This window comes from Rhinolophus hipposideros, assembly GCF_964194185.1.
Source record: "Rhinolophus hipposideros genome assembly, chromosome: 4".
Lineage (NCBI taxonomy): Eukaryota > Metazoa > Chordata > Mammalia > Chiroptera > Rhinolophidae > Rhinolophus > Rhinolophus hipposideros.
In genome coordinates, this window is record NC_138050.1 from 17,838,969 (window position 1) to 18,127,326 (window position 288,358).

General features: G+C 36.7%; 3 protein-coding genes across 19 annotated transcripts; 1 reads left to right on the forward strand and 2 right to left on the reverse strand.

The window, feature by feature from the left end:
• Positions 1-15,062: 15,062 nt before the first annotated feature.
• Positions 15,063-175,424, forward strand: RB1 (RB transcriptional corepressor 1). Of its 3 annotated transcripts, none has more exons than XM_081046855.1 (27): positions 15,063-15,721; positions 18,560-18,686; positions 51,865-51,980; positions 55,959-56,078; positions 66,934-66,972; positions 67,933-68,000; positions 71,475-71,585; positions 73,973-74,115; positions 77,936-78,013; positions 80,251-80,360; positions 83,560-83,637; positions 90,116-90,203; positions 100,928-101,044; positions 102,322-102,378; positions 102,465-102,496; positions 102,580-102,656; positions 103,653-103,849; positions 158,561-158,679; positions 161,556-161,701; positions 161,971-162,116; positions 166,433-166,537; positions 167,027-167,140; positions 167,238-167,401; positions 169,295-169,325; positions 170,705-170,847; positions 171,374-171,423; positions 173,551-175,424. In XM_081046855.1, the coding sequence occupies exons 1-27, from the start codon at positions 15,594-15,596 to the stop codon at positions 173,622-173,624; spliced, it is 2,778 nt and encodes a 925-aa protein (XP_080902981.1). In that variant the 5' UTR covers positions 15,063-15,593; the 3' UTR covers positions 173,625-175,424. The 3 variants fall into 3 exon arrangements, with proteins under 3 accessions (XP_080902981.1, XP_080902983.1, XP_080902982.1); XM_081046857.1 differs by having other exon boundaries at positions 173,532-173,729; XM_081046856.1 differs by lacking the exons at positions 15,063-15,721; positions 18,560-18,686; positions 51,865-51,980; ... (11 more) ...; positions 102,465-102,496; positions 103,653-103,849 and having other exon boundaries at positions 102,650-102,656.
• LPAR6 (lysophosphatidic acid receptor 6) lies at positions 133,410-134,685 on the reverse strand. Its single transcript, XM_081046858.1, has one exon. It carries the CDS (start codon positions 134,554-134,556, stop codon positions 133,525-133,527), a length of 1,032 nt encoding a protein of 343 aa, XP_080902984.1. The 5' UTR covers positions 134,557-134,685; the 3' UTR covers positions 133,410-133,524.
• A 4,303-nt stretch (positions 175,425-179,727) lies between the features above and the next one.
• RCBTB2 (RCC1 and BTB domain containing protein 2) lies at positions 179,728-222,099 on the reverse strand. 15 transcript variants are annotated; one of them, XM_081046872.1, is made up of 16 exons: positions 221,531-221,678; positions 210,964-211,061; positions 210,577-210,641; positions 210,087-210,139; positions 207,802-207,870; positions 205,127-205,282; positions 204,737-204,887; positions 202,174-202,340; positions 201,460-201,618; positions 201,213-201,320; positions 200,638-200,780; positions 193,314-193,504; positions 192,668-192,794; positions 191,237-191,376; positions 186,853-186,983; positions 179,728-180,996 (listed from the first exon to the last, which is right to left on the reverse strand). In XM_081046872.1, the coding sequence occupies exons 6-16, from the start codon at positions 205,250-205,252 to the stop codon at positions 180,856-180,858; spliced, it is 1,584 nt and encodes a 527-aa protein (XP_080902998.1). In that variant the 5' UTR covers positions 205,253-205,282; positions 207,802-207,870; positions 210,087-210,139; positions 210,577-210,641; positions 210,964-211,061; positions 221,531-221,678; the 3' UTR covers positions 179,728-180,855. The 15 variants fall into 15 exon arrangements, with proteins under 15 accessions (XP_080902998.1, XP_080902997.1, XP_080902999.1 ...); XM_081046871.1 differs by lacking the exons at positions 210,087-210,139; positions 221,531-221,678 and adding an exon at positions 220,667-221,161; XM_081046873.1 differs by lacking the exons at positions 210,964-211,061; positions 221,531-221,678 and adding an exon at positions 220,667-221,076.
• Positions 222,100-288,358: the final 66,259 nt, after the last annotated feature.

Sequence of the window (288,358 nt, forward strand, 5' to 3'; positions counted from 1 at the left end):
CTTCCTTCTCCTTAGTCTCTCTCTCCCCTCGTCCAACCCCAAATACTCAAAGGCAAGTATGGACACACACACACACACACACACACACACACACACACACACCAGCAGCAGCAGCTTTTACCCAGTGTATAAGTGACAAAGGTAGGTTTAGAACTGTAGCTTCTTGAATTCTATAAAAATATTTTTTCACCTTATATCTTTATTTTGTGATGTTTGTTAACTGGCATTATTCTATTTTTTAAAAAGTCCATAAAAATAACGTAACCCTTCTTTAAAATTCATAAATTTCTTAAAGTCTAGTTTCCTGGAGATGTGCATGAAAATTTCAGACCACTTGCAATAATATTCTGACAGTACATTTTTTCACTCACACCCTTATCTTGCCATTTAACATTTTATTTATGTCTAGATATTGTTTTCTGAAAAGATCGTAAGCTGCTTGAGAAGAAAGCTTATGGGTCTTCTTTATATTTCCCCCATATCTGTGCATAAAAAGTATTTAACAATTTTTTCCAATTATTTTCAGAAAGATAAATTACATTGAAAAGGAAAAGACAATGGACTAACACTTAGAAGAAATTATTACAAAATTATACATTTTATAATTGTATTTTAGACCATATGACAAAGGAAAATGAAGGCTGTAGACAAGAAGGCAAACCTGCACTCTAGCTACTTGAAATAAAAGCCATGTTAACTATGAAAATGAAACTTACCATTCGTAACCAGAAAGATAGCAGTCAGAAAATACCCTTTTAATGGAAAATTATTTTCACAAACTGTTCTGGATTAAAAAGTCCTTGTTGTTTAAACATTCTATGATTGCCAACTTTAACTCATAAAAAAAGTGACTAACACTTTTCATGTTATCTCACTGAATCATCGTAAACCCTGTGAGGAAGACTCACAGGATAAGAAATCAAGCAGAAAAATGCAACATATGAATCAGAGAAAAGCTTCCTGACTTCGAACTAAAGGTTCTCTGGGTTGAGAGGAAAGAAGGGATAGTTCAGATGGCAAATGGAACGAAAGAAGTACTTATTTTTTGCGGGGGGATCACTGAAGAAAAGATTGCTCTTGTCCCAGTGAGGAGTGAAATGACAGATACACCAGGAAAGTTTGTGGGAACCGAGAAAAGAGGCTATCTATTTAGATGTGTTCTTAGATAGGGGCCCAAGGAGACCCAAGCTCTGAGAGACTAAAGGGCTGTGTGGCAGGCATGAGTCTGGGACAGCTTACAGAGTCCCAGGTATCACGATGTGGCCTGGAAGCAGAAGGATGTTTCTACGGCCTGAGAGTGCTACAGGAGCCGATGAGATCTTAGGTAGCACCCCCCAGTTTCTATGACTCAATCTGGCAGTGGAATGAATTTTTGTGTACCCTAGAGTCTGTGCGGAAGTTGAAATGATAGTTGTCAAAGCCACATGGGGCTTTTTAATGGGATCATAGGGGAAGATGCAGCAATCACCTGCATGTCCAGTAAGCAAACCTGAAACAGGATGATGGATGGCTAAATGGAAGCCAAGGTGATGCAGACAGTCAGGGACCAGATGCCCCATCTCCTAAAGCCTTGACACTCCACAAGCACCCTGGAAATTAGATATACCTTTCAGGTATGTGTTGACTAAATTTGACTTTTTACCACTTAGAGGGTAGGGGCTCTAAATAAAAAAAATAAGAGGAAAATAAAGTTGATGTTTCTTACACAGCTGTTTGTGAGCTGAGAGTAAAACCATAATACAAACCTCTCTTTTAAAATGTTAATGTCCCTCATTCACGGATTATTATGGGAACAAAGTATTTCTTTTATTAATAGCATTCCCTAATCTGGTTTTGCTGTTGAGAGGCAGGTCTGAGTGGAATGTTGCTCCCTAATGAAGTGGTAAGAGAATAGAGTGTGTTTTACGGGGAAGAAGAAAGGAGGTAGGAGAGGGTTTGTGAAAAGATCCACTTTCTGATGGGAAGAGAAGAGAAAGTTAAGAGGGAAACGAAGAAAACAGGTGAATATCTAATATCTCTTTTGTTTTCATTATATTTATGCTGAATTCATGGTATTTCCCATATTTCTAGCATATTCACAAAGGATGCTTTAACTTATAGACCACTGAAATTGGAATTTATCAGAGGTGTGAAAAAAATGCTAGGTTTAAAATCATAATCAAGGTTGAATTTCCGGCTTTGCCATTTAATAGATGTATGACATTGGATAATCTCTCAACCTTTTTGAACCTCAGTTTCTTCAACTGTGGAAGGGTTTAATAAAATACATCCTTTTGAATTATTGATAGAATTGAGTCAATAAACAAGAAAAAGCTTTGTAAATGTTTAAAAAAAAGCAAACAAACCCCTCCCCCCAGCCCCGCACCATGTGGGGTAACATTTGAGGTGGAGAAGACAATGGGGAAAGAGAGAACAGAGGTGTAGAAAACACATGGGGGTGAAGGGTGCCATTCGGAGTCTTTGTACAGACAGGTCAACACAAGGACTTCAGGCTTCCTGGAAAAGAGTGGTCTAGAAGAGGAGAAAAAGGAGGAAAGGTGTTATATGGGTATGACATGCAAACCCAGATAACCTGATTTGAAGTCTAGTAATTACAACATCAAGCTCTGTTTACTTATGCTTAGCCATCAGTCTCTCGCTCATTTACCTTAGAGATCTACTTATCATTAGTTTAAGGTACATTGCCCTGTACTGATAGTTCCAGAACAGGACAATCATTTCTCATGCCCTCAATGTAAGAAATGAACAGTAATTGGGGCTTTCAGAACCAATAGTTAATCTTTCAACTACTAAAATCCTTCTTAGTTATGGTCTTTATTGTGAAAGACCCTGGCTTTTAGTTCAACTAGTGGGTCTTCCTTAGTGACATCGCTGGAAGTTTAAGCACTTCTGTGCGAAATTCTTTGTAAGTACTCTTTGGAAACTGGGAATTAGCAAGTAGGCTTCAAATCCAGCTTGAGATGACATGAAGTAATGTTAGAAATAGCAGCAGTCTTCTTGCTTAGTGCTGTGTTGCAGTCCTCTGGTTGTGAAATGAGATGAAGAAATTTCCATTCCCCAGAATTCTTGTGAAGCACTGAGGGGTAGGAATATTATTAAATAGCATATTTTTGTCACGCTACCTGGGGTAGGGACGTAATCTCAAAACACATGCACAGTTACACAAGATGGTCACTAGACTGTATTCTAGGGAGGGTGGGCCTTCTCAGCTAGGGTCCCTGAGATTTCACTGACATTTTTGATGGGTTTAGAATTGTGAGTTTGGGGATAGAAGCCAAGCAGAGGTAAATGCTTTGTACAAATGGAGAGAAACTATATTTAAAGTCGGAGGCAGAAAGTAAGCTTGTGGAAAACTCCAGAGCCATTAAAGGTGGCACAGTATTGGGGAAAGAATATGAAAGGGAGATCCCTGGTAGTGGGGAAAAGTGTATATATTTTGAAGAACAGATATATTCAGGGGAATTCCCACAAATGTTTTATTTTGAAAAATACCAAACCTTTCGAAAAGTTGCAAGAACAGTACAATGGACACTGGTATATCCCTTATATATCCATATACATGTATATAGAGACACAGAGAGTAGAGTATATTTTTATAAATAGGTGTGTATTCACATTTTGTATACAGATTAGTAGATGAAAAAGGAGATACAGACAGAAATGTGTATACATATATTATTTTCTGAATCATTTGAAAGTTATTTGTAGATACCATGAAACTTCACCACTACATACTTCAGCATGGGTCTCCTAAGAACAAGACCATTCTGCTATATGACCACAATACAATTATGTCCCTCAGATACTTAAACTTGATACAATATCTAATATTTAGTACATATTCAAATTTTCCAATTGTCCCAATTATACCCTTAGAAACCTCTAATGTAAAGGGGACGTAAAAGTTGTTGGCCGTGTTCAATATAAATGACTTCTCCATTTTCCCTACAAAAATCACCCAAAACAACTCCATTTATCATTAATATTTTTATGCCAGTAATTTCTTTGGGGGAATTTGCAGATGTCCCACATCCAGATTGGCAGGGGGTGAAAATAGAAACTGTAGCAGCTGCAAGAGGAGAGGTTGATTGACACTGATTACATCTGAAGCAACTATTTGGAGGAAAGAACTTCATAGAGACAGTAAGTAGATGAAACATTTAAACCCACTGATTCTGTTCCTGGGGTGCTGGCCCTTTTCTTCCCACCCTATATTTTAAACCTCTCCTCTCTTAGTCTTTTATGTGTGATAAGTGTCTTACAGTGCTTGTTTCCCAGATCCTACCATGATATAAACAGCTTGCACCCATAGGTCTTTTTTAAAAAAATAGAGTTTATATTTAGATCAGTTTTATATTTACAGAAAAATTGAGAAAATAGTACAGACAGTTCCCGTTTCCCCTCTCATCCCCTGCACAAATTTCCCCTATTATTAACATCTTACATTAGTATAGTACATTCTTTACAATTAATGAACCAATATTGATAAATTATTAATAAAGTACATACTTTATTCAGATTTCCTTAGTTTTAATCTAACTAATGTCCTTTTTCTGTTCCAAGATTCCATCCAGGATACAAAATTATATCTAGTCATTATTTCTACTTAGGCCTTCTTAGATTGTGATGGTTTTTCAGACTTTTCTTGTTTTTATGTCCTTGACAATTTTGAGCTCATAGGTCTTTTGATAATTTAATCTCTGTATATTGCTTGGCAGAGCACCACAACAAATACTATTTTGAATTACGTATTGTCTCCGATAATTGGTGAAAATCAAATTCTGTTTGAAGTAACTGCCTGATAAGGATGATAAAGTTATTTTAGCAGCCTTTTGTGTATAGGTCATCTTATGACTACTTATTAAGTATGGGATATAGAGGCCACAGCATTCATTGGTGGGATGACATTCTTTGGGTGGACTGAGTCCTCCCAAAGCTCCAGGCACAAAGATCAACTTGAGAGAGCAGAACCAATCTGAAGGTGCCTTTTCCTCTGGAAACTTATGTTCTTACAGACTCTGTATGGAAGATGTTCTGTGTTTTTATCTTGGCAAGCATCTTGGGGGTAATTTGAGACATATGCTACTATCCTTTACCAAACAAGTATTTCCCTTGTCCTTTGTTTCTCTTATTTTTTAAATTAAAGTATAATTTACATATAGTGATAAGCACAGATCTTTTTTCTTTTTTCATTTTATTTTTTTATATTAGTTTCAGGTGCACAAAACAACATAGTGATTAGACATTTACACACCTCACAAAGTGACAACACCTCTCCAAGTCTACTACCCCTCTGACATCGTAATAGCTGTTACTATAACATTGACTATATTCCCTATGTTGTACTTTACATCCTGTGACTATATATACATATATATTTAATTACAGTTGACATTCAATATTATTCTACATCAGCTTCAGGTGTACAGCGTAGTGGTCAGGCATCTAAGCAATCTATGAAGTGATCCACCCAGTAAGTCCAGACCCACCTGGCACCCTGCATAGTTTTTACATTATTGATTATATTCCCATACTGTATTTCACATCTCTGTGACTATTTTGTGACTACCAATTTGTACTTTCTAATTCCTTTACCTTCTCCCCCATCCACCTATCCCCCCCATCTAGCAACCATCAGTTTTTGCTATGTATCTCTGTGTCTATTTCTGTTTTGTTTGCTCATTTATTCTGTTCTTTAGATTCCACATATAAGTGAGATCATATGGTACTTATCTTTCTCAGTCTGACTTATTTCACTTAGCATGTTTTCTAGGTCTGTCCATGTTTTTGCAAATGGCAAGATTTCATTTTTTTTTTTTTTATGGCAGAGTAACACCTCCATTGTATATATGTACCACAATTTCTTTATCCAATCGTCTGTTGATGGGCATTTTGGTTGTTTCCATATTTGCAGATTGGTGCAGCCACTATGGAAAACAGTATGGAGGTTCCTCAAAAAGTTAAAAATAGAACTACCTTATGATCCAGCAATTACACTCCTGAGTATTTATACAAAGAAACCCAAAACACTAATTTGAAAAAACATACGCATCGCTATGTTTATTGCACTACTATTCACAATAGCCAAGATATGATAAGCACAGATCTTATGTGTACAGTTCAACGTGTTTTGACAAATGCATACACTTGTGTAGTTCACACCTCAAGACAGAGAACATGTCCATCACTGCAGAAAGTTATCTCATGCCCTTTCCAAGTCAATGCCTGCCCTCGATCCCCTGAGGCAACAAGTGGTTCAATTTCTTTCACATTAGATTAGGTTTGCCTGTTACAGGAAACAAAAAATAGATAAATTGGGCTTGATTAAAAGTAAACTTTTGTGCTTTAAGGGATAAAATCAATAAAGTGGAAAGACAATTCACAGAATGGGAAAAAATATTTGCAAATCATATGAGGAATGACAATTAAGTTTACGAACTCCTCCTAGAAAAAGAGCTACATACCTCATTGTTGAATATCACTATAGTCACCTTTGAAGTATTCCTCTTGGGAAACTATGCACTGATACAGCACCTAGTCCACCTTTAAAAGCAATTTTGGAATTCTTTTTCTGGAATGGGTATCAGAGCTGTCATCATATTACCCTTGATGTCCTGAATGTCATCAAAATGTCTTCATTTCAATACTTCCAATATCTTCCTTTATCTAAAGAAGTCATCGGGGGCCAGATCAGGTGAGTAGGGAGGGTGTTCCAATACAGTTACTTGTTTACTGGTTAAAAACTCCCTCACAGACAGTGCCATGTGAGCTGGTGCATTGTCGTGATGCAAGAGACATGAATTGTTAAGAGAAAAGTTCAGGTCGTCTAACTTTTTCACATAGCATTTTCAGCACTTCCAAATAGTCAACTTGGTTAACTGTTTGTCCAGTTGATATAAATTCATAATGAATAATCCCTCTGGTATCAAAAAGGTTTGCAACATCATTGCAACAAGTTCGCGAACTTAATTGTCACACCTCATATATCTGGTAAGGGACTTGTATCTAAAACTTATAAAGAACACTTACAATTCAATAATAAAAGACAAATAACCCAGTTTTAACACGAGCAAAAAATCTGCATAGACATTTCTCAAAGAAGATATGAATCTTCATGACAAGATTCTCAACATCATTATTTTTTAGGGAAATATTATTCAAAACCACACCACGATACCACTTCACAACAAGTAGGATGGCTAAAATAAAAAGGATAGTCAATAGTAAGGGTTGATGAGGATGTGGAGAAATTGGAACCCTCATATATCACTGGTAGAAATGTGAAATGGTGCAGCCATCTTGAAAACTATTTGGCAATTCCTTGAAAAGTTTTAACAATTCCACTCCTAGGTATATACGCCAAATAACTGCAAACATACAAGTATATCCACACAAAACCTTGTCCATGAATGTTCATGGCAGCATTATTTCTAATGCTGGAAACAAATTGGAAACAACTAAATGTACATCAACTGATGAATGGATAACAAAATGTGGTATTTCCATACAGTGGAATATCATTCAGCTGTATAAAGAGTACTGATTCATGCCACAATATTTATGAATCTTGAAAACATGTTTTATGATTCAATTTATATGAAATATTTAGAATGGCAAATCCATAGATACAGAAAGTAGATTAGTGGTTGCCAGAGGCTGAGAGGAGGAGGAATGGAAACTACTAGTGGGTAATGGGTTTCCTTTTGGAAAGATAAAAAATGTTCTGGAATTACATAGTGGCGGTGGTTGCACAACTCTGTGAAAATACCAATAACCACTGACTTGTACTCTTTAAAAGATTGAATATCATGTTATGATAATTATGTTTCCATCAAAATAATTCTCAAAAAAATCAATCAGTGTTATTCAGCATAACAACAGACTAAAGAAAAATGTATTATAGATTCAGGAACAAAGCAAGTATATCCACTCTTACCACTTCTGTTAAACATTATACCTGAGGGCCTAACTAGTGCAATAGAGCAATGAAAAGAAATAAAAGACATAAAGATTAGAAAGGGATAAATAAAGCTGTCTTTATTCCCACATTGCCAATATTACAGTATACACAGAAAATTCTGACATCAACAACAAAAAGTTACTAGATATTGTAAGTGAATTTAGCAAGGTTGCAGTACACAAGGTCAATATACAAAGCCAACTGTATTTCTATGTACTCATATAATTGACCCTTGAACAATATGGGTTTGAACTGCACAGGTCCACTCACATATGGATTTTTAAAATAAATGTTTTCTCCTCCTTATGATTTTAATAATGTTTCCTTTTCTCTACCTTACTTTATTGTAAGAAGACAGTGTATAATACATACAACATACAAAATATGTGTTATCAATTGTTTATGTTATTGGTAAGGCTTCTGGTCAACAGGAGGCTATTAGTAGCTAGGTTTTGGGGGAGTTAAACGTTATACATGGATTTTTGACTGCACAGGTAGTCAGTACCCTTAAATCCTGATTTGTTCAATGGTCAACTGTACTACCAACAACCAAGTAGAAAATAAACTAAATACCATTTACATAAAAAAATTCAAAAACTTAGGGATACATTTGACAAGTGATATGCAAGATTTCTACACTGAAGACTACAAAACACCACTGAAAGAAAATTTAGAAAGACTATAAATTGAGAAATATATTTATGGATTAAAGATGTCAATAAAAATTCCAACAGACTTTTTCATAGAATTTGCCAAGCTGATTCTAATTTTATATAAAAATCCAAAAGACTAAGAATACAAAAAAAAATCTTGAAAAAGTAGAACAAAGTTGAATGGCTAACTACTTAATTTCAGGAATTACAGTGCTGTATTCATGTAAGTATAATAGATCAATAGAACAAAATAAAGTTCAGTAATAGCCCACACTAATAAAATCAATTGATTTGACAAGGCAACATAACGGGGAATGAATGTCTTTCTTGCAAATAGTATAGAAACCACTGCATATTTACATGAAAAAAAATGAGCCGCAAAACCTAACTCAAACTGCATATAAAAATTAACCCAATTGATTAAACACTATGCAAAATAACTGCATAATATACAACTTTTCAAAGGCACATGGAACATCCATCAAGATAGATCACAGTCTGGGCCATAAAACAAATTTGAATACATCTTATTTATGTATGTATGTATGTACGTATGTATTAGTTTCAGGTGTACAAAACAATATAATAGACATTTATCCTTTATATCCCTCGCACAGTGATTGAAATCAAACAGACTATGTTGTTTTGAAATTAGCAGATTGAAATTAGAGGTCAATAATAAAATCAGTCTTTTAACAGAAACTGCCAATAGAGGCCCTCTGGCTTTCTCAGTGTGCCTTAGGTGACAGCTGGCTGTCCTGAGATATCATTTTCTTTTGCAAGGCATGCAACTCCATCGAAAGAATCCATCCCATCCACAATTCTTAAAATTATTGTCCCCATACTGTTCAGGCACCATAGCCACCACACTTTCCACTGCCCCACCTTCTACATGCACTGAATCCCGATTGAACACAGGTAGGAAGCCTTCGTAATTACAATACCACTGTGTGGCCCCACTTACTTCCTACTTATCATGCCAGAGGTCTTTATCACCCTGGATCAATGAGTAACCCAACTCCAATATCCCATCCTGAGTGTTTGTAGGACACTCCTAGTACCAAGTCTTTTAGCTTGGGTTCTCTAGAAAATAGAGCCGGAGTACAAACTGAGAGAAACAAGAGTCAAGATAAAGGGGAGTGAGCAGGAAGGAGGGGAAACTAATATAATAGTGTAATACCAAACTCGTTACCCCATGGTATGCAGCTGAACTGATGGCTCGGTGCTATGGGCACATGCTAGGCATCAGGACACCCTAGTTAGCAGAACAGACATAGATCCACTGTCATGGACAGGGCTGGCTTTATGGACACGTGAGCCATGCAGTTCCAAGGGCTTGTGCTTGTATCAATGTTTTGCTGTTACCATCTTGAAAATCTCAGTCAGTTTTGAAAAAGGGGCTCTGTATTTTCATTTTGTACTGGGCCCTGAAAATTATGTTATCTGGTTCTGTTAATGTAAATTACAGTTTAGTGGGGGATTCAATCATATTCTCTCTCCTGAAAAGTATGAATTGGTAACATGGAGAGAAGGCCATGGTGGCAGGAGAACAGCATAAAGAGATGAAGAATAACAACATTCACAGCGGCAAGAAAAAAGGGACCCTGAGTGTAATATAAAGGACTTTTTGTTGTCTTCTTCACTTTTGTTTGGTCTTCTTCACTTTGTTTCCCCGTAAACTAATCATTAATCCTGAATAATTGAATAATTCAGGTAAACTGATCAGGTGTCTGTCTCTTGAAACATGAAAGAATCTAAGAGCACATAAAGTGGAGGTGATGTAAATCATGGGAATGAAAGAGAACAAGAAGAGAGGAGAGAAGAGCTTCTAGGCCAGTGCTATCTCACACTACCTGTAAAGAAACTTTCCTTTCTTTTTAATTTCTGATTTTTCATGAATTGATACTTTTGGAAAATAAAAATTTAAAAAGTACTAGAAAAATGAAATGAAAAAAAGGCACACCACATATAAAGCTCATATTTGTTAGTATTTTGGACAGACATAAATTATATTTCAGAAAATGTAATTAGAACAAAAAAAGGTTAAAAGAACAGGGTAGGGTTAAAAGAACACTACAAAACTGCACTTTGTTTACTGAAAGTATACATATAGGTAGTTAATACAGAGGATTGTTAATACACCCTTGATTTTTGATCATTCCACAGTCATAACAACTGAATAAAAAGTTGGTAATGAAATATCAATTTCCCATATTAAATGTTATAACAATAGTTAGCATTTTAAGTTTGTCATTATTTAAAGTTCTTAACATGACAAATGAATGTGCTTTTTGCTTGTTAAATTATCTAATCTAGGTTGGATTGGTGACACCGCTGCTAGCAGGAGATAATGTACTATATCTAAACCGTTTGTTTTATTTAACAACATTCACAGTAATCAGTCTCTCACAGGTATGTTTAAGGGAATGAAAGAAGAGATTTTAAAACAATTTCAGCAAGCTCAGGATATTTATTTTTAATTTTTATCCAAAGTGAAGCAAACGTTTAATTTTTAAAATTCATTTTCAATTATCAGTAGCCAGTTTTGGAAATTTCTTTTATTAAGTTATAGTTACATTAAATTATTTTTCAATGAGAAATGGATTCTACATCAATGAATTTCTTATGTGTGCAGTTTATTTTCACTGAATAAAAATTCAAAAGGTTTAGTGTCATCGTATTTTATATGTGACTATCACTGGTTTGATGGCTTTATTGCTTCCTTTAGCAGTTCATAGTTTTAGCATTTTGCCATGAGTTATGGCTATGAATTCAATAGGTGGAGGATTATACTTCTGAATAAAATTAGTACAAACACTTAAGTCTTCAAATCTTTGGGATCACTTCTCCCAAAGTTTACTACTTTTGGTTTACTACTATTATTACTAACCTGCTACTAACATGTTTTTTCTTGGCGAAACAGGACAGTGAGGTTTTCTTTGCCATTTATAATCTAGGGTTAAATAAAAACAAATGACACAAATTTTACTTCCCTATTTAGTTATGAATTTCAAAAAAACAGGCTTGATTAAAAATTAAAATTACTATAAAAAATTGTAAGAGGAAATAAATAGATACATTTTCACTCACTTTTGGGTTACAGTTGACTAACCTTAAACTTTCTTTCTTTATAGGTATACTGTAGTACATGACAAGGACACAACATGCTACCCGCAACTCACCACACAAGACACAGAACACCTGAACTGTTCTGTACTCTGTCTAATGAGAGGTGTTCAATCATGTGCTTGGATAGTGATGAAATGTCAAATTGCAATAAATACTGCTAAGCATTTACTCTTAATTTGTGTACATATCTCCTTCTGGACCAAATGCAAGCAGTTTGCAAACTGGTACTGGTCCAAGGACCACTAGTAGTGCTTCTCTAGGGAACCTGCACTGAAGAGACTGGGAGGAGAACTACCGTGTTTCCCCGAAAATAAGACCTAGCCGGACAATCAGTTCTAATAGTCTTTTGGAGCAAAAATTAATGTAAGACTGGGTCTATAATAACGTAACGTAACACAACACCACGTCTTACATTAATTTTTGCTCCAAAAGACGCATTAGAGCTGATTGTTGGGCTAGGTCTTACTTTCGGGGAAACACAGTAGTGGAGGAGTGTCGGAAATAACAGAAGGAAGGAGGAGAACAAGCAGACCATGGATTTTTGGAAGACTAGGGAAATTTTCAGAAAAAGGAAGTGGATAACTGTGTTAACTGCCAGAAAGGTTAAGTAAGTTGAGGACCAAAAAGAAGCCATGACTTGACATTTAAGACATTGGTGACCTTTGAAAGAGTGATTTCAGGAGAGTGCTGGTAGTGGTGGTAGAAGACAGGCACTAGAAGGATGAGGTCTGGGGAAGTAGAGAACGAATGGGGACTACCCTTTCAAGAAGCTAGATGGTAAAGAAATGGAAACAGTGTGGTACCTTATGAGTGAAAAAAAAGTTGAAGGAAGAATTTTTACATGAGGGAGACTTAAAAAAAAATTGACATCACTGAAGGGCCCTCAAAGCTGGAAAAGTTCTATTCCAGGTAGACCATCTAAGACAGATTATTTGGTCTTTATTTGGTCTTAATGGCAATCTTAAAACTACTACGCAAGTGGAGGAAGATCAAGGGAAGTTTCTTTTAAGAATCTGCAGAATTTGTATTACTTCTTTGGAAGTGCAACAGAAAGCTGTGTGGAGATGCAAGGATTTTGATTGACTCAGTTGCTCCTGAGCTGTGTGTAAAGGTTTTAAATGTCGTAGGGAACAGTGAAATTAATTCATGGTAAAGATACACACCTTTCTGTAAACTGAGAAATCCCTTTTTGATTTATCATAATTGTGGTAAAACCAGATGTTGATAAACTGGGATTAATAAAGCAAGTCTTATCTGCCTATGAAGAGGATTTACTCCAGTTCCCAGAACTTTCCTGTGCTCTCCTGCCCTCCCCACTTTTAGCAAACAAGCATTTACTGTGTGTCCAACACCGTGCTAGGCACTAGGGCTACAATGATTTGGTCTCCATCCTGAAGGGGCTCATTAGAGAAATAGTGTAACTTATGATGCTTTCTGGTTAAATCAGAGGCTTAGTTATGTTACTGAGGACATACTTTTTTTTCTTTTTTGACATTCCTACTGTACCATCCTTAACATTTTTGCTTTATTCTCAAGTCACCTTGTCTTACGTCACAATGGCAGCAGCAATTGCAAGGGTCACATCCTCATAATAGTTAAGGAGAAGAACTGTGTCATCCTGTATCTCATTTTAGCAGGTTCTCAGCAGACTATCTTTGACTTTGGAAGGACCAACTGCATCCTGAGCTCCTGCCTACACTAATCCTGGGCAAAGTGAACAGGATTACCACTTTGATGATAGTTGCTGTACGTAGCTGGGGCTGGGCATGGACCCTACCTCTTGACAAACTTTTGGTCCCCAAGTGAGGGTTTCTGATCTTAGGCAGATATCGCTGGCTTACAAATATAGTTGGGCTGTTGAGTAGGCTGAGGGCTGAGAACCCTTTTAAAATCTTGGCATATATCATGGTATACACAGAAAATGGGAATTCATTGTCATCTACTCACTTCTGTAATAAACCCAAGAGGCTTGTAGCCGTGACTTGCCTGAAGACTTCTGCTGCCTCAGCCCTGCTCAGCTACGATTGAGAGCCCTGCTCTCAATCCAAGGATGAGAGGATTCACATCAGAGCACCCTGTATTTTATTCACAGCACCTCAGCTGGGAAGTTCTGGCGAGGCAATCCTCACCATCTGCCAAAGAGAGAAAAACATGTACTCAAACTAGATAATCTATTACAATAGGTATACACCAAGTGACAGAAAATACACAATTTCTAAGCCACTGTTTGATGGTGGTAGTTCCAGCAAGCTCTTTGTTGTCTTTGTGCCTTTGCACATGCTGCTTCTCTCTTTTTGGTGTTTTATCAACACAATGTAATGGATGTATAGAGTCAAATCAACCTGGATTCAAATCCTCTGTCACCCATCAGCTCTGAAAAAATATTAGGCACATGAACTTCTCTGAGCCTATTTCCCGTAGGGTAAGCGGAGTAATACTACGCACTGCTCGTTTTAAAGGATCGTTTTTGAGTATTAAGCAAGATAATTATGGCCAGCACAACCGTGGTACTTAATGTTAACCAATAAAGATTTCAGGCTGTAAAACTAAATGTTTGTTCGCGGGTCTTAAAAAAGAACTCGAATTTGAGAGACCCAGATTCAGGTAGCAACCCAAACCGGTCTCTGGAGAGAACAAAGAAACAGTGTTTATAAAAGCAAAACGACAAAATGTAATTCTTTCATGCAAATAGCGGATTGTCGGGTAGGTTACAGGGATTGGTTAATTCCAATATGCAAACCATGGAGGCAAGAAACCGAGAAGGAAGGCAGCTAAGTCTACATATATGTCTATGTAGCAGTTACTGTTCCAGGATGTTGATGGCTGGGCCTTCTGCTGAGGTTGGCAACAAGTTTAGCAACTTAATAGCAGCTCTGAGAACTGAAGCACAAGATGTGCAGGGTCCCACTTCCCTCATCGCCTCCTGACTATTTTCAGTGACTCTCCTAGCGATGCTCATTCTATTCACTATTTTCCCCATCATCAATACTAAGCCCTCCTTAAATGTTAGGTCTCCCTGGTAAAATTCCATTCAACTCCCACTGCTCCTTTGAAGACGTCCTTTAGACGTTTGGATGGAGCCGCCTGTTTTTACACCACTGTTAACACACGTATCACACTATCATCTGTTATTTACCCGCAGTCGCCCTCCCTTCCCTAACACGTGATCCCTAAAAGGCCCGTAATTGTCCCACAATTCGCGTCTCCTAGTGGTTGGCAGAGTTCGCTCCCCTTAGGTGTGCCATACATGTTTTTGTTTGGGCCAACTTTGCTTAACGGACTGGGCGGGAGGAGTGCGGGGGAGACCGAGGGTGCCGCCCACGGAAGAGGGGGGGGTGCTCGCCGAGGGTGCAGTCGCCTGATATTCCCGGGAGGGCCTGAGCGGCACCCCCCGGTCCGCCCATAGATGGAGATGCGGCCCAATCTCCCCCACCAGACGGTGCAGTGCCCCGTTACCCGCACCCATGCCTGGGAGCGCGAGACAGGTCCAGGCGGCGACTTCGGGGAGGGCTCCTGGACGCCGGCCCGGACTCCCCGCCCAGCCCAGCCCGCCCGCCCGCCCGACCTCGCGTCCCCACCCAGCGCACCACCAGGCGCCCCGGTTCCCTCCCGACGCCCGCGGGCCCGCGAGCTTCGCGGACGTGACGCCGCGGGCGGAAGTGACGTTTTCCCGCGGTTGGACGCGGCGCTAGGTTGCCGGGCGGGGGAGGGCTGGTCCGGTTTTTCTCAGGGGACGTTCAAATTATTTTTGTAACGGGAGTCTGGAGAGGACGGGGCGTGACCCGACGCGCGCGCGCCCTCCGTCCCGGGGCCTCCTCACCGCTCGCGGGCTCCTGCTCGCGCAGGGCGTCATGCCACCCAAAAGCCACCGCAGAGCAGCCGCCGCGTCCGCTGCCGCACCCCCGGCGCCGCCGCCGCCGCCCCCTCCTGAGGAGGACCCCGACCAGGACAGTGGCTCCGAGGACCTGCCTCTGGCCAGGTGAGCGAGGAGAGCCACCGCGGCGGCCGACGCGGGAAGGGCGCCCGAGGATGCGTCTCGGCGGGCGCCGCGGCGTCTGGCGGGGGCGCGTCTTCGCCGCGGGCAGGGTCCCCGCGGCACGAGGGTCCCTCCTTGTCCCCCACCGCCGCGGAGCGCCCGGAGGCGGGTGACAGGGGCCTGGGATCGGGAGCGACGGGAGGGCAGCCGGGAGGGGTCTCGGCTCCAGCTTGACAGGTGTCGGGCGGGTGGGGCTCGGGTCCCTGAGCGAAGTGACAGGTGCCGCCTTTCCTCCGCGGGGTGGGAGGCTCGCGGGCGGCGGGTCGTGTAGAGGCCCCATCAGACGGAGAAAAAAATCGCGTCCGGTGGAGAGTTTCCCTCCGGCTGAGGTTCGTAGCCCTCCGGTGGTCTCAGACTTTCTGTTTTGGTCTCCTGGGATGCAGCCGTTGGAAGTGTTTTCCTCTGGGCGTGCAACTGCAGCTCAAGCCCAGTTCTGGGAAAGGCCAACCAGAAAAGCCTCGGACGTCGCTGCGGAGACGCCATTGGACGTGAAGTTCAGGGGCCTGAGTGTCAGTTTGCCTCCCGGGTGCTCGGCTGAGGCGCTTTGTAGGGGTTCTCTTATCATAGTGCCCTGAGGTCTTGGGGCTGCAGAGCCCTCGTAGTGAGCGGTGGGACGTAACTTTGGAGGAAATGGTGTCCGGGCAAAAGGCTTGTGAGACGTGTACCCTGAGTGCTTAAAAGGGTCTCAACGTTTTTTCTTGTTGCTTAACACTGAATGTGAGTCAGCTGCAGCCTGGCTCCTTATTTCTTCCCTTTTGCCTGTTGGCTTTGAGCCAGCGAGGGTCCTGGTGTTTACCCCCTGCCCGTTTTTTTTTTTTTTTTGTTTGGTTACAAACTTTGTGTTCTTGTGCATACATGAAACTTGTTTTTCCTAAATGGAATTTAAGTTTAAGAAAGTCCATGATACTGCGGTAGAACACGGCAGGAAGATATTTACGGTGTTGCAACGTCTTGTTTTTCTTGACTGTGGTCCTCGGTGGTTAAGAAGCTAAGATTGAAAGAGTAGTATAATTGTCATTATTGCCGGCGCTGGTCCTGCTTTCAGACTACAGATCCATTGCAAGCAGTTGGGACTCCTGTCTGTCCCTCACCACTCCCTCCCTTCTTCTAGTCCATTGCCAAGTCCCGTTTCTTTCACCTCCCCAGACACTAGCAGAATTCAGGCCAAATTGTAAACGATTGGAATGGGCTTTTGGAAAGGGCCTGTGAAAGGCTATTAAAAATTCGTATATTTCAGAAGACTGTCTTATGGGTCAGTTAACATCATTCCAGTAAAAGAAAAAAAAAAGTCTGGGGATGTTCTGGGGGAGAAGACATTACTTAGCTTCTGGTTAAACTCTGATGCATCCAATGCTTGAAAGTTTCCTTCCCTTTGGAAAGAACGGTCAAGTCTACTTTACCAAAGTGTTCCATGTTATCCACAGACCTTTGGAAACAGCCTCGGTTATTGTAAGGTAATCAGAAATATTGAAGTTTTGGCCATCACCTTGGACTTGGTTTCTTTTATTTTTTTCAACACCTTGTTTTGCATACCTTTAAATGATGGAAACTGTCATGAATTCTCCTGTAAGTCAAAACCATACAAGATACAGTCTGCTTTTGATTATCCATACCCACAAACGGTTTCGTTAGCATGGGCAATCAAACTCTATAGATGAACTATTTAGCAAGGATGGCACCACTGTCTGGCAGTCTGCAGCCAAGAAATTTATTTAGGGATGGATTCAAGGCCCCGTCCAACTGCACTTCCAGTGACAGAGTCCATTTCTACCTTGACAGTTGAGATCCTTCTTTTACGTTATCTCTGGCCTGAATGATGTAGTTGGAAGGGAAACCCTCACTAGTAACTGCATGCTACTTTCGTTGTCGAGATAACCAAAGTTAATTATGCCTTGAAGGAGGGTTGGCAGTCTGGAATAGTGCTCAAGGGAAAGGGTTATGAAGTTAGGCTATTGGGTTTATATCAAGTTTTCCTACTTACTGGCTGTGATGTCAGGTGAGTGCTTTAACTTCTCTGATTTGGTACTTATCTGTAAAACAAGGATAATAAGAGTAGTTACCTAATAGGACTAATGTGGGGATTCAGTAAAATTATGCATCTAAGCTGCTTTGTTGGGGTCATGGTAAAAACTCAAATTGTTAGCTATTCCTCGTGCTATTATACATGAATTACTTATACAGTATTATACATACTATTAATATACAACATTATTAGAGCTATTCCTCATAATATTATTACTAGATGTCAAATAGACATTAAATGAATGAAAAGGAATTAGCCAACGAGAATTTATTGACTGCATATCTTGGTTAAGGAAGATCTAAGAGAAAAGGCTGAAATGAACTTAGCAATAATTTATGTCAAGTTAATCATCATGTAAGAAATGTTAGTAAGTGGAGAGATTATGTATATGAAACATTGATAAGTGTAGACTGTATTTTAGCAAAGTTACTGATAGGGAATTGATTCTGTAATAATGGGATTTTTTCTTGTTATCCTTAGTTTTCCAAACAGCTTTAGCTCTTGTGTTTTCTTCACAAAGCTATGATCAAGCCAGCAAACGTTTTTCACTGCATGGTATCCTTATTTTAGAAAGACTATGTAAAAGATAAACATGTTTAAATTCTAAGTGTAATTGTTTTCAAAGGTAAATAAGATCCTAAAGTATTTAGAAATGCTATCCTTCAGAAGAGTGCCATTATATGCAAGCCATTGAAACAAATTTTTATTAGTTTTATTTGTAAGTATGTGCCTGTTACATGTATATTTTCATTTGGTAGGCTTGAGTTTGAAGAAACTGAAGAACCTGATTTCACTGCATTATGTCAGAAATTAAAGATCCCGGATCATGTCAGAGAAAGAGCTTGGTTAACTTGGGAGAAAGTTTCATCTGTGGATGGAGTATTGGTAAGGATTTTCCTAAAATTTCTTGAATACATTTTTCTCATTTTAAAAATAATTTTGGATTACTGTAGAGAATTTGGAAAATAGAAAAATATAAAGAAAATAAAATCTAGTAATCTATTACCCAGAGACAATTTACCTCCAATAACTTTTTAAAAAAAATCCTCATATAAGCCCCCCATCAAAGCCAATCTTAGATATATTTTATTCATAAATACTTCACTATGATATAATTTTTTTAAAAAGCCATACCTTATAAAATAATTTTCAATGTCTTAAAATATGCAGCGAGTGTTCAAATTTTCTGAAAGTCTTATAATTGCTTTTTTTTTAGGATTCAGGATCTTTGATAATATTTTGACATGTTTCTTCCATTTTTTCCTTTGCATGTTGTATATGTGTTTGTAATAATAATAATACTTGCAAATAATTACTGTGCTTTACATGTGTTGAATATTGTAAACACTTTGTAAATTACTCATTTAACAATCCATTGAGCTGTGAAATATAAAACCTTTATTTTGTATGTATTATGTAAAATCTTCAATTTTATAGATGATGACACTGACGTTGTGAGACTAACTTGACCAAGGTCCCTGGCATATAGTTATATATAGTTAATGTAGTTGATACAGGTTTGTGTCTTGTTTTGAAATTTGTTTTTTAACATATCATGAGCATTTTCTTGTTATTAAATGTTTTTTGATATTTGATAATGTAGTTTCCGGTGGTAGTATAATTTATCCATTATGTGTGTTTTTATTTGTTAACTCTTACTATTATTAGACATTTCCTTTTTTCCAATTGTTTTGCTCTGTAAAATAATGAGGTAAATGTTCTTATTTATAAGAGTAATGCCTAGCACAAAATAAGTCCTTGATAATTTGTTAAATAAATGAATGAGTGAATCTCTGATTAGAATAAATTGTTACAAGTTGAATTACTGAGTCAAAAGCTATGAACATTTATAACACACTTAGTAATTATTGCAAAATTGCACTCCAGACAGTCACTTTTAATAAATTTTATTTCTCATTAGTGTTGTATATCTGTCTGTCTTTTTTTCACCAGTTAGATCAATGCAGCAAAATATGTTTATGTATATCCCATAAAAATAGCTATTTAAAACCATTAAAAAGAAATCTCTGGTGTCTTAGTCTATTCTCCGTACTATAACAAAATAGCATAGACTGGGTAACTTATAAGTAACAGAAATTTATTTCTCGCAGTTCTGGAGGCTGGGAAGTCCAAGATCCTGGTGCTGGCAGATTCTGTGTCCAGTGAGGACCCACTTCCTGACTCAGACCTGCTTTGTCAGTGGCCTCACAGGGTGGGAAGGCTGGGAGCTTTCTTTTGCCTCTTTTATAAGAACTCTAATCCCATTCATGAGGGCTCTGCCTTCGTGACCTAGTCCCCTCCCAAAGGCCTCACCTCCTAATACCATCATATTGGGCATTAGGTTTCAGCATATGAATTTGGGGAGGATACAGGCATTCAGTCCATAGCACCTGGTAATAAAAAAAGAGAAAACGAAGCCCACAGTTCTAAAGATCTAAACTATTCTAGAACTCCTAACCAAAAAAAAGGAGGAATATTGACGCATCTTGGATGGATGACTTAGGTATTATCTTCCCAGTGCATCTAATGTATTACCATTGATTTATATTCTTCGTGTTCAAAGCTGTTTTTGTGCATATGCAGTTAAAGGAAGTCAACTCTTTCACTTTCCTCTCTTCCATAAAAACTAGGGTTTTAGTTTTCAGAAAGTTGGAAAGGGGTAGCTGATTATAGAGAGTATCAGTGAATGGGGATATAGATAGTCTCCAATTTATAAGTGGCTTGTGTTCCAAATCTCTTTGAAAGTAGTATAATGTATTAAGTTGGTGCAAAAGTAATTGCGGTTTTTGCAATTATTTTTAACCTTTTAAACAGTGGTTACTTTTGCACCAGCCTCATAGTTAGGTGTCTAGTCAGTTGATACAAAACGTTTTTTGTACTAAACTATAGCAGCGATAGCTTTGTGGAGGCCCTCTTGGCCTTCAGAGTTGACTACATATAGGAATAAATGTTACTACTTTCTTACCCTACACTTTTCTCCTGGCTTTGTCCCTGCCTTCCATGGGACTGGCACAGTTTAAATCTTATTTCCTAATGGAGCTCATGATGGGGACTAAAACATGTGGAATCATTCCTGGTTGTGTGCTAGAGGAAGACAAGAAAGGAATTTCATGTAACTTTTGGGATTTTGGGTACCTTTTTGGGGCGTATGACATAGGATGATGATGTATTGTCCTGTTGTAATTCACCAGACTTTTACCTATAAATACTAAGTAATAGTTAAGTTTTTGAGGGCTGGCTTGGGAATTTAACCTCCATTTATATAATTTCTAAGGGAGAATGTGACAAGAGCATGTGCTGAGAAGTGAATGTGATGACAAAATGAACCTTTTTTTTCTGAAGCAGCTATTCTAGTTGCAAATGCTATTCTCTTTGAAACATGAAGAAGAATGTGGTAATACCACAGGGAACTTTTTTTTGGCAACTGGAATTAGATGATGTTTATTGGAATAGAGGATGAGTTAAGAGCAAGGATTTGTTGTTAGACTGGACTGACTTAAGTTTCAGATCAACCATTTACTAGCTCCATGCAAGTTACCTAAAATCTCCAGCCTTAGTTTTCTTATCAGTAAAGGGACAAAGTAATTTCTGGATCTTGGAGTTATTGCGTGGATTAAGTAAATTCATACATATACAGCACTTATTAGTGTAAATGCCTGTATTAGGTCATGCAAGCAGAATAATTTGTCTTAAACACCACCCCATAAAATTTTATATTAACATAATTTTTTAGGAGAACTTAAGAATCAGTTAAAATAGTTGAAGTTTTAAATGCATGTGTAGTGATTTTAATAAAAATCACTTTGGATAAAATTCATATTTTTAAGTTCCCGAGAGTCAGACAAGTTGTTTATGACATGAAAACCATATGTTAATCCTTTTTTAAGGAAAGTTGTGTGGTCTTTTGTCTAGAAAAGTGTTTAGTCCTTTTTGTATAAATGTTTAATAAATGTGTAATATGTGATTGCTACCATAAGATTAGATTTTTTTCATGCTGCTAATAGCGTATGAATTAAGGGTAAGAAATTGGCTGGTACTGCTGTGACTTAGTGAATCAGTTCTTAGAACTTTGGTTTTCTTTCTGCATCTTTGCATCAGTGGCAGCGTGGCAGAATGGAAAAGGCTTTGGATGTCAAGGCAGCAAACTTAGATTGTAGTTGTATTGTATCTATGTGATTTTAGGCAAATTGGTTTATTTTCTTAGTTTCAGTTAGCTCATCTGCAAAGCAGAAATCCTGTCTGCATTTCAACCTGTTAGGTTTTGTGTATGTTTATATATGTACGGAGGGTGCCAGAAAAATGTATACACATGACTTATATTCATCTTTTGTTATCAGTATATATTGAGTATTACAATTTTAATAGCTTTTTTCCTTTCTTAAAATGTATATACATTTTTTTGGCACCCTCTGTGTATACACATGTGGGTTTGTGTGTGTATGTATTCAAGAGCTTTGATATATATTGCCCTTGATAGAGGCATTTGTTTTTGTAATATGGATCATTATATTTAGAAAGATAATGGAAAAAATAGTTTGGAATTGGAGTAATTCTGGGCATTCCATTGAAGTTATACTACAGAAATATGAAGACATTTCTTAATAACTTTAAAAAGCAGACTATTTGAAAATTATGTGTAATGTCCTTAGTAATATATTTACCTTTTCCTTCTGAAGATGATGCTAGTATTCTGATTGCGTGAGTGTTGCTGAGAAACAGTTTTCTAAGAAAACATTGAAGAATATGTACACAAATGTTATATTTTGTCTTATAGATGTAGTCTATTTGCAGTTTTTATTTCTGATTTCACTCCTAAAATTAATTTTTTAAAACATTTTATTATGGAGAGTTTCAGAGATTTATAAAAGTAGGTAGAGAAAATAATACGAACTCTCTCGTCAACATCTTAACCAACTTCAACAGTCAGCAATCTTGGCCAAACTGTACTTCTCCCTGACACCAGATTATTTTAAAGTAAATTCCAGATAGGATGTTTCATCCATAAATATTTCAGTATGCATGTGGAAAAGATAAGAACTCTTTTAAAAGTGATCGCAATTCATCTCACCTAACAAAATTAATGAAAATTCCTTAATGTTAAATATCCAGTCTTTAAAATTTCTCAATTGTTTTATGAATTTGTTTTTAGTATGTTCTAATCAGAATTCAAAGAAGGTCCATATATTATGATTGGCTGATTTATCTCTTAAATCTCTTTTAATCTGTAGGCCTCACCTCCTCTTTCCCTCCCCCTTTCTTTCCCTTTCCTTCTACTTTATTTGTTGAAGAAACTGGATTATTTATCCTGTGGCATTGCTACATTGTGTGTTTTACAGATTGCATCTCCTTCATTGTTTAACATGTTTGTCTAATTTTCTATATTTCCTGGAAATGGATCTAGAGGCTTGATCAGATCCAGGTTTGATACTTTTTGGAAGAAATACTTAAGAGATGTGTGTGTATGCCCATTAGGAGGCACATAAGGTTTTATTACTGCTCTTCTTTTGATGTAAACTATTATTGATGACCATTGACTGGATCTATTAGGTGTTGCTAAATGGTCAACTGATAACTTTATCATTCCCTTTTTCAATTATTAGTTGCAGTTCTTCCATAAAGAGAAGCTTTTCTCTATCAACTATTCTTATTCTGAAGTACGCATATAGTTCATTTAGAAAAGATAGGCTAAGTGTTTTATTCTTTGCTTTTATTGACTAGTTTTCAAAGTAATGAGTTTGTTCTGTAACATCCTCCGAAGGAAACCAATGATTATAATTTTTTCAAGTATTATCTTCATAGTACCAATAGACCACTTTGGCTATAAAGAGACATTTAATAAGATGTTTACTCAATGATTATGTGACATATTTTTTAATTTTAAGAATGTTACATAAATGAGATCATACAGTATATTTAACCTTTGGGATTGGCTTTTTTCACTCAGCATATTTCCATGGGGATTCATTGAAGTTATATATCAATATGTTAGTTTGCTAGAGCTGCCATAATAAAGCACTACAGACTGAGTGGCTTAAATATCAGAAATGTATTTTCTCACAGTTCTGGAGACTAGAAGTCCAAGATAAGATGTCAACAGGTTTGGTGTCTTCTGAGGCTCCCTCCTTGGCTTGCAGATGGCAGCTTGGTCCTTGTGTTCTGGAATGATTTTCTTATGCGCACATCCCTGGTGTCTTTTTGTATATCCAAATTTCCTATTCTTATAAGGACACTAGTCAGATTGGGTTAGGGCCACACTAATGTCCCCATTGTAACTGACTGTACCTTTTTGAGGTCCTATCTCTAAATACAGTCACATTCTCAGGTACTTGGGGTTAGGGCTTCAACATAGGACTTTCTTTGTTGTTGTTTTTGTTTTTGGTTTTTAAGCAGGTACACAATTCAGCCCATTGCAAACACAGTCTGTTTCGTTTTTTTCGTTTTGCTGAGTAGTATTCCATGGTATGGCTGGATCAGTCTGCTTAACCATTCACTCATTGAAAGATACCTGTATTGTTTATAGGTTTTAGCTATTATGAATAAAGCTGCTGTGAACATTCATGTATAGGGTTTTGTATGGATATCAGTTTTCATTCTTGTGAAAAATGCCCAAGAGTGCAGTTGCTGGTTGTATGGTATTGTAGTGTGTTTAATTGTATAACTGCCAAACTTTTAAAGACTGGTTGCACATTCCTACCATCAATGTATGAGTGATCCAGTTTCTCTGCATCTTTGCCAACATTTGGTAGTGTTACTTTCGCCATTCTTCCAGGTGTCTAGTGATATCTTGCTGTGGTTTTAATTTACACTTTTCTGGTGGCTAATAACCTGGCACATCTGTTTTGTTTTGTTTTGTTTTTAATAGACATTTTTCTTTTTTTAGAACAGTCTTAGGTTCACAGTAAAATTGAGCAGAAGGTACAAAGATTACCCATATATCCATATTCCACACATGCATACTTAGAGCCTTTCTTAGTATCAGCATCCCCTCAGCAGGGCTTCATTTGTTACAATGGATGAAGCTGCATTGACACATCATTATCTCCCAAAGTTCAGAGTTGTTGAAGGTCTTCTAAATGTGCTTATTTGCCATTTGTTTATTATCATTGGAGAAGTGTCTATGTCTTTTGCCCATTATATGTTTTCATAGGGTTTTCTAGACATACAATTACGTCATCTGTGATTAGTGAGTTTTATTTCTTCCTTTCTAATCTTTGTGCTTTTTTTCTTGCCTGTTGCCCTAGCTAAGACTTCAAATACAATGTTGGGTAGAAGTGATGAGAGTTCTTCCTCTTAGGGAGAAATCATTCTGTCTTTCACTGTTAAGTATAATGTTAGGAGTAGGTTTTTCTTGAGTCTCCTTTATTAGATTAAGGAGATTTCCTTCTAGTCCTTGTTTGCAGAGCTATTTTTTTAATGTATCAGAAGTAAATGTTGGATTTTGTCAAATGCTTTTTCTGCATCTATTGAGATGATCACATACTTTTCCTGTATTAGACTGTTAATACGATGAATAATATTGACTGATTTTCAAATGTTAAAGCAACCTTGAAATCTTGGGATAGACTCCATTTGATCATGATATCCGCTCCTTTTCATATATTATTTGATTTGATTTGCTAAACTTTCATTAAGAAATTTTGCATATCCGAGTATATTTATAAAGGATAGTGGTCTGTAATTTTCTTTCTTTTATTTTTAATTAGTTTCAAGTGTACAAAACAATGTAATAGACATTTCACCCCTCACGAAGTATAATTTTCCTTTTTTGATTATGTTTATTTCTTTTTTCTTTTTCCAATTTTTGTTTGGGTTTGTGACCAAATAATGCTGGCCTCATAGAATGAACTGGGAAATATTTTCTTCTCTTCAATTTTTTGGTAAAGTTTGTTTAAAATTGTTGTTATTTCTTTCTTAAATGTTTGATGAAGCCGTGTAGGCCTTGAATTTTCTTTGTGGTAAGGTTTTTAATTACAAATTCAATTTCTTTAATAGACATGGGCAATTCATGTTTATTGCTTTTATGATGAGCTTTGGCAGTTTGTATTTTTCAAGGAATTTGTCCATTTCATCTAAGTTGTTGAAATTGTTGGCATAAAATTTTTTATAAGGTTCTTTATTATTGTACCTTATTATACGTTAATATTATCTTAATATACTTGGTTATTAATATAGTGTATGTATCATATATTAATGTAATACATGATAAAATGATCCTCTTTATCCCCTATAATGTTCTTTGCTTTGAAATCTTTTTCTAATACTAATTTAGACATGTCAGCTTTCTTTTGATAAGTATTTAGTATAGTATACCTTTTTTGTTTTTAGTCCTTTTACTTTTAACCTATTTGTGTCTTTATGTTAAAGTGGATTTCTTTCAGGCAGCATATAGTTGGGTGAATCTTTGCCTTTTAATTGTTTTCTTTTTTTTTAACCATTGACATTTAATGTGATTATTGAAACGATTGGGTTTAAATCTGCCATCTTGGTATTTGTTTTTATTTGTCTCCTTTTTGTTCCTTTTCCCTTTTTCTGCCTTTGTTTGTATTGACTATTTTTTATGATTCCTTTTTTTTCTCATTTGTTGGTTTATTAGCTATAACTCTTTGTTGTGTTATTTTAGTCTTCTTTTAGGGTTTATAGCATACATTTGAAACTTTTCACAGTCTACTTTCAAATGATATTATACTACTTCATGAATAGTATGAAAACCTTAACATCAGTATGTTTCCATTTCTTTCCTCTTGAACTTTGTTCTATTGTCATACCCTTTATTGCTACATGTGATATAAACCCCATAATACATTGTTATTATTTTTGCTTTCAACAATTATTTTAAAAAGACATTTAAATAATAAGAAAAAAGTCTTTATCTTTAGCCATGTAGCCACCATTTACAGTGCTCTTCATTCCTTTATATAGGTCCTTATTTCCATCTGGCATCCTTCTGCTTGAAGGATTTTTCTTAACATTTGTTATGTTGCAGGTCTGATGATGATTTCTGTCAGCACTTGTATGTCTGACATACTCTTTATTTTGCCTTAGTTTCTGAAAGATATTTTCACTGGTTAAAGAATTGTAAACTTGACTCCCTCACCCACTCCTTAATACTTTAAAGATGTTTTTCTTCCATGTTCTAGCTTGTATTGTTTCCAAAGAGAAATCTGCTACCATCTTTATCTTTATTCCTCTTTATGTAATATGTCATAATTTTATGTTTTTCTCTGTCTCACTAGTGAATTTAAGCAATTTGATTATGATGTTTCTTGGTGAAGTTTTTAAGACTAGTGTGCTTGAAGTTCATTGTGCTTCTTGAATTTTTAGGTTTATAATTCTCATCAAATTTGGAAAAATTTTGGCCATTGTATCTTCAAAAAATGTTTTTTTGGTCCCTTTCCTTTCTCTCCTTTATGTTCTCCAATTATACATACATTTAACTACTTCCTGTTTTCCCACAGTTGATTGGTCCTCTGTTTAGTTTTTGGCTCCCTGTTTTCTTTGCTGTGCATTTCATTTTGAATAATTCCTTGTGCTTTGTCTTAAAGTTCACCTATCTTTTCTTCTTCAACAATCTAATTTGTCCTTAATCCCATTCAGCATACTCTTTATCTCAGATATTTTAGTTTCCATCTCTAGAAATTAGGTGCTTTAAAAATTAGTAGAAATATTTCATATTTCTACTTAACATGTTCAATCTTTGTTCTAGCTCGTGTTGACAAACTTTTTCTGTAAAGGGTCAGATAATAAGTGTTTTAGGCTATGCAACTCTGCCATTGTAGCATGAAAACAGTCATAGACAAAATGCAAATGAATAAAAGAACTGTGCATGTATTACAGTAAAACTTAATTTACAGAAACAGGCAGACTGGATTTAGGCATGCTTAGCTGACTACTGTGCTAGCTTCTTGAACATATGGGATACAGTTATAATAACTGTTTCAATGTCCTTATTGATTAGTTCTATATTTGAGTTTTAAAATTTTGATTGATTGATTATTGTTCTTATTATGGTTATTTTCCTGCTCCTTTGCATGTATAGTAATTTTATTTCTTTTTTTCTGGCTGCCAGGTATTGTAAATTTTACCTTGCTGTGTATTGTATATTTTTATATGCCTCTAACTATTTTTGAGCTTTGTTCTGGAATTTAATTACATTTCTTGGACACAGATTGATCCTTTCAGGTTTTTCTGTTAAGGTTTATTAGATGGCACCAGAGATGGGTTTAGTCTAGGGCAGGGATTCTCAACTTTGCCACTGCTGACATTTGGGGCTGAATAGTTCTGCACTGTCGAGGCTATCTTGTGCATTATAGAATGTTTAGAGGCATCATCTGTGGCCTCAACTTATTGATGCCAGTAATACACTCCATCCAGTTGTGACAACCAGAATTGTCTCCAGACATCGCTGTATATCTACTGGGAGAGAAAGTCATCCCTGGTTGTTGACAACCACTTGTCTAGCATTACAGCTTCACTTTTGAGGCAAGCCCCTTTCCTTTAATGTGTACCCCCTGTGGTATAACAAGGCTTTGTCCTTGGCCGTTAGGAATAGTGTCTATGTGAGCCTGTGTGAGCCGGAAGTAATTATTCCTCACGTGAGGGGAATTCTTTGCAGATCTCTGGAGTTCATTCTTTACATAACTCTCTTCACTTTGGTACTCTGCACTGCAAACTAGCTCCTTTGATTTCCTTGGACTCCCAGTTCTGTCTAGCCAATTCAGGGAGACCATTAGACTCTCCCTAGTTTTCTCCTCCTTGTACTGCTACCTGGAATTGTTTTCCAGGAGGTTAGATTAAACATAGGGTTCACCCTACCGGTATACGTTCCCTGACATTGAGGGATCGTTCTCCCTCATTGCCTAATGTCTGTTGTGTTGAGTTGTGATTTCATACATTTTTTTCCCATTGTTTTCTGCATTTTATTTGTTTCAGGCAGAACAGTGAATCTAGCCCTATTTACTCAATCAAAAGTTGAAGCAAAGATCTTCAGTTAAATATTTTTCTTTTTGAGTTATTTTCTATATGGTGAGGGCTTATACTATACATCTCAATATATTAGGTTTATTGACTTAATTCCAGTAAGATATAGAATCTTTACTACTATACAATTCCATTCCATCCTTGTTTTTCTGTGCTATTTTATACATATTATGTCTGTTTTAGAAACCCTAAATGTAAGAGAAGCAGAACATAAATACAGGTTTAAAAAAAATTATGTATGAACTTTTTTTAAAATTTACCATTTTTAGTTCTCTTTCTCCAAATACTGTGATCTCACTGATATGTGGAATCAAAACCAAAGAACAAAACAAAACCAAGAAAACTCATAGATACAGAACGATTAGCAGATGCCAGACATGGGGTGGCAAAATGGGCAAAGATGGTCAGAAGGTGCAAACTTCCAGTTATAATATAAAGAAGTCATGCAGTGACTTATTAAATAAACAAACAAACAAACAAATGAGTAATGTACAACGTGGTGACTATAGCTAATAATACTGTATTGTGTATTTCAATGTTGCTAAGAGTAGATCTTAAAAGTTCTCATCACAAGAAAAAAACGTTTGTTGCCACTATCGGTGATGGATATTAACTATACTTATTGTAGGGATCATTTTGCAATATGTACAAATATTGAATCATATGGTACACCTGTAACTAATATAATATTAGATGTCAGTTATGTTTCAATGAAAAAAGAGTCATTGCCAAATTCAAGGTCAGCTAGATTCTCTTCTGTGTTATCTTTTAGGAAATTTATACTTTTTCCTTTTACAGTTAGTTCTATGATTCATTTTGAGTTAATTTTTCAAAAGGGTGTTAGGTTTGTGTCTAGATTCACTTCCTTTGCATGTGTATTTCTATTTGTTCTCGTACTATTTGTTGAATATACATATTTTCTCCATTGTATTACCTTTGCTTTTTTGTCACAGATGAGTTGACTATATTTATGTGGGTCTGTTTCTGGACTCTATCTGTTCCATTGATCTGTTTGTCTATTTCTTTCACCAGTACCACACTTAATTGAATACTGTGGCTTTATAGTAATTCATGAAGTTGGGTAGTGTCTGTCCTTCAACTTTGTCTTTCTCCTTCAATATTATGTTCGCTATTTGGGATCTTTTACCTCACTATAAAAACTTTAGAGTCAGTGTAGATAGTCACAAAATAACTTCCTGGCATTTTGATTGAGATTGAGTTAAATCTGTAGATCAAGTTGGGAAGAACTGGTAGCTCGACATTATTGAGTCTTACAACTATATGTATTTAATTTTGGGGGTACTAATATGAATAGTATATATTTTATTTAAAATTCCACTTGTTCACTATTGATATTTGGTAAGCAATTGCCATAGGTATACTAGGCTTGTATCCTGCAACTTTAATTACTTATCAGTTCCAGGAGGTTTTTTTCGTTGATCCTTTCAGATTTTCTAAACGAACAATCATATCATTTGCAAACACTTTATTTCTTCCTTCCCAATCTGTACACCTTTTATTTCCTTTCCTTATCTTGATGCATTTTTTAGGACTTCTGTAAGATATTGAAAGAAAGTGAGGAGAGGCAACATCCTTTCCATCCTGATTTTAATGGGAAAGCTTGTAGTTTCTTACCACGAAGTATGATGTTAGCTGTGGGTTGTTTGTAGGTGTTCTTCATTACATTGAAGAACTTCCCCCTTTTCATAGTTTGCTGAGAGTTTTTATCATGAATGGTGTTGAATTTTGTCAAATGCTTTCCCTGAATTTATTGATATGATCATGTTATTTTTCTTCAACCTGTTGATGTAATGGATTACATTTATTGGTTTTTCAGTGTTGCATACCTTATAATAAACCCCATTTGGTCCTAGTATATAATGCTTTTTATACTTTGTTGGATTCAATTTAGTAATATTTTGTTGAGGATTTTTGTATCTATGTTCATGATAGATAGTAGTCTGTATGCTTTCTTCTCCTTGTAATGTCCTTGTCTGGATTTGGTATTATGATAATACTTGTCTTATAGAATGAGTTAGGAAGTATTTACTTTGCTTGTCTTCTGGAAAAGAATATTGAGAATTGGTATAATTTTTTCCTTAAAGTTTTGTTAAAATTCACCAGTGAATCTGCCAATGCCTGGTGCTTTCTGTTTTGAATGGTTATTACTTATTGGTCCAATTTGCCTACTAGATTATAGGTCTATTCAGATTGTCTATTTCTTGTGTGAGTTTTGGCAGATTGTGTCTTTAAAAGAATTGGTCCATTTCATCTAGATTTTCAAGTGTGTGGGCACAGAATTGTTCCCAGTATTTCTTTATTATCCTTTTAATTTAGATGGAATCTGTATTGAAGTCCTCTCTTTCATTTCTGATATGAGCAACTTGTGCCTCTTTCTTTTTTAAAAAAGATTTTTATTATAGGTAACATACAATGTTGTATTAATTTCAGGGGTACACCATACTTCTCCAACATTTATATACCTAGAGAAGTCATCACCAGAAGTCCAGCAACCATCTGACGCTACCACACTCTCACAATGCTATGACTACATTCCCTATGCTGTATGTTGCATCCCCATGACTGACTCGTTTTGTACCTGGAAATTTGGACCTGCCATTCCCTTTCACTTTCCCCCTCTTTACATATTTCAATTACAGTTGACATTCAGTATTATTTTATATTAATTTCAGGTGTACAACATAGTGGTTAGACATTTATAAAATTTAAAAAGTGATCCTTCTGATTAGTCTAGTACCCGTGTGGCACTCACTATACAGAGTTATTACCATGTCACTGACTATATTGCCTGTGCTTTACTTGATGTCCCGTGACTGTTTTTTAACTACCAATTTGTACTTCTTAATCCCTTTACCTTTTTCACCCTAACCCCTAACTCATGCCCTTTATCACCCCAACATATCTAGTACCCATCTGATCCATACATAGTTATTAAAATATTGACTGTATTCCTTATGTCATACCCTGTATCCCCATGACTACTTTGTAACTAAGCAATTTGTACTTCATCCCTTCCACTTTTTCGCACCCATACCCCCAAACCCCTTCCCATCTGGCAACCATCAAAGTGTTTTCTGTATGTGAGTTTGTTTCTGTTTTGTTTATTTTGTTCTTTAGATTTCACGTATAAGCAAAATCACATTGCATCTGTCTTTCTGACACTCCACTCAGTACGATATACTCCAGGTCCATCCATGCCATCGCAGATGGCAGAACCCATTCCTTTCCATGCCCGAGCAATATTCCATTGTATGTACATACCACATCTTCTTTATCCATTCTTCCATCGATGGACACCCAGGCTGCCTCCACAGCTTGGCCATTGTGAACAGTGCTGCAGTGAACATATGGATGTACACGTCCCCTTGAAGTAGCATTTTGGGTTTCTTTGGATAATTACCCAGAAGTGGGATTACTGGGTTCTTCTGTCTCTTGTTATAGCCTTTGTTTTAAAGTCTGTTCTGTCTGGTAAAAGTATTACTGCCCCAGCTTTTTTTGTTTGTTTTTTGTTTGTTCGTTTGTTTCTGTTTTCATGAAATATTTTTTTAATCCCTTTACTTTCTGTCTCTGTGTATCTTTCATTCTGAAGTAAGTCTCTTGTAGGCAGCATATATAAAGGTTTTGTTTTCTTATCTGTTCATTTTTTGATTGGAGCATTTACTTCATTTACATTGAAAGTAATTATTGATAGATATATAGCTATTGCCATTTTATTATTCATAATTTTGATCTCTCCCTCCCCCCCATCTTTAAGAAGTCCCTATAAGATTCCTTGTAATACTGGTTTTGTGGTGATGAACTCCTTTAGGTTTTTTTTATCTGGGAAGCTCTTTATCTGTCCTTCGATATTAAATGATAGCATTGCTGTGTAGAATACTCTTGGTTATAGGTCTTTGCTTTTCATCACGTTGAATATTTTGTGCCAATCCTTTCTGGCCTGCAAAGTTTCTTATGAGAAATCAGCTGATAGTTTTATGGGAGCTTTCTTATAAGTTACTAATTGCCTTTCTCTTGCTGCTTTTTAAATTCTCTTTTTGTCTTTAACTTTTGCCATTTTAATTATAATATGTCTTGGTGTGGGCCTGTTTGGGTTCATCTTTTTTGGGCCTCTCTGTGCTTCCTGGACTTCTATGTCTGTTTCCTTCACTAGGTTAGGAATGTTTTCAGTCATTATTATTTCAAATAAGTTCTCAATCCATTGATTTCTCTCTTCTCCTTCTGGTACACCTGTGATGTGAATGTTGTTGTGCTTGATGTTATGCCAGAGATCTCTTAAACTATCCTCATTTTTTTGGATTTTTTTTTCCCTTTTGCTGTTCCGATTGGGTATTTTCTGCTACCTTGTTTTCCAAATTGCTGATTCGATCTTCTACTTCATCTAGTCTGCTGGTGATTCCTTCTAGTGCATTCTTCATTTCAGTTATTGTATTCCTCTGACTAATTCCTTTTTATGGTTTCTGTGTCCTTTTTTATGCTTGCTATCTCTTTGTTAAAGTTCTTACTAAGTTCCTTGAGCATCCTTATAACCAGTGTTTTGAACTCTATCTGGTAGGTTGCTTGCCTCCATTTTGTTTAGTTCTTTTTTTTGGAGATTTCTCCTGTTCTTTCATTTGCAACACATTTTTTTGTTTCCTCATTTTGGCTGCCTCTCTGTGTTTGTGTCTGTGTATTAGGTAGGTCTGCTATGTCTCCCAGTCTTGGCTGGGTAGCCTTATATAGTAGGTGTCCTGTGGGGCCCTGGCACAGTCTCCCTGGTCACCCGCTTCGAGAGCTCCAGGAATGTCCCTTATGTGTGTTGTGTGTGCCCTCCTGTTATAGTCCAGACTTGTTTGCTGTTGGTACTTAGGTGGATGGGATCGCCCCTCAAGCTGATAGGCTGTGGAGTTTGGCCACGTCTACAGCTTATAGGCTGCTGTGGGTGGGAGGTTACTCCATTGAGTGGGATTTACCCCAGCAGGCTCTGGTGCCTGTTGAGACTGCCCTTTGTGTTTATTGCTTGCATGGCTAATTGTGCAGTGCTCTGCTGTGGTTTGAAGCCAATCTCCAAGTATGTTGATTCTGGGGCCTCTTGAGAGGGGCCAGTTCACCTGCTGCCTGTGACCAGCCGGGGAGTATCTGATAGGAGCTACAGAGTGATCCGCAGTTGTTTACTCCCTGTGTTAACCCTGGAGGTGGGTGGGAGAGGCCAGGCTGTGAACAGAGGTCAGCTGCCACCAGTACTGGGCCTGGGCTAGTTTCGCAGAAAGCCAGGACATCTTGAGGCCTGCTGCTACATGCTGGTTCCCTTAAGGTTCAGCCACTGATAAAGCCTTGTGCAGTACTCTGGTTGCATGAGGCAGGGTCTCAGGGAGTCATTAGAGTGGGAACAGTTGTGTTAACCAGGTTAATATAGATTCTGGTTCGGTGCCAGTGGTGAGCCTGGAGCTACTCGGCAAAAGTCTCAGAGTACACTGAGGCCAGTTGCTGCTTGCCTGTGGCCCATGGACTCCATTAGTTTTCCCAGAAAGAGTGCAGTGTGGGCAGGGTCCAGTGCTCTCGAGAAAGTGGCTTTGATGCTGTGGAAGATTGGTAGAGTGGGGTCCCAGTGGAGCTCAGCAGACCCAGCAGATTCAGGGAGGGCTCACAATAGGATAGAGGGTGCCTGCCTATTGGCTGCACAGGAATAGGACCCCACACAGGGAAAATGATGAGTGTCCTCCAGCCTTTGACCCAAAGTGTTATACTTCAGTCTGCTCCCTGTGTGCCTCCAATGCTTCTCGAGTCACTGTCACTCTGGTGGTGCCTAGGGTGAATGCCTGCAAGTGAGTTTTTGCGTGGTCCCTTTAAGAGGACATCTGAGTTTCCTGTAGCCTTCTTTTCCACCTGGCTTGTTTGAATTCACGTTTTTCACAGCCAAATGTGAAGGCTCCTCTTTGTACCTTACCCTGGGCCGGGGTGCCTTGCTTCTCAGCAGGAAACCTCCGCAGCTGAGATATCCCTCCTGATTCTCAACCGGCACTCAGAAGTGTGAGGCCAGCCCGTTTCACGTCTCTGCCCCTCCTACCAGTCTCAACGTGATTGCTTCTTTATATTCTTAGTTGTAAAACTTCTGTTCGGCTAGACTTCAGATGGTTCTCCAGGTTGATTGTTCTATAATTTTGTTGTAATTTTAATGTGTTCACGGAAGGAAGCAGGCACAGTGTTTACTCTGCCATCTTTGATCCCCAAGCCTGTCTTTTTAAAATTAACCTGACTATAGGCTTATTGGTTTTATTGTTCTTTTCGAAGGACCAGCTTTTGGTTTCATTGATTTTTCTCTATTTCAATAATTCCTTTGTGTTTAGTTGGCTTTTTGTAGTGAAATATTCAAATTTCTTATTTTCTCTGATGTATATTCTTTAGCTGTTTTCTTTGTAGTTGCTGTGGGGATTGCATTTAACATCCTAAAGTTATAATAGTGTAATTTCAATTTATTCCAGGTTAACTTCAATAACAAAAAACTATGCTCCTTGCTCTGTCCCCACCCCTTTTAGTTGTCAGTGTCACAAAAATTACATCTTTATACATTGTGTGTTCAAAATCATAAAGTAATAATTGTTAATGCATTAGTCTCTTAAATTTTGAGAAAACAAGATGTGGAGTTGCACACTATTAGTACAATAATAACTTTCATAATTGCCCATGTATTCATTTTTTACTGACATCTTTATTCATATGACTGAGTTACTGAGTTTTGTCCTCCTTGTGCTCTCAGGACATGTCTAGTTGTAAGAACTTCATTAACTTACGTTTATCTGTGAATGTCTTAATTTCTCCTTCACTTTTGAAGGACATTTTGCTGGATATTGCACTCTTGGATGAGAGTTCTTTTCTTTTCTTTTCTTTTTTTTCTTTTAAAGTTTTTTGGGTGACAATTGTTAGTAAAGTTACATAGGTTTCAGGTGTACAGTTCTGTAATATGTCATCTATATATCACGTTGTACGTTCACCACCCAGAGTCAGTTCTCCTTCCATCACCATAGATTTGATTCCTTTTAGCCTCCTCTACTACTCCCCTCCCCCTTAACCTCTGGTAACCACTAAACTATTGTTTGTGTCTATGAGTTTTTGTTTCCTCATTTGTCTTGTTCCTTTTTTTCAGTTTTATATACCACATATCAGTGAAATCACATGGTTCTCTACTTTTTCTGTCTCACAAATCTTAAAACATTTATCCATAAAATGTACGTGCTCTGATGTTCATTGCAGCTTTATTTTTGGTAGCCAAGACATGGAAACAACCAAAGTGTCCTTCGATAGATGATTGGATAAAGAAGATGTGGCATATATACACAGTGGAATACTATTCTGCCATAGGAAAAGATGAAATAGTGCCATTTGCGACAACATGAGTGGATCTGGAGGTTTTTTCTTTTTTTTTTTTTTCTTTTAGCACTTTGAATATATCAGCACTCTGCTTTCTGAGTTTCTAATGAGAAATCTACTGGTAATCTTATTGAAGATTCCTTGTATGCGATGACTTGCTTCTTTCTTGGTACTTTCAAAATTCTCCCTTTATCATTGTCTTTTGACAGTTTGATCATAATGTGTCTTGGTATGGGTCTATTGGAGTTCATCCTACTTGGAGTTTATTGCATCACTATATACATTATAATTTTGGAGGCCTGATAGTCCTAATTGTCCATGTTCAGATTGGTAGTTAGAGTTCTGTCTGGTACGTATTTAAGTATAGACAAAAAATCAAGTTAATATGAGACCTAGATATTTAGTAAAGTTTTGAAGTGAATTATGTTATCAAACATTCCTATTTTGTTCCTGTTTTAATTTACTTCTTTTATATGTGCCTTAATTTTCTCATTCTACAAAAAAATTTTTTTAAGGTAAGTTGAATCAGAATTATATTGCAGTCAAAAAACTACCAAATACCCATTATTAGTTTTCTTCCACCTTCTGTCTGTTTTAGGAACTCTTCCCAACTTTGTTTATTAAGTAATTATTTTTTCTAGTTTCATTCAAGGCATACAGAGCTACCAGCCAGTGCTTTCTATCACCATAAAGGTAAATTGTTACCATGCTTCATTGAATTCTAGCAAAAGTAAGTATTTGCTATTCCAGTTCCTGAGGCTTTACTGAAAGTAAACATACGGGTTCTAAAAAGTTTTTCTAAACATTGGAAAAATTTTCAAGGATTATCATTTTATGACTTGGAACCCTAGAAACTCCCAAACCACAGGACTTGATGATCAGTGATCTCTTTCAGTTCCTTTCCAACTTGAGACCCATTCGTTCTAATGTTAACTCATTTATTCATTAGTGGTGTTTCCTTTTTTTTAAGCAGTATATGAGGTAATAGAAGGAGTTGACATGCAAACTTTGGAAGATATCCTTTATCCATATAATGAGTTGTAAAAATTGACCTCTCTCCTCAGTGTTTTTCAACCTTGTTTCTAAGAGTGGCAGACATCAATTTTGTACATCTTTCACAGAGAAGCCAATTAGTTAGTGGTTGTATGAGTATGGTGGCAGTTTTCTCTCCAAATGGCTATATCTTCTTGGGTGGATTATCTTTGGGTCTTTCACTCAATAAACTACAAGCAGAGCTTCACCGGAAACTAAGTTCTGGATCAATTTTATATCGCCTGTTTAGAAAATGAGGTTTGTAATATCCTTTCCTTTTGTGAGTTACTCTTGCTGATACTCACTAGTTTGTTATTTACGTGTGAATAGGAACTGCAGAAACTATAGTAGAACAAATAGTTTTACTTTATGCTTTGTACTAGTGATTCAACTGTTGCTTGTTTCTCTGGTATACTAAGGGAAAGAAAGATAAAGACGCCCACTGCTTTTTAATTTTTTCAAAAAAATACTCATTTAACATCAAGTTAGTGTTGATATTAACATCAAGGTAGTACCAGACTATTGGGGTGGTGGTACAGCAGTGAATTACATATAATTCTTCTGCCTTCAAGATGCTTACAGACTAGTTGAGATATGGATAAATGAGCAAGCTAGTAAATCACAGTTCAGTTAAATGCTTAGATAGGCCTATCCACTGAGTTCTGTAGAATTTGTTAAGGGAAGGAGTCCCAAGGTGCTCATCTCTTGGGCCAAGGGCCAGGTAAATCTGAACTTGCCAGTTACGAATTTTGCTGCGAGTAGTGTTAATTCTCTCCTCACAAAGCCATTGTGTAACTGGATGGCTGATTCAGCTGGTGGTTATCCCTGCATGTTGTATCAAAAATGTGATGAATACCAGTAAGGTTAGCATTTGCATTCTTGGCTCTGCTGCTCTTGCATTTTAATTCTTCTGAGCATATCCAAGAATGTCTTTAACACTAACTGCTGTCAGCTAATATTATAGAAGTGAGAAGGAGATTTTCTTGCATATTAGCATGTTATCCCTTTTGTTCCTATATATAATATTGGTGTAGGGGAAATCCAGGAGTCGGCAGCTTTTATCTCCTACGTTCCTCTGATACATTCCTGTAATACATTTAACTTGCAACCTATTGCTAATCATTCATTACAGTCTCATGAATCAAGAGGGTAAGGATGTATCCTGTTGACCCTGAGATAGAGAACGTATTTCTGGTGGCTTATTTTCATCTTGGTGGTGGCTAATATTTTAAAATGTGAAGATTAGAGAGAACAGTATGTTTAACTTTTAAAATTGCAAGTGAAACTTATGTTAGTTAACTTATGATGATAGCATAAATAGTAAGACAACCTGATTTTCTGATGCCAAATTTTCAGATGTTTCCAAGATGATGTACGTCACCACTTGGTGGAGCTCTTTTATAAGTTGGTGCATTGTAAAAAAGCAAGTGCAAGTCTTCACTGATTAGTAGTTATCAGTAGGGTGGTTCAAGTGAACTAAACTAAATATTGATTGTAGATTTTCATTTAAACTGCCATATATGTAAATACATTTTTAATATTTTAAAGGTTTTCTTAAGAGTATCCTGATTTTTCCCTTTCCTGCTTTATGTAAATTTAGTACTTTTTTATTGACTTACTTTCTTCCCTATTTTATAATTGTAGGCAATTTAGAAAATGTATCTAGGATTAATGAATAGAATGAAAATTGTTTATAATCTTACCACCTAGAGATAATAATTAACATTTTGATATGTTTTTGCCTCCCCTTTTAAAGTTTTTCACAAAATTGGAATAGAAACATGCATTTTGTATTCTGGTATTTTTTTCTCAACATATCTTTGGTATTTTCCCATGTTTTTATAATTTTTAAATGTTTTAAGGATTTCATAATTCGATGATATAACTATCATGATTTAGTCATTCTATTTTAAGATATTTAGGCTTTTTCTACTGTTTTTGTTATTATAAATAATTCTTTGAACAGCTATTACACTAAATCTTGACTCAATTTTCCAATTGTTTTCATTGCATAAATTCTTAGATATAAACTGAACTCTTAAGGATATTGATGCATATTAACAAAATGTCCTTCAGTTGACACTATTCTGAAGTTCAGTATTTTCAAAATATGTTTGTTGGAAAGTACTGTTTTTTTCTTTTGCAAAATATCTTTTCTTGTTCTTTGCCCATTATTTTCCTTCATGTTTTACTATTTCTTTTTGGTGATTCTTTTGGCTAGGTAAGATTTACTTTTCCTGTTTTAACAATTTTTAAGGTGCGTTTCTGAGCCCTTTTCACAATTCTCATCTAAATTAAAAAAAAAAAAAAACATACACCAGTTACAGATGTTAGGTTTGAAATTGGCATTGGAAAATAAAGTCTGGATAATGAGAGACCTATCAGGACTGGCTGGAAAGCGGGATGAGGCATGTGAATCATCCCTATGGAGGTGATGAGGGTGCTATGAAGTGATGAGATTGCTGAGGAAAAGAGAGTGTAGTGGGAAAATTCCTTGGAGTTAGGAAACACTGAAAAAGTTGTGAGAGAAAGAAAAGAGAATGAGAGTGTTAGAGCATTTTCAAAGCCAAGGAAAGAAGTTTGTGAGATGCTAAGTCTCACATGCTACATAGAAAGTCTTTGTGGATGAAACCAAAAACCAGCCGTTAAATTTAGAAAGACAGAGATCTTTGAAGACTGAGTGGCCTCAGTAGAATAGTGCTTGTATAAGAATATGTGTTCAGTGAATGCAGTATGTATGTACTGTGAGCACGTACGTGAGAGAGTGTGTATGTGGTGAGTGTGTGTGTGTGAATAGTGAGAGTGAGGACAGTAGCTTGATAATGTCCAGGGATAGAAGGATAGGTTATTTTTTTAAGGTGATACAAGCTGATCTGTGACCAAAGGGAAAGAAGCTTTTGAAGGAAAACTGTTAGAGAAATCACAAAAGACAGAGGGAAGAATTAAACTAGGTCTTGAAGGAGATGAGAGGCAAAATGGGAGGGATTATAGTTTTAATTTGAGAGTGGAGGAGAATGTCTGTCAGCATCAGAAGAAAAGAAGAATTTAGGTTGAAGATGCAGAGACATTCTGAGGAGAAGTGGAAGATATGGTAATTAGAAATTACTTGATGTGAAGAATGTTGAGGCTTTAGGGATTATGCTTCTTTAACCTCAATAGAATAGAAATCAGGAGTACAGAATAGTAAATAATTGAGCACAGAACTCTCGGTGGGTTGATGAGATTAAGGATTTCAGTAGTGAAAATGTTAGGGACATCATTGTAGAAATGTAATAAGAAAATATCTTAAACAAATGGAACAGTACTATATCGAGTGTTAGGAAGCACTCAGTTTTAGGTTTTAGGTCTGTGGTATCGATTGGCTGTGTTGAGCCTCAACTCTTTAGTCTTTAATTTCTTAATTTGCACAATGAGAGGTGAATCAGGTGACTTTTTCAGATTGAAAGAAAATTGAATCAAACTGAAATAAAAAGAACAAAATGTAGAAAGCTGTATTGTAGGTGGAAGGTAGGTCAATGGAACAGAACAACGAATCCAGAAATAGAATCCACACATATGTAGTCAGTCTTTACACAAAGAGGTGCAAAGATAATTCAACGGAAGAGGGATATTCCTTTCAGCAAATGATGCTGGAGCAATTGGACATCTATTTGCAAAAAATGAACTTCAATCCCTCCCTTGCACCATTTGTAAAAATTAACTCAAATGAATCATAGACCTAAACTCACAGAAGATGACATAGGAGAAAATCTTTATGACCTTGTGTTAGGCAGAGAGTTCATAGATAATACCACTGAAAGCATGATCCATAAAAGAATTAATAAATTGAGCTTCATCAAAATTAAAAACCTATGCTCTTTGAAATATCCTGTTTAAGAAAATGAAAGTCAGGCCGCATGAAGTTTTTGTGCAACACATATCTGATAAAGGGTTTGAGTCCAGAATATATAAATAATACTTACAGCTTAACAAGACAAACTGAATAGAAAATTGGCAAAAGATTTGAAAAGACCCTTCACCAAAGAAGAGATTTGGATGTTCAGTGAGATTTGAAAAAAATACTCAATGTCATTAGTCCTTGGGAAGATGTATCACTACATACCTATTAAACTAGCTATAAAACAAACAAACAAAAACTAAGTGCTGGTGAAGATGTAAAGTAACTGGCAATCATTTGTTGCTGGTGGGAATGCAAAATGGTGCAACTACATTGGTGCAACTACAATGTCACTTTCTTATAAACTTAAACTTACATTTAACAGAACTTAGCCATTTCCCAACTAGGAATCTGCCCAAGAGGAATGAAAACATCTACTTGTAGTTGGATATTTGGGGTTAGTAGCCTTATTCATAACAGTGTATTCAGCTTTTGGAATGGATCAACAAATTGTGGCATATTCATACAATAGAGTGCTACTCAGCAATTAAAAGGAATAAATGCTAATAAATGCAACAATATGGATGAGTTCTCAGAGGCATTATTCTAAAGAAGCCAGACAAAAAAGGCTACAGACCATATAACTCCATTTGTGTGACATTCTACAAAAGGAATTGGATTTAAATCAGTGATTGCTAGAGGCTAGGGGGTCAAAAAAAACCCTCTTTCTTAAAAACAACACACACACACCCTCGCTTCCTCCTTCCCTCCCTCTCTCCCTCCCTCCAATATTCCCAAAGATGGCTATGTATGGTATGGAGAAGGTCAGATAGTGGATGGTGTCGAGACAGACGTAGTACAGTGGGATGAATACTAGAGTCACTGGAAATGGTAAAGCTGCTGATAGTTAACTGATTCAGTGGGTGCAGTGCCGGGCAACATGCTGATTACTTACCGGCATCTTCACAGTTAGTTTTCATGGTAACTCTGTGACTAGGCCCTGTTAACATCCCCATTGTAGTAGAAACAGGTTTAATTAGATTTAAGAAAGTCACCCTGAAATCTAATTAAATATTCGAACTGTTGAGTGTTTGACACCAAAATTCATGTTCTTAATGTAAATAATAGAATGTAAGTCCAAGGAAGACAGGAAATTTGTTTTTGTTTCTGGTTTCACCACTGTATCCCCAAAGTCATAACCTGGCAGTTACATAATGAATATTTCTTGAAAAATTATTAGAGATCTCAAGTTTCAGAAGATATAAAAGACTATAAATTGGAAGATATAAAGAAATGTATATAAATATATGGTTTTTAAATGATTGAGTTTGATGGTTACACTGATGTATTTCATTTAGGCATTTACTGTATCAAATGACTGTGTTAAATTGTGTTCACGGTGGGTCCTAGTAAAATCTGCTGTTTTAAAAAGTGTGAGCAAAATGGTTATAGTGTAGGATTTTGTAGTTGATTCTAAATCTGCATGGTTTTGTGAATTTTTCCCTCTAGCAAATCTTGGTATCATCCAGGTATGAGATCAGATCAAGTGGATGTTACTGGTTATAACTAAAATTCAAGCCCTTTCTAAATATTTACATGTTTTATATATAAAATTTTATGTAGTTTATATAATATGTAACATATACAACCTTGTGAGAAATTTTACTTCTAAGACTCTCCTAGTTGGAAACTGGTCATTTCCTTTGCATTGATAAGCAAAAGTATTTGCTGGTGAAGTAATCATCCAATTGTATAACATTGATCTCATCTGTAATCTGGTTCCCTCTAAAGAACTAAGTCTAATAGGTGACTAAAATATTTGGTATTTAATAGTCTGAAGTTTAGAAGGAACATTTATTTTTTCTTCCCTAGATAAATGTGTATGAAGAAAAAACACTTTCTCTAAATATAGAGTTAATTGAAATGAACCTAAAACAACAACAGCAGCAGCAGCAGCAACAAGTTTTATAAATCATCCGGTATAAAGCACATACGTTTTGCTCATAGGAAAGTTCCTTAGGTCCTTAAAAATCAGAACTTTTTAATGCAACATTTCATTTAGGCATTTTATCATTTTAAATGAACTTGTGTTGAATTGTATTGGCTATATCCTAATAAAATTTGCTGTTTAAAAAAATGAATAAACAACATACTCAGTTTTAACAACTTTAGTTACTTCATTTCCCAACCTTTAAAAAAGTAGAAATAGAGGCCGGCCGGATGGCTCACGTGGTTAGAGCTCCATGCTCCTAACTCCAAAGGCCGCTCACATGGGCCAGCGGGTTCTCAACCACAAAGTTGCTGGTTCAACTCCTCCAGTCCTGCAAGGGATGGTGGGCAGCGCCCCCTGCAACTAAGATTGAACATGGTACCTTGAGCTGAGCTGCCGCTGAGCTCCCGAATGGCTTAGTTGGTTGGAATGCATCCTCTCAACCAAAAGGTTGAGAGTAGTTCGACTCTCGCAAGGGATGGTGGGCTGTGCCCCCTGCAACTAGAAAATGGCTACTGGACCTGGAGCTGAGCTGCGCCCTCCACAACTAAGACTGAAAGGACAACAACTTGACTTGGAAAAACGGCCTGGAAGTACACACTGTTCCCCAATAAAGTCCTGTTCCCCTTTCCCAATAAAATCTTTTAAAAAAAATTCTAAAAAAAAAAAAAAAAAACAGACTTGGGGGAAAAAAAAATGGCGGCGTGAGGTGAGCCTCTGTAACGCTCCCCTGGAATTTACAACGAATCGGACAACAACTCCACAAAGGACTCCTTGCACAGCAGACAGGCAAGACGAAGAGGCCGACTACTGAATTCACCTCCAGGTGGGTGAATCGCGCGAGCGGGGGAGGAGGGAGAGGAGAAGTGCGGAGACGGAGCCGCGTGGGCGCAGGACACAGACCTAGCTCAGTGCTCCGAGCTCGCTGCTCCCGGATCTTCCGCAGCTGCTGCGGGAGAGGGAAGGACTCGGACTGCTAGGGCTCCGCTTACGGCCCACAGGGCTGAGGGGGCAGCATACAAAACCGCTGAACACAGCGCTCGCTCACGGCAGACCTCGGAGCAAAGACTGAGGGAAGAGGGCTGAAATCGGTGGTTTAAGCCCTCACTGCTGAGCGGAGAGCGGAAGCCTCAGGCACGGAGACTAGCCGCCCCCTCCCTACCCTCCCAGAGCTCGCCCCGCCCCCACCTGCCCGGTGCTAGAAGCGATAAAGTAGCAGTGTCGGATCAAAGGACAGAATATTTGCTGCTCTGAGAACTGTGGACCTCAGACACAGATTCGCAGCTCAACTAGTTCCGGCAAAGGGGAGGGAGCTGTGGAAGCAGGACTGGCTGTGGTGGTGGTCGCCGCCATTGCTCTGGGCCACCTCTCACAACTCACCCCGCCCCTGGCCCCTCCTATCTGGGCGGATCCCTGCAGGAGTAAACAGAACTGCTGAAACAAATGGGCTCTGAATCTGGTGCCGAAAGAGCTTTGGAACTCCAAAAGCTCTTCGCATACCTATCAACCTGTTGCAGAAGACACTCCTGTAGATGTCTAGGAAGAGAAATAGTAAATCAGTGATTGCCATGAATAACCAAGGCAACAAGATAGCTCAGAAAGAAAGTGAAAAGTCTCCAGAAAAGGAACTTAGAGATATGGACCTTTGTGATTTAAATGACAGAGAATTCAAGATCACAATTCTGAAAAAACTGAACGAGATGCAAGAAAACACAGAAAGGCAGTTTAATGAACTCAGAAACACAATCAAAGAACACCATGAGCATTTTACAAAAGAGATTGAAATCTTGAAAAAGAACCAAATAGAATTTCTGGAGATTAAGAACTCAATAGAAGAAATTAACAATAAAATATCCAGCTTAGGTAGTAGAGTTGACCAGATGGAGGAAAGAATCAGTGACATCGAAGATAGGAACCTGGAATTTACACAGAGGGAAGAAGAAAGAGACTTGAGACTTAAAAGAAATGAAAGAACTCTACAAGAACTTTCTGACTCCATCAGAAAGAGCAATATAAGAATAATGGGCATACCAGAAGGAGAAGAAAGAGGGAAGGGAACAGAGAATATATTCAAACAAATCGTCGATGAGAACTTCCCAAACTTGTGGACAGAACTGGATCCTCGAATCCAAGAAGCAAATAGAACACCTAATTACCTCAATCCCAACAGGCCTTCACCAAGGCACATTGTATTGAAGCTGTCTAAAATCAATGACAAAGAAAGAATCCTCAAGGCAGCCAGGGAAAAGAAGACGGTAACTTACAAAGGAAAGCCCATTAGATTATCATCAGATTTTTCAGCAGAAACTCTACAAGCTAGGAGGGAATGGAACCAAATATTCAAACTATTGAAAGAGAGAAATCATGAGCCAAGAATAATATATCCAGCAAAGATCTCCTTTAGATATGAAGGAGGAATAAAGACCTTTCCAGACATCCAGAAGCTGAGGGAATTTTCTAATACACGACCTGCACTACAAGAAATACTAAAGGAGGCTATTAGACCACCATCAACAGGGACAACTTGTGGCAACCGAAACATAAAAAGGGGGAGCGTAAAGGCCTGAACTGGAATATGGGAATAGAGAAAGTAAGCGTACTGAAGAAACTGGAATACTCTAAATATCAAACTTTCTTTTACATAAACTCAAGGGTAACCACTCAAAAAACATCCAAATCTGAAATATATACTGTAATAAAAGAAGAAACAGAGGGAAACATCATAGAATACCACCACACAGAAATAACAGACAACAACAAAAAGGCAAAGAAACAATGGAGACACAGCCTTACCAGAAAACTAAAGACAGAATGACAGGAAATCCTCACATATCAATAATCACCCTAAATGTAAATGGACTGAACTCACCAATAAAGAGACACAGAGTAGCAGATTGGATCAAAAAACTAAACCCAACCATATGCTGCCTACAAGAGACACATCTCAGCTACAAGGACAAGCATAGACTCAAAGTGAAAGGGTGGAAATTGACACTCCAAGCAAATGATACCCAGAGAAAATCAGGCGTAGCCATAATGATTTCCGATGAAACAGACTTCAGGGTGAAAAAGATAACAAGAGACAAAGATGGACATTTCATAATGGTAAAGGGGACTATACAACAAGAAGACATAACAGTCATCAATATTTATGCCCCCAATCAGGGAGCACCGAAATATACCAAGCAACTACTAACAGAACTAAAGGGAGAAATTGACCAAAACACAATTATACTAGGGGACTTAAATACATCATTGACAGCTATGGATAGATCATCCAAACAGAAGATAAATAACGAAATCGCAGCCCTAAATGACACATTAGATGAATTGGACATAATTGACATATATAGAGCACTTCATCCTAAAACATCAGACTATACATTCTTTTCTAGTGTACATGGAACATTCTCAAGGATAGACCATATATTGGGACACAAAATCAGCCTCAGCAAATTTAAGAAGATTGAAATCATACCAAGCATATTCTCTGATCACAAAGCTTTGAAATTGGATATCAACTGCAAAAAGAAAGCAGGAAAAAACACAAATACATGGAGATTAAACAACATACTTTTAAAGAACGACTGGGTCAAAGAAGAAATTAGAGGAGAGCTCAAAAGATACATAGAAACAAATGACAATGAAAATACATCCTACCAAAATTTTTGGGATGCCGCGAAAGCAGTTTTAAGAGGGAAATTTATATCATTACAGGCCTCTCTCAAGAAACAAGAAAAATCCCAAATAAATAATCTCACGTTACACCTTAAAAAACTAGAAAAAGAAGAACAAGCGAAACCCATGGTCAGCAGAAGAAAGGAAATAACAAAAATCAGAGCAGAACTAAATGAAATAGAGAACAAAAAGACAATAGAAAAAATTAATGTGACAAAAAGCTGGTTCTTTGAAAAGATTAACAAAATCGACAAACCCTTGGCTAGACTCACTAAGATAAAAAGAGAGAAGACACTAATTAACAAAATCAGAAATGAAAAAGGGGAAGTTATCACGGACACCACAGAAATACAAAGGATTATCCAAGAATACTATGAAGGACTATATGCCACCAAATTCAATAACTTAGAAGAAATGGACAAGTTCTTAGAAACATATAGCCTTCCAAGGCTGAATCATGAAGAACTGGAAAATCTTAACAGGCCGATCACCAGTAATGAAATTGAATCAGTCATCAAAAACCTTCCCAAAATCAAAAGTCCTGGACCAGATGGCTTCACCAGTGAATTCTACCAAACCTTCAAAGAGGATCTAATACCAATCCTGCTCAAACTCTTCCAAAAAATTGAAGAAGAGTCAGTACTCCCTAACTCATTTTATGAGGCCAACATTACCCTGATACCAAAACCTGGTAAGGACAACACAAAAAAAGAAAACTACAGACCTTTATCTCTGATGAATACAGTTGCTAAAATCCTAAACAAAATTCTAGCAAATCGAATACAACAATGCATTAAAAAGATTATTCATCACGACCAAGTGGGGTTCATCCCCGGGGCACAAGGATGGTTCAACATTTGCAAATCCATCAATGTGATACATCACATAAACAAAATAAAGGACAAAAATCATATGATTCTATCAATTGATGCAGAAAAAGCATTTGATAAGATACAACATCCATTTATGATTAAAACACTTACTAAAATTGGTATAGAAGGAAAATACCTCAACATAATAAAGGCCATATACGACAAGCCCTCAGCTAATTCATAATTAATGGTGAAAAGCTGAAGCCCTTTGCTCTACGTTCAGGAACACGACAAGGTTGTCCCCTATCACCTCTGCTTTTCAACATAGTGTTGGAAGTCCTCGCCAGAGCTATCAGGCAAGAGAAAGAAATAAAAGGCATCCAAATTGGGAATGAAGAAGTTAAATTGTCACTCTTTGCAGATGACATGATGCTATATATAGAAAACCCTAAAGACTCCACCAAAAAGCTATTAGAAACAATCAATGAATACAGTAAAGTTGCTGGCTACAAAATCAACGTACAAAAGTCCATTGCTTTCCTATATACCAACAATGAAATCTCAGAAAAAGAGATAGAAAAAACAATTCCTTTTGCAATTGCAGCAAAAAGAATAAAATACCTAGGAATAAACTTAACCAAGGATGTGAAGGATTTATATGCTGAAAACTATAAGACATTTTTGAAAGAAATTGAAGAAGACACAAAGAAATGGAAAGACATTCCGTGCTCATGGATTGGAAGAATCAACATAGTTAAAATGGCCATATTACCCAAAGCCATATACAGATTTAATGCAATCCCCATTAAAATCCCAATGGCATTTTTTAAAGAAATAGAACAAAAAATCATCAGATTTGTTTGGAACCACAAAAGACCCCGAATAGCCAAAGCAATATTAAAAAAAAAGAACAATACTGGAGGTATCACACTCCCTGATTTTTCCTTGTACTACAGGGCTACAATAATCAAAACAGCTTGGTATTGGCGGAAAAACAGACACATAGACCAATGGAATAGAATTGAGAACCCAGAAATAAAACCACATAAATATGGACAGATAATTTTTGACAAAGAAGCTAAAAACATACAATGGAGGAAAGACAGCCTCTTCAATAAATGGTGCTGGCAGAATTGGATAGCTACGTGCAAAAGAATGAAACTGGACTGCTATCTGTCACCATGTACCAAAATTAATTCAAAATGGATCAAAGACTTAAGCATAAGACCTGACACAATAAACTGCATTGAAGAAAACATAGGTACTAAACTTATGGATCTTGGGTTCAAAGAGCATTTGATGAATTTGACTGCAAAGGCAATGGAAGTAAAAACTAAAATAAACAAATGGGATTATATGAAACTGAAAAGCTTCTGCACAGCAAAAGAAACTATTGACAAAATAATGAGGCAACCAACTGAATGGGAGAAGATTTTCGCAAACAGTTCCTCTGATAAGGGGCTAATATCCAAAATATACAAGGAACTCGTGAAACTCAACAACAAAAAAACAAACAACCCAATTGAAAAATGGACAGAAGACCTGAAGAGACATTTCTCCAAAGAGGATATACAAATGGCAAATAGACATATGAAAAAATGCTCAACATCGCTAATCATCAGAGAAATGCAAATGAAAACCACAATGAGATATCACCTCACCTCAGTCAGAATGGCTTTCATCAACAAAACAAATAGTAACAAGTGTTGGAGAGGCTGTGGAGAAAAAGGAACTCTCATACACTGTTGGTGGGAATGCAGACTGGTGCAGCCGCTATGGAAGGCAGTGTGGAGGTTCCTCAAGAAATTACGAATAGAATTACCATATGACCCAGCAATCGCTCTCCTGGGTATCTACCCCAAAAATATAAAAGCATTTCTCTATAGAGACACGTGTACGCCAATGTTCATTGCAGCTTTGTTTACGGTGGCCAAGACATGGAAACAACCAAAATATCCTTCGATAGATGAATGGATAAAGAAGTTGTGGTACATATACACAATGGAATACTATTCAGCGTTAAGGAAAGATGATATAGGAGCATTTGTGACAACATGGATGGATCTTGAGAGAATAATGCTAAGTGAAACAAGTCAGACAGAAAAAGCAGAGAACCCTATGATTTCACTGATATGTGGTATATAAACCAAAAAGAACAAGACAAACAAATGAGAAACAAAAACTCATAGACACAGACAATAATTTAGTGGTTACCAGAGGGTAAGGGGGTGGGGGGTGGGTGATGAGGGTAACGGGGATCAAATATATGGTGATGGAAGGAGAACTGACTCTGGGTGGTGATCACACAATGGGATTTATAGACGATGTAATACAGAATTGTACACCTGAAATCTATGTAAATTTACTAACAATTGTCACCCCAATAAAATTAATTAAAAAAAAAAAAAAGTAGAAATAGACTAGAGTTGTTGAAAGCTGACACATTGAGAGCAGTTCATTTAAACAGACCTGAGAGCAAACAAGCAAACCAAAGACAACATAAGAAGTAAGCCTAAAAATTCAAAAATTTTTAATGAAACAAACCACCTTCTATATGTCTGTAGTTCCTGAAAAATTGACCATATTAGTATAAACACATGTACAAAAGTTGACGTTCATTCCTTTTATTAAAATATATACTTAATAGTTTATAACAAACAACGTATGTATACTTTATATATGTTCAGTTTCAGAAATAATATGTAATATTTCAGAGTATAATTTATTGAAGTATAATTTATATACGCCAAAATTAACCAATTTTAAGTGAATAGTTCAATGAGTTTTGACAAATGTATTTAACAATGTAAGTACCAACATTAAGATATAAAAATTTTTGATTACTTCAGAAAGTTCTCTTATTCTCCATTGTAGTCATTTCCCAATACCCCACCCTACTCCTGCCCCCAGGCAACCACTTTGTAGCATTCAAGATTAGTTTTGTCTTTCCTAGAATTTCATATGAAAGGTGTCACACAGTATGTACCCTTTTGTGTCTAGCTGCTTTTTCTCAGTGTAATAATTTTGTGATTTGTCTTTGTTGTCTTTTTTTATTGAATAGTATTTTATTGTGTGGACAGACCATAATTTATTCTCCTGTTTTTGGGTATTGGGTTTCCAGTTTTTGGTTTTTATGAATGGAGCTGCTATTAGCATTCTTATACAAAGTTTCCATTTCTTGGGTATAAATATCTGGGAGTGGAATTGCTATGGAAAGTATATATTTAACTTTATAAGAACTTGCCAAATTTGTTTCCCAGAATGATTGTACCATTTTACATTTTCACCAGCCATGTTTGACTGTTCCATTGCTCTACATCCTCATCAGCCCTTGATATTGTCAGTCTTTTTAATTTTAACTATTCTAGTCGGTGTATAATTGTAATACAAGTTTTAAAATGTTACTTCCCAAGTACCTAAAATTAAGGAAAAGAATTATTGATAATCCATAAATTCATTATCTATAAATTTAATAATCCAGAACAATTCTTTTCCTAAAGCTTTTATATAATTGAGATTTTAAAACAATGTAAAATTGCATCACATACTTTTCAGCTTTATTGTAATCTCCAATTAAGAGTAAACAAATAGTTCCTGTTGAATATCAGATAATTTGATATTTCTTTTATTTTCAGTTTTAATATAATCTAAATATTATCAACAAAACTGAACATATTTAGACAGAGCTATACATTTTTAGGGGGGAAAGTATGTATTCTAATGATGAAAAATCTAATGCTAATGAAAGCCATCACTCATTGTATGCCAGGCATTATGCTAAGGGCTTTATTTATATAATCTTATTTAATTCTTACAAAGTGATTTATGTATTATTTTCATTTTACAAAGAAAGCAGTTTATGGCTCTGAGAGATACAAATTCCATAAAGTTAAAAAATAATTTGAATCAGTAGATTGATAAAAGAATGAGTGAAGTAAAGCAAAGGGAGGAAACCAAAGAACAAAGTGAGCTTGTCTTTTAAACAATTTATGTTATGGACTCTAAAATCTTTTAACTTGGTTTTGATGAATTGGATTATTGAAAATGAAAATATTTCAAAGAACTGACTGACCCCTAATTTTTCCACAATAAGTTATAATTTAACTTTCTGATCTCTCTAATTTTTTTGCCTTACAATATAAAATTTAAGTGTTTGTTATTTGTGTAGAATTAAATGCTCTCAAGTATATGCCATCATAAAGATTTAAAAACAAATTTATTATGCTGAATAATAAATTTCCTTATAACCATTTTAACACAGTATTCAATGTGTGAATGATTTAATGAAATCCTTGAACCTTTTCTTTTTTCTTTCCATTTTTTTGTACCCAGGAAGGTTATATTCAAAAGAAAAAGGAACTATGGGGCATCTGTATCTTTATTGCAGCAGTTGACCTAGATGAGATGCCATTCACTTTTACTGAGCTACAGAAAAGCATAGAAACCAGGTAAAATTTCTTTTTTTTCTTAAGGGTCTACATGGCACACGTAAATCTTTTTTTTAAAATTGTATTGGGGAATATTGGGGAACAGTATGTTTTTCCAGGGCCCATCAGCTCCAAGTAGTGGTCCTTTATTCTAGTTGTGGAGGGCGCAGCTCAGCTTTTAGTCCAGTAGCTGTTTTCAGTCTTTAGTTGTTGAGGGTGCAGCCCACCATCCCATGTGGGAATTGAACTGGCAACCTTGTTGCTGAGAGCTTGTGTTCTAACCAGCTGAGCCAGCTCAGCTGCAGCTCTTTGTCTTCAATCTTGTTGTGGAGGGCGCAGCTCACTGGCCTGTGTGGGAATTGAACCAGCAACTCTGCTGTTCAGAGCTCGCACTCTAACCAACGAAGCCATTCAGCCGCCCCTAAAATTTCTTACATCAGTGTTGGCCTCAGCTATTAAAGAAAATTAATTTTGAACTTTACTTTTAATAAACAGGGAATTAGAGAGAAATGTTAAAATTAAATAAAACATAACAGACTTAGGTCAACTAGTGAACTGTCATTCTCTCATGGAGCCCTTAATAAAAGTATATTTATGCTGCATTTTCTTTAAAAATGTAGCAATTTGTGTCCTGGGAAATTTTTCATCATGTCTCTGACTGTCTGTAAACTTTCTTTTTTTTTTTTTCTTTTTAATTAGATTTATTGGGGTGACAATTGTTAGTAAATTTACATAGATTTCAGGTGTACAATTCTGTATTATATTATCTATAAATCCCATTGTGTGTTCACCACCCAGAGTCAGTTCTCCTTTCATCACCATATATTTGACCCCCTTACCCTCATCACCCACCCCCCATCCCCTTACCCTCTGGTAACCACTAAATTACTGTCTGTGTCTATGAGTTGTAAACTTTCTTAATTATAGCTGTTGATAGGTGGACAGAAAAAGCAAGGATTTATAAAGTAGGCCTATTATATATTCAAACCTTTATGAACCTAGCATGAGTATCTTAACGGAATTTAGTTAAGATTTATTAAAGTTTAAGATTGTTTAATATAAAAGATGTTATATACTTTTTGAGCCTATATTCAGTTGAATACCTATTACAATATGTGCCTCTCAAATTACTTAATATTTGTCGAGCTTATAAACCTTATAAGAGGATAAGTTTACTAATTTGTTTCCACTAACTCACGAACTTTATCTTGAGAAGCCTCGTGAGACTTCCAGTCATTTCATTTGCAGCATATTTGTGAAATGTAACAGTAAATAATTTTACCAAAAAGATAATAGTATATATTTCTTCTTGGATAAAGTCACCTAGAATTAAACGTAATTGATGTTTTATTTAAATGAGATAAACTTGCATTTTTGGGTAATGCTGTTTCTTACTACCTCTATATAAAATGTGGAAACATAGGGCTTGTATATTCATATTTAACCTATTGAACTAGAATTGATTTATTGAGTTTTCACAGTTTAACTTTATTAAATAAAATTGCTAAATTTTATTTAATATAGTGTTTATATAGCTGAAAAATATTTAAATATATAAGTAAATTTCCGCATTAATTAATTCATTCAGCAGATGTTTTAGTGGCGTCAGAAGATTGGAAAGTATAGATTTTTGGGTTAAGACAGACTTGGTTTGAATCTGGGCTCTTGTTTTACAAGCTATATGACTTGGAGCAGATTGCTGAGCCATATTAAGTCTCAGGTTCATTGATAAAAGGAAAATTATTAGCTGCCTCAGAGAATTATGAGAATTAAATCACTTACAATGAATAGAGAAATATATAGTTCATAGTCAATGCCTGCAACACTGTAGGCACTGATGAGGTATTCATCTTTTTCCTTCTGTAGCCCGCTCCCTCTTCAGTGCCCGCTACCCCCCCAAAAAAAGGAAGGAAAGAAAACTTAAACAATTGTTAGGTACTGTGATGCTGTGGGTTGTAATGATACAGAGAAATAGTCTCTGACCTCAAGAAATTCAGTCCACTGGAGAATGTAAAATTAAACAGGTAACTGTAATACAATGTTATATAGCTATTCATAAACTACTAAATAAGTATGACAGAGAAAGACTATCATGTCTTTTACCTATAAAATGAAAGAATTTTCCTGGCAAAGCTTTTCCTAAACTTTTTTTCCTGAGTATTCATAGAGCAACACTGATTTACATATTGGACATGTCATAAATAATCTCCCTATCATAAATACAGTAATGTATTTGGTACATCTTTTTCATAGGCATCTTTCAGTGTTCTTTTTTCGTTTTTTTTTTTTTTAAAGATTTCATTGGGGAAGGGGAACAGGACTTTATTGGGGAACAGTGTGTACTTCCAGGACTTTTTCCAAGTCAAGTTGTCCTTTCAATCTTAGTTGTGGAGGGTGCAGTTCAGCTCCAGGTCCAGTTGCTGTTGTTAGTTGCAGGGGGCGCTGCCCACCATCCCTTGCGGGAGTCAAACTGGCAGCCTTGGGTTGAGAGCCCATTGGCTCATGTGGGAATCGAACCGGCAGTCTTCAGAGTTAGGAGCACAGAGCTCCAACCACCTGAGCCACTGGGCCGTCCCTTGATAACTATCCAGGAATGTTATCTGGACCACTGCTGCTTCAACGTGCTCTGGTGAAGGACTAGTGTTTTTTATTTCCAGTGTCATGGACTGATATTTTAAAAATATATACATCAATTACTAGGAAAAGGAAACAAAAAATCATACTAGACATAGGACCAAATCGATTATTACTAGATTCAGCAGGCATAAAATTAGTGTCAAATTGCCTGAAAAGTTTTTAAGTACTTACTGTCAGTTTCTGTACTTATTTAATTATGGACTGGTAACAAACAACTCACAGACCAGTATCATGCCATGGAGCAGTAGAATATGTGGTTATCTACAGATCTCTGTGTCTTAATTATTATGGCTTTTATGCCTGTCCGCATGCCTGTCTGTCTGCCTTCCCTCCCTCTTTTCTTTCCTTCAGAGGAGGGTTACAGAAGGAATAGAGTCACTTAAGTTAACCCTAGAAAAAGAAGGCTTTGTAGTAACAATTCACAGTTTTCATGGTGTTCCATGGATAGGTAATGCCATATATCTCATAAAAATTGGAACTGAGAGTGGTTCTTAAATAAATACTATTCTAAGGTGATTTCTTTTTCTCTGCATGTATCTTCACATTTGCTCCATTCCCTCTTCTAAGTAGCAATCTGACCATTGACTCCATGTCATTTCTACTCTCCTTTCTTACTTTTCCACATAGTTTGTCATGGCGGCCCCAATCCCTTCTGTATCACAGGAACTTTTGATAACCTTCCTTTGGGTTCTGTGCTCTCTGCTGATTAGCTGAAGCTTTTATTTTTCCAGTTCTCAAGAGAAATGTCTGAGTGGTCCAACCCGTTTTTTGGAATGAAACCTATAGTAACTCATTGGTTGCTGGACAGCCTGTGGGTGATGTGTCTGGTAACTACCCTTGAGAGCAGTCCAGGTTTGGGAGTCAGTCTGAGCAGGAGATGGAAGGTGGTTACATACGGGGGGATTGATTAAATGAGTAAATAAATTAAAGATGAATGGATTCCAGGTTTCTCAGTGTCAAAGAAGAATTTTGAACATGGTAAAGAAAACTGAAATGCGCCATGTGGTTTTGTGTTGGAATTGGATAAATGCATGTGAACTTACATGGTTTTGAAAACATATAGATAAATACAAAAATAAATATATATGTATGTGTCTGTTATAACCCTATTTTATATTTTTGATGATAAACAGATGTAGGCAAAGGTATATATAGATATAGGGGTATATAGGTTGAAGACTAGTAGATTTTTTTTCCTCTTCAAATTCTAACAAAATGAAAAAAAGTAATTACTTCCAAAGAAGTAATAGTGATTTGGTGTAGAGCTAATAATCTTTTGAATTGAAATGTCTATGCTTAGAAAATGAAATAAAATGAATTTTTAAAGTTATGATTCACTTTTTTCTATTCTTTCCTTTGTAGTGTCTATAAATTCTTTGACTTACTAAAAGAAATTGATACCAGTACCAAAGTTGATAATGCTATGTCAAGACTATTGAAGAAGTATAACGTATTGTGTGCACTCTACAGCAAATTAGAAAGGTAAAGTAAAAATTTAATTGGAATTACACCCTGATTTTTCATGTAATTGTTCATGATTAGATTCCATATGGGAATTATTATCCATTTAGTAAAGTTTTTAGGTATTACCCTTTAGAGTTGACCCCTTTGCTATTAGTTTCGTATTAATTCTTAGCTTTCTTATTCCATCATATGCATTCTGAGTGTTTCCCCCAAAATTAATTGTTTTCCTATCCTTTCATGTTTCCATTTATTTTAACAAACTTTAAACTTAATTCCCACTTTAGCCTTTTCTGCAAGAAGACTTCTGGTTATGAATGGAAGAGTGACCTAAATTTAAACTTCTTCGTAATGGTGTTATTTAGTTTAGAAAGAGAAAACACATTGGCAGTGGAAAGTATATGTAACCTATCTACCAAGCCATGATGGTTCCCGGTAGTGTTTGAGAAGACTTTTCGTTTTACTGTTCAGCTGGGAGAATGATAAACTTGGGTTAAGTTTTTTTTTAAATATACTTTTCATGCAAGTCCCCACTCCTAGTGTTACAGTCCTTAATTTGGCATGTACCTGTTACTGTGCTCATTTTGGGACTCATTTCATTTGGGTAAGAGGATATGAAAGTTAGTGTTTCAGCTTAATAAGGAGTTGTAAATGGAGAAGGGAAATATGTTCTGGGGAGAATGAGTATGGAAATACAGCTGGAAAGGAGCATCTTCTCAGAAGGATGCCTCTAATTTTCCTTTTCTTTTTGGTTGATATGTCACTAAAACTTCAGAGGTGTGATGGAGGGTGAGAAAAGTGGAGACAAAACTCAAAGATTGCCCTAGGGCTTTTTGAAGTAATTTTTCTTGCTCCTGGTTTTTAATTATAATATGGTAGCATTGGTCATCATTATTTTTGTTTGTCCTTTCTTGTATGGAGTAGAAGCTCTTTGCACAAAAAAAGGATTTTTTTATTATTAAAAAAATAAATTAAGTAATTTGCGTAAGGAATGTGAATTAATTGTAGAATACTTAGAAAACACAGAATGGCATAAATAAGAAAATATGAATCACCCCTAATTTTAACACCGAAGATAATCAGTATTTCTTTCCTTTCGATATTGTTTTACATAGAGTAAATCATATTGTATATATAAATTTTTGTTTTGCCTTTTTTTTTAACCTAACAGAGACTTTCTAAATGCTTTTCTGTCCCTTAAATTTGTTTATAACTTTTTATCTCATATATTGGAGCGTCTCCTAAGAATATTACACTAAATACAAAAAACTTTCGAGATTGTAATCACATTATTTAGACCACTAAAAAATTGGGAAGAACCTATTTATGTACGACTGAAGTAAACAATAAAATATTATAAGTATAATCTAAACGTTTAAATATAAAATAAAATATGATGAGGAATAATAACATTATGTAAAAATGTTTTTAATGTTAAATAAAATAAAGCAGGATATACTATAACTACAGAAGGAAGAAACCCAGACTCTAATGCATTAAATGAAATGACTGGAAAGCAGTGTACCAAAATGTTAACCAAGGTTTTGTATGAGTAGCTTACACAGGTAGTTAAGCTTACAAGTAGCTTATGTGTTACCTGTATAAGAAATTAAGCAAAAACTTCTCTAAACAATACTTAAGAAAAATCTGTTCTGTAAAGACTGGTAGTCAAAATCTAATCATCAGTTTATTTCTAAATACAGAATTTTAGTGAGAATGATTTGGAGTGTAGTCCTGATTTTTTTTTTTCTACTATAAAAATTTTAACTGGATACTTCTAGGTTTTTTGCTCTGCTGTCTGAGATCGGAAATCTACTTGGATATTTGCTTGTGTTTTACCTCTTTCCTTTACTCATCACACTTTCTAGTGATTCATTGTATTTATGATTCTCCTGGGAACTAAGGGCAAGTTACAAAAGAAAGAAAGTGGATTACTGTATGGACGGTTCTGAAGTTTTTAGTTTTTTTTCTATGTCCCATGCCCCTTTTTTTTTTTTCCTGTAGGCCAGTGTAAACACTGTTATTGCAGGTTAGCAAATAAGATACAAAGTCAGAGTTCACAAGAATTTTCTTTAAAGCAGTTGGCTGGTATCATTGATGCCCTATCCAAAAATGGAGGCCCTTGTATAACTTAATGTTGGAGAAGGTTATCTTTTGAGTCAGACAGATTTGGATTCTAGTTTGGACTCCAACATGTACTGTGTGATCTTGGACAAGTGTTACATAACTTTAGTGCTCAGTTTTCTACTGTGTAAATTGAGTTGATAATAGTACCTACTCTGTTAGGTTATTTATTTTTTTATTTTAAATAATTTTTTATTTTTCAATTATAGTTGATATACAATATTAATATTAGTTTTAGCTGTACAGTATAGTGGTTAGACATTTATATAACTTACGAAGTGATCATCCATTTGAACCATGCATAATTATTACAATATTACTGACTATATTCTCCATGCTATGACTTACATCCCTGTGACTGTTTTTATAACTGGCAATTTACACATCTTAATCCTTTCCCCTTTTTCACCCATTCCCCTAACCCCCTCCCATCTGTCAACCATCAAAATATTATCTGTATCAATAAGTTTGCTTCTGTTTTGTTTATTTTGTTGTTTTAGATTCCATATATAAGTGAAATCACATGGCACTTGTCTTTCTCTGTCTGACCCATTCCACTTAGCATAATACCCACTAGGTCCATCCATGTTGTTGCAGATGGTAAGATTTCATTCTTTTTATGGCTGAGTAATATTCCATTGTATATACATACAACCTCTTTTTTATCCATTCATCTATTGATGGACACTTAGATTGCTTCCACATCTTGACTATTGTAAATAATGCTACCGTGAACATAGAGTTGTCTTTTTGAATTAGTGTTTTGGGTTTCTTCAGATAAATACCCAGAAATGGAATTGCTGGGTTCTATTTTGTCTCCTGTTATTGCCTTTATTTTAACTCTTATTTGTCTGATAACTGTTGCTATCCTAGCTCTTTTTTCATTTCCACTTGCATAAAATATCTTTTTCCATTTCTTTAATTTCGGTCTGTCTGTGTCTTTTGATCTGAAGTGGATATCTTGTCAGCAGCATATGTATGGGTTTTGTTTTCTTATCCATTCAGCTCCCCCATGTCTTTTGATTGGAGCACTTAATACATTTACATTTAAAGTACTTATTGATAGGTTTGTAGTTATTGCCATTTTATTCATATTTTTGACCCTTTTTTTCTCTTAAGGAAGTCCCTTTAACATTTCTTACAATACTGATTTAGTGGTGATGAACTGTTTTAGTTTTTCTTGTCTGAGAAGCACTTTATCTGTCCTTCAATTCTAAATGATAGCTTCACTGGGTAGAGTGATCTTGGTTATAGAGCCTTGCTTTTTATCACTTTAAATATTTCATGCTAATCTCTCTGGTCTGGAAAGTTTCTGTTGAGAAATATGTTGACAGTCTTATGGGAGCTCCCTTGCAGGTAATGAACTGCTTTTCTCTTGCTGCTTTTAAGATTGTTTCTTTGTCTTTAACCTTTGGCATTTTAATTATGATGTGTCTTGGTGTGGGCCTCTTTGGGTTCATCTTGTTTGGGACTCTGCACTTCCCAGGCTTGTATATTTATTTCCTTTTGTAGGTAAGGGAAGTTTTCCATCACGATTTCTTCAAATAGGTTTTTAGTTCCTTGCTCTCTCTTTTTCTTCTGGTGCCCCTGTGATGCGAATATTGATATGCTGGATGTTGTCCCAGAGGCCCCTTAATCTGTCCTCATTGTTTTGGATTCTGTTTTCTTTTTGCTGTTCTGATTGGGTGATTGGGTGCTTTCTGCTACCTTATACTCTAAATCGCTGATTCAATCCTCTGCTTCATCTAATCTGTTGATTCCCTCTAATGTATTCTTTATTCCAGGTATTGTAAACTTCATTTCTGACTGGTTCTTTTTTATGTTTTCTATCTCTATTTTTACGTTTCCTGTCTCTTTGTTGAAGTTCTTGCTGAGATCGTTGAACATCCTTGTAACCAGTGTTTTGAATTCTGCTTGTAGATTGCTTGTCTCCATTTTGTTTAGTTCTTTTTCTGGAGTTTTGTTCCTTTCTTTCATTTGGGTCATGTTTGTTTGTTTCCTCATTTTGGCTGCCTCCCTGTGTTTGTTTCTATGTATAAGGTAGATCTGCTATATTTCTTGGTCTTATTAGAGTGGTCTTATGTAGCAGGTGTGCTGTGGGGCCCAGTAGCACAGTGTTCTTGGTCACCTGAGCCAGGTGTCCCTTGTGTGGGTTGTATGTGTCCTCCTGATGTAGTTGGTTCTTGATTGCTGTTGTCACTTCGGTGGTAGGAATTGACTCTCAGGCTGACTGGCTGTGAGGACTGGCCATAACTACAGCAGAGGAGCTGTTAGGTAGGATTTTACCACACGGAGCAAGATTCACATTAGTGGGTCTCTGGTGCCTGCCAAGTCCACCCTTCGTGTGTATCATTTTTGGACGTCGTTGGTTGGTGCTCTGGTGTGTGGTCTGAAGCTAGTTACCAGGTGTGTTGGTTCTGAGACTTCTTGGGAGTGACTCTGGTGGGGACCAAGGTCAGCCACTGCCTTTGCCCTGCCCAGGGCCATCTGGTATGAGCTACAAAGTGATCTGCAGATGGTTGCTCCTTGTGCTGGGCTTGGACTTGCCAGGTAAAGGCTAAGCAGTGAACAGTAGCTGGCTGCCCCTAGTGCCAGGCTTGAGGCCTCTTAGGAAGAGGTACGTGGCATGCTGAAGCCTGGCACTGCTTGTTTGGGATTTGTGAACCTTTGAGACATTTTAGGAAAGTTTGTTGCACAAGCCAAGCCAGGCCATTTGTATGGAAAAACCACTGGAAGTGTTTAGGGTGGGCCCATAGTCGGGGGGAGTGGGGTCTCAGGGAATCACCTTGGTGGGGCACCCTTAAAGAATCAATTGAAACAGGCAACCCAAGGTTTTTAGAAGTCCTGTATAATATATTGAATCTGTAGAATTCGGCATTTTCTAAATTTATTAGACTACTAATATATGTTTATATATATTTAACATCAATTAAAATCTCCTGGAAGTAGTTTTGTAGAATATACTTTAAGAAATTTTAGGCTGTCAGCAATTGCAAATAAATTAAGAAACTACACTAAGCATTAATTGACTATTAGTACCGGGCTATAGGTTAGGTGCCAGGGATACAAAATTATATGACACAATTATCATTAAGAAGTTTATAGTAAATATATTTTTAATAAAAGTAAGTGCCATATTAATGCACGTAATGCTTTACTATAGAGGATTATATATATAAGAAGTAGAAATTATGTAGTGGGCAAAATACTATGTATGTCTAAGGGTATGAAGTGTAATTATGGGGTGATTTTGAACAAGAAAAAAAACTATACAACAAGGTAACATCTGAATAAAATTTAAAGGATAAACAGAAACTCACCAAGCAAAATATGCAGGAACTGGCTCTGAGAATTCTAGGCAGAGTGGTTGGCCTGTGTACAAAGCCAAAGCGGTAGCATGATATACTTGGATATTGCAAATGGCTGAAAGGTCAGAAGGGATCAGATTGATAGTGAATTGGACTTTGCCTTGCAGATCATGGAGAGTCATTGAATGATGACTTAAGTTGGGGAGTGACATAGTCATATTTGGTCTTAAAAGGTCACTCAGACCTTTGTAAAAGGGATTTGAATTTTATTGACTGGTTACATGAGTAAATTTTGTGTTTATTGGCCTTGAAGTGAATCGGCAGGGTTTTAAATTTTATTTGGACCTTTTTGAAGAACAATTGGGAAGATTAACTGTGATACCAAAACCAGTTTATTTCAAGGTAGACTATAGGTATATATATGGCAATGTGCTGTAGTGAATATGATAACTTTAGAAAAGCTCAACAGATCGAAGTATGATAATTAATTTTTTTCCTTACTGATGGTGTGAGCTAGGGAAAGATACTTCCAATTTTAACCTGTAAAGTATAGCTAATAATACTTTCCTTGTAGGGCAATTGTTAAGAATTAAGTAAGATAATGATACTAGTTAGCTTGCCTCCTAGAACATTCTAAGTGTTTAATAAACATTTTTGAAGCTATTAATAGCTATATTAGTGCTGTCTCATAGAAATATAATAATTCAGGCCATGTATTTTAAATAGCCTAGTAGTTACATGACAAAAAAGTAAAAAGAAACAAGTGCAATTTTAACATTTTATTTAGTCCATTTATTCCAAAATATCTCATTTCAACATGTATCATTCACACAAAAATTTGTACACAAAGGTTCATTGCCACATTATTCACAATAGCCAAAAAATAGGAATAACCCAAATGTCTGTCAACTGATGGATAAACAAAATGTGGTATATCTTTTGATGGAATATTGTTCAGCCATAAACAGAAATTGTAGGGACAGGGCCAGGAGAGCAGTTTCCAGGCTCTCGGCCTCATGTGGAAAGGTGCTGGCTCGGGTAGTAGATGGCCATCAGCTGTAACCAGTTGGCCATCAGCCACTATTGTTTTGTATGTAACTGCTGTGGCTACTTGAGCAAGTGCAGTTAGCAAGCTGTGGATTGCGGATTGCGGATGGTGCGGATCATGTGGATCTTACTTCCTGTGTCTTGCCTGGCTGCCAGTGAGAATATAGTAGTTTGAACCCCCTATCTGTGGCTCCATTGTTGATGCTTTTCAGCCTCAACGTCTCCTGCCAGGAGCGGGAGCTGAGTCAGGAGCGGGAACTGAGTCCCTGCATTACAGGAATGAAATACCATTATATGCTGCCACATAAACAAACCTTGAAAACATTAAGCTGAGTGAAAGAAGCCAGACACAAAAGGCCACATATTCCATAAGATGAAATATCCAGAATAGCATATCAATAGAGACATAGAGTTGATTAATGATTGCCAGGGAATAGGAAGTTGGGAAGTGAAGGGAATGGGGAGTTTCTTTCTGGGGTGATGGAAATATTCTGGAATTAGAGAGTGATAATGGTTGTATAACAGAGAATATACTAAAACTATACACTTTAAAGTGGTGTGTTTTATGTTGTGTGAATTATATTTCAATAAGAAAACATGAAGTCATTATAAAAGTTATTAATGAACTAATTACATTCTTTTTCTCATACTAAATATTTTTTAATTCTTCAGTGTATAATTTATGGTTGCAACACAGCATCATTTGGACTAGCCACATTTCAGATGTTCAACATACGTGGGTACTTGTGGCTACTGTATTTGACAGCACGTATTTATACTGAATGTAATTATCTTTATTGTAGAGCATTCTTTTGAGTTATGTTAAATTACAAAATGATGAAAACAGTGCATCTGACATTAAACATCTTTTCTATAAGTATAAAAATTCCTTCTTGATTACTGTCTTTTTTTATTGTAAGACTGGTTTTCTCTATGTAAATTTTGATTTACATATTTTTTTTGTGACTGGCTTTTTTCCCTTAGTGTGTTTTCAAGGTTCATCCATGTTGTAGCATGTTTCAATATTTCATTACTGTTATTGTGGAAAAATGTTTCATTGTGTGGCTATACCACATTTTACTTATCCATGCGTCAGTTTATAGACATTTGGGTTGTATGTCTTTTAAAGTAGTTGAGAGTGTAAAAGGACAGCAGTGTATATTTATAGAGTTTGTTATATTAATTTTCTTGTTTACTATTTCTTGTTCTTTTGGGTTCAATTTACATGGGTTTGTTCACTTGGGTTCACATGGGTTCAATTTGTCCACATGGGTTCAATTTACCATCTAGTGTCATTTGTTTACTCCAATACAGTTTTGACCCCACCCACCTCCTTTGTGCTGCTATTGTCAAATAAATATATTTCTATATGTTATATACCCAACATTACAGTTATATATGTAGAGGGTGCCAAAAAAGTATACACATTTTAAGAAAGAAAAAACTATTAAAATTGTAATACTCAATATATAGCAATAACAAAAGATGTGAATACAAGTCATGTATATACATTTTTTTGGCACCCCTGGTATAAGTTGTGTTATAGAACTGCTTCTTACATCAATTACTAGAAGAAAGGGAATAAATATGCAATAATACCACCTTTTATAATAACATAATTACCTTTACCAGTGCTCTTTGCTTTTTCATATGAATGTGAATTACTGACATTTATCATCAGCTTTAATAACTTACTTTAGTATTTGTTGTAAGGTGAGTCTGCTGTCAACAAATTCTCTGTTTTTGTTTGGGAATGTCTTTCAACTTTACTTTTACGATATAGTTTTGGCAGATACAGGTTCTTGGTTGTCATTTTTTTTTTAGAACTTTGAATATGTAATTCCACTGCCTTCTGATTGTCATTGTTTCTGATGAGAAGTCAGCTGTTAATATTACCGCATTCTCTTGTACATCATGGATCACATTTTCTTTTGCTGCTTTCAAATTTTGTCTTTCAACATGTTTACTATAATACATCTGGGTGTGGATCTCTTTACATTCATCCTACTTGGAATTTGTTGGTTTCTTGGATGTAGATTTTTATCAGATTTGGGAAATTTTTCATTAGATTTGGGAAGTTTTTAGCCACTATTTCTTTAAATACTATTTTTGTTCCCTTCCCCTTCCCCTTTTCTCGTACTCCAGTTACTCATATATTGGTATATTTTTTGGTGTGCTACATTTCTGTCAGCCTTTTCATTTTTTCTTTGTTTCTCCCTTTGTTTTTCAGACCACACAATCTCTGAGGCTATCTTCATGTTTAGTGATTCTTTCTTTTGCCAGCTCAGATCTACTGTTGAGCTTCTCTAGTGAATCTTTCATTTTGGTTATTGTACTTTCAACTCAAATTTCTATTTGGTTCTTTTAAAATAATTTATGTCTCTTTATTGATATTCTCTATTGGATGGGACATTGTCAGCATATTTTTCTTATTTAAGCATGGTTTTCTTTAGTTCTTTGAACATATTTATAATATTAGGTTGGTGGAAAAGTAATTGCAGTTTTTGCAATTATTTTTAACCTTTTAAACCACAGTTACTTTTGCACCAACCTAATAGCTTCTTTGAAGTCTGACACCTGGGTTCTTTAAATGCAGTTTCTGTTGCCTGCTTTTTTCCCTTTGTAGAAGTCACATTTTCATATTTATTTTTGAAAACAGGACATTTTTAATAACATTGTAGTAACTCTGGATAATGATTCTCCTCTGACTTGGCACTTGCTGTTGTTTGTTGTTCTCTTGTTTATTTGTTTAGTGACTTAGCTGTACTCTTTCAGTGAAGTTTCTTTCTCCCACAATGTATAGCCTCTGATATTGTTCCTCAGTGTGGCCTTGGGCATGTGTACAGTCACTCTCAGGTGATAGGGGTTTTAGCCGGGGTTCTCTTTGGTTATCTTTTTCCGCTGATCTCTCTTGTTAAACTAACTGCTTCTGTTGATATCACACTTAGCTGTTATCTTCCACTAATTGCTAACCAATTGCTTTATTTTTTTTGACAGTGCCCTGGGTAACAAATTGCTCCATAGTCTGGTCTGATTAAATTTGGCTCCCTTTGCAGGAGTAGTCTTCGAGGCCAGTCTCGAGACTTGTTCTGACTCTAGGAGAATTCTTCTTAGCTTTTTTGTCCCCTCGTTCTCTTCTAGATGGTCTAGGATTTAACTTGTTGCTAAATGTGGCTACCAGCCTCTTCTTACTTGCTTACTACCAAAATCTTCATTGTTTTCAGTAGTGCTCTTAGTCTTGATTGTCCCCACACTCTGTTCCAAATGAAATTAATTCCACTGGGGAGAGCTTTGGAGCTCTCTGTTCTGAAGGACTATCTCTACGCTGGGCAACATTTCTGTGCCACCATTTAGGAGGTCAGAGGTCAGTGTCCTCTTCTTTTGGAGTGACACCTCTACTTTAAGACTGGGGTGCTCAGAAGAGGCTATAGTCCCTTGTCTTCTCAGATTGGCTTTATTGGTTGGAACCTCTGTCTTACCAGCTAACTGGGGCAAGGGAAGTCAGGACCCCAGTATTCTTCATCTTCTGTGCCTGGAGTCGAACTTTTAACACATGAGTGAGGGCAAAGGGGAGGAAGGGAGCCCCAGATTTCTTAGCTCCTTTTGCCTGAGATAGAGCTTCTGCAACATGAAGCTGGAAGTGATGAGATATGCTTGTGTGTTGCCCTTCTCAGAGAGTCCTAGGCTGGCAGCTGGGAGAGGGATCCCTGTATCTTGGCTGCACCTACCCAGCTTATAGCTTTGCGATGCTAAGCTAGAGAGAATGAAGAAGTGAGTTTTGCCTTGAATTCCACAGACTGTCATTGTTCTTACCAAGATTTAGTAGATTTTTTTGAATAAATGTTTAATTTCTTTTTTCTTGTCTTTTGTTTCTTTCTTTCTTTTCTTTTTTTTTTTTTGCATTGTATTCCCTGAGGAAAATTTCCAGAGATTTTAAATGGTTTTCTTTAAAGTAATTTTCACCAATTATAGTTATTACACTGGGAGCAACTCCATGGAGATCTTTAATCCGCTATTCTGGAAGTCATTGTCCTAAACAAGTGGGTTTTATAGTACTTTTCAGTTGTGTTATTTTAGTGAAACTATTAGTTAACTAGCCTTTTATGACCTGATCTGGGATTCTAACGAGATCAAGATTCAATGTATTCTGAGTTACAAATGCATATATGGAATCCAGTCCTTTTGTAATTAGGTATGACAGTGATGTATGTGCATTGTCATAAATTGGAATCTACTTTAACTTTGTTTTATAATGCTATACTTTTTGTTTTTAAAATATATGCTTCTTAAAATAAGATTCATAAAGCATGATACAATTGATTTCTAAATCATGAGAAAAATTACAAAGTAACTTTTAAATAAGCTATAATGTTGATATAATTATTTTTTCCTTTCAGGACATGTGAACTTATATATTTGACACAACCAAGCAGTTTGTAAGTAATTCCCAGCCTGTTATTTTTCACTTTTTATTTTTTTAGTGTATTTTTCTGGAATAATCCCAAGCTGTTGATAATATCAGGGTTAGTTTGATTGATTATGGCATGCCCCTTCATAAAGTAAGGTTATAGATTTAAGCCCTATGCAGATTATGTATTTTCTCACAAATGAAATGGTATGAAATATGTGTCTTTTATTATAAGAGAGAACTAATAAGGTGAAAGTTGATTCAATGCATGTCATCAACTCTAGGGAAAATGCAAATTTATTGACTTAATCTTTATTGAGGGTCTATTACAGGCACTTTATTGTCTAAGATTCTGAGCATAATTTTTATGTAAGAATAAGTATGAAAACCTATATTAAAATTTAAAAATTATTTTTTTTAACGTGTAATACATGTTTCAACCCATGTTAGAGCTCTAGAGTTTTCCTTTGGAAACAGAATGTATAGTATATGAGATTTTCCACCTCCTTAGAATAGTAGTATTGAACTAAGATGATTGATATAAAGGGAAGTTGTATATTTATAAACTAACTCTTAATTGTTTATTCCACCTGTTAATTCCAACAGTGAATGGCTATGGAAAAATTACTAAGGCATAATGTTAAATTGGTAAACTAGAGTTACTCAAACCTCTATTTTTCTGTTTACTGGGTTGATTTTAATTATAAAACAGAGAGCAGAAACACTTCCTGTACATATTTTTAGATTAGAATTGATAACATTCAGTTTTTTAAAATAAATGTATAATACTCTATGGGCAAAATATAAATACCTTGGTATAAATACTAAGTGAACTGAGACAAATTAAGTTCATGTGTAAATTTTGCATTTTAAATGGACTGTATTTGATTATGCAATCAACTCAGGTCCATAATTCTTAAAAAGGGAGTAAAAACAGGTATAGTTGGAAAATTGTCAGTGTAAATTTTTTCTCCTATTTGTTTACTAGGATATCTACTGAAATCAATTCTATGTTGGTGCTAAAAGTTTCTTGGATCACATTTTTACTAGCTAAAGGTAAAGTCGTTATGTTTGTTATATGCTAATGTTTCAGATGTAATAATTTGTAATTCCTATGGACTAGGCTCAAAGTTTCTTGTTCATTCTCCTCCTGCCCCACAAATTCTCTGCGTACCTTGTTAACTGTTAGCAAGTTCTTGTAATTTTGGTACTGGAAGCAACATTGCAAATATTTCATTTCTGTTTCTAATATCCTTTCCACTTTCTGTTTCTTAAGAGTAATGTTACTGTTTTTATAAAAATGATACATACTCATTAAAAAGAATTCAAATAACACAGCCACATGCAAAGAAAAGAAGAAAAGTTACTCCAAATCCACCCAGAAATAATCATCATTAAAATCATGTGATTTCCATACCAAATATAGGTATGTGCATACATTCTGATAAAAAGGTGGGTGGATTAGTACATAAACAGAAACATAACACATAAACATAACATAAACACAAACAGATTAATTTTCTAATGATAGAATCATGTTATAGTGCTTACATTTAAAATATAAAAATTAATTTTACTCAAGTTTTACAGAAAAATTAAGAGAAATGGAGGGAATTGCTTAAGTTTAGATAAATGTTTTGTCACTTAAGCAGTATTATTGCAAAAATGTTTCTCTAACATTATGAAAAAGCATTATGAAAAAGTTAAAAAGTTAGAATCTATTTTACTTAACTTTGTGTTAATCTGCTTGAATAAAAAGAATGCTAGTATTGTTTCTGTTGCCTCCCATTTCACACTTTTATTTATTTATTTATTTATTTATTTATTTATTTATTTATTTATTTATTTATTTATTTATTTTTTATTCGGGAGCTCAGGCAGCTCAGCTCAAGGTGCTTTAGTTGCAGGGAGCAGAGCCCACCATCCCTTGCGGGAGTCGAGGAATTGAACTGGCAATCTTATGGTTGAGAGCTCATTGGCCCATGTGAGAATCGAACCGGAAGCCTTTGGAGTTAGGAGCATGGAGCTCTAACTGCCGGAGCCACCAGGCCGACCCCCATTCCACACTTCTAGATTTGCTCATTTTATTGTTGTTATTACATTATCAAATATTATAACATTTATATTCTGTTCTGTAATTATAATTATTATCACACCCATTTAGTCTCACTTCTGTGTTTAAATGGATTCTAAGCTTGTTGTCATTCCCTATCATAGCTTCTCTATTTCTGAATTCTTTATTTTATTCAACCTTAGCTGACTGGAGTTCACTATTAGCACCATATTTGGCATCACATTCCGTGTGTTTGGCATGTTTGTGAATCATGGCCATAGTCTTTGTACTTGAAGATAACTTGGCTGTGGATTCTATTCTTGTGTCTTGTTTGTCTTCCTAGCATTGCTATTGAAAAATCTGAGTCTAGTTTAATTCCTTGTCCCACCCCCACTTACTTCCTGCATACTCAAAGAATTCTTTTTTTTTTTTAATTTGAGGTTCAATATCTTAGCTAGGATAGGTCTTGATTTTTATTATTCTCTGTTAGTTTTTCATGGAATACTGTATCCCTTTTGAAAACTTAAGATTCTGCTCTTCTTTTCAGAGAAATCTTAACATATTACATTTATAAATATAATTGTATTCATCGAGGTACTATTCTATTCTGTTATGTTTTAGGAATCTTAACTATCTTATGTTGGATTGTTTTTGTCCTACACATTTTTTATCTTCTCTCATGTTTTTCTAATCTTTGCCCTTTTTCTTATGTATTGACTGTTTTTATGTCAAGCCTTTTTTCTATTTTGAGGTGAACTATGTATGTAATGGTGTTATTTGGTCCTCAGGTTTTTCTTCTGTAGTCTAGCTCCTTGTTTTCACAAAATTTGTGTTGTTCAAGTTGTTACTTCAAGGACTCATAGGACATTTTCTTCTGATAGACTATGTTCCACATTAGGTGTTCTATCTGATGTTGTGATTGTATTTCTTTCTTTTTTCTTTTCTGTACTATGTTTGCATGATCTCTGTGCTTTTCACCCCATGTTGCTAGGATTTCATGTGGGCAACCCTGACCTGATGTTCTGTTTTCTCTGATGTAGTGTGAATAAATCTCCCTTTACTCACTTTGCACTTTATCTGTGACTTGTGTCCCCCAGAGAGCTATGAGAGCAGGCTTTTTTATTATAGTTATTTTTAGTCAGAGGATAAGGGAGAAAGAGAAGAATTCATCTGGAATGATGTGTCTTTGTTGTTCTGAGAGTTTTGTTACAATGAACTCTAAAACAATACATCTAGTGACAGTTGTATCTTGTTTCCATAATGAGATTGTGTTGGGATTCAGATTTTCACCCAATTCGGTACAGTATAGTGGAATCTTTATGTTTGTCAGAACGTTAGCTGTAGTTGTTCACTTCCTCCATTTTACCTGTCTTTCATCAGTAATTTCTTCTCCCTCTAAGAAAGAAGAGGAAAAAGATGAGGATGGTTTCTGAGTCAGTATCTCTCAAATTTGGTATTGCTGCTAGCACTTAACTAGTACAGATTTTTTTCTTTTATTAGATATTTGAGGAGAGAGATTCTTTGACTTGATTTCACTCTTCTATTTTTAACTAGAAGTCCTTGATATAATTCTTTACCTCTATGGTATTTCTTAATAACTTTTAAGTATATTACACATATATTTTTGTACCATACCTATGGATCTGGAAAACCTACTTGATGCAGGGTTACCTGTTTTCTCACATAGATTCTACACTTTCAGTATTTGTTGGGATTGTTAGTGGTTTAGTGGTCTCATACCAAGGAGATGGAGAGTCAAACTTCTCTTTTAAAAATAATGTACAACATTGATGTACAACAATAATGTACAATATTGTTTTAGAGTACATAAGCAAATATGTTATAACTATATTTGATCATGATTTGTATATTTTATGTATCTGTATTGTTTTTTTCCTCAGGTATTTATTATATGCATTTATTTCCTCACAGCTCTCTAGTTATATAGTTGTTCTAACTTTTAGGATTTTGTGCTAAATAATTTATAGATGACTTTACAATTATATACTAATTTTGTTATTTCTTAATGGCTTTGGTTATTGTAATATTTTGGAGAGGAGTTAAAATTGAAAAGATATGAGGATTCATAAGTAAATGGAATTAAAGAGTAGAGTATATCATACTTCAAAATTATTTTCAGAAATAACAAATTCTAAAACTTAACCATACTGGAATTAAATTTACAAAAGCAAAAATCAAAATGAATTTAAACAGAGAGACTGAATTATAATATTAATATCTAAATGTAAAATTCTCATGGCAGACTTAAACTTTATCATTTCATAACTATATATTTTATTTATATTTTTGTATGTATCAAATATCACTGAGTTTTTACAAAAACAAAAATCTTTGGCGTACCTTTAGTGATTCTTGAATAAATGAGTATATGGAAACATCCGTACTGACAATTTTCCCTAACTTAAAGATCTCAATCTCTAACTTTAGTTTAAAATGTGAACCTTTTTTATTTTCAGGGGAAGTATTACAAATGGAAGATGATCTGGTGATCTCATTTCAATTAATGCTATGTGTTCTTGACTATTTTATCAAACTTTCACCTCCTGCATTGCTCAAAGAACCATATAGTAAGTATTTTAAATATTTTGTGCTCTTCCTATTTTATCATTCAACTGTTGTTTATTGACTATCTAATGGGTCCAACAGTGGTTTTAGAGCTTAGGGTCTGATAATAAATAAATCAGACATGGACTCTGCCCTCAAGTAGTGTAAGTTATAGAAGGAGGGTTAAAACAAGTAAGCAAGTAATTAGAGCATATGCTAGAAAGTGGTTTGGGCCAAAAATACAGCAAATGCTATGGAAGTTCAGAAGAAGAGAAAGTTTTCCCAATTGGGGAAGAGGCAAGGAAGACCATGTAAAAGAGGTGACATTTGAATTTTGTTGAAGAGTAGTTAGGATTTGAGTGTTGTGGTAAGTTGGTGGTGGGGCATTCCCAGTAAAGAGAAAATCAAGAGGCAAGGCACAGATAAGATTGAAACTGCATGGGAAAGAGTGGCACATTCTGTAGAACAGATTAAATTTTTATTATTGGGTGCTGTAATAATTATGTGACTAATTTGTTTTACATATGAACTATTGATCTATTTCAGTGAGATGGGAAATGTATTTAAATAAAAATAACTATTACTAAAATAATTACACAGCATTGAGCAAAGATAAGTATATCACACTTAGAATGGAATTGCTTCCTCTGGTGGCATCAAGAGTAGTAGGATTTCAAAATCACTTACACTATAGAAAAATGTAAACTTAACTAAGGCTGAACTGATTCCTTGTCTCCTAAAATGATGAAAGTATTAATAATACTAAAAATAGTACAGAACAAATCAAAACATGGAAGTCCCAAAGTGGTGTTGAAGTGGCTGAAAAACTGAAGCCTAATTAATCTTTGAATAATAACTTCATGGAAAAATGAAGTCTGGAGCAGAATTTTGAAAATGTGTTGAATGTGGTTTGATAGAAAAGGCAAACTCATTTTAGCAGAAACCACATGCAAAACAGGGAGGATAAATAGAAAACATATATATTTCAAAATTTTTTGAATATTTAAAAATTTTCTTGGTATGAATTTTTCTCATTTTTTTTCAGTTTTATAGCTTTAATAAGTTGATGCAGGATGTTACTTTAGGTTGACAAACTTTTTTCTTTTGGATAATTCAAATGTACATTCTTACATAGTTCTGTAAGAGCTATGTTAAAAAGAAAGCAGGATGAGGTGTTGAATTGACTGAGTATGATACACTTTAATTAATTTTTTATTGTGGAAATTTTCAAATGAATACAGAAGTAGACAGTAGTATAATAAGCCTCCATGTATTTGTCACCTACCTTCAACTTACAACTTATGATCAACCTGTAGCCCCATCTACTGTGCAGTTCCACCAGCTATGTTATTTTGAAACACATTTTTGTATAGTTGCATCCTTATAAACTTTAGTATGTGTCGCTGATCGTTTTTTTAAAAAGCATAATGACAGTACCATTATCACACCTAAAAATCAGTTAATAGTGATTCCTTAATACCACCAAATATTTAGTAAGTGTTCATATTTTTGATTGTCTTATAAAAGTAATTAAATATTTTTTTATAGGTTGACTAAATCAGAATCTAAATAAGATCCATACTTTGTGATTGGTTGATATGCTTTTAAGACTTTTTAAAAAGTTCCACATCCATCTATTTTTCTCTCTTTTTTTTTTTTCTTTGCAATTAGGTGGTTTGTCCTATTGAGTTTCCCATGATTTAATTTTTACTGATTTCATCTTGTAGTATAATTTAATATGTTCCTTAATCCTCTCAGTTTCTTGTAAATTCTTGGTTGGGCCTAGAGGCAGATACTTTTTATACCTAATTATCTGCAATCTTTTTAATAGCGGAATCTGCATTCAGTTTGAATTGGGACTACTAAAAATAATACAGGGGATTTTTTTTTTAAATCACAGTTTATTATCCCATTATTATATTTATATACTTTTAAAAGCATCATAATTTACTGTGGAATTTTCTAAAACTTTTAAAATTTATTTATTTTTATACTATATCTAAAAGTTGAATCCAAAATATGTACTTAAAATTTTTAAGACACTTTAATATAGAAAATATTTTTTTCCCCTTGCAGACTAAGGAGGATACACTTAGAATTACTTTATAAATTGGCCATTTTCCTTGCCTTTCTCATATTTGTCTGTGGGGCTTTAAGTATTTTATAGTTTTCTTTTTGGGCTGTTTGAGGGCAGAAGAGACTAAGGATGGCAAAAACTGTTAGCAATATATAACTTATAATAGATATTCAATAAATAGATGAAACTGTTAGCTTTCAATGAAGCCTAATAGATAAAAGTAGCATAATGTTACCAAGATTATTTCTGACCAGCATAGTTATAATTAGAATACTTCATTATTCTATACAGTGGAATTTGCAATTGTTCTTATCTAATTTACCATTTTTACAGAAACAGCTGTAATACCTATTAATGGTTCACCTCGAACACCAAGGCGAGGTCAGAACAGGAGTGCACGGATAGCAAAACAACTAGAAAATGATACAAGAATTATTGAAGTTCTCTGTAAAGAACATGAATGTAATATAGATGAGGTAATTTAACTTCATGATTTTTTTAAATAGTTAAAGTAGATTTAGACATAAGTTCTTCCTAACAGTATATACTACTTTTGTTAATGAGCTTGCTTTTCCTAATTAGTGCAACTCTGTTTTTAACTATATTCCCTATGCTGTACTTGACATCCCCATGACTATTTTGTAACTACCAATTTGTACTTAATCCCTTCACCTTTTTCACCCAACTCCCCAAATCCCCCCCTCTCTGGCAACCATCAGTTTGTTCTCTGTAGCTATGAGTCTGTTTGTTTTGTTCTTTAGATTCCACATATAAGTGACATCATATGGTATTTGTCTTTCTCAGACTTACTTCACTTAGCATAAAATTCTCTAGGTCCATCTATGTTGTGGCAAATGGTAAGATTTCATTATTTTTTATAGCTGAGTAGTATTCTACACAAAATGCATGTACCACATCTTTTTTATCCAGTTGGCTATTGATGGGCACTTGGGTTGCTTCCATATCTTCGCTGTTGTAAATAGCACTGCAGTGAACATAGGGGTGCTTGTATCTTTTAGAATTAGTGTTTTTGCATTTCTGTGGATAAATACCCAGAAATGGAATTGCTGGATCATAAGATAGTTCTATTTTTAATTTTTTAAGGAACCTATACTGTTTTCCATAGTGGCTGCAATAGTGGGATTGCACCCATTTGCAATCCCACCAATAGTGGGATTGAGTGTTGGTGAGGATCCTCACCACACCTCACCAACACTCAATGTTTGTTGATTTATTGATGATGGCCATTCTGACAGGTGTGAGATGATATCTCATTGTGGTTTTAATTTGCTTTTTCTCTGATGATTAGTGACATTGAGCATCTTTCCATAAGTCTTTTGGCCACCTGTATGTCTTCTTTGGAGAAATGTCTATGCAAGTCCTCTGCCCATTTTTTAATTGATTGTTTGGTTTTTGTGTATGTGTATAGAATTGTATGAGTTCTTTGTACATTTTGGATATTAACCCCTTATTAGATGTATCATCAGATGTATCAACTTGTCACATTCAGTAGGTTGTCTTTTGGTTTTGTTGATGATTTCCTTTGCTGTGCAAAAACTTTTTAGTTTGATGTAGTCCCATTTGTTTATTTTTCCTTACCTTTCCCTTGCCCGAGGAGATATATCTGGAAAAATACAGCTAAGAGCAGTGTCAGAGTTTACTGCCTGTGTTTTATTCTAGGAGTTTTGGGTTGTACATTTAAGTCTTTAATTCATTTTGAGTTTATCCTTCTACATAGTATAAGAAGGTGGTCCAGTTTCTATTTTCTGTCCAATGTTCCCAACACCATTTATCGAATAGAATGTCTTTACCCCATTGTATATTCTTGCCCAGTGCCAACTCTTTTGCAATAGCAAATGTTTCGAAAAAAATTTTCTTTTTTTAATTAAAATTTATTGGGGTGACAATGGTTAGTAAAATTACATAGGTTTCAAGTGTACAATTCTGTAATATGTCATCTATATATCACGTTGTGTGTTCACCACCCAGAGTCAGTTCTCCTTCCATCACCATATATTTGACCCTCTTTACCCTCTTCTACTATCCTCCCTCCCCCCTTACTCTCTGGTAATTACTGAACTATTATCTGTGTCTGTGAGTTTTAGTTTCTTTGTTTGTCTTGTTCCTTCGTTGCTTTCAGTTTTATATCCCACATATCAGTGAAGTCATATGGTTCTTGACTTTTTCTGTTTCTTATTTCACTTAACATAATAATCTCAAGATCCATCCATGTTGTCGCTTGGATAAAGAGGTTGTGGTATATATACACAGTGGAAAATTAATTTTCATATTCAGTTACTTTGATTTTAGAGAGTTGCTCCCTCATTCTGGAATCACTGATATGTAAATCGTTAATGCAATAGTTTTCAAAGGTATTTGTTCTTTTATTTCTCTGTGGTTACTAATTTAATGTTTTAGAAAAATACCTGCTAAGAAAAATACCTGCTAAGAAAAATACCCTGCTAGTGTTTTGGTTTAGTGATAAGTGATACCAATATTAAATTTCCATTCAGCCTTTGATAATTATTCTTCTTCTAAATATTACATAAGATATTAATGGCTGGTAGAGAATACACATGATCATCCAGGAAGTGCTTATCTTGCATAAACTCGGGAATGTTGGCATTGGAAGGAATCTTACGGATAGTACATTCTGCCTCCTCCTAGTATTGAGTAAACAAACTTCCAGAGACTGACAAATAATTACTAACAGAGTGTGGACTTGAGGACATTGCTACCAGTGCTCCTGTCTCTGTACCATGCTATTTCTCTCATAGGTTGTTGTCCACAATTCACTACCACCAGATAGATGTATGAATTGTTGCATCTTTGAAATTTCTCTGTGAACTATGGAAAGAAATTAGGGATATGATCTCAAAATCTAGTTTAAAAAATGTTGGAATGATTTATCAAGACAATCTGGATTTGCGCACTGTGGCTTATGGATATAGACATATATAGATGTATCAACTTTGTGTGTGTGTGTGTGTGTGTGTGTGTACTCTTCTAGAATCACAAATTAACTTCGCCAGTAAGCTGACAAATGTAGTTGAAATATTTTTTTTTGCTCAGACCCTCAAGATAAAGAATAGGAATGTGTTTTCTAATTCCTAGTTAATTATCTGAATTTCAAAACTACTTGTAGTTTCATTTTTTAAATCACAAATAAATCATTTTTTTACTTTTAATTTTTATTCTTTTTTATAATTTAGAATCATTATAGTAATGATTTTCAAAGTATATTTGATTAAAAGCTTTGGTGGTAATTGACATTAATTAACTCTTGATTGACACATATTAATTGACACAATTAATTGACATTAATTGACACATAATATTTACAGTTATATAACTATTGATTGGTTAGTTATGTTTATGGTTATATAATTATTGGCTAGTCATACTAATTGGTTAACTAGAACCACCCACCTTATAAATATTTAAGTTAAGTGGGAATTACAGAAGGTTAATTCTTAATAACTTATTTGTGTAGTAGAAGATAGGAACTTATACTAAGTTATTTCCACCTTAGTAAATGTAGACTCCAAAGTTATAAAAGGACGTTAAATGAAGGAAAGTAAGTTGTTTAAAATTCGCAACATATTGCAAGTGTAGAACAGTCAGGAATATAACTCCAGGTTTTCTGAGTACAGTCTTTATTTTCCTTGTTAGATGTAGGATGCATTTTCATGAAATTGCATAGTTCCACACAACACTTTCATTTGGTTTCAAGTTGAATTGTTGGATTTTATTTTTGTGTGTGAAATTATTTTATTATAAAAGCAGGTTATTTTCCTAAATTTATGCTAAAATAATTGACTTGATATTCCCTAAGTTAGGTATCAGATGATGTGTATGAAGTGGCCTAAAATGTACTTTGGGGAGAAATCAGAAGCAGTGTAAAGAAGTGAAAAGAGTCTTGGCTTTGATGATAGGTTTGCATTTAAATTCCAGCTCTGCCACTTCCTAGCTGTGTAACTTTGGTCAAGTTGCTTAATTTTCTGAGCCTCCCATCCTTCATCATTTGTTAAATGTGGAATAGTGAAGTTGGTTTCAATGAGTTTTCTTAAAAATCCCACTTCATAAATAATTCCTCACTCCACCTCCATTTTAGGACCTGAAAGCTGCCTCACATAAATTTAGAAGTAAATAATTGAATTAATTATAAATATCCCACTCGGTTGCCTATAAGTCATTGATCAAAATGTCAGTTAACACTTTCATTCTAGTGTTAATGGTGACAGAAATTAATTTTTAAAAAATTTAATGGTCATGTTGTAACTTTATCTTTTTCAGGTGAAAAATGTTTATTTCAAAAATTTTATACCTTTCATGAATTCTCTTGGAATTATAGCTTCTAATGGACTTCCAGAGGTAATATGAAAGAAACTTAATAAAATGTTAATATGTTTTAGGACTTTTGGGAGGGAGGAATAGTTGTCTAAATTTCTTAAGATCACTTTACTGTATGTTAAATATTTTTTGCTCAAGGAAAGGAATCTAAGTAAAATTGTGGTGAACTAACTTTATATAGTAACAGAAAAACCTTTTGAATATATACTCGAGTAAATAAGCAACATTTGTAATTTGCACTAGAAATTGATTTGCACTGAAAGTTTTCAAAAACTGTAGACTTTTGAATTTCTAAATTCCATTAAATAAATATAACTAAGTATGCACAATCACATTTGGCTCGGATTTGCTTTGCTATGCGTCCTTATGCATAGGATCCATGATTAATGCCATCAACATTATTGGCATTACTGTTATGCAGAGCATCTCTTTTGAGTATTTTTAAAAGCTACTTAAATGAAAATAAATTCGGTTGAAACTACTATGATTATATCGCGGAAATGTTTCACCTTAGTGGTTTGCATGCGGTGGGCAAACGGATGGGTGCATCCGTTTCTTTTCACATTTTACCTCAAATGTGTTGCTCTTCAATGAGAACAGAACAACTGAGAACTTAATGTGGTAAGGTAAAATAATGTGTAGGAAAGGATGCTTTAGATAAATGACGAATGAGTACTCAGTGATAAAACGGTGTTTTAGAAGCACCAGGCATTAGTCACCAAGACCAAAAGACTTGAAATCAGATAGCTAAACTGCTGATTCTGTGACCAGAATTGGTAGCTAGTCCTTGAATTCATTAACTTATTCATTCAACAACGATTTATTAAGTACTTAATATGTGCCAGGCATTGTAGTAGACATCATTAATACAGACGTTTAACTCACAGTTGCTGTCATTAAGGTGCTAGTGAGAGAGACAGAGATAGAACATTACGGGATTCTACAAGTCTGATATCAGTATACACAGGGTGTTGTGATATCTTGGAGGGGAGCAATCTAATCCAAAGAGGGGCAGACAGGGTTTGTGGAAAATTGATTGGAGGTAATGTCATTTCTGAGCTGAGTAAAACTTTATAAAAAATGCCATTTTCAGGGATTGGAAATTATAGATTCAAAGGCACAGTGACATGTGGTAGTATGGTATGTCCAGTGAACTCCATCCACCTTGTTTGTTAAGATTGAGATACAGGGCAGAAAAGGTATTAGAGGGGCAAGAAGGGGCCAAGTATTGTATTCCTGAGTCTTGTTACCAGTTTATATACTAAGAAATATGCTATTCCCAACTCTAAAGAATGTTGGATACTCGTACAAATTTTTCTCCTAGAAAGGATTACAGTTTTAATAGAAATCTGAAGATAAACTTAACATTTTCCCCAGTATTTTGCATGTAATACTAATAGCTGTCAATCAATAAATGATTGATAATTATTGCCTCACTAAGCTAGGGCAGTAACAGTAAACTTAAACACGAATAACTATTCTGCCTAAAACATTTATGCAAACAAAAAGTTTACGTATAACTGGATTTCTTCTCCCACTCCTTTTAGAATGCAATTTTAGTTCCCTTAGGTTGGAAACACTTTCGCTTTAAAAGTCATAGTAGAAAGCATGCCATATAGTTGTCTATTGGGCATTGGCCTTTAAATTACGATTTGAAATTATGAAGCAGAACTCACAAAAGATTTACAGATTCTAGCAATTGAAAAAGTATTTAAGATTGGGAATAAATCATGCAAGTATGTTAATTGGGCTAATTAATTGAGCTAATGTTCTTGCCTAAGATACTAAACTGAAGGGAGATGGAGTGAACCAAAGGATTTAGGAAAGATAAGCAGAATATGTAATTAAGAGGATTTGTTACAATGTTTGAAAAATATTTTATATTGATAAGCATAGTAGAAGATTGAAAGTGAGAAATACATGGGATGTCTGGAGGATCTTGACAATTAAGTGGTTATAATAATACCTATTTTTATCTTGCAGTTTCATCTCTGTATTGTTTTGTCATTGGTGATTCTTGTCTACATAAAAAACTAATGAATGGGGTGCATGTATAAAATAGGTTTAAAATTAGAGTAGAAAAAGTTGCAATTTTCTTTACTTCACATGCACATACACCTTATTTACATTGCATGTGAATTCAGTGTGTTGTAAAATTAAGTATATTGTACAAAAATTTTTTAATTAAATTGTACTTCTATGTACTGACAGCTGTAATGACATTGAAGGATAATCATCAGTATTTTTTTTTTTTTGAGGTGGAAAGTCTCTCTAAACAATATGAAGAAATTTACCTTAAAAACAAAGATCTAGATGCAAGATTATTTCTGGATCATGATGAAACTCTTCAGGCTGATTCCACAAACAGGTATTGTACATAATATGTTTTTCTGATATGCTTTTGCTATGGGCCAATTTCGATATCGGTAGGCTCACTAGGTTTTTATTTAACTTAGTAACCTTTAAATAACATTTATATTAAATTACTTCATATGCCTTTATATAAAAATAAGGTAAACAATATTCCAAGTATATAATTTATTAACAAATAGAGATTTTTTTTTTTACGTTACAGTATCTTTACGTTGATTGAAAATCTATTCTACTTTTTATTAAAATAAGTGAAAAATATTATTTGTATTGTCTATGTGAACATTAATTTGGCTTCTCATATACACAGGCTTGTATTGATTTTTTTTAATATCTTTATTAAAGTAATTTCTCCAACCAAGTCAAGGCAGAGAAAGAATCTTTTATTTCCTTCATGTTTTTTGGAATGTAGTTGAATTTTCGCTTTATCTCACTGAGTCTTAGTTTCCTCATCTGTAAAATACAAGCATTTAGTGTAAGAGTACTATTAATATATGTAATGTATATTGATGAAAGCACTTTGCAAATAGTAAAGTGATAGAAAAATGCTAGCTACTTAGTTCCCAGTTCAATTTATGGGGTTGAATATTTTTCATAGAACTTGCATAGGATAAGTCTGTATGTATAAGAAAGCAATCAAACCAAAGTTAGAAAAGTAGAAAATGAAGATGTTGAACAGCTAATTAAATATATGGTTCTTTTTATTTTTTTAAACTAAAAAAATACAAAATGAAAGATAAAAATCATATAGTCATCTCAATAGATGTAGAAAAAGCATTTGACAAAATTCAACATCCACTTATAATAATTCACAACAGAGCAAATATTGAGGGAATGTACCTCAACATAATAAAGGTCAGACATGACAGGACCACAGCCCACATCATACTCTTTACATTCTCCAACTTGATCATGGTGTTGGATTCTTTTAATGTATTGTTGAATCTGGTTTGCTAATACGTTGTTGAGGATTTTTGCAGCTGTGTTCATCAGGGATGTTGGCCTGAAATTTTCTTTTCTTCTGGCATCCTTGTCTGGTTTTGGTATTAGGGTAATGCTGGACTCATAAAATGGCTTTTGAAAGAATTCATTCCTCTTCTACTTTTTAAGAAGAGTTTGAGAAGGATTAGTGTTGATTCTCCTTTGAGTATTTGGTAGAATTCACAGGTAAAGCCAAAGGGTCTTGGACTTTTGTTGTTGGGATATTTTTGATTACTGATTTAATCTCCATAGTAGTAATGGGTCTGTTCAGATTTTCTGTTTCATTATGATTCAGTTTTGGTAGATTGTATGTTTCTATGAATCTATTTGTTGCTAGATTGTCCAATTTTGGTGTATAATTGTTCATAGTAGTGTTAGGACTTTTTGTATTTCTGTGGTATTAGTTGCAACATCTCCTTTTATATCTGATTTTACTTATTTGAGTGGTCTCTTTTTCTTGTTGAATTTTAGGTAAAGGTTTGTTAATTTTGTTTATATTTTTAAAGAATATGCTCTTAATTTCATTGATATTTTTTATTGTGTTTTTTTTTTTTTAAGTCTCAATTTATCTCTGCTCTGATCTTTATTTCCTTCCTTTTACAATCTACGGGCTTTGTTTGTTCTTTTTTTCTATTACTTTGAGGTATGAAGTTAGGTTGTTCATTTGAAACTTTTCTTTTTACTTGACGTAGGCATTATTGCTATGCACTTTCATCCCAGAACTGCTTTTGCTGCATTCCATAAACTTTGGTGTGTTACATTTTCATCTTTTTTTTTCTCAATGTATTTTTATCTATCTCTCTTGATTTCTTCTTTGACCTGTTGGTTGTTTACTAGCATGTTGTTTAATCTCCATATATTTGTGAATTTTCCAGTTTTCTTCATGTAATTAATTTTTAGTTTTATACCATTGTGGTCAGAAAAGATGTTTGATATGATTTTAATCTCTTAAATTTATTAAGACTTGTTTTGTGGCCTAACATATAATCTGTCTTGGAAAATGTTCATTGTGCACTTAGAAGAATGTGTGCTGTTGTTTTGGATGGAATGTTGTTTAAGTATCTGTTAAATCCATCTGGTCAAATGTGTCAATTAAGGCCAGTGTTTCCTTATTGAGTTTCTGTCTGAGTGATCTATCTATTGATATAAGTGGGGGTATTAGTGGGATAATAGCAGGTGACTTTCCCACTATTATTGTATTACTATCTATTTCTCCTTTCACGTCTGTTAATATTTGCTTTATATATTTAGGTGCTCCTGTGTTGGATGCATAAATATTTCCAAATGTTATAAATGTTATATCCTTTTTTTGTGTTGACCCCTTTATCATTGTAACACCCTTTTTGTCTCTCAGATAGAGTTTTAATGTGAATTGTTCTCTATATCAACTATTTTTTCTCATTTTGATAAATGTAATTTTTAAAATGAGCACCAGAAGAAAATCGTTGGAGTACAGTTGACCCTTGAACAATGCAGGAGTTAGAAGCGCCAACCGCTTGTGCAGTCAAAATCCATATACAACTTAAGTCAGCCCTTTGCATATGCAGATTCCTACTTGTGGATTGAAATTACAGTTGATGCTTTAGTAACACAGGTTTGAACTGCATGGGTCCATGAGTTTGTAAGTGAACAACCTACATTTTTCAAGGGTCAACTGTAATTCATTTACTTAAGTTGTGTGGTCTCTGTCCTTTTTCAGCCTCTCACCTGCTATTACTTGCCTGGATCATTTTTTTTTTAAAAAAGTTGATATAAAAGTATACTCTCTTGAATTGTCTTATAGAATTCTAAAATACAAATGGTTGAGAGTAATTACAAAAGTTTTTGAATGACCATAAATATGGTTAATATTATGTCTTTTAGCAGCAGTATTTTAATATGTAACTGAAAAAATGTGTAATTTGGAAGTTAAATACAAGTGAAATATTTCTAATTTTATTTAAGTCAAAGTTGAGTTTTTGGAAGGCATAATGATTGGAAAACTTGAGCTTTGATATTTTTGGATACTGAGCAACTTGATTAGTAATAATCATTGAACATCTGACTTTGTCGAGAAGACATCCAACTTTCACTTTAAAAAAATTCTTAGTGATTGGTGTACCTGTTTGTCATAAACCTAGTGGGAAGAAACCCGACTTAAAAACAATGGTTAAAAAACATATAATTTTGTTAAGTGTAAATGTTCAGTCTGAATGACTTTGCTTATTATTATTTAGTTTTGAAATGCAGAGAACACCACAAAAAAATAACCCTGATGAAGAGCTGAATGTGATTCTTCAACAGACTCCAGTTAGGTATGAATTTTCTTACTTTTAAATGTCATTATAATTGTTAATTCAGTGTGTTATAGGGCTTTGGGTTCTTTTTTATTTGTTTCATTATATATTTCTATATACACGCCAGAAATGTACATTGAGTGCTCTTTGCATTCCAGGTATTTTGCTAGGTGCTAAGGATATGATTATTAGACCTAGTTTACTCTGTCATTAAGGAATATAACCTAGAATGGGAGTGCATTCTATTTTGGTAAATAGAAAAAAAATATCACCATTTGGTCTGCATACAACCTAAAGGTATTAGAACTATTTTTATGTCCTTTTCCTCACTTACTTCCCACATCCAATCTGTTAATAAGTCTTGTTGAATTTTTCTCCTGAATATTTACTGAGTCCATCTACTGTTCTCCATTTCCACTCTCACCACCCGTGTCTGAGATATCTTTCTCTTTCTCTTGGGTTTTTTGCGGTAGGCTACTAACTGATCTCGCTGCTTGACTCTCATCTGTTTCTTTCTCCCCACCACCATCTCTATTCTTCAGAAAGCCCCCAGAATAATATTCTAGAAACGTAGTCAGGTCGTGTTCACCCTGCTGTTGAACGTTTTGATTGCTTCCCATTCAATTGAAATTCAATGCAAATTTCTTAGTAGTGCCTACAAGACGTTATATGATCTACTCATAGCTTCTGCTGCCTCACCAACCTTATCTTGTTTTCCCGTTCATTATGTGCTAGTCAGATTCCTGAACTCTCCAAGCTCTTCTTTTGTGCTTGAGGACCTTCACACTTTCTTTTCCCTCTTCTTGAAACTTCCCTTTTTTCTTTCCATGAATCACCAATTGCTGCTCTTCTGTTAGGTTCAGCACAAATACTACTTTTTTAAAGATTTATATCTCTCTGAAGTATTTTATTTGTCATAGCATCTTCATAAATTTCTTTAACTGTAAAGAAATGTCACACTTTGTAATTATAAAATCATTTGTGTGTTTGCTTGTTTTTGCCAAACCCATAATGGTCTTTAAGTTGTATATCATCTGGACCGTGACTTACTATTCACCATTTAATAATTAGGACTGAGGATAATACGTGGTACATAATAGGCAATCAGTAATATTTTTCAAATGACTATGCATACAAATAAATATACATGTTTTTTAAGTAGAGTAATAAACCTAAGAGAAGTTGATGAAATGGCACAGAAGGGATTTTATGAAGTGATATATGAACTGAATATTGTCACAGGAGACTGGCATTTTAGTGGGTGGAAATAGCATGTACAAAGGCATGAAAATAGGAAACAACACAATGTGTCTGGGGAACTGTTAGCAGCTCTGTATTGATTGACTATAAAATGGGAAAATGAAATTGCAGGAAAGGACAGTGGGTATTAGATTATGAAGGGCCTTATATTGCCACACGGTTAAGTTTTGTCTTTAGCTTGTGCACAATATAGCCTGATGATATAAATGAGTGTTAAGCAGGGGTAAGGATAAAATAAGACAAGATTTTTGAAAGATTACATGGTAATAGTTTGTGAGGGGATGGAGGAGAGCATGGTGAAAAATAGAGAGACTTGTCGTATGTCACAATGGTTCTTAACCAGGGGTACAAATTAAAATAACCTGAGGAGTTTTTTCAAAGTACATATGCCCAGACCTTATTACCATAGACATAGTGAGTAAGAATCTCTGGACTGCTATATTGCAGTAATTCAGTTGAGAGATGCTAAAGATGTGAACCAAGAGTTAGGCAGTGGGAAGGAAGGAGCAAGAAAAGGTTTGGCAACTGTTTGATGAATTCATATTTAGAATATTATTCTTAAAGCATTTATGGATATGAAGAAGATGTGAGGTAAGTAATAGGATATAAAGATCGTATAGATTTGGGAATGATCAGGGAGAGTTAAAACCATCAAAATACACCAAGTTGCTTGAAGTGAGGGTGTATATGACAAGAATGGATAGCTAAGGGCTGAACCGTAAAGAATGCTGGCATGTAATTTAACTGTATAAAGTTAGATTAAAGAGAACAAAAGGTGTGATTGAAAGCTCAAGAGTGAAGGCAAAACAACCACAGGAGGGGAGGAAGTTTCAACAAAGAGTAAGTGTTTAAGAGTGTCAGATGCTTCAAGGAAGTCAAGTATAAGAACAAATGAGAAAGAGAGATTTGGTCAAGATGGAGGAGTAGGTAAACAGTGTGCTCACCTCCTCTCATGACCACATCAAAATTACAGCTGAAATACGGAACAACCGTCATTGAGAATCACCTGAAGTCTAGCTGAACCAAAGCCCTACAACTAAGGACATACAGAAAAACTACCTTGAGACTGGTAGGAGGGATGGAGTTGCAGAATGAGCTAGATCCACACCCAGTTGTGACTTTTAAAAATCAGGAGGATATGTCAGTTGCAGGGGTCCCCCCTGGAGGAGCAGGGTTGGGGGGTCCCAGCCCCACACTAGGCTCCCCAGCCCAAGGTTCCAGGGCTGGGGAGAGAAGTCCCCATAACTTCTGGCTGTGAAAACCAGTGAAGATTGTGGCTGAGTAAGATGAAGGCAGCTGCCTTACCAGGTGCTCCTCTTAAAGAGCCTGTGCATAGACTTACTGATGGACTCATTGGCTCTGAGCTCCAGTGTTGGGGCAACAGCTCGCCAGGCACCAGGGATTTATGGGGAGGAACTGAATTGTCTGGCTGCAGGACGACGGCTGGAGGGGCACCTTTCTCCCAGATGGAGGAGCTGGTAGAAGCCATTGTATCTTTGTAGAACCTTCCCCGCTCCCAGTGTGTAGACACAGGGAGACGCCATATCTGAGTCTCCATCAACCTGGCTAACACTGTTCCTTTGCCTTGATTCTCTGAGACCCTGTCCCACCCAACTTTCAGGCCCCTACCCTCACCCCCCAAGCTGCTTCCAGTGGTTTTTCCGTATAAATGGCTTGTCTTGGCTCATGCTGTAGACTTTTCTAAAATCTACATAGGTTCACAAAACCAAAACAAGCAGCATCTGGTTTTGGCATGTCCCATACCTCTGGCTGAGCAGCCCTGAGTGCAGCACCAATGACAGCCAATATCAGTTTGCATTTTGGCCTCTCAGGGTACCTTCATGCCCAGTGCGAGCAGCAGCCATCTATGGATTGCTTTGTGGCTCATGCCAGGTGGCCCTGGGCAGGGCACAGACTGCAGCTGAACTTGGACTGTGGTGGGGCCCCTCCCAGAAGGCTCATGGGCTGGCATGCCTGGTGGTCAGCTTCGGACCCAGATGGAGCATCACCCAGCCACCTACAGGAACAACACAGCCAGAGGGCAGACTGGGCAGGCACCAGAGCCCTGCTAAAGCGAATCCTGCTCTGTACGATCAGTCCCTGCTCCACAGCTCCTCCACTGTAGTCCTCGCAACCAATCAGCCCAAGGGTCGGTCCCTCCCATTGGTATGCAAACAGCAACCGAGTCTCAACTACAACAGAAGGGCACACACAACCCACCCAAAGGACACACCTGGAGTACCCAGCTCAGGTGACCAAGAAGACTGTGCCACTGAGCTCTAGAGAACACTTACTAAGGCCACTCTACTAAAAAGAGACATAATAGCCCTCCCTAATACATAGAAACAAACACAGGGAGGCAGCCATAATGGGGAGACAAAGAAACATGTTCCAAATAAAAGAGCAGAACAAGGCTCCAGAAAAACAACTAAACAAAATGGAGACAAGCAGTCTATCACATGCAGAATTGAAAACACTGGTTATAAGGATGATCAATGATCTCAGGAGAACTTCAATAAAGAGATAGGAAACATGAAAATGGAGAGAGAAAACAAAAAAGAAACAAAGAATACAATAACAAAGAATATAGTAGAGGTAATCAACAGTAGATTAGATGAAGCAGAGAACTGAATCAGCAATTTAAAAGATAAGGTAGCATTAAACACCCAACCAGAACAGCAGAAAGAAAAAATCCAAAAAAAAAATGAGAATTTAAGGGGCCTCTGGGACACCATCAAGCATATCAACATTGGCATAGGGGTACCAATGTTGGCATAGGGGTACCAGCAGAAAGAGAAGAGAAAGAGCAAGGAATTGAAAACCTATTTGAAGGGGCGATGGTTGGCTCAATTGGTTAGAGTGCAGTGCTCTTAACAGCAAGGTTGCTGGTTTGATCCCCACATGGGCCCCTGTGAGCTGCGTCCTCCACAGCTGGATTGAAGCAACTACTTGACTTGGAGCTAATGGGTCCTGGAAAAACACACTTAAATAAAAGTTTAAAGAAAAAAGCCAACAACAACAACAACAAAACCTGTTTGAAGAAGTAATGACAAAAAACTTCCCTAACCTGGTGAAGGAGATATATGAGCCCAGGAAGTGCAGAGTCCCAACCAAGACGAACCCAAAGAGGCCCACACCAAGGCACATCATAATTAAAATGCCAGTAGTTAAAGACAAAGAGAGAATCTTAAAAGCAACAAGAGAAAAACAGTTCCTTACCTATAAGACAGGTCCCATAAAACTGTTAGCTGATTTTTGCAACTCTGCAGGCCAGAAGGGACTGACTGGAAATATTCAAAGTGGTGAAAAGCAAGGACCTACAACCAAGATTACACAGCAAAGCTATCATTTAGAATCGAAGGATGGATAAAGAGCTTCCCAGATAAGAAAAAGCTAAAAAGGAGTGCATCAGCACCAAACCAGAATTACAAGAAATTTTAAAGGGGCTTCTTTAAGAGAAGAATTAATATATATATATATATATATATATGTATATATGTGTGTGTGTGTGTGTGTGTGTCAAAATATGAATAATAAAATGGCAGTAAATACATGACTATCAGTAGTTACTTTCATAGTAAATGGATTAAATGCTCCAATCAGAAGATATACAGTGGCTGAGTGGATAAGAAAACAAAACCCTTACATATGCTGCCTAGAAGAGACTTACTTCAGATTGAAAGACACACACAGACTGAAAGTAAAGGAATGGAAAAAGATATTTCTTGTAATGGAAACAAAAAAGCTATGGCAGCAGTACTGATATCAGACAAAATAAACTTTAAAATAAAGGCAGTAACAAGACAAAGTAAGACCCAGTAATCCCACTTCTGGATGTTTATTTGAAGAAACACAAAACGCTACTTTGAGGGGACGTGTGCATCTCTATGTTCATTGCAGCACTGTTTACAGTGGCCAAGATGTGGAGGCAGCCTGGGTGTCCATCAAAGGATGAATGGATAAAGAGGAGGCGGTACATACCATATTTCCCCAAAAATAAGACCTAGCTGGACCATCAGCTCTAATGCATCTTTTGGAGCAAAAATTAATATAAGACCGGTATTATACCCGGTTTTATTTATATTATATTACATTATACCCAGTCTTATATTAAAATAAGACCTGGTCTTATATTAATTTTCGCTCTAAAAGCCTCATTAGAGCTGATGGTCTGGCTAGATCTTATTTTGGGAGAAACGGTATATACAATGGAATATTGCTCAGCCATGGAAGGGAATGGGTTCTTGCCATCTGCAGCAGCACGGATGGACCTGAAGAGTATTGTGCTGAGTGCAGTGTCAGACAGAGAAAGACAGATGCAATGTAATTTTGCTTATATATGGAATCCAAAGAACAAAATAAACAACCAAAAGAGAGAGAAACAAGAGCAAATGAGGTAGATCATTGGTTTAGCAATGGGTCATTTTTGGGTTTAGTCATTGTGATTTAAGTAGATAAGTTATAGAAGCACTGTACAAGTTATAGAAGCAATACATTTGAAAAGTGAGAAAGTGTAGGTATCAGTTTAGAGAGGCTTGACTGAGAACCCTGAACCTGGTGTACTAAATAATATTTAAGGACCCTTTCAGGCATAAATATTCTACAGTTCTTTGCATCATTAAGTAGTGCCTACAGTAGCAGTGTACTTACTGCTACTCCAAAATTGGAACATTAATATTTAATATACCCCCCACATCCATAAAAGTATAGAATTAAAGAGATCTTAAGAGATTGACTCGATTTTATGCTTTAACAATGGTGACTTCTAAAATTGTATATGCTTTCTTCTTGAAAGTCTCTGTAAAGGAGAGTCACTTGGTTACTTGAGTTACTAAATAACTTAGTCTTTATTTTAAAATTTTTAGTATTTAATTATAGTGATGTTTTCTTAAAAGATTACTATTTTGATGCCAGTTTATGTTTTCTCCTTAAAATGTCATTAGTTTGACCAGTTAATGTTTTATTGATATATATAGTTTTAGCAGTAAATAAGCATATCAGTTCTTTAATTATAAACTCACTGATGATGAGTCCACCCTTTCTTAAATATTTAAATAAAATGTGATTCCTAAACAATAGTACACTAAGGGTTTTATAGTTTTACTTCAGAGAACTTCTTAAAGATAAATTGGAGGCAGTGAGTTTGAACATACTTTTAACTTGTGTAATAGATATACTTCATTTTTTCTTTTTTTCCTTCATTGCTTAACACTCCTTCCTATTTTTTTCCCTCTAGGACTGTTATGAATACTATCCAACAATTAATGATGATCTTAAATTCAGCAAGTGATCAACCATCAGAAAATCTGATTTCCTATTTTAATGTAAGCCATGTGTGAAACACTATTTATTGTAATATCTTGCTAAAGAAATTAGAAATTAGAAGTTAAAATACTGAGTAATTTTTAAAATACTCACTTCCCAACCAACATATAATTGTCTCTTTACTTGCTTTTTTAAACCCTCCAAATTAGATATTATTAGTAGTAGTGTTTTTTTTAGACAGTGTTACTTTTAGATTTCCTCATGTTTACTATTTACCTTGCTCAGCGTTTTTTCTTGCAATTTAGACCTCACTTCTGAGATTATTTTTTTTCCTACTGCAGACACTTTCTGAGACTTCTGTGTTGTTTTTTCCAGGAAGACAGAATTACTGATTTTATAGAATGTGAAATTTTTGAATGATGCTGTTCACATTTCAAAGAAAATTACTAATCTATATTTTGGGAAGAGTATTTTTTAATGTATACTATTTTGAATGTAATTATAAATATTGTAAAACAAAGTCAGTCTTTGGTTATAGCTGAAAAGAATCTGGTTTGTGATATATTTTAATAGACTACACTACGAATTGGAGTATTTTAATACATCTTAATATACATTTTAATAGTCATCTTGTAATGTATTCTAATTATTAAAGTTGTATAGCCCCACCTCATATGATACATATATTGAAATTTATTTTGTAACCATTTCTTTATCTTGTATTTCTGAAAACATAGCTAAATTATTTAGCTAATTCAAACTTTCTGTAAGCACAGATTTAATTTAGGAAATGATACCATGCTCAAATCTTGGTTTTACTTTTATCATTTGATTTTTTTTGGAGTAACATACATTTCAATATAACTCTAAATTGACGATAATTTCTAAGAATATATGGTATTCTTTTTTTGTTAATTTGTTTCATTTTTTGTTAAGGTATACTTGACATGTAACATTATGTTAGATTCAAGTATACAATATAATGATTTCATGTTTGTACGTACTGCAAAATGATCACTATAATGAGTATAGTTAACATCTGTTACCATACTTAGTTACAATTTTTATTTTTCTTGACATAGGGACTTTTAAGATTACTCTCTTAGCAACTTTCAAATATGCAATGCAGTGTTGTTAACTATAGTCACCACGCTGTACATTATATCTCCGTGACTTACTAATTTTATAACTAGAAGTTTTATAACTAGAAGTTTTTAACTTCACCCATTTTGTCCACCCCCTGCCTCTGGCAACCACCAATTTCTTCTCTGTATCTATAAGCTTATTGTTTTGTTTTTTATTTTATTTTTTTAGATTCCGAATATAGTAAGATCATAAAGTATTTGTCTTTCTGTTTGAGTTATTTCACTTAGCATAACGTTCTTAAAGTCCATGCATGTTGTTGCAAAGGCAAAATTTCCTTCTTTTTATGGCTGAATAATATTCCACTATGTGTGTATGTGTGTGTATATACTTGTATTTATATGTGTATTTACAGAGGGTGCCAAAACATGTATACACATTTTAAGAAAGGAAAAAACTATTAAAATTCTGATACTTAATATATACTGATTAAAAAAAGACGACTACAAGTCATGTTTGACTTCTGCAATTACAAGAGGTGCTCAAAGTGGTTACCATCAGTGTAATTTTAATATTATTTATTTTTCTTTAAAGTTTATTGGGGCGACGATTGGTAGTAAAGTTACATAGATTTCAGGTACACAATTCTGTGATATATTATCTATATCTCACATTGTGTGTCCACCCCCCAGAGTCAGTTCTCTTTCCTTCACCATATATTAGACCCCGTTTACCCTCTTCTAGAGCCCCGCTCCCCCCTTATCCCCTGGTAACCCCAAAACTATTGTTAATGTCTATGAGTTTTTGTTCTTTCAATTGTTTGTCTTGTCCTTTTGTTGTTTTCAATTTGTATACCACACATCAGTGAAATCATACAGTTCTCTACTTTTTCTGTCTGACTTATTTCGCTTAGCATTATACCCTCAAGATCCATCCATGTTGTAACATGTGGTACTATTTCATCTTTTCTTACCACCAAATAGTATTCCATTGTGTATATATACCACGACTTCTTTATCCATTCATCTATCGAAGGACATTTTGGTTGTTTCCATGTCTTGGCCACCGTAAACAAAGCTGCAATGAACATTGGAGCACACATGTCTTTATGGATAAATGTTTTCATATTTTTTTGGTAGATACCCAGGGGAGGGATTGCTGGGTCATATGGTAATTCTATTCATAATTTTTTGAGGAACCTCCACACTGCCTTCCATAAAGGCTGCACCAATCTGCATTCCCACCAACAGAGTATGAGGGTTCCTTTTTCTCCACAGCCTCTCCAACACTTGTTACTATTTGTCTTGTTGATGATAGCCATTCTGACTGGGGTGAGGTGATATCTCATTGTGGTTTTTATTTGCATTTCTGTGATGATTAGTGATGTTGAGCATTTTTTCATAAGTCTATTTGCCATTTGTATGTCCTTTCTGGAGAAATGTGTCTTCAGGTCCTCTGCCCGTTTTTCAATTGGGTTGTTTGCTTTGTTGTTTTTGAGTTCCTTGTATATTTTGGATATTAGTCCCTTATTGGGGGTACTCTTTGCAAAAATCTTCTTCATTCATTTGATTGCCTCTTTATTTTGTTGATGGTTTCTTTTGCTGTGCAGAAGCTTTTAAGTTTGATACAGTCTCATTCATTTATTTTAGCTTTTACTTCCCTTGCCTTTGGAGTCAAATTGATAAAATGCTCTTTGCACCCAAAGTCCATAAGTTTAGTACCTATATTTTCTTCTATGTAGTTTATTGTCTCAGGTCTTATGCTTAAGTCTTTGATCCATTTTGAATTAATTTTGGTACATGGTGACAGATAGCAGTCCAGTTTCATTCTTTTGCACGTGGCTTTCCAATTATCCCAGCACCATTTTTAAAGAGGCTGTCTTTTCTCCATTACATGTTTTTTGCTTCTTTGTCAAAAATTATCTGTCCATATTTGTGTGGTTTTATTTCTGGGTTCTCAATTCTATTCCATTGGTCTTTGTGTCTGTTTTTCTGCCAATACCATGCTGTTTTGATTATTGTAGACCTGTAGTACAAGCTAAAGTCAGGGAGTGTGATACCTCCAGCATTGTCTTTTTTTCTTAGGATTACTGTGGCTATTTGGGGTCTTTTGTGGTTTCATACAAATCTGATGATTTTTTGTTCTATTTCTTTAAAAAATGCCATTGGGATTTTGATGGGGATTGCATTAAATCTGTATTCAATCTTTGGGTAATATGGCCGTTTTAACTGTTTTGATTCTTCCAATCCATGAGCATGGAAGGTCTTTCCATTTCTTTGTGTCTTCTTCAGTTTCTTTTAAAAATGTCTTATAGTTTTCAGTATATAAGTCTTTCATATCCTTGGTTAATGTTTATTCCTATGTATTTTATTCTTTTTGTTGCAATTGCAAAAGGAATAGTTTTTTGTATTTCTTTTTCTGAGATTTCATTGTTAGTATATAGGAATGCAATGGACTTTTGTACGTTGATTTTGTAGCCAGCAACTTTACTGTATTTGTTGATTGTTTCTAATAGCTTTTTGGTGGAGTCTTTAGGGTTTTCTATATATAGCATCATGTCATCTGAAAAGAGGGACAATTTAACTTCTTTATTCCCAATTTGAATGCTCTTTACTTCTTTCTCTTGCCTGATAGCTCTGGCGAGGACTTCCAACACTATGTTGAAAAGCAGAGGTGATAGGGGACAGCCCTGTCATGTTCCTGAACGTAGAGCAAAGGGCTTCAGTTTTTCACCATTAATTATGAGATTAGCTGAGGGCTTGTCACATATGGCCTTTATTATGTTAAGGTATTTTCCTTCTATACCTATTTTATTAAGTGTTTTAATCATGAATGGATGTTGTATCTTGTCAAATGCTTTTTCTGCATCACTTGATGTAATCATATGATTTTTGTCCTTTATTTTGTTTATGTGATATATCACATTGATGGATTTGCGTATGTTGAACCATCCTTGTGCCCCTGGGATGAACCCCAGTTGGTTGTGATGAATAATCTTTTTAATGCATTGTTGCATTCGATTTGCTGGAATTTTGTTTAGGATTTTTGCATCAGTATTCATCAGAGATATAGTTCTGTAGTTTTCTTTTTTTGTGTTGTCCTTACCAGGTTTTGGTATCAGGGTAATGTTGGCCCCATAAAATGAGTTAGCAATATTGTCTCTTATTCAATTTTTTGGAACAGTTTGAGTAGGACAGGTATTAGATCCTCTTTGAAGGCTTGATAGAATTCACTACTGAAGGTATCTCTCTGGTCCCGGACTTTTGCTTTTGGGAAGGTTTCCAATGACTGATTCAATTTCCTTACTGGTGATCGGTCTATTTGGATTTTCCAGTTCTTCATGATTCAGCCTTGGAAGGCTATGTTTCTAAGAACTTGTCCATTTCTTCTAGGTTATTGAATTTGTTGTCATATAGTCGTTCATAGTATTCTTGGATGATCCTGTGTATCTCTGTGGCGTCCGTAATAACTTCCCCTCTTTCATTTCTGATTCTGTTTATTAGTGTCTTTTCTCTTTTTATCTTCGTGAGTCTAGCCAAGGCTTTGTCAATTTTATTAATCTTTTCAAAGAACCAGATTTTTGTCACATTTACTTTTTCTATTGTCTTTTTGTTCTCTATTTCACGTAGTTCTGCTCTGACTTTTATTATTTCCTTTCTTCTGCTGACCTTGGGTTTCATTTGTTCTTTTTCTAGTTCCTTAAGGTATAACGTGAAGTTATTTATTTGTTTTTTTTTGTTGTTTCTTGAGATAGGCCTTTAATTATATAAATTTCCCTCTTAAAACTGCTTTCCCTGCATCTGAAAAATTTTGGCAGGATGTATTTTCATTGTCATTTGTTTCTATGTATCTTTTGATCTCTCCTCTAATTTCTTCTTTGACCCAGTCGTTCTTTAAAAGTATGTTGTTTAATCTCCACGTATTTGTGGTTTTTTCCTGTTTTCTTTTCGCAATTGATATCCAATTCCAATTGATATCCTTGTGATCAGAGAATATGCTTGGTATGATTTCAATCTTCTTAAATTTGCTGAGGCTACTTTCATGTCCCAATATATGGTCTATCCTTGAGAGTGTTCCACGTTCACTAGAAAAAAATGTATAGTCTGATGTTCTAGGATGAAGTGCTCTATAAATTTCAATTATGTCCATTTCATTTAGTGTGTCATTTATGGTTGCTATTTATTTATTTATTTTCTGTTTAGATGATCTATCCATAGCTGTCAATGATGTATTTAAGTTCCCTAGTATAATTGTGTTTTGGTCAATGTCTCCCTTTAGTTCTGTTAGTAGTTGCTTGGTATATTTCGGTGCTCCCTGATTGGGGGCATAAATATTGATGACTGTTATGTCTTCTTGTTATATAGTCCTTTTTATCATTATAAAATGTCCATTATTGTTGTTACCTGAAAGTCTGTTTCATCTGATATCAGTATGGCTACACCTTTTTTTTCTCTGGATACCATTTGCTTGGAGTGTCAATTTACACCCTTTCACTTTGAGTCTATGCTTGTCCTGTAGCTGAGATGCGTCTGTTGGAGGCAGCATATGGTTGGATTTAGTTTTTTGATCATATCTGCTACTCTGTGCTTTTTTCTTGGTAAGTTCAGTCCATTTACATTTAGGGTGATTATCAATATGTGAGGATTTCCTATCATTCCATCTTTAGTTTTCTGGTAAGACTGTGTCTCCATTGTTTCTGTGCCTTTTTGTTGTTGTCTGTTATTTCTGTATGGTGGTATTCTATGATTTTCACTCTTTCTTCTTTTATTATGTCATATATTTCAGTTCTGGATTTTTTTTGAGTGGTTACCATTAAATTTATGTAAAAGAAAGTTTGATATTTACAGTATTCCATTTTCTTCATCATGCTTACTTTCTCCATTCCCATATTCTGGTTCAGGCCTTTACACCCCCCCTTTTGTGTTTTGGTTGCCACAAATTATCCCTATTGATGCTGGCCGAACAGACTCCTTCAGTATTTCTTCAGTGTGGGTCGTATGTTAGAAAATTCCTTCGGCTTCTGTATGTCTGGAAAGGTCTTTATTCCTCCTTCATATCTAAAGGATATCTTTGCTGGATATATTATTCTTGGCTCATAATTTCTCGCTTTCAATAGTTTGAATATTTGGTTCCACACCCTCGTGACTTGTAGAGTTTCTGCTGAAAAATCTGATGATGTTCTAATGGGCTTTCCTTTGCAGATTTCTGTCTTCTTTTCCCTGGGTGCCTTGAGGATTCTTTCTTTGTCGTTAATTTTTGACAGCTTCAATACTATGTGCCTTGGAGAAGGCCTGTTGGGGTTGAGGTAATTAAGTGTTCTATTTGCTTCTTGGATTCGAGCATCCAGGTCTTTCCACAAGTTTGGGAAGTTCTCGTCAACTATTTGTTTGAATATACTCTCTGTTCCCTTCTCTCTTTTTTCTCTTTCTTGTATGCCCATTATTCTTATATTCCTCTTTCGAATGGAGTCAGAAAGTTCTTGTAGAGTTCTTTCATTTCTTTTAAGTCTCAAGTCTCTTTCTTCTTCCATCCATGTCATTTGCAGATTTCTATCTTTGATTTCACTGATTCTTTCCTTCATCTGGTCAACTCTACTACCTAAGCTGGCTGTTTCATTCTACATTTCTTTTATTGAGTTCTTAATCTCCAGAAATTCTATTTGTTTCTGTTTTAAAATTTCAGTCTCTTTGGGAAAATGTTCGTTTTGTTCTTTGATTATGTTTCTGAGTTCATTAAACTGCCTGTCTGTTTTCTTGCATCCCGTTTAGTGTTTTAAGAATTGCAATCTTGAATTCTCTGTCATGTAAGTCACATATTTCCATATCTTTAAGTTCCTTTCTGGACACTTTTCATTTTCTTCCTGAGCTGTCTCGTTGCCTTGGTTATTCATGGCAATTCATGATTTATTATTTCTCTTCCTAGACATCTACAGGAGTGAGTTCTGCAACAGGTTGATAGAAAGAGGTCTTTGTTTTGTTTTCCAGTAGGTATTGGTAGAATGTATATGTTATGTTTTCTCTGCAGTATTCTGGCTTCTCCACAATGGGGGGATTCCCTGGAAAGTGGGCTTCCCCTCTATGAACAATTCCCCTGGGTCATATGGTGCCGCCTCTGTGGAGGGATGTGGAGAGCTTCTGAAGTTCCAGAGCTCTTCATGCACCAGATTCAGAGCCCGTGTTTTTCAGCAACTCTGTTTACTATCTGTCCCCAGATAGGTGGGAACAGGAGCGGGGTGGGTTGTGAGAGGTGGCCCAGAGTAATGGAGGCGACCACCACCACAGCCAGTCCTGCCTCCACAGCTCCCTCTCCTTTGCTGGAACTAGTTGGGCTGCGAATCTGTGTCTGCGGTCCACAGTTCTCAGAACAGCAAATATTCTGTTCTTTTGATCTGACACTGCTACTGTTCCGCTTCTAGCACCGGGCAGGTGGGGGCGGGGCGAGCTCTGGGAGGGTCGGGAGGGAGCGGCTAGTCTCAGTGCCTAAGGCTTCCGTTCTCCGATCCGCAGTGAGGGCTTAAACCACCGTTTTCAGCCTTCTTCCCTCAGTCTTTGCTCTGAGGTCTCTGCTGTGAACGTTAGTTTCAACCGTGTTATATGCTGCCCCCTTAGCCCTGTGGGCCATAAGCAGAGCCCTAGCAGTCCGAGTTCTTCCCTCTCCTGCAGCTGAGGTAGTTCCAGGATGCAGGGAGCTGGGAGCACTGAGCTAGGTCTGTGTCCTCCGCCCACGTGGCTCTGTCTCCGCACTTCTCCCTTCCCTCTTCCCCCGCTCGGCGATTGTCCCACCTTTAGGTGAATTCAGTAGTGGGCCTCTTTGTCTTGCCTGTCTGCTGTTCAGGGAGTCCTTCGTCGAGTTATAGTTGTTCAATTTTTTGTAAATTCCAGGGGAGATTTCAAGAGGCTCACCTCACTCCATTTTTATTTATATTGTTTTTTTCCTTTCTTAAAATATGTATACATTTTTTTTGGCACCCTCTGTGTATAAGTGTGCGTGTAAGTGAGTATATACATTCACACACACACATATACACACACACCAATTTTGCTTTATTCATTTATCCATTGATGGACACTTAGGTTGTTTGCATATCTGGACTGTTATAAATGATGCTTCAGAGAGCATGGGGGTGCAGATAACTTTTTGAAACAGTGTTTTTGTTTTTTTCAGATGAATACCTAGAAGTGGAATTGCTGAATCATATGGCAGTTCTATTTTTAATTTTTTGAGGAATTTCCATACTTTTTTTTGTAATGGGAGCACCAATTTACAATCCCATTAACAGTGCACAAGGGTTCCCTTTCCACCACGTCCTCACCAACACTTGTTATTTCTTCTCTTTTTAATAATAGCCATTTTAAAAGATGTGAGGTGATATCTCGTGGTGGTTCTGCTTTGCATTTCTTCAATGATTAGTGATGTGGAGCTTTATTTCATGTAACATCTGTATGTTCTTTTTGGAAAAGTGTCTGTTCAGATCTTCTGCTCATTTTTAAACTTGATCCTTTTTTTTTTGGAATTGAGTTTTATGAGTTCTTTGTATATTTTGGGCATTAACCCCTTGTGAGATGTATGATTTGCAAATATTTTCTCCTATTGACTAGGTTGCCTTTTCGTTTTATTCATTTTTTTATGTTCATTTTTTTGCTGTACAGAAGCTTTTTAGTTTGATGTAGTCCCACTTTTTTCGTTTTTGCTTTCATTGCCTTTTCTTTTGGTGTCAGATGTCAAGGAGCTTACCACCTATGTTTTCTTCAAGGAGTTTTATGGTGTCTTACATTCAAGTGTTTAATACATTTTGAGTTGACTCTTGAGTATTGTGTAAGATAGTGGTCAAGTTTTACTCTTTTGTATGTCACTGTCCAGTTTTCTCTGCACTATCTATTGAAGAGACTTTCCTTTCCCCATTCTGAATTCTTGGCTTCTTGCCACAAATCAGTTGCTGACATGTTGTGGGTTTAGTTCTGTGGTCTCTATTCTGTTCCATTGATCTATATGTCTGTTTTTATGCCAGTAACTTGCTGTTTTGATTACAATAGCTTTGTAATATAGTTTGAAATCAGGAAGTGTGATGCCTCCAGCCTTGTTCTTTCTTAAGATTGCTTTGGCTATTTGGGTTATTTTGTGGTTCATACAAATTTTAGGATTGTTTGTTCTATGTTTATGAAAAATGCCATTGAAATTATCATAAGGATTGAAGTGAACCTGTAGATTGCTTTGGATAGTATGAACATTTTAACACTTAATTCTTTCAATCCATGAGCATTGAATATCTTTCCTTTTATTTGTGTCTTCAGTTTCTTTAATCAGTTGTCACAGTTTTCAGTGTACAGGACTGTCAACTCCTTGTTTAAATTTATTCCTAGGTATTTTATTCTTTGTGATGCATTTGTAAATGGGGCCAGTTTCTTAATTTCTCTTTCTCATAGTTTTTTATTAGCTTATTGAACACAACTAACTTTTATATATTGATTTTGTGTCCTGCAACATTACTGAATTTGTTCTCATAGTTTTTTTATGGACTCTTTTGGGTTTTCTATATGTAATAATATATCATCTACAAATAGTGGCAGTTTTTCTTTTTCCCCTTCAATCTGTACGCCTTTTATTTCCTTTTTTATTACCTTATTGCTCGGGCTGTTACTTTCAGTCCTTATCTTGTTTTTGATCTTAGAGGAAAAGCTTTCAGCCTTTTACCATTGAGTATGATGATGCTGACTGTGGTTCTGCCATGTATAACCTTTAGTATGTTGAGATACATTCCCTCAGTACCTGCTCTGTTGAGAATTATTATCATAAGTGGATGTTGAATTTGATTAAATGCTTTTTCTGCATCTATTGAGGTGATTATATGATTTGTATCCTTCGTTTTGTTAATGTGGTGTATTACATTGACTGATTCATGGATGTTGAACCATCCTTGCATCCCTGGAATAAATCCCACGTGATCGTGGTGTATGATTCTTTTAATGTGTTGTTGAATCTGGTTTGCTAATACATTGTTAAGGATTTTTGCCTATGTGTTCATCAGGAATGTTGGCCTGTAATTTTCTTTTCTTTTGGCATCCTTGTCTGGTTTTGGTATATGGTAATTCTGGCCTCATAAAATGGTTTTTGGAAGAGTTCACTCTTCTACTTTTTTAAAGAGTTTGAGAAGCGTTGGTATTAATTCTCCTTTGAATGTTTGCTGGAATTCACCAGTAAAGCCAAATGGTCTTGGACTTTTGTTTGTTGGGAGATTTTTGATCACTGATTTATTTTCCTTACTACTAGGGGGTCTATTTTATCATGATTCCATCTTAGAAGTTGTTTTTTTCTAGGAATTTAATCATTTCCTCTAAGTTGTCGAATATGTTGGTATATCATTGTTAATAGTAATCTCTTATGGTCCTTTGTCTTTCTGTGTTCTGTTGTAATGTTCTTGAGGTTCCTTTTTGATGGATGAAAGAGCTAACAAATCTATTCCCTAACCTTTTTGCAGAAAATTTAGATAATACAGTTTTTCAGTTGTACTCTAGAATTTTTTTGTCACTACAGTATGAAAATTAAATTCTGTATCTTCAAGTTTTTTAGAAGTTGTGTTTACTTATTATTGTAGAAATGTTTCCACAGTATAAACATTTGAAAGTGAAAAATCATATAGACAATATGTTAATTTTGATTAAACAATATCCTCCATATTGATTTTTGTTTTTCCTTGTTAAAGAACTGTACAGTGAATCCGAAGGAAAGTATCCTGAAGAGAGTGAAAGATATTGGATATATCTTTAAAGAGAAATTTGCTAAAGCTGTGGGACAGGGATGTATAGAAATTGGGTCACAGGTAACTTGAGTTCATTTTGATTACTGCCACTATATTTCGAATGTATACATCTGTCCAAAATGTGTAACTGCTATTATGGTATTTGTCCAATAGTATAAAATACTGACAGATACTCTATGCTTGCTGTCCGTGTATGCTGCTATTTATAAAATAGCTCCATTATAAAAACAGAAAGTAAATATGTAGAAAAGTTTAGAAAAATCAAGTAAGAAAAAAGTTAAAATTTTTGATACTGTTAAATTTTTGTTGCATTTGCTCTGACTTCTACACTTAGGAATATTCACGTATGCATATACTTACATGAATGGGATCATATTATACATGCCATTTATCAGTAATACTATTTTTACTATTACTATTATTTCGGAAAATCTGAAACTAATTTATTGGGTAAGAGTATGAGCTCTGGATTAGAACCGTCTGGTTCTAACGTTAAAATCAGTCATTTAAATTCTCTGAGATTCAGGTTTTTATATTTGTTCTGCTTTGTTGTGTGGCATTAATGAGATAATATAATATAAAATATGTTTGAAAACTGTATTCTGCTATACACATTTATTTTAGTGTAGTGAGGTTATGTTTGATGCCATGAGTGTTTTAAACAATTGTATTTAGAAGTTCATTTTCTTTGTATACAAAATTTGTGCTCATAATTTGAAATGAAGGAATATGGTTTGTGTGTTAGCATGTATGTGTCTGCATGTGTGTATCTCTCAAATTTGGTTATTCTTCAAACTCTAATGGGAACTAATTATTGATTAAAACTCTTTGCTGCTAAGATCAGTTGAATATGATTTTTGCCTTTGCCAGTTTTATGGACAGAGACTATTTTTTGAACCCTAGACAGCTATCTTGAAAATACATGTCCTAGGTCACAAAAAATATTACATTAATATGTAAAATAGTACCATGTGTGTTATATATACATATACACACACACACATACATACACACACATAATATAAAGTATTATATATGTGATATATATATAATTTTATATTATACATATTTATATATTTATATATATTATAAAATTATATATGATGTAGACATAAATGGAATGGAGGAAAACAAAATGCTGGACCTCCCCTCTTGATAATTTTTGGGGAATGTCATTTTATACTTAAGCTTTGAGTTTAGACAAGCTAACGTTTGTGATTTCTTGAGCTATAATTCCTAATAAGATTCTGAAATGTATTTCAGGAGAAAACTTTTTAAAAATTAATTATTGTAATTTTCTGAAATAGTAGAATCTAATTCGTTTTCTTTGTTTGTAGCGATACAAACTTGGAGTTCGACTGTATTACCGAGTAATGGAATCCATGCTTAAATCAGTAAGTTTCAAAGAAAATAATAGAAGACAAATTTAATGCTGATACAAAAAAGGTTTCAGTTAAACATTATTTCGTATCTGTTTCAGGAAGAAGAACGATTATCCATTCAAAATTTTAGGTAAATTTTTTAGTTTTAGGAAAACAATTTCTTTGTATAGAAGTAAATGTTTCAAGAATAATTATTTTTTTCTTTTCCTTTAGCAAACTCCTGAATGACAACATCTTTCATATGTCTTTGTTGGCATGCGCTCTTGAGGTTGTAATGGCTACATATAGCAGTAAGTTAAATTTTAGTAAATAAACATTTTAGTTTAACTTAAAGTTAAAAAGAAACTTATCTAAGGTGTGGTGTGTTTTTTTGGGGGGGGTGGAGTTAAGAAGAATTACATATTTTAGATCAGTATATACTGAAGAACATAATTGGTCACCATAAACCATTTAACTGGCTTACTATCTGAATTATTTCAGGTCATCTTGGGAGCAGTATTTCACTAGGCTCTTGTTCTGGGCTATATCGAATCCAGGCAGTGTACTTGTTGAAACCCCTTCAAAGATTTATGAGATTTTAAAATCCAATGGAGTGAGTACTAAGGAGTAGCGTCCATTCATATGGAAACACTGCTCTAGATTCTTAAGATCATGTGACCAGAGGTTGGCGCCAGAATCCACCAGATTCACATAAAAGAAGCCACTGAGAGTGATTTTTTAAATAGAATTTTAAACATGTATTATTTTGCAAATAATGTTGCAAATGTTAAATACTTCTGTTTGCAAAAGAAGATTTATCTAATGATACAAATATACAATGAAAGAGAAACTTAAATTAGTAAACAAATATGAAAAACTGTGAATCCTCATTAATAATTAAGAAATGCACGTTTAAAAGAGATAACCATTTTCTAATCAATCAAATTAGCAAAATCTTAAAGAATCCTTCCCTCCCCCGACCAAGGATTAATGAGACAGTTAAAATGGGTACTAATGCATTGCTGGTTAGATGTTAAACCTGTCTCTGATAGTTTGGGTTATTTAAACCTTTGACAATTTGATACAAGTTATGAACCCTCTGTCAAGGAAAAACATGCACACATACACTCAAAATTTTGAAACCTATTTTCTAGGAGTCTGTAGGCTCCAGAACAAAAAATTCTGCTCTAAATATATTTTTTGTTTAGTCTTTCTACTATGTTTTACTTTTTGTTTGATAAAACCTTCCAACCGAAAAATACATAGTTCATTTCATACCTAAGTTACATTTTTTCTTTCATTTTTAGGAAGTACATCTCAGAATCTTGATACTGGAACAGATTTGTCCTTCCCATGGATTCTGAATGTACTTAATTTAAAAGCCTTTGATTTTTACAAAGTGATTGAAAGTTTTATCAAAGCAGAAGCCAACTTGACCAGAGACATGATAAAACATTTAGAACGATGTGAACATCGAATCATGGAATCCCTTGCATGGCTCTCAGTAAGTAACTAGCTAAAATAATTAAAGATATTTATATGCATATGGCTAACAGTTATCTGTTAGTGGGAGGTATGAGTTAAAATTTGCCTCAAGAGCAAATATGCAATTTTCATGAATAATGTGTTTTCGGTGTACAGCCCAAGAATCAAGTGGAATATTAGAAGGGAGTTTTCTTTTATTTGAGCTCCCCAGACCATCTGACATAGTGATTTTTTTAGGAAAAGCTTTTCTTAAAGCATGGCACTTTAAAAGAAAGCCGAATTCTTTATAAAATATTTTGCTCATTTGCTTAAAATAGAGGTATTGTATTTGAAAATGTAAATGTCTGCTCTTAAATCTAACAAAACGATAAAAGTTTTGAGATTATCCTAACTTAGATGATTTTAAATAGTGTAGTTACTTTAGTTGGATTATTTTTTATTTTTTGCCCTGCTGTTAGTCCAAAAAACTGCACTATTGTTAATTACAATTAATGTTTGTAGCATTACAGATAGGGCACAAATCATATTTTCTAGGTATCCTGTTTATAGCATATAAGCTATTGATAAGATTTGTTTTAGTAAAGGTGGCATTTTCTGTGTAGTAATAGAAAAATATTTGTTTGAAGTTCTTTTATTAAGCTCTTTAAATCTGTGTAGTTGAGTAAAACTGTGAATCATCAGATTTGTTGATTAATATAGGGTTGGTTTTTTTTGAAACTGTGGCATGCTAAGTATATGTCTTTTTATTTACTTGTATGCCAGTATATAGAAATGGCAGTGAAAAAAATTAAGACTTTAATTACATTAGAATCCTAATTTGTACATGTAACCTTAATTTACTGATGTTTTAAAAACTTAATGGCTAAGAGATAACTTATTTCTTAGAGTTTTCTTGTGTTGCCATATAGACAGAGTGGATAGAAAAGGAGAGAAGTAGGAGAAGTTGATAGAAAAACGTTCCATTGCTATTATTGAATTTAGTTAACTCCTTTACAGGAGCTTCCATTTTATAAGAAAAGGAGCAGTTAGGAGAAAACTGAGAATCTGACAGATTAAAAGAAAGTAGCAAAAATAAATAAAGAAATGAATAAAATAAGTAGAGAGTACTTTTCAGAGGATGATGTGCCCTTTCCTTGTAGAAATTGAAATGGAGACATTTACTGTATCATCTGAAAGTGACTATTCCCATTTCTTTTAGAGAATTAATTTTATTTCCATCCAGATACATCTGGTATATGCCTTGCATTGGGGTAGACATTGTGAGGATACATAAAAGACATGAACTCTGAAAATTGTTCAGGAAATAGTAGATGTTTACGGTTTAAAAATTGCTTGCACACAAGCCTGTTTAATACATTTAATAGTGCTCTAGGATTCTAAACAGTATTCCTTTATTTTTGAGTGTTTTTGGAGAAAAAGTGACTTGCCCAAAATATGGAAGAGAATACATGTTATTAATAATAAAATGACGTGGAAGTCATAAACCTCTGAATTTAAAGCCTAAGCATAGTGTATCTTTAGGGCATATAATTGTAGACTATTTTTATTGTCATATATTTAATTTCTGCATTTTTAAAAAATCACGTATTTTTAAATCATAAAAAGAATAGAGTGGTAGATAAGTCATGCCACACAAATAGAATACTGTGAATTTTTCCTGTGAGAATTGACATTTTAGAGAAGGGACATTCCATAGATATTTGAACTTTCACAGACGTTAAGCTTTTTTTTAAACTGAATTATAATTTATATAGTGAAAAGTATATATCACAAGTTACAGTTCAATGAATTTTTCACGAATTGAACACACCCATGTCACCAACACCCAGATCAAGAATTAGCACAAATTTTGATAATCATTTGATTCTGTATCACAAGAATTTCTCATTAAATGATAATGATTCATAAGCGCATACATTGATAAAAACATATTCAAAGTGCTGTACCAAGGGAAGCATTAAGTGAAGCACTACTTACCTCCCCCCGCCAAATAATTTAATGAAAGAACTTTTTTTTGATGTTTGATATTTTTTTATTTTTTAATTACAGTTGACATTCAATATTATATTAGTTTCGGGTGTACGTTTGGGACTCTCTTGTTTGGGACTCATCTATTCCAATTTGTACTTCTTAATCCCTTCATTTCTTTTCACCCAGCCCCCAACCCTTCTCCCTTCTGGTAACCATCAGTTTCTTTTCTGTATCTATGAGTTTGTTTCTGTTTTGTTTGTTCATTTATTTCATTTTTTAGATTTCATGTAAGTGAAATCGTATGATATTTGTCTTTCTGTCTGACTTATTTCACTTAACATAATTACCTTTAGTTTGATCCATGTTGTCACAAGTGGCAAGATTTTATTTTATTTTTTATGGTCAAGTAGTATTCCATTGTATGTATGTATCACTTCTTTATCCATTCATCTTTTTTATTTTCCTTTTGTTTTCTTTTTCTTTTTTTAGTTTGAGGTGTACAAAACAATGTAATAGACATTTATACCCCTCACAAAGTGATAACCCCTTCCCCCAATCTACTACCCCTCTGACGTCGCATATAGATGTTAACAATAAATGCACTGACTCTATTCCTTATGCTGTACTCCACATCCTGTGAATATATATATATATATATATATATATATATATATATATATATTCATATGTATATATACATATATATATTAAATTATACTTGGCATTCATTATTATTCAGCTTCAGCTTCAGGTGTGCACTGCAGTGGTCAGGCACCTACAACGTCGGTGAAGTGGTCTCCCTAATAAGACAAGTGTCCATCGGATACCCTACAAAATCTTTACAACATTACTGATTATATTCCCCACACTGTCTTTTGTATCCCCGTGGCAATCTTGTGGTTACCGATGGTGCTTTCTAATCCCCTCACCTTCTCCCTCATCCCCACCCCCCTCCCATCTAGCAACCCTCAGTTTTTTCTGTATATCTCTGAGACTGTTTCTGATTAGCGTGTTCATTTATTCTTTTCTTTAGATTACACGTATAAGTGAGATCATATGGTATTTGTCTTTCTCTGTCTGACTTACTTCACTTAGCATAATGTTCTCTAGGTCCATCCACATCGTTGCAAATGGTAAGATTTCATTCTTCTTTATGGCCAAGTAATACTCCATTGTATAAATGTACCACAGTTTCTTAATCCAGTCATCTACCTATGGGCATTTCAGTTGTTTCCATGTCTTGGCTGTTATGAATAGCGCTGCAATAAGCATAGGGCTGCATAAATTGTTTCAAATTGGTGTTTTGGATTTCTCTGGATAGATACCTAAGAGTGGAATTGCTGAGTCATAAGGTAGTTCCATTTCCAGTTTTTTGAGGTACCTCCATGTTGTTTTCCATAGTGATTGCACCAGTCTGTAATCCCACCAGCAGTGCATGAGGGATCCATTTTTTCCACATCCTTGCCAGCACTTGTTGTTTGTTGATTTATTGATGATAACCATTCTGACTGGAGTGAGGTAGTATCTCATTGTGGTTTTTATTTGCATTTCTCTAGTGATTAGTGAGGTTGAGCATTTTTTCATATGTCTATTTGCCATCTGTATGTCCTCTTTAGAAAAATGTCTCTTTATATCCTCTGCCCATTTTTTAATTGGTTTTTTGTTTTTTTTGATGTTGAGTTGAATGAGTTTATAATTTTGAATATTAACCCCTTATCCGATGTATCATTGACAAATATCTTCTCCCATTCAGTAGGATGCCTTTTTGTTTTATTGGTGGGTTCCTTTGCTGTGAAAACCTTTTTAGTTTGATGTAATCCCATATGTTTATTTTTTTCTTTTACTTCCCTTGCTCGAGGGGATATATCAGTAAAAATATTACTAAGGGTAATGTCTATATTTTCTTCTAGGAGATTTATAGTTTCAGATCTTACATTTAAGTCTTTAACACATTTTGAATTTATTCTTGTGTATGGTGTAAGGAAGTGGTCCAGCTTCATTTTTTTGCATGTATCTGTCCAGGTTTTCCAGCACCATTTATTGAATAGACTGTCTTTATCCCAATGTAAATTCTTGCTCCCATTGTCATAGATTAAATGACCATATAAGCATGGATTTATTTCTGGGCTCTCTATTCTGTTCCACTGATCTATGTGTCTGTTTTTATGCTAGTACCATGCTATTTTGATTACTATAGTCTAGAAATATGATTTGATGTCAGGTATCACGGTATCTCCCACTTTGTTCTTATTTCTCAAGATTGCCGTGGCTACTCGGGGTCTTTTATGGTTCCATATACATTTTAGGATTATATGTTTTATTTCTGTGAAAAGTGTCCTTGGTAATTTGATAGGGATTGTGTTGAATCTGTATATTGTCTTAGGCAGTATGGACATTTTAACTAAATTAATTCTTCCTATCCATGATCACGGTATGTGTTTCCATTTATTTGTATCTTCTTTAATTTCTCTCTTCAGGGTCTTATAATTTTCTGAGTACAGGTCTTTTACTTCTTTGGTTAAATTTATTCATAAGTATTTTATAGTTTTTGAAGCAACTGTAAATGAGACTGCTTTCTTAATTTCTCATTCTGATAGTTTGTTATTGATGTATAGAAATGCAACTGATTTCTGAATATTAATTTTGTATCTTGCTACTCTACTAACATCCATTCATCTTTTGATTGGAGCATTCAGTCCATTTACATTTAAAGTAATTATAAGTATGTCGTTATTGCCATTTTATTAATTGTTTTCGGATTGTTTTTGTAGTTCTTCTCTGTTCCTTTGTTATTCTTTTGATCTCTTGTGCATTGATGACTTTCGGTAGTTTTTTCTTTGGATTCCTTTCTCTATTTCTTGTATCTCTCTTTAGATTTTGAGTTTGTAGTGACCATGTGCTTCATATATACTAAGCTATATTTATAGCAGTCTATTTTAAGTTTATGGTCACATAAGTTTGAACACATTCTAAAATCGCGACCATTTTTACTCACCCTCTGCATGTTTATGTTTTGAAATTATTTTTTACTTCTTTTCTGTGTGCATTTGTGTCTATCCCTTAATTTACTGCTGTAATTACACGTAATCTTCCTACTTTCGCCTTTTAACCTTTAAGCTTTAGTGTTGGTTGATCCACTGCTTTTATTATGTGTTTTCGGTTGTCAGTGAGAATTTGTTTTCTTTAGATTTTCTTACTCATATTTTTAATATTTTTCTTCTACTTAAAGAAGTCCCTTTAATATTTCTTGTAATACTGGTTTGGTGGTCATGAACTCCTTTAGCTTTCTCTTATCTTGGAAGCTATTTATCTCGCCTTTAATTCTAAATGATAGTTTCGCTGGGTAGAATAGTCTTGGTTGTAGGTCCTTCCTTTTCATCACTTTGAATATTTTGTGTCAAATCCTCTCTGGTCTGTACATCTACTGTTGAGAAATCACCTGACAAGCTTATAGGAGCTCCTTTGTAGGTAACGAACTGCTTTTCTCTTGCTGCTGTTAAGATTTTCTCTTTGTCTTTTACCTTTGGCATTTTAATTATGATGTGCCTTTGTGTGGGCCTCTTGGATTTCATCTTGTTTGGGACTCTCTGTGCTTCCTGGGCTTGCATGTCTAATTCCTTCATCAGGTTAGGGAAGTTCTCAATCATTATTTCTTCAAATAGGTTTCCAGTACCTTTCTTATCTCTTCTCCTTCTGGTACTCCTATGATGCAAGTGTTAGTACCCTTAATTTTTCCCCACAAATTCTTTAAATTGTCCTCATGTTTTGAAATTCTTTTTTCTTTTTGATGTTCTGATTGGGTGTTTTCCACTACATTGTTTTCCACTGATTTGATCCTCTGCTTCATCTGATCTGCTTTGATTCCATGTAATTCTTCATTTCTGGTGTTTGTTTGTTTGTTTGTTTTTTAATGATTTCTATCTCTTAGTTTCCTTTCTTGTGTAAATTCTCACTGAGATCATCTATTTTTCCCCTAAGTTAATCGAATGTCTTTATAACCAGTGGTTTGAACTCTGTATCTGGAAAATTTTTGTCTCCATTTTGTTTAGTTGTTTTTCTGGAGTTTTGTCCTAGTCTCTAATTTGGGACATATTTCTTTGTCTACTCAATTGTTTGCCTCCCTGTAATTGTTTCTTTGTATTACGTATACCTGCTATATCTCCCAGTTTCAGCAGTGTCTTTATGTAGTTGGTGTTCTGTGCAACTCTGGTGCATTCTTCCTGTTCACCTGAGTTGGATGCTCCAGGTTTGTCCCTGGTGTTGGTTTTATGTGCTTTCCTGTTGTAGTTGAACTTCGATTGCTGTTGACACATCAGTGGGTGGGATTGACTTACATGCTGACTGACTGTGGGGACTGGCCGTGACTTCAGTGGACAAACTGTTGTGCAGAGGCTGATGCCAAAGAACGGGATTTGCTTTAGCAGGGCTCTGGTGCCTGCTGAGTCCACCCTTTGGATTTGTCATTTGTGGCACTAATTGGGTGGTGCTGCAGTGTGATCTGAGGCTGGTCACCTGATATATTGTTTCTGGGACTTCCGTGGCATTCAAGGTTCACCACTGCCTGGGTCTGGCCAAGGACCACCTGGTAGAGAGCTACAAAGTGATCAGTGGTTGGCAACTGTGTTACTGGGCTCAGTGGTGCTTGGGCATGGATACGCTATGAACCATGGCTGGCTGCCAATAGTGCCAGGCTTGTGGCTGTTCAGTAAGAGGTACAGGGCACACTGAGGCCAGCTACTACTTGTTTGGGGTTTGTGGACCTTTGAGAGATTTTAAGAATGTCTGCAACATGGGCCTAGGCTTGCTGCTTGTGTGGATTAGCCACTGAAAAAAGTTGGGGTAAGGCATATGAATTCGATGGGGTGGGATCTCAGGGAATCACCAGGGTGGGGGTGAAAGAGCAGTGTTAGCCAGGTTGATGGAGACTCTGATTTTGTGCCTGTTCCTGAAGGCTGTGTGTGTGTGTTGGGGGTGGGGGCGCTCATCAAAGGAACAATGGCTGCTGCTAGCACTTTAGTTCCAGAGAGAGCTTCCCCTGCAGCCAGACAATTCAGTTTTTCTCTGGCTGCTATCCCTTCTCTGGAGTTTAGGGTGGGTGTTTGTGAGTGAGTGAGTCTGTGCTTCAGCCCTTTAAGAGGACATCTGGGTGTGCAGCATCCCTCTGTCTCACTGCACTGACCCCCTGCTGATTTTCATAGCCAGCTGTTGTGGGAACACCTCTTCATGGGACTGGTGTTCTAGGCTGGGGTACCCAGTGTAGGGCTAGGACCCCTCACTTCCTAGTAGGGACCTCTACAGCCAAAATATCTCTCTTGATTCTTTTTTTTTCTTCTTTTTTTCAAGCTAATGAAAGTTGCTGGTTTAATTTTCTTTTCGCTTTCTCCCTGGCCCCTAACTCCGAGTCAAGCTGTTGTTCCCAGTTTAGTTGTGGAGGACACAGCTCACTGGCCCATATTGGTATTATGAGCATTGAGCTCTACCCAGGTGATTGTAGACAGCTCTTACAAGAATGTTCTCTATGAAGGGAAGTAAAAATATAGCTGCAGGTGTGTGAGATGGAGAGAATATTGTTTTTTAAGATGGGAAAGGAAGGATTAAAAGCTGATGGAAAAGAGCCATTGGGAATGTTCTCTATTGCTGGACAACACATTAGTGACTTAAAACAACCATTTTATTTTGCTCATGATTCCATGGGTTGGGTATTTGGGAAGAGCTTAACTGGGTGGTTCATCCCTGACCATATAGTGTCAGCAGGTATCTGGGACAGGATCAACTTCCAACGTGCTTCTTAACTCACAAGTCTGGCACCTTGCTGCTACTTGGTACGTGCTCACCTCTCCCTCTCATTTTCCCTCCTCACGTGAGAATCTGTGCATCTCGTAGCATTTTGATTTTAGGGTACTCATGTTTCTTACATAGCAGCTGACTTCCAAAAGGCTTCTTTGGACCAAAAGAACCATAGCTGAAAGCTGTATTTCGTTGATCAAAGCAGTCACAGGGCCTGCCCAGATTCAAGGGGTCGCCTTGAATAGATGTCATCTCTTGTTTGAGGAGAGGCAAGGTGGGATGGGAAATACTGCATGGCAAAATGGAAAAAATGGAAGCAGTTACAAGATTGTATATGAGTGCCATGGTGGGAAATTGAGGAAGTGTCCATTTAATGACTTAAAAAATGAAATAGAGCTTGAGGTAATTTGCTGAGGTTGAGTACATGAGGTGGGGGGAGGAGTGCAAAGTGATAGAGTTGGAATTTTGAAGACAGTGGACACAATTTGAAATTGTTGCCGAGGAGAATAATAGAGCTGACTGGTGAAAGATAAGAGGATTGCCTGGCAGCATGAAGACAATTTTGAGGGTAGAAATTCTGACTTTGTAGTGCCATCCCAGCTCTGTGTGGTGGTATTAGTTTTTCAGCAGCACCTAGAAGTTAGGTGTAGGATTAGAAAAGGTGTACGGCTCGATTAAACGAGAATATTGGGGTTTGGCTAAGCAGATTCAGTAGAATGATTAATGGAGCAATTAAGGTGAGGAAGTTGATCAGAGAGAAACTAGTGTTATGGTTTAGAATTTCACCTGCATATAGGAGATAGAAGATTGGTAGAGAAAGCAGAGGTTTTGAGAAACAGGAGCTTTTAATGAAATTTAGTAGGTGTAGCAAGAGTGACAGTGAGGGTGAAAGGAAGAGGTGGTAGTCAGAGTGATATGATTCAATTTAATATTCCAGAGATAGAACATTTGTGGGTAATTTGTATTCTAAGAAAGAATCTTGGGAGTGCAGGACTGATTTGGAATGGAGGTGAAGACCGTTAACAAAGAGGAGGTCAAGGAACCAAGAGGCTGAGTGAGCGATGAGGTCACCCGGGACATGTGATAGACCAAAGGACTGGGGACTGGGGACCAGAGTCTTCACTGCCTGAGGTAGGTGATCAGGAGATTAAAGAGACTAAGAGGGTCCTCCGGAGGAGCTTGGAATGCAGGGCGGGAGGGCGGGGGGGGGGGGCAGATTCAAGAGAGAAAGAGACTAGGAGGAGGGGCAGAGGGTTAGAGAGATCCTCAAGGGCAAAACTTCTGCTTTACTTTAAAAGAAAAAAATCTCTCCCACAATACCTAGTCCAGTGTCTTACATATAGAATTTAGGTGCATAAACAATTAGAATTGTAATGCCTTCTTGATGAATTTACCGCTTAATCATTGCAAAATATCCCTCTTTATCCCTGATTATATTCTTTCCTCTGAAAATTACTTTGTGTGATATTAGTAAAACTACTCCAGCTTTTTTAAAAATTAGTATAGCATATTTTTTCCCATTCTTTTACTTTTAGCCTATTTTTGTCTTTATACTTAAAGTTGATTTCTTATAGGCAGCAAATAGTTGGGTCTTGCCTTTGTTACTCCAGTCTGACAATCTCTGCCTTTTAATTGGGATGCTTAGAACATTTAAATTTAATGTCATTATTGGTATGGTTGGGTTTAAATTTTCCATCTTACTACTTGTTTTCTGTATGTTCCATCTCTTCTTTTTTCCCCTTTTCCTTTTTTTCTGACTTCTTTTGGATTGAATATTTCTTTCCATTTTATCTTCTTTGTAAACTTACTGTCTATACTTCTTTTTTTTGTTTTATTTTGTAGTTGGTTGCTTTATGATTTATAATGTACATCTTTACATTCCCATAGTTTACCTTTAAGTAGTATTACACCACTTCGCACATAAGAACCTTAAAACAGTGTACTTCCATTTCCCCTTCCCCAACCTTCATCACAACCTTTGTGTCATGCGTTTTACTTCAGCATTTTACTAACCCTACATTACTTTTGCTTTAAAACGTCAATTATCTTTTAAAGAGTAAAAGAAGTATTTTTACTTACATATTTACCATTTCAGTGCTCTTCATTCCTTGTGTGGATCCATATTTCCATCTGATGTGTATTGTTTTCCTTCTGCCTGCAGAACTTTAATAAAAAACAAAAAATAAAAACAGAAAAACATTCTATTGTGATAGAATTTTTCAGCTTTTAAATGTCTGAAAAATATTTTTATTTCACCTTTATTTCTGAAAGATATTTTGCTGGATATAGAATTTTAAGTTGACAGTTTAATTTTGTTTTTTTCCCTTTCAGTACTTAAAAAATGTTGCTCTGCTGTTGTTTGCTTGCATTGTTTGTGATGAAATCTGCCTCTTATTCATTTCTCTGTAGGTAACGGGACTTTTCTTTCTGGCTGCTTTTACAATTTTCTTTTTATCTGTGGTTTAAGTCAATTTAATTATGATATGCCTTGGTTTAGTTTTCTTCATGTTTCTTTTGCTTAGAATTCTGCTTGAATATGTGGCCTTATAAGTTTCATCAAATTTGGAAGTTTTGGCCATTATTTTCTTAAAATATTTTTGTTGACTCCTCTCACCCTTTCCTTCAGGGATTCCAATCTCTTTTGAGTTAGGTCACTTGAAGTTGTGCCATAGCTCACTGTTACTGTGTTCTTTTCTCCCCCCAGATGTTAATTTCTTTCTGTTTCATTTTGGATAGTTTCTGTAGCTGTCTTCAGGTTCATTAATTTATTTTCTTCTAAAACATCTAGTTCTTAATTATTCCTGTACTGTATTTTAAATCTTAGCCATTGTATTTTTTATCATTGGAAGTTTGATTTGAATCATTTTTATTCCTTCCATATCTCTCTTCAACATGTTACTTTCCTTTACCTTCTTGAACGTAGGGAATATAATTAATAACAACTTATGAAATCCCTGTCTACTAATTCTAACATCTGTGTCTTTTTAGGTCTCTTTCTATTGGCAGATATTTTTCCTTTATAAGGGTCATATTTTTATGCTTTTTTTTTTTTTGCCTGCTTTGTAATTTTTTTATTGGGTGCCAGACACTGTGAATTTTACCTTACTGGTTCCTGGGTATTGTTTACCATTGGTTTTCTTTCTCTCAGGGATTACTGTCCTGTGATGCTTGTTGTTCAGTGTCTGAAAACTATTGTTTCATTTATGTTGTTGGATTCTGTAGTTATTTAAGGACAATTAGTCTCTGTTCCTTCATCATGGCTGTAAAAGATATGCGTAGTATTTAGTGAATCTTAAAATATTTGTAAATATATGTATATTTAAACTATTTAGGGTATCATTTTTGTTTTCCTATATTAAATGCATCTCATCTTCTGAACAGTACTGTTTTGAAGGGTTCCTTACTATATGGAGAGCATAGACGTACTAGTTATTAACTATTTCCTTGTATTAAATTTTAAGAAGTCATTAAGAAAGTTGAGTCTCATTTAAATGTTGTCAAACATAGCCAATTTGTTAAATTGGGTTCTGTCATAGTATTTTTCTGTAGTCACCAATCATTACCAAATTTCTGAAAGCAATTGCACAAATATTTGACCAAATCACTTTTATATAAGAGAATGTGATGTGTATTTCTTTTCTATTATTTTTCCAAATTTTAAGTAAAGGCTTATTTTGTACTTTGGTACAGTTGTAATGAGCAGCTTTTTTGACAAACATAACCCAATTTTTAAGCTTCTTTGGTGTTCTTTTGAGATGTCAAACTTGACAGGAAGTGAAAACAAAAGGGAGAAAAGCCTGTGCCTTGGAAAAAGTCCCAAAGGATATCTGTTGTGTATTTATATGGTGGATCATTAACCTCTGGTGCACTTTGCACAAAGGTTTTAGTATTTACCAGTAGACATTGTTTTTAAAAAATGTTACATTTTACTAAGAGTTATGTCTCAGGAAAGTAAATGAATTGTAAGATAATGATTAAACTAATTTTATGGTTTTTAAAAATGTAAGTACAATGAAGTAATATGATGCCATATACTATATTTACACAACAGCCATGCTTCTATAATGAAAAATGAGTTATTTAAAACAACCATATACTTACTTTTTGCTAACAAAAGGAAACATTTTAAGTTTTAGAAATCGAATTCTTTCCGAAAATATAGTTAAGTTTTAACCTGTTTCACTTTGACTAATGTGTTCCTAATTTCTTGCCCTTAACTCTAATTTAGTAGTTTCTCAAGTGATTTAGGAGACTTGACTTCATCATTCAAAACTGACATTATTTTTTTTCCTAAATAATAACCTTTGCTTCCCAATATCTAAATTTTTACATTATTTTTCAAGTAATCCAGGCTTGAATACTGATTACTATAGTTAGGTACAGAGTCTTGTAATTAAAAACAAAACAAACAAAACAAAACTTTAACATGTCTCTTAGATTTATTTTATTATTATTTTAAAATCTCTTCATTTGCATTTCCCTAGATCATATCATCACCTTCTTCCATTTAACCTGCTGTTATAGGCTCCTGTTTGGTCTTCCAGCCTTGATACTATTCTTCATTTTATACTTTGGTACCAAGTTAATCTTCCTAAATGCTTCTTCTTGCTATGCCCCTGTTCAAGAACCTGTAATAGCTCCCCATTTCCATTCAGAAAATTGAGCCTCTCTAGTTGTGATAATCTGTCCCTGCCTTACCTTTCCAGTCTTACTTCCACTATTCCTCCAGCACTTGCTATAGCCAGAAGGTTCATTCATCTCTGGAGTAAACCACTTTTATCTGCCGAGAGATAGCATGGCCTAAGACGGGACACGGATTCAGAAGACTTGGCTTTAGGTCTAACTCTTCCATGTACAAGCTAGTCTTTGTGTCTTAATTTCTTGCTTTGTAAATTGAGATAGACCAAAAAACACTTAGAGCTTTTTAGCTCAAGTGTTTTATGTTTCTACAAAGCATTTAAATGTTAAGAATTATTTGCCACTACTGAATGTGGATCCATATTGCTTTGGGTTGCTTCATGATTTATAAAATACTGGAGAAAAATTCATTTTAAAAAAGGTAACACAGAGGTCTCATTTCTCTGTTCTCCATTAGCTCAGTTCTTCCCAATTCTCCTTGGACATACCTGATATTCTGTACATCAAATATGTTAAAGGAATTGTACTTGCCCCTGTGAGGTACATAATGATATCGGAAATAGCCTCTAGCCTTGAAGGAGTGTGGAACCTCCTTCAAGTGAAAAGTAAATCACTGTGATTGTAGGGACAGAGTCCCAGAGAGCAGTTTCCAGGCTCTGGGCCTCACATGAAAGGTGCTGGCTCGGTTATTAGATGGCCATCAGCTTTAACCAGATGGCCATCCGCTGTGGCTGGGTGGCCATCAGCTGTTACCGGTTAGCCATTAGCCACTAATACAACTGCCGTGGCTACGCTAGGGAGTTGGTTGGTTGGCAGAGAAGCGGACTGAGGATTGTGAATTGTGGCTAGCAAGTGCGGTTAGCAGGAGGATTACATTGCTCATCGTGTTGATCCTAATTCCTGTGTCTCGCCCAGCCGCCAGCGAGACTGGTGCAGAAAGACCTCTCGCTGGGGTATTGGCAGATGTTTGCTTTGTGTTTTGACCAGCCACCAACAAGAATATAGTGGTATGACTCCCCTACCTATGGCTCTGTGGGTGTTCCTTTTTGGCCTCACCATGTCCTGCGTTCTTATGTGGGCAGCAGGAGCAGAGACCCTGCATGACAGTGATACACTCAAATAAGAACAGCCGTGGAGGTCAATGGAGGGAGTGATCACATATGGATGGGAAAAGACTTGCACAGATGTGGGTGGAAACGTGGAAAGACACAGAATTAAGAAAGCCTGGAATGAGGCATATTGGGGGAAAATTATGGCCCAGTATTGGCAATGGTAGATCATACTAATTTAAGACTAACTTAGCCTTAAAAGTTACAGAGTTTTTATCCTTATTAAAAATGGGAGGCTAGGTCTATTGGTAAATGAGTTATTGATCAAAAGTTAATGTAGCAGATAATTCTATGCACTGATTTTTTAAAAATGGGTTTTCTTCTAAGGAAATTTACTTGAAATAATACGTTCTTGTCTTCTTTAACAGAGGATGTTTAATTTACTTTTTTCTTTTTGAGCTAGGGACATCTTTATAAACATTATATATTATTTATGGGCTGGACTCCCATTTGCCGCTGGAGAATATTGTGCCCTGTGCCTTAGTGTTTTTGTTTTTTCTGCCTTTCATCTCTTTCCCCAGTTATTATTTCTCAGTGTTTCAAGTTTTACTAGTCCACAACACCTGTTCTAAGTTGCTCTCTTACGCTGATTAAATCAATATGCACTATGGTAAATGTCCTTTGTCCTTTTGGGTTTTTGGCATAACTATCTTGACAAAGTTCTTTTCTTACTTTCAGGTTAAGGATTATTTTTTTAATAGTGCTTTTGAAACTTAAATGTCAGTAGGAATCACCTGGAGATCTTGTTAAAATACAGATTTTTATCAAGTAGGTCCAAGGCAGGGCTTGAGAGTCAGCATTTCTAACAAGCTCTCAGATGATTCTGATATTGGTAGCCTGCGGGCCACCCTGTAGAATAGCCAGATTCTAGATGACTGTAAAAGCCCTTAAATTATAAGGCTTTCATATGACGTACTCTGTTGGTTCTTTACACTAACTCTGCAAAATGGAAGGTATAGGCATAATTCTAGTTTTGCTTATGAGAAAAGAGAAAGAATATCTGTAAAGTGCTCCTTTCATTATACCACATTTCTGTTAAATCATTCACTTTTTATTACCACTATAACATGTAGTTAAGCTTATGGGACAGTATAAAAGGCAGCAATATAAATAGTACGCTCATTTTATTCTAAGTGAAGAAAATGATGTATGTATTTTTATCTTGAGTAACAAGGGGTAAGTGTTTTGCCTAGGAGCTAATTAGTAATACGGTAGGAAGGGAAAAAAGTACCATTTGTTAACCAGCTCCTCTCTGCAGTACACTATCACTATTGGTATAATGCATTCCTCAGGAAGATAAGATTAAAAGAAGACTTTACAAAAAAAGCAAACTATTTTAAAAGGAAGCACTAATGTGCATATATATTTTATTCATGAAACTCCCAGAAATGAGATTTTAACATAATATAAGTGTTTTTAGAATCCATAATAATTTAGGATTGATGAAATTAGGTATTTGTATCATCCTTCAAGGAGATTGAAGGGAGGGATGACAATAAGGTGAAATGGAAAACTAGGTCTGTTTTCATAGACTGAAATGTTAAAACCGAGTTTTCTCTCAGTTTTTAATGAAAGATTCCGGGTATGCCTAAAGTCTTCTATAAGAATAAAAAATGTGAAGCTGAAAAAGTAAAATAAAGGAAGGCAATATCTTAGAAGTAAAATCTTTGATAATGACCTTATGTTCTACTAGTGAGCTAATTTAGAGAGAATTTAAAAATACAGATATGCAGAAAAAGCACAAACGATTAAAATAAGGATGGTAACAGTTCACAGAAATAATTATCCACTGAAATGAATAGATGATTGCTTTAAAAAGATCTAAGAATATAAGCTTGGTTTAATAAAATAGCTATTTCTTCATAATTGTTAAGGATTAACGAAGCATTAAGTGGTTTTTTATGTGTTTCCTCATATGTTGAAAAACAGAAAACCCAAAGAAACTGAGATAACTGTTATAAATTAATGCAAGTCTTGTATAAATTACGTGAGGTTAATTTAAGTTCTTGATCCAAATCTGTTTATTTTAAACGTAAAATCTTTTCCATGTCTAGACCTTTGCTGCAGTGCCTTCTTGTCTTGAACACCATGTTTGATCACTCAGTTTATTCTGTTCTCTAAGCATTTACCTCTTTCTTTAATCTTTAGAATACTCTGACACATGAGAAATTGCTCGAGTTCACTGTGGAGGGAGAAATATTCATGACCTGTCTGTTCATGTCTCCCTTCCTTTTGCCCCATCATTCATACTATACATTCTCATTGTTCATGAATTGACATAGGGACCAGAGAAATTCAGGGATGTTAAAAAAAAAAATCCAACTACTCAGAAATGTTCCTTAAATAGCTCATAGAAACTTGCTTTAGGAAGCAGTGTTTGTAGTAGTTCATCACTGGTGTATTTCTTTGGAATCTTTACTGGTCGTCATACAGACCTGTGTCAAAAGACCCTTGATTATGCATATGACATCTTAGTGTAGAAATAGTGGTAGGTAATATGTTTGCATGTTTGTTGTTATAGGTACTGTTAAAAGCGCTGAGATGTGTTAGCTCGTTTACTTCGCATAACCCAGTGAAATAGATGCTATCATTATCACCATTTAACAAATGAAGAAACTGAGGTATCAAGAAATTGAGAAAGTTTTCCTTGTCCACAGAGCTAAGTTGATGGCAGAGCCAGAATTTTAACTCGGGCTATATGGCTTCAGAGACTGCTCTTAACCTCTGCGCTGCCTCTTGTGTTTTTTAGTTCACTGTTGGGTATTATGCACTATTGTGATTAGTTTCTTTGTTCATGTTTTCTCTGTGTTTGTATCTTTGTCTTTATGTCACCATGCTGACTGTAGCAGAAGGAGCCTGGGCTTTGGAGTCACCAGATCTCATTTAATCTTCATAGAAGTAAACATGACTATCTCTGTTTTACAGATAAGGATAGCTGAGGTTCAGAGATGTCATGTAACTTGTTTCGGTGTGGTTCTGAGCAGGTTATGTCTCTGTAGCTCAGATTTCCTTGTCTGATAATGATATTATTAATAGTTACCTTTCAGAGTTGTGAGGAATAAATGAAGTTATGAGAATGGTACATTTTAGAAACATCATAATTTTTAATTCCCTTAGCTTCATCCCCTTTCCTCTACTGTATAGAGCTTTCTTAAGAATAGAGAATTGAGAATACACTTCACTATTGGATCTGTTTACCTTGATTTACCGTGAGTATATAGAACTTTTCTCTTTTCCTGAGATGCCTCCCTTCCCCCATTGCCTTTTCAAAATGGAAAAAGTTCAGGGAATTACCAGACTCCAGCATTGTTAAATGTGGGCAGTGTTCACTGTTACACTGCACCTGGAATTTGTTATATTGCTTTAGTTATGAATCATGTCAGCAGTTACCCCTAAGGCAGTGCTAGTTCATTATTCAAGTACAAACAGAAGGGGGATAGCAATTGTAGAATAGTTCGAAAATATCCTGTGTACTTAACCTGTGTGTGGAAGCACTTGTACTCTTGTTCAGAGGGTGTGCTACAAGGTCACGATGTTAGGAAATTACTTGAATATAGTCTTAGATTTTTAATCTCTAAACTTGTAGTCAGAGCTTAACTTATGTAGTAGTGAGCAAGGGCTGGAACCTGGGTGTGCAAGAAATGAAGAGTAGAAGTAGCTTATGAGGTATCTATTATAATTAATGTAGTTTCTGAATTTCTCCAGCAAAATAAGACGCTATTCTGAATTAATGACTTTAGCAAAATTTTAGAACCACTTTAAGGCAATTGTTATGAAATCTTCTACCTTCATTTACTTTTAATTATAAAATAGAACCCACTTTTTGACATTTATCTTTTCCAGATACTTATGGCATGTTTTTAAAACTCAGAATTGTCACAGCCTAGTTTAAAAATGTACGTTAGTGGCCTTTGCATGTGTGGTTTTATCAGTTTACTTATTGGTTCTTAGTATTTTCCACTATTGTCAGAAATAGCCAAATATCAAAGGTATTTTTAGTGTTTTCCTGTAAGTGTTAGATTTAAAACATGATAAGGAAATACAGAATAGAATAGGAAACAGCTTGATTTTTTTCTGAGTCTTTCAAAAAATCTTTTTCTATTCTTGATAAGTTTCAGTGTTTCTAGCCTCTAGTAAATATAACAGATGATTTCTCTTTAAGATTTTGATTACACACTTTAAGAATTCCTCAAAGACTAACATAAATCTGTTTTGCTATGTTTTGTTTAAGTTCATTTTCTTTTTGGAGTTTAATATCTGGTCATTTTTATTTTTATTAATAAATTAATAAACATTATTTTTTAATATCTCGTCATTATACTTACCCTTTCTATGTTTTAAGATAATATAACTGTCTAAAAGTTTTTTCATTTACATATTAAATAATGCTGGTTTTTATAACTCAAGTTTTATAACTTAATTTTTGACATTTCAGTTTTTTCTTTTATACATTAAAATGAGAAAGGTGGAGAAGTAAAATGACTTATTTGTCACTAATACTTGAATCATAAACAAAAAATGAACATATGGTTCCCTAATCCAATACCAAATTCTTAAAAATGTAAACTTGTTCTTGAAAATACAATCTTTTGCATTATCTCTGTAATCGGTGTATTGGACACTTTTAACAACTATGTATTTTTAGACCAGGATCTAACTCACATATTTAAAAAGGGTCTTCTGAAAGTAAACATTTCTACAGTTCAGTTTCAAATGAAGAATAAATGGCCTGGGTAGATGAAGATGGGTAAAAATTGCCATGACAATGCAAAAATGACATGTCCAACTTTTGTAATTATTTCTAAGAGGTCTGTAACCTCTGGTAGACAAACTAGTCCTTTTCTATTTTTTTAATACATGTCCATATTTTTTTCCCTTCTCTTAAGTAGCTAATTATATTGAGTTACATGTATTTTAGGCTAAGGAAGTCTTATGGGACCACATCACAAAGGATAGCAATTTTGTCCAACAGTTTGAAACCAGTTATTTTGGCCATCGGCAAAAATTACATGTGTGACATGTAGGCCAAAAGGTGTAATTTTTAGTGTTATATTTTAAATAATATTTGTTTTTATTTAAATAAACTGCTTCTTCTGCTTTATCAAGTACTATACATAAAATCCTTTTCCTTGAAAAGCCTAAATTTTAGTCCAGTGTGAATGTTTTACATTCATGTAATTAAAGTTCTTTATTTTAAAATTCATAGGTTTTTATGCCCCATTAAAATATGAGTTAAAATTTAACGATGGGTTAAATAGTTGGAAATTTATCAGGTTAATTTCTTGAAGGTTATGTTGTTCGTAATCTGAAGATTTGCTTTGCTTTGATGAAAAAGCCCTTTGCATGTTATTTTTTCCCTTTTTAAAATTTAAGTGGTGTTGATAGACAATCTTACATTGGTTCTATTAGTTTCAGGTATACAGTATAGTGATTCAACATTTTTATATCTTAAAATGTGTTCACCCACTGATTCTAGTAATCGTCTGTTACCATGTAAACTTATCACAGTATTGTTGACTATATTCCCCTTCTTCACCCATCCTCCATCTCTTCCCTCTGATAACCATCCCTTTGGTCTCTGTTTCTATGAGTCTGTTTTTGTTTTGTGATATTGTTTTGTGTTTTCAGATTCCACATAAAAGTGAAACCATACGGTATTTGTCTTTTTCTGCCTGACTTTTCTCACTTAACATAATATCAACAAGTGGCAAGATTTCATTCTGTTTTTATTGCTGTGTAATATTGCATTGCATGTATGTATCACATCTTCTTCATTCATTTATCAATGGACACCTATGTTGCTTCATAGTTTGGCTATTTTAAATAATGCAGCATTGAACATAGGGATGCATGTCTTTTCAAATTAGTGTTTTCATTTTCTTTGGATAAATACCTGAGGTGGAGTTGCTGGATTATGTATTATTTTTAGTCTTTAAATGAATCTTCATACTGTTTTCCATAGAGGCTGCACCAGTTTGCAATCCTACCAACAGTGCACAAGGGTTCTCTTTGCTCTTCATCCTCGCCAACACATGTTATTTTGTTAACATCCGTAAAAAGGTTTATATAGTATAATTTTTTTTGTGTATAACTTAGACTGTGCGGTTGCTTTTAAAAGAGAGAATATTTCTGGTTCAAAACAGCAAACTGACCACACACCTTTACTTCCTTTCTTCCCCAAACCCTAGAGAAGTGACAGAAAAGAGAAAAATAGTAAAATAAAAATAAATAAACAAACACATGGGGTGAAATCCAGCAGTTCTGAGATTCTGAAGTGGAAAAACTGTGGAGGGAAGTTGAGGGGTTGGTTCAAGTTTGAGGATAACAAGTAAATGAGGAGTGTATTGATGGATACAACAAAGTAGAGAAAACTACAGCTCTGAATACACACAGGAGAGGGCCCTGGTGGGAGTGGGAATCTTAGTCTCCAAGGCCAAAGTAGCAGGTAGAGAGAGTGGGGCAGTAATCAGGAGAGTTCTCTCAAGTGCTGTCTGCCACTGGCTCTCCCACTTGAGCACGCATCAAAGTCACCTGGAGGGCTTGTTTAAACATAGATTACAGATCTCCGGGCCCACCGCTAAAGTGTCTGGGGCTAGAGTCCTAGATTTTGTATTTCTAACATGTTTCTAAGTGATGCTGATAACTGCTAGTCTGGCACCTACATTTTGACAACCACAATTTGAGAACAACTGGTCCATGAAACACCTGCGCTAGTCCCCCAGCTAAAGCTGTGCCAGCCAATGAGAATCAGGAAAATGTGTCTCTTTCTGTACTAATGAATTAGAGATGCACCTCTGGATACAGCCACCCTAGGCTTGGCATATAGAATTTAGGCTGAATGAAGCCCTGTGCTTTTGTGCAGTGTACAAAGTATGCAAATACATGCCTGGCCCCACCTCAACTTTTGTGCACAGATACACAGGGCAGCAGCTTCCTACTGGGGCCTGCAAGAGAAGCAGAGTAGAAATTGAGGTAAATCCAAAGTTCCACCAGAAACTTAAAGGAAAAAATAGAAAAGGTATTTCTGCCTAAGAGGAAAATACAACTAACTATTGTGCTACTAGGTTTATTGCCCTTATTTTGGTATTTTGGGGCTCCTCAGTTCAATATTTATCTATTCGCTCCAAAAGAAAGAGAAAATACTTTTAAAAATAACAGAAGAAAAATTTCCAAAGCTAATGAAAGCCAGGAGGCTTCAGATGGAAAGCACCCATAGTACCAAACAGGATGAATGAATGTGGATACATCTTGGAAATTCAGAATTCCACAGATAATGAGAAAATTATAAAAGCATCCAGAGAGAAGAAGTAAGTTATTTACAGGGTAATAAGATCCAGATCAGCATTGCGGTTTTCATCTAGAATTCTATTTTTGGCCTACACTGTGAAGCATGAGGGTACAATGAAGAAATTTGCAGACATGCAAGGACTCAGAAGGTTGATCTCCTGGCTATCCTTTTTAAAATAAAAGTACTAGAGAATGTGCTTTAGCAAAATGAAAAAGTAGTCCAAGAAAGGAGATGTCATGGGATGATCTAAGGAAGAGTGAAACTGTCACAGAGAAAAAAAAAATGGGGAAAATCCTAGAATTTAGCAGGCCTAGAAAATAATTGCTCCAAAAGAGAAGTCAGATAGTTCCATAAAGAAAGTCTTCAAGAACAAAGTGGTTTCTTTCAACTGCGTATAACCTCATCTAAATGTTGGAGAATCAACAGATAATAGTTTAAGGTTGATAAGTAATAAGAGTTATGGTAATAACTGCAAGAATTAAATTCTTGTATCAGTAGTATTGATAAAGGCAAATTTGCCTTTCTTCCTTGGGATTTTGAAGAATTAAATGAATCATAGTTTTGGTGAAACAAAAGGCAATCTTTAGTTTTTACATTTTTGTGTGTAGGTGTAGGACATTTATTAGAACTATATTGATAAATACCCAGAGTAGATACTATATGAGTAAATAGATACTAGTTATTAAAAATTGATCTTCAGTCTGGCAGGCAAATATTATATAATTTGTTCTTAACTCTAAGCCTCTTACTTCCAATCTCTACTCCCTCTATTTCAATCCTATTTGTTAGGTGCTATAGAGAATACAAAGAAATACAAAATATAATCCCTTTCTTCAAGGAGCTTGAGGTGTCTAGTTAGGAAGATAAGACATAGCCCATGTTAAAAGATAACTAACAAAGGCAGTAAATAAACATTACAAAGTAAGTGATACAAAATAAGTAAATACAAAATCAGTGATACAAAAAATAAGCATTATCAAAGATTTTGCTTCGGAGTTGAACTGGGCCTTGTAAGATGAATAGGATTTTATCAGAGAAGAGGGGCAGAGTGACACTTATTGATTGGGATGGGGAGAGGGTAGTGTCTTATGTGCTTAAATGTCTACAGTCAAGAAAATGAGTTGTGAATACTGGACAAATACTAGGCCAACCTGGAGTAGAGGTATCTTGTTTGGGAGACAGAAAGTAAAACAAGTGTAGGTCAGGGCCAGATTCTTTTGAACTTTGAACTTTGAAATGGGACTTTTCCATTCAGGCAATGAGAATCTGACAGCTTTTAAAATTGGATATTATGTAATCAGTATAAAGTGATGATTTAATAGGTGAATCTGATTGAGATGTCTTGGATGGTTTGAAGGGAGGAAAGTAGGAAGCAGACTGAGTGAGGGAGTAATTGCAGTAGTCCCAATGTAACATGGTAACTGGTTACATGGAAAATGGTTACAAAAAGGAAAGAATGGATGAAAGTTATAACTAACAAGAAACATAGGATATGTAGCATAGCATGGACCTTACATATTATGTAGTCCAAAACCCTTAGTTAAAGATGAAGTGGTCAATGTAGAAAGGTTAAATGATTTTAGCTAAGTTATACTACTTTGTAGCCCTGAGCTAGAGAACTGTTCCATCTTTTACTAGAACTTTAAGGTTCATTCATTCAACAGATAATTATTGAGACTGTCATGTGCCAGGCACTAATAAAGATGTGCTAGTAGGGGGGTTTATTTTTATTTCTTTTATTTCCCATCCTTATTGGCTTTAGTTTTTTGACAGGAGGTGGCACATACCGCCCACAGGCCAACCCCCTGTTTTTATTAGTAAAGTTTTATTTGAACACAGTCACACTCATTTCATTTATGTATTGTCTATGGTTGCTTTTGCAATGCAGAGTTGAAAAGTTGCAATAGGATGGTATAGCCAGTAGGCTTAAAATACTTAGTCCTGATGTACAACATTAACATGCTTCCCAAAGTCTTGCACTCAGTTAAATGTTAATAGCTTCAATACCCCTTTTATACCATTCCCCACCCCATTCCTTGTTTTTTGGTTTGTTCCTGTGTGGGTTTTTTGGGGTTTTTGTTTTGTTTTGGTTTTTGGTAAAAATAAACATATATGTGTGTTTTTATATTTTGCCTTTTTCTTACACAAAAGGTAGAATACTATGTGTGTTTTATTCTTTACTTTTTTCATTTAACAATACTTTGTAGGTATCAGCTCATAGAGATCTTTCACATTCTTTATTATAGCTGCATAGTACTGCAGTATGTGTGAGTGTATGTACTACAGTTTATTCAACCTGTCTTCTACGTATGCTTGGACATCTAGCTAGTTTCCAATATTTTATAATTTCAAATATTGCTGCATTATATATATGTGTGTGTGTGTGTGTGTGTGTGTGTGTGTGTGTGTATTATTTTTTGTGTTACTGAAAGTCTGTCTTTAGGGTAATTACCTAGAAGTGAGAATGCTGGATTAAGGGTAAAGTGTGTGTGTGTGTGTGTGTGTGTGTGTGTGTGTGTGTGTATTAGTTATTGCCAATTTCCCAGCCATAAGGATTGCATCATGTTGTATTGCCACCAGCAGTGTATGAATGTACCAGTTTCTCCATAAGGGCTACTGACTTAATTGTGCCAACTAATGAGATTAAAATATTCTCCCCATGTATCATCACCATCATTTCAAAAGGAAAGTCAATTTTAATAAGAAAGGACATAATCAAAATAAAGGATAAGAGTAGCTCTTTAAATTTAATATAGATCTTATTTTGATTCTTTTTCTCTTTTTGTTGAAGACAAATGCATCTCTACCTTGTAATCAGAGGGACCTTTTTGAAATTTTAAATCTGATCATGTCTCTCCTTTTACTTGAAATCCTTCAGGACTTTACATAGCTCCTCAGATCTCAACATGGCCTTACCATGAACTATAAGTACATGTAAGATCTCAGCCCTACATCCATCTCCAGCCATTTTGGCTTTGGTTTAATCCTTTCAGAATACCACGTTCTCTCCCACAGGGCCTTTGCATACACTGCTTCCCGTGCCACCTGAAAGAAACAGACATGTCAAAAAAATCAAGTTCTGATCTTGGCTCCGCCTCAACTTGTTGTATGACCCTATGCAAGTTTCTTGGCCTTTTACCACATTTCCCCGAAAATAAGACCTAACCGGAAAATAAGCCCGAGCATGATTTTTCAGGACGCTCATAATACAAACCCTACCCCAAAAATGAGCCCCAGTTAAGATCGTAAGCCAGACAGACACATTTAGTACGTCTGTTGCAACACACGATGGACATATTGAATTATAAAATAATATTAATATATAATTAAATATAAATAATATTATTGACATTAATACTTAAATGGTAATATAAATTATAATTAAGTATTTGTAAATATCCAAGTGGGCGCCTTTGGATGAGAGGTAAACGCCTATGTAAACAGATGAACTTGAGACTTATTGCTGAATGACCAATCGGAATACAGACACAACGCACGAATAATGTGTGCACTTGGTAATGAACAGACGTGATTGTGTTTAATATGAATCTTCATAATTCAATACATCGTGCGTGTAACGGGCATATTTATTGCACTCATGTGAAATAAAGAAATGTTTTCTGAATTTGGGTGTCTGCAATTTTTTGTTGTTTTTGTGTGGACCATCATTCTTAACTATCATAATTTTTGTTGCCACTCCTGTCTCATAAGTCTTCAATTAACACTTGATTTAATGGTAGATTTAAAGGGAATAATATTTTGACCGCCAGCAAGATGAGTGCAAAAAGAAAGAGCTATTCCATCGAGTACAAGGAAGGAATCACGGAGGACTCCTCGGGCAAGAGTTGTACAGCTTTCTATGAAGAGAAGAAGTTGAATCTCCGAATGGTCCGAAAATGGCCAGCAGAGTATGATAACCTCAGTCAACAGGTGGGCAAGGGAAATGCTAAGAAGTGCAAGTGTGGATCAGGTCGGCAACTATTATTTCCTGAGCTGGAAGACATCTGTAAATGGATTGTGCTCAGGGCTGATTTTCAAGCATTTGCCCTTACAATGGTACCACAGTTAGAAATAGCCCCAGAAGAATTCAAAGCATCACAACACTGGCTGGATGGCGTCCTTCAGCGATATGAACTGTCTCTAAGATCGACAGCACTGTTTAAGCTGGAAGATACTGAAGCTGTTAAACGTGCACTTGCATTTAAGTCCTTTGTTGATGGCATGGACTTTTTTAAATAGCTACTCTCCAACACGATTGCTGTGAATGAAACTGCAGTGTTTATGGTCCAAGGAGCTCAAAAGACAGTTGATCAGAGGGGTGCCTTGTCAATCTACTACATTACTTCCACTGGTTACAAAAGTGCACATGTTACTTGTATTTTGGCAATTTGTCTGGATGGAAAGAAAGCCCCACCTCTAATCATCACTAAGGGCAAGAAAGATAAGGTTTGAATGTATTTCAGGCATTTATGTTCTTGAAAATGAAAAAGCCTGGTTCCCACAAGCAGTTACAAGGAAGTGGGTTGATTTAATGCTGCCACTCATTTTGTGAGCTGGCCAAAGAGGTCTGCTAGTCTGGGATTCAGCCAGCACTCACCCCGCTAAAGTCAAGAAGAACTTCCTTGCAGAGAGAATAGATCAAATAATGATTCCCGCAGGAATGACTGCCTATTTCCAGACTCTTGATATTGCAATAAACAAGCCATTCAAGGACCATTTGCGCATGGAAATCAATGACTGCATTGAAAATAGAATGGAGAGGAATCAGCGTGGAAACTTTGTGAAGCCTAACCAGCAAGAGGTCGTGACTTGGGTGAAGAATTCATGGGATAAAATTACTGACAGCTGTTGCCAATGCACTACGAGCAGGCGACATGGACAGGAAGTGCTCATTTAAGGAGAGCTCTATTGCTGGACATGAGAGATTGGGGCCAGTGGTTCTACAGCAAATGGAGTGGCAAGAAATTCAAGCCGGAATTTGGGGTTTAGAGTTATGATAATGTTCCAGAAGATGGCATGACTGTACTTTAACTAATGTAGACTTTTGTACATGAATAAATGAATAAATGTAGGTTGTTGTACTTGAAAAAATAAGACATCCCCTGAAAATAAGCCCTAATGTGTCATTTGGAACAAAAATTAATATAAGACGCGGCCTTATTTTGGGGGAAATGCAGTAGTTCTTCAGTTTCCTTAACCTAAGGTGAAGTCGTTGTTTCACATGAATTCTAGGCTCTTTCAGTTCTAAATAGTGAATTTATCAGAAGCCATTTTAATAGAAAGGTAATGGAACTCAGCACATTCACCCTACAGATGGTAACTATAACTTGGCTGTAAATATACAATATATATTTGTTTTTCATTCTCAATGTTTACTTAAACGTAGATTATTTTTTAAAAATTATTTGATTGAATCTATGTGAGTGAAGCAAGTTTTGAGTTTGCAAATTGATTGTTAAATTCATGAATTATCTCTACTTCTGGGGCCTGTCTCTTGGATTCTGTTTTTGTCATTGCCATTACACAAAGTGATGAAAGAGGTAATTCTGTACCCTATAAAAAGGAGTTATTGAAGCAAATGTTTATGAAAGAGGGAGGAAAGAAAAGGTAGAGAAGTTTGCCTGGAGTTAATTTCATATACTTTTATTATCCTGGTCTATTGCCCTGTTTAAATGATATTCTTTGTACTTTTATAAAATTCACTGACAGAAATTGGTAGCAGACATGGGTAGCAGATAAAAAAGATGGAGATAAAATATAAATTTGAGAATTAGTGATTTTAGGATTATGTATATGTTGGTCTCTGGAAATTTGGATAATTAATATTGTTAATCATTAAATACTCAGGTTGATTTAAATATGTTCTGTGTCCTTAAGTTTATCCATTAGTCTTTTTTAATTTGTATTTTTTTTTCTTAGAAGTCATGTTATAAATGGATAATTTGGTTTCTAGACTAGCAGAAAAGAGATTTTTCAAAACAATTTACCTTTGGAGTATCTTAAGATTCATCTACTAGTAAGCACTGTTTATAAAATTTTCCATATAAAAATTCTTTCACGACTAAGAGCACCAGGTCACATCTTCCTTCATTTGTGTCATTGGGTTGGCTTGGTATGTAGGCACTAAAATAGTTTGGGTGTTGGGAGGTAGTAAAGATTCTGCTAGGCAATAGTAACTTACTATATTGACAAAAGACCAGGTACCTAGTTCATCAATGGTCCAGAATTGTAGGACCAAAAAGCTATTGCTCAGTCTGTTGCTAGCTACATACCATTCATAAATTGTTTCTCAGCTGGGGAGATGAAGTTTGCTAATGTTCCATTCTCTATTTTCTATTCCTCAACTGAGTGACTAATTTCTTTAAATACCAATACTTGTCATTAGGATTTATATCTCAAATTTACTTTTAGAATTTTGAATGTAGAATATAAAGTCAAAACACCTTGATAAAATGCTATCATCAGTTTCTTTAAATTTTATGTGGCTATATTATATACAGTGCATATATTTTCATACATTCTTTTGGTAAATTAGTTACTTGGTTGGTATTTTCTCAGAAAAGATGATTTCTAAGTTCAGAATCAGTTATTAGGATGCTGGAAAGCTGTTTTCCACACCTTAAACATTTTCTCATCATCTGTTCCTTTGAAACGAGTTAAGGTAGAATGTAAGAGTAGTTAAATCATCTACTCTTTTATAAAGATGTTGAAAACAGTGGGCACAGCTTTTGGGAAGGAGGGTTTGGTACTGTCACTTTAAGATAACAAAAAGTAAAATTTTCAGAGTTCTATTAATACAGGTTTTCTGAGTAAAGGGGAAAGGCAAAAATCCTAGGAATATATAATTTACCTTAATATAAGAAACACTAAGAAAGTTACTTTAGTACTCCCTCATTCTGTGTAAGATTTACCCAGGATTTGAAGTTCTAAATGAGAAAACTAGTACTTGTTACATATTTCTTTGTGAAGAATCTTACACGAAGCTTTTGATTCATTTTCCTGTGACGAGAGCAACAAAATTTCACCAGTGAGTGCAGCAATTATAACTACCTGATGACTTGCTTGTATTTTAAAGTAATAGCCATGCTTTGAGATCTTGCTCACAAATCTAAGTGGAGGAAAATTCTGAGAAATCTGTTAACATTCTGCCCCTTTCCTCCATATCAGTAAGTCATTACTTGCTTTTCAACTCAAAAATACATGTTTAAAGTGCTAAATGTATTTGTTTTCCGAAGAGTGATATCAAATAAAAGTACTACAGGGTCAATTAAAGAAAATATGTGCACAGCATATACCTGTATACTTCTCTTGGAATATAAAAGACAATGCTTAATTTCTTTACTAGTTGTTTTTGTTTGTTTGTTTGTTTGTTTTTTAAGGATTTATTTTGCTTTAGGTTTATCTAAAGAAAATCATGCATCCCTAAAGAATATCCCCTACTGTTATTTTATTGAAATGGCAAATAACTATGATTCCTCTGAAATCATTGCAGCCTAAACCCAGAGAACAGCAAAAATTAAATTTAAATCTTAAGAGTATTTGTCCAAAGTTACATTCAGGACTTTAAAGATTAAGATGTAAATATCAGATAGGTTGAATGCTGGATTTAATTACATGTCTTTTTTCTCAAAAATATTCTTTTTTGGTTAACTTTGGAGAACTGCTTGAATGAAAACAAAGACATATTGGAAAAGGAAAGCTTCAGTGTAGTTGGTACAGCATGTCTAATTATAGTTCAAAGTGATACCTTTTTTATATTTAGTGAAATGAAAACGTAGTTGTACTTAATTATTTGGCCCTGTAGTTTTGCTGCTTTTTATACAAGGAACTATGTCCTTACTTCATAAATTATTTTGGCATACAGTAACATTTTGCCTACTTGAATAATATCTCAGCTATTCATTATCTGGCTTTAAATTTTCAAAAGATGGAAGGGAAGTAATACCTATATTGATTCCTTTCTCAGTGCCAAGTATTGTATTTTATTATACTATCTCACTATCCATCGGGTTTCTCTAATCTAAAATACTTAAAATACAAGTTATTTATTATGAAATAAATATACCTTTAAAATGTATCTTTAGTGGTGTTTTATTATTTAAACATTTACTTAGCAAGATAACATTTTGTTAGTTTCTTCTCAATTTTTGTTGTATATAATATATATAGATATACATATCTCTATATATCTATATATATATATCATTGTGAAATTGAGTGCTATTACAGGCAGAGAATGGGTCAAAATAGTAATTTTAAAGCATACTATTTTATAATTAGATAGCGTCTGCTTTTTATGATTTGCGTACAAAGACAAAACCCTGAATATTGTCTGTAAGTGTAACTTCTCAAGATCTTCAGTGTTACTGATTATTCTACAGACTTTATTTTTAGCTATTTTTTGAAAAATACTCCAGAAATGCTTATTTTCAAATTACTTTCCATTCTCATTTATGTTATTGTAATGTAAGAAACATGATTAGTAGTTTCAATTCAGAAAAACAAATTAGATATATGTCGAATAAAAATATTAAAATTTTAATTGTAAATCATTTGGTATAAAATTACTAAGAGCTTCAAAGAGAGTACAGATAGTCGTCACATAATTTAAATCATAGTCACTTTAGACTGAACAACGTTTTTAGGGATTTTTTTTTTAATGAAAAGTAAGGTACAAATCAAAATGGCTAAGAAAAATAAAATAGAGTGTATACACAAATAGAATACAATGCTTAACACATTGAATACTACTTTTTTTAATACTAAAAACTTTAAAATGTCCACATGCTTATTTTTTTCAGAGGTGGAGAAATAGTTGTCCAAGAAAAAAACCTTTTCACAGTTGAAGAAGCTTGGAGGTTCTGTCCCAGTGAAGTTGCAGTGGTTTTTATTTCAGGCAGCTTATATTGTAGACTCACTGTCAAACATCTTAGTTTTTAAGGTCTGTAGGTTATGTTGAATAAAGTTCTCTGTGGCTTGAACTTCAGAAAATCTGGAGTCATTTCTCCTAGACCAGTTTTTCATTTTTATTGAATTCTGAATTGTTTCTGACGTGAAGTAGTAAACTATTGGGTCAAAGCAACAGTTTGAAACAGCAATGCAGAGTGTGATTGGGTACATGGTCCTTACTGCTGCTACTGCTGAGCAATTAACAAATGTCTGTGTTCTCATAAGAGAATATAAAATAAGGTTGATATTATAAGGTACAAAACAGAAACAGAATATGACCAAATGTACAAAAATCATTTTTAAAATTTTAGTTTTGTTTATTTTGCTTCTACTTAATGTAACAGGTTTATTTAAAGTTCTTAGCACCATACTAGAACAAGTTACGTTTAAAATTAGAGGAATAAAAAATCCCACTATTTCAATAAAAATTACAATCCGTGAGAGATATGTTTTCCATGTGTCTTCTGGAAAATTTTCAAAGCAGGCTTCTGAGGTACTGTTACCCTGAGAGTGGGTAGACTGAAAAAAAACTGCTGGTGCACTTCCTCCCATCACAGTTAACCAGACAACAAAGCAAACGAGTTTTGCATTTCGTTTAGTTCTTAGAGTCCTTGACTTAAATGGATAGACGATTGCCAGAAATCGATCTACACTAATGCAGGTTAAGAACAGAATGCTTCCGTACATGTTGGTGTAAAACAGCATCACTGAAATTTTACAAAGTAAATCTCCAAATGGCCAATTCCGTGTTGTAAAGTAAAAAATCCTGAAGGGTAAAGTAAAAACAAACAGCAAGTCTGACATTGCCAAGTTAATCATGTATGTTGTAGTTTCATTTCGCATTTTGAGGGTGCAGAGGAAAATGTATATGGCAACACAGTTGGATATTAACCCAAGCACAAACACCATGCTAAACATGCACCCATACAGAGTGTACTTAAAGGAATCATCGTAGGAGCAGTTGGAACTGTTAGGGCTTACCATTGTAAAGGCAGGTCCAGCTTACAATGTTGAAGTCCTTTAGTTTGCAGCAGCCTGTTTTGGTATTCAGATTGTGGCCACTTTAAAACCTCCAATGTATTTGCGAACTCTTTGGATCTTTGGGTGGTTTTCTCAATATTTCCTTTTTCTCCAGAACCTCTAAAAGAAACATGAAATCTTTTGCTATAAAGTTTCCACTTGATTCTTCAACAGGAAGATAGTCTCATTTTCTAGTCTCCAGAAAATCTGTAAATCCAGGGTTTAGTTAACCAACGAGCAACCTTTGAAAAACGTAGTCAGTGAAGCCAGCCCATTGAATTTTAAATTTTAAAGAAGCGCTGTGTCCTGAGACAGAATAAATGTACTTGTCTGGTAAACTTCTATTTCAGTAGTCAAAATGATATTCCAAAATTAAAGTTTCTTCATGCTCCAAAATGTTTAAGCGAAAGTTGGCTGTTTTATTTTGCTTTTCAATGCAGAGTTTCAAAGACTTAAACATTCCCAGTTGGTCTTATTTACTTCTTGATCCTTTTAAATGAAGTTTTCCTTTTTGGTATTCCAGCAGTGGATCCCAGATGATGGTAAGCAGGAGTCTTTTAAAAGTTCCGAAGTAAATTCCTGAGCGTGTTAGCTCTTGCTGAAAGAGGTCTTTTCCTCTGTTGCCAGCTGTATCGTGTGATGGACTTTCTCTGAAGTAAAAAAGAAAGGCTTGCTAGCTGGATTTGTAATGTGACATCACAGGAAAAGAGGCTGGGCTTGGACAAAGAAAGGTTTCAGCCAGGTTTGTTTGCAGTTCCTTAATGTGATAATGTGTCTGCTGAGAGTACTGGTATATACCTAGAAGGCTTGCAAATGGTCACTGTTTAGCAGAAACGTCTGGCCATTAATTTTTTATGCAGAAATGCCTTCTGGGATGATGGTCACCTCTCAGGGAGTTTTCTTGCCTTTTATTTTTTCTTTCTTTCGGTAGTAAATTATAATTGAGAAAGAAAAAACAAATCAGTATTAAGCCTACTTCTTTCTTAATTGGTTTTTTGTTTGGGATCTGACTTTTTTAAAGAAATAAAATGTATATGAGTGTGTATATTTAAATTGAAAGTGATAGTATAGCATTAAAAAATGTTTAGTGACTGAAAGAAATTTAATCTTTAGGTATAAAAAGGATTCTGTTAAAAGACTGACGGTAGTTTAGCCACTCTTGGCTTCTGTTTTTCATAATTACTCCTTAAGATTTAATTTACTTTAATTGCTATGACTGTGAGTAGTTCCAATCCTGGATCTCTTTAGTGTTTGATAAACAATTTACTAACATTTTGCACTTTCCTATAAAATTGAGTTAATATTTTAGGGAACTTGCTATTTTTAAATTACCCCTGCCACTAAAAAAATATATTCAAGAATTGTTTATGTTTGGTGTGGCATTAATCTTACTTATACACAGAATGAAACTGCATCTTTTCAAAGGAATTTTATATTCATTCCCCCCAGCCCTCTACTTACCCCTCTTAATATGACGTTAACGATATATTGGAACATGGTTCAAATTTGTCTTCTTTTGAAAGCTCCTATATTTATATTTAAAGTTCACTCATTTTTTTAAAGCCCAGAGAAATTGGAAGAAGAAAGTATGTGGGATGGGGTAGTTGAATGTCGATGTTATTTCCTCCTAAAGGACTAAAGATATCACAATCTCTGGTCACAAACATGGTTTTCTTATTTTAACTTACTATTTTTCAGAAAAGGCTAGATCCAGTTGTATTTTACTGTTGTTATTTTGTAGTTTGGTTCAATTTGGGCTAAGCAATCTTCCTTTTGGTATCACTTAAAGAAATATAGGGAACTTAAGAGCAACTTAATTTTTCTTTATAAATTACTTAGCTAATTTAAATATAATATGTTGCAATAACATAATTTATACTGGTTTTGTTCCTTTTTAATTTGAGCTGCATTTTCGTGCTCCGCAACTTTTATTTGTTGATAATCACCCCTATATTGTAATCTATTTGTATTGCTTTGACTAGGAAATTTATCATCAAGTAAGACAAAAAATGAGTATTACTTAGAATCAGTAAACTTAAAACTTTAATGGGCTGAATTTCTTTGTATCTCATTGATATAGAAAAAAAGGTAGTGTATATCATGTTAGAAGTTGGAGGAAACTTTGAGAGATGAAAAGAGGAATAGTTAATTAGCTTGAATTCTCATTGGAGAACATTTTTTTGTTACAGTTTCTTAGTGATCTACTTTCAAATTGATAATCTCTTTAGTCATTAAATAATGAAATCTAAGTAGTTATATGCTCTGACTTGTTTATTTCTATTTTCATTTTGAATATGGCATTTTCTCAAACAAAGAATTAAAATTCTACATTGGACTATTCTTCCACATATTAATGTTGTTATTCACTTGGCTTCTTACTCACTTAACTGTTTGTTTGTAGTTTTATCATGCGTGAGTTATTGGTGCTTAAAAAGCGATAGATCCCTATTGAAGTAAGCTTTTTGTTATCAGTATATTATTATATGTTTATATTTCTAACTCTTGCACAATGCTTGACCCTTAGTAGATACTCACCTGTTTGCTGGTGTATAAACCGTATCAATAAACTTGAATTTTGTTAAAGTTGTTTCTACTGAGGAAGAACAAGAGCAGAGGGGCTGTTTCAACGAGGAAGATCATTGAATGCTGGATTTTTTTGAGATATTTAATTTGACTTCTAATTAAGGAACCAAAGTAAAGTTAGATACCTTGAAAAAATTTTAAGTTAATATTTGAAAAATAAAGAGTAGCTACTTACAAAGGGAGCTAAATAAATAAAAGGAATGGAGTATATTTAATAGGTCCTTTTTTGTTCGGTAGACTCAGACCAAACTGTTATTTTAATGCAGGTTTTGTACTCTTCTGAAAGTTAAGTCTGTGAATCAACTTATTCCTTGTATGGGATTTTTTTAGGGGGTAAAATAACATGTATAACAGATTTAAATTTAGTGAATCTCATTATGCAATTCATTACTTTTCATATTTTACTTGCATCAAGAAACCAGGTAAATAATCATCTAGTCCATAAAGTAGATGTTTTATTAATCATCACAGTAATGGTATAAATCATTTAGTTGTACAACTAATTTTTATCGGTTTTAGAGAGGGTAGTATTCTATTAACCATTAGAAGTTTTAGGATTTGGGTAACTTCTGAGTTCTTGACTAAATTTCTGCTACAATTGTGGCTTTGAAGCAGCAAGAAATCTGATTTTTCATGTTTGATTTAAAATAGGCTCATAATGATATTTGTCAAATGAATAAATAAACCTTTATTGAACACCCACTTTAAACAAATGTGTAAACTGGGCTCTTCAGCCATTCTTCCTTTTTCTTCTTTTTCATACTGGTCATTTCTAGCTTTGATAGTTTATCAGTTTTACCTTGCCCCCCCTTTATTCTCACTGCCACCCTTTTGGACTAAACCTGTTTGCTGTTATCTATATAGTTTTTGTAATATCTTGTTTTCTTATTTCTGGTCCTACCCTCTTCCAGTTTCCTCCTGTCAGAATTGTCACAGATCAACTTGAATGAATCAACTAATTATTTATTTATTTATACACTTTCTTGCATTCAAAACAAATTTAAAGCAGATTATACTTTTAAAACTGTCAAAACGGATGAAAGTAAACATTTAAGATTTTAGCATTTTATGATATGTATTTACATATCATAAAGCATTTTATGATATGTATTTACATATCAAAAATTTTACAAGTTTTAAAAGAAAGTGTGGAATAGTGAAACATTTTAAATGTGAAACTATTTTAAACATTCACATTCACTATTCTAAAAATTACTTATTTTGAACACGTAAATGTTTCCAAAAAGAAAAAAATAAAATCTTATAATACAAATTCACAGCAGCTTAATAAAAGAATAAAATCCAGGTGCTAGGGGGGGAAGAGAAGGTTGTGAAGGGCATTGTGTGAAATAATGTTATAAAAATCTAGGCTAAGGGAAGCTGCTTCATTTGACACAAAGCAAAAAAGGAAAACATAAAGGACTATGTAGTTTTCATTTAATGAAGGAAAACATTCCTGAGTGTCAAGGGGAAAGCTTTCCTTTATCTCAGAAATTGTGAATCTTTACACATGAACCATTCAATGGCCCCCACAGATTGTTTTCTACTGGCAGGACGTTTGCCTTTTCCTGTTGGGTCTCAATTCAAGAAAAGCACCCAATGTCAAATTGTGGTTCTGAGAAAACATATATTTGTTGGTAGATCAATATAATATAGTCCAATTATATGTGGTAATTTGGTTTAATGTTGGGGCAAGTTTGACAGTATAGTGCAGAGAGGATCTCTACATGAGGACCTTGAAATCTCTGAAGTCCCTGTCATACATATTCCCACAAGGATTCAGTCCATGGCCTGATGTGATTGTCAAATAGGATGTGACTGAAAACAGGTAAGAAGCCACAGATCTAAAGAAATGAAGGATTGGCAGATCCTGCAGCTATTCCTCTGAAATATCTGGAAATTTCTGAAATATTTTGAAACTTTTTTCTGGATAAATTAGAAGGAGTCTAGACTATTAGTTGCTAGTGCAGATCCTTACAAATGCAGTAAAAGAATTGTGTACATAGGCAACAAATGTAAATCTGTAATTTTTTTTTTTAAATAGAGAAGTATGAAAGTCTTGTGTAAAGAGCACAGGTAGATCAGAGACGCTTAATATACAATCACATGACCTTTCTAAGATTCTGGCTTGGCTATAAAATGAGGGAGTTGGACTGCTCAAAGGTCCCTTCCTGCTTCTGTGTCTGATTCTGATTCTTTGAATAGTCTGAATACTTAAGCTGCTGGGTTGGGTTTTTTCACTCTTAGGTATAACAAATCAGTGAGTCACTTTTCATTATTTACATTTAAGGATTTTAATTTTGAAACCAAGTTGTACAAGAAGTATTCTTTGTTTAAGCCAGGAGTCTCATAAGAAGAATTTTGTTAATATTTTGTTATACTATAAAGATTAAACATTTTAAAAAGCTTTTCATTTATATTTCTATAGCACGCTTCTTTAAAACACCTTTCCTTTCCAAAAAACAAATAGGATACCATGTTCTTTCACTGTAAAATTTGTCAGAGAGGAATTAATTAAAACCTTGTTCTCTCATTAAAAGCTTTGATTGCCATGATTGGAGTTGTACCAAAAATAACATTGAGAATATAAGATACTAAGTACCCAGCCCAATTCCTTGTACGTTTGTCAAATTAAAGAATTCAATTCAGTAAATGCATAGTGAGCTGAAAGTAGAATTCTAGTTTTGTAGTCAAGTTTTCCCACTATAACAGATATCTTCCAATCTTTTTTTAAAATTGTTGACATAAAATAGGAACCTTGGTTCATTAGGTGCCTGTTAAGCAAACAAAAATTTTGTTTTTAGATGTGTACGCTATATAGACATTGTTTGAAACACTAAATTCTAAAATTATATAAATTTAACTTAACCTTTTAGAGGTTTCCATTTTTCTTTAGATTAAAAGCATACTGCAACTTTGCTTCGTTTTTAGCTTCATCTTTAGTGATTAAAGAAAAATGGTTGGAATTGGAAAAAGCACTGTGCCAGGTTTTATACAGAAGAAGGAAATACTTGTGCTTCTTTCAAGTAATTAGAACAAGGGTTTTCTGTGAATAATAAATTTAACATTTTTCCACCAGTGTTTATTGTCAGAAATCCAGGGAGTCTTCATTTTATTTCAGTAGTCATTTACTGACTTTACCCATTCCTGAGGGGTAGAGATAGGGAAGGATTGCTCTTTCAGCATGCTTCTCGAAAGCTAAATGCTTGTGTCTAGAAAGCTACTATTTAATACACCCAAATTCTTTAGTTCCCAATAATGAAGTTTTATGCATATTAACAGTTAAGCATATTTGTTCCCAAATTTATGTTTGCAGCTTATACGTGTTATAAAATACAAGGGCAAAAAGGTTATTTTTAGGAAAACCAAGTTCAGTGCTTTGGGATAACTTAGAGGGAAGTTGCTAACAATATGTCATTGAGTTAGATGTGTACATACTTCTGTTAAAGATTCACAGGAAATGCCGTAAAAAGCTAAAAAGATTAATTCTGTAGTTAAGATTGCTTTGTAAATGTCTATATGTCCGCTACACATAGTGGAAATAATAAACACACTTTTCTGGTGTGGGTTTACAGAAGAAAAATAACTTGGAACCCTACTCAAAAAAGAACCTTGACCCTACATAGAGTTTTTAATAAATATACATTTTATATTTTTAAAACTCAAGTAACATGTTTTTAAAAATATGTGTATAATTTTAAAAAGGTTTCCTATTAGTTGTTTTGATTAAGTGGTGACAGTCTCATCAAATAAGACAACTCCTGTGTCAGCACAATCAATTGGAAAATGTGATGGAAAACAAGATTCAATTTAGAACAGCAAATAGTATAAAATACCTGAAGAATAAAATAGGAAAAATCATGATCTAGATGAAAATAAAAGACCCCAAATTTTAATAAAGGCCATAAAATAATACTTGAATATATCTCTATGTGTGTGTTTGTATAACCCAGCAATTTATTTTTAAGAAAATTTCCTTTCCCTACCCATTTGTATCCCTGTCAGTAGTACCTATTTCCCCACACCCTCACCTAAACCAGTTATTACCAGACCCTTTTTAAATTAATAGATCAAAAGTAGTATCTTATTTAATTTGCATTTCTTAATTAGAGTAAAGTTGAGCCCAGAAATAGACCAAGAACCTAGGAGGAGCATAATATAAGGTAATATAGCCCTTCAAATCAGTGGAGAAAGAAAAATATGGATAATTCAATAAATGCCAGTGGATCATCAGGGTAACAGTTTGAAACAAAAGTGTACTTAAAATTACTCTTTAAAACCAAAATAAAAGGCTAGATCAAGAATTTAAACGTATAAAAATGACTTCATTAAAAGCAAAGACTCCATAAAATTTCAGTGGGAAAAAATGAGTGTACTTAAAAATGGTAGAGTATTGAAGGTTTTCTAAGTATTGTGTGTGAAGTCTGCAGTTTTCAAAAAAAGATGCATTTGACTAAATTTTACTTTATTGCAAGAAGCACCATAAACAAAGGAAATGTCAATGTATCATATTGCACTTTCTATAATAGTTAAATGCCAGTTTTTTATAGAAATGTATTAAAATAAAATTAATAAAAATTAACACCTATTCAAAAAAAATGGGAACAGGATCTGAACAAGCATATCATATTTTTCTTTTCACTCAGTTTTAGATACCCAAATTAATATTTTTATTTTTAAAGTTTTGGTCTTCAAAATAAAAATGAATAGGCATTTTGATTAAATTTCGTTTTTTTTTCTTTTTTACAAATGGCAAATTTTAAAGATCTCGGTCTATGAACATTATTAAAATTACACTTAAAAGCAGAAACACATTTGACTTTAAGCATTTGTGCAGATGTTTTGCTCTTAACCCAACTAGAATTCAAAGAAAGAAACTGACTCTTTAACAGATACTGATGATACTCAAAGGTATATGAATAAGATTATTAATAAGATTCTAAGCCGTAGTAATCCATTCCCAGAACAAAATTTCCACAGTCACTTTTTCATTAGTTTGTTAGTGTGATCATTTTAATCAACTAATTTCACATTCTTGAGATGCTACCACTGCTGCCTCAAAAAGGTGAGAAACAAAAGACCGGAAGGACTGACTTTTGTTGCCCTTCTTTAAAGCCCAGCGTTTTGTTGTTATAAACAAAAGTGTGAATTGTTTCAACCTGACCAAGGAAAAAAGGTAGCTGGATTATTGTCCTGGTTATACAGGTAGGGAAATAGGATAGGAGCATTGCAAATTTTTTCCTGCTTATGTTATCATTTTCTCTGGGTATGCTGATACTTATTTGTTTATTCAATAGCAAATATTTACTGAATGCCAGCTGTGTGCCACGTGCTCCTGTAGGTGCTGGGAATAAAGCAGTGAATAAACAATCCCTGAGTTTATTTAGGGGAAACAAGCAATCAATAAATAAAGTTAATACAGTGGATCATGTGGTGATAAGTTCTCTGAAGAAAAATACATTTAGGAGGAAAAGGGGGATGTTCTAGATAGGGAGTTCTAAGAAGGACTTACTGATAAGGGGACATTTGAACAGAGTCTTGAAAGAAGTGAAGAAATGGATCATGTGGATAACTCAGGGAATTAACCTTTAAGTGATAAACAGTCTTTAAAAAGGTCTTCTCCAATCTGTATTTCCAGCCACATCTTCTATAACTTCACTCACCGGGTTCATGTCCCCATGATTTTCATGGCAACTGGAAATTCCTAAATAGTGTTTCAGTTTGATGAAATTCTCCATGTTTACTTCTGATTTTTGTTTTGCATGACACCTCAGAAACTAGGAATTTTGTTTTGTTTTTATTCTTGGCTACTTGCCTGTTCTTCAAGCTAAACACTCATAGTACCTGTCGTTCATTAAAAAGGAGCCCCAGGTCAATAGTTCCATTTCAAGTCAGATCCTACCCTGACTTCTATCTCCCTTTACAGTTACTAGGTTTGTCTTTTACTCCTTGATGCTTTGGCTAGTACTCTGTTACCTCAAGGACTGACTGTTCCTCTCCTGAGTTCAGTTTTCCTGATAGCAGTGACATCTGAACCATCTATATCAACTGACTTACTTGACTTCCGTTAATCATCTGTCTTACATATCTTGAATAAGCATCGAGGATCTGTACGGTACTTACAACCCCCTTGTCTTTTCTCCATGATAACATAGTATCCTCATTTTGGATCTACCTCCATATTTTTGCCAATGTATCTGTCCTTTTAAAGAGTCAAATTTCAGCCTTATTCTCATGTTCTGACATGACCATTACCCAGCCATACTGCTATCTGGAACCATGACTTCACTGTTCTCTGACCCAACTCTGCTAACTTTCTAAGCGCATACGATGACATCATTCTATAAGTTTTGTTTTCAAAATTTTTTTTCTAGGAATAATTTTTTTTATTTCAGATGTAAGAGAGACATTATTAAGGCTCTTAAAATAACAATAAGAGAAAGAAAGAAATTATAAGGAAAAAGATAATGTAACTCTACTATAATAAATCAACTGTTTATAATTTTCCAGGTTTTTAAAATATGTTTTTCTATAGATACAATTGATGTAACATTATATTAGTGTCAGGCATACATTGTAATGATTCAATATTTGTATATATTGCAAAATGATCACCACATTAAGTATAGTTAATATCGACTACCGTACGTAGTTACAACATTTTTTTCTTGTGATGAGAACTTTTAAGTTTACTTTTAGCAACTTTCAAATAGACAATACAGTATTTTTAACTATAGTCACCATGCCGTGTATTACATCCTCAGGACTTACAACTGGAAGTTTACACCTTTTAGACTCCCTTCACCCATTTTGAGTACTCCCCACCCCCTGCCTCTGGCATCCACCAGTCTGTTCTCTGTATGTATGAGCTCTCATTTGTTTGTTTTTATTCCACATATAAGTGGGATCACACACATTTGTCTTTCTCTGTTTGGCTTATTTCACTTAGTGTAATGCCTGCATGTTCCTTCCATGTTGCTTCAAATAACATAGTCTCCTTTTTATGGCTGAGTAATATTTGTGTGTGTGTGTGTGTGTGTGTGTGTGTGTGTGTGTGTATGTGTGCGCTCGCGCCACATTTTCTTTATTCATCCATCTATTGACATTTAGGTTCTGGGTTTAAGTTTTTGCTGTTATGTTTACATAGTTGAAATCAGAGAATATCTTTAAGGTTTGGAAGGAAACACTGATTTTTCTTTTTATGTGCTCTTAGGTAAGAACACTTTCTACTGTATCTTTTAAATTGTCTTAACATAAATTTCTCAAAGTGATTTTAGCCACCATCCATTCTAAACAATATGAAAAATTAAGTTAATTTCTGACATGATTATACATGTAAACCACTGAAGCCTCAGTATCTTCTATTATGACATATCTAAAATGTAAAAACCGTTCGGAATAGATTAACTTTAGACTTTAATCTTTTTTTTTGAAAAACGCATATGATCTTTTCTGTTTGGAAAAATGCAGTTAGGTTAATTAGAAAACAGGAAAATGTACTTTGATGTTTTAAAACATTTAAAGTCACTTTACACTACTTTGTAAATTTAAAAACAGTCTTTGTTCAGAAGCAATAACATTCTTCGCTAAGATGTATAGTGTCTGAAAGAGAGAGTTGAGAACCTGCTGCCTTCCTTCGTAATATAGAGAGGGCTTTTTCGAGGACTTCCTCAAATACCTGCTGAAGATGAATCTGGCAAACATTTTCTTTGGAGAATTTCTGCCACTAAATAAGCCTTAAACAAGTACGCTACAGAGGATAGACTTATTTAAACTAAACCATTTAAAATTCTAGTCAGAAAACACTATCAAATCCTATGATAAGAACTTAATTCGTATTTGATAGAACTGTTTCAACTGTTAATGAAAATGCAGTCTTTCCCTTTAGTAGAAATGCTCTACATGATAAAACGATGTCTTGGAAATTTTGCAGCTGAATTAGAGAAATGGATAGTTTGGCTTGTTCAGATGTGTTCCATTCATCAGCTTTGAATTAGTTTCTTCTTGAGGAGGAGCATATCTTAAAACTTTTGTTTTCCTTCCCTCAATATTTGTTTAAGTGTTACATGAAAATATGTTTTTAAAATATTGATAATTAGAAGAAATCATTTCTTCAGTAATAACCTTGCATTTGATCATATTATAAATTGAAACTTTAAAGGTTTAGTTAGAAGTCTAAGTATATCTATTTTGGGATTCAGTCTTAATAATGAAAAGGGAGATTTTTTGTTTGTGTATTTATTTATTTTTACAGCTTATTTCACGATTCCAGCAATGTCTGGAAATAGCAGTAATCATTTGCTTCAGGTATTTTTACCCTACAAGCCCAAGATTCCTGACATTCCCTTCCCCCAGCAGGAGGCTTGGAGCAGCAAATGGAACCAGCAGAAAGAACCCAGCCACAGCAGGCAACCTGGCCTGAGACTCCCCATCGCTGCCCAGAAACAGCAGGGCTGTGGAGGGACACCAGTAGGGAGACTCCACCATTACCTCCCCTTTTACCTTCCCCTTCCTCCGCCCCACCCCAGCTAAGAGGCACCTCACAGCCTGGCCTGAGAATAATGTGTAGGTTCATTTATCCACCCCCACAGTCAAGATACTAAATAGTTCCATCATATAAGCAACTACACCCACATCCCTCCAGCCCCCCCATACCTGTCCCTAATCCCTGGCCCTATTTACGTCCCCTCTGTTTCTAAAATTTTGTTATTTCAAAATGGATTCAAAATGGAATCAAACAGGCTTAATCATTTAGGATTTTTTTTTCTCACTCAGCATAATAATTCTCTGGAGATTCATTTAAGATATTGCATGTATCAATGGTTCATACCTTTTTATTGATGACTAATATCTCATAGCATGAATGTACTATAGTTTTCTTTAAACATACACTTCCTGGAGAATATCTAATTGGATTGAAGTTTTTTAACCACTGGGTCTTCATAGTTCTTTATGTATTCGGTATACGCCTACTAGTCTTTTGTTGAGTACACGGTTTGCAAATAATTTCTTCTAGTAGCTTTGTTTTACATCCTCTTCACATTGTCTTTCTCATAGCAGAAGTTTTTAATTTTAATGACGTCCAGTTTTATCAATTTTTCCTTTTATGGGTAGTCCTTTGGTGTCACATCTAAAAACTCTAGATTTTCATTATGCTTTTTAAAAAATAGTTTTATAGCTTCACTTTTTATATTTTAGTCCATGATCTATTTTCAGTTTATTTTTGTACAAAGTTTGAGATTTAAATCAAGGTTGTTTTTTGTTGTTTTTTTTTTGCCTATGGATAGTCAGTTGTTCCAGCATCAAACCTATCCTTTTTCCATTAATTTACTTTTGCACTTTGTCAAAAAGGGAACAAAGAATAGGTGGAACAAATAGATGTAGGATTTAAATTAACCATATAAATAATTGCATTAAATGTAACTGGTATAAGCACCTCAATTAAAAGGCAGAGATTGTCAGACTGGGGGAAAAAAGCGAGATCCAACTATGCTATCTATAATAAACCAATTTTAAACGTAAAGATGTAAATATGTTAAAAGTAAATGCATGAATCAGAAAATTAGGTGCCTAGATGGAACTGTGGATAATTGTAAGGTCTGTATTGTGGTGATTAGATGGTTAATAACAGTTAACCAAAGAGGATACTGAAAGAGTCATAGCTGATTGGTGATGAGGGTAATGAATTCATGTTAATATGACCATGTTAGTATTTGAGATGTTTGCCATATATACATGTGGACATCTGAGGTATCAAGTTGGAAATGGTGGATCTGTAACTTGAAAGAGTAGTTGTGGTCAGAAATGTAGATTTAGGTGTAACATAGATATAATTAAAGCCATGATGGTGGCTCAACCAGCATATATATTGGCAAAAGGATCTGGAGGAATGGCAATATTAAAGAAGTAATTAAATTAATGGGAAAGAACTATCAAAAAGGTCAAGGCATGTCCCACATTTTCTATTCTAGTTTCTATTTGCAAGGCAAAATGATCTTATCATGATTTGGCTTAGGATAGTGCAAAAACATTTCCTGTAATGTAGATCCAATAATATTCCTTAAAATACTCAGAAAACAATAGCAACTCCTGTCTTCCGCTTCTTCTATTGTTAATATTTCTACCAGCACTGGAGACCTTGTACTTACTTGGATAATCAGAATTTCTTTTAGGAACACTTTGACTTAATAGCTGTTAAGTCCTTTACTGTCTAATGTGTGCTTTAGAAATGTATGTTAATTATGAAAACTGTGGAGTAGACTTACAGCTTCTACTCTTTCTGTCCATATTACTTATTTGGTGGGATTTATACTAATCTTGCTGACTTCACAAAATTAGGTGGCAAAACAGAGTGAAGTATTGTCCAAAGAGTGAGTATGCTACAGTTAATTTAAGTAGTTTCATAATGGCGTGAGATCGCTTGCCTGAGTCCAAGAGAAAATTGCTGTCTGAATCCTGGATGGAAATAATGCTACAGAGATGAATAATACATTTTTGAAAGTTAAATATTCCATTAAATCTTTAATTTACAGTTAAAAAAAATATCAGTTGCTGTATTAGTAATCTATTTCTGTGTAAGAAGTTACCCCAAAACTTAGCAACTTAAAACAGCTAACGTTAATTATCTCTCCCCATTTCTGTGGGTCAGGACTCTGGGAGTGGCTTAGCTGCATGGTTTTGGCTCTGGTTCTCTCAGGAGAGATCCTCAGGTTGTCAATCAAGGTTGTAGTCAGTTTAAGGCATGACTGGAATTGGAGAATCTGCTTCCAGGTTCACTCATGTGGATGTTGGCAGCCCTCACTTCTTCACTGGCTCTTGTTGGCCAGAAGCTTCATTTGTTTGCCACATGAACCTCTCCATAGACTGCTCACTCCATGGCAGCTGCTTTCCCCAGAGCAAGAGATCCTAGAGAGAGAAAGTGCCTAAGGCGGAAACTGCAAGTTTTTTATAAGCTAATCTCAGAAGTGACATGCCATTACTTTTGCTGTATGCTATGACCACACAGACCAACCCTGGTATAATGCAGGAGGGTGTAAATACCCAGTGGCAGGGATTATTGCAGTTATCTTGGAGGCCAGCTGCCACAGTAGATGTTTAGTGTCAATTGGAGAGAGAATTATATCATCAGTTTTCTTCTTTGTGCTTTGCTGTATTTAATTTAACCCATGATATGGCTATGTCATATCACATTCGAGAAAAACTTATTGAGTGTCCATTATATGGGAGGCACTGGGATTAGAACTCTCTAAGTCCTACCTGGACTCTTATTCAACCTGCTTAAAATTCTTCATTGAATTCATCTCTTGCTGTTTCCTTGCTATGGAGTCTGTGTTCTAGCTTTATGGAACTAATTATTTCTGTCTTAAGAGTTTATGTCCCAGGGGTGGTTTTGAGCATTTTGCACTTATCATCTCATTTAATTGTCAGAACAATCCTATGAGGATTACAAGTGAGTTGTGTTCTCCAGCTTATTTCACTTCATTTTTAGGACTCAACTCAGGCTTAACCTCTTCCAGGAAGTTTTCCCTAATTTGGATTAGGTACCTGTCTCTTGATTTCTGTGGCACCCTGTGCAATTTACCACTCTGTACTGCGATTTTTAAATTCTTTCCTTCATTAGATTAGAAACTGTAACATGGGGGTGAAAAGATAAGGCTTTGCGGCCAAAAAGCTTGGGATCAAATCCTGGATCCACCACTTACTAACTGTGACTTTGGGCAGTGTATTCTTTGCTTACCTTTCTTCACTTTTAAATTAACATTTAAAAAATAGTACTTTCCTCCTAGAGTTTATTGTGAGAATGAAGTATAAAGTGCTTGGTGCTCTGCTTGGCACTCAATAATGTTACCAGTAAACTCTTTGAGGACAGAACTGATTGATGATTATGTGCCATGTGCATACTAAACCTCTGTGTAAATTATTTTATTCTCACAACAGCCCTATGTGGGTAGGTACAGTCTTCTTAGCATTTCTAGTGCTTGTCACAGAATGTATTTGTTGAATGGATGAGTGAATGAAAAATAGATGGAATTGTGGGGCATGGAGCAATTTGTAGGAGAATACAACAACATGGAAACACAGTTAAAAGAATGACAATAAGCAAGAAGTTTTAAGGAGAAAATGAGCAAATGAACATGACTTATAAGTAGTGTAGTAGCTAACACCACACATTCTAGAAACAGGCAGAGTTGGGTTTGAATCCCTGCTCAACCATTTATTAGCTGTATCATATGGGATAAATTTCTTACGTGCTTCAGAGTCTTTATCTGTAAAGTGGGGATAATAGTATCTATATTATAGACTTATTATAAGGATTAAATGAAAATAGTGTATGTAAAATATATAGCCTAGAAACTGGCATACAATAGATGTTCAATAAGCATTAACTAGTACTGTTATTAAATTGAAAGAATCATGAAGACAGAATTTTGATAGTGAAGGAAATAAAATAGGATTGATTATGAAGTATGTGGTATTGACTTTGAATCATTAATCACAGTTATCAAGATCAGCATGATAGAAGGATCACAGTTGTATATAGTACAGTACCCTTGCTAATCAACATGCAGTTTTTGCTGTGGTCTGATGTAAAGGGAAAAATTAGTTCTCATAAACTAAAGTTAATGAAATGTTTCTAATATTATGTCTTCTTACTCTGTCATCACTTTTGCCCAAATGCTGGGAAAATGAGAACCAAAAGTCTTCTGGTTATTGCCCATGTTATGATTTATGGAATTTCTGAATTTCACAATAAAGGCTGTACTTTTTACATTTGACTGACTTCAAATTTTCCTGGCTTATTAGTATTCTCAAAAATAAAATTTGGGAACTGGTTGAAAAGATGTCTTTTGAAACCTAAAAAAAATGCAATTGTGCAATTACAGTATTGCTATTTAAGAAAGGATAGTGAGTCACTTTTTAGAAATTCATATCAGAATTAGAAAAATGCAGTTAGCCGTTCTTAAGGCGATAGCGGAGAAGGAGATATCTGTGTATACATACATACACATACACGTATATACCGGGGATGCCAAAAAAAAAAGTATACACATTTTAAGAAAGAAAAAAGCTATTAAAGTTGTAATACTCAATATATATCAATAACAAAAGATGAACACAAGTCTTGATTGACCTCAGCAATTACAAAAGGTGCTCAAAGTGGTTACCATCAGTGTTCAGACACTTCTAATTATGGCAAACTACTGCTTGAACAACGCGGACCAAAGTATACACTTGTATACATTTTTATGGCACCCCCAGTACACACACACACACACACACACACACACACACACACACACACACACGTATGTATGTATATGTGGGAGAAGTGGCACGGATAGGGTGGGTAGAAGCTAGAGAATGGTAGAATTGCATTAGAATCTGCTGAGAAGCTTTTCTAAAATGTAGGTACCGTGTTTCCCTGAAAATAAGACTGGATCTTATACTAAGATTTGGAAATTTATCTTCAAAAGATGCATTAGGGCTTATGTTCAGGGGATATCATCCTGAAAAATCATGCCGGGGCTTATTTTCTGGTTAGGTCTTACTGTCGGGGAAACAAGTTATTCTCCTTTCCTGGGCATAGCAGAATCTTGGGGGTTGAGGAGAAACCTGGCATGTGTGTTTAATAAAGCCCTCTATCTAAATTACAAGTTATGTTAGAAGGTAGGAGTTCACCTTATAAAATGTAATTGAAAAGTAAAGTCACATGTTCTAGAAAATATTAACTGGTGTTTTTTTTTGAGTCCTGGAACAGAAGTTGTTAGAATTTGGGAGACAACTTGAACTATATTCTGTTTGGCAAAGAGGAGGGAAAGCAAGAGATGAGGAAGACATCTTCTATGTACAATTTTGCCTAGGTTGGGGCCCTGTTGATTTTCATTTTCTTATGGACCAGTAGCTAATGCATATTTCTTTTTATCTCTTGAAATATTTGTTATTCATATGTATGCACTGATGGGAACATGACCTAAAGTTTAGTTTTTTGGTTAAAATTTAGTATTTTGGCTTTATATATAAAGACTGAGCTCAGGCATCCTATTTTCCTTTCTTCCACTGCATCAAAGAATTCATGATCAAAGACAAGACTCAATATTAATTCTGATTTGGTTTAGCTAACAACCATCATTTTAAAATGTAATTGCACTCATAGGTATAGATTTCTTTATAAGGGGAAAAAAAATTTTCAGACTTGCTTAACTTCATTTTTTAAAAATTTTAATGTCATTTAAAAAATTAAAGGAGCTTAAAAAGAAAGTTCAACAGATAATTATCAGAGAAAGCAAACTTATTTTAAACTCTCTTTATTTGCAAGAAAATTATGTCCCATATTGTAATACTCACAGTTTGCTTATTAAAAAGTGGAGATGAAAAAAAGAATCCTGTAGGCATCCTAAGCATGACCTGTGTGCCATTGATAGTCCAGGCTTGAAATTAATCATTAATTTCTGAACTCCTACAACACTTAAAGACATACCACACAGTTTAACAATGCTTGTTTGCACAGATTTTAGTATAATAGTTTAACAGTCAATTTTATTATTTTATAGTTTGTAGATTTTTTTCATTGAAATTAAGTACAAAAATCAACTTGCCGTGGCTATATGATGCGGTGAAGCTAAGGTGCCAGAAGAACCTTCTGTTACTTTTACATGTCAACTCACTATTGCACCCATATCTGGCCAACGTTGATTTTGAGACTCCAGGGCAAGAATGGTCAAGGGCTTTCCAGAGCTACAGCAGGTATAGAAATAGTAATGTAAATATCAACAAAAACTGGTAGCTGGGATCCTTGGCCCAGCTAATAAGCTACTCAGATCTCTTTCAGTTTCAGAATTTAAGGATTAGGAAATGCTGGAAACTCTGAATAGGTCCACCTAGAAGTAGAAGCAATAAAGCCCAAGACTAGTGAAATTCTTCAGTAGTGTTGGCTTCCATTTATAAGTTTGTTTTTTAAAAACTATACGATGTTTAATCATTAAACAATTGTTGTCATAGAACTTTGGCACTGTGATAGGTTAAACCTGTCATAATATTCACTGTCATGGAATAATATATCATTCGTAAAGAGAGGGTACTAGTTAGATTCCCATAGGCAAAAATCTGGTGATTTTGATTTTCTGGTATAGAGGCCCTCATTAAGAGGCAGGAAAATGACTTTGTGATCATTTAAACATAGGATATGTTTTTGTGTTTGTTTTCGTTTTACTTTACAAATCCTAGTCATCAGCGTTATTAATAGATAATTTGGTGATTCCTCACAGAAACAGGACAAGCATGTTTATTCTCACCTTTCAATTCCAATCTACCCTTCTTGTGCTTTTCTATTTAGTCATAACCCTCTCTTCCTTCCAAATTTGGCAAAACATCCTTGAACTTTCATCATATTCAGATATGGCAGCTTCCTTTCATGAACTTTCATACCCTATTCCTCTTTTAATGTCTGTTTCTCATACTATATTAGTTCCCTTTGTAGTATTACTTCCTCCTATTATATGAATTTTTACTCATTTTGCAAATATTCATTGTAGATATTCTTATTTCATCCATTTGATTAGAGTAAGGTCTTTTCTTTGGATTAGGAAGAGTAACTTTCCCACAGAACTTGTGGTAAATTTCACATATAATGACTCTTCAACAAGGTTTTGTCATGACTGTTAGAAAAGCACAAGCCCTCCTTGGAAATACTTGCTGTGGCCGTTGAAGATAGTACTGGTACAAGTGGAGTTCTGACTCTTGTAATCCTTCATTCACAAAAGCAGCTATCTTGCATGAATTTTGTTATCTCCCCTGGTGCCACCTACCCAGAGCAAGTATGTCAAACATCCTTAAGTAAACCCTGACCCAGTTTTAGAAATCTTGGCTAATTTTGAGTTAGGAGTTCCTTCCTTTAGATAATATTTTAAAATTAAACAATATACAAAACATATTGTATGAATTACAGTTTTAAAAAACACTTTTAAAAAGACCCAATATCACATAAAGTTTTTGAGTTCTTTAAAATGTCTGCTTTTAGTTTGTAATTTAGCAAAGAGATCACTGTTTTGAGAGACTTTTAAAAAATTGCTTTAAAATGGTCACTTTTAATGGAAATCTACTTCGAATATAGTGTCTGTTTTGCTTAATTTCTAAAGTTTAACTGGTTTGTTTTGCAAACATTGTTCGGTCTGGTTATATAAATTGTCTAGCGCAGTCAGAAGACTCATAGTTCATCATTATATTTTTATATTTATTTAAATACATATCAATAATTATTACTATAATCAGTAATTAATTATAATCTAACTTATTTATAAGTAAACGTAATTATAACTTGTAAATTATATTAATAATTTATAATTAATAATTTATTAATATAAATCACATATTAAATATGTAACATATTATGTATTTATTATACCAGATGATTACCCTGGAATTGGAAATATTTTTATATTAGCTCTCATTATTTGGTAAATTAATGTAATTATGTTAAATATTATAGAAGTTGGAGATAGTCATCTCTGATTAAGTATGGCTTTGTGTTGTTTTCTTCTAGAAGAATTATTGTCAAGAACGTTTGGTTCTCTTAAATAGTATGTAATACCATGATTAGCCTTGATAAAATTAATTTACTTGTTTAATTGCTGCTGCTAAAGAATTAATGAAAATTATAGGTATAGTAGGTCAGAGCACAGACTATGGGTCCTCACTGCCTAGGTTCAAATCCCTGTTTTGCCACCTATAAGCCTCATTTTCCCCATTTGTTAAGGGGAGACAGTATGCTACATCATAGGTTGTTTGTGAAAATTAAATGCACACACATAATAACTATCTACTACATAGCAGGTATTTTTATTAATAACAGATGTTAATATAGATTTTTTTCAGTAAATCCTTTGGATAAAGATGAAAATAAATTAATAAAATGTTTGTAATAAAAATGTCATAAATATTCCAATACTTAACTAGTTCTAGGAAGCTACTCTGTTTATTTTACATTTAAAAAAAACAGCTTAAGGGGCAGCTGGGTGGCTCAGTTGGTTAGAATACAGTGCTCATAACACCAAGGTTGTTGGTTCGATTCCCACATGGGCCAGTGAGCTGCGCCCTCCACAACTAGAGTGAAAACAATGGCGTGGCTTCAAGCTGATGGGTTCTGGAAAAACACACTGGTCCCCAGTATTCCCCAATTTAAAAAAAAAAGCTTAAAAGAGTTTTGGTTTTTACATTTATAAATCTCGAATCTTATTATCCCACACTCAGAAAGTATTTTTAGTATATAATACAGTATTCAAACATAATTTACTAAAATAGCTAAATCTTCTGATCCAGAAAATGAATAATGATAACATTAAGTCACTGATTTATTTTGAGGACAAAATGAGATAATACCTTTGGAAAAAACCTTTGTAAACTGAAAGTGCTTTAATTCTTATCTAAGCAAACCATGAAATAGATGCATCATTCTGTTTTGCCAAGCATATCTTAAATTAACTAACTTTCATTGTCAATTTAATGTTCAGTGCCCAAAGAGTAAATTTCATATCAAGGTCATGCAAATACGAGTGAATGCCTCCTTAAATTTTGAATCCTGGCATCTCTCTTGCTTTACCTTAGATTGGCCCTGTTTTATCCTGTTTGTAGACATTTTTGTCTTGATAGAATATAGGCTCAAAGACATTTTTGTTGATGACATACTACTGCTAAAATAAAAATAACCCAGAGTATATTTGTAATTTCATCTTTTCAGTTCTGCTTACTATGAAGTTAAAGACAAGTATATAGCACGAGTTTTATTAATTTCACATATTAATAGTTAATTCCTGAGTTATATGCTACATCTCCAAAGTTGTTTGCTGTTACTGGACCTGCTACCACACCTGTCTGGCATATGCTTCACACATGTTGAAGCCAGAAAGTTGGAAATTGATAGAAAATTGTGTTACTTGTAACAGAGCTAAGGCAATATGGAAATGGTGAGCTCTATCACCTGGAAAACATTCCTGAAAGCAGTACAGCAAATCATTTACTTATTCAGCAAATGTCTTTGGAACCCCAAATCTGTGTGAGGAGTGTAATAGGGAATGAGGTTCAGTTGAACTAGCTATCTCTATATTAGCGATTTGTGACAAGAAAACGTCTATTCTAAAATATAATTTGTATTATAATCACTGTCCCATTTCTGTTAGCATACTCAAATTTTTTACCATGGACTTGCAGATTCTGCATAATCAGTCATCTCTCTACCTTTCTCTACTGCACCACTTTAGTACCAGAAGTTTCTTTCTCCTAAAAGAGCAGTTTCGTAGCGCACACTTGCATCTTTCGGGACATCTCTGACCCCTGCTCCTCTCAAAGCACAGCCTCCTCCTCACCTTCCAGTGTGATTGGAAGATATCGGAGAGTTTTGAGTAGGAGGAGCATATGCGGAGCAGCTTATTAGCTCTGTTGAGGAGAGATGGGAGGCAGCAAGAGTAGAAGTATGGAAACCAATTGGTAGGCTGCTTTTGTGGTAGTACAGACGAGATAATAATGGCTTAGACTCTAGTCATCTTAGAGGTGATGAGAAAAAGGTAGACTTGGATATATTTTGAAGTTAGAACCAACATGACTTTCGTGGATTAGGTAGTGGAGTGTTAGGGAAAGAATAATTAAAGATGACTCCTTTTATGCTTTGGGCAACTGGATATAAGGAGTGATAATGATATGGGAAAACCGGAGGGGAGCAGGAGATTTTGGGTGGTAGAGGATGATTAAAGGTTTTTTCACATACAGACATCAAGTGAACATATTGAGTACAGTGGAAGAGGACAGATACTTCAGAAGTGACCTTTCAAATCTGTCAGTATCTGACAATTGGAGGATTGTTTACCTTTATGTCTCTACTTCTCAACATAGGACCTGTTAGAGAATAGACATACAACAAATATTGGTGGGTGGATGGGTGGGTGGCTGGGTGGCTGGATAACTATGCATACATTTATATGTTTGAACAAATACATTGTTCCTTGTATAAAGGCATTTATATGTATAAATAAGAATAAAAACCATAATAATATCAAATATATAGCACTTACTCTGTGCCAGGCGCCATTCTAAATACTTAACATGTATTAACTCACTTAATTCTCAAAATGCTAGGATTTAAGTTATTGTCATAAGTATCTGCACATAACAAGGTTAGGCAACTTGTCCAGGGTCATGCGTCCATTTTATTAATCTGAAACACAAGCAGCTAATCCACATATGGGTTAAGCCATATCTAAAAAATAAAATGCCCGATTAGTAGCATACATAAATCCTATTAAAGACTCAGGTTTATTTGCATATCTTTGTCACAGGTTCTTCTAAAATGTCTTTGTTTGAGAGAAAAATGGGATTAGCCTATTCCTTCTTAATATATGTGGATTTATACCTACATTTCAGTTAAATAAAGGTATTCAATTCATCAATGGCTAGAAAACAAAACATTGAGTAGACATACATGCCTTAGCTGGTATTAATTGTTGTTAGCATTATTTTATTCAAATGAAAGCCATTACTTAGATTGCTCTTCAGAGTGCCCCTACTGAATGTAGGAAAGAATGACTTGACAGTAGAAATTACATTATGGAGATTGCAGAATAAACCAGTGTTGTTTATTTTTTTTAAAACAGATTTACTTTAACTTAGTTTATTGTGGTTTTAGTCATATAGAAGTTTTCAATTTCTAAGTAATCACAGTGGTTCACCTTTTTCTTTATGACTTCCGGGTTTGGGTCAAACCTCCGATGTCCTTCCTTATCAAAAAATTATAAAGATATATCTTGTATTTACTTTCAATTTTGTTTTTAATACAAGTAATTGGTTTTCTGTATAGTGTGAAAGTATAATAATATGTTTTTCAAATTTCTAGCTAACTTTTCCAGTACTTTTTATTTTTACAAAATCTATTTATGTTTGCAATATTTTATATTTTTACTTCTGTTGCACCACTTCTCAGCTTTTGCTATAAACCCAGCATCTTGGCAACCTGTTTTCTTGTCCTTCTTTGTTCAAGCATTAAAAGAGTAGACTATGTATGCTCCTCTTCCTTTTTATGGACTTGCAAATAGTCAACTCCAGAAAATTACAAGATTTGAATCAATGTTCTTATTGCTGGTCTTTTTTGTAAATGGTATTTTTAAAATTATACTTTTAAGCTTTTTGCTTGGTATGTAGAAAAATACAATATTTCATACTGATTCATAGCAGTAACTTTGCTAACCTCTGTTATTCTAATAATTTCTCTGTAGATCCTTTTGAGTTTTCTTTATTGACAATCAAATCATCTGTAAATAATGGTATTTTTGTTGCTTTTTTCTTTCCAATCCTTTGATCTTTCCTGTCTTTCCCATGTATTATTGGGCTTTCTGGAACCTCAACCACAATGCTAAATAGAAAGCGTGATAATGAGCATCCTTCTCTTGTCTCTGAAATTTTAAAGGGAAAGCTTTTAATATTTCACTGTTACGTATAATGTTTGCTGTTGGTGTTTTGTTTGTAGATGCACATACGGGTTTTAAGATGAAAACTTTTTCTGCATTGATTTTGATAAGACTTTTCACCTTAGTGAGGTGAAGTACATTATAGATTTTCTAATGTTGAATCAATTTGGCGACCTGGGTAAACTCAAGTTGGTAATGATATATTCTCTTTTTAACACTGCTGATTTGGGTTGCTAATGTTTCTTTTTTAGGATTTTTATTATCTCTGTTTATGAGTGAGAATGGGCTATAATATACGTTTCTGTAATGTCCTTGACATGTTTTAGTATCAATATGCGAACTTCATGAAATGAGATGGAGAATGTTTCTACTTTTTTCATTCTCGGAAGAGTTTGAGTAAAAGTGGAATTAATCTGTTCCTTGAATGTTTGGTAGAAATCACTAGTAAAATCAAAGGTGCTTGATGTTTTCTTTGTGGGAAGATTTTAATTACTGATTCGAATGATTTAATAGTGTATAGGACTATTGAGGTTATTTTAGTTCTTTTTTATTGTTTTGTTAATTTATATTTTTGAGGAATTTTCCACTTGATGTAAAATTTCCAATTTATTGACATAAAATTATTTATAATAGTTCCCTATTATCTTTCTAATCTTATATTAAGACACATTAAAACTGATTGGCTAGGTCTTATTTTCGGGGAAACACAGTATAAGCATTTACATATATGGTTTCCTAATCCTTTATTTGTGTATAGTACAAAAATTGGCAATTGGAATTTTCAAAGTGGAAAAAAAGATCTAATTTTAATTTCTAAATTGCTACTGTCAGTTGTGACTAAATTTATAGCACTCACCATGTCAATATGATTTTATTATGTACGTAGGAAAATCATACTTACCAATGTTGTTTTAATGTCATCTTGTTTCACATAGGATTCACCTTTATTTGATCTTATTAAACAAGCAAAGGACCGAGAAGGACCAGCTGATCATCTTGAACCTGCTTGTACTCTCAACCTTCCCCTCCAGAATAATCACACTGCAGCAGACATGTGAGGAGAATATATGTTATGTTATCCATTGCACCTGCAAATTGATTTTGAGCATAGTATAATGCGAGGTACACTATACAGAAGCTGTAGAGAATAGAATTTAGAATAAGACATTGTTCCTGCTTTCAAGAAGCAGGAATATAAGATACGTGACCCAAGTAAAGGTCATTAAAGTGGTACAGAGTGCTACTGAAAACACTTAGGTGTGGTTTAATGAGGGCAGTTTTCATGGCAGAAATGGCAATTTAGATAGGCCTAAAAGGTGGAATAGAATTTCAACATGGAACCTGAAGAGGAGTGAGGAGATAGAAAACTGTTTCAAGAGTCAGAAATGGCATGAATCCCAAAGCATAGCAGCCAGGAAAGGAGGAAACATTTTGGGGGGAATTTACATCAGTGCATTTGGAGTGAAGAGTAGAATCGGCTTAGCGAGTGAGTAGTGTGGGATATGAGACTAAAACAGTCGATCACTGTATGATAATGATGACGGAAGAAGAAAGCAGTAGCTGGCATTTAACGAGGCTTCGCTGTGTGCTGAATGAACAGTTAGTTGCCTGAGTACTTCAGATTCTATTTTTCATTTACTTTTCTGTAACAGCCCTATAAGGTAATAGATACTGCTATCAGCCTAAGTTATCTATAAAATAGGAAATAGAGAAATAAGGTAACTTGCCAGAAGTAAACAGAAATCATACTGAAGCAATCTGACGCCAACACTCAAGCTCTTAAAGATTCCAGCTACACTGCCTTCCATTGAAATGTGCCTAATGTGATGTTTCTGTTTAGTTCTGTTTAGGAGTTGACATTACAGTGTTCTGTGATTCGTGCAGGGACTATTTTTCAGAGATCGTTTCCATGCTAACTTGTACCTGAAGTATTTCTAGTATGTGGAGCCTCTGCATTCATATATAAGTTTGTTTGCTAGGTAATATCTTAAACTAAGTCAAGCGTTATCTTTTTTCTTTAATTCAATAAGCAGTTGTCTGCTAAGTGCCAGGAAGTCTTCTAGGCAGCAGGAATACAAAGGCGAGTAAGATGGATTATGTCCTTGCCCTCACAGAGCTTCTGGAGGAAGGACATAGATGGTGAACAAGGAAACTAATATGTAAGGTGATTTTAGAGTATAGTAAGTTCTATAATAATCAGAGTGATGTGAAAGAGAAACTGAGAGAGTGATAGAATGTTTTGGGGAGCTTTTGTTCATGAAGTGACCTTTGACCTGAGGCCTGAAAACCAAGAAGGTGCTGGCCAGGCACAAACCTGCACGCACGGTAGACCGTCATGGTGTGCACTCCAGGCAGAGCCAGGAGCAAGTGCAGTGGCCTGGAGCAGACCGAACTCAGCGGGTCTGAGCAACAGAAAGAAATCCCAGTGTGTCTGGGGTCAAGTGCACACGAGGAGAGCTGTGCAAGATGAGGTTGCAGAGGCAAACTGGGGCTAGACCTGTAAGTTCCCATAGACCATAGGAAGGAGTTTGTACTTTAGAAGGGCAGTGGGAAAGCATTTTTAAGCCGGGGTGCAGCTTGCTATAATTTGTCATTGAAAGGGCCACATTCTGGCTGCTATTTAAAGTAGAGGTGGAGTAGGGGAAGGGAAAAGAACAGGGTGAGGAAGAGAGTGTGAAAAGCAGTTAGAAGATGATTTCAGTAGTCCAAGTGAGAGATACAGGCCACTTGGTCTAAGATAGGTAAGTAGAGATAGAAAGAAATAGAAAGTTCTTGGAAGTATTTTAGAAGATTTACCAGGACTTAGTTTTTCTTTGTGTTAGAAGAACTAGGAAAAGAGAGAAATTACAAATAACTCCTAGGTTTTGACTTAAGAAACTAGATGTAATATAGAACCGTTTATTGAGATGGGAAAAATAGGGGGAAGAAGTCAAGAGCTTCAAGTAGTGAAGTGAATCAAGTGAGATTCAAGTAGTGAAATCCAGTAGGTAATTGGATATTTGCATCTACAACTCAAATAAAATTAACTTCTACCCAAGTTAAGTCAGTCTGCAATACTTTTGCTTAATGAATTGAAGGGAAATCCAAGGTTGACAGTAGACTAGACCCTGGGACTTATGAAATCTTTATGATGGTAATTCCGTTTTCCTAGTATACTAGTTATAATATACTACGTGCAGTAGAAACATCTATAGTAAGGTACAAATCCTGCTTCCTGCTCAGAATTATTTGTCAGATAGTAAAACAAAATTAGAAAATGGGCCTGGATTATCTTGTAAAATAAAGGGCAACACAGCAATAGAATGTCAAAAATTGAGAGATAATATTTACTAATGTCTCTGCCTAAATTTCTGTCTGACATATTTAATGTACAGCTGTAAATCTGCCTTGATAATGTTATCTACAGTATTCATAGGATTCTGTACTAAATAGTTTAAAGAGGTGTATGTATGTGTGTATAACTTAAGTCATATATATGAACCATAGTTATCAATGTAACATTTTTAAGAGGAGAAAGAAATATGACAATACTATTTTGGTATCAATAACTTGTTCTTTTAAGCTGGAGTCATTTTATGATCTCAATCCCACTACTATTGTTGAAATTGAATATATATACCGTATAGTTTTCAGTAAGGCAGTAATTCCCAGGAAAAGCCATTTATTAACTTTCTAAAGTTAGAAATGATAATGAGAGCTTAGTTTTTCTATTAAGCTACCTTTTCTAGCTTTTATTTAAATAGCCTGCTCAAGCAATTTAGTATAGAATAACAGATTAAATAGATAAGATGTGTTTGGATGTATGTGTATAGCCGTGTGTGTGTGTGTGTGTGTGTGTGTGTGTGTGTGTATGAGAGAGAGAGAGACAGAGACAGAGAGAGATATTTTTAGCAAACTTCATATAAAACCTTTTCTTTTGACTATATCTAGGTACCTTTCTCCTGTAAAATCCCCAAAGAAAAAAGGGTCAACTCCACGTGTAAATTCCACTGCAAATGCGGAGGCACAAGCAACCTCAGCCTTCCAGACTCAGAAGCCATTGAAATCTACCTCCCTTTCACTGTTTTACAAAAAAGGTTAGTAGATGATTACTTTCAAGAGCATGGACTCTGAAACCAGGCTGACTGGGTTCAAATCATGGTTCTTCTGCTTACTAGGTATGACCTTGGGCGAGTCCACTTTATATCTCTCTGCCTCAGTTTCCTCATCTCTAAAATAGAAATGATAATAATAATCTACCTTATAATAAACGACCTTACAGGGTTTTTGAAATAATTAAATGGATTAATACATAAAATGCTTACAACAGCACCTAGCACATGACTAATTCCCCTTGTCTCTCTAGTATACCGACTAGCATATCTTCGACTAAATACCCTGTGTGAGCGCCTTCTGTCTGACCACCCAGAACTAGAACACATCATCTGGACCCTTTTTCAGCACACACTGCAAAATGAGTATGAACTTATGAGAGACAGACATTTGGACCAGGTAAGACAAGAAGGTACTTCACCTTCTCTTCTCCTACTTGTTTGTTAACATGTCCTGATTTTTTCAGAAAAGGTTAGATTCAAATGAGAAGCTAGATCAGTTTAGTAGACTTAATATGTTTATTTGTTGGCTATCTTTCATATTTTTGCTGTAATTCATATAATTTAGAGCTTTAGAGTATTTCAGTAACTTTACTTGCTTAATGACGTGAAAGATCTTATTTGTAAAAATCAGTGAAGAAATTGTTTATCATAGGTTTTTCTATGTTGTGGTAACCTAGATTTCATTTTAGTGTGGAGAAAAGCAGGAGACTTAAGAACCAATTGAACTTAAACAGTGCCCATTGAATGAGTGAGTGAATGAATGAGTGAGTGAATGAATGAATGAATGAATGAATGAACAATCGAAGAACGAGTTAATTTACAGCGAACAATCTCATACCTTCCTTTTTCTTCTCTGTAAACAGAATACTAAGAATTTTTTTGGTAACAGCTTTATTGAGATATAATTCACATGCCATACAAATTAGCAATTTTAAGCATACAATCCAGTGGTTTTTATTATATTCGGAGTTGTGCAACCATCACCAGAGTCCATTTTAAAACTATTTTGTCATGCCAAAAAAGAAACACCATACCCTTTAGCACTCTACCTCAATTCCTCATTGTCTCCAGCCCCAGGCAACACTAATCTCCTTCCTGTTTCTACAGATTTACCTAATCTAGGTATTTCATATAAATGGAATCATAATATGTTATCTTTTGTGTCTGGCTTCTTTCACTTAGTATAATGATTTCATTGTTCATGTGTGTTATAGCTTCCTTCAGTACTTCATTCCTCTTTTTTGCTAAATAATATTTCATTGTGTGGCTATACTACCTCATATTTATCTTTTCATCTATTGATGTACATTTGGTTTCCACTTCTTGGCTATTATGAGTAGTTACTATGAAAATTCATGCACAAGTTTTTGTGTGGACATATGTTTTCATTTTCCTTAGGTATTTACCTGGGAGTGGCATTTCTGGGTCATATGGTAACTATGTTTAACCTTTTGAGGAATGGCTAGGTTTTTTTCCAATATAGTTACATCAGTTCCTAGCAGCAATATATGAGGTTCCAGTTTCTCCACATCCTCACTAACTTGTTATTTGCCTTTTATGGATATAGGCATCCTAGTGGGTATGAAGTGGTATCTCTTTGATGTGCATTTCCCTTATGTCTAATGATATTGATTGAGAATCTTTTCATGTACTTATTGGTCATTTGTATATATCTTCAGCGAGAAAATATCGTTTGCCTATTTTTAAATTGAGTTGTATTTTTATTATTGAGTTGTGAGGGTTCTTTATGTAGTCTATATATGTGTACAGTCCCTTATTAGATATGTGATTTGTAAATCATATATCTCCCAGTCTCTGAGTTGTCTTTTCACTTTCTTGAAGGTGTCCTATGAAGCCCAAAAGTTTTTAGTTTTGTTGCTGTTCAATTTATCTATTTTTCTTTTGTTACTGGTGCTTTTGGTGCCGTATCTAAGAAACCATTGCCAAACCAGAGGTTTGGAAGATTTATCCATGTTTTCCTTTAAGAGTCTTACACTTGTTACTCTTACATTTAGATTCTGATCCATTTTTAGTCAATTTTTGTATATGGCATGAGATAGGAGTCCAATTTCATTCATTTGTATGTGGATACTAGTTGTTCCAATGTCATTCCTTGAAAAGTCTTTCTTTCCCTATTGACAATTGTCAAAAGCAATTAACTGTAAATATGTAAATGTTTATTTCTGGTCTCTTCTATTTTATTGATCCATATGTCTCTTCTTATGCCAGTACCACATTCAATCTTGGTTACTGTAGCTTTGTAGTAAGTTTTGAAATAGGGAAGTGTGAGTACTCCAGTTATGCTCTTTTTCACGATTGGTTTGACTATTCTGAAATGCGCGTCTCCATATGAATTTTAGGATTGGCTTGTTAATTTCTACAAAGAAACCATCTGCAATTTTGATGGGGATTATACTGAATCATAGATCAGTTTGAGGAGTATTGTCAGAACAACACTAAGTCTTCCAATCCATGAACATATGATGTCTTTCACTTTATTAGTCTCCTTTAATTTCTTTGAACAATTTTTTTTAGTTTTTAGAGAAGTCTTACAGTTGTTTTGTTCAATTTATACCTAAAGATTTTATTCTTTTTAACACTGTTGTAAATTGAATTGTTTCCTCAGTTTCTTTTTCAGATTTTTATTACAAGTGTATTGAAATACAATTGATTTTTGTATATTGATCTTGTATCCTGCAACCTTGCTGAAGTCGTTTATCAGTTCTGATAGTTTTTAGTGGGTTCGTTAAGATTTTCTATATAAAAGATTATGTCTTCTGAGAATAGATATAATTTTACTTCTTTCTTTTCAATGTAGATGACTTTTATTTTATTTATGTGCCACATTTCCCTGGCCAGAATCATCCATTACAATGGTGAATGGAAGTGGTGAGAGGCAACATCCTTGTTTTGTTCCTGATCTTAAGGGAAAGGTCGTTAGCTGTGATTTTTTTTTTTTTTGGTTTTGTTTTGTTTTGTTTGTATATGCCCTTTATCAGGTTGAGGAAGTTCCCTTCTATTCCTAGTTTATTGAGTGCTTTTATCATGAAAGGATGTTAAATTTTATCAGGTGCTTTTTTTGTAGCTATTGAGATGATCTTTTTTTTCTTTTGTATTGATATATAGTATAGTACATTAATTGATTTTCAGATGTTACACCTACCTTGCATTTCTAGAATAAATCCCAGTTTGTCACAGTGTATCCACAGTACTGCTGGATTCCCCTTGTTTGTGTTAAAGATTTTCACATCTATAATCATACAAGATATTAATCAATTTCTTGTGATGTCTGGTTTCGGTATCAGAAATATTGACCTCATAGATTTAGTTGGGTATTGTTCCCTCTTTTTCTAATTTTGGAAGAGTTTGTAAAGAACTGATATTGATTCTTCTTTAAATGTTTGGTAGAATCCACCAGTGAAGCAATCTGGGCCTGGGCTTTTGTTTGTGTTTTGATTACTAATTCAAGCTCAGATTTTCTATTTCTCATTGAGTCCTTTTTGGTTATTTGTGTCCTTCTATACATATTTATATTTCATCTTAGCTACCTATATTTTTGGTATACAATTATTCATAATGTTTCTTTATAATCCTTTTATTTCTGTAAGATTGGTAGTAATGTTCCCAAGAAAAGTGATGTTTTGAGCAAAAGATGAATTATATATAAAGGTATAACCTACAAATATGTATATTTTATGAGATTCTATTGGGACATATACATTCTAGTATGTTGGATTTTTTAAAGTATGCACTTTACTGCCTTATGGTTCTGCTGCTTTTCTACAATATAGAAAGACATAGACGGTATTGCTAAGGATTCCTAAAGAGGTTAGGTATCTGGAATCAATAAAATTTTTGTGAGAGGTGCCTTAGGTAAAGTATTGGAGTAGGGGAAAAATATGAATTAGCAAAGAGGATACTGGATGGCTTTCTAAACGGGGAGAATAGTAGGATTGCTGAGCTGGTGGGATGCTCAGCAGGGAATGATGAATAGTAGATAACAGTAGATGTGAGCAAGAAGGGTGCAGAAGATATGAGTACTTAACTTAGGCAATACAATTCATAAATAAGAAAGTTTGATGTTTTAAAGTCACAGGAAATCATTTCAAATCTTATTTTTGTGTTTAAAATATCTTATTTGAAATGTAATATGCATATAGAAAAATCCATATAACATAAAGGATACTTTTAATGTAAAGTCATCAGTTGAACACACCTGTATAACCAGTATCCAAATCAAGAAATAGAACATTATCAATAACACAGAAGACTCTCTGCTGACCCCTACTAGTTACTATATCCCCCTTACCACCATCACTTAGTGTATTCAATATTATTTTATCTGATAGTTTGAACCTTTTCCTCACCTGGCCTTTTCTTAAAGTGCTAGTTACTTTAACACAGTTAACTGATTCCAGTTTCAGCTTTTATCTACTGGGAAATATCTAAGGAACAGGAGCAAATGTTAGAGTTATTTACAAACCACATGATCTGCCTGAATACTTGAGAGTTGTCTATTTGCACTCTGTGTTTTAAATACAATTTGGGTTAAATACTTCACATACTTTCCACCAGTTCTGGATAGGAAAAGATAATCTTGTAGGAAATTAAATTTCCACTTTTTTAGGTTAAAAAGAAAGATAATGAAGTGCTTTTTAGAATACAACCATGTTACAAGATTCTGACTATTTTTACATCACATTTATTTATTAGATTATGATGTGTTCCATGTATGGCATATGTAAAGTGAAGAATATAGACCTTAAATTCAAAATCATTGTAACAGCTTACAAAGATCTTCCTCATGCTGTTCAGGAGGTAGGTAATCTTCCATGGTAAGATTTTTGGGGGATAATTCTATATCTATAATATGGATAACATCATTATTAGGTTATATATTCTGACCTTATTACATAAATTCACATATCAACTTTTTACTTTTATATTATTGGTTAATTATATATTTTATATTATTGGTTAATAACTAATGTGGAATTGGAAAATTAAGGTTTTTGAATATCCACATTTATATTATAAAGTTAATAAGAAATACTATAACCCTGCTATAATCAGGATATTTGTAATAAACTTTTACGTGTGTATGTGTAAAACGTGTATGTACATATCTGTGACATTTCACTTCTGCTAGAACAGCTATAATCCAAACCTAAGAAGGCTTTTTCAGACTTTTTTTCCTGTATAATATGTGCTTTTTACTGTTAAAAGGTATTACGAACTATTAAAAACTAAAATCTAAAGATAAATTCCCAAATTTATTTAACAAGTGTTTTTATTCTTCTTCCTCAGACATTCAAACGGGTTTTGATCAGAGAAGAGGAGTATGATTCTATTATAGTATTCTATAACTCGGTCTTCATGCAGAGACTGAAAACAAATATTTTGCAATATGCTTCCACCAGGGTATGTTAAAATTATTCTTTGGGAAAATCTAATTATAAAGCAATGGATCTCACTAAGACATTAAATAAATAATATGCCTTTTTGCTTTTTGCTCTAGCCCCCTACCTTGTCACCAATACCTCACATTCCTCAAAGCCCTTACAAGTTTTCTAGTTCACCTTTACGGATTCCTGGGGGGAACATCTATATATCACCCCTGAAGAATCCATATAAAATTTCAGAAGGTCTGCCAACGCCAACAAAAATGACTCCAAGATCAAGGTTTGTGTGTCCTTGTTAGGGAAGTGGTAAAGTATAAGAGGGGATTACTTTGATTCAGGCATAAAAATATAACACTCTTCATCTAAACTAAGCTATTCTTGAGTCCATAATTTGTGTATTTATATTAAGTGACATGATAAGAACTAGGGGGGAAGAAAGATACTTACTTAGATGGGTTTGCAAATTCAGTCATTAATTTATCTGGCTGATGTAGTCTATTCTTTTGTAAACACTCTAAACACCAGTTTGGTAATAGGTTTCAAATCACTTTCATTTTTTTGTTAGTCCATCTGCTAAACAAAATAGGTTACTTTTGGTTAAGAATTTTTATTCTGTAGTTTATTGAATGTCCTGTAAAGTCTTTCTGTGAACCTGTTCATCTTGCTCTATTATAAAAACATAGATGGTTGATTAAATGTTGATGACTGTAAATTAAGTCTTTAGAAGTCCATCCGTAATTTTGCCTGTGGCTTTTTTATATTATCTTGGGCAGGTCTCTGTGTCTGTTTCAGAATGGTGCTGTGGATCAGGAAAATGATGAGTGAGAAGCTCTTTTAAATTCTCAGATGAAAGGTTCTGTGCAACTACAAATCATTACATTATCTTCCACATGCAACCACAACTGCTCTCTGGCTTTGAAGCGCTTCAGTTGACTTATTATATCTTATCATGGGCTATTTGAAACTGACTTTATTTGTATAAAGTGGGGGGCAGATTAGTGAGTAGAGTTAATGTAGTCTCATCTCAGAAATGTCAGCCCTTTGTTGTACTTAATGGGCAAGAAAAACAAACAAGGAGAGGGGATATATTAACCCCTTAGAAAACATTTGGATGGTGTGTTTAATTATACAAGTAATGCATATTCATGGAAAAAATTTCAAACTACGGGAAAAGGTAAAGTAGAAAATAATTTGCAAATGATATAAATACCCTTGCGTGCTCCTGTACCATCCTTTGTTTATTTGGTGTTCTTATAGTTGAGTATCTGTGTACTAAAACCTGCAGCCATGTCTATGTAATTTACACAGTCCCACACTGCCACATAAAAATGTATACCAAGGTAATTTTTTAATGATGATAATTAATCCATATTATGCTACTAATGATGGCTCTTTGCTGATCTTAATGAAATCACTTCCGGATTGGGGTTCTTCTTTAGCAAAAATGTCACATTACAAAAATCCTGATAACTCTTGACCAAGCATTAAGAGAACATCTTAACACTCCACTTATCAGCATACTTAGGTGTTCTGGTTAATCAAATGCATAAAGATTGATGGCCACTTATCAAGGAATTTGGGGACAATAAAATCTATATATTTACTAGTTCCATGAGCATATTATCAAATCTTTGTTTTGTCAGGCTAATACTGTTCTTCAGCTTTATTATCAAGAACATAAATTATATGATTCAAAGAAGGCCAAACAGATTAAGAGATTTCTGATTCTAGGATATATGATAAATAGCCTTTATATATGATTACAGATCCTATTTAGAATTACTACTTAATACTGTAAGTTTTTTGCCAGGGGTAACTTGAATTTTTAATGAGAAGATGTGAAAAAATTTAATTGATAACTTACCGTTGGTTTATTAAGAATTAAGTAGGAATAAATTTAAAACTTTATTTTACTCTCTTTAAATGTGGACACTAGCAGAATATGTCTTGCAGACAAGTTGTTCTTGTTTTAAAAATCTAAGAGACCACCTCAGTGTATGACTAGACCAGCACTGTTAGAATAAGCATTTAATGAGTATAATTTATCAGTGGTTCTAGGGGTAGAAGAAACATTTGATTTGGTATTTCTGATCGTTCAGAATGCTATGTGTGTGTTTATCTCTGTAGGTTACTAATTGCTATTACTAATTTGTATTTTATCTTAACTTGACAGAATCTTAGTATCAATTGGTGAATCATTTGGGGTGAGTATTTCTTTCTTTGAAGTACAGTGACATGCACTGTAACTATAAAATAAATTGAAGATTTCTATAATTTGAATTTACAAATGCTGTAAATTGATTCAGGCATGTTGTGTAGAATTTAGAAGATATATATATATATGTATATATATATGATATATATTGAATTCAGAATTTAGAAGATATATATGATATATATGATACATATGATATATATCATGTATATAAGATATATATATGATATATATTATGATATATATCATGTATGTAATACATACATATATAATATATATATATAAAATCAGGTTTATTTTCAAATTAGATTTCATTGCAACTTGTACTCATAATTGGTGAATTTCAAAGCTGTTTTCTAAACATTCCTTGTATATGTGTTCTAAATATATCTTTCACCAAAAGCCGTTTTTACATTTAATTTTTATAAAATTAGCTCATTTAATTAGAAAATAAAGCATAAATAATAAAGCTAATCCTCACTGTCAAATCAGTCAGTCAAATCAGATTTAATTTCTATCAGAAAGTCTGAGTTCATTTTTTAGTTCAAATGAACATGTTCATACATATCCCTGAGATAATCACCTCACTCTGGTTCTAAAATCGATAGGTAAGAAATAGAATTTTTCCACATGTTAGTCCATTGGGTAAAATAAGGTGTGCCCCCTTTAGAATTTCTTACCAAAACTTTCTTTACTTTGCTGTGACAGGATTCTCCCTGAGGAGATACATATCTCAAATCATCTCCAATAATATTGGATGGACTCAAATTCTTAAATCTTTTTGACAGTTGATTTTTTATTTTAAAAACTGTGAATTAGCAACATTTCAACAAATACTGTTATCGATGATGGTTTAAACTATATAAACTATATGACTTGTTAACGTATAAAACCCATAAAGTGAGTCCAAAATTATTATTCACTGGATACTTCACCTCTTACTACATTCTTATGATGTTCTCTTTGGTTATGTTATGCTCCCAAAAACAAAAAACACTATCAAAAACCAGGTTCCAGAATGCTGTTCCAATTTTACATGCTTCTGAGAAACTAGCTGTTCTGGCTCAGTGTGTGGGTGTGTTCCAGAAACGAGGAACCAGGACTTTCAGAGTAGTAATCAGAGTTGTTGGAGAAAGAGGAAGAGCCTACTGGAGGAGACAGGAGGATTTAAAAGGAGTGGGTAGCGTTAGGTAGAGTTATTCTCATTTGGAGATTGTTCATTTGTCTTGCTTGACCCAATAAAGCAGAAAATTAAAATGCAAATACTACCACTGCCTGATTTTTGACGCACATCAAACTACAATTAAGGGTTGCTGACTACAAAATGCTGGCATTTAATAATACAATAAAGAATTCTGTAATTTGTAGACTTCTGAAAAGTTCCAGAAAATAAATCAGATGGTGTGTAACAGCGACCGTGTGCTCAAAAGAAGTGCCGAAGGAAGCAACCCTCCTAAACCACTGAAAAAACTACGCTTCGATATTGAAGGATCAGATGAAGCAGATGGAAGGTGGGAACAGGTTTAGAATGTTTTTCAGTGGCCGAGGTGGTCATCTGGAGATCCCAGAGTACCAGCTCTGCTCTTAACTTCCACCAATCCCTTTCATGCCAATTTTATTTGGAAATTGTGAGGATTGCTCAAAATAATAGGTATGACTGCATCTCCAAATTAAAGGTACCATGTAAATAAATCATATACCATCTACTGAAATTTAAATTATTGAAAATATCAAACGTTTAAAATCTGATCATTTTTTACAAAATATTGATAATTTTGTTATTTTTGCTTAAAATTAGATTTTAAAATGCTGACTCTTGAAAAATATTTATTGTGTTTTTATAAGAACCACTGAAAAAATACATAGGGTCATAAATTTGTGACTTTCATATTTTAGATGGTTTGTTTATAAACTTCTGAAATTAAAAGCTACTCATTAAGAGTATAAAATAAGTCACAGAAAGCACCATAGTTATTGGAAATTTGAGTTTTCCATTTATACATATACATGTAAAATGTTTTGTTTTTTAATCTGCAGTAAACATCTCCCAGGGGAATCCAAGTTTCAAAAGAAACTGGCAGAAATGAGTAAGTACTTATCATTTCTCCTTATGTAAATGAAACAATTGTTGACATTGCAAAAAATTTTTTCGCATTAGAAAATAATAAATATATATAATTCCTTCATTAGAAAAGAATAAATATATATAATTCCTTCGATTAGAAGACTTGCTCATGCACTTAAAATATACTGGAATCAAGAATGTATTATTTACCTACAAACATTTGTAGTTTAAATGTATGATACAAAGTGACCCTTTCTAAAATATTATGCATAGGAAGACTAAGAAGTGAAACCACATCTTCAACATGAATAGCTGTGGTTAGAAAACATTTCAGGAAAGAATTATTATGAGGAACTCAGTGTTGCATATAGGGAGAGGTTTTATAAACCTAGCATATGCAAACATTATAACACTTATTTAAAGAACAACCTATTGTGCTATTATTCCCTAACTTCCCTAACTTGCAAGTTTTCAAACTTAATTTAAAACAAAAGCTTTTCCATTACTGGAAACCAGAATATTGATAAAGAACACCACCAGATCATTTTCCAAGTTATACAGAGTGATATATCCTAAGCTACTCTGACACTATAAAAGATTAAGCCAAGTATAGTAGATGGAAAGCACATTAAGAAAAAGATAAACGTATACTAACTGCTCCTGGGTTGTCTTAGACAGAGGTAGCTGTGATAGTGAGTGCGGCATTTCATGATAGTCTGGTGCCGGATCTATTCACAGGAAAAAGAGCTGAGACTTGGAAAGAAGACATATACTATTTATGAGATAATAAGAATTAAAACTATCATTCCTACATCGTAGGACATGTCAATAAGAACAATACCAATTAAAGTGTGACTTTTTAAAAAGGGGCCTTTTCTCAACATGTAGATACTAACTTTGAAATATAAAGTATTTAAAAGCATGCTTTTGATTTTTTAAACCATTTTTTGTGTGTACTATTTTGAAGAGTACAATTAAAACTAAATATACCAAAAATTTAAATTTTTTTGGTTATAAATGAATCTCTTTTTGGATTTTACATTGACTAATATATTATTTTTAACTTTTAAGTAATTGTGGCTTTTCCTTCCCAGTACATGAAAATAGACGTGAAGCTTATAACCAAAATCAGGCTTTGAAAACACGTGGAAGCATTATGGAGCCCACACATGTGCATTTTAAAAGAAGCAGAAAGCTGTAAAAATATGGGTATTTTCTTAGAGAAGAGTGCAGTTGCTGTATTCAGTTCATTCTTGGTGACACACTTAGCTGTGATGGTGAATTCCCTCCGCCAGGCTGAAGTTCAGGGCCTTTGTGCAGTTGGAAAAACGGGAGAAGCAGCAGGAGTTCTAACCCATAAGGCTAAGGAATTCTCCAGGCTGCTCAACTTTCCTCAAAGAATTGTAGTCAAAACAGGTCATCACACAGTGCTAGATGAGCCAGAGTGGAAGGGCCAGTAGGGGAGCCCTAGAATTACCGTTTTCTTTCTTTTCCAAGTATGACTATTCTTTGTGCTTCTTTATGACGAGCTCCTGTCCACCACTAAAATCAAGTTAAGAATTTTTACATCACGTAAAAGAAATGTTCTGTTTTTGTCTATGTTGTGATTACTAATGTACTTTCTAAGTGTCCACGTCTGCATTGAGTAACTGGGAGCTCACAGTGTTTGCAGTGAGGGCCTGGCAAGGCCCCTCTGAACAGGGGCTCGCGAGCTGTGGCACTCACCACTCACGTCAGCACCGTCTGGGTCAGCCCAGGACTCTGCGCTGCTCAAGGGCCACACTCAACCTTCTCATCTAGAACAGTGGTCTGCAAAGTGGGGCATACCTGGAAGTGTGTAAGACTACCTTTTGGGTTACATAAAGAAAATACTAGAATTTCGATTTACTTTTATCTCATCTACTTCTAATGCATATTTGGAATAGGTGTGTTCTATAATTTATGCACATGTACATATATACATACATATTTTGGTGATACATGCTTGGAATAGTTAACTTTAGGGATAGTGATTTAAAAAAGTTGGAAACCACAGCTTTTGCGATGCCCGGAGCGCCTCTGATTTGGCCTCAGTATAACATGAATGGCCACCCTTTGCCACTTACCTAGCACCATCAGTGCTATTAACAGTTCTCCATCTTTTTGCCAGCATCTACTCGAACACGAATGCAGAAGCAGAAAATGAATGACAGCATGCTTCTCTCAAACAGGGAAGAAAACTGAGGATTTCATGACCGTGGTGGGTACCATGTTCACCTCTGGCCTCCTTGTTTCTCGCAGATCTGACTGTGTAACTCTCCCAGGTTCTGTTTACGGCCACATTTATACATAGCTTCAGCTCTTTCTGTGGATATAAAGTGTGCAGGTGCACACTGAGTATTTGTGCAGGCAATTCCTAAGCCACTTGCAATGCTGTAGTCAATAGAGAATATATTGTTACTGTACAAGATTGAAAATCTTGTGTAAAACCTGTCATTTAAAAATTTGTAGCAGATGTTTCTATTTCCAAAGGATGCCTGGGAGTGGGAGTCCCAACAACCCATGACTAGTTGAGTACTTTGTCTTCTCTTGTGGCATGTATGTGATGTTTGCTATTATTTTTATTAATTTATATTTATATTTTTTTAATTTAACATGAACACCCTTAGAAAATATGTCTTGTCTTCCAAATGCAATTTGGCTGACTGCCCCCCATTCACCCAAATGATCCTGAATTCTTCTGCTAAACAGATATTAGAAACTATAAAAAAATTACTAATTTTTACACATTAAGATTTTAGTTTACTAATGGAATCTGATGTACTGTGTGCTTGTTTTATAAATTTTAGCTTTTAAATACAAGCAGAAAGCAAAGTATAAACATAAGATATTGTCAGACTACTGATACAGATTTCGTACCTCAGGACTTCTAAGAATTTATTGATTCTTTTCTTCATCTAACTCATGCTCTAAAATTGGGGTCATTAATAATAGTACTCTTGGTTTTTATACCATATAGATAACTGAATTCATAAAGTGCCCATCTAGTACTTGGAAAATAAAGTGTTCAACTAGAGCTTTGCTGTAGAGGACCCTAACAGAGTATAATCCCAAGTGCACTTTCTAATGTTTCTGGGTCCTGAAGAATCAAGATTCAAATCATATTACTCCATTAAACAGACTGTTAACTATAGGGGCCTTAATTGTTTTCTTAGAGATTTGTCTAATTGCATCTCAGCAATTAATCTGCCCTCCTAAATTTTGGAAGGGGTGTATGTTCTCTAGAATGGTACATGTCTTCCATGTATCTTTTGAACTGGCAATTGTCTATCTCTTTTTTTTTTTTTAAGTCAGAATGGTCTAACACTGGCACATTCACAGCCACATTATTTCTAGTTCAAAATTGCAAGTACTTATTCAAAGGTCTTTGGGTTAGGCATTAATGTTTCTGATTTTGTGCAAAAATTTCAAATTAAAATAGCTATAGCAGTAGAAGAGGTGCTTTCCCTCCTGGCACCTAACGGTGTATTTAAACTCTTGTGTGATTAACTTATTTAGAGATGGTATAATTTAAAATAGATGGTATTTAAGGTAGTATCAGCTAGGTTTTAGGAAAATCACATTGTCTGAACTCAGAGTTCTTTTTAAAAAGAAATCTGGTCTTATTTTTAGAAAAAAAATTTTATTTTGTGCTCAATTAAGTTCCAAACTTGTGTTTTTGACAGTTTTCTTGATAACAAAGGCACTAGAATGCTTTATCCCATTTCCTCATTAATTTTTGCATGAATATCATACAAATCAGTTAGCTTTTAGGTCAAGGGCTTACTATTTTGTGGGTCTTTTGCTAAAAAGTTCCCATTAGAATTAGTGCCAGAATTTTAGGAACTACAGAGATCGTGTATTGAGATTTCTTAAATAAGGCTTCAGATACTGCTTTATTGCTTTTTTGTATTGGTTAAAACTGTATATTTAATATTGCTATGTTGCTATTTTCTACAATTAATAGTTTGTCTATTTTAAAATAAATTAGTTGTTAAGAGTCTTAATGGTCTGATGTCGTCTTTGTATTAAGTGCACTAATGTTCTCTTCTGTATCTAAATTCTCTCCTAGGATCAAATCTGTTCTTAGCCTTTAATGAGCTTTACATGCAGATGATTTCTAAATTTATTTCTCTAGCCTTGACCTCTCCACAGAGGTCAAAGCTCTGGTAGCCGATAGAACTCTTGATTACCTACTCCTGCCCCCTCAGCTTCTCAAAATATGAATCAAGATCAAACAAACAAAAATATCTTGTTTCTACCGTAGTCTTTCCTCATTTTACTAAAAAATTAACTTGTTCCAGCTAAAAACCTAAGCGTCATCTATTGACTCGTGTCTGGACCAGTCTTAAAGACTTCTAAGTGGTCTCCATATTTACTCTCTTTCCTCTTTACCTTTAAGCTCCATAAAGAGCAAAACTGTAAATGGATTCACATTGCTAATCAACGTATTCACGCTCTTTGCATGGCCTGTGAAGTAGCCCCTACCTACTTGTCCATCCTTATCTCATGCTCCTTTTTCCCTACTCACTGCGCTTTACTCACACTGACCTTTTCTCTTAGAATGTCAGGCCTGTCCCTACACCTCAGGCTTTTATGTTTGCTATTCCTTCTGCTTGAGTGCTCTTCCCCCAGAATTTTGTTTAGCTGGCTCCTTCCTATCTTTCAGGGCTCAGTTCAGAGGGCTTCCATGACCCCTCCATTCTAAAATCTTACTCTGTATTGTGTTTCTCTCCATCAAAACTGTAATAGCATTTATTAGCATCTGAAGTTACCTTACCTGACTTGCCTATCACGTATCCACCTATGCCTGCATCAACCCCTCCCCACACTGGAAGCATCAACCTGGCTCATCTTATTTACTACTATAGCTCTTGTACCTAGAAGAAGCCCATATGGGGGGGGGGGTGGAGAAGTGTATTTTCAGTTTTTTTCCAAGTATATAGAAGCTGATAATATTCTCTTCCTTTTTTCAAATGCCATGTGCTAAGTACATACCATATTCCAGTCATAGTTGTAAATACAAGCAATACAACAGCACAGTTGTAAATACAAACAATACAAAAATAAAGCAATACAACAAAAGTAAAATCCCAATCTCTGTGGAACTTCCATTCTAATTCTAATTTTGAGGAAAGAGCAAGTGTATAACTAAATGTGGAATACTTAATGTGTCCAACTGTACTAAGTACTTTGGAGAAAGACATCACAGGGAGGGGGATGGGGTGCTGGTAGGGAAATGAGTTTTAAAATTTTAAGTAGGGAGGCCAGGGAAAGACTTGGTGAGGTGATGCTTCAGCAAAGCCCTGAAGGAGGTAAGAAAGCGAGCCATACGTTGACAGGGGTAAAACAGTCCGTAGAGGATGAAAGCCAGTGCTAGGAGGTAGGAATATGTCTGGTGAGTTTGGGAAATGACGAGTAATAGAAAAATGGAGAAGAAATGGAAGAGCAGGTATCTATCTCTTTTCCTCTAATACAAAGTTTATATTAAAGGCCTTTCCTCCCAAGTATCATCTATATATATTACAAACCCACAGTCCTTTATCTGCAATTCCAAAATCCAAAAAGCTTTTGAAACCAAGTGGGTTCTGTCTGTCTAATACCAAAAGTCGCAGGGCATCAAAAGCATATCTAAACTAGCATGGAGATATTTAGAGTCTTTATCCCACTTAGTGGGAATATTCTTGTTCCACTTAACAAAAGTATTAATTTGGGGGCTCTCACCTTGGCCCTGCTCAGGTATTATGTGTTATGTGGTACATGTACTATATTATCATTCTTAACTCCAAAAAGTATGAAGCATATCTGGTACCCAAGATTGCAGATAAGGGATTATCCTGAGTTTAATATGATTTCTCAAAAACAGGGTGGATAGTGAAATTCTCTCCTGGAATAGCAGCATGTTTGTTCCTGAAGGAAGAAAGACAAGTAAAGAGGTTGGAGTGGGAAAAGCAGCAAGCATACCTCAGTCTTGTTTCTGTTGCCTGAGGATTTTAATGTAGTCTCTTCAGTCAAGGCAAAATCAGTCTGCCTTTATAACACTAAAAATGTTTTGTCTGGATAGAAACTTGGAGATTAATTTAGTATTCCAGTAATTAAAGCTCTTTTTGATAAAAAGGAACAAGATCAAATTCATATATTTATTTATTTTTCATTACACTTTTCTGGTGCAGGGTTGGGGATCCTCCCTGCTAGTTCTATTACCATCTGGATGATTTCATAGAAACTTGCTTGTAGAAGCATATTTTTGTTCCTCATTTTTGGGCCAGATAGTGTAAACAACATTGGTAAGGATTTATTCAGTAGAATTTTCCTTTGGACTAAATTGATATTTTACAGGGCAACCTGAAGCCTTGCCTCTGGAAATTATAAATTTCTATCACAAGTACAGCTTCTTAGATAGAAATGTATTATGGTAACACTGTGTAATGTCTAAATGGGATTAAAACAAGCTCATTTAATATGAAGGTGGGATAGTGATCTATTTTTTATAAATCCTTTTTTTGTGTCCATTATTTTGGGACTATACTTACATATTAGCATTGATACGTTATGATAATGACAATTTAATATGAAAGTTAAATTTATTCCATAGGGCAACACCAGTTACTTTCTGAATAGAAAATGTGATTTTAACTAAATTTAGTGAGAGAAAATCAATATGGTTTATGTATTTATGCTTTGACAAGGACTGAATTAAAAAGAACAGTAAGGTATGAGTTTTCCTTTCTTTTTACAATTCTCCCAACCTATTTGGTGTAATAATAGTATGGGGGAGGGCTAATAAGACAGATAAGACTGTGTAGTTTGTAGTTGCTTCCTTTTCATTATTAATGTTCAAGAATTCTGCCTCTGAGTAACACTCACAAGTTACGGTCCAGAATGACTGGCAATTTCTTCAGGTCTCAACTGAAGAATATTAACCTGTACTTTTTACAAAGCATTGAATGGTATCTTCACAAACATCTATCAGCAGATAAGGACACTATTTATGTAAAATCTTAACTTTTTTCTCTGTAAGTTAGGGTAAAATTACATTGGCAGCACTAAAACACTGAACTTCCTTGTATGAGCAGAGTGGAAAGAAAACTTAAGAACAGAAAAATGTAAGATGAACTTACGTAAAAGAAAGGATCTATTAATTTCTGATGTAGTGTCATTATAAAAATGTGCCCTTTCCCTCACCTATCGGTAACTGAACAGCAGGGTTTCTGAGGCTCTACAAACACTCCTCTATTAGAAGGAAATAGTGTTGTTATCCTTCACATAGGAGTATCGATGGCAAGCATATCCTCAAAGACCAGAGAGAAAGCATGTTTTTTCAGAGCTGTATCCACGGGACTCGTATGTCATCTCGCACACTGGTCTAAAATTAGCCCTCCCTTATTGTTTGGAGTCCTAGGTTTTGAGGGCTAAACCAGTGACTCTCATCCTTGCAAAACATCAAAATTACTTGTGGAGCTTTTAAAATATACTGAATTTAGAATCCTTGAATCTATACTTTGTAAAAGTTCCATAGATGATTCTGTTGTACCCAGAGATACGAAGCACCGGCATACACGTATATAACAGTGCAAACAAACATACAGCAAAGCTTAGAAAGGAAAGCTGGGTAAAAATCCACGCAGCCCTTCTTACTAACTGGTACATTGTGCAGTTTGGTAAAGGGCAGTCCATTTTGCAACCTTAAGTAAACTTATCTGTTCCCTTTGAGTGTTGCCATTTTTACATGAAATGAGTTCATAAAGTAAGGCATCAAGGAACTTCAGAAGACCCTGTCAAAAATAGGCCAGAAGGAAGAAGAGAAGGTTTTGGAAGACACTGGGAAGATGTGAAGGCTTTGGTCAGTTACAGAGTGGTTGTCCAGTGGCGAAAACTGATAGCCGTAGGGAATACCCAGGTTTGAATATTTCTTTGCTGGATAAAAGAACAAATTTACCAAAAACAATGAAAACAACTTGTATGTGGCGAACTTTACAATAACAAATAACGGAATACGACTATATAATTCCCCAAATAGGCTTGTGATTTAGAAGTAGAGGCATCCAGTTGACTTTGCTTCTACAAGGTGAGGTCTGCAAAGTGGATAAACAGGAGGAAACTAATGATGCTAACGGGCCTGCAGTCAATGACAGGAACAGTCAGTTGTTTCTAACCACTTATGTTTTAAGTAGGCTTTGCTATGATACCTTATCTGCATACCACTTTAGAAAACAAGCTTATAGCAAATGGATTTATGTAGATCTAAGAGACATAAGGTTGATATAATTTTGCTGCTGCTTAGGGATTAAAAGACACACACATCTCTTCTATTATCTGCAAATAAGCACTTTATTATCAAATAGTCCAGCATCAGAACAAGGTCTCTACCTCCAAAAGAGTTTTCTTTACATAGTATCATCCTGTGGAATACCTCTTAGGAAACTTTGATGCTACTTCCTACATCCCATTCCAGTTTCTCTTTCATAGTTGGGCAACTTGTTTTGCTCTAAAAAGTATAAATTTATCTCATTCTTAATGTTGTACATGAAATGTAAGTATTAGCTCCTTTTCAGCTAGTACTTTATACTGTGCCAGGTTGAGACCTGAGTTATAGTGACGCAAAAGTCAACTACAAGAAAAACGCATCATTTTTTTTTACTTACAGAGGCAAATCTGTCTTAACACAAAAGCAATTATATAAGGCAGATGAGCCCAGAAATAACATTCATTCAAAGATAGTACTTCATATTCAGTAATCCCATAGGAGAAATCAATGACTCAGAGTAAATAGAAAATTAAAGTTAGCCCTTGGGCTTTTGACAATTTAATTGCCAAGGCCTTTTGTGAATTCTAATTAATGCTCTAAATTAGCCACTATTTCTTAGAACGATGCACCAGAAGAATATGAGCCTTAATAGATACCAGCTGTTTGAAATTTGTTTTTGTGCAAGTTTTTCCTTCATCTAGTATCCCACAAACAAAGCTGTTCTCAAGGCAAACTTAAGATTTATTAAAAAATTGAGTGCCTACCATATGCAAGGCACTGTTCTGGATGCAGAAAGTGTGGAAGTGACAGTACTCCTTGTCACGCTATCCACATGAGATCAGCCTGCGGAATAATGGAACCTTGGCCAGAATAGCATACACTTAGATGGATATGCCAAAAGTGTCTAACTTAAGAGACTCAAAAGAAGACATGGTAAATATAAAAAGATATTTTAATTGTTTTCCCCCTGGAGCTTACTCACTTCTGATCAGAGCACTTAATGCCTTCAGTGTCAACTTTGGATTTCAGCCTATGGGAAAGACTTCCTTTCCCACCGCCATCCTTTTAACAGAACGTTAAATATTCAGCCAAATGTACCTCATCATAAATACTATTACAGAAAAGTCATTCTCTGGCTTTTGCAGGGAAAATGGAAGTGTTGAAAATTGTTTCCTGCAGGTGAGAGGATCAATTTTTAAAGGCTCCGACTCTGCTTGCTTTGCTGATAAAGTTCTTAAGGAGATCGTGGTCCATTTCTGCAAAGCCTGAAGTTTGTGTTACTACAGTCAAATGGTTTATGCAAAACCTGAAGCAGAATTCTTCTAAATCCTAGGAACAACAAAAAAAGTATTTTAACAAATTTGTATTTCCTAATGCAATGCAACATAAAATGACAATTCCTAAAACACGCAGTCATGGAAAGGTATTTGAAGGCCAATAGGAAGAAATGGTGGTACAGCAATACCTAAAGAATAGTTATAAAACTATAGGGCTAATATGAACCTATGCTTGTAAAAATGTAAATAACAATAAAACATTGAAGTTCCTCCACACCAACCAATGCAAAGAATCTGACTTTCTCTTCCCAGAGACAGGCACCTACATGTATGAACTCTGTACCTTTTATAGTGATAGTATTTGTATTGTTCATTCCACTTTCAATATCTGTTGAAAGTATGACACTCCTCTTTTATATTCCCCTAAGGGCTTTAGCTATTTCTACCTGTAAAGAGTATGTGAGAAAAAGTCAAGTCATAAAAATAGCAATGCTGGGAAACGACTTCCCTGAAGTCATTAACAAGCCACTGCTCTTTTTCCTGTCCAGAAAGACAAAGGATGGGATGGTTGGATTTCATCAGATCCTGCATACCTTCAATAATCTTAACTGGGAAAATGCTTTGAAGAAATCATGACTTTCTCCTAAGGGAAATTCTGCAGATTGGTGTTTCTGGCTTACTGTGATGCACCCTGGGCCCAAGAATAATCCGCAGTAATTCTCTTAATTAGATCTGTAAACTTAAGAGTCAGAATGGAGGGGGCTGGATGCTTTTTTGGCCCCAGACGAATTACAGCTAAAGTGAGACTGGCCTTCAGAGATTCCCACATGCCTCCGACCCTGGGCTGCACTGCCATCTTAACCCAGGACTAGAAGTTTCCTCTCTATTAGCTGAAGCTAATTTATAAAAAAATCAAGCCAAAAATAATCTCCAAGCAATCATATATACACATTGCACACTATCATCTTTTCTTCTTCACACACATGTAAATTATAGCAAATGCTGGAGATGAAAAATTAGCAATACCGATAGCCATGCCAATCAGTGTACACGCAGATTCACAGTACATGTTAAAGTAAAAAACAAACTCCATGAGGAAAGCCTATTATTTCATCCCTAAACACAGCTGTGAATAACATCTCTCAGTCCCAGTTAAACCCTAAGTGATAAAACAGGCAAAATTCTACACACTCACTTGGTATCGTGGCATGTGACTACACATAAAATGTGTTTCATGAATACATACTGAACATACCAATATCCATTTAAAATTATGGCTCTTTCTTAAATTTTTAGAAATGACATTTTTGCCTACAGCACACTGAAGTGAAGCAAGACAGGAACAGTCTCTCCAGCTGAATTCTACAAAGAAGACTGGAGAAGTTCACACCTACACCACACACATGAAAGTACAAATGTCTGTGGTTAGATGGGTAGGTAGTGTGAAGTCATAAATCTGGACAGCTGCAGTAACGCTGCTAATTAACGGGAGAACAAAAGGACCATCAGAAGTTACTACTGGGATCCACCCTGCTTTACTTTTCTAGACTGGGGACTTCCCATCATTACTAAAGAAGGACACGAACTGGAAAGAGTTTCTTGATTCTAAGAATTAAAGGAATCTGGGCATAGAGTGATATTTGGTTATCGTGCATTCTATGCATATAAAACAAGGCCCCATTATTGTTTGGAAAAGACATGTACTTATACTTTAAATGCTACTACTTTCTATGGCTTCATGTTTAAAATTGGGCCCTTCTGTCCAGCAATCCCACGCCATTTCCCTGGTTCATTCATCCTCCCATAGTCCTATGTGACTCACACCTTTTCCCCTCAAACCCCAACACCTCTCATCTCATCCTCTAAGCTTCCTTCCGATTTCACTGGGAAGAGAACCTCCACAAGCTCCTGCACCGGGTCTCTGGCCGACCCGCCTACACACGTGTGGACTGTCTGCTCTCCTGTAACTGGAGGAACAGCCCCTAATTCGTCTAAGGCCAGTCTCGCTCTTTCATGAGATCCCGGTGTCTCCCACATCCTAAGGACTGTCCCTGCATACCATGTTTCCCCGAAAATAAGACCTAGCCAGACAATCAGCTCTAATGCGTCTTTTGGAACAAAAATTAATATGAGACCTGGTCTCATTTTACTATAATATAATAAGACCGGGTCTTATTTTACTATAAGAATGGATCTTATATAAGACCGGATCTTATATTAATTTTTGCTCCAAAAGATGCATTAGAGCTGATTGTCCGGCTAGGTCTTACTTTCAGGGAAACACGGGACCTGCCTCTTTCTTTTACTGGATCATCTGTATTATTACGCAAATATGTTCTAACTGCCTTCATCGTCAAAAAGTAAAAAATAGGTTTTACTTCATATGGCCCTCCAATCATCACCAGTTTTGTTCCTCTTCCTATTTTTATAGTAAAATTACCAGGAAAATTTATCTATATTCTCCATCCCCAATTCCTCGACTTCCATTCTCCACAGTCAGGCTTTTACCCCCATCGCTGCTGACACTGCTGCTGAGGTCACGCATGGCGTTATTGCCAAGTCCAATGGTTAGCTCTCGGTTCTCAGCTGACAAGCAGCGGCATCTGGCGTGGTGGCTGACTTCTGCCTCCCTCTAACTGCTACGACAGTCTTCTACTCTGTCTCTTACCTTCCTGCTGGCTCCCTTGCTCGATCTTCTTATCTCCTTGACCTTTAAACATGAAGTAATCCTCACACCTGCCTATTTCCTGTCAGTCTCGTGACTTTACATTTCTCCTCTACATGTGCTCGCTTCCCAGCACATACACATACATTTCTCCTCTACACTGAACTCCAGGCTTATTTATCCAACTTGTTTATTAAGCATCTTTGTTTGGATGTTTAACAGACATCAGAAACTTAACGTATTCAAAATAAAAGTCTTGATATGTCCCCCAAAATGCTGCTCCGCCCCATCTTCCTTGTTTCAGTAAAGGATGATTTCATCCATTCAGTTGCTCAAGTCAAAAACTTTGCAGTCATCCTAAGTTGTCATCTTTTTTTTCGTCACCCCACATTCAACGCATCAGCAAAGCCTGTTGGCTCTACCCTCAAAATATATTCAAACTCCAGCCACTTTTCAGCAGCCCCATAGCTAACACCTTGGACCAATCCACCATCATTACTTACTTGCTGGGTGATCCAGCCTCCTAAACTATTCCCAACACAGCAGCTAGAGTACTTGCACTGTCACATGTCTGCTCCTCGCCCATCCCTCCACTGACTCACTGGAACTCAGATCCCTTCACGCTGCCGGCGAGCTCTGCGGGCCCTGCCTCCCTCCACACACATCCATCCTCACACACCGTCTCTGACTTGCCCTGTGACATCCTCCCTCGCTCCCCTCCGCCCACACCCATCTTGCTGGCCCATATCAGGGCTCCCTCCATACATATCTCCAAGTCTTTGTTCAAGTTGCCTTTTCAGTGTCCCCTTCCTTCCCTGACCCGTTAAAACTTGCAACTTGAATCTCAGTCTCAGCCTGGCACTCGCTATCTCCCTTCTCTACCTTACTTTTTCCATATGACTTATCACCATCTAATATACTATGTATTGTATTCACTTGTTTATTGCCCCCTCCCCTCACCAGAAAGTTCATGAGGGCAATGATTTGGGTCTATTTGGTTCACTTGCTGTAATGTACCCTTAGTGTCTAGAACAGTGCCAAGCATATAATAGGCACTCAGTGACTATTAGTTGAATTAATGAATAAACACCGCTGGTTTTAAAATATGGAGGGGACTGGGGCTATAGAGAACTGCAGTTAAATGTGGTGGGTTTGAAAACTGTCCAATCCACTGGGATTGCATACCAGCTTTGCAATTTACTACTTTACTAAGCATTTACTTAATCTCTCCGACCTGCAGTTTCCTCATTTGTAAATTGAGACCAATAATAATGCCTATATTTTAACAGGTTCTTTTAATGATTAAAAGAGATATGAACTGTGCTTTGAATAATCCCTGCCCTCAGATTAATTAGAGTCTAGCATGAGGGATAATAACTTGCTGAAAAAGCCCATTACATGATTAAAATCAGCAAGTAAAACTACTAGCCAAAGCAAATATACCTTTATTTATAAAAACTTGTATTTTAAGTATACATATGGTCTATTTTACTTATAATCTATTATACTAATTTAGGGTACAATTAGTTAAATAAGCTGTAGTAAAATACAGTGTCTCTACAGGCAACGTTGAACATTCATTAAAAAACATTTAATGAGTGCCTACTATGTGTCAGGCACTTTCCTAGGCACTAGGGATTCACTTGTGAGCAAAGCAAAGACCTTTCATTCCTCCAGGAACTTACTTCCTAGAAAACAGGGCTGGAAGGTAACCATACAAATAATTCACATAAATAGGGAATATGAAATAGTCTTGGAAATTAAGTTTAGTTCAGATGGAAACACTATATGCCCACTATCTTGTCACCTGAGGTAGCCTACCAGAGTCTAGTATTATCACATGACTTTAACAAACTAGAAAAAGCACATTGATTTTGGCCAAAAAGCATTTTGCATGTGCCCGATGTAGCATTACCACAATGAAAGACAAGCATTCACTATGCTTTTAAATGTCTGTGTTTCAAAGTGGATAAGATTATTTTAAATGTTACGTTAAAAAAAAAATCTAGCACTTAGAGATAAGCTAGTCAAAAATCAGAAGGAGCTGTGTGAAAATGTTATGTTCTCTGGTTGATGAGTCATTTCCTTCCTCATACTTTTTGTATTTTCCAAGTGTTCTTTAATAAGCATATTATTTATATAAGCAGAAAAGAAGTTATAACCTTTTTTCCGCTAAAATGTCCCTGTTTTTTCAACCAAAGGAGAGGATATCCTTATACCAAAAGGAAATCGACTCTAAGATATATAGCCTGTTTCCTAAAGATTTAGCTCCAAGACAGGTTTTCTTTCCTTTCTTTATTATCAAAACAATACATGGTGACCGTAGAAAGTTCAAAAAAAACAAGCAAAGATAAGGAAATGAAAATCATCCATAATTGCACAATTCAAAGATAACTATTTACTATATTTTTCAGTTTTTTCTATTTAGCTAATGAATTTCAGTCTTTAATTCAGCTATTTATACTTAAAAAATAAAAAAAAGTTTTTCAGTTAATGTTAGTTAGATGCACAATTTCATAGTATTAACATCGTATAGTTTAAACAATCCTCTACTGTTCATGTTGACTTTTTCTAATTTTTCAAAATTACAAACAATGCTGCAGTAAACATCTCTGAAGTTAATCTTTGCCTCAATCCATAATTACTTCCTTCAGACAAACTCCTTTAAGTGAATTTCTTAAAGGATTACATCATTAAAGCTTTTAATACATATTATATCAAATTGCGCCCCATAATGACTGTACCAATTTGCACTTTCATCAGCAGTTTAGAAGAACATTCACTGTTCTGAGCCTGCATTATTTCTAAAAATATATTCCCTGGTATGACAGATGAAAAATTATCTTGCTTTCATTTTTTCATAAATCCATTTCGTTCATTTTTTTCAAACTCATGTTTTCTTTTTGTTTTTTAAAAACTATACGTTAACTACACCAAACTTGCATCATTGTATGTTGCAAACATTTTCCGAGTGTACTGTTTATTTTCTAATTTTCCAGGTGGCATTTTTTGGTGTATAAATTTTTTTTATCATTTTGACATCAAATCTATCAATTTTTTTCCTTTATAGTTTCTGCCTTCCAGGTGATATTACATAAATATTCACTAGTATTTTTTCTGATACTTTATTGTATTTGCTTACAGTAAGTCTTTCATCTACCTAGATTTTAGTTTCATTTAAGATATGAAGTAGACATCTATTTTTTCTAGAAGGTCAGCGAGTTGACAAAACGCTTTTCTTACCTGAGCGTCGTATTTCACAGCAGCAGAGAGCAGAGCAATGGCATTTTCCTCACAGATTCCTTGTTTGATAGTTTGTTGGCAGAGCTTTTTCAAACGATTTTCTCTATAAAATGTAGCCAAATCTAGCAACCCTTGTGGAAAGAGATGTTTATTAGGGAGAGTGATTTCAAGCATCCTGATTTAAACTCATGCACCCCTTCACAGATGATTTTGATGTTTCTTTGAATATACTCCTTAAGGAAGGCTGTGTAAAACAGACTTGTGCTGACTTACACTCTGAGCAGGTGACTACCTAGGAATGGAGCCGAACTAAGCAAATACAATACACAAACAAGGAGCTGTGGAAAAATAAAAGCACAGTGAAAATAGCTTTAATATACTGCCTAGAAATGCCCCTCTAATTATCTGTCCGCCCACATTACCAATATCTGCTGCCTGGTCCTCTCCATCAGCATATGCACGTGCCATAACAGTGCTCATGGTTTTAAAAAAGAAAACCCTTCGTGTACACATTTGTATCCCATCACCCTACCCCATTTCTCTGCTCCTCTCTACAGTGACCTCCAGGGGAGAGTCATCCCTACTTGCTGCCTCCATTTTCTCACCTCAGGCAGAACCCCACCCCCTCCACTCTGACATCACACCTGTGATTGTCACTCATGGCTTCCACAGGGCCAAGTCCCAGGGGCTATTCTCCAGTTTCATCTTCCTCAAGACTGACACAGAATTCCATGTGATTGACGAAATGTTTTGTTACTTGTTTACAGTGTTTTCCTTCTCCTTAATTACTCTTCAGTTTCCTGGCTGGACCCCTTTTCCTGACTTCCAAATATTTGAGTCCCGCAGCGTTCAATCCTCAGATTCTTACTTCACTTACTTCCCTAAGTGATTCCAGCCCCATGAGTTAAATACCACCTATAAATGCTGATGATTCCTGTTACATTATCTGTCATCTACTTTCAAATAATTCAACATAGAGGGATATACATATGTGAGTTCATTTTAATCTATCTCAAGCAACACTGAAGTGCTCTAATCAGGAATGGTCAGTTAGCATTTGAAAGACCCTTCGGGAGCTTCAGATCCTCATTAAAGAGTGCTCGAAATACTTTGTCATTGGTGAACTGAGTGGTCTTGGGGATATGTGGCTTGGCTAGAAATACTGTGAAGGTCCTTTTGCCCTCACATGAACGGGGTGCAAGCACCATGAGCTCAGCATCCCTACACCTTTGGAGAAGTACACTCGCTAGGTCTGGCTCCAGGTCTAGGTTGTCACCTGACCAAAAGGTTAGCTGAATCTTGCTACTAGAATATCATCACATCCACTTCAAGCTACCCTTTCGTGCAAGCTACTTCACTGAGGGCCTAATGGACAGAGAGCAGGGATTTCATCAGTCTTACAACATTAACTCTTTGTATCTGTCTGCTGCTAAGTTTTGCACACATGGAAGAATTTGGTTGGAAACTTACTTTCATTGTAACATGATAAACATTATCAAAGTTATGGAAGAAAAACCTATGGCCCATTGGAGGATGCTGAAATCTTGAGAGTTGTGAATGGCTCGATTACTTTTCGTCAGTTCTCAACTCCCAAACTCTTATCAGTGGCCCTATACCTTCCAAACTGAGACTCACATCTGCATGTACCACAAGAAATGCCCTGAGGGAGGACCCTGCCCCAAGTCCCTGCTCTGTGCTTCCTCCAGGCAGACCCCTCACCAAAAGTGTGGCCAAGGAGCCATGCACCCACTCACTCTTAGACCACACTTTGGGGATGTGGGATCCTGGGATTCTCTGCCTAATTGGCCCTGAGGGCACGTGTGGGTATTTCCTTCCCTCCAAACCATACTACCCAAGTGCAGACCCCCGTCCCAAGGGTGGCCCGGGGTGGGGTGGATAGAGCTTGGACATGCAGGCCGTGGTGCCCACATAGCCCTTGTGAGGAAGGATGCAGCTGATGGTGGGAGAAGAAAGGCGGCAGGCTGCAGCTGGAGCCAGAGGCCTGTTGTCCCCCCACCCACCCCCACCCCAGGGCCACTGTGCTCCAGTGGACAACTCCCAGGAGTCCTACAACTAAATTCCAACTAAAACCCCAACCTGGCCTTTCAGTTCTCAATGAAGGTATACTACTCAAGGTACGAGGACTGAATGTATTTTATCTGAAGTTTGTTAGCTTGACACATAAGTAAGTTTTTAGACATGGTACGTGGCTACCATTTGTAGGCCCTGCAAATGTTAGGGGTGGGCCTACCAAATAACTGCCACTGGGTGTCTCATAGAGCAGCTCAAACTCCTTTGACTTGTCAAACTCAAGAGCAACACCTCTCCACCTTCCTCATCTTACTGACTGATACTTCCCATTAATCCAGCCACTCAGGCCAAGTATGTCAGAGCAGTCATCCTTCTCTTTCCCTCCAGCCCACATCCCATCCATCGGCAAAACCCATCAGCTCCATCTTTAAAATATACCCAGAATCTGACCTCTTTTCACCACCACCACTGCTGCACCACACTAATCAGGGTACCATCATCTCACACCTGAACCATTATAACTACTAATCTTTTCAAAACAAATCCCATTTCTCCTGTGGTAGAAGCTGCTTGTTGCTTCCCCACGACACACACACACTCACACTCCCTTTCTTCCAAAATCATAGAATATTTAGCTGAGTCCTGGCCATCTGGAGATGACCAGACTTTCCCCAACTTCCCTCTTAGGCAGCTCAGTGATGGCCTCTGTCAGCTCTGGTCTATGGTCTGAAATAAGTGGAACTTCCAGGACCCTTCCTTAAGAGACACTCAGACTTGCCCTTTGCCTCCGTGTCACTGTCCCTTCCTCTCTCCCGCCCATAATGCTAGGATCCAAGATGCAATCTTGGATCCTAGGAACGGGCCACATGTACGAAGGCCCTGTGCTGTAACCCTAAGAGACAGAAACAAACCATCTTGTTCAAGCCACTTTTTTCTTTTCATTTTACTCTTAGAGTTACAGCAAATCCTAAAGAACACAATCCCTATGCTCAGAACCTTGCAAGGCTTTCCATCACACCAAGAATAAAACGCAAGCTCTTCACCATGGCCTCTGAGGTTATGCGCGCTCTTGCCCAGCTCTGTCTGACCTCAGTTCCTACCACGATCAGCCTCGCTCAGTCCACCCCAACCACCCCGGCCCCCTTCGTCTTCCTCCACCTGTTAAACGTGTTCCTGTCTGACCTTTGCACCTACTGTTTCCTCGCTTAGAGTGCTCTTCCTCGGGTATCTGCGTGGCTTGCTCCCTCATGCCTCCGCCAGGTCTCTGCTCAGTGTACCTCCTGATGGAGGCCTCCCTTCGCCCTCCCAACTGGACGCCTGTATTTATTTGTTTAGGGCTGGTCTCCCTCATCTGAATACAAGCTCCACAGGGACAGGGCTTCCGTCTGTCTCCTCAGACACGGAGAGGAGCTGCAGCTCACAGAGGGCATGTACAAATGTAACATATTTGTAGAGGGAGGGAGGGAGGGAGGAGGAGGGGGGAGGGAGGGAGGGAGAGAAAGGAAGGAAGGAAGGAAGGAAGGAAGGAAGGAAGGAAGGAAGGAAGGAAGGAAGGAAGGAAGGAAGGAAAGAAGGAAAGGAAGGAAAGAAGGAAAGGAAGGAAAGAAGGAAAGGAAGGCTATAAAGCTTCAGAAATCAGTGTTCTGTTTACCTGAGTAAAATGAAATACTGATCTGGGAAGAAGTGTTATTGGTTTATACATGTAAAATGAGTGTTTAATTTAAAAATTGGGGGGGTCGAACCCTTGTTTTAGTTCCTTGTAGAAGTAGTTCCCGAATTTCTCTGTACCACTGGCCAACAATATTGCTGACAACTGTAACCTGAAACTTAGTGTGTTTTTTACTCTGCGCCCATTGGACGCACCCCCCCCCACCGTGTTGCTCTTTTATTGTCAGTTAGCCTGAGGTGCCATGAACGCCCCTCACTCCTTTCCAGACAGGATGCACCAGACCACAGTGATGTGTCCCAAAGCCATCTGGGAAGGAAACTGACAGTTATGGAGACCAGCAGGGCTACTTATGATGTCCATTTTATCTTCTTTGTAACACAGGCATCTTCAGGGCTGCCGGTGTACTAGCTAAACGTTATGCACAATACTTACATACAGTAATTAGGGAAGAATGGCACCTGCTCCACATTGGTGATGGTTTGATAATTCATCTATCTCATTTGATCTAGCCAGTCAACCTCTGTGTGAAGTAGTAACAAGGGAAAAGAGTTTGGGTTCAACACAAAAAGAGAACTCCTTCTGTGATTGCTCTCACAGAGACTTTCATTTAGGCTCGACAGAAACCACCTTTGCCAAGTCACCCAGCATTTTGGCAAGCTCTTGGTAAAGTCCGGTGGCAATTACCTACTGCCTCCTCAGGGGGAAGGCTGATGCTGTCTGTGTACAGGTATTCCAGGAAGGCTCGGTAAACAGGATATGAAAATTCACTCATTTCTACAATATCATCTTCACTGTCTTCCAAGGAAGAACGAAAATGTTCACACCTGAAGGAAGAAAAGCATGTCAGGTCCTAAGTTCTGGGCAAGAGCAGATGACTGCAGGGAGCACGTCCTGTGGGGCTCAAACGGAAAAAGCTGACAGGGAGACAGAGAAAGAGCAGAACCACACGTGACACTCTCCAAGCTTCACACCTTCATGTTTTGCCCTCACCCCTCGCTTCCTGTGCTGGCCAGTTTCCAAACCACCATTAACTCAACAAGGCTGCAAGTGCTCCCTTTGTGCTGGACCTGCCCCTGTGGCCACGCCAGGTGGAAACTGCCTCCTCCCTGGCATAGTTCTCACCACACGTCCATCGAGCAGCATTTATGGAAACCATGTGGGTTTATTTTTATAACCTCTGAGTAATTTTGTTTCTTCTTCACTTCCTCTTATGGGTTGAATTACGTGTCCCCCAATTCCTCATATGCTGAAACCCTATCCTCAGCATTTGGAAACTAAAATGCTATATGGCATTCGTTGCTGTAGGATTTAAATATGTGTTACACAACAATGTGATGATTTTCAAAATCATATGTTAAAAGAAGCCAGGCACAGAATAGGACATACTGTATAATTCTATTTGTATAAACTTCTAGAAAATGCTAACTAATCCATAGTGACAGAAAGAAGATCAGTGCTGGCCGCAGGGCTGGGGCATGGGGGATCTTTGAGGGGTGACAGAAACATAGCATATCTTGATTTGGGGCAATGCTTTCACATGTACTCATATGTCAAAGCTCCTGAAATGCACACTTTAAATGGATGTAGCTCATTCCTCAAAAATTATACATCAGTGAATCTGATTCCTTAAAAATCTGGGTTCACGTTACCCGAGACCTTGTTGCTCTGCAAAGCCTTCTCTTCTCTTTTTTCAAGCATCTATATAAGTTCAGCATCGCACAGCTGACTGAGGGGTGACACTGATGGGCTGGGCCCAGCTCCTAGCCAGGGGGCTGTGGCTTGTGTCGAAGCAGTTCCTGCAGGGCCAGAAGTACACGACACACTCACCCAGTGGCAACTGGCTGCTCTCTGAGGCCAAGGGGGGCAGACCGTTTGTCTTCCTCTCAGGAAGCCTATGGTACTTATGCCCTGAACCACATTCCCGGCACTCACTGCATCCAGCCTCTCTTGTTTCTTGTTTCATGTTTAATGTATTTTCCCTGGCTGTATTACAAGCTCATAAGAGCAAAAGCTGCCTTACATTTTTTTCATAATTACTGAAGTGCTTAGCATAGTTCCTTGGATTAGCAAATAATAAATGTATTATTTCAATTCTCAAAATAAATGATTCCTTACCTAATTTTGAGGAGGACTTTATGTGCATAAATATACTTTCCATCCACCAGAAATTTCAGGTCTGCGGTGTTGGGGTTGTCAAATTCCCTTTTCAGTGACTCAGCCACTGTGAGGTGGTCGTCAGGTTCTAAGAAAACAACAACACCATAGAGTTGACTACAGACATAATAAAAATGCAGGCTACAATATAGCATTGCTCTGTTGACACTCATGAAAAAACCAATTTTCCAAAATAACTGACCGACTGAGCAATGCTTTTTTTTGCCCTAAATACAGATGCCCATCTCTGTCATCAAGGATTAGAACCTCACACACATCTTCTTGTAAATCTAGCAAAACAACTAAAAAAGTCCAAAACCACCTCACTAATTGAAATTTTTGAATGTTTGAGTAAACATACTAGCTAAAAAGAAAAGATATGATTTCCCAGTCAAATTAAAAAGGAGTCAAATAAAAATACTTTTAATTTAATATGTAATGTTGGTGGCTGATACTTTTAAGAAACTAGTTGTTTCACAGGAGCTCAATAGCGGGAAACAAATCATATGACACTGCACTTAATAAAGTCCTTCGTCTCAAAATAAGAGCACCAGCGTTCTCTTCCTAGTTTTCAAGCCATCACCCGATTGGACAGTGATCAGCTCACCTACAGACAGGAGGCGCCATGAGACAGCGGGAGTGGCAAAACAGGCAAACACGTCATCCGTGCAGGAGAAGTGGGTGAGGTGAGGCAGGACCACAGACTGTCCCCGGCACTGGCCCCACATGTACACGTGGCCCCCCTGGGTCTTGGCGGCAGAGGTGTGGGCAGAGTGGCAGGCTGCAATCTCTATAATTCTAAATTCACAAATACCAAGAAAACACAATAAACAGGGAAAGAAACAACTGATCTCTCCTTCCCTTAGGTTTAACTGATTTAAAAAACAAAACAAGACTTACACACCTAAAGTCCTACGTTTGCAGGCAATATACAGGTATTTACATGGAAGCTATCCTTCAACGCACTTGTAACTCATGAAAACCGTGTTACCACTTCTCACCAATAGGCCTATAAAGGTATGTACCATCCCATTTTGAAATTCAAATACAATTTAAGAGCATAAAGACCAAAAAGAAAAAAGGTGATATAATTTTTTTTCCTTAAAACATAACTTGCTAAAGTAGATAATAAAGACTTCGACCATCTTGACCCAGGTTCAATACATATTTTCATCAAAACTTTACCAACTTCAGGGTTACTTGGAGCATGCTATAGGTCACCCCAACTCACACTGCAAACAGTAAATTCAGTAGTTCTAACTCACTGGACTGTGTCATCTGAAGCCCAAGAGTGCAGTTTTCTGGGATCCATATATGTTAGACCCTAGTGCAATAAGTTCATGATTGCTGGGGATGTAGTTCTTAGAACACTTCCTAATGGAAACATTAATTTTGTTGATTTGGAAATAATTACTTTGCCCTAAGAATAAGACGCCATACAGATTCAAAGAAGACAGTAAACTATTTTGCCCCAAGTGAGGTGCCATCTTGATTTTGTCATGCAATGGTACACGCATCCTCAGAGACAGGCTCAGAACTTCAGAATCATCTCTGACTTCTTCTCCCTCCTCACCACTGTCTTCAGAATATCCAGTTGACAAATAACATAGAGTCTTTGTAAATTCTCCCATCTGCCACCACCCCAGGTCAGCCCACATCTGGACCAATGTGACAGCCTCCTAGGTCTTGGCCTTAGATGTTCTCTCTCCTCTGACCCAAAATGCACAGTACTGGCAGGTGGATCATTCTCTTGCAACACCATTCTCATCAGTACTTGAAACCTTCAGCGACTTCCCATAAAATAAAATCCAGACATGTGACATGAAGGCCTTCTATAATTTGGCTTCCACCTATGTCCAGCCTTCTTTCAAATCACTTTTGCCCACAACACCCTATATTCCAACAAACAGATGTACTTACTGCCCTTCAATGTCTTTATTCACAGTTAAAGTCTTTATTCAGGGATGTTCTTTCCTTTCTTCCTGCCTTAAAAATCCTACCCACCTTTTAAGCTCAGTTCAAACAGCCCCAAGGTAAGAGGTCTCTCCTGAGTTCTGCTCACCTGAGTTCTTACAGTACTTCCTGTCCACACCACTCTAGCCTGGCCCTGTTATCTCTTCAGGTGTATATGTAAGCCTATTTGGTTAGATTATAATTTCCTGGAAGGCTAAATCACTAGCTTATTTCTCTCTCCCTAAGCACCCAGTACAGTGTCTTACTAAATACAATTTGTATATCATTTTATTAACTTATTGGGAAAGACTCAACAAAACCGAGCAACTGAGGGTTGGTTAAGACCCACTGACCAAGGCTAGCAACTGCAGGGTGGAGATATTCCTCCACTGTGTGCTTTAACTAGATGTTTCCCAATCAAGGAAGAAGGATGGTCATCGTACAACTTGGGAGACTGCTCTGGCAGCTTGCCTCAGAAGGCTGAGACATTGTTTTCATGTGCAACCCAAGTAATCTCACTGATTTATTACAGGATTGCTCTCAGCTCCTAAAAACAACCCAAGAGTACTGGAGAAAAAGAGGCTATGATGTCTCAGAGTTGAGAGCCTGGATGTTGGATCTAGGTTGGAATCCCTAGCTCTACCACTAGGCTGTGTAACCGTGGGAATGGCCCTGGGCCTCTAGGAGTGTCAGTTTCATCACATTGTAAGGCCAGTATGTGAGAATTAAACGAGAAAATGCTAAGCTCCAAGCATGATGTCTAGTGTACAAATGGTAGCCTATCTAATAGAGTTTTCTTCATATTATTCTACTCAGCATTTTAAGTGCCAAAGCTGCCCTTATGTAGAGACTACATATTTCTAATGATCAATTCAGATTAGTAAGGCCTTTCCAATATGCATGGTTAAGTCAGACAAGTGGCTCAAATCTCTTAATTTCTAAATCTCTTTTGTTTTACAAAAGAACCTTGCCCACATGGGGAAAATGGTCAGTACTATTTGGCTTCTCAAAAAGCATATTCTTTTCAACAAATAGAGAAAAGGGAGCAGGAAACAATATATCTAGTCAAAGAAAAGTGCATCTACTGTTAACATCTACCCTCATATGTTACCCCCACATATGAGAGTCGCAACACGCTTCATTTTAGATGGCTCGGTGTCATGGGTAGGACATGAGTTGGGAGTCAGATAGCAGTGTGTAGAGGCCAAGTTACCTAAACTATTATCCATTTTGTCATCTCAACAAAAAAAGGTGAAGGGAGCAAAATACAAGGTAGCAATCATCTCACAGGCTTGTGGTGAAGAGTAAATGAAATAAGCTATCTGGCACAGTACACATTTCTTCCCATGACTAAAAGTGTTTAACAGCTGCTACAGGAACTATGGAGCCTGCCGAGGAGCTCACGACTCAGCTGAAGAGAGAAGTGACGTATCTGTGAAACTGCAAATAATTCCCAGATACCATCATAGTGTACAGCACTGACTACATTGCTCTGGTGAGTAAGGGAAAACACCTGGGGACTCCTCTGGGACCATGAGTATTTAAAGTAAAGGGGAATGCAGCTGGGCTGTACAGGTCTGGGCGAGGAGAGCATATGAGGCAAGGAGAAATACATGTATAAATGTGCAGGCAGAGGGTGGAAACAGCAAGCCTGGAGAGGATACACTATTAAGAGGACATACCTGGAACAGATGGGCAACTCTGGGGAGGATGGAGCAATGAGGTTTGCTAGCGACAGAAGTGTCAGTCTTAGGTCCAAGGCTGAAAGGTTTAGAATTGATCTGATGTGATAGACAAATGGGAAACCACTTTGTAACAGGGCCATGACATTCTTAGATTACTCTGGCAACAGTGTGCAAGATAGACTGAAAGGGAGAGACAGAACAGCCTAGCGGGTGAGCTGGGGAAGGCTGATAGGTGTGCAGATGTCATGTCCACGCCATGGTGCCAGGGAGGAATCCGGGTGGCCTTTGAGATCAATGACAGGAAGAAGAAGCATCAAAGATGGCCCCGGAGAAAGTCTCAGAAAACACCCGCCTGGCATTGTGGAGGGAGGGGGATGTAGTGCCGTCTGACGGCGTGATGGGGGCTCAATACACAGGTATCTAAGCAGTTAACAAAAGAAAAAGGCCTTCTACATTTTACCCACTTTAGTTATAAAGCAATCTTAGTATTAGATTATAAAGCAAATTTAGTATTCTCCGGGAGGGCGAGAGGTTAGAATAGCCCAACACTATTTAGATAAACATTAATTAATTGCTCTGTTCTTATCATATTTAATCATTTCTACAATGACCTACTTGGCAAAGACAGATTTTTTTTAATAACTTTTGTGTATTTTGGGAGACTACTTAAAATGATAGATCATCTCCCTTTTCCATGATAATGTTCTATGAAACATGTTAACTGATTGGAATACAACAGTGTCCATCTATGCTAAACTATCACCATCAGAAAATCAAAATAATTTAATTGCTACATTCACTTCTGAAACGTCTGTTTTGAGCCTCCATGAAAGGGGGAGACACCTTTGCCATTACAGGAGGCGGGAATGCTGGCTGGTCCAGACAAAGCAAAAGGGTTAGGAGCGGGAGGCTGTGGACCTGGGCTTCACCTGGCCTCGTGACATTTACCTGGAACACTAGTGCCACATGGGAAGTCAGGGGTAGGGCACAGTCAGCAGCTGCCACAGGAGGAAAAGTAGAGGGAATTTAGCGGGAACCTTCAGGTCTAGGCATGGGAGGAAGCCACAGCCCAGACACTCTGCCTAAGGTCATATGTTCCTATATCTTATTTATACCAAGGGGCAAATTTTAAAGTTCAGATTTGCCAGCCTTCTATGAAACAGGCGATGACTATCAATTGACTTTTACTGTCAAGACATCTGGCGTAATTCACACTTTATTAAGCTTTTATTAATGAAAAAGAAAATCACTACATGTTCATAATAAGTCGGTTTTGTGTCACCTCAATGGGAGGATCTATAACTATACAGCTATATGGCCGTGAAGTACTAGAAGTGAAAAAGGGGAGAGTGGGAAAGAACAGAACAAAACAAGGAGAGAAAACGGTCATTTGTGAGGTGGAAGAAGAATGGGAAAAAAATAGTGATAATGAGATCCAGAGCAGTGATTCCCAATCCTGGTTTGGTAAGAGGCCCACATACCATGTTTCCCCAAAAATAAGACCTAGCCAGACAGTCAGGTCTAATGTGTCTTTTGGAGCCAAAATTAATATAAGACCTGGTACTATTATATTATATTATATTATATTATATTATTATATAACGGTCTTATAGTAAAATAAGACCGGGTCTTATATTAATTTTTGCTCCAAAAGACACATTAGAGCTGATTGTCCGGCTAGGTCTTATTTTCGGGGAAACACGGTCTTACCAATTACCTCCAGAAGTCACAAAATTCACAAAAATTCAAGGCAACGTTGGTTTTAAAACAATTTAACTTAAAATATGTTTTTATGGAACTTTAAGAACAAAGACAAATGCTAGTGAATCAAAGTATTACAACTGCAGAAAGATTGGAGATGACTGGGTTAGAGAGAAGAGAATCATTTTAATTATTAAAATTACTTTTATGTGAACATAAATTGCTGGCAAATGTTAGCATTCTTCATCATAAACAGACCTCGGTGGGAAAAAATTTTAAAGGTTTTCCTTCGTTTGTTGTTTAGCAAAGAATCCAATTAGACAAATTTTTTACTTTACACTGGGTGAATAGGTAACTAAGACCTATCCACCCCACCCTAAATTCAATCCTGTTTTTCTAACTAGTCAAACTTCCTTGTAATTGGGCTCTAAAAAAGTCAGATGTAAGTTCCCGAGAGGTAAGTCATAACTATAGCTGCAAAGTTCTAGTCATTGAAAAGGGTTGGTGGGCACAGAACAAGTCCCAGCAGACTGTAAATTCCTCCCTTGCAAGATTCTTGTGACAGAGATCCCGCAAGCTCAGACATTACCACCTGAAATTCAAGCATGGAAAACTAAGCAAAGCAGGAATATCTCATTCAAAACAATCATCCATGATATTTGTAGACAAAATTATGTTTATGTGGACAATAGCAAGTGTGTAAGTGTGTAGCTATTTCCCTTTATACAGTTGTAATTCAAAAAATGAAACAAGGTAAATAAACTGAAAGCAACAAACAAAAAAAACTCTTAGACACAGACAACAGTTTAGTGGTTACCTGAGGGTGGAAGCGGAAGGGGTGAACAGGGTAAAGGGGATCAAATATGTGGTGATAGAAGGAGAACAGACTCTGCGTGGTGAACACACAATGTCATATATAGATGATGTATTATAGAAATGTACACTTTAAACCCATATAATTTTATTAACCAATGTCACCTCAACAAACTTAATAAAAAATTAATTTAAATTTAAGAATTGAAAAAAGGTAAGGAGTTTTTTAAACAAATTGTAAATATTTTTAAAAAGATGGAAAAGTAAAAGATAACTCTCAAGTACCAGGTAAGGAACTTGGCACTCAAGTAACTTCCATGCCCTGCTTCTCTGCCTGTTTCTTTCTCCCACCAAGCTGCCTTACAAGCCATCTGTCACTGCGTGACCAGTCAGAAGTCCTGGGCAGCTCATTCTGGGACTATCAGGCCAGCAGCGCAAAAGGTCAGATTGCTGGTAGCCAGATGGCAGCAGATTCGTAAGTCCAGGGACAGATGAGTTATGTGTAGCAGCACCAGAAAAATGGTAAAGTGCCATACAAATATGTTGTTGTTATTTCCATGTATGTTACCTTGATTCAGTCTTTTAACACTTCTTTGTTTTGTCTAAATACTAAAAGACCCTACTACTGGATTTGCTGGCCTGAGGTATTTGTGAGATTACTCAAAGTCTCAAAACTATCCTTTCTCTTGTCCCTGAGGAGCTCTGACCTACCTTTAAAAAGAAATGCAAATGACATGGCTGTAGGCACTTAGTGCAAGCCCACCAATTCTACACCTCCATCTTCTCTCCTCCTCCCCAATTCTTAAGGAGTCCAGGTCTTATTCTAAGATTTTGTGGGGGGGGAATCAAAACAGTTTTTTAAAACCTATTTAACATAGGTTAAATAAAATTAGCCAGTTTATAATACTCAAATGAAAATCAAAGGGGTTGAAAATGACAATTTGGTTCTTCATTTTCATTTTAAGAGAAAAATACAAGTGATTTGCATACAAATGCAAGATAATTTATCTATATATTGATTTTTAAATCAGATTTAACAAAAATTAATAGGAAAAGTAAAAAATAGCAGTATTAATTTCTACAATGATTACAAGCCATAATTAAATGTTTTGTTCCATACTACTGTGTCAAGAAATAAAGAATGGAAAGTTGATATGGCCATGTTTGAGAAATTCAAAGCGTCTTCAAAAATAATAGGATAAATTGGGTGGGAAAATGTGCATATGCTAATTACTTAATACACCCTTGCAAACAAGTGCACAAAACTAGTCAATCTTCTAACCATTTTACTCTTTCTCGTAGTGATAGCTTGGGAGTTGGAAGTAATGAGATGCTCTACCCTTTTCAACGGGCAAATTCTGTAAGTAGCTGAGTGAATGGCTTTATACCACATTTGAGGTATTTTTATCTTCCTAAACCACAGCACATAGACCTCACATGTTATCAACTTCCTCTTAAGAATGTAAAACAGAACATGAGGATGAGGAAAAGGTGATTTGTGAAGAAGAAGAATAATGGAGAATAGCTGTTGGAGAGTTAGTCATTGTTTATATAGAGTAGCTGTGGGAGGTATAGATGAACTAGGCTCAGGGAAAATGAAACACTTAACATACAGTGAAACTCCCTAACAATTCAAAAAGTCAGTTTTAAAAAGGAATGAATGCTCTTGTTAAAGAATATTCTAGAACTAGCAGCAAATTCCCTACACTTGTATATCATGGCTAAGGTTTGTTTAATCACTAAAGAACATTGAAGTTATTTTGAAAATGCACATATTACCTGTCCTTTTCCACAACGACAGGAGTAGGATAAGACAGGTTACTTTTATTGCCAATGCCCAACTGGCCATAAGAATTTGCACCCCACACATACACTTGGCCTTCATCTGTTAATACTAATGTGTGTGCGTAGCCACAGGCAACCTGAAAGACAAAAACCAAATCCATTCAGGCCTGCAAATAGAAGGAAACATGTTTTCACAAGATAGGTTAAGAATCAAAAATGAAAAAAACAGGGAAGAGGCAGCCTGCCCAGACAGGCAAGCATTAAGTTAACCAGTAACCCTCTAGAACGAGCTGCGGCCCCACGTGTGGCAAAACTACAGTAAGATAGACACAAGCCCTTTCGTGACATGATACACAGCTGTGTATGAGAGTGCCCTAGAAATATAAATTTTCTGATGAACCTCTATAACTTAATTCAGGGAAATAGAGCTTAAAACTTTACTTCAATGAAGACATCCAAGCAGTAAAACTTTTCATCCTGCTAAGAAAACTGGTTTTAATACGTTAGTATTTTTGCCACTGAAGACTTAAAAAAAAAATTAGGCACACGCAAACCAACAGTAAACGTACCCGCTGGACACGAATGCCTTGCAAAGCTGCTATTCTACAGGGGGTTGACTGGTTGCCACTACTGCCGAGTCCGAGCTGCCCGTTTCCATTGTAACCCCAGACATAGACCTGAGAGGAAATGAGAGACTCAATGCCCACAAAAGACAAGAAGCAATCAAGCTCTGTGTCGTGAGAAACACACCATGTTGGGATGACACTGACACGGCAAACAGGTTTTCTTAAACAATGTATGCAATAACCTTCTTACCTCCCCTGTGTCCACCACCGCCACTGAGCACATCTGCCCACACGCTATGTTCACAACTACTTTATTCTGTAAGCAGCCAGTGACTCTTCGAGGGATCGGCTGGTTAGCTGTAGATCCAGATCCTACCTGCCCAGAGTTATTATAACCCCAGGCAAACACCTATTTGAAAGAAGGATCATTTAACGAAACACACGACTTCACAGAGTCTCAACTGGACCTTAACATGCATTTAAGGCCCCTCATCTTCGCTCTCAAAGTGACTGATATCCATCAACTTTCACAACTCAGGCAGAGAAGTTTTTGTAAAATTTATTCTTACAAAATGTATTCCTTTATAAAGTTAGGTTATTAGTGTTACCTACACAAAAAGCAATGATTATTATCAAATATCACATAATACTAAGAAGAATATCTACTTTGCCTCAGCCATATTTTCCAGCATTGAGGGAGTTTTTCTTTTTGCAAATAACCCCCTTGGGTATAGCAGTATAGAAAGAACAATACATGCTTTTAAATTTTGCAGTAATAGAAATCTTTACTACATAAAGGTTAACTTCATACTAGAAACATCATGACTATGACGTGCTAACAAGAATAAGATTGACTTTGAGGAAGGTAGTTACTTTAATCAAATGATCATATTTCTAGGACTGCTATCAGCATCTATATAATCTTACTGACAAAATCAATGAGATTTATGCTGACTGTGCTCACCTCTCCATCAGATGTTAGCACCAAAGAATGGTAAGACCCACAGGCAACTTCAATCACTTGTTTGTTTGACAAATTAGTAGAGATATGACAGGGCACTAAACCATGATTAGTTGTCCCATTGCCCAGCTGGCTATAAGCATTATGACCCCAGGTAAAGACTTCTCCTTCTGAAAAAAAAAAAGAAACATAACCAGCCTTCAGAATATCTACTTCATTATATGAAAATATACACTTCTACAAATGAATACTAAAAATTAAGATGCAAAAGTTAATCAACTTCCCTATTCCACCAAACTCATTCTATAAAAAAAAATACTTTTGGAACGTATAGTCTACTTGCCTCAAAGCAAGAAGATGAAATTTAAATAAATGCAATTACAATAGCTAGAAGATAGGTTTTTAATAAATAGCAGAAAAAAGGCTTCTAAGAGTAGTAGGAAAAAAACAGTAGAAATTAAAAGACATAAGATTGTAAGGAGATTTAACTTCTCTGGGCCTTAATTTCCTTATCTATAAAATGATCACCAAGTTATTTTTTAAAATCTTTGTTATATCACTTATTGTGCACTATAATACACAGTCATAAAATTTCATAAAATATAGAGGGTGCCAAAAAATGTATACACATTTTAAGAAAACTGTATTAAAATTGTAATACTCAATATATACCAATAGCAAAAGATGAATACAAGTCATGTTTGACTTCTGCAATTACAAGTTCTCAAAGTGGTTACCACCAGGGTCCAGACACTTCTGATTATGGCAAACTACTGCTTGAGCAACACTGACCAAAGTGTCCACTTGAGTATATTTTTTTCAGCACCCCCAGTATATGCAGTTTTATACATAGTTATAAAGCACACACACTCAGGTCAAGAAATATAACCACTGATCAACACAAAAGCACTCCCCGCACGTATAAAACTGAATAATAGAATTTAGTTTGTCCTGTTTTTAAACTTTAAATAGATGAATTAATACAGTACACTCATTTCATCTGTATTTTCTGCCATATTGTCCCTTTGTGCTACATTCCAGTTTTCTTGGTGATCTGTCTTCCAGTTCATTAATTTTATCTGTTGCTGTCTCTAAATCACTATAAAACTTGTCCACTGAGACTTTCATTTTGATAATTATATTGTATATTTGGTTCTTTTTCAAATATTCTATGATCTCCGCAGGAATCCTCAAGCTCACTTTTTATTTCTTCAAACACAATAAATATAGCTATCTTATAATCAGTGTCTGATAATTCTATTATCTGATATTTAGTGGTCAGTTTTTGCTCTTTTTTTCTGGTTCTCATTTGTGGTGCCTGTTTCTTTAGGTACCTGGTTATCTTTGACTGCATGCTTCTAATTGCCATTGGAAACTTATTTTTTCTGTGACACCATACTCCCTTAGGCCCAGAATGAAGGTGCCTTCCTAAAAAAAGGATATACATTAACTTCTCAAAGGTACTTAAAGGTCCCTCTTTAATAAAATTCAAGGCTTGAGATTTCTTCGACCACCTAGTCTGATGTGAATTGGAATATAAATTCATTGTTAAACCTCTCAGGGAGAGGTTTTCTGTCTGTTTTTACTTCCTGATTTGTACAGAGCCAAGGAATTCTTCAGTTCAGTCCCATAGCGATGGAAGAACTGGCTCATCCTTGCCCCGAGAGTGTGGCCCTTTGTGGTCCCAGCCTAATGTGAGAGGTCTTTGACCTATGGCCCCTTCACCTCATGAGTACATTAGCCCACGATTCCATTTGAGTGGATAGGCAGATGTCTTTAAGGCAAAATTAGCTTCAGGTTCCCCTCTAACTTCTTAGTTCACACTCTCTCCCACATCTGGTCTGATAATTCCTTTCTGCCTTGTCAGTGCTTTGGTGCTTTTATAAAAAAAATTTTGTAATGTTTTACCTAGAATTTTCAGTTGTTTGTAGTGAAGAAGTGGTCTGAATGATCTAGCCTACTGGCAACCAAAAAAATCCCTAAAACTTCTTTTTTCAAATGTGAAATAAATATACAAGAGAATATAAAATTTACTTTCAGTTTAAATAATACTAATAACATGAATATCCAGCTTAAGAAAAACTCTACAATATGTTTTAATTATAATGTCTTGCTATTCTGAATTCATGAAATAGCCATGAGAATATTTAATTCCTTGTATTACTAATACCAACTGTTTGACGTAAGAATCACAGAATTCTAACAGTTAGAGAGGATCCTGGAATCTGGCTTTTAGATCAGGAATCTCAAATTCAGAAAGTCCAGAGTGAGTTCAGCATTTTAATGCAAAATAATTAACTTATAAAGTATAAACACAATAGGCTTAAAGCATTGCCATTCTTACATCAAAAGTGCCAATAATTGCTAGGTTCCATGTGCTCCATTACCTTACTCTGATATTCAGATATGTTCATATTTCATGTTGTATAAAATATAGTCCAGGGCACAGGGCAGAGCCCCAAACTCTTTCCCAATCAAAAAGTATGTTCTCAGTTTAAGGGCCGTCCTAGTCTTGTTTCTCGACAAAGCGATAGCTAAAAAAGTCTACACCGTGTTATTAGGTTACCTGTTGTGGCAAGGACAATGTGTGGACCACTGCCATAGCTGAGGCAGGCTATTTTTTTGCCACTTAAAGAATCCAGTCTCCGAGGTTCGATGGTGCTCTGGACATCACCTAATCCCAAACAGCCACAGCAGTTTGTGCCAAGCACAAAAATCTGCGGGGAAAACCACTGTTAGTTCAAGCAGTTCTATTTCTGACAAACCTATAATTACATTCAAATAGGCACAGTCCTCCTCAAACAAAACTGCTTCATTATATAATATAAAAGAAGAACCTACTCTCTCTGTGCTTTTTTTTTTTTTTACCTTAATTCCTTAGTTCCCCCCCGAGGTCTTCAGTTTAGCAAATCCATTACTGAAAATAGGTGTGGCTGAATTTTTTCTCAAAAATTACCTCATCATTTACTGTAGTATATAAAACTTCATTGCCAGCACTGCCAAAGACACAAGCCTGACGAATTAACTGCAGTTCTTCCTCAGAACAAAGGGAGAAAATTGGCCACTTGCCCACATCTAACATCTTCAAAGACGACAGAGTAGCCTGTACTGGCTGAAAAGGAAAAAATACATATTGAGACTATTAATTAACAAATTAAATTTTCTTTGCCCCTTTCACTTCTGTAGAAAAGCCAGCACCGGTTTAATGGGTAACAAGCTCTTTTGGTTTTGACAGGCCTCTCACAGCTGTGGAAATTGCCTTTACAAGCTCACCTGCTTCCGTAGTGCTCTCACTGCAACCAAGAGCCAGAGGCCCTGGACGGAACTGGATCTCACCTATTAATTTTCCTCAAGGACGCAGGAATCACCCAAGGCTGAACTCTGGGGAGTTGAATGTCTAGCAAGCGCTTTCAGTGTTGGCTGTGTCTTAAATGTAACTCTGGAAACTAGGCTGGTTGTAAAAACAGCAAAGATCGAGAGAGAGGACTGCTATTTCATCTGCTGCTGAAGTCTTAACAAAGCCAGTCCTTGGAAAAGAACAATGCTGAAGGTGCCACCAAGTAAACGGTACAGAAGTTTCAGGTGATGGGTCAGTTCTGACGTTCCTTTTAAACATTTGGTGGGCTTCCTCATCCCCCACTCAGGTGTGGGGACTGGCAGGAAGAAATACCCAGAAAGTATGTGTATTAGTTTGCTAGGGCTATTGTAACCAAGTACCACAGACTGAATGGCTTAACAACAGGGATTTGTTTTCTCACAATTCTGAAGGCCAGAAGTTCAAAATCAAGGTATCAGCGAGTTTGGTTCCTTCTGAGGCCTGTGAGGGGTGGTCCCATTCCGGGCCTCTCTCCTTGGCTTGTAGACGGCTATCTTCTCCTGGCATCTTCACAGCATCTTCCCCTCTATGTGTATCAGTTTCTGTGTCCAAATTTCCTTTTCATAAGGACACCAGTCATACTGGATTAGGGCCCATCTTAACTAAACTGATTACATCTGCAATTGCCGTTTTCAAATAAGGTCATCTTCTGAAGTACGGGGGTAACTGAAGCCTATTCGGGTTGCTCACAAAATACTACAGACTAGGTGGTTTATAAACAACAGAAATTTATTTCTTACAGTCTTGGAGGGTGGAAAGTCCAAGATCAAGGCACCAGCCCAGTCATGTTTCTGGTTCATTGCTGGCTGGCGCCTTCTCACTGAGTCCTCACATGATGGAAGGGGCTAGGGAGCTCTCTGGACCCCTCTTATAAAGACACTAACCCCATTCATGAGGGGTCTACCCTCATGACTTAAGCACCCCCCACTTCTTAATACCATCACCTTTGGTGGTTAGGAAAGCCATAGCAGCATACATTCAGATCATGAGCATCTGCGCTCCCGTAAGAGCATTTAATGTGGACATTATAGAGCTATTTTAAAGAGAGCTTTTATTGATTTGCTATACTGGAAACATTTTTACTTGTGTACTTTTCTACTTTCAGTAATTTTGAAGATTACAATAAGATGCGTAAACAGCCAATATATCTGTCAAGTGGCATGTTTGGCCATTTCCCCAATAATCGCCAAACTCTTGCTGGATGTAAAGGAGCAGGGATTTCCTGAGGCCCGTCTTTCCCATCAGCTAAGTCAACCTTATCGGGAATGAGTTCTGGTAGAGAGCTGATTGTATGAGCTACTTATTTTCTACAGACCTGAAAGGATATTTGTCCCTTCCACCTTAGGAGTCAGGTGAGGATATATATATTCATTGTGAGGAATTAGCTTATGTGATTATGAGGCTCAGAAACCCCACAATCGTGCAGATACAAGCGGGAGACCCAGAAAAGCTGGAGGCATAATTCAATCTGTGTCCAAAGGCTTGAGACCCAGGGAAGCAATGATGTAGATCCCAGTCCCAGGGCAGAAGGTCAGACGAGAGGTCTGGGAACAATCAGTGAGGCAGGAAAAGGGATGATTTCTCCTTCCTCCACCTTTTACTCCATCCAGGCCCTCAACAGATCGGACAATGCCCACTCACATTGGGGAGGGCAAACCATTTTCTGTGTCCACCAATCCAAATACTATCCTCATCTAGAAACACCTCCACAGACAGAAACACCCAGAAACAATGTTTCATCTGGGCACCAGTGGCCTACTCAAGACAATAAAATGAACTCTCACACCACGTGAAGACACACAGTGAAGGCTTTGTGATGATGGAGCCGCCACCTGAGTGATGAGCTACAAGGCCAGGAGCACCAAGGACTGCCGGAGCCACCGGAAGCTGGGAGGAGCCTTCGAAGAGCCTGGCCCTGTTGACACCTTGCTTTCAGATTTCTAGGATCCAAAACTGGAAGAGAATAAATTTCTGTTGTTTTAAGCCCCTCAGCTTGTGGTACTTTGGTAGGGCCAACTTAGGACACTAATACAGAGGCGAAGCAGCTTGTCACGGCTCATAGCATCACCCCAAGTTAGTGGCAGAGCCTGAACCAGGGGGAACGCCCCTGATGCCAAACCCAGCCACTGTAGATCACCAGGCCACTCGAATTGTAAGACCCTGTCCTGAGAATGATCTCTTCTATTATCTTTTGGGCAGTGCCCACGGCCACTACAGAGCGCAGGACAGAATCTCATTATGTTAGCTTTACCCACCTCTTTATATCATCAAGGTCTTATCTTCTATGAGGTCTTCATTTTAATATTTTTTTTTCCTATTTAAGTCTAGAAATTTCAAAAAGAAAAATGTTTGGGATGTCGCATCAAATATTTAATGTAGACGTGCTAGAGTGCTAGTTAAAAGAGTTCTTATATATTATTTCTAATCTTCTCAATTGTAGGACAGAGATATTGTTACCCTCGTTTTACATATGAGGAAGCTGAGGCGCAGAGACTAATCCTCCAAGATCACTAGCTTCTAAGTGGGTGAGCCCAGATTTCTTTGCATACATCTGTTGCTGAATAAGAAGGTCACATAAAAAGTGATACTACTGGTAGAACTAGTGTTTGCTTGCATTTGCAAGGCTTTAGCTGTTCACATAAAGTCCCTAATGAAAAGGGCACTGATACCGGCTGTGGGTTGTCTTGCACGAACAGGGCAGATGGCAATATACAATGAGGAAATAAGCAGCAACACAATGATTGATTGCTACCTCCTTTTTCCCTTTCCTGCAGACTGTTGGATTTCAATCTGCCCTGCTACAGAATCCAGTGGTTTCTAGAGGCCTAGAATCAGGTTGTAAATTCAACCAGCTCCTAAACACTTCTCTACTACAAATCATTAGTTCTAAATTTTCTTCCTGGCCCACCTATGCAAAACCTATAGTATGCACCTTGTAACTGCTAACCACTGGGATTCTAATGGGTTTGTAATATTACCTGCAATTGTACATTCATTAAAGTATGCTACTGGTTGAGAGAACACTGGGCCTGACAGTATCACTGAACATTTATTGACTGTCTAAGATATAAAAATGGGACACAATGGCTCCCTTTAAGGAGCTCACAATTTAATAGAAAACAAATAATTACAATATAACCTAAGTACAACAGAGGTGCAGATACATTGCTTTTAAAATCTGTCAGAAGGCTGGCTGCTGCAAGTTAGTCAAACAAAATTCATTTTTCTAAATCTGTGGGGAAGTATTTCATCAGGAACTGATGACTTTATGAAGTGTATGTGCTTACACTTTTTGAAGTAAATATTTATATCAGTCTTAAAGAATTGAAGCATCTTTGTTCACCGAAGAAAAATACATTCTTCTGTCCAGTATAATGATGAGAGTACACAGTTATATACGTGGTATATATTGTATAGATATGTACGTGTACAGTATATATACATTGTATATGTAATGAAAGTATGTATAGTATAAGGATTCAGACACAGCACCCTGTAGGAACCTCACCCACTCTCAGCCGCCCTGCATGACGGCAGCCATCTCTGTAGAAGGCACCCAACTACCTCGGTACCCAACTGTTAAGTGAAGGACTGCTGAACAAGAGCCAAGAGTGGGCAACGGAAAACTGTACGAGGACAAAGGAGCTACCAGGGAATGAGAACTTGGTAATATACAAATACACCTTCAATATTGTGTCCCTAGAATTCACAGTCCTAGCTGGGTCCAGGTAACCTTCTTTCCTGTACACAACACTACCATAGGTGAGAATGAACCCCCGGCCAGCTCTCCTTTGCTAACTCTTTGCTCACATCCAGTCCATCTCCCCTCTCTCTCACTGGCATCTGTTTGGGAAATGCAAAGTAGTGGAATTTTAATTTTATAATAGCTCAAGGAAAACAGAATTCAGGAGATACAGCTCTGTAAAGTAAAAGATGCATTTTATTATTCCTTTGAGTGAGTGCTACCTGTATAACTCTGCTTCTCCATTGATACAAGAACCAAGTGGATTATGATACTTCACCTAACTACAGACAATTATTAAGTTGTCATAACTCAATTTAAAATACAGTACATGGAAACAGAATTAAAAGTACACATTGGACATGCCTAGCAAAACAATTTCTTTAAGAAGGCCAGCCAACACCTTGCCCTTTAAGGAGTTCCTGGAAGTACAACACTTTCATTGTTAACTCTGTGAGTCCATTCTTTTGTTTAACAGGAAAAAATTGGGGATTTTTCTATTAACATTTGTAAGACTCTGAAATTCTATCTATTACTTTTGTAAGCTATTTTTAGACTTTCCTACAGGGCTCACAAATAAGCACTTCAAGTCAGCACATGGTCACTATGGTTCAGTTTCAGAAGCTTATGAAACCGCTTCATGTAATTATTTACACTGCTCACTGTATTTTGACAATATTTTAAGATAGTGAAAAACAGAAAAATGGAATTTAATAGTGGCAGGTAATATTAGGCTGTTCATAGCGAAGAGCAGATATTTCTAAATTTAATAAAATTAACACAAGATGGAAATCTTGCCTGCTGAAAGACGTGGAGCTTTTAACATCAACTGGACACTGACTGGACGTAAGCTGATTGATCAATGTTCAGATGTGATGAAAACAGAAATAAATAAAGAATATGATGAATTAGGAACATTTCATCTAAGATTAGGTATTTTATCACTTGTTTTAAATCTCTGGGAATGGAGCAAACATTGTTCAACTCAGACCCTTCTGCATGATCTGTAAAAGTAGGGTATGGCTTAGACTCCTCATCTGGCTCAAACATCACCGTCTCTGGGAACCCTTTCTCCACCCCTCAGACCACATCCATAGTTCCCTGCTGGCCCCTTTACATTCTATATACCACAATAATTTTCTGTTGGCATTTTAGTCACTATATACTGTGAGTCCCTCAAAGACAGTTACTAACTCATTGATCTTCCTATCAGATGAATAATAAATGTCGGACGAAGTGTTTCATGCGACAGAAATACATACTCCAAGGGCATGATTTTTTTTCTAACCTTGCCACTTTCTCCACAGAAAAGGGGAAGTTCTTCTTCCATATGGACTCAGTCCTGTACAGTCCCTGAGGAAAAAGTATGTGGTAAAAATCAGCATCCCATATGTCGAATGAACCTAGGCATGTTAAAATTACTTTTAATTAACAGAAAAATAAACTAAGCTCAAATATGGTGAAGAGTACATAAAGGAATTAAATTTTAGGCATGGGAATTAATAGCTATAAAACCCAAAAGGTGTTTTAACTGTTTTGGAACTACCATACCATCCTGAGGTTTGGAACAATAATCCCAGGATAAATGTGATCTTAAATTGATAAGGAAATAAGCAGAAATTTTTCATTTCAGAGTTAACTTCCTATATATAAAGAAAAAAAATAAATTTTAGACCTTGGTCTAATTTTCCCTGGGATTTGAAAATTCCAAATCACTGTGAAGAGCAGACTGATCAATTCCCAGCTCCACTGAAGAGTGTATAATTTACTAAACTGGAAAAAAAAAAGAAGTAATGAATGACAATGATGGAAGGATGAATGAATAAACATAACTTAGTTATCCTAGACTTTAACCAAAAAGTCTGAAACAACAGCCATCAAGTAGGTAGCAACAGCAATGAATATTCTTGCCTTAATTAAACCATCTCCACAATAAGTACCTTCTATCACATAGAAGTAACAGCAGAAGCAGCCCTATCAGAAGATATGCAATCTATCTGAACTGCAGTTCAATCATTACAGTCAACTATTTCATCACTAAAAATAAATATAAATAAATGTTCTCTTCCCCCCCAAAAGCAATTTAGTGAAGCATATTTAATAATGTTGAATTTCTGATTTATTAGGTTGGATTCTACTTATTCAAATACAATCCATATTTCAAGTGCTAACATCAGAACATTTTATCTGATACAATTTACAAGTAGTTAGAGCCTTATAAATAGACAGATAAAAACAATAATCAAAATAAGGTCAAATCTTAACAATGTTCCTCATCAAGGCTTTTTTTTGACATTCAATACTATTTTACATTAATTGCAGGTGTGCAGCATAGTGGTTAGACATTTATATAATTTAAGAAGTGATCCCCCTGACTAGTCTAGTACTCACGTGGTACTATACGTACAGTAGTTATTACCATATTATTGACTAACTATATTCCCTATGCTTTCCTTTACACCCCCATGACTGTTTTGTAACTACTAGTTTGTACTTCGAAATGTCTTCATCTTTTTCACCCTGCCCCCAACCCCCTCCCATCTATCACCCCAACAAATCTAGTCCTCATCTGACACCATACATAGTTATTACAATATTATTAACTATATTCCTTGTGCTATACCCTACATCCCCATGACTGCTCTGTAACAACCATTTTGTACTTAATCCTTTCCCCTTCTTTCACCCACCCCCTAATCCCCTTCCCATCTGGCAACTATCAAAATGTTTTCTGAATCTATGAGTTTGTTTCTATTTTGTTCGTTAATTTTGGTCTTAGATTTCACATATAAGTGAATCACATTGCTATCTGTCTTTCTCTGTCTGACACTCCACTCAGCACAATTCCCTCCAGGTCCATCCACGCTGCTGCAGATGGCAAGAACCCATTCCCTCCCATGGCCAAGCAATATCCCATTGGATATACCAGGGGTGCCAAAAAAATGTATACAAGTGGACACTTTGGTCAACGTTGCTCCAGCAGTAGTTCTCCATGATCAGAAGAAGTGTCTGGACGCTGATGGTAATCACTTTTAAAACCTCTTGTAATTGCAGAAGTCAAATGTGACTTGTATTCATCTTTTGTTATTGGTATATATTGAGTATTACAATTTTAATACAGTCTTTCTTCCTTAAAACGTGTATACATTTTTTTGGCACCCTCTGTATATGTATCACCTCCTCTTTATTCATTCTTCCATCAATAGACCCCCACACTGCCTTCATATCTTGGCCATTGTAAACAATGCTACTATGGATATACAGATACTACCTCTCAAAGTAGCTTTGGTTTCTTTGAATAAATACCCAAAAGTGGGATTACTGGGTCCTTCTTATTTTCTTCTTAAAGCCTTTATTTTAAAGTCTACTTTGTCTGATATAAGTATTGCTATATCAGCTTTTGTTTTGTTTTTTTCATTTCCACGAAATATATTTTTCTATCCCTTTACTTTGTGTGTGTCTTTCAATCTGAAGTGAGTCTCTTCTAGGCAGCATATATAAGAGTTTTATTTTCTTATTCATTCAGCCCTCCTATGTCTTTTGATTAGATCATTTAATCCATTTACATTGAAAGTATTTGTTGATAGATATGTAGCTATTGCCATTTTATTAGTCATAACTTTTATCTTTTTTTTCCATCCTAAAGAAGTCCCTTTAACGTTCTTTGTAATATTGGTTTGGTGGTGATAAACTCCTCTACTTTTTCTTGTCTGGGAAGCTCTTTATCTGTCCTTTGATTTTAAATACCAGGCTTGCTGGGTAGTCTTCATTGTAGGGCTGTGCTTTTCATCACGTTGACTATTTCCAGCCAATCCTTTCTGGCCTGCAAAGTTTCTGTTGAGAAATCAGCTGACAATCTTATGGGATCTCCCTTATAAGTTACTAGTTGCCTTCCTCTTGCTACTTTTAGGATTTTAGGATTCTCTCTTTGTTTTTAACCTTTGCCATTTTAATTCTAATGTGGATTGGTGTGGGCCTGTTTGGGTTCATCCTGTTTGGGACTCTCTGCACTTCGTGGATTTATATGTCTATTTCCTTCACCAGGTTAGGAAAGTTTTCAGTAATTATTTCTTCAAATAGCTTCTCAATTCCTTGTTCTCTCTCTTCTCCTTCTGGTACCCCTATGATGCAAATGTTGTTACACTTGATGTTGTCCCAGAGGTCCTTTGCACTATCCTCATTGTTTTGTATTCTTTTTTCCTTTTGCTGTTCCAATTGGGTGTTTTCTGCTACCTTATCTTCCAAATTGATGATCTGATCCTCTGCGTCATCTAGTCTTCTGGTGATTCCTTCTAGAGCATTCTTCATTTCAGTGTTGTATTCTTCACTTCTATCTGGTTCTTTGTTCTGGTTTCTATGCCCTTCTTTATGCTTGCTATCTCTTTGTTGAAGTTCTCACTAAGTTCCATGAGCATCCTTATAACCATTGTCTTGAACTCTGTCTCTTATAAGTTGCTTACTTCTATTTTGTTTAGTTCTTTTTCTGGATTTTTCTCCTATTCTTTCATTTGGGATTCATTTCTTTGTTTCCTCATTTTGGCTGCCTCTCTGTTTCTAGGTATTAGGTAGATCTGCTATGATCTGCTATGTGTCCCAGTTTTGGCCAGGTGGCCTTATATAGTAGGTGTCCTGTGGGTCTCAGTGGCACAGTCTCCCTGATCACCTGAGCCAGGTGCTCCACGAGGGTCTCTCGTGCAGGTTGTGTGTGCCCTTCTGTTATAGTTGAGCCTTGATTGCTATTGGCACATCAGTGGGTGGGACTGACCCTCAGGCTGACTGGCTGTGGGATTTGGCCACATCCACAACTTATGGGCTGCTGTGCAGGAGGCTTACCCAACTGAGTGGCATTCACCTCAGTGGGTTCTGTTGCCTGTTGAGATCACCCTTTGTGTGTGCCACTTGTGGGGCTAATTGGATGGTGCTCTGCTGTGGTCTGAATCCAACCTCCAAGTATGTTGGTTCTGCGGCCTTTTGGAAGGGGCTCAGGTGCAGGCCCATCAGCCACTGCCTGTGATTGGCCAGGGACTACCTGGTAGGAGCTACAAAGCAATCTGCGGTTGTTCACTGCCTATGTTAAACCTGGAGACTTATGGGAGAGGTCTTATTGCAATTCGAGGACAGCTGCCACCAGTACCAGTCCTGGGGTAATTCTGCAAAAAGCCAGGACATCCGGAGGACTGCTCCCACCTGCCGGCTCCCTTAAGTTTCAGCCACTGATAAAGCCTCGTGCGGCATGCGAGTTAAGTGAAGCAGGGTCATGAGAAGTCCCTCGAGTCAGAAGAGTTGTAGTCACCAGATTAATGTAGACTCTGCTTTGGTGCCAGTGCTGAGCTTGGAGCAACTCAGAAAAAGTCTCTGAGCACACCGAGGCCAGTCGCCGCCTGCCTGGGGCCCGTGGACTCTAATAGTTTTTCAAAAAAGAATGCAATGAGGGAAGAGCTGGCTCCTCATACAAAAAATGCCTGCAGCTGTGCGAGAGTTGGGTAGGGCAGGTTCCCAGCTGAGTCAAAGGGCAGAGCATCCGAGCTAACCAGGCCAATCAGATTCAGATTTGGTCTTCGGGGGTGGGCTCAACACAGACACGATGGCGCCTGTCTGCTTGCTGCACAGGAGGAGGTTCTCCTCACAGAGAAATGTTCTCCCACAGAAGCCACACTCCTCAGTCTTCCCCCTGAGTCTGCATGTTTCTGAAGCCCCGAGTCACCATCCCTCCACTGGAGCACACGGTGAGTGCCTTCGAGCGAGTGATGCTGTGCGCGGACCATTTAAGAGGATGTCTAGGTTTTCTGCAGCCTTCTGTCCCACCTGAACAGTCAGAATCCCCACTGTTTCTCACAGCAAGATGTTGTGGGGGCTCCTATTCCTGGCACCAATACTCTGGTCTGGGGAGGCCAGTGTGGAGCTGGGGTCTCTTGCTTCTTTCAGGGGAACCTCCATGGCTGAGATATCCCTCTTGGTTCTCAACTGCCACACAGAGATTTGGAGCCAGCCATTTCAGGTTTCTACCCCTCCTTACCAATCACGACATGGCTTCTTTATACTTTTAGTTATAGATCTTCTCTTCTGCTAGACTATGGATGGTTCTCCAGGTTGACTGTTCTAGAATTTAGTTGTAATATTAATGTGTTAATGGAATAATGCAGGCACAGTATTTATTTGCTCCGCCATCTTGGATCTCCTCCTTATCGTTTTATATGCCCTTGAGGATACTGTTAAAATTTTGTTTTCCTCAATTGTAGAAAGCTCTCTCAGAATGCAAGGAATAATATATTCAAGATAATTATAACTCAAACTACAGCAATTAATACAAATCATTATTTCTAATGTTTGGGAAAGATATGCTTGTTTTTAAAACAATCACTTGGACTTTTCTCACTTATAAATTTATAAAACTAGATCTGGTTGCCATGTGGAAACATAATTTCATGTAACAGTTATTCCTACATGATTCATCTTATCTATTAATTTGCAAGCACTTTAAGAGGGGGGACCACGACTCTTTCATTGCTATAACCACCATAACACATGGCTCAGAGTAGAATGCAATATATTCATTGAAAGCATCCTTTGAATACAGCTTTTGGTATACTGGATACTAACTATATTGGAAATTCTTCTATTTTTGCCTCATCCTGACTGAAAACACTTTTTCTATCTGCCCCAAACTTACTGGCATAAAAATTAAAAGAAAGAAGAGGGATGAGAATAATAGAGAAAGAAAAGAGTAAGAAGACGAGTAGAGGAAGAGAATTCAAAGGCCAAAAAAAAGGAAATAAAGAGATGTAAAGGGGACCAAATAGGGATGTGACTGCCTTCATTGTACTTTAGGCCACCTTTGTTACTGGTAGAAGAAAAATCCGGCTAATATGCTAAGATCACTGAACAGTATCCTGGTTTGTTGGTTTGTTTTTTCCCTCTACCATTGTAGGCAACTGATTTTCCTAGTTTCTGGTTTATTCTTCCTCTGTTTCTTTTTGCAAAAATAAGCAGATATATGTATGTGTTTTTACTTCTCAATTCCTTCTTATACAAAAAAAATTCCTCCTATAATTTACATACTCTTTTGCAATTTGCTTTTCTTTCACTTAACAGTATATCCTGGAAATCACTCCATATCAGTTTATATATATATATGTGTGTGTGTGTGTGTATACACACACATATATATTTTTAACAGCTGCATATCCTGGGATTTTAAGGAGGAAAATGAAAAGCTTCTTTCAGTGTCTTTTATCAATTTCAAGTATAGTAGCTCTTTAAAAATTAGAATGGTGAAAGGTGAGCCTTTCTGTTTATTTCACTAATCAGTTTGAGATATAATTGCATGTATGACATATGAAAATTACCGTATTCAAAGAAATAACATTCTGTAGGATTCAATTAACATAATTTCATTTTTGTCAGAATATCCTTGAAGATTTAAAAATTATTCAAGATTAATTATTATTGTACAGTACTGTAAAAAAAAATGTTGAATTCTCTAGCATTGTGAAAAATGGTTGGCTTTTTTTTTAATATTATTCCAGTGGGATACAAACAAAATAAAGAAAACAGAGAAGGAAAAGAATATACCATCTTACAATTTTAATAAGTCACTATTTATCTGAGACAAATACTTTAAAAATTATATCAGCTCTATATTTAAAAAGTCAGTAGTGGTAAATTATAAAAAATTAATATTGTAAATATAACTTCTAGGTATTATACTTTATAAGTTTTGGGAGCAGTCTTCAATGATCTCAACAACGTTACAAGAAAAAACACATACTAAAAAGAGCTTAATCTATAGTATTTCAACATAGAAAATGCAAAGGAAACCAAGTGGAATGTAAAAAAAGCAAAACTTTCAAACTTTTGGAAGAAGGTATACAAAATATCTTTATGACCTCAGCATAGACTTTTTAAATAAGACACAACACAAAAGCATAAACCACATAGTCCAAAGAAAGGACTAGTAAATTTTACCACATTAAAGCTTAAAAACTTGGCAAAATAAAATTTTATAAATACCATAGGAAGATAATAAGTAAATAACACAAAGTATAGTATCTTAAATGCCATAGAAGAAAAATCCAAAACACAAAAAACGACATATATTCATTTGCCTATTTGCCTAATTCATTCAACAGATATTGACTTAGTGCCTGCAGTAGGCAGTGAGCTGAAAGTAAATACATAAAAAACAAAATAACGTGGAGAGAAATTATATCCAGCTCTTGGGTGCTTATGTCAACATTACTCCAACCCAGTGGTACTCATGGGTCTTAAGAGCTAATAAACTAAACACACTGTATCTATGAGAACAGAGCATTTTCCATGGAAACTGATATTTTGCAGTTAATCAGAAGCTTCTAAATGCTGATTACTGTTCTCTAGAAGTGACCCCAGGAGAAAAAGTGAAGGGGGAAAAAAAAGGAATTTCTGCAGAGAAAACCCAGTATTATGTATTTTGTTAATTCAACTTAATAATATGAGATCAACTCTAAAGCTATGCTTCAGAAACATGATATATGCAAAAGTTTTCTTGCAATATAGAACTCAATGCTTTTAACAAATTCTCCCTTCTGGGTAACACAATTGATGATGCTTTTATAACCAAAGAAACAGGACTTTAAAGAAAACCTCTATCTTTTAGGACACCAGTACAGAGTTTACAGCATCAGCATGTTTTAATGGATCCAGAGCACATAAATGTCAGTGAGGTAATAATGGTTCCCAACTATATGCTTAGCTGAGTCATGAAATATACATCACCTGTAAATTACAAATAATATAAATATGTATAAATATAATATAATAAATCATAATCTCAATTATCACTTGCAAAAAAGGATGATAGCTATAATTTAGCTCCACTTGAATGAGACATTGTAAGTCAATGACAAATAACAGTCAAGATACCTACACAAATGCTAATTAAAGTGGGACAATTACAGACAGGATGGACAAAACTGAGAAACTAAAAGCACAACTAAAACCAAAGTACAACCTCCAAGGAAATGATATTGTCATATGTTTATGATAAATAGAAGCTGATTTGTAGAACACAGAAACATAGTTGCTATTTTAATTATTTCTTTGTAAAAAGGTTTCCAAATTCCACCAAGAGTGATGAAACAGATCTTCAGTCCAAAGCAAAACTGTATTTGGTTTGAAGAGATTACTGAGCTCCTCAGTAACCTGTACCATACACAGCAAAAGTCACTTTCAAATATGAAGACAATCCACAAACTATACAAACATGTTTAGATTGTTAGACTAGCTAAAATGAAATGGTTCTTGAGACATTTGTAAACCCTTTTGAAATTTAGGTCCTTGTAGTTCTAATACCAAAAAAAAAAAAAAAAAAAAAAAAAAATTGTAACGTGCCCATTAAATAGAATCCTAATTGTTGAGATCCTTGTCCCACAACACAACTGTCCCTTCAACATGGTAGGCCCTCTTGGCATTGGCACATTTCAATTTGGGATTCATTTTGTTCAGTATCATATACATTCAGTACAATACAGAACATATTATAATGTGGTCACAGTTTATGATTTCCTCACATACTGTCATCCACTGGTACTTGTTAGCCCAAACTGTCTTACATGGGAAGATATACATAATTGATATTAGCTCAGGTGAGATTAACAAAACTGAAGACATATAAAAGACATAATCTGACATACTCCAATGTCAGAATGATGCTGAAAACACCTATTATGCCTTAAATGTCCTAGAGATGTTCACATTCTTAAGATGGGATCACCATGTGAACTGGACACATGTTCCTTCCAGAAATGAAAGTAAGACGGGTCACATCAGCCTTCCATTGAAGGGCACTGCGTATCCCTTTCAGGGAGGAAAGCTATCTGCTCCTTTTGAAATAAATATCCCCAGGTAGCCCTTTATTTCAGCCTTGAACAGGAGTCCTTGATGTCACTCTGCAACCCTGATCATGCTATTCTTAGTCTCAAATCCCTCTTGCCTGGTCAATTTTATTTTAATGTATAGTAATTTAACTCCAATATACCTCCAAAGTAGTGGTATCTTAGGGGCATTCTAATTTCAGTTTAGCCAAGTGACAAAACCAAATTAAACATGAGAAACTCCTAAAGGCATAAGCAAGTCCATAGGTACCCTACATTTATAGTTCTAAATTAATAGTTTTGGGTATTTAAACATAGTGTTTGCAATCTACTAAAGTAAAGGGCCTGAAGGGAAACACATTTCACCTTCTAAAATCGTCCGTCTTCATCAGCCTGTTTCTCTATGCATCCTTTAATTATGGACTGAAATTTGGTTAGGACTGTCTGGTTCATTCAGAAATCTCTAAGAGCAATAATTTAATATCTTAAAGCATGACACCATACCAGATGAATCTTCAACACAGTTTCAAACAAAGAAAAGCACAGACCACTCTTAGATAACAACTTCACAATTCATATGCACAGGGACACTAAGAAGTAATTGCAAAGTGCAGTAAAATGTGAAAAAAATACAGAATTTTTCTCAACACATCTGTGGTATTCCTTTGGCTGGTCTCTTTCATTTCAGAGCCCAGTCTCTTAATTTGATGTGCTGAATTAAACTGTAAAATCCTGAATAATTTGAACTCAATTTAGAAAAATATTTGTTTCACCTTTATACTATAAAAGATGGTTACATTTGTCACAGTGGTCATGCTTTGGGCCCCCATGAGAGACACAGCAGAGAATGGCAAAGAACACTTTATCCTAGAAAGACATTTAATTCTAAAATCCAGGTCACCACAAGCATCACCTTCAGCTTATCCTTCAGACCCACGGTAACATGCTGTTTAAAACTGCAACCCACATGTACACTCCCAGTCCCCTTTCATTTTCTTCACAGCATTTATAATTTCCTAACATTAAATAATTAAATGTTTATTGTCAATCATTCTTGCTAGAATGTAAGCTCCAGAAGGGAAAGGATCTTTTGTCTATCTCCAAAACTGACATATCCAAACAACTAGATACCGTAGACCCTATACACCAAGTCGTCACTCAATACATCGTTAGAAACAGTTCCAAGTAGCTCCAGGAGTCAGGAAACTGACTTCACTAAGTAAAGGCCCAGGAGGGTGTAAAGCCACACAGAAACTTAGTACGGGGAGGGTGCCAAGCCAGGACGCTCAATAAGCATTAGTGACAGTTAACTTCCCAGTCTGGAGGAAAGAGCTGCTTTCTAAAGCTCTTTCGAGTTCAGTCTGTTAACTCGACCACTTTAACTCAGCTCTGCCAGAGACTAAGTGGCCAAGGGCGGTGCCAGGCAGCCCAACGGCATGCATTCTGTTACAGTCCTGGACTCGTGCTGTCCCCGTGTTTTATGTAATTTCCCAAAGAACAAAAGCAAAAAGTTCACTCTGAACTCGCCTTCCAACTCAAGCAGGAAGTTCTTTCTCGGCCAAGGTGGAGCACTTGGAAAGTTTTCAGCGTCTGAAAATCTCTATTTCCGGGGCTGAGCCGAGCAATTATCTTCCGGCTTAAAAATCAAGATTTATGGCGATTTCTCTCCATCCGTTCCTATCAGTTTCAAAACAGCTTCACCCAGCGTAGTCAAACTTTCTGCGCTATCCCTCGCCATCAGGGCCAAATATCGAAAGCCTAATAAGTTAATGAGCCGGTTCGGGGACAGGAGCTAGGTAAATTGATCGACTGGACGGGAACCGACAGGTTCCAGGTGACAGAAATGAAAACATCAGCACCCTATGCAGGGCGGCGAGTGGGAAGAGATGGAGAAACTCCGTAGGCGCCTGCCCCGAGGTCAGGGATGCCTGCTCCCCAACAGGGCTGGGCCACGGTAGGGAAGTCTCCAGGCAGGTGACAACCCTGGGACGACGCCAGACGCCAGCCTCGCGAACGTGCAACGACCTCGCGCAGGCGCAGCACCGCCTCAGGCCGCAGCCTGGGTGGGGTGCAGCCCCAAAGCCGCGCTCCCCGGCCTCGCCAGCAGGCTTGCGCACGCGCAGCGATGGCACGGCCCTGGGCCGTGGCGGAAGTGTGGCGTCAGAGCCCCGCTCCTTGGACCCGCCAGCGCAATTGCGCACGCGCGGAGACGCCTTGGCCCACGGCTCGGGCGGGGCCGTCGACCCAGGGGCTGCTCCTCAGTAGCCGCCGCGCCTCGGAGCTCGGGCAGCGGGGGCGGGGAGAAGTGGCCCGCCCCTGGGGTATCTGAGAGCCGTCCGCCAGAAGCCCGGCTCCCCCTCCTGACTTCCTGTGCTGGCCCCTGATCCCTACCTCAGCTGAGGCTTTAACCGCATCCGCTCCGCCTCTTGAGTCGCCGTGGCTGCTCGGTCGGGCACCCGGCGCCGCAACGAGGTGGCGCCTTCCCTCGCAGCGGCGTGGCCTCGGCGAAATGCACTCGGATGCTGGTCAGGCCGCGGAGGGAGAGGGAGGGGGGCGCGCTCGAGGAGAGGGAGCCCGCGCTGGCGCATCGCCCCTCCTCTCCTCTCGGCTGCCCACTGCCGCCCCCGCCCCTTCCTCGCCGACTCCCCCTCCTCTCCGAGGGGATCCCTAGGACTGGACGCCGCCTCCCGCGCTGGGTCCATCTCCGCCCTTTTCCCGGAATTCCCTTCTTCTGCAGGCTTCTGGTCCCCAAAGTCTTGGGAATTGGGAGATGCCTGACTCGGAAGGGTGAGGTTCCTGCGATGCTTGCGTAACCGTTTCCGCAGTCCGTCTCCCCCAGCTTTCCTAGTGGTGGTACCCCATCAGGCAGCTCACGTAGCTCCTCCACACGCGCTCCCCCCGCTCTCCCCTCGCCAATGTGCGGCTGAAGACCTGCACCCTTCTAGTACCTACAAAGGCGGAAACAATGACCCGAGCTTCCTTGGGATCAAGGTCTTAGGGAACAACCGCACGCTCCCGTTATTAATGTGCAGTAACGTCTTGTCTTACACTGCCCTTCCGTAGGCTCTAGTATATTTTAGTAAAACACACCACAGCTTTATGTGCGATAATTTCTGCCACATTACTACCCTCACATTGACCTGAGTGGGTTTTCATAAGATGCTCCACAATTAGTATCAACTATCTCTGTCGAGTAAGCTTGTTGTTTTGATATTAGCACAGGTTCAACATTTAAATGATTTGCCAGAATAACTGGAGGTTTCCAGCAGAGTGACCATGTCAGTCTTGCTTGGTTGGGCTTTTGTCATTTCATTAGAAAATGACACTTCATTGGAAAAATTCCAGAATATCTAGCTGCCCTTATAGCAGCTGTTACAGTTGGCATTTATGTCTATTATCAGAGCATAGCCCATTAAGCCCCAGGAGACTTGCAGTTACTTGATTTTATAAGATAGACTAGGGCAGTTTGCATGCATGGCATTGCCTAAGACAAACCTTTCCCCTGAAACAATCAGTTACTCTTTGGCCTTTTAATGTAGACTCTGACGTAACCATAACTGAAAGGACATCTTGGAGTTTTGATTTTAAAAAAGATACTTAGAGGGACTCTTTCAGTAGTACTTACCTAAGGGAGAGGGTGGCCTGACTAAGGAAAGCAAATGAGGTGGGGGGTTATCTATCACTAAACATACCTTCCTCGTGTAACAATCACTTGTGATGTTTATATCTCACTAGACTGAAATTCTTGAGAGCACAGACCATGCCTTAGTAATTTCTGTACCACAAAATGCTTAATAAATGTTTGTGGAATCAAATTACATTGATTATTACATGTCCTTAGTTCCTTAAATATGCTTCCATACTGCATTAAGAGACCCAAAGAAACATAAATCCACCGTCTACTCTAATTTTACATGGTTTGTGCCAGTTCTCCTGGGCCTGACTGCCTGGATAAACTGACCTCTTAAGAGCAGCTGTGATCAAATCCAAAAGGTTTGAGGTCACCTTTTCTCATACCCTGATCAGTTTTCTCTTTCCTCTTTTCCTATGGCAAAGCATTATAACAATGAGTCTGCATAAAAAATCCACTGACTTATTTTTCTGTTCAGGAAAAAAGGCTTTTCCTCTGATCACCACCAAAGTTTAAAATTCATCATTAAACAAGTTTAGAGTTGATCATTAAAAACGTCTTGATTCTAATTCAAACACTCAAGATCTCCTGCCAGTTTTCCTTTATCCAGACTGCTTTGTATTTAGGGTATTTTAAGAGATTTGAATCACCATTTAGGAAGCAAAATTACAGAAAACCACTACCATACAGAATGTAATGCATCATTTACAAGTCAACCTATGTAACTTTTCCTGCAGGAATGATACTCCTTTACAAATTTATTTATTTTTTTTAAGATGTAGCTATTTTAAAATTAAAATAGATACTTTTTGTTACATTTTCTAGTAGAGTTTTACTACTAGAGTTTTTACTAGTAGAGTTTTTCTTACTAGAAAACTCTAGTAGAGTTTTCTAGTAAGTTTTATTTTGTATTAATTTTAATCTCTAATGTGATTTATTAATAATAGCTAAAATATGTAATACACAAAACAGCACTAGTTACTATCGATGAACGTAGCATATATATTTCAACTCTCCTATCAACCTTTTTTCCTTTTTGATTTATTATTTTAAGATTTTTATTAAAAGTATAGCTAACATACAATATTATATTAGTTTCAGGGGTACACCATAGTTATTCAACATTTATATACCTAAGAAGTCATCACCATAAGTTTAGCAACCATCTTGATACCATACTATGCTATCATAATATTGTTGACTATATTTCCTATGCTATACATCACATCCCCATGACTTACTTGTTTTATAACTGGAAATTTGCACTTAATCCCGTTCACCTTTTCTGCCCTTTTTAATTTTTCAATTACAGTTGATATTCAATATTTTATATTAATTTCAGGTATTTAGTGGTTAGACATTTATATAATTTAAGAAATGATCCCCCTGACTAATCTAGTACCCACTTGGAACTTACATAGTTATTACCATATCATTGACTACATTTCCTATGCTTTACTTTACATCCCATGACTATTTTGTAACTACCAATTTGTACTTCTTAATGCCTTCAGATTTTTCAACCTGCCCTAACCTGTACCCACCTATAACCCCAACAAATCTAGTACCATACATAGTTATTACAACATCTGACACCATGTATAGTTATTACAATATTATTGACTATATTCCTTATGCTATATCCTACATCCCCATGTCTACATTGTTAAGAACCAATTTGTACTTCTTAATCCCTTCATCTTTTTCACCCAGTCTCCCATCCCCCTCCCATCTGACAAGCATCAGTTTCTTCTCTGTATCTATGAGTTTGTTTCTGTTTTGTTTGTTCATTTATTTTGTTTTTCAGATTGCACATAGAAGTGAAATCATACGGTATTTGTCTTTCTCTGTCTGACACTCCACTCAGCACAATACCCTCTAGGTCCATGCTGCCACAGATGGCAAGAACCCATTCCTTTCTATGGCCAAGCAATATTCCATTGTATATGTGTACCACCTCCTCTTTATCCATTCATTCAATAACGGACACCTAGGTGGCCCTCACATCTTGGCCATTGTAAATAATGCTTCTATGAATATATCGATGCACATGTCCTCCTGAAGTAACGTTTGGGTTTCTTTGGATAAATACCAGAAAGTGGAATTACTGGGTCATTCTTTGTCTCTTGTTATATAGCCTTTGTTTTAAAATCTGTTTGTCTGGTATAAGCATTGCTATACCAGCATTTTTTGTTTTTTTTTATTTCCATTTTGATGAAATAACTTTTTCCATCCCTTTACTTTTAGTCTATGTGTGTCTTTCCATCTGAAGTGAGTCTCTTGTAAGGGTTTTGTTTTTGTATCCATTCAGCCCTCCTATGTCTTTTGATGGGAGCTTTTAATCCATTTAAATTGAAAGTAATTGTTGATAGATATGTAGCTATTGCCATTTTATTATTAACAATTTTGATCTTTTTTTTTTTTTCCATCTTAAAGAAGTCCCTCTAACATTCCTTATAATACTGGTTTGGTGGTGATGAACTCCTTTAGCTTTTTCTTTTCTGGAAAGCTCTTTATCTGTCCTTCAATTCTGAATGATAGCCTTGCTGGGTAGAGTACCCTTGGCTGTAGGTCATTGTTTTTCCTCATGTTGAGTATTTCGTGCCAATCCCTTTTGTCTTTCAAAGTTTTTGTTGAGAAATCAGCTGACAATATTATGGGAACTCCCTTATAAATTAGTAGTTGCCTTTCTCTTGCTGCTATAGGATTCTCTATTTGTCTTTCACTTTTGCCAGTTTAGTTGTATGTCTTGGTGCGGGCTGGTTTGGGTTCATCTTGGTTGGGACTCTCTGTGCTTCCTGGACTTGTATGTCTATTTCCTTTGCCAGATCAGGAAGGGTTTCTTTACATAGGTTCTCAATCCCTTGCTTTCTCTCCTCTCCTTCTGGTACCTGTATGATGTGAATGTTGTTACGCTTGATGTTGTCCCAGAGGCTGCTTAAACTATTCTCATTTTTTGGATTATTTTTTCTGTTTGCTATTATGATTGGGTGTTTTATGCTACTTTGTCTTCCAAATTGCTGATTTGATCCTCTGCTTTATCTAGTCTGCTGGTGATTCCTTCTGGTACATTCATTTCAGTTACTCTAGTCTTCACTTCTGACTGGTTCTTTTTTATGGTTTCTGAGTCCTTTTATCTATGTCCTTGCTATCTCTTCAGGGAAATTCTCACTAAGTTCCTTGAACATCCTTGTAAACATTATATTGAACTCTGTATCTGGTAGGTTGCTTGTCTCCATTTCATTTAGTTCTTTTTCTGATGTTTTCTCCTGCTCTTTCATTTGGGACACATTTGTTTGTTTCCTCATTTAGCTGCTTCTCTGTTTGTTTTCATGTTTTATATAGACTGCTATCTCTCCCAGTCTTGGCCATGTGTCCTTATGTGTCCTATGGTGCCCAGTGCCACAGTCTCCCTGGTCACCTGCTCAGGACACTCCAGGAGTGTTCCTTGTGTGGGTTGTGTGTACCCTCATGTTATAGTTCAGCCTTGATTTCTATTGGCATGTTAATGGGTGGGATTGGCCCTCAGGCTGACTGGCTGTGGGGTTTGGCCACATCCATAGCTTACAAGCTGCTGTGCAGGAGGCTTACCCAACTGAGTGGGATTTTCTGCAGTGGGCTCTGGTGCCTGTTGAGACCACCCTTTGTGTGCCACTTGTGGGGCTAATTGGGTGGTGCTCTGCTGTGGTCTGAAGCCAACCTCCAAGTATGTAGGCTCTAGGGCCTCTTTGGAGGGGCTCTGGTATAGGACCAGGTCCCCTACTGCCTGTGACCAGCCAGGGGCTACCTGGTAGGAGCTACAAAGTGATCTGCAGTTGTTCACTGCCTGTGCTAAACCTGGAGACTAGTGGGAGAGGCCACATTGTAATTCAAGGACAGCTACCACCAGTGCCGGTCCTGGGGTAGCTCCACAAAAAGCCAGGACACCCTGAGGCCTGCTGCCACCTGCCAGCTCCCTTAAGTTTCAGCCATTGATAACACCTCATGAGGTATGCAAGTTGGGTAAGGCGGAGTCTCAGGGAGTTATTAGAGTGGGAAGAACTGTGGTCAACAGGTTAATGTAGACTCTAATTTGGTCTACAGCCTGGAGCTGCTCAGCAAAAGTCTCAGAGCACAGTGTGGCCAGCTGCCATCCACCTGGATCCTGTGGACTTCGATTGTTTTTCAAGAAAGTGTGCAATGTGGAGGGAGCCGGTTACTGTAGGAGAAAGTGCCTCTGGTGTTGGGTGATTTGGATGGGGTGAGGTCTCAGGGAGTTAGCAGGATGGAACAATGGAGTTCACCAGGCCAATCAAATTCAGATTTGGCCATGTTGGGGAGGGCTCAACACAGGAAAGAGTGCATATGCAAAAGTGAGGGACCCCACAGAGGAAAAATGGCGACTGTCCTGCTGCCCTATTTCTGGAGCCACATATCTCAGTCTGCTTCCCGTATGCCTCCAACACCCCCTGAGTTACTGTCCCTCCCTTGGAGCCAAAGGTGAGTGAATGAGAGTGAGAGAGTTTGTGAGTGGGCCATCTAAAATGAGTCTGGGTTTCTCACAGCCTTCCATTGCACCCAGCTGGTTGCAGTCTGACTTTTTCACAGCCAGATGTTGTGGGGGCTCTTCTTCCTGAAACCAATACTCGGGGTTGAGGAGGCCGGTGTGGGCCTGGGATCTCTTGCTCCTCTCAGGGGAGCTGTGGCTGAGATATACCTTCTGGTTCTCAACCACCACACAGAGGTTTGGGGCCAGCCTGTTTTGCATTTCGCTTCCTACCAGTCCCAACGTGGATTCTTCTTTATATCCTTAGTTATAAAACTTCTGTTCAGCCAGACTTCAGATGGTTCTCCAGGTTGGTTGTTCCATAATTTAGTTGTAATTTTAATGTGTTCACAGAAGGAAGCAGGCACAGTGTTTATCTACTCCACCATCTTGGATCTCTAAAATAGATACTTTTAAAGGTCCTGAATTCTCAGTCCTGAGATTATTTCTAAATGATGAAAATTGAGAAGACATTATATAGCATAGACTTTCTCTGATTTCTACTACTGACATATCTTGCTAATGAGGAACTTAATGTTAAGATGTGATTACAGTAAGAATAATTTTAACAGAGGATTCAACAGGTATAGTCCAAGAATAGAGAACAGGAAACTTCCTACAACAAATATGACCCCTAGAGCAGTTGGAATATGGGAAGAAACTGTTAGAATATCTCTTTTTATCTAAACGAAGAAATCAAACTGTACTAATATTTAACATGTACCGTGTTTCCCTGAAAATAAGACTTAGCTGGACAATCAGCTCTACTGTGTCTTTTAGAGCAAAAATTAATATAAGACCCAGTCTTATTTTACTATACTATAAGACTAGGTCTTATATAATATAACATAAGACCGGGTCTTATATTATATATTATATAACACCCGGTCTTACATTAATTTTTGCCTCAAAAGACGCATTAGAGCTGATTGTCCGGCTAGGTCTTATTTTGGGGGAAACACGGTAGATTGACAATAGTGTATATTTTTGTGATTATAGTACATGATAAAAAAAGTTTAGAAACCACTGCCATAGAGTACCATTGGTTCTGTAGGCAAGTATCTGATCTTACTATGTTTTGAATCTAAGTAATATTGTAAATACAATAATTTGGATTTATATGACATCTTAAGTATAATAATCTTGAAATATGTATAATATTTAAAATTTTACCTTTTACTTTGCAGTAAATAAATGTACATTCTTCAGCCACTTTTAGCAAATCCTGGTAATTTATATAATGTTTCTTTACCTTAACTGTTGCTTTGAATTTGTGTTTTATATTTACAAAATCATAGAACTGAGAGAGATGAAATATAAATCCTCATTTTATAGATACCCACACTGTAAAGTAACTTATCTCAAGTCTTTGGAGTCATAATTTCAATGTTTTTTTCAATGCAGCATCCCATTCATAGGGCAAATAGCAGGATTTCATTACCCATCAAATGAATGATAACAACAATGCCATTGGCCAAGATGGGAAGGTATAGCTATTTCTCATAGAATTCTAAGTGGAAGAAATTCTTTTTAACTTTTCACTTTAAAATAATTATGGATTCACAGGAAGTCTTGAAGATAGTACAGAGCAGTCCCATGTGCCTGCCCCCAGTTGGAAAAAATTTATCAGATAACATGTTTGCTACCAGAAAAAGCTCAAATCAATGGATTTAATAATGATAGCTGCAATTTTTTGGCATCTTATGTACCAGGAGCTTTAACTGTATTATCTTATTTGGAGCTCACAAAAGTCCTTGAAAGCAGAGATTATCCTCAGTTCATAGTTAAGGAAACTTAACTTGGAGTCACAGTTAAGACTCCAAGAAATTAAGTCACTTCCATCAGTACCAAGGCCAGATCTGTCCACCTTGCTTATTTCATCTTTTCCACATATGGGCAGCTGAAACTCCCATTCCTTATACTATGTTTCAGCTGAATCCACGTTCCTTACACTGTGTTTCAGCTGAATCCTGACAATTACCTAACAATAGAAGCATTTTTTTATTATTATTGTTTTGAAAATTGTATTTTTCAGAAGTTGAAAGTGTTTCTTTAAAAATCTACATAGAAAAAAATTTTCCTTAAATATTTTTATTTTATTTGGGACCAACATTTTTTCCCAAGGGAGGTCAAAATTAAAAGCAGGAGGGAAAGATGACTAGATCGCATATAAAGTACCTTCAGAATATTTTGGATAATTTAGTCTATCAATGTCTCAGTATTGCTAAATTTATTATACTGAAAATTTATACTCTGAGAGTATAGGTCAGTATTTTAGAGGTTAAAGTTCCTTTCACCACATCTGTCACGTTGAACTACTGTCTCAGTCAGTTCTGGCTGTCATAACAAAGGACCATTGACTGGATGATTTATAAGCAACGGAAATTTGTTTCTCACAACTCTGAAGGTTGAGAGATCTCTGAAGGCCAAGATCAAGGTGCCAGCATGGTTGGGTTCTGTTGAGATCTTTCTTCCAGGTTGCAGATTGCCACCTTCTCATTGTATTATGACACACTGGAAAGAAGGCAAGACAGCTCTCTGGAATCCCTTTTATAAAGGCACATTCCATTCAGGAGGGCTCCATCTCATGACCTAATTGCTTCCCCAAAGCCTCAGCCCCTAATATCATCACACTGTGGGGATAGGGTTTCAATATACACATTCTGAGAAGCTACATTCAGTCCATCGCACCTACATCTAGACCTGTGCACCCTGTATTTATTTCCTCCTGTTACCGAGAATGCAATGTCCATGCTCCCATCTGGTCCAATTCTTCCACTTTTGTTCGAGATCTGTCTTCTCTTATTTTCTCAATGTTGTTAGATGTAGCAGTTGTCACCTCTCAATCCTACATCATTAATTTTTATCTCTATGCTAGATTATTCCCATAAGCATATTAACATTGTGTACCATTTTCCCATTTTCTTTTTTAAAAACTTCCTGACAACACATCTCCCTCCAACTACCACCCTAATTCTCTGCTCTCTCCCAAAACTCCTCAGAAGAGCCATTTGTACTCACTGTATTCTCATCCCATCCACCTATTCATTTTTTAATCCATTCCAGTCAGGCTTTTCCCCCACCTCTCTACTGAAACTATTCTTGGCAAAGTCACCAGTGACCTCCATATTGCAAACTCAGTGGTTAATTCTCAATTACCTCACTTCAAACATCAGCAGCATTTGAAACAGTTGTTCACTCTGCTATCTTGAAGCACTCACTTTCTTTGCTTGGCTTTCAGGGGGATCCCCTCTCTTGGGTCTTCCACCAATGGGCATCTCCATTGGCTGTTTTCCTCTTATTCCCCACATCTTGTCTTAGGCGTACCCCAAGTTCAGTCCTTGGACTTCTCTCTTCTTTCTTCCTTGGTGATTTCATCTGTTCTCAAAATACAATGTTTAGTGTTCATCTCCTTCAGTCACTCCTGGGGCCACCTGCCACTTCTCCGGTCCTAACAGATTCAGGACTCTACTCCAGTGAAACTGAGAGCCCTTGTTGTTTTTTCCAGTCCATAATGGGGACCCAGTCATAATGGGACAGTCTTCTCTTTTTAAACCTCCAGACTTCATCTTTTTTTTTTTCTCCCATACAGCTGGGCACCGAGGCCCCACCTTCTTTTGATTTTTTCTCAGGAATTCAGAAATGTTTAGTTATACTCCAGGGAAGGGGACAATTCTCTTTCTTCTTTGTTGAGTTTCTAGCAGCAAAAACTAAGCACAAGTAAGTTTATCCATAGGTCACCTTGTTACAGATTGAATGAATAAATGAATGAATAAAACAGACCTGCACTTTGGTACTTGGTGTGCCATTGGTTGGGTAATGACCTTGGGAAGCAGATTAGTTTTGTAGAATTTAAATTCCGCAAGGCTTTATGAAATTGGTAATTTGTATTACATTTTGAAGTTTTCTGCATTTCATATAATAATATACCGCAAATGCTAAGATAAAGATTTGGGTTGAATAAGCTGACCAAATTCTGGGAATGCTGGCTGTCCAGAAGCTAAAAGTTGCAAAGGACTGGTTTGGGGTAAGGAGTCTGAGTGAGGGGATCCGTTCCAGGGAAAAAAGAGGGAGGAGGAAGAAGATGGGAGAGGAGGGGGAGGAGGAGAAGAAAGACCACTAAACACAACACATTCGTTGGTCAGGGAAAAAGAGATAGCCTCTATACCAGATAGATATTTTTCTTTTATGCTTCTATTTTTTGTCTATTATTATTATTTTCTTTACTTTTTTAAAAAAATTAAAGTTTATTGGGGTGACAGTTGTTAGTAAAGTTACATAGATTTCAGGTGTACAATTCTGTAATACATCTTCCATATATCACATTGTTCACCACCCAGAGACAGTTCTCTTTCCATCACCATATATTTCATCCCTTTTACCCTCATCTATCATCCCTCTCCCCCCTTACCCGCCGGTAAGCACTAAACTATTGTCTGTGTCTATGAGTTTTTGTTTCTCCATTTGTTTGTCTTGTTCTTTTGTTGTTTTCAGTTTTATATACCACATGTCAGTGAAATCATATGGTTCTCTACTTTTTATGACTTATTTCACTTAGCATTATAATCTCAAGAGCCATCCATGTTGTTGAAAATGGTACTATTTCGTCTTTTCTTATGGCAGAGTAGTATTCCATTGTGTATATGTACCACAACTTCTTTATCCATTCATCTATCGAACGACACTTTGGTTGTTTCCATGTCTTGGCCACTGTAAATAAAGCTGCAGTGAACATTGGAGCCCACATGTCTATGGTTAAATGTTTTCAGATTTTGGGGTAGATACCTAGGAGATGGATTGCTGGGTCATATGGTAATTCTATTCTTAATTTTTTGAGGAAACTCCACACTGCCTTCCTTAGCTGCTGTACCAATCTGCATTTCCACCAACAGTGTATGAGGGTTCCTTTTTCTCCAACACTTGTTAATATTTATTTTGTTAATGATAGCCATTCTAACTGGTATGAAGTGATATCTCATTGTGGTTTTTATTCACATTTCTCTGATGATTAGTGATGTTGAGCATTTTCTCATATGTCTATTGGCCATTTGTATGTCCTCTTTGGAGAAATGTCTCTTCAGGTCCTCCGCCCATTTTTTTAATTGGATTGTTTGGTTTTTTGTTCAGTTGTAAGAGTTTCTTATATATTTTGGATATTAGCCCCTTATTGGAGGCGTTGTTTGCAAAAATCTTCTCCCATTCTGTTGGTTCCCACTTTATTTTGTCGATGGTTTCTTTTGCTGTGCAGAAGCTTTTTATTTTGATACAGTCTCATTCATTTATTTTAGCTTTCACTTCCCTTGCCTTTGGAGTCAAATTCATAAAATTCTCTTTGAATCCAACGTCCATAAGTTTAATACCTATGTTTTCTTCTATACAGCTTATTGTTTCAGGTCTTATGTTTAGGTCTTTCATCCATTTTGAGTTAATTATGGTACATGGTGACAGACAGCAGTCCAGTTTCATTCTTTTGCACGTGGCTTTCCAATACTCCCAGCACCATTTATTAAAGAGGCTGTCTTTTCTCCATTGTATGTTTTTGGTTTTTTTGTCAAAGATTATCTGTCCATATTTATGTGGTTTTATTTCTGTGTTCTGAATTCTATTCCATTGGTCTATGTGTCTGTTTTTCTGCCAATACCATGCTGTTTTGATTATTGTAGTCCTGCAGTACAAGTTAAAGTCAGGGAGTGTGATACCTCCAGCATTGTACTTTTTCCTTAGGATTGCTTTGGCTATTCAGGGTCTTTTGTGGTTTCATACAAATCTGATAACTTTTTGTTCTATTTCTTTAAAAAAATGCCATTGAGATTTTGATGGGGATTGCATTAAATCTGTATATGGCTTTGGGTAATATGGACATTTTAACTATGTTGATTCTTCCAATCCTAGAATGCGGAATGTCTTTACATTTCTTTGTGCCTTCTTCAATTTCTTTCAAAAATGTTTTATAGTTTTCAGTATATAGGTCTTTCACATCCTTGGTTAAGTTTATTCCTAGATATTTTATTCTTTTTGTTGAAATTGCAAAAGAAATTGTTTTTTTAAATTTCTTTTTCTGAGATTTCATTGTTAGTATATAGGAATGCAATGGACTTTTGTACATTGATTTTGTAGCCAGCAACTTTACTGTATTTGTTGATTGTAATAGCTTTTTGGTGGAGTCTTTAGGTCTTTCTATATATAACATCATGTCATCTGCAAAGAGTAACAATTTAACTTCTTCATTCCAATTTGGATGCCTTTTATTTCTTTCTCTTGCCTGATTGCTCTGGCGAGGACTTCCAATACTGTGTTGAAAAGTAAAGGTGATAGGGGACAGCCCTGTCGTGTTCCTGAACTTAGAGCAAAGAGCTTCCGTTTTTCACTGTTAATTATGCTATTAGCTGAGGTTTTGTCATATGGCCTTTATTATGTTAAGGTATTTTCCTTCTATACCTATTTTATTAAGTGTTTTAATCATAAATGGATGTTGTATCTTGTCAAATGCTTTTTCTGCATCACTTGATGTAATCATATGTTTTTTTGTCCTTTATTTTGTTTATGTGATGTATCACATTGATTGATTTGCGGATGTTGAACCATCCTTGTGCCCCTGGGATGAACCCCACTTGGTCGTGATGTATAATCTTTTTAATGCATTGTTGCATTTGATTTGCTATAATTTTGTTTAGGATTTTTCATCTTGTCTATTATTTCGTCATTTATTTCTTTTCCAATATTCTTCCAGATATTGTCATTGTTATTGTAACCAGATATTGAGAATGTTTCTGCAGGTCATAGTTTGAAAATACAGCTAGGTCACATTAAAAGAGAACAACTTTCTGACGCAGCACCTAAGGACAACATTGTGGGAATATTAGCCCTCCTTAAATCCTATGGAGGCTGGAAGGATGTGTTGTTCTAGTATAATTCTGCAGATACCATGTAGCCTCCTCTGGGGCAGACATGTGAAATCCTAGCTATAGATAGGTACGAGGAAATCCACTAGGAGTCTCCTAAGAACAACCCTTCCACCCACTCAGTTGCCTTCTTTTTCCCTTTCAGCTTTTTTTCACATTGTCATATGAGGACTTGATTTTTAGAGAGCTGCTGCTGAAGCTTGGACTATCCCAACGGATACGTATGATATATAAGCATAATTATATATAGTAATATTGCAGATCTAGACTTATCGTCAGGGAAAGAAATCTATGATATATTGTTGATAGTACGAATCATTGAAGTTATTTACATAACATTGAACATAAGAGCATGCATTGACACAGAGACCTGCCTAGAATTATATTCACTTATATATTAAGAGTGGTCATCTGTGAGTGGTGAGATATTACTACTTTTCTACTTTATTCCTTGTATTTTTCTATAAGGTTTAAGGATCAAATTTTTATGTGAATAATAAATTTTTAAAAACCATATGATTCTGGGCAATTCCTGTTTATCTTGTGTTACTTATAATGGGTTTTTTTCTAGTAGATGTATCTCATCATAAAATTTCTTTTTTATAAGACCCTATAACTGGTATTGCTTGATTTTTCTCTGTGGCATAATCATCAAGCAGGAAATGTTTAGATTCTGGAATAACATTTCCTGATAAACATTTTTAGAAACATTTAAGCATTTCCTGATCTAAAAATGTTTGTGATTTTTTTTCTTTGTGTATCGTATTGTTTTAATTAATAATACTCTCTTGTCCTGTGGGACACATCATCCTGTTAGAGAAACAAAAATCAGAAAAACATGAATTTTATTAGATAGACATTTTCCAGTAACTGAGAAAATAAAATTGGCACAATTTTCACTTAGTAAAGAAATAAGTAGTTTCCCTTTAGCCTACATTTAAGAAATTTTGGTACATTTATTTATTTAGAAATTTTGGTACATTTAATTCTCCCAAGAAACTGCATATTCTTATAAACAAAAAGATATTTAAAAAAAATTCTAGGTCTCCAGAGTAAAATTGAAAAAGGGTCTTTCTTCTTTTGTTAATTACTCTGTTTGTGGCTGGGTTTGCCAGGCCATCAGCACAGAGAGCCATGGCCAGGCCGTTGATGACAGTGGACAAAGGAAATAGAATCAACAGCTATCTGTGGCCCATGTGCTGTGTACTCAGTATTACCACAGTTGCTGTGGCAAATATAATCAAGGAGATAACCTTGCTCTCCTCAACCTCGTAACCTAAAGTGGGGAAATACCATAAAGACATTGGGGAGACACAGCTGGAGATGAGTCTAGAAAGGCAGTTTCTTGAGGACATTGATGAATTTTCAATTAGCAATAATCACGCCTCGGCTATACCTCATTGGCTACAATATTGCCACTGTGCAAAGCTTAAATTTTAAACAGAGATCAAATATGGTCTGAAGAATGGCATGAGAAGGACAGATGAATGTAAGGAAACAAAGTGAGAAGTGGCCAAAGAAGTCCAGATGAAAGACAGAGCAAGCTTGAATTTGAGCAGTGGTTTGGGGGTGCAAAGGAGAGAAAGGAAGGATTAAACAAATATATAGTCTCTGTAGTCATTTCTCTCTTGCTTTATCTTAACATCAATAGAGTTTTCAGCAGGATTTAACTTATTTCAGCTGGGGGAAGGTAAAATGAGAACAAGGTGTTTTCTGCCCACCCACAAGTCAGAACTCTGAAAGAGGAAGAGTTTGCTCCTGGCAGCCAGCATGGAAATGGTGAAACTGAGCCAGGTCATTTGCAGGTTTATTTTTGGTCCAATAGGTCAACCTTTCCAATATGACGATTGATAGGACTCACCTCCCCATCTGGATAGGGATGTGACCCAGACCTCAGTGCAAATACAGTAACCCATCAATCCCAATCCTGGAAGATAGCCTTGATATCTTCTCCCTGTTCTGCCATCAGAGTCTTCAGCAAGGTGTTTCCTTATACCCTCACCTGGGAGCATTCTTATAACTCCTGGTCATTTGCAGCTGTCCTACATATTTGTCTCTTCATCCAATTGCCTTTTCGGGGACAGACTGTCCTGAAGCCTAGTCAGAGGTTCGGAGGTCAGACAAGCCTTCTCTGTAACAGCAGGAACTCAAAACTGACATTGCAACTCCAGCCTGAGCCAATATGGGTTTGGAGAAGATACTGTCACAATTCTGCAACCTGGAGAAAAGGTGGGGACTGTCTCCCTGACAAGCTGTTCAAGATTCAGGATCTCAGATTTGCTTTGGGTCAGGAATGCCATCCCAACTGGTGAAAATACAAGGTATGGATCAGTGAGAAAGTGTAAGAGCCCCACCTAGAAGAAACTTTGCAGAGACTCTATTATTTAGTACCAGTGTCCATTTAATCCTCCCCTTTTCTGAGATTCTTATCTGGTGTACTAGTTCCTAGCTAGAGTTTGCTGTCTCAGATCCAAGTCACTAGAGAAAACTTGGAAACCAATTTGTCGTCTCATTTTGCAAGGTCGGTGTGATGTTTCTAAAGCTCAATAGTGTAGTGTGAACTGATGATCTCATATATATCACAGTGAAATAAGGAACAAAATGAAATTTGTAACTCTTTTTGTACATGCAGTAATTGCCCATGTAATACCGTGTTTCCCCGAAAATAAGACCTAGCTGGACCATCAACTCTAATGCATCTTTTGGAGCAAAAATTAATATAAGACCTGGTCTTATTTTAGTATAATATAAGACTGGGTCTTGATACAATACAATACAATGCAATGCAATGCAATGCAATGCAATGCAATGCAATGCAATACAATGCAATACAATACAATATAGGGTCTTATATTAATTTCTGCTCCAAAAGATGCACTAGAGCTGATTGTCCGGCTAGGTCTTATTTTAGGGGAAACATGGTAGGTTGAGGTAAGGCCAGCTTCAGGGTTTCCAAAATTAAAATTAGGAGAGAGGTCTGTAGAAAAAAGTTCTGGCCTTGTTTCTTGGAACTACCTAGCCTGGGAAATGGACCACATACTGAAGCTTTATCCCAACATCACCATGCAAATGGCTATCAATCCTATTCTCAGAGGACTTCCCAAACAGCGTATAGGAGAAATGAAGAGTAAGACTTTAGGCAAATTAGGAATCAATTATCAGTCAATGACTTACAACAGGACTGCAAAATAGGCAGGGCATACATCATCAGGAAACCAGGAAGATGTGATGAAATGCTGCCTGACTGTAGCTATACTCCCTGCTCTCTTAAACTCACTTCTCATCGGTACCCTCTTCCAATTCCAATCTCTTTCCACAGGATTGGACAGGGCTTTCTTTTGGACTTTTCTATGATTAGGATTTAACAGTAGCTCTTCTCTGGCTTGAGCTTAAAGAGGTTAAGTAACTTGCTCAAGATGAAATGGTTTCAAGTCAAGGTCTGTCTGAATCTAATATGTAACAAGTTTTCTGTTTCTCTCAACTCCGTCTCAACTTACTATGAACCTTTGTGTATAAGTTTTTGTATGGACATATACATACAAATGTATGTATATACATTTTTCTTTTAAGTAAATCCCTAGAAGTGGAATAGCTGGATCACCTGGTATGTGTATGTTTAACATTTTAAGAGTTGTTAAAATCTTTTCCAAAGTGGCTGAACCATTTTACATTTCCATGGCAATGTATGAGATTTCCAGTTACTCCACATCCTCACCAACATTCAACATGGTCAGTCTTTTTAATTTTAGATGTTCTAATAGATGTGTACTAGTATCTGATTGTGATTTTAATTTGCATTTCACTAATGACTAATACTGAAGATGTGAGGAACAGGCACTTTTATGTATTGTTTGTGGGATCATACATTGGAACCTCTTTTTGTATTTCAACTTGAATTTTGGTAGCTCATTAAATATGAACAAACTTTGACATATTAATCCTATTTCTAGAAATCTATTCTGTTATAAACTGGGCCTTCCTGCAAAAGCTATCAGGCTAAACTCAGTTGTTTCATAATTTCCCTCTGACTCAGAAGTGGTATTCTCAGAGCTTCTTGCTGGTCAATTTTTATTTCTCTACACCACTCATTCAATACTTTGACAGTGATTGGAGTGTATGAATTGTTCAGTTCTGTGATGGTGATTTAATCTAAAATGAACTGTATATTTTAGTTCAAATATGGAAAACAAAACATAGTGGAGTGGATTTGGAAGCTTTTTATTTCCTTGCCCAGCACATTTGGTGGTAGCACTCCATCTTCTTTGGGAAATTCTTTCCCAACTCCAGACAGTCTGGACAGGGCAGTCAATCATACTGCCTGGCACTCTTTGGCCATGGAGTGGTCATGTGACCCAGACCGGGCCATCCATGGTTCATTATATGCTTGGTATACTGATTGATATGGGAATGGGCACATGATTCCACAGGGACAGAGCCTTCTCCAGGATTGATATACAAATGTGAGAAGCCAATTGCTTTTTTGCTGGGTGGCTGGGCTGGGAATATGTGAACCTGCAACTGCCAGTGGGTACATTTCCTAGCTGCATGGAAAAAGCCTGTCTTTAGTGGGAAGCAAAAGAATGAAACCAACAGACAAAGGAAAGCAGAGGCAGACATGGTAAAAGCAATAGATAAAAAATGGGTGCAGAGGGTGATGAGAAGAGAGACGAGATAAGAAAGTGAAGGAGAAAAACCATATTACTTACTATGTCTAAATACAAATTCATCCCTGGACTTCCCTGTTTTATAAGCCAGCTGACTTTCTCTTCCTCTCTCTCTCTTCCTTAAGTTCATTTGTCTTGGGTTTCTGAACTTGCAAGTGACAGAATGCAAAATGTTACCTTCATTTCTTCTTCTTTGAGTCCTATCTAGAATATACTCATACAAATCCCTAGTGAACACTAGAAAGTTTTAGGAATATTTCATAAAAGAGAAACAAGAGGAGGTTGATAAGATACAAATTCCCATAGGGGTTTCTTGTCTCTCTATTCCTGTCCTAATGCCGTGGTTCCCTTCTGATTCTTCCACCTGACAGCCTCCAGACATTTTGGTTCCTTTTATCTTGAGTGTTCCCCTGAGGTTCTGAATTCTAAGTACTTTTTCTTTAAAACTAAAACCAATGTATTTATTTTAAGTATTAGCTAGTCTCAAGCCTGTAACTTAAGATGCAACTTTCTGTTAAAGTATAATGAAGCATGTGATTCACACCCCATGTGTGCCTAAAGCAAGCTATCAGCCAACTGCTGCTATGAGATCAATGAAGATGCTCAAACACCTGTAAACGAAGAGAAAGGGACCGGAGACAAAGATGCTTCTTAGGCCAAGCCTTGATCAGTTGACTGATTTAGCTGCATGGAAGGAAGAAATGGAGTGGTGCATCCAAGAAATGGCTATATCCATGCATGCATGCATTAGGCCTTTTACTGTGCAGTGACTCTGCCCAAGAATAAAGATGACCCAGCCAATATTCTCCCTCATTTGGAGGAGGAGAGGAAGTGTGGTGTGGCAGAAACTACTGGTTGCCTCCACAATATCAGTTCTCTTTTTCCTCAGTAATTGAAGCCCCCAAATTTAGCTGGGCATTAGCCACTTAAAATAAAAATTGTATTTCCCAGCTCCCTTAAAGTTAAGTTCCGGACATCGAGATGTAAGCTCAAGGTGAGGTGTGCAACATCCTGAAAATGTCCTAAGACATCAGGGATATGCCCTTTCCTCCACTTTCCTCCTCCTTGTTTTCAGAATGTGAATGTAATGGCAGGTTCTAGAGTAGCCTCTTGGACCACAAGACGGAAATCAGATGTTGAGGATGGTAGAGCAACGAGTTAGAAGGAGCCTGGGTCTCTGATGATTATAGAGTTGCCATATCAGCTTCTGTCTTCTTATGAGTCCTCTGCACATTGGACCTGAACCTATTTGAACTGATACCAGTAGAGATATCATCTACTATGTTGAGGCAATATCAAGAAGGCCTTGAACTCTGCTAAGTTTACATTTTTTTGTATGTATAATGGGGATCAAATAATGAATTTTAAATAGGAAGAAAAATGATTGAGTAATAAAATTCATTCACATTTGTGGTACTGTGGCATTTTCCCTTTACATCACTTAAGAGCACAGTTTTAAAAAATTCATGCATAGACGGCTAACTGCGCAAGCAAAGGACAGGGAGCATTAGAAGTGAATTTGCCAATCTTAATCTTTACTTAAAATGAGTTTAGTATTGATATCATATACATAAGAATTTCTAAGAAATGAGTGGAGAATGTTGGAATAGATTTTTTTCAATTAATAACCTTTATTTGTTTTGTTCTAGCTCTGGAAATTGGTTGGTCTCCAGCATAAAGTTATTTATTGTCTTCTCTTTGGATTGGTAGCCCTTAATGTGTCACCTAGTAAGTAAGAAATAAATTGAAATAAAAGTAAGGAACTAGGATGGTACAGTGGACATTTGTAATTTTGGGCTGCGTAAGGACCGTCCTCTTGTCCTGACAGCACTATTGTTTCCCTTTGGGGAACCTCCACTTTCAGTATGAGCATGAAAACATGATTCTCAACAAATACTTCTGTCATCTTCAAAAATTTCTGAATTTTTAAAACCCTTCTAGTTGTTGTCATGTATAGATGCTCTAAAAAAAGCTAATTTTTGCCTGAGTGCTTGTGTAATTATACCATACATATTACACCATGGGTTTTTCACTCAATATTGTGTTTTTGAGATTTATCCATAGTGAGTTATTTTGATCTATTTTATTCATTTTTAGATCCTGTATAACGTTTGGTTTTATAAATTTATTAGATTGAACCATATCAAAATAGTTGAATAGCAGCAATTTCATGTGCTTCAACCAAATACCACACTTACCTATTTTCCAACAGATAAACATTTAAGTTATTGTCAATATTTTATTATTATAAGCAATAATGTAATGAAAATCTAATTTTATGTCTCCTTAAGTTTAAGTGCAATACTTTCTTTAGGGTGTATACTAAAAAGTAGGATTGCTGGGTCATAAGGTGTGCACAACTCCTATTTTATCAGATAATGCTAAATTATTTCTCAAAGTGTTTGTATCAATTTTACTTGTATGAGATTTTCCTCATCCTGACCAACACTTAGTATTATCAGATATCTTGCCAATCTGATGGGCCTGAAAAGGTATTTCCTTGTTTTAATTGGCATTTATTTGATTATTGACCAGTTTGAACATTTTTCTTTTGTGTTTATATATTAATTGCCCATTCATGTCTCCATTTCTTTGAATTTACTCTTTATATCATTTTCATTTATCTAATGGTTATTTGACTTTTTCCTTTTGATCTGTAGACATTCATTACATAGTTAGACTATTGAATCATTATTAGATATATGTATTGCACGTATCTTCTCCAAATCTCTGGCTTATCTTTCAATGTCTTTTGTTTTACAGAGGTTTTAAATTAAAAAATACTCAAATTTAATTGTATTTTCTTTATGACTTGTGCTTTTTTAATTTTGCATAGCAATTCATTCTACCCAGAGGTCATAAAGACATTCTCCTACATTATCTCCTAAAAGTTTTGAAGTTTTGCTTTTCACACTTGAATCTAATCCATCTGGAATTGAGCATGAGTATGGTACGAGATGAAGGGCTCACCTTTCCCCCTGTATGGTAACGTACTGTTCCTGCATCATTTATTGAATAGCCATCTTGTCTAAACTGAGTTGCAATGCCACTTCTGTTATATAAACTATTTCCAAACTTGCAAGCTCTTTTTTGGGACTTTTTCTCCTGACTTATTGGTCTATTTTTCTTTCTATTTGCCAGTGTCACGTTGTTTTACTTTCTATTGTTTTATAATAAGTATTGATATGTAGTAAGGATGATATCTGTCTTAGCTATTCTTGGCCCTTTTTTATTCACTTGAAGTTTAAGCTCAGCTTCTCAAAACTCAAGATAAAGCCACCTGAAAATTCATTTGGATTTGCATTGAATTTGTACATTAATTTGGGGGAAGAACTGACATTTTTATGACACTGCATTTTCTCAACCATGAGCATATTCTATTTCCTCATTTAATTAGGGCTTCTTTTATGTTTTGAATGAATACATCATAATGTTAAAGGTATTTTGTCTTTCATGTTTGTGTATTCCTAGGTTACTTTTGTAAATAGAATAATTTTAAAAAATTACATTCTAATTTGTTGCTGCTAGTGTACTGCAATGACATTGAATTTTTAATATTGTGCCCATAACACACCACCTTGCTGAACTCTCTTATTAGCTTGAATAGTTTGGAGCATCTCTTGAATGTTCTGTATAGACAGTCCAATTCTCTGGACATAATTTTTCCCTTCCGTTTCAATAATTATCTTTCATTGATTTTTCTTATTTCTATCTCTGGTGAAGACTTCTAGAATTAAGTGGAATGGAAACAGTAATGGTGATATCCTTGCCATGTTCTTGACTTCTAACAAAATGCTTCTACTCTTTCACCACTGAGTATGATATTTGTGGTAAATTTTTGAGAAATGCTCTTTATCAGTTGAAGAAATTTCCCTTCTGTTTCTAAGTGCTAAAATGTTCTTTTGATTGCTTTAAAAGCATGAATAAATGTGGAACTTTATTAAAGTTTTGGGGGCATATATTGAGACTATCATAATTTTTTAAAGTTATCAATGTGGAAAATGACATTCATAGGATTTCATGTCTTAAATTATCCTTATATTCCTGAAATACACCCTAATTAGTCATGATAATTTTAAATATATAGTGCTGAATTCAGTTTGCCAATATTGTATTTGTGATATTTGTATCCATATTCATACTTAAGCTTACCTATACAGTTTTCTTCTTATACTTTTTGGTCTAATTCTGATTTGGGAAGTGGCTTTCCTTTTCCTATTATCTGGGACATTTTGTATAAGAAAAGAGTTACTTGCTCCTTAAAGTTTGGGTAAAACTTGTTTGTAAAATCTTCTGGGCCTGGTGTGTAGATTTTTGACCTCTGATTTAATTTCTTCAACAGAGATGTATGAGATTGATAGTCATTTAATACACATGGTAAATCTATATCAGCTGTTTTCAGCAATTGTCTGTTTGGACTTGTTAGTTGTCCTTTGGTTTTTATCATTGCCTGTCCTGTATCAGTTGTTGAATATTTTTAAATAGTACTCCTGGATACAAAGCTATTCAATTTTTTTATTTCTTTTTTGAGTCAAGTTAGATGACATACATTTAACAAAAAAGTCTATTTGATTGTTCTAAATTTTCAAGTGTATTATTATAAAGTAGTTAAATTTTTAAAATCTTTACAGTAAATTCTTTCATTTCTAATATGGTTTAGTTGTACCTTCCTTTTTTTCTTGATCAATCTTTCCAGAGGTTTCTTTAGACTTTATTAATCTAATCTTAATTAATCTAATTTGGAGGTCTGTATGCTGTTTTGATTGAACACTGGGCTCATTTATTTTCAATCTTTTAAAAAATGTAGACATTTAAGACTATGTTTTATATTTTTTGTAAGCATCATTGGCTATATCTCATAAGTTTTAAAATACAGTGTTCATATAACATCATTCAGGTCCAAACACATCTTAAAGTTAATTACGACAGTTTTCATTTCAGGCTAGTTTTAAGTGTCAGTTTCTAATTTTATTGCATTGTGGTCAATATGGTTTACATGCTACTGAATGTTAGTACTTTTAAAGACTTCCTTTGTGCCCTAGCTGAGTGCTTGGTTTTCATAAATTCTCTGTGTGTGTTCAGAGCTTTAATTGTTGGGGACAGTTTCTCATATAGCCTTATATTAAGCCTTTCAATATTATTGTTCACATTTTCTATTTTTTTCTATTTTCTATTTTTTTCTTTTCTATGTCTTCTCTTTCACCTATTTTGATATTTTATCAAATTTTCCTTTATAAAAAAATGTGTGCTTGCGGCTATGTTGTTCATCGCACAGAGTCAAGATTACTACCTCTTCCTGGTGAATTGTTTCTATGACTGAGTACCAATCATCTTTATCACTACAACTAAAGTTTGCCTTAAAGTCTCTTTGTCTACTGTTGCTATAACTACATCACCATCATTTAGTATTTGCAAGTTGTGTCTTTATTTTTCTTCCCTGTACTTCTAACCTTTCTGTATCATTATGATTTGAGTTTGTTTCTTATAAAAAGCATAGAACTGGATTTTAAACATTTTCTCAAAGAATATCTGGTTTTTAATAAGCTTGTTTAAGCAATTTGTATGTATTGTAAGTACTGATGTATTTGGTTTTATTTCTGCTATCTTATTTTGTGTTTTGTATTTGCCATGCTTTGTTTTTGTCCTCCTCTATTACCATCACTTTACTATATTGGAATCATTGAGTTATCTTGTCCCTTCAACATTTCATTTTCATTCTTTTATTGGTTGCCTTAAATTTTTAGGATACGTAATTAATCTAACAAACTCTAATGTTAATTGTAATAGTCTGCCACATTGAATGCACATGTGCCTCTTGGTATGCATGCCCTTGTGCAGTCCCCAGCCCTTGGCTCTGGGCTTGTCTTTAACCAACAGGACGTGGCAAAAGTGATAATATGTTAGGTCTTGATGTAAGATTTAAAAAGGCCTTCTGGCTTCTGCTACCATACTCTTGGAAGCCCTGAGCTTATATGTAAGAAGTCTGGCTATCCTGCTGGAAAGTCACATGGAGAGGGAGAAGCCCTGAGACTATGTAAAAAAAAACTGAGTAACTGAGCTGACAGTGAGAATCTAGGTCCCAGCATATGATACCATTTGTGTTTCAGCCAAAACCAGGTATTTGAACCATACCAGTACAGGTACTAGACAAGGGAGTAAAAAACCATTTACCCACAGAATTGTGAGTAAATAAAATGATTGTTGTTTTAAGCTTCTGATACTTGGGGTATATGAAAATAGATAACTGCAATGTTAATGAATTCTTGATCTTCATATCATTCTTATGCTTTAATTCCAATTTTCTCCCTACTTTCCAATCTTTCATGTTGTGATATTTCTGTGGTTTTATATTCCCTTTAAACATCTCAAAATTAGTCTTTTTTATCATTTTATAGTTAATAATTCATTGTATATGCAACATGATATCCAGTTCCTTTGCTTCTGCGTTTCCATATTTATTTTGAATCCTATTTCCTTCTGATCTAACTGCATCCCTTAGTTGATCACTCAGTAATAAGTGAGTGGTAAGCTCAGTTTTTATTCGTTTCAAAAGTTCTTCATTTTGTCCTTATCTTTAAATGATAGTTTAGCTTGATATAAAATTATAGGTTGACATTTATATTTCTCTTACTTTGAAGAGACTACGTCATTGCCATCTGGTTTCTATTGTTGCTATTGAGTCATGTGCTATGAGTTTAAATTTAATTTCTTCTTGATAATATGTGTTTTCTTTCAGGTTGCTTTAAAATTTGTTTTCTCATTACTATTCTCAGTATGCAATTTCACCATGATTTACCTATGAGGAATTTACTTTTTATTTCCCCCTCAGAACTCATATTTTTATAGTCTGAGGATTTTTTTCACAAACTCAGTTTGATTCAATTCTAAAATGATAGTCTTTTCACCTAACTAGGTTTTCAATACACAGTACCTACATTTATGGGAGGCATGCAACTATGGAGATTTGCATTATTAAAAATTCATATAAATCAAGATTAATACTTACAACAACATAGAAAGATGTTAGAAATAGTAGAAAATAACAACATGAATTTTTTTAAAAAGTGAATCCAGGTAAGGAGAATTGTTGGATTGTCAGATGTGAAACTGCTGCATATTTATCAAAATATGGTGTCTTAAAGATTTAATGAAGAAAGATGTTTTTTTTTCAGGTTTGAAAATATTTTCTAGGATTTGGTTCATCCCATTCACTTTTATATTTCTTTGAAATTTAAGGAAAGTAGAGATTGTTTTAGTAATTATCGATGCTTATTTCTATTTAAATACAATTTTTTTTTCACAACATACTATGCTTATTGAGTTTATGAACTGATATGTGGACACATTAACAACTAGCTTTTTTTTTCTGATTCAAAATGAATTACTACTGCCTCTTAGGAACTGATAGAACTACTATTAGACTGAAAATCAGCAAGGATAGAAGATATAAGTAACTCAATCAAACGACAGGATGTAATTGACATACAGAACATTCCACCAAACAAAAACAGAACACTCATTTTTTTCAGGCAACATGGAACATACCCAAGATAGACAATATCCTAGGTAATAATAATAATACCAATAATAATAACAAATTTTTAAAAACTGAAATTGTACAGAGATTGTTTTCTCTAACCATAATGCAATCAAACTAAAAATCAGTAACAGAAAAGCAACAGGAAAATCTCTAAACATATGGAAATTAAATGATAGATTTCTAAATATTCCATAGTTAAAGAGGAATTCTCAAAGGAAAATAAAATACATAGAACTGGGATAAATGAAAATAAAATATAATAATATATGTGGGATGCAGCTAAAGCATTCTTAAAAATGAATGCTTATATTAGAAATGAGAAAAGATCTCAAATCAATAATTTAGATTATTACCCCTAAGAAACTAGAAAAAGAAGATAAAAATAAGCCCAAATTAAGCAGTAGGAAGGAAATAATTAAAATTAGAGCAAAAGTCAATGGAATAGGAAAATAATATTGAAAAGTCAATAAAACCAAAAGCTGATTCTTTGAAAAATATCTGTAAAATTTATAAACCCCTAGCAAGACTAACCAAAATTTTAAAAAGGCACAAATTACCAAAATCAGACATAAAACAGAGGTATAACTACAGATGTTATAGCAGTTAAAAAGTTAATAAAGGGGGGAGCCTCTAGTCAAGATGGCAGAGCAGGTGATTCCTGGAGAGCATGCACCAACCTACTTGTGGGCTCACTCAAGCTGTTTCCAGTGACTTTTCCATACAAATAGCCTGCCTTGGCTCATGTTTTAGACTTTCCTAAAATCTCTCAAAGGTTTGCAACCCCAGATAAACAGCATCTCGCCTTAGCATGCCTCATATATCTTGCTAACCAGCCTCAAGCCCGGTACTAGCAGATGCCACCTTCAGTTCACAGCTCAGCCTCTTGCAGGCACCTCCAAGGCAACATAAGTGGCAAACAACTGCAGATCACTTTGTAGATAATACCAGATGGCCACGAGCAGGGCATAGACAGCAGCTGACCTTGGCCTTCACCAGATCCCCTACCAAGTGGCTCCAGAACTAACACACCTGGTGGCCAGCTTCAGACCACACCAGAGCAACACCCAATCACCTCCACAAATGATACCACCCAAAGGGAAGACTGGGAAGGCACCAGAGCCCTGCTAAAGTAAATCCTGCTTTGTTTGATTACCTCTGCACAACAGCTCCTTCATTCTAGTCATGGCCAGTTTTTACAACAGGCCTTAAGGTCAATGCCTTCCAGTGATGTGCCAACAGCAATCAAGGCTCAATTACAACAGGAGGGCACAAACAACCCTCACAAGCAACACGCCTGGAACATCTGAATCAGGTGACCAGGGAGAATGTGCTACTGGACCCACAGAACGTCTACTACATAAGGCCAAGACTGGAAGATACAGCAGCTCTACCTAATACATAGAAACAAACACAGGCAGTCAGCCAAAATGAGGAGATAAGGAAACATGTCCCAAGTGAAAGAACAGGAGAAAACTCAAGAAAAAGAACTAAACAAAAAGGAGACAATCTACTATAATCTACATTAACATAGTGAACACAACTTTTCCCACTCTAGTGACTCTCTGAGAACCTGCCTCACCCAACTTGCATAATACACAAGGCCTAATCAGTGGCTGAACCTTAAGGGAGCAAGCAGTGGCAGCAAGCCTCAGGGTGTCCTGGCTTTTTGCAGAGCTACCCCAGGCCTGATACTGGTGGCAGCTGACCTCAATTCACAGCGTGGTTTCTCCTATGCACTTCTAGGTTTAGCTTTATGGCTCCTACCAGGAAGCCCTGGCTAGCCACAGGCAGTGAGTGACTTGGGCCTTCACCAGAGCCATTCTCAAGAGATCCCAGAACCAACATACTTGAAAGTTCGCTTCAGACCACAACACAACAACACCCAATTAGCCCCACAAGCAGCACTCACAAAGGGTGGTCTGAAAAGACACCAGAGCCCATTAAGGCAAATCCCACACAACAGCCTGGAAGCTCTGGATGTGGCCTAACCCCACAGCCAATCAGCCTGAGGGTCATCAATCCCACCCAATAGCAATAGTGCCAATAGCAATCAAGGCTCAAGTATAACAGGAGGGTGGTTATCCCACACAAAGGATATCCCTGGAGCAGGTGACCAGGGAGACTGTTCCAGGGCCCCACAGGGCACCTACTACATAAGGTCATCAGGCCAAGGCTGCGAGAAATAGCAGATCTACCTAATAGATAGAAGCAAACACAGAGAGGCAGCCAAAAATGAAGAAAAAAAGAAATACATCTCAAATGAAATAACAGGAGAAAAATCCAAAAAAGAACTAAATGAGATGGAGGTAAGCAACCTACCAGATACAGAGTTCAAAATTATGGTTATAAGAATATTCAAGGAACTTAATGAGAACTTCAGCAAAAAGATAGCGAGCATAAAAAAGGACATAGAAACCATAAAAAAGAACCAGTCAGAAGTGAGGAATACAATAACTGAAATGAAGGATGCACTAGAAGGAATCAGCAGTGGACAAGATGAAGCAGAGTAATTGAACAGCGATTTGGAAGACAAGGTAGCAGAAAACACCCAACAGAACAACAAAAGGAAAAAAGAATTAAAAAAAAATGAGGATTGCTTAAGGGACCTCTTGGACAACATCAAGTGCAACAACAATAGCATCATAGGGGTACCAGAAAGAAAAGAGACAGAACAAGGAATTGAAAACCTATGTGAAGAAATAATGACTGAAAACTTTTCTAACGCGGTGAAGGAAATAGACATACAAGTCCAGGAGGTACAGAGAATCCCCAAAAAGGTGAACCCAAACAGGCCCACACCAAGACACATTATAATTACAATGGCAAAGATGAAAGACAAAGAAAGAATCCTAAAAGTAGTAAGAGAAAGTCAACTAGTAACTTGCAAAGGAGCTCCCATAAGACTGTCAACTGATTTCTCAAAAGAAAATTTGCAGGCCAGAAGGGATTGGCACAAACTACTCAACGTGATGAAAAGTTAGGACCTACAACCAACGGCACTCGACCCAGCAAAGCTATTATTTATAATCAAAAGACAGATAAAGAACTTCCCAGACAAGAAAAAGCTAAAGGAGTTCATCAGCCCTAAACCAGTAATACAAAGAATGTTAGAGGGACATCTTTAAGATGGGAAAAAAAATCAAAATTATGAATAATAAAATGGCAATAGCGACATATCCATCAGCAATTAATTTCAATGCAAATGGATTAAGTACTCCAATCAAAAAACATAGGAAGACTGAATGGATAAGAAAACAAAACCCTTGCATATGCTGCCTACAAGAAACTCACTTCCGATTGAAAGGCACACACAGACTAAAAGTAAAGGGATGGAAAAAGATATTCCATGAAAAAGGAAAAAAATCCGAGGTAGCAATACTTATACCAGACAAACAGACTTTAAAACAGAGGCTATAACAAGAGAAAAAGGAGGACTGAGTAATCCTACTTCTGGATATTTGTCTGAAGAAACTCAAGGGGAGACATGAACATCCATATGCAGCATTGTTTACAATGGCCAGATATGGAGGCAGCCTGGGTGTCCATTGATAGAAGAATGGATAAAGAGGAGGTGGTACATATATGCAATGGAATATTGCTCGGCCATGGAAGGGAATGAGTTCTTGCCATCCTCAGTGTCATGTATGGACCTGGAGGGTATTGTGCTGAGTGGAGGTCAGACACAGAAAGACAGATGCAATGTAATTTTGCTGACATGTGGAATCTAAAGAACAAAATAAACAAACAAAGCAGAAACAAACTCATACATACAGAAAATATTTTTATGGTTGCCCGATGAAAGGGAGGTTTGAGGTGTGGGTGAAAAAAATGAGAAGGGATTAAGAGGTACATATTGGTTTTTACAACATAGATATGGAGATGTAGGGTATAGCATAAGGAATACAGTCAATAATATTTTAATAACCATGTATGGTGTCAAATGGTACTAGATTTTGCGGGTGATAGATGGGAGGGGGTTAGAGGGTAGGGTGAAAAAGTGAAGGCATTAAGAAGTATAAATTGGTAGTTACAAAATAGTCATGGGGATGTAAAGCATAGGGAATATAGTCAATGATATAGTAATAATTATGTACAATGCCAGGTGGATACTAAACTAGTCACAGGGATTACCTCTTAAATTATGTAAATGTCTAACCACTATGCTGTATGACAATTAGGGTTAGACAATTAAGTTCGCGAACTTATTATAGAAAAAGTGCTATATACCTCATTGCTGAATATCACTACAGTCACCTTCGAAATACTCCCCTTGGGAAGCCATGTACTGACGCCAGTGCCTAGTCCACCCTTCAAAGCAATTTTGGAACTCTTTTTCTGGAATGGCCGTCAGAGCTGTCGTCATATTACCCTTGATGTCCTGGATGTCATCAAAATGTCTTCCTTTCAATATTTTCTTTATCTTTAGGTAAAGAAAGAAGTCATTGGAGGCCAGATCAGATGAGTAGGGAGGGTGTTCCAATACGGTTATTGTTTTCTAGCTAAAAACTTCCTCACAGACAGTGTTGTGTGAGCTGGTGCATTGTCGTGATGCAAGAGCCATGAATTGTTGGCAAAAAGTTCAGATCATCTAATTTTTTCATGCAGCCTTTTCAGCACTTCCAAATAATAAATTTGGTTAACTGTTTGTCCAGTTGGTACAAATTCATAATGAATAATCCCTCTGATATCCAAAAATGTTAGCAACATCCTTGCAATAAGTTTGCAAATGTAATTGTCAGACCTCGTATACTTGAAATTAATATAAAATAATATTGAATGTCAACTGTAATTGAAAAATTTAAAAAGGGTGGAAAAGGTAAAAGGGACTAAGTGGTCCAAATTCCAGGTATAAAACAAGTCATGGGGTATGAAATATACAGCATAGGGTATATATTCAATAATATTGTGATAGCATAGTATGGGGTCAGATGGTTGCTAGACTTATCATAGTGATCACTTCTTTAGGTATATAAATGTTGAATAAGTATGGTATGTCCCTGAAACTAATATAATATTGTATGTTAACAATATTTTAAATAAAAATCTTAAATAAAACACCCTTTTTGCAGAAAACATATAGTTAGCTCCATAAAGAAATCACAAGGAATCTACCAGAAGAAATTCTAGAGCTAATAAGTAGTTCAGCAGTATGTATTTCTACATAATAACAACGAACATGTAGAAACTAAAGTTAAAAACAGGATGCCATTTATAATCACGCCAAAGAAAATGAAATACTGTAGTTATGTACTTAATAAAACATATAGAGGATCTGCATGCCGAAAATTACAAGGTATTGATAATAGAAATCAAAGGAGATTTTAGTAAATGGAAAAAGATAACATGTTCATGGATTAGCAAGATTTAACCTAGGGAAGACAACAATTCTAAAAAGTTCTATGGGTTTATGCAATTAACTCAACAAGGTTTTTTGTAAACATTGATAAATATTTTCTGAAATTTATATAAAAAGACACAGGCCCTAGAATAGCGAAAACAATCTTGACATAGAAGAATAAAGTTGGAGGCATCACTCTACTCAATACAAGTCTTACTACATAGCTATAGTAATCAAGACAGTTTCGTATTGTCAGAGGGATAGGCACATAGATTGATAAAACAGAATAGTGAACCAGGAGATAAATACAAGTATGAGTCACTGATTTTTCACAAAGGTATAAAAGCAACTGAATGAAGTTTAGACTTTCAGTAAATGGTGCTAGAGCAAATGAACACTCATAGGCAAAAACAAAACAAAAAACAAACTTAACCTAAACCTTCCACAGTACACAAAAATAAATTCAAAATGGACTTAAATGTAAAACATAAAACTATAAAACTTAAAATAAAACAAGGGGAAATCTTTAGAATTTAGACCCAGGCAAAAAGTTCTGAGACTTGATACCAAAAGCACTATCCATAAAGGAACATTGATAAAGTGGGTATCGTTAAAATTAAAAACTTTTGTTCTGCAAAAGTCTATGTGAAGAAGATGAAAATATAAATCACAGACTAGGAGAAAATATTTGCAAACAACATATCCAACAAGGAATTGGTTTCTGGAGAACATAAAGAAGTCTCAAAACTCAACATTAACAAACAAAAATGGATAAAAGCGATGAAGAAACATTTCACTGAAGAGCTCATACAGTTGGCAAATGAGCGTATGAGATGTTCATCAGCACTTGCCACTCAGAAAATCCAAATTAAGACCATGAGAAGATGTCACTGTACACCCATCTGAATGGCTAAAATAAAGAATAGTGACAACATGGGGTGCTAGCAAGGACGCAGTAAGAGAAAGGCAACTAGCAACTTATAAGGCAGCTGGATCCAGAGAAACTGGATCATTCCTACATTGTGGTGGGAATGTAAAATGGTGTGACCATTCTGAAAACAATTTGTCATTTTCTTATAAGGCTAAATATGCAATTACCATTTGATCAAGCAATTGTACTCCTGGGCAAATGAAATGAAAACCTGCATCAATATTCATAGCAGTGCTCTGTAATAGTTAAAAACTGTAAACAACCCAGATGTGTCCTTCAACAGGTGAATGACTAAACAAACTGGTATATGAATACTATGGAATACTACTCAGCAAGGAAAAGGAATGGACATTTGATACATGTAATGAGTTGGATGACTCTCCAGGGAATTATGCTTAGTGAAAAGAGCCAATCTCTAAAGGTTACACACTGTTTGATTCCTTTGTGCAACATTTTTGAAATGACAAAATTTTAGAAATGGAGAACAGATTAATGGTTGCTGGGGGTTGAGGAAGGGAGGAGGGAAGAGTTAGATGTTGTTATAAAAGGGTAACAGGAGGGACCCTGTGGTGATGGAATGTTCTATATGTTAACAGTGGTGGTAAATACATAACCCTGTGTATATGATAAAATTGTGTATAACTAAATACTCACACACAAATATGTACATATTAAGCTGGGAAAATATGAATAAAATAGGTGGATTGTATCAATGTAAATACCAAGTTGTGATATTATAATACAGTTTTGCAAAGTGTTACCACTGGGTAAACTGGATTGAAGGTACTCTGCATTATTTGTTACAGTTGCATGTGAATCTACAGTTATCGTGATTTAAAAATTCAATTAATAATGCTTTACTAAATAATCTAAATTTCTTTAATTTTTCAAATAAAGTTTCATTCTTTGTCCTTTACCTGATTTATTGCATACGCTTGCAAGATAAAATTATTTTGTGCATTAGTTCTTAAAGAGGAAAGAAAATAGTAAGGTAGATAAACACACTCCCAACTAACAAAAAGTAAACAGCTGTTCCTGGTGCTAGTGTTTTTTCAGCTGAGTCAATCATAGTAAAAACCATCTTCTGTAATTAAAGGAGTAAAGTTGTAAAGAAGACACTTGCGTTGGATCTGGTCAGGCAGTACTTCCTTTGATAATGAAGTGGTTAAGACCTTCGGTTCTTAGAATTCCTATTTTGCGCAGCGTCATAGAATTAAAGGGTCATATCTCTTCAAATCTATCTGTTCTATCTTCCTACCACTGCAGAATTGTTCTCTACACTGCACTCATAATAAATGGTGATTACTGTTATTACTGTTAATGCCCCCACATTACGCAGTATAATGGCTCCAGTGATTATACTGAAAAGTTTGATAGAAGCTATTTTCCTGAGCTCATCCTAAAATTTCTTCTTGCTCAATATTATCTTGTTATTTCTATTTATTTCTCCCTTAAAACCCCCCTACCCATTACATCCCTTGTAATTACAAGCTCACTGGGGTGAGGCCCTATCATTTTGGTTTCCTCTTCACTGCCTGGAGCATTATGGGCATTCAGTTAATGTTGTTTCACTTTTGATGTTGACATCTTCAAATGGAGACAGGTGGCCTCACAAGTTAGGACAATCATTGCATCAACCAGGATTAATTTGATAATTTGCGTCAAGCTCATTATAATACTGGCTCTTCTCCAAGCACTTTGATTTTTGAAAGATTGGTACTGATAACCAGGTGTATTCATTCCTTCCATACTTTAGAAATTCAACCCAAAGTGCTCAGGAATATTTTGTGAATTCATTATTTACAGTGCTATTTAATTTTTAAAAGATATAAGGTCATAATAAGGTTGATATTTGTCAATTAAATGTTGAGAAATAGTAATATTACTATTTCCAGGTATATTTTTTTATTATGTAACACAGATGCACCACAGATTAGCATCTGAATTGGTAAACTTATAAACTCTTAAACAGAGGAATAATGTGCATAAAAAAATTAACTAAGCAGCAATTGCACCATTTACTGCTCCAATGTGTTTAAAAAAGGAAGTAAATAACTGAAAAACACAAAATAACCTAAGCAACTTACAGGAGGTACACTTAAATTATAATAACATGACAGGTTAAATAAACTAAACACTGTTGCCTGAAAGACTGTATTTCCTACAGTACCTGTCAGAACTGTGAGCTCAGTGAAGGCATTTAGCTAGTGCTCATTGAAATGGATTTACAGACCCAATATACACACACATCGACAGTTGAAAGCAAACCTATAACGCTGCTGTTGCTGCTGAATCAGAAAACAAATCTAATGCAAGTAGAGTTTATGTTGACCAGTGTCTTCTTTGCTGAATGTTCCCTGCATAAAAAATGTGATAAACTCTAACTTGAGCTATTTGATACCTTATACACAGGAAGCACCACTGACCTCAGAGAAAGAGAAAGAGAAAATGAGCGTGAGAGAGATGGTAAGAGGCAGTGAGAACTGGATCAGAAGTAGTTTATTCACAAGAAATGTGGCTTCACGTTTAGACAACATGGAGATTCCCAGTGTGGGTTTCTGTTCTACCTCTTAGTCTACCTCATGGCCCCAAATTGCAGACCGAAACATGGTACAATTTCTCTGGATCAACTAAATAATTTATACCAAACTTAAAACCTTGATAAACAAATGAAGGGCTTACTATATGCCCAAATGTGGACAAAATATGGGAGAACAACAACAGATTTTTTAAATGGTTCCTTACCTGGAGTTATGGGTGAAGGAGCCTAATGTTAGTGTTGTAATGTGGGTGAAGGTGAGTAAGGTTAATACAACACAGTAGCATAGATTTAAAGTGGGAAATGGAGGCTGCAGGGCCTGGCCTTCTGACCACTATGCGTGCCTGTCCAAGTAACTTACATAACATGAAATGGCATTTTTCACCTCTATCTCCAATGACAGGCCTCTCAACCACAATGGTAACTTTCCCTTGAGTTCTTCCCACAGGTCTCCTTTTCAGTAGAATCTCTACTCAAGATTGCTGAAACCAAGAGCAACTGGTAGAAAACATTTTATTCTCACCAATACTTGACTGCCTCCTCTGTTGGCCAAAATGGTTTCTAATGCAAGCTGGTCTTCAATGAAATCAGATAATGTTGAACTTGATTTTCTCCTTCTGAATCTCCCACTGAACTTCAATGTATCTAATGACTAAATGTTCCCAGAAATCAGTGTTTTAAGGCCTAAAACCATGTTCTCTTTGCCCAATATCTCTGTACTGCGAACCTCTTTCTAGGAGATTCGTATAATACCTAGCACTACAACTACTATAATAAGGATGCAATTTAATTAACAAATATATTTCTTTATTGTCCAAATGTCCAAAATAATATAAATCGATGATCTAATGTTAAAACAGTGGGCCAAGTCTGTTTTGTCAGCTAACTGTTAGCCTTGATAAGTCAGTCACCAAACAGCCCCCAGCCCCCAGCTTCTTCATCTATAAAATAAAGAGATTGGGCTAGAAAACCCCCAAAATCCCTCTGTTCTAACCCTCCTCAATTCTACAGAGTACCAAGAGAATCTTTTTCCTAATTGTTTTATAGTTTCCAGTTATCAATGTCATTCTTGTTCCTTAGCATCCAAACCTTGATGCATTTAAGGGTCACTATCACATTTAAATATGTTTGTTTGAACTATTAGGTTGGTGCAAAAGTAATTGCGGTTTTTGCAATTATTTTTAACCTTTCAAACTGCAATTACTTTTGCACCAACCTAATACAAGGAACTATAGGCAAAGGAACCTTAACATAAGGCCGTGTGAGCCTGCGTTTAATTTTTTAAAATTTCCTGTCTCTACATCATCAACTTTCAAGTCATCCAAACTTGCACTGGCCTTGATAGGCTTTTAATAAGCGGTGTGACTCACCAGGAAGACAAAAGCAATAGATTCTGTTAGTGTTTCAGACTGATTGCTGGTTAAAGCACCCAAGGGAAGACATGGTACACTGTTGCCAACCAGCGTCGTGGAAAGACATTGAAAATGAAGTTGCCACCAGAAAGCCAGAAGGGCAAGTAACATCCTCAAGTGTTTTGTTTTAATGCAGAAATAAAGAATGATCAATAACTGCTATCTGTTTTCTGGGGTAATTGGCAACAACTCATGAAAAAAATACTCATGCTATTGCAACAAAGAAAAAGTGATGACAATAAGAGGGGATGGCAAATCAAGAAGGATGTTTACACTGATTTTAAAAGATCATCTTTCCTTGTCTGTTTTCCTTCCTCTTCAGGCTGCTGACCTATTCTATTCTGACAGGGATAAGAGACACTTTGAGAGGTTTTACGGACTCTGTGTAAGTTAGCAGTTAGCAGTAAACTTGGCCTCATGCCCCTTACTTAGGCAGAAGAAAACGAAAACAAATTGCGCAATGCAGAGTTTATTTTAGAATTGAGTATTACGGGAAGGAAATATGCCAGCGCGTGTGAGTGTGTGTGTGTGTGTGTGTGTGTGTGTGTGTGTGTGTGTGTGTGTGTGTGTGTGTGTGTGTACGTGCCCCAGATGAGGTGCGCTGGTGAGGTAACTTTTCAGAGAACCATGCCCAAGGACAGCATAAGGCCTCAGAGACTTGAATTTCTGTGGACTTCAGGTGACATTCCATATCTTACTGCTATATTTTGCAGGTATCCTTACTGGGAATATGAAGGATGGGATCTTAAGATTTATTGTGGCCCATTTGACTTTGTTACATTAAATCAAAATGTCTTCCTTTTCAGAGCCACTACAGATGGGTTTCTCAAATTTCTGAGTAAGTGCCAGCAGAGTGATAGCTTCATCAATGATATTCCTGCTTATGTGTCACAGGACCTGTGACACATAAGTCACTTAGGTGTTATGAGGCTTTAAGACTTTTGAGGTGATGGGATAGGGCATGATGGAGAGAGAGACTTTATGTATTTAATTCAGTTGTACTTGTTATTAAACTTCATTCAATATATTTACAATATAATATGAAACCTTGGGGGATGTCTGAATCAAATAGTCTGTTAAACAAATTGCAATATGTTGGAACGTTATTATACTCTTTCCATCAAAGTGATTACCTACATGCATTTATAAACTCCATACATCAACACTTGCAGTTTTCAGGGCTCCCTATATATTCTATAATATATACACAATAAGTATAGTGTGTGTTCTTTCCTTTTAGAAAATCGAATACAGCAAACTCTGAAGTTGGAAAACACATAAAGTTCAAAGTGATTTTTCATATCGTAAAAGAATTCTTTACTGTCCAGAATTGTTTCACCACCCTAAAATGTCCCACCAGCTTTACATTTTCAATTCTTTCTTCCCACCCCAAATGCCTGGCAACCATTGTTCTGCTTATCATCCCTATAGTTCCCCTTTTTCCAGAATGACATATAAATGGAATTATACATATATAACCTTTTCAGACATTTTCACTTAGCAATATGTAATGAAGACTCATCCATGTATTTGCATGATCTTTTAAACATATGTTTATGAGTTTTGAGTGTTTTCTTACTTTCTGACACAGCACAGGCTCATCTTATTTTCCTCCTCCAAGTCTTGACACCTTTCCTTTTCTCAAGAAGCTGTGTCTAATGGTATTTAGAAACCAATATCTGGGCACAGGTGTGTTTATTGCTATTGAGGTATCACTGCTTCTAGGTGCCTTCAGTAGAGAGAGTTAGAATATATATTTATTTTAAATTATGGCTGAATCACAGTGAATCCACTGTTCCTAATCCAAAACCACGGCATTCTTCCTTTAACGGAAAAAGATTCTACATTCATTACCTCAAATCAGTGCCCCCTAGTCAGGAGTGTTTCTTGTTTTGTATTCAAGTTCGGAGCTATTTATTTCTTGTTTATTTCTGCTCCAAGAGTGGCTCAGTAAGGGGAAAGCTGATCCTAGGCTGATTAGTTTTTATGTGACTGGTTTTCCCAGCAGAATACGAGAGCTTCCATTCCTTTCGCCTGGTTCTGAAGGTGCAACCTGTTATTTCTTTTAGAACCAATACAAACAAACAAACAAACAACACTTTCCAAAATCCTATGTACTTCACATGTCTCTAAGGTTCTAAGGACAACTCAAATTGTACAGCTTTCTCCAAGGAGAGCAGAGGAGAGAGAACAGGAAGGACAGGGGCTGACTGTCTTGTGATCTCTTACAGCCTACATTTGTTATTTTTAATATTTGTAATCCTGCAACATGGAGAGCATTTCTCTTGTCAGAGAGTTAGCATACAGTATCTTAATGATCCTTCTATCCCCTTGCAGGTCAAAGGTGTGTTGTGTAGAATGTTGCTGAATTTTCTATCTTTCTTGGCTACCAAAGGCTGCCTTATTTCATCAAAAAAGAGAAAACAGTTTTTCATAACAAAGCTAGCTTAATTTTCAAGTGGCATTGCATAATTGAAGTGATTGTGACAATGACTAAAATGCGGTTTCCTGTTTCTTTCCTTTCTATGAATTCAGAGAGGGAACAGAAATGAAATGCAAATAGGAGCTTTTTTTATCTTCTGTCTACAGAGCTTTGTTTAAGGTTCCAAATTCACAGCGAGGCGGGCAGGGCCAAGCACAGCAAAATTTCCAGCAGCTGCAGCCAGGATTAACTGTACTGTCTCGTTCTTTTGCCAAATCCATTTCTGAAACAAAAATGAAGCAGGCCCTGAACCTTCCTAATCTTTGGAAGTGAGATGAACACACGGTGCAGAGAGTTCTGTGCTTGGGAAAGTCTGGGCTTGTCGCCCTTTAGGCCTTGGGCAAGGCAGTGGCTCTCTCTGAGCCTATTTCCTTCTGTGCAAAACAAGAATAAAAGTCATTGCTTTGCTTGCCTCATAAGGGTGTTTGAGGCTCACATTAAATGTGATAATGTCAAAGAGCTTTGTGAACTCTAAAGAACTATAAACACAAGGCGTTATTAGAAGTGGTTGAAAGTAAATGAGACAGCTTAATTTAAGTAATTTCAAATGCCTCAGGGTCAAGTAGAGCTGCGTGACAGTATTAGATATTTTTATTGCCCTGTGGTAAAGAGAGAGAGGGCAGGGCTGGTATGGGGAGGATGGCGCTTTCTTGTCTCCCCAGTTAAATGTGGGGGGTGAGAGGAGCAGAGTTGAAGTACTTTCTGGAGAAGACAAGAAATATCTTAGAGGTTTTGAGAACGCAATTATGGTGATAAACCAGGATTTAACCAGCAGGAGACAGAAAGATGGCAGAAGCAGACTGAAAGATGTGGCCCAGATGGGGAAAGAAAATAGACGAAGCTGAGCCTGTTACAGGGCAGAGGAGCGACCACTGCTCATGGGAGGCTGTACAACTGAGGGTGAGAAGGGAAGGACTTTCCAGGCTTAGGAGAAAAGGAGCCAGCAACCCAGGGGCCAAGCCTGGAGAATCAGTTGGAAAAAGGCTTGATATCCTAGCCCAGCAGTTTTCAGACACTTAAAGATTTATTGATTTATGAATGTCTACTGTGTGCCAGCTACAAGCAAGGGGACCCTATTTTTAAACAAAATCTTATATAGAACCCCATTATATAAAACAGGAAAAATTGAAGCTGCTCTGTTGAAAGACCCAGGGCTTCCGAATCCTGTTGGCAGCTCCCAAGGCACCGCTGCAGGGAGCTAGGGCTCTACTGAGAGACAGAGAGAGGACCACTCATCCTTGTTATATCGCTTGTACCTCACACATTAGGTGCTCGATATTCCCTGAATGAATGAATGCGTGAACGAATGTGTGGATGAGATAGAGAGTAAGTGGTCTGCAGGAGAGAATTCAGATAATTGAGTCCAGTGGATTCTGTCACTACATCGTGAGGCTGTAACTTACCCTCTATGCATGGTTTATACATGAAGGTTTCTCAAGCTTTAGACATGGACTGGTGGGTGGATCACGGTGGCTGGCTGGCCAGGGGTTGGGGACTTCCCTAGTCAGGGCCGTGTGTCCAGCCATAGGAGTCAAAGCTGTGGAGGGTAAGATGAGCCAGAACCAGAGGACACTTCTGTGGAAAATATCCTGGTCATTTCATCGTGAAAACACAACCAGCCCACTCCTCTGTTCCTGCACAGGGGGGCAGGCTGTCTTCAGAACCACAGATCACAATCAAAGCAGCTAACATTTATTGACTGCTGGCTGCTTGCCAGGCACTGTACTAAGTGCTTTATGCTGTGTAGTGGGCAGAATGAGGGTCCCCCAAAGACAGCTATGTCCCAGTCCACGCAGCCTGTGGCTGGGTTATGTTAGATGGCAATGGAGGAATTAAGGTTGCAGACGGAATTAAGTTTACTAAGCAGGTGACTTTGAGATGGGGATGTTATGCTGGATTATCTGGTGGGCCCTGTGTCCCCACAGGACTCTTTACAAGTGAAAGCAGGAGGCAAGAGGCAGTGTCAGGACAGGAGAGGTGGCTACAGACACAGAGTTTGGAGTGACGCAATGTGAGGGCTCCACGGGCCATCGCTCGTTTTGAAGGAGGAAGGGGCTCTGAGCCAAGGACTGTGAGTGGCCTCTAGAAGCTGGAGAAGCAAGGAAATAGATTCTTCTCTAGAGCCTCCTGGTCCTGCTGGCACCTCGATTTCAGCCTAGTAAAACCGGTTTCAGACTTCTGACCTCCAGAACTGAAAGATAAAAATTGTGTTTTGTTTTAAGCCAGTAACTGCGGGGTATTTTGATACAGCAGCAATCGGAAACAAATACGGCATTTCTCCCCTCACCTTCACAGCAGCCCTCTCAGAGGGGGACTTAATATTGCCATTTTGTAGATGAGTAGACTGAGGCTTGGAGAGATTTACCCACTTTACCCAGAGGTGAGTGGGTGGCTTGACTCCGGAGCTGCCTCTCTCAATCACACTGCCACCTTTGCTCTTCCTTTCACAAATGAGAAAGTGGGGTCCCAGAGATGTGTCCTTGATCTGCCTCAGGTCACACAAGTTGATGACAAAGCTCAACTGTACCCCACAAGAATGGTGTAGACCAGAACTTCACAGACAAACATGCACACATGTCACCAGGAGTCTTGTCAGGATGTGGGCTCCAATTCAGCAGCTTGGGGCGAGGATCCAGGGCTGCACTTCTAACCAGCCCCCCGGTGAGGCTGGAGTAGCAAGGCCCCGTGTCCTGCTTTGGGGCTTCTGAGCAATCCGGACTCATCAGAGAGCTCTGGGCCCCTGGTGGGATGAGGGGGCTCTAGGGAAGGAGAGAGGATGCTTCAAGTCGAGGAGACACAGGAGCAGATGCCGCCAAGTTCTGTGTAGAATCAGGTCTGGGGTCTCAGGGAAAGGTCAACGCTAAAGATAGTCGGTACTCTTTGGGATCTCCTGGAGAAATATGTCACACAAACGTGATGATGACTGTCATTTGAAATCATTTAAAACTAGGAGGCATCACGATTGTCTCTACTCTTTTTTGGGACAACACACATAGGTCGAGGCCATTCTTTTGGCCACAAAGACTGAACCGGCTCTACATGATTGTGGAAGACAAAGCAACAGTCTCCATGTGTTTTATGTCTTTTTTCTTTTTAAGAGACAAAGAAAACTGGTTAGTTTTTGAGAGATGTCTCTAAGGCTTTGACAGAATCAAAGAGCTTGCGTCCCTGCCCGCTTCCTCTCCTCAGACCCAACACCACCCACCCAGCACACTCGGGACCGGTTGTGGTTCTCTGAGGCTGCATTTTGTACTTCATTATAAAAAAAGAAAAAGAAGAATGTCCCTACCCGCTTTGTGTGGGAGCGCCGAGATATTCTCCCCAACCTACTTCACTGTGATGGCAGAATTTCCAGCTGTCTGTGGCTCTCAGAGCTGCCTGAAGGCCTGGAATGTTCTGGTTTCATTTTGAAACAACCCGCAAGCAAGAAACATCAGCTTTTCTTTCAAATACATGAACTCAGAGAGGAGAGATGGCTGTCTCCTAGGGGAATAGAGTAAAATACATGCCTCTATATGTTTACAATGGCTCAAAAATGAAAGAATTTTTTTTTTTTACTCATCTGATTCATCACTATTAACTTTCAATACTCCCTAATGTACACTTTGCAAAATGGAATTTTAAAGCATTTTTAAACTGAGTTTCCTACAAACTTCTCAGTTCTAGGGCTTGCCTCTAAAACTAGTGATAATTCTTCTGGAAAGTAATAAAATATGTCGATTATTTGTCTGGGTTGCTCAGCAAGCACTGGGAACCCCTATAAAGTACAAGGAAGGTATCACGCTAGGTTCTTTATCTCCACCAGGGTCCAGGTGTCCAAAGTGTGACAGGTCTGGACAGCAAGCCCTTTTATGGGCAGGACTCAGGCCATCCTGGGAACTTGATGATATGGGTGGTTTTCAGTTGTCAATGTAGCTGGTGAAAAAACATGGCTTGGGAGCCAGACACCCCTTGTCATTGTGCTGTCTTGGATGGGCCCCGCCTTGGCTTATTTCTCCACGATGGGCTTGTGTCCTTATCAGCGAAATATGAATAATAATACCTTTTCTCAGGAGTACTGTGAGGATTAAAGGAGATAATATAAGAGGCATAAAGTAGGCCCCTAAAAATGTTTCTTCCTCCAAGAGTCAGAAGTCAACAGACTTTCAAGAATAATTTCTGTTTGGCTATGGAATGTATTGTTATTCTACCTTAAATCATCTTCCTTGTATTTTCCTACCAGTAAAATGTTTCTTTCTTTTGCACGTACAACTGGGAGAGACAGATCCAAAGAACCACTGTGATTGTAATCCACAGCATGCAGACAGATAAAGGAGAGACAGCTGTTATGGGGGGGAATGGTAATAAATTAATTAATTGATTATCCGGGAGATGTGAAACAAAGATTCAATGCCAGAAGAGACCTTTGGTGCCTACTAGTAATTGTTGGGGACCGGAAGAGTTAGACTGTTTTTTCTTTCTTTCCTGCCTTCCTTTAACATTCTCCCCCACTCACCAGGCCTGCCTAACCCCACTCCCCAACACACAATTCCCTCCCTCGCCAGCTGGCAGAAAAAGCACTTCCAGGATGATGCAGATGGAACACTCCTTCCCTCACCCTCTGCTCACATTCCTTAAGCCACATAGCTGAGGTCAGCTCAGGTGAGCCAGGTGCCAGCCCTAACCCAAGGCTGGTCCTCCCCTCCCCCACTTCCTCAGGGCAAGGTTATAATGTTTCACACAAGGACAGAAGGACTGGAAAGCACAAAGGTTTCCTGCCTGAGCACCACTCAGAGGGAATGAAGCTTAAACTGGAAGACGCCTTCCTTGCACTGGCCTTTCTAAAGCCCTAGAAGTAGGTTTTCATGGTCATGTAGTTTTTATAAAATTTGCAAGAGTTATTTTAACCACAATCAGGGAAGACCCTTTTTCTTTTACTCTGATTTCCCTTCCATCATTGGTTCCCATCTCTCAGTGGCACTGTGTGTGTCCATGGGCATTTTGGAGGAAATTGAGTTGGAGATACATTTAGTTTGGATATAGTGACATATGTTTATGTCTGCTGTTGTCTCTCTTACGTAGTTAAGCTAGTCCCACTCTCTAGGGGTCAGGACAGGAAGACGCTGGGGACAGAGGCCACTTCCGGACATGGACATGTCCTGTGGCTTCTGTAAGTATTAGGCTTAGTAAGTACTAGGAGAGTGGAGGAGAAACAAATTTTGAAATGTCTGGAATCAGAAGACAGTCTGTGAAACATTCTTCCAATCATCAGCAATTGGAAGAGTCAGTTCTTAAGGACACCTAGTCAAAATGCAAGTTCTTTTCTGTCAGGAATATACTAAAAAAATATAGCATAGACACTTATAATACATCATATACATTTTTTTCTTTTCTGCATTCATGAGAATCACATGCAGAATTCCTGCATTTGTAAGCAATAAATCTGAAGCAATGCTACAAATCAAGGTGTCTGCAGCAGTTTATAAATGAAAAGAACAAAAATAGAGGAGTTTCAAAATTCAGGACAACGATCTTAAAAATGTACATGACTTTACCACTAATGATCTGGAAACCAGAGAAAGTTTTCTAAGCAGCCAATTGTAGGAAGTAGATTTCAATCCACCCTGCTAGAGAGAAGACTGAATTATCTTTCTATTCTCTCTATAGATAATGACAAAATCAAAGATTACACATCCAGAACAATATAGGGAAAAATACTATAGCGAAGTGTCAGGTAATTAATTAGTAAAATGTTATGTCACTTTTCTGGATTTTTAGATTTTTGATAATTGCTTTTAAATTTTTGTAAATTATTGTGATCTATTTTCTCATTCTAAATAAATGTTTATTTTCATACCTAATTTTGGTCGTATTCTTTTGTATTGTTTTTCTTAGAGACAGCTCCCCAAATTATACAAGTTTTAGGTCCCTTAAAACCTGGATCTGCCCCTGGTGCTAATGTATTATTTAAAACATTTTCCAAACATGCGAAGGACTCAAAGTTAGAGATTCAGACAGCACAGAAACCAATAATGGTGTTGCAGATGCGGCAAAATGGCCCTCCTAAGGCACTCTGGACCTGGGCTCTGTGTCTCTCTGGGAAAGATGAGGGATTTGGGATAGACCACCTGCACACCCCTCTCCATCCCCAAAATTACCAACAGGAAGCCCTTCTGAGCACCTCCATCCTATCGGTCCTCTCTCTTTGTTCACTCTGTCTTGGGTGGTTGCTCTTTCCTCTAGCTACTATCTCCAGTTTTACCTCTATGTTTCGTTTTGCTCCTTCAGCTTCCAGCATGTGTATACCCACTTCTATGTAGTAAATCCCTGTGTCTGAGTACCTAGGATGGTTGTTTTTATGACTGAATATGGACTGGTACAAAGATGTTAAATATCATGTCCATGTCCAATATCACATAACTAGTAAGCAGCATGTCTTTTCAGGTTTTCCACAGAAGGACCCTGCTTGCGTTGTTATCGCTTCTCTTTCTCCTCCTTCTTTCCCTTCTTTTGTTGTTAAATTGAATTTGTATGTTTACAATATAATAGCTTTACATGTCATAGCTTCAAAAGGCACAGAGTGCTATGAGATTATAATGAGAAACAGCAACTTTATGGTCCCTATCTCAAGAAAACTGATTTTTTTCTAGGTATTTATCTCTATACTTTAACAGAATATGCTAACCTGCAGTTTATTGATTTTTTCAGTCGTAAGCTTTTTCTGTTAACTTTTTTTACTGTGTAATAAGAGACTTTAGTTCTCTTCCACCTCCCCTTCTCCACTTTCTACCTCCCAATATGGACATTTCCCAAATTGGGGTTAAATCAATATTTGGTGTTTACATTCTTATGTATAGTATATATATTCTTTAAGAAAAAAAAGACCTGTGCCCTGCTGCTCCCATCTGGACTGACTGCTCACTGCGTCTGCTGCTCAGCTGTGATTCCAGACTTCCTTCACCACCACCTTGGGAATTTCCTTCACCCACACTCTGTGTGGGAGCCCCTGTTTTCGAGAACCTGTCTCTTCCTGTTTCATGGTTTGATTCATTACTTTAGTGGAACACATCCTTCAGGAACTTCCTGAGAAAGAGCTGGTGGAGGGACATTTTAAAGCCCTTGTTTGTCTGAAAATGACCCTATTTTACCTTCACATTTGTTTGATAGTTTTGCAAGGCATAGAATTCCAGCTTGGAAAAAGTTTCTTTCAAAATTTTGGAGAAATTCCTCCATTATCTTATAGCTTTTCATGTTATTGAGGAATCCAATGCAACGCTTTCTTAGCCCTTTCTATAAACTTTCAGGATCTTTATTTCTGGTATTCTGAAGCTCCAGAGTGACATTCTTGTTCGGTTTTTTTCTCTTACATTTTTCTGTATCTGGATGTACTTCAGTTCTAGAAAATATTCTTGTATTAGTTCTTTGAAAAACTTGTCCTTTTCATTTTCTCTGCCTTTTATTTTGGAATACCTAATATTGTTTTATATTTTATAGAGCTCTATGCCACGAATGCTTTTAGGCACTTGGGTCATATCAGTGAAACAAAGACACAAAATCCCTGCCCTGGTAAAACTTGTATCCTTAAAGTGATGGGTCAGATGTTGGACTTTCTGAATTGATCTGCTTCCTTATCTTGCCTTTTATATTTCTCTTCTTCCTTTTTTTTCCCCAATTAATTGACATTATTTTTAAAAGCAATTTTAATTACGGAAAAATTGTGCAGATTTCATAAAGGGTTCCACTACGTACCGTTTTCCTGTCCATTCCCTGCCTCCATTTTGCCCATTATTAACCATTCTAATTAGTATGGTACATTTGTTATAACTGATAAAGTAATATCAACACATTGTTTTTAACTAGACTCCATAGTTTGCATTAGGGTTCACTCTGTGTAATACAGGTCTATGAGTTTTGACAAATACATGTACTATATCCACCAGTATGGTATCATATAGAATAGTTTCACTGTCATAAAAATTACTGTGCTCCACTTATCCACCCCTCTCTCCCACCAACAGTTCTTGGCAATCACTAACTCTTTTTTTTTTTTTTTAATTTTCTCTTTAGTTTTGCCTTTTTCCAGAATGTCATATAGGTGGAATCACACAATATGTAGCCTTTTCAAACTGGCTTTTTTCACTTAATAATATGCATTATAGGTTCCACCATGTCATTTCACGGCTTGATAGCTCACTTCTTTTTATCGCTGAATAATATTTCATTGTCTGGACGTACCACTGTTCATTTATTTATTCACCCGTGGAAGGACATCTTGGTTGCTTCCAGGTTTTGGCAATTATGAATAAAGTTGCTATAACATTTGTGTGCAGGTTTTTGTATAGACAGAAATTTTCAACTCATTTGGGTAAGTACCTAATAACATGATGGCTGGATTGAAGAGCAAGACTGTGGGTGTTTTCAGCTTTATTGAGATATAAGTGACATATGCTGTGTTTTGCTTTTTGAGAAATTGCCAAACTGTCTTCCAAAGTGGTACCATTTTGCATTCCTACCAACAATGAACAAGGGTTTCTGTTGTTCTCCATCCTTGCCAGATTGTGGTGGTGTTAGATTTTTTGTTTGTTTGTTTGTTTTGCCATTGTAATAGGGGTATAGTAGTATTTCTTAGTTGTTTTAATTTGCAATTCCCTAATGACATATGATATAGAGCATCTCTTCATACGCTTATTTGCCATCTGTATATCTTCTTTGGTGAGGTATTTGTTCAGATCTTTTCCCATTTTAAATTGGTTTGTTTGTTTTCTTATTATTGGATTTTAAGAGTTCTTTGCATATTTTGGATACAAGTCCTTTATTAGATGCATGTTTTGCCAATATTTTCTCTCAGTCCGTGGCTTGTCTTCTCTTAGCAGTGCTCTTTGAGGAGTAGAAGATTTTGGTTGTAATGAAGTCTGACATCCACTTGGATTGTGCCTTTGGTGTTCTGTTTAAAAAGTTATGCCTAACCCTAACTTAGGTCACCTAGATTTTTCTCCTATGTTATCTTCTAGAAGTTTTGTCGTTTTGCATTTAGGCCTATGACTAATTTTGAATCGTTTTTTTGTGCGAAGTGTAAAGTCTATGCCTAGATTAATTTTTTTTGCATGTTTATGTCCAGTTAGTTATTACAGCACCATTTGTTGAAAAGACTTCTTTATCTCTTTGTTCTACTTTCTAAGAAATTATTATCATCAGTAGATATCTTTTTCAATTATCCATCTTAAATAGTTTTAAAAAACAAAAAAACACTGTCTTGACCCTGGGAGGACTGGACCCATGCCCTCAGCACCCTCTTCTAACTACCCAGCATCAGCATGAATTTCTATTTGCATCTCCTGGTCATTGGGTAATTTTTATCTTACTGGCCTCCACATTATTTCCTACTTTGTGGTTGATTATATTTGCAGGTCTTTCATAGGGATGAATATTCCAACTTGTGGAGAAAATAGTTGATTTAAAATTCAATCCAGAATAGAGACTGACTTCCTGACACAGAATTGCTAGACACAGAAAAAGGCACTCACAGAGTCTCAGCTAGTTTAGTGGTTCCAAGCATAGAAAGCCTAGGTTCAAATCCCAGCTCTGCCTCTGACTGGCCATAAGATCTTTGATGAGACATTTAAACCCTTCCTGCCTCAGCTTTCTCATCCCTAAAGTACAGGTAATAATAGAAATTGTTTTCTAGGGTTATTGGGGATTAAATGATTTATTTCACACAAAGGGGATAGAACAACGCTTAGCACACAGGGAAGAGCCGTAACACGTTTGCTATTATCATTATTGCTTGACTAAGTACATGAGTCACCAAAAACTCAACACCAGAACTTTAATCCCCTTGTGTAACTTGTCGCTGTTCACTTAAAGACAAGCTGAGGCTGGAATCACAGGAGTGGCTGAGTCATTCCAGCTCTTCCATTCCTGATCAGCTTTCACATTTCAACACCAATTTAGAATGAAGAGGTGCCTGCATCAATGATAAGTGAAAAGGCTTACACTGGCTTAGCAAACTATTTTAATGGTCCCAGGAGTAGCGACACTCCAGTTAAATAGTCCCAGGAGCTAGGATTGCTTAGTAAGTTTACCATTTGATTTTACCATCCTCGATACTGGATTAGCAACACTAAATCTATGGACCAGGGAAACTTCAGGTTCTTCTGTGATTACCTGACTCGACTTGCTTGGCTCTGCTCCTATCACTTTACAACCCACAGTACCTCTGGCCCCAGCTCCCATGTTCAAAAGCAGGATCTCACCCTGCCAATCTCGCCAGGAAAAGACTCCAATTTTCATATCAGAATTTGAACTTCTATTGAGTTCAGCAACTGACAAGCTCCCCAAGATGTGGGATTCTGCCCTGAGTACTAAGTTAAAAGAAAATAATACTCCTCTTTATAATTTCATCTACTAAGCAGGAGAAGGTCAATTTATTTAGTGAGATATTCTGGGGGGAAAAATAAAATAATCTTTTGAGGAGTCCTGAGATTTAAAAAATCCTGTAGAAGTTTTTCCTTTCCTCTGCTTCTGATATATCTCTATATTCTGGATTTGGGGTATAGTCGAAATGTCTCTGCTTGACTGCTGGGAGAAAAGCACTGTCAAATTGGGGAGTTTGAATCATGGGTGTCTCAGAAAATATGGCTAGCTCTCTTTCTCAGTCCTTGACAATAAGTTCATGAAGAAGGGGAAAGTGGGTTAGTCCTTTAAAAATGCATAGAGGAGGAGGTTAAAAAGGTTAGGAAGGTCAAATCACCTGAAGACTTGGTGTGGGAATTCCATCACATCATCTTCAGGACACACAGTAATGATGGCGATGGTGTTGGTGACGCACTGAGCTCACACAGAAGTCTTTCATCTGGAGACTCAAAGCACAACACAACCACTAATTAATTTTGAAGGCTCTTAATTTTGAAGGCAAAGTAGGCAAGTATCATTATCTGTAATTTACTTTATGCCGGGAATCCAGGCAGGAGGAAATTAAGCCCTTTACCCAAGGCCATCTCAGAGTGAATACTAGAAAGGAAGAGTCCCTGCCTCCTTACTGTTCACTGGTCACCCTAAAGGTAGCTACAGAAGGGCTTTCTTTTATTACACAGGGAGAGCTAGCTCCTAGGTGCAACTGACCCTTCCCACTAAAGAGTTTGGTGAGAGCTAAGAAGAGACCTGGTAGAATGATGTCTCTACTACGGAATGATTTTGGGAGCTGCCATGTCTCTAATCATGGAAGCATAAGTGTGGAAGGTGTACATGAAACACTATAATCAACTTGAAGGCCAGAACTATAACTCATACATTTCACCTCCTACAATACTCAGCATAGAGTCTAGCCACAGATTGTCACAATTTTGGTTATTTCTTGATTGATAGTCCTGTTTCTTGGCAAGGAGAAGAGATGTTTCCTTTTTATCTAAAGTCTATTGAGTTAGTTTAATTTTCCTGCTCCAAGAAGGAATTTAAGGAGTGTGGCAGACACAGTAGCTGACCTCCAAGGATTTGTGTTCCCCTCCCATGTAGAGTTGTTTTGGGGAAGAGGCTGCCCAATTGGGAACAATGTTTCCTAGCAGCTTTGCAGCTGGGTGACTGGTTCTGGCCAATGGAATGTGAGAGGAAATGGTGTGTGTCATTTCCAGGAGGAAGGGGTTAAGTATCTGAGTATCTTTCTACCTCTTGTAGCCACTGTGGGGCTGCATGTTGAAGCTGGCAGAGCTAAAGTATTTGGGTGCCTATGTTTCCCACTTCGAGGGGAATAACCAAGTAATATCCACATTAGACTTAGGATGAGAGGTCAACCTCTCTTATGGTATTTATATTTTGAAGTCATTTGTGACTGAAGAGAGCCAACTCTGACTAATACAGGGAACCTTTAGAATACATCCAAGATGATAAACAACAACATAGAGTTGAAGCAATTAGGGCAAAAGGAAAGCAAGGGTAAGAAAATAAGATGAACTCAAGGGCCAAGTACAAGTATGTACAGAAAATGCACGCTATAGGTACTGTACAAGTTTTTGGAAGTGGGTGACACATTTGGCTTTGAGTTTTCTAGCATCCAAAATAAAGAGGGAAATTCTTTGAGGTACAAGATGAATAATGCTGAGAGAGAAAAGCTTGCTAACACTCAGGAGACATACACATTTTTTCTGGTTCTTCAAACTGAGATACATTTCTTCTAAAAGGCCCGAGAAAAGGGATCGGTGCTGTCAGCTGCATTGGGTCTCATCTTCAACAGCATCTGCACAGTGCCTATCACAGAACTGTTCCTGTAGCTGATGTAATGTCCCTTGATGCAATAAATGGCAATATATGAAAAGGAAGTTCAGAAATAGCACTTTTAAGATAATGTAGTACACAAACAGCTCTTTTAGGATAATGTAGTGCACAAAAGCAGCTCTCCAGTTGTCTGGCTTAACCCACACCCAAAGCCTTAAAAGGGGTGCTTCCTTGGCCCGGCACAGGTTCTAAGGTTATTGCTTGAGAATAAAAAAACCACCTATCTCTGAACAAGCCATGAAATAGAAGCCCAACCACACCATGTTGCAAGAACACAGCTTGAGCCATTGGATGGATGACCTGTTCTTTAATCAGATCTGTCAGGACGTGACCTAAGACCTGACCCACTAACCATAAGGTGAGGAAGGTCTCCCCCTGACCTGCTTGCTTGAGTGGATGCTTCAGGTGTGGATGTTTATTCACTTTCCACATCTCAAAGGTGGTGGTGGGAAGGAAATCAAGACCGAACTTACTGAGGTCATCCTTGGTTTCCTAAGGTGTGGACGAGAAACATCTGGCCAGGAAGCCAGCCTGCCAGAATCCTTGGAGTGAAGGCAGTCAGGAAAGAGGAAAGTTCCTCGGTGTTTTTCTGGCCAGCATTCAAATCCTCCGGGTTTGCAGAGCAATGAACTGCCTCATACAACTGTCCTGTCAGAGGTTTTCAGAATGAGGTAGATTGCATCTCCCGATTCCTAATCCTTCCTGAAGCCAGGTGCTCAAGGCCCAGCAGGAATAACACATCTGAAAGAAGTAAGGGTTCTTGAGGAAGAGATGTGTCATGGAGAATGGTGTGACTTTTCTCCCAGAAAGCACGTTCTCCATTTGCTTAGTGGGAAAGAGAGATGGACTCGTGTCAAGGATCTCAAAGCTGATTCAGCTCCAATCCTTTCCTCTTCCCTTTCCTTCCTCCTTCACGCTCTCCCTTTAAGACACAGGTGGAAATAATATATTAACTATAACCAGGGATAATACATCTATAACCATGGTATTTATGAATGATATTTATTTACAAAGGCTGATATCAACAGGATGGAATATCTTTTTCTTCTTTTTGAAGCTTTTCATGGAATCATTTTTTTTTTCTTAGCAAACATTTACTGAGAGAGTCCAGGGAGTAGGTGTAGCACTCGTTTAACATATGCTATATAATATATGTGTATATTATGTATATATGTATATAAATAAGTATATAGGTGTATATATAATATATGTATATAAACGTATATGTGTATATATTAATATGCGTATATATGTGTTTTTTATATATATATATGTGATTTTTCCTGGCCTTTGGTGAATTTAGTCACTTTATTATTGTTTTTTGGGGGTAAGAAAAACCCTTCCCTGTCTCCTGAAAATATTGTAAGAAATACATTCATTTTTCTTCTAAGTATGATAGAATTAAATTGGTTTTGTTTTAAGAATTTGGGTGAATTTCAGACTCCCTTTGAGATTGTAAGGGAAATCATGGTTGTCTGAATAAAAAACAGAGAATCAAAATGTTAAGCTAAAACTCTGTGTCTTATCATTTCTTTGATATTTGTATTCTTTAGAGCCCCTTCTAAGACCTGTAATTCTTCTGGGCAGGGGGTATACGTGAGCACTTTTCAACTAATTTTTCATCACTATAGCTTCAAAACCATTTTCATACTCAACTGTCACCACCAAACCTTGAGTCTGACCCGTGAGGAAGTGCCTGGAGGGTTAGCTCCTGGGCTCCTGGGCAGACAGTGCCCTTGCTAGGTGCATATGTTATCCTGGGCAATCCCTGGCTGCTGCTTCTGCTGCTGCTGTTGCTGCTGAGCTTAGGATGTAGGTTTTAACCTTCAGAGTTCCCTCCTGAGAGCCCTACATACCATTTCTCTGACATTTCTGGGGATAATCCTCTGCTTATTGGGAGTGAAAAGTGGCAAGTGAGAATTTCATTGAACATGGATGATAGCCCTTCTGCTTCTTTCTTCCTCCCACCCTCCTGACTTACAGAACACTTAGGCAATGCCTCCATTTTAAGGTGGGCTAGGGCTGAGTTTTCTAATTAAAAGTAAACTGAAAGCAACTTTCCAGTGAACTTCCAGCTCACCAGTTTACTGGTCCCTTTCTTCAGTACCAAGGTGATAAGATTGGTTTCTCAGACCCTGAAGTCTATAGGTAATAAACACCTTTACCTGTCTGTGTCTTAGACTGTTCCGTAATGAAACCATCTTTGCTGTAATGAAAAGACCATCAACTGGGTGGCTGAAACAACAGAAATTTATTTTTCATAGTTCTGGAGGCTGAAAGTCCAAGATCAAGGTGCCACAGGTTCTGTGCCTGTTGAGAACCCACTTCCTAGTTCATAGATGGCCATCTTCTCACTGTGTCCTCACATGGTAGAAGGGGCACGGGAGAGCTCTGGGGTCTCCTTTATAAGGGAAATAATCTCGTTCAGAAGGGTTCCTCATGACCATGCAGGAAAAATGCCATCTCCCAAGGGCCCTACCTCCTAATACCATCACACCTAGGGTTACAATTTCGACATAGGAATTTCTGAGGGACATAAATATTCAATTCATTGCTCCTTGGTACAAGTGTCCAGGTGTTATCATAGGGAAATAGGAAGCTAGTGGTTTCATCTAGAATAAGCCAGTGCTTAAATAAGCTAGCTTGTCAGTGGGTCAGAATAACAACTAGTCTACATTCTTGAGAAAGTGAAGAAGTTGGCACAGCCAAAGCCATGCTGTCATGCAGTGTGACACTGGTCTCCTATAGATTCAACCACAGAGTGTGTTTTTATTCGTTTAGCTAACTGCCTGACCCTCGCTGTTCATTTCTCAGGCTGCCTTTCCCTTCTATGGAAAGGCCCACATTGGTAAACTCAGTGAAAGCTGCTGGCTGTTTTGTTTGCTCAGGGAAATGTCATGTAAATATGGTCATTTAATCAATAACTCTTTGCCTTTGGTGGTGGTGATGTTAGACCGTTTCCTGGAAAGTTATACAGTCCTATTATAGTACGCCTTATATTTTTGGAGCTAATCATTTGCTTAAATGTATGAATTTATACATATACTGGGGGTACCAAAAAAATGTATACACATGACTTGTATTCATCTTTTGTTACCATTGTATATTGAGTATTACAATTTTAATACAGTTTTTTCCTTTCTTAAAATGTGTATACATTTTTTGGGGCACCCTCTGTATTTATAATATGTGCACCTGATATACTATATACTATACATATTATATACATACACACGCACATGTATAAGTACTTTTAGATGTTCCCAATTTTAGGTAAAAACAAGAGAACTAACTGGTAGCAGAAAGTAATCTGTGGTTTTTATTGTATGTTATATTTGTAACTGTCAATCCCTTGGAAGTACCATGTTTCTTGTCATCGACACTCTGTTTTGACAGTAGTGAAGACAAGTTGGAAGAAGGGCTCGGTGGAGACAGTGGGGCCCAACAGCAGTTGCAGAACCCACCATCTGGAAGAGCACCCCCCCACACCTGTCCCTAAGCTGGGATTCTTTCAACCGGCAGCATAACCTTTTATTTCAGTTCCAATTAAACACGTATTCAAATGCTCACATGGTTAAAACCAACACCCACATGTTAAAACTTGCCTGAAGGCAGTTTTTTACATTCAGAAAGAGAAGTGTGTGGTCACTTGGCTGAGGGTGAGAAGGGGGACACCATAGGCAGTGGACTTGGGAAAGAGGAACCGGGAGCCTCAGAGCCCAAACTCATTACTTCATGCTTTTTCTTTCAATCTGATCTTCCTTCCCTGTCTCATCTTAGAAAGAAGCTTTCAATTCTTGATACAGCAATGTTTAATATGAATCATAGATCATTTGTTTACATGCTCTACCTGTGCTTTAAATTTAAATTTTCGATCATTTATTCAAGGCCTGGCAATAATTAACTCACTATAAGGAAATCACATGATTTTCTTAGTGACATGGCATCAGAAAATAATTTCCTGGAGTCACTGAGAACTGTAAACAGCTGTAGTCACAGTCAGGCCATTTCGTGTCAGCAAGTGCCAAAGTCCTTCTTAAGCATAGACAGCGTCAGCCCTTCGTGAGGGCTGTTGGACCTAAGCCGGGGTCTGAGCGAGGTGGGGTTTCTCGGGACTCGCGTGAGCTTTGCCTGAGTCCTGCAAACATGCAATTGTACTGTGTGTTTAACCCAAAGCTGCTCTGGAGCTGAAATAGTATAACCGTTCATCCATCAGACACTTTTGAGCTCCCGGCACTGCTAAACTCTGGAAACAAAGAAATTGGTAAAAAAATTAAAAGCAGAAAATAATACCGTTTGGCCTTGGAAAAATATGCCTGTCACAGAGGCCTTTGGTATCTCTGTCCTGGTCAAACCGCTACTCTGTCCTCAAGGCCACAAACGCTGAAGCTCGCTCTTATTCTAATTAAAGTTGCCTGAAGGCAAAAGAGGAAAGTTAGCTTCCAAAGAATTATTAGGAAAAAATATTCTTTTTACAGCCTCATAACGTTTTACCAATGCTGCCCTCTGCAGAGCTAAATGAGAATCTCAGCTCAGCAGTTTGTAGGAACTTCCCAACACTGGTTAGTTTGGAGAGAACCTGAAGGTCCAGGGGTCTTCAGACTTCGCTCATAACCCCGCCAACATAATTGCCAACAATTATGTGCCCCCTTACACGTTTTTAAGTTGACATATAAATTTGTGTCAGCAATTTAATAGTTGTAAAGCATGAATTTCCCCTCTTTTCTATGCTTTAAGTAGTTGCAGATTGAGTTCATCCACCTTGTGAAAAATGCCCTCGGCATCACCTGGTTGACGCAGCAGCAGCCCTGATGGTGAAACCAATCAACTGAATTACAGTGACTTTCTGACAGAAAAAAAGTTTACCTGCTTGATTGCCACTCAGTGCAACGTTTTTTTGTGTGTTTTTTTGTTTGTTTGTTTGTTTGTTTTTGGTGGCCACCTGCACTCTAATATTGAGCAGGGGAGTAGCGGGGGCAGGCACAGGTGCCTATGGCATGGCCCGTTGGGATTTCCTTCCAGAAAGCTTCCTTGGCTTTGTTCTTATGGAACTTTCTTCTCTCAGATCTGAATTTTCTTACTGTGCTGTTGTTTGGTCCATGTTCTCATGCATTGGGACAGTGTATTTAGTAAGATGAAGGATGGGAAGCAGCATCTTTCTTTTGTTAGGTGGGAGAAGGGAGATTGTGAGAGTGGAGGTGTAAACCAGAGTTGGGGGGCAGCCCACTGATTGAGCAACCATAGGCACTTTCTCGGGCAATCAATGGTAGGAACACAGAAGTTAAGCATGTGGAAAACAATTTCTGTAGACTACGTAAGGGGTGATGTCCTCCAGGGTGGAGCCTAACCTAATTCACCTGAGGAACATGGCCACCTGAGAGCCATATTCTGGCCACAGCCAGGGTCCAAGAGGTCATTTATTCTCAGGTGGATTTTCTTATTCCTCCACTCTTGCTCTGACCTTTGACAACGGCTTTCCTTCAGGGTCTTCTAGAGTGTGGGACTATGATGTGCCTCTGACATGTTTTTTTTTTTTAAAGATTAGGCCTTCTAGAAAATAACTTTTCCTTCCCGGCCCTTCTTGAGGTCTCTTGAAGTTCACTTTTAGTCCCCAGGAGTTACTTAGCAAGTGGTAAATGTCACTTTACAGCAGTCTGTTCAGATTGACAGGTCAAGAGGTTTCCCATCTGGTGGGTAGCAGGACAAAGTGTTCAGTATGGATGTGGATAACTAAGCCAGAGGGTCAGGGGGAGACAGGTTGTGAACGTGACCTACTGTCTGCCACGGAGCACCCTGAGTGCCAGACTAAGACTAGGTCCTGTGCCTCCTTTGTAGGTTCAGCAACAGTTGTATCCTACATCCTACTGGTGGGATTAGAATGTGCTTCCCACAGACCCTATGCTCTTCCTTCTGCCTGGCTTGCCTTGACGCTCACCTTGGTATGTCAAAAGCCTGTTTCAAGGCTAAAATCCTGTGTTCTAGTACAAGTACAAGCCTCTCTCCTTCCTCTTAATCCTATAGCATGCTGTCATTTTTAGGGCATGTATTGTATTTTGCCTTGGGCTATAATTATTTAACTACTTGTCTCTTGGCTCTTTGAGGAGAGAGAGGCAAATTCATCTTTATATTTCCCAGCTGTCTAGCTCAAGATCTGGTAAGGAAAGTATTTCAGGTCCCATGCCCATCCCATACCACTGCTATGTGCGTTTATAAAATACAACTGCCAAGTAAATACAGATTCCGTTTCCTCAGATCAAAGGATGCACTTCTTCTCATCACACATCTAAAGAATGACAGGATGAGTTCTGAAACTTGGTAGCTTCTGGAGTGCCAGCAAAAGGCATCTGTGAGGGTAAGGGAATTAGCAAGGATTTTAGCAAAGACAGTCAAGGATTTAATCCTGGATGATGACACACTTTGGGTGGTGTTTCTAAAGCAGTGGTGCTTCTAGGCCACTAGACCTGGAATCAGGGAAGGCATCTGTACATAAAAGGAAAAACAGGAAGCTTAATCTGGGTTCATGCATTTCCCCGCCCCCTCTCTTGTAGAAGATGTTCTGCTCAAGAGCCAGATTTATTTCTTGATTCAGGAAATTTTTAAAACATCAATTTTTTTAAACATTCCTAAATGTTTCCACATTTTATCAAAGACACAGAAACATAATAAAATAAACTAAAATCAAACTTCGTGGCAATTCCCTAAACATCCCTCAGATTTAAATGATGGTCATGTGCCATCACTTAATGGAGACAGGATAAACGAAAAATAGAACAAGGGATGAAAAAGTTCCACCTAAATCGTATCTAAATTGGCAGGGGACAAGCTCATTTAGATATTCATAAATCTGCAAATAAATAGGAGAGTAGCTGAATGGTTCTGCAGTGTAGTGATTTTCCAAAACAAATCAAGTCAGACAAACTAAAGAATTGAGAAAAATGTAGTCTGTAAATTGTCTTATACACAATGCATAAGGAATTATGCCTCTGGAAAAATGTGGTTTTATTTTACCCTATAAGAACGAAAGTCTTAGTTATCAAGTAGGAAAGCAAAATCTTGAAAGGAAGTGTGCCAAGGCATAGACACAGCAGGACAGTTTTAGACACAGCAGGACAGTTTCTTGCCTGGGGGCTGTTTGTCCCAGCTGTGTCATTAACCAGTTGAGTGACTTTGCCTAAAGATCTGTCCATTTTTACACTTAAAAAGTTGAACATTGAATGTAGATAGGAAACTTTGGATTGCTAATTAGTCTATTAAAGAGTCACCTATTCTTTAGGTGCTAAAGTTTAGAGAATTCATCTACCAAATCTCTCACCCAACCCGCCCTTGTTCATTGAGCACCTGCTAAGAGCTCTGCGTGCCACGCTCTTGAGTATTTGGCAGCCAAGGTGTTTCCATGGAAACCAATTCTACTCTGGGAGAGTTTTCCAATCTGGCTGTCAATTGGGGTTAGTGGGAGCAGCGTCCATCCTGCTAAGAAACAAAGCCAGCCTTTCATGAGAGTCAGTAGCTGGTTCTTTACCGCATGTTTTTCCAACATCCTCTATAGAAACTTTTTGTGGCGTTCTCTGATGACCTTTCACTGACCTTTCTGTTATATTCTCAGTGCCATTCTCATGCCAAGGTTGATGACAGTTTTCATTCTTTCTGCAATACCCTGTTTCCTTAAAAATAAGACCTAGCCAGACAATCAGTTCTAATGCGTCTTTTGGAGCAAAAATTAATATAAGGCCCAGTATTATATTATATTATATTATATTATATTATATTATATTATATTATATTATATTATATATTATATTATATTATATTATATACCCAGTCTTATAGTAAAATACGACTGGGTCTTATATTAATTTTTGCTCCAAGAGATGCATTAGAGCTGATTGTCTGGCTAGGTCTTATTTTCATGGAAACATGGTAGTAGAGTTGTCAGATTTAGCAAATAAAAATACAGGACATCTGGTATTAAATTTGAATTTCAGATAAACAACAAAAATTTTTTAATATGCAATATTTGGGACATACTTTGACTAAAAATATATTCATTATTTATATGAAATTAAATAGAATGGGCATCTTGTTGGTCAATCTCTACAGATTCAAATGTCTACTGGAATGCTTGTTTGTTTGTTTCTGTATATCCCTCATATCAGGAAATAATGCTACATAGCCCAGAACTACTGTACTTACCTAAAAAGCACATGCGCTCTCCCTCCCTCAAAAGTTATCAATAATACTTAATAGACACCCTTTTCATTAATGATTCCTGAGTTTTGTCTATTCTCTTCTCTGATGCACATAATTATTTCCTTTCAGTCTTTACCTCTTCAGTTCCATCTCTGTCACCACTTGTCTCACTTTCTTAAATAAAAAACAGAAAATGCTTTATTTCAACCATGGAATGTGAAGGATAGAGTTCTCAAATTCTTTCACTATGTGGGTTATGCAATCACATGCGTGCTGAATCTAATAATTGAACAGCTAGCCTGGGCCTACTCTTTCTGTTGCTAAGTAGCACTTGTATAAAGTAAAGATGAGCCTCACATTTTAGGTTAAACAGTTGGAGACGACTTTATTTTCCTTTTTTTTTTTTTTTTGTTTTTGAGTTAACATAGTAATCTGGGAAGGTGGTTTGGGAATCAGCAACAACCACATGTTTCACTGCTCACTTTTGGAAGCTTTTATCTTAACTGTTGTCATAACTAAACATTTGCTTCCAAGCATTTCTGCCCACAGAAAGTCTGTGGTGCCTCCTCAGAGTCTGGACAATGTCCAGTCTCCATCTACAGCAGAATCAGTGTGGGAACCTGCTGACAGAATCTAGGTTAGCTGGCGCACAAGCTGGTGCCACATTCTGGGAGGCGACAGGGAACTAATTACACAGAGGAAACAGAGTCAGCAGAATAGGTAATTGTCAAGGGTTCATTTATTTCTGATTACCTGCATGGGGAGATAAAACAGGAAGGTATGATTATAAGGCAGTGTTTGTTTGTACCATCAGAGATAATCATATTTAGGGTGAGGCATGTTAGCATATTTTGACTTCTTAAGGTACTTATAACTTGGCCCCACACAAAGTTCAAAAACAAGCACAAAAAAAAACAACCAGGAAGGGAACACTGGTAGCTATTGGAGCACTAAATATGAAGGATGGAGAAGACAGAATCCCCCTTGAGGTACTAGAAGCAGGCACAGCAAAAGGAACATTTTAGAAAACTTAGCAACAGGACATCAATTACACACATCTCCCTGGATTGACCCACAACTCAGACACCAGCGAGAGGACACCTCTTGCGGGATCAGGCCTGAACCGCCCACTCCAACATTCAAGGTCCCCCAGTCCCACCTGAGCCTCATCTCCCCAGCCTGTCCCGCGTGTCTCTCTTACTTGCTGAGGGGTGGGGTCAACTAGAAGATCACAAGGGCATAGACTCTGTGTCTTTGCTGGTGCCCCTTCTGTTACGCAGACCACCTATGGTAAATCCCGCCCAGGCCAGGCAGCATCGCCTCTTGCAGTTCCAGACCACTCCTGGTGCTTTCCTCCCATGCCCCTAGTGGGAAAGCCCTCTCCTCTCCAGCTCTCTCTCCATAGCCCTTCCCCTCCCTGACCCCATCTTGTCTGCCCTGTCAAAGTCTCTATTCTTGTTAGCTTGATTCTGAGTCTGACAGGCAGGTGAGCATGCATGGGCCTTCCCCACAGAGCTGCAAACACCTCAGAGCAGGAGCTGCCTCTTATCTATTTTTCTACCTCTATCTTCTGGATTAGTATAGAATCTGGAAGTGTAGGTCCTTAGTAAATGTTTGTTGTTGAACTAGGTGGATGGATAGATGGATGGATGGATGGATGGATGGATGGAATGTGGATAATGGCTGAGTGACTGAAATCCTCACTGCACAGGAAACCACCTCTAAGTTCTCCCAGGACTAGGAAAGCAGCAGAACAATAGAAAGGGCGTGCACCAGAAGACAGAGGAGAGGCTTTTCACACCAGCTTCTTCACCCCTGGCCATGTGACCTTGGTTGAGTCACTGAACCTCTCCATCCCCAGTTACCATTCATTTGTAAATCGACACGAACACCTGTCAGTCTGAAGTTAGGGAGGTGAACTGGATGGTCACTTGAAGTCTTTTTCAGCTGATTCTCAGAGTTTGTTATTCTCACATGTTCTCCAAGACAAGTCATGGGGAGGAGGTTTCCCAACACAGAGCTCCTGGGGTAATATATGGAACTGGGGAAGCAGCCTCATGATGTTTTATTCAGCGACAACCCATAGAGCTTGACCTTTACCAGCATCCCTGACCCTACAATGCTGATAATACTTGTCAGACACTTTTCAACCTCTGGGCCAGCAATACCTCAAAACGCAACCTATGAAATTTTGGCTGGCTTCTATTATTGCTCATGGACTGAGCTCACTGAGCACACAGCCCAGGCTTCAGTCTTGTCCATCTCAGAAGGCAGAGCCCTCATGTATGAGGGGTTTCCCCTTCACGGGTAGAAGGATGTATACTGACAGCCTGGATGGGCTGCTCAGCCTAGTCTCCTCCTTCCGTGAGATGGAAGATTAAGTAATAAACTTGCTTTAACACCAAGAATTAATGCACGAAGGCTTGAGGAACAACTTTTCTAGAGCAGCAAAAGTATTTTAAAAACAGTGATTCCTGTGATACTAGTCTTTGGAGTGACTCAGAAGAGTGTAAATTATTTCCCCACAGTTGGTTTCTGTTTGCCCAGTAGTATTGTAGGTCTGACCTTGGGAAGTGTTTCCACCCCACCCTATGGTAGACTGCCTTCCTCCCCCTTCCCTCACTCAGGTAGGTGGCCTGTGTGTGTGTGGTGGTTGTTAGTCTATGTGGGTGGGTGAGTGGCAAGGGGTTTGTAAAGAGAGAAGGAGCCAACTAGAGTTTGCTTTCCTGGACCTCTGGAATTCAGAAAAGACCACCTCTCAGCAGGATGTTTCAGTGACTGAATTTTGCTTTGGGGCAAACACCCTTTCCCTGACCCTGAGCTTCAGGCCCTGGTTAGTTAGTGGTGGCTTCGTGACACCTGGTTTGGCTTCCCCATTGCCTCATTCCAGGTCCTGGTGAGGGTGTCAGATTAGTGTTGCTTCCATGTTTGCTTCTGAGTGTGTACACACATGTGTCTGTGTGGCATGTCTGTGAGTCTGTGAGCTATGTCCTGGCCACCAGGCAAGAAGCTGCTTTGCACATCTGCTAGGCAGCTCCCCAGTGCTGGTGGCCCTCACACTGCATAGGACACAGCATAATGGAAAATCCCTCGGCAAACTGTGTTTTGGGGCATAGCATTTAAACTTGCATCACTGTATAAAGTTAGGAGTTTAGAAATAAGGGGCTCTGTGTGTGTGTGTGTGCGTGTGTGTGTGTGTGTGTGTGTGTGTGTGTGTTTGCTTTTTGTAACAAATATTCCAAATCTCCAGAAGTATATAGAGATATCTGCATCTTCGGTGGCCTCCCTTTCTAATATTTCCCGGAGGTAACCACTCAGTGAAGAGTTTGGGGCCCAATCCCAATATTTATTGTGGATATTAAATTTTTGATGCTCTCTGCCTCTCATCAAGTTTCTGCCTCAGGCCTGCCTTTCCTTCACTAGGTGATTTCCTTACACCTTCCACAGTGTGTGTGAGAAGCCTAACGGCCCTGGGTATTTAACCCATCCTTTCATGATTTCTTGTTTATTTCAGTTATTGTCTCTCTTTTCCTGAGGATTTTTTTTCCTCTTTAGTCATGGGATGTTTTTGCTTGAGAAGTGGGTGTAGAGAGGTGCATAGAACAGTGGGAAAAGTGGAAAGGAAAATCACCTTGTTGGATTAAATGAATGCATTTTCCTACAGAGAATAATTGCCTCAGGTGATAGGGTGTGAGGTTTAGGAGGTGTGTTGTGAGATTTTGCTAGACCATACCATTATTTCAGACAAGGTGCACCAGGGGTCAGCTCTCTGGCTTTCACTGAAGGACTTGTTGGGGTAGCTTAGTGTTTGGATTAATTGCTGGGATTCTATATAAATGCAAATTATCACCTCCCCCCTCACAGAGTCCCTCTCAGGCACAGAAATGGGTAATAGCTGAGGAAAATGAGGTGGAGTTGGATTTACTGGTTGGCTGTAGTTTCATCTGAACGTCATATCTGCGGGTGGGGGTGCAGATTGTGCAAAAGCCATCGTCACACTAGTATTTGCACAATATAGTCACATGTGCAAAGGCTCAGACACCGAGGTGGGCAGGACAATACTAATGACCCAGGGCCACAGGGTACGAATAAGGAATCTGAGGTTGGAAGGGGAAAAGGTCACCAAAATATTGATCTTTGTAAATACAAAGGAACAGGTACTTAATGGAGTTTTATAGTATTAGAGATTCTGACTTCACACTTACAGCAACTGATGTTTCTTTTCCATGCAAGGCAGAGTGTGGGTGGGGAAGGGAGGACTGTGAGGGTGACAGGAGCAGATGGGGTCCTACTCACCCCAGAAAGGTTGCTGGGAAGGCGGGAAGAGCAAGACTTGGAGGCCACACATCCCTGGGCTACCATTGACAGCCTGGGTGAACTTGGGCACCAAACCTAACCTCTGGGGCCACTGGACATTAGTGGACATGACGCTTGCCTCACAGGAAGGCTGAGGACGCTCAATGAGATGTGTCTGCAAATTGCTTAGCACAGTGCACATAATAACTGCTTAACAAATACCGGGTGATATGTGACCATGACTTTGTTCCTTTTCGGGTTTCTAATTACTTTGCTTTTGACACTTTTCTCGCAGAACCTGCAGAGGGCGGCAGAGCGCTTCGGTTGGCAGTATTTACTCCAGCCTCTGTTCTCCGTGGGAATTTCCCTTTGGGCGCAGCTGAGACGGGCTCATGAGACTTTTGGGGACCCATGAAAATGTTTTAATTTCTCTTAAAATCAGAAGAAAAAACACATTTAATGAATATGTAACAATGATTCCAGTCTATATTATATTAATCTTTATACCAGCCCAATCATCAAGTATAATTTCTAATATTTTTTAACAAAGGAAGAAGCCGGGACAACAAAGTACCTTGAGTCCACTAAAGTCATAATGCGGCTCCACAGGTTCTGGAACTCACTTCAATCCCTTCAGACAGCCCAGGTGGCAAGCCCAGGGGGACTCTGGAGATAATGCTTTATCAACTATGGAAAAGCACAGACCTTTTTCTGGAGAAAATCTCAGTGCCCAGATCTGCAGAGTAAACAGCCCCTGTTTGCCCAGGTAACTGAACTAGTGGAGTCTGAAGGTGACCTTACCGTGAGAACTTGGGGTGTGGCCAACTGCGCTGAATTGTGTGGGGGACTAAAGGGGCCACAAGAGGCCATTTTCCAAATAGATGAAGCTTGCTGCTTGTTGATGGCAGCCATTTTGGGGGAAACCTCTTTATAATGTGCCGGGTTACCTAGACTCCTTGGTGCATTTTTTTACTTTTATCAGTGGAATGTAAACACACACACACACACACACACACACACACACACACACACACACACACACGTCAATAGTCCTAAAAGACTAAGACCAATAACAGTGGTTCCTTGATTCACATTTCTGCCTTTCCAGATCCTCATTCCTGCTCTTTGCTTAAAAGCAATCACCTTCAACCCTTCCAAACCCCTTCTATTTTTGGGGTATTTAAATCCGTATTTCTAAGGAATATACACATACTGCTATTTCACATCTTGTCAGTTTCACACAGTAGCTATTGTTGTCCTGTTTTGGTAGAGGAAGATTTAGCGGCTGTACACTCTCCACATTAGTTCTCTGTTCTACCCCAGCTATCACTAAAATTAGAATTTTCTTCTTTTTTTAAAAAATATTTTTATTAAAAGTATAGCTAACATACAATATTATATTAGTTTCAGGGGCACACCACAGTTATTCAACATTTACATACCTAAAGAAGTGATCACCCAGATAAGTCCAGCAACCATCTGACACCGTACCACGCTATCACAATATTATTGATTGTATTCCCTATGCTGTACATTACATCCCCACGACTTATTTATTTTATACCTGGAGAGTTGGACCTCTTATTATCCCCCCCCTTTTTAAAGTTTACAATTGCAATTAACATTCAATATTATTTTTTATTAATTTCAGATGTACGGCATAGTGGTTTGACATTTATATAATTTAAGAAGTGATCCCCCTGACTAGTCTAGTACCCACCTAGCACTGTACATAGTAATTACCATATTATTGACTATAATCCCTGTGCTTTACTTTACATCCCCATGACTATTTTGTAACAACCAGTTTATACTTCTTAATCCCTTCACCTATTTCACTCTGCCCCCCAACCCCCTCCCATCTATCACCCCAATAAATCTAGTACCCACTTGACACTATACATAGTTATTACAATATTATTGACTATATTTCTTATGCTATGCCCTACACCCCCAGGATTACTGTGTAACAACCAATTTGTACTTCTTAATTCCTTTCCCATTTTCATTCACCCCCAACCCCCTTCCCATCTGGCAATCATCAATATGTTCTCTGTATCTATGAGTGTGTTTCTGTTTTGTTTGTTAATTTTGTTCTTTAGGTCCCACATGTAAGCAAAATCACACGGCATCTGTCTTTCTCTGTCTGACATACTCCACTCAGCACATTACCCTCCAGGTCCATCCATGCCACCAAAGATGGCAAGAACCCATTCCCTTCCCTGGCTGAGCAATATTCCATTGTATAGATGTACCACCTCCTCTTTATCCATTCTTCCATCGACAGACACCCAGGCTGCCTCCACATCTTGGCCATTGTAAACAGTGCTGCAATGAACATATGGATGCACACGTCCTTTTGAAGTAGCATTTGGGCTTCTTCAGGTAAATACACTGAAGTGAGATAACTGGGTCCTTCTTTGTCTCTTGTTATAGCCTTTGTTTTGAAGTCTATTTTGTCTGATATAAGCACTGCTACCCCAGGTTTTATTTTGTTTCATGTTTTTCATTTCTATTTTCATGAAATACTTTTTCCATCATTTACTTTACACCTGTGTGTGTCTCTCAGTCTGAAGTGATTCTCTTCTAGGCAGCACATGTAATGGTTTTGGTTTCTTATCCATTCAGCCTTCCTGTCTTTTGATGAGAGCATTTAATCCATTTACTATGAAAGTAATTGTTCATAGATATGTACTTATTGCCATTTTATTATTTATGTTTCAATTTTATTTTTCCCCCCCTTTTTTAAAGAAGTCCCTTTAAGATGACTTGTAATTCTGGTACGGTGTTGATGAACTCCTTTTAGTGCATTCTTCATTTCAGTTAATGTTTCCTTCATTTCTGACTGGTTCTTTTGTATGATTTCTATGTCCTTTTTTATGTTTTCTGTCTCTTTGTTGAAGTTCTCACTGAGTTAATCTATTTTTCCCCTAAGTTTGTTAGGTAGTCTTATAATCATTGTTTTGAACTCTGTATTTGGTAGTTTGCTTGCCTCCATTTTGTTTAGTTCTTTTTCTGGAGTTTTCTCCTGTTCTTTTGTATGGGACACATTTCTTTGTTTCCTCATTTTGGCTGACTCCCTGTGTTTGTTTCTATGTGTTACGTAGATCTGCTATGTCTCCCAGTCTTGGCCAGATGGATAAGTAGTAGGTGTTCTGTGCTAGTTGAGCCTTTATTGCTATTGGTACATCAGTTGGTGGGATTGACCCTTAGGCTGACTAGCTGTGGGGTCTGGCCATGTCCACAGCTTATGGACTGTTGTGTGGGAGGCTTACCCCACTGAGTGGGATTCGCCCCAATGGGCTCTGGTGCCTGTTGAGCCTGCCCTTTGGGTGTGCTGCTTGAGGCTAACTGGGCAGTGCTCTGCTGTTGTCTGAAGCCAACCTCCAGGTATATTGGTTCTGGGGCCTTGTGGGAGAGGCTCCAGTGTGGGCTCATGTTAGCTACTGCCTGTGACTGGCTGGGGGATACCTGGTAAGAACTACAAAGTGATCCACTGTTTTTTGCTTCCTATCTGGACCTGGAAGCATGTGGGAGAGGTCACACTGTGAACTGAGGATGGCTGCTACCAGTACCAGGTCTGGGGTAACTCCACAAAAAGCTGGGACACCCCAAGGCCTGCTTCCACCTGCTGGCTATCTTAAAGTTCAGCCACTGTGAACACCCCACGCAGTACACGAGTTGGGTGAGGCAGGGTCTCAGGAAGTCACCAGAGTGGGAAGAATTGTGGTCACTAGGTTAATGTAAATTCTGGTTTGGTGCCGGTGCTGAGCCTGGAGCTACTCAGCAAAAGTCTCAGAGCACACTGAGGCTAGTTGATGCCCACCTGGAGCCTGCCAGACTCCGATAGCTTTCCAAGAAAGAGTGCAATGCTGATGGGGCTGGCTCTCGAAAAGAAAGTGCTTCCAGGTGTGCATGAGTTGAGAGGGGCGGGTTCCCAGTGAGTCAGCAGTGCAGAGCAGCAGAGCTCACCAGGCCAATCAGATTCAGATTTGGCTAGAAGGGGCAGGCTCAACACAGGAAAGATGGTGTCCGTCTGCCGGTTGCACAAATGTGGACCACTCCCTGGGAAAATGCTGACTGTCCTTTAGTCCTCCATGCAAAGCCACACACTTTAGTCTCCGAGGCTCCCAGAGTCACTGTCCCTTCGCTGGAGCCCAAGGTGAGTGACTGTGAGTGAGTCTGTGTGTGGGCCATTTAAGAGGAGGTCTGTGTTTTCCGCAGCCTTCAGGCCCACCTGAATGTTTGGAATCCCCACTTTTTTTCACAGCCAGATGTTGTGGGGGCTTTTCTTCTCAGCACGTACTGCGACCTGGGGAGCCTAGTGTGGAGGGTGGGGGCCCCTCACTTCTTCAGGGGGAACCTCCTGATTCTCAACCTCCATATGCAGGTGTGGGGCCCATTCCGCGTCGCTGCCCCTCTTACCAGTCTCGACATGGCTTCTGTATACATTTAGTTGTAAGACTTCTGTTCAGCTAGATTTCAGATAGTTCTCCTAGTAGATTGTTTTATAATTTAGTTGTAAT

Excerpts from the sequence above, each read along its gene's own strand:
- RB1 (XM_081046855.1), top strand. The coding sequence starts at position 15,594 with ATGCCACCCAAAAGCCACCGCAGAGCAGCCGCCGCGTCCGCTGCCGCA. Across the intron at positions 71,586-73,972 it reads ATTGCTCAAAGAACCATATA|AAACAGCTGTAATACCTATT; the intron begins GTAAGTATTTTA and ends CCATTTTTACAG. Across the intron at positions 166,538-167,026 it reads TTCCTCATGCTGTTCAGGAG|ACATTCAAACGGGTTTTGAT; the intron begins GTAGGTAATCTT and ends CTTCTTCCTCAG.
- LPAR6 (XM_081046858.1), bottom strand. The coding sequence starts at position 134,556 with ATGGTAAGCCCTAACAGTTCCAACTGCTCCTACGATGATTCCTTTAAG.
- RCBTB2 (XM_081046867.1), bottom strand. The coding sequence starts at position 210,618 with ATGGAAGAAGAACTTCCCCTTTTCTGTGGAGAAAGTGGCAAG. Across the intron at positions 201,321-201,459 it reads CGGTGGTGGACACAGGGGAG|GTCTATGTCTGGGGTTACAA; the intron begins GTAAGAAGGTTA and ends ATTTCCTCTCAG. Across the intron at positions 186,984-191,236 it reads TCCCCCTGAGGAGGCAGTAG|GGTTGCTAGATTTGGCTACA; the intron begins GTAATTGCCACC and ends TCTTTCCACAAG.